Source organism: Cyclopterus lumpus, chromosome 8 (genome assembly GCF_009769545.1).
Source record: "Cyclopterus lumpus isolate fCycLum1 chromosome 8, fCycLum1.pri, whole genome shotgun sequence".
In the NCBI taxonomy this organism is placed as follows: domain Eukaryota; kingdom Metazoa; phylum Chordata; class Actinopteri; order Perciformes; family Cyclopteridae; genus Cyclopterus; species Cyclopterus lumpus.
The window spans coordinates 9,147,067-9,435,424 of NC_046973.1; the positions used below are offsets into that span (position 1 = coordinate 9,147,067).

The 288,358-nt window shown below is 43.8% G+C and overlaps 2 protein-coding genes across 2 annotated transcripts; one reads left to right on the forward strand and one right to left on the reverse strand.

The window, feature by feature from the left end:
- The first annotated feature begins 18,417 nt into the window (after nucleotides 1-18,417).
- jupb (junction plakoglobin b) lies at nucleotides 18,418-60,613 on the forward strand. Its single transcript, XM_034539219.1, has 15 exons — nucleotides 18,418-18,433; nucleotides 19,633-19,854; nucleotides 33,282-33,535; nucleotides 33,618-33,856; nucleotides 37,406-37,607; nucleotides 37,702-37,846; nucleotides 38,593-38,696; nucleotides 40,001-40,120; nucleotides 40,981-41,199; nucleotides 47,450-47,602; nucleotides 48,028-48,147; nucleotides 48,615-48,765; nucleotides 49,420-49,541; nucleotides 56,912-56,954; nucleotides 60,477-60,613. Exons 1-15 carry the CDS (start codon nucleotides 18,418-18,420, stop codon nucleotides 60,611-60,613), a joined length of 2,247 nt encoding a protein of 748 aa, XP_034395110.1.
- A 25,891-nt stretch (nucleotides 60,614-86,504) lies between these two features.
- Nucleotides 86,505-157,996, reverse strand: rbfox1 (RNA binding fox-1 homolog 1). The gene is made up of 11 exons (XM_034539869.1): nucleotides 157,697-157,996; nucleotides 152,741-152,887; nucleotides 152,512-152,565; nucleotides 150,295-150,387; nucleotides 146,455-146,515; nucleotides 141,103-141,156; nucleotides 137,733-137,865; nucleotides 127,836-127,875; nucleotides 114,459-114,523; nucleotides 97,871-97,946; nucleotides 86,505-86,627 (listed from the first exon to the last, which is right to left on the reverse strand). The coding sequence occupies exons 1-11, from the start codon at nucleotides 157,994-157,996 to the stop codon at nucleotides 86,505-86,507; spliced, it is 1,146 nt and encodes a 381-aa protein (XP_034395760.1).
- Between the last annotated feature and the right edge of the window lie 130,362 nt (nucleotides 157,997-288,358).

Below are 288,358 nucleotides of genomic sequence, written 5' to 3' on the forward strand. Positions count from 1 at the left end.
ACCCACTGCAGCACGCTCAGTGGCATATCCCGCTGCTGCTAACCATAATAATTTGATTAGAGTTCCCCTGCAACATCCCTCACTACCTCCAATTAATAGGAATCTGGCAAATGTTGGTCTTTTAAATATCAGATCACTAAATAATAAGTCTTTTTTATGCCACAATTTTATTACTGATAACAAACTGGACTTTTTGTCATCACAGAAACTTGGTTATCTGAGGGAGATTGTAGTTCTCTTATAGAGGCAACCCCCCCTGATTGTACCCACCTTCATCAACCCCGGCTGTCAGGCAGGGGAGGGGGGGTTGCTATTATTCACAGAAAAGGTTTCAAATGCTCTCCCATTTCACATGGTAACATCTTGATGTTATGGTTAACTCTAAAGACCCTGTCATAATTGTTATAATCTACAGACCGCCAAAGTCTAACAGTGTTTTTATCCAAGAGTTTGCCGAACTTTTAGCCTATTTTATGTCACAATATGACAACATTCTTATTTTAGGGGATTTTAACATACATGTCTACTGCCCGTCTCAGACTCTTGTCAAAGATTTTATGGACACTTTGGAATCTTTTAACCTCACTCAGGCAATATAACAGCCGACACATTCAAAGGGTCACATCCTCGACCTCGTCCTGTATAATGGTCTCAGCCCCGAAAACTTTAAAATTAATGATATATGTGTGTCTGATCACAAAGCAATTGTATTCAGTATGGTTTTATTCCAACTTCCCACAAATCACAGTACACCTGCCCGTTGCCGGGTTTTTAATTCCATGTCTGCTAGCAAATTTTCAGAGTGTTTTACTGCTGCTTCTTTAACTGCTTTTTATCCACATTCTGATACTGAGGAGCTGGTCTCTCTTTTTAATCACACCTGTCAGACTGTCCTGGACTCTGTTGCGCCCTACAAGGTCAACAAGTTAAACAGAACACCACAGCTCTGGCTAAATTAATCCACCAAAGAACTTAAGAGAGACTGTAGGAGAAAGGAAAGAAAATGGAAAAAAACTGCCCTCCACATATTTTATAATATTTGGAAAGAGGCAATGAATAACTATCAAAAGGCAGTTAAAGAATCAAAAACCTCTTTCTTCTCCAATTTAATTCTAAACAATCATTCAAACCCCAGAGTCTTATTCAAGGTCATAGACAAGGTCATAAACCCCTCCCCCTGTCATTTTATTGATGCCTCACAAGAGATGTGTGAGAAGTTTTTACATTATTTTAATAATAAGGTAAATGAAATAAGACAACAAATTACCCACCCAACCCAAGTTTTACATACCAGTAGGGACATTCAAAACTATTTTAGTCATTTTCAGCCTGTATCATTGCCCTTTTTATCCCAACTTATATCACACATGAAATCAACCACATGCAGCCTTGATTTTATTCCTACTAAATTTCTCAAAGAGTCAGTCAGGTTTTAGAGCACTTCATAGCACAGAAACTGCCCTCCTCAAGGTAACTAATGACCTCCTTTTAGCAGCAGACAGGGGGGAGAGCGCCGTTTTAATTCTTTTAGACCTTACTGCAGCTTTTGATACTGTAGATCACGCCATTTTAATCGATCGCCTCAAAACCTGGGTTGGCATCAAGGACACTGCACTTGGCTGGTTTTATTCTTACCTTTTAGAAAGATCGTACTCGATCACTATAGGTGATCACTCGTCTTCCACGACTCACATTACCTGTGGTGTACCACAAGGTTAAATTTTAGGTCCACTTTTATTTTCTATCTACATGCTTCCACTCAGCCAACATATCTTTTTATTGCTATGCAGACGACACACAGATATACCTTCCGCTGAGACCTGGTGACCCAGAGAGCCTGGCTGCTGTCTTAGATTGTCTCTCTGACGTTAACTGCTGGATGGCTCAAAATGTTCTTCAGCTCAATAACTCCAAATCAGAAGTCATATTATTCAGTTCCCCAAACATAACTTATTTAAAAAATCATCCATCCATTTTCAATACCGCTTATCCTCATTAGGGTCACGGGGGCGCTGGAGCCTATCCCAGCTGACACAGGGCGAAGGCAGGGGACACCCTGGACAGGCCGCCAGTCCATCGAGGGCACATGTAGGGACATACAACCATTCACTCTCACATTCACACCTATGGGCAATTTAGAGATCAATTAACCTAATGTCTTTGGACTGTGGGAGGAAGCCGGAGAGCCCGGAGAGAACCCACGCTGCCACGGGGAGAACATGCAAACTCCACACAGAAGGACCGCTCCGACCGGGAATTGAACCCGCGGCCCTCTTGCTGTGAGGCGACAGTGCTAGCCACTACACCACCGTGCAGCCCAGAAATTTGGGTGTAATGTTTGACTCTCAATTAATTTTGAATCACAGTTTAAAAAAATTGTCCAGTCCTGCTTCTTTCAATTAAGAATAATGAATAATGATTCAATACCACGTCTCAATGTGACGGAGGACTCCTGTGCTAACTTTAGTCCGTCCCAGATTGATCATATTGTCCATAGTGCTACAGGCTCACTGAGAATGACACTAGACTCGATAGCCCCACTGAAGAAAAAGACAGTGAGGCAAAGGAGGTTTGCTCCCTGGTATAAACCTCAGACCCGCGACCTAAAGCAAACTTCACGAAAGCTCGAAAGTATATGGCGTTCCACCAATCTGGAAGAATCACGCTTAGTTTGGCGAGATAGCCTTAAAACATATAAAAAGGCTCTCCGTAATGCCAGAGCAGCCTATTACTCATCAGTAATAGAGAAAAATAAGAACAACCCCAGGGTTCTCTTTAGCACTGTAGCCAGGCTGACAGAGAGTCACAGCTCTGTGCAGCCGTGTATTCCTATAGACCTCAGTAGTAATGACTTCATGAATTTCTTCAATGAAAAGATTTTAACTATTAGAGGCAAGATTGATGATCTTTTGCCCTCAACTACTGCCGATCTGTCATCAAGAGGAGTGGCCTTGGAAACGGCTGTATGCCCTGGTGTATATTTGGATAGCTTTTCTCCCATTAACCTAGACCAATTGTCTTCAACGGTTTCTACTTCTAAACCGTCTACCTGTCTCTTAGACCCCATCCCAACGAGGCTGCTTAAAGACGTGTTGCCTTTAATTGGCACCTCTCTGCTGGATATTGTTAATGTGTCTTTGCTAAGAGGGCATGTACCACATTCCTTCAAAGTAGCTGTAATTAAACCTGTAATAAAAAAGCGCACTCTTAATCCAGAGGTGTTGGCTAACTACAGAACGATCTCTAACCTTCCCTTCCTCTCTAAGATCCTTGAGAGAGTAGTCACAAATCAGTTGTGCGACTTCCTACAGCAGAATAGTTTATTTGAGGAGTTTCAGTCAGGATTTAGAAAACACCACAGCACAGAGACAGCACTGGTGAAAATTACAAATGACCTCCTAATTGCATCAGATAAAGGACTCATCTCCGTACTGGTATTATTAGACCTTAGTGCTGCGTTCGACACCATTGATCATGACATCCTATTACAGAGACTGGATCAGTCGATTGGCATTTCAGGTACCGCACTAAGTTGGTTTAAATCCTATTTATCAGATCAATCTCAATTTGTATTTGTAAACGATGAAGCCTCAATGACCACCAACGTTAATCACGGAGTTCCACAAGGTTCTGTGTTTGGACCAATTTTATTTACCTTATATATGCTTTCTTTGGGCAATATTATCAGGAAACACTGCATAAACTTTCATTGCTATGCAGACGATACTCAATTATATCTATCGATCAAACCAGAGGAGACCAACCAGCTCGCTAAAATTCAAGAATGTCTTAAAGACATAAAAACATGGATGACCTGCAACTTCCTGATGTTAAACTCAGACAAAACTGAAGTTATTTTACTGGGCCCTGAACACCTCAGAGATCAATTATCTGATGATGTGGTTTCTGTAGATGGCATTTCCCTGGCATCCAACACCACTGTAAAGAATCTCTGCGTTATCTTTGACCGAGACTTGTCCTTTAACTCCCACGTTAAGCAAATCTCAAGGATTGCATTTTTTCATCTACGTAACATTTCAAAAATCAGGCACATCTTGTCTCAAAAAGATGCAGAAAAGCTGGTTCACGCGTTTGTTACTTCCAGACTAGATTACTGCAACTCCTTATTATCAGGCTGCTCTAATAAGTCTCTTAAATCCCTCCAGTTGATCCAGAATGCTGCAGCTCGTGTACTCACAAAAACTAAGAAAAGAGATCACATTACTCCTGTATTAGCTGCTCTGCACTGGCTCCCTGTAAAACCAAGAATCACATTTAAAATTCTTCTCCTGACCTACAAAGCCTTGATTAGTGATGCACCATCATATCTTAAGGAGCTTGTAGTACCATATTGCCCCACTAGAGAGCTGCGCTCACTAAATGCGGCGCTACTTGTGGTTCCTAGAGTCCTAAAAAGTAGGATGGGAGCAAGAGCCTTCAGTTATCAAGCTCCTCTTTTATGGAACCAGCTTCCACTTTCAGTCCGGGAGGCAGACACAGTCACCTCATTCAAGAATAGACTTAAGACTTTCCTGTTTGATAGTGCTTATAGTTAGGGCTGAATCAGGTTTGCCCTGGTCGAGCTCCTAGATATGCTGCTATAGGCTTATAGGCTGCTGGGGGATGTTTTAGGATACACTGAGCACCTATCTCCTCTTCTCTCTCTCCTTATGGATGAATTTACATCTCTCCATTGCACCTTACTAACTCTGCTTCCTCCCCGGAGTCGTTGTGACTTCACGTCTCATAGGGTCCATTGGACCTGGCGGTGTCTGATGCCTGGTGGCCTGCTGATGCGCCCCACCCCCCCTCCTCTCTACCTCCTTCTGTTTCATGGATTGGAGTTCCATTCATACATTGTCATATTCATGTAATGTGTTTATGTAACTTTGTAAATGCTGTTCATTCTGTACACATGACATCTATTGCTTCTGTCCATCCGGGGAGAGGGATCCTCCTCTGTTGCTCTCCTGAAGGTTTCTTCCCTTTTTTTCCTGTCAAAGGTTATTTTTGTGGAGTTTTTTCTGATCCGACGTGAGGTCCTGGGACAGGGATGTCGTATGTGTACAGATTGTAAAGCCCTCTGAGGCAAATTTGTAATTTGTGATATTGGGCTACACAAAATAAACTGAATTGAATTGAATTGAAAATAATCTCAAAAATCAAACCCATATTGTCACGCTCAGATCTGGAAAAAGTCATTCATGCACTCAATTTCTCTAGACTCGGCTACTGCAACTCCCTCATTTCCTACTAGTCCAGAATGCAGCAGCTCGGCTTCTGACTGGTTCTAACAGACGGCATCACATTACTCCAGTCCTGGCCTCTCTCCACTGGCTCCCTGTCAGTTTTAGAATTGATTTTAAGATTTTGCTGATCACTTTTAAAGCGCGCCTGGGTCTGGCCCCAAGCTACATCATTGAAATGTTAGCCCCATATGAGCCAGCTCGCAGCCTTAGATCCTCCAGTGGGGCCCTTCTGGCCGTTCCAAAGTCAAGGCTTAAATCAAAGGGTGACTGCTTTTGCCATCAGAGCCCCTCGACTTTGGAACGACCTACCTGTGGGGATAAGGCAAGCAGAATCAGTAGCTTCTTTTAAATCACTTCTTAAAACCCATTTTTATAGAACTGCTTTCAGGTGATGTCGTCCTTTTATGCAGTTTCCCCTTGTTTCCCCTATTTTAGTTTGCCTGTTCTGCTTTATTTTGTATTTGTAATTTTCTATTCCTCTATTGTGTTTATTGCCTATATGGAATTGTCTCCTTTGCCTCATGTATTTTCTGAAATGTTTACTTGTATTGATGTTATGTTTTTACCTTGCTTCTATGTAGAGTACTTTGTAAACTCTGTTTTTAAAGGTGCTATATAAATAAATGTATTATTATTATGAATATTATTATGTAGTGTTAAAGAGCTTTGAGTGGTCGGAAGACTAGAAAAGCGCTCTACAAGTACAGTCCATTTACCATTTACTTCTAGGATACTCTAATTAGTCGGCTGCCACTATGGTAAAATCTGATCAACAGGAGATATTCAGGCTTCTTGCTTTTTGGGTGAAGAAATTAACTTCCTTTGCAGAAATTATGGGCTGCAGGAGCATTGCAGTAGTGCTTCACTGCATTCAGACCAAGCATACCGGAAAACAACCTTTGTTCCATGGTCGGGTTTTACCCTCAGCAGAATGACGTCCAAACAAATTTGTGTGCATCACTGTGACGACCCTCCCACTCTGCAGCTGGGTCCCCGGCCTAACAGGGCTTCCGGGTGGGAGGAGCTCCGAGAGGTCATAAAAGGTGGCACCAAGGGGCGTCTCTCTCTCTATCTCCATGACGCTCTCACTCAGCAGGGCCTGCTGCGCCAGCCTTGTCCTATGCTGCTTGTAGCTGTTTTGGGTTGTTGTGACAATAAACAGGTTTTGTTTGCTAGATCAATGTGTGGCCTCCCTTTTTGTTACCAGCCGTGAAAACCACCCCATTCCTCCACACCAGACCACAGCATTGTATGGCCCCCAGGCCACATCTGGCCCTTTGGCTACCCCGGACCGACCCGAGTGAGGTCAATGGTACATCAGAAACCAACGGTAAACAAGTGTACATCATTCAATTCAATTCAGTATATTTTGTATAGCCCAATAACACAAATTACAAATTTGCCTCAGAGGGCTTTACAATCTGTACACTTACGACAACCCTGTCCCAGCACCTCACATCGGATCAGGAAAAACTCCCCAAAAATAACCTTTCACAGGAAAAAAAGGGAAGAAACCTTCAGGAGGGCAACAGAGAACGATCCCTCTCCCCGGATGGACATATGCAATAGATGTCATGTGTACAGAATGAACAGCATTACAGAGTTACATAAACACATTACATGAATATGACAATGTATGAATGGACGTCCACAATCCATGAAATAGGAGGAGGTGCGGGGCGCATCAGCAGGGGCCATGGCAGGAGGCTGGCTCACCAGGCAAGAGGCATCAGACCCTACGACATGTGAAGTCACAAAGACTCCGGGGAGGAAGCAGAGTTATTAAGGTGCAATGGAGAGATGTAAATTCATCCATAAGTAAAGAGAGAAGAGGAGAGAGGTGCTCAGTGTATCATAAAACATCCCCCAGCAGCCTATAAGCCTATAGCAGCATATCTAGGGGCTGGACCAGGGCAAACCTGATTCAGCCCTAACTATAAGCACCATTAAAGAGGAAAGTCTTAAGTCTACTCCTAAATGTGGGGACTGGGTCTGCCTCCCGGACTGAAAGTGGAAGCTGGTTCCATAAAAGAGGAGCTTGATAACTAAAGGCTCTGGCTCCCATCCTACTTTTTAGGACTCTAGGAACCACGAGTAGCCCCGCATTTAGTGAGCGCAGCTCTCTAGTGGCGCAATATGGTACTATAAGCTCCTTAAGATATGATGGTGCATCACCAATCAAGGCTTTGTAGGTGAGGAGAAGAATGTTAAATATGATTCTTGATTTTACAGGGAGCAAGTGCAGAGCAGCTGATACAGGAGTAATTTTCTTAGTTTTGGTGAGTACACAAGCTGCAGAATTCTGGATTAACTGGAGGGACCTAAGACACTTATTAGAGCAGCCTGATAATAAGGAATTGCAATAATCTAGTCCGGAAGTAACAAACGCGTGAACCAGCTTTTCTGCATCTTTTTGAGACAAGATGTGCCTGGTTATTGAAATGTTGCGTAGATGAAAAAATGCAGTCCTTGAGATAACGCCGAGATTCTTTACAGTGGTGTTGGATGCCAGGGCAATGCCATCTACAGAAACCACATCACCAGATAATTGATCTCTGAGGTGTTCAGGGCCCAGTAAAATAACTTCAGTTTTGTCTGAGTTTAACATCAGGAAGTTGCAGTTCATCCATTTTTTTATGTCTTTAAGACATTCTTTAATTTTAGCGAGCTGGTTAGTCTCCTCTGGTTTGATCGATAGATATAATTGAGTATCATCTACATAGCAATGAAAGTTTATGGAGTGTTTCCTGATAATGTTGCGCAAAGGAAGCATATATAAGGTAAATAAAATTGGTCGAAGCACAGAACCTTGTGGAACTCCGTGATTAACGTTGGTGTTCATTGAGGCTTCATCATTTACAAATACAAATTGAGATTGATCTAAAATAGGATTCAAACCAACTTAGTGCGGTACCTGAAATGCCAATCGACTGATCCAATCTCTGTAATAGGATGTCATGATCAATGGTGTCGAACACAGCACTAAGGTCTAACAAAACAAGTACAGAGATGAGTCCCTTATCTGATGCAATTAGGAGGTAATTTGCCATTTTCACCAGTGCTGTCTCTGTGCTGTGGTGTTTTCTCAATCCTGACTGAAACTCCTCAAATAAACTATTATGATGTAGAAAGTCACACAACTGATTTGCGACTACTTTCTCAAGGACCTTAGAAAGGAAGGGAACGTTAGGGATTGTCTGTAGTTAGCCAACACCTCTGGATTAAGAGTGGGCTTTTTCAGGAGAGGTTTAATTACAGCTACTTTGAAGGAATGTGGTACATGGCCTGTTAGCAAAGATACATTAACAAATGCATTGTTATTGACACTCTAATGGAGAGTGCTGATATCTTGTGTTTACAAGAGACTTTTTTAGCCAAACAAGACCTGGATAAACTCAATTCTGTCCATATAGACTTTCATGGGGCAGGGGAATCCACAACAGATCTAAGCAAGGGAATAGTGCGTGGCAGAATACCTGGTGGGGTCGCCATTCTGTGGCATAAAAAATATGATCCACTGATCAGTGTGATGTGGTACATGGCCTGTTAGCAAAGACACATTAACAATATCCTTTAGAGAGGTACCAATTGATGGCAACACATCTTTAGCCTCATTGGGATGGGGTCTAAGAGACAGGTAGACGGTTAAGAAGTAGAAACCATTGAAGACAATTGGTCAAGGTTAATGGGAGGAAAGCCATCCAAATACATAGCAGGACATACAGCCGTTTCCAAGTTCACTCCACTTGAGGACAGATCGGCACTAGTTGAGGGCAGGAGATCATCAATCTTGCCTCTAATAGTTAAAATCTTTTCGGTTGTCTGATATTAAATCATTTACTAATACAGCTTTACATGACAGAGATCTAATATTTAGGAGAAATTTAATTTAATACAAATACATTTAATTATCCTGTTTTGTTGCACTGTTGCAATAGTGTTGTTAACCTTTATGAGGTTATTTTGTATGACTCTTCTTGTGGTTACTTTTGATTTAATTAATTTAAGTGGCCGTGGGACAGACACAGTCTCTATAGAGTTAAGGTTAAGGGTGGGTAACTGCTCGAATGGAAGTGGAGAGAATGGTGTAAGACTACAACTCTGCTTCTGCTTCCTGATCTGAACCCTGGGTCATGGATTAAGTCCGTTAATCAACTTGGTCATGTTTTCAGAAATTAGACCCGCTCCATCCAAAGTGGGATGAATGCCGTCTCGCCTCATCAGATAGGTTTCCCCCAGAAAGTCTGCCTCTTAGCTACGTAGCCCACATTGTTTGGTTGGCACCACCTCGACAACCAGCTGTAGAATGACGACATGCGGCTATACATGTCATCATTGATCAGATTGGGGAGAGGGCCAGAGAAAACTACGGTGTCCGACATTGTCTTGGCATAAGTACACACCGATTCCACATTAATTTTAGTGACCTCTGACCGCCGCAGTCAGGAGTCATTACCGCCGGCGTGTATTATAATCTTACTGTAACTACGCTTGTCTGTAGGCAGCAGTTTTAAACAAGATTCAATGTCGCCCGCTCTGGCCCCCGGGATGCATATGACTTTGGTCCCTGGCTTCGCAATCTTCATGTTTCTGACTATGGAGCTGCCTATAACCAGAGTGGGTTTCTCAGCGGGTGTGTCGCTGAGTGGGGAATACCGGTTCGAAACGTGAAGAGGTTGGTGGTGCTCAGTGGACTTCTGTTTAGGCTTAAAACCCCTTCCAACAGATACCCAACCATCCGGCTGCGCGGGGGCTGCTAGGGAGCAGCTAGCGGAAGCTACGCCTAGCTCGTCCGCACCGACTATGAGAGGGGGCGAGCTAACTAAAGTAGCTAATGTCTAAGCTTCGATGGTGCAGAGCCGTGCATTTAACCCGCTTAGAACTGCCTCCAACTTAGCAAATGAACTACACTTGTTGCATGCACCGTTATCATTAAGGGAGGCAGCGGAATAGCTACACATGAGACACTCTGAGCAAGCGGGAGGGGGAGAGGAGGAAGAAATCGCTAGCTGCTAAGCTGGCAATCGAAAGAGATGCAATACGCTTACCGGAAGAGAGAGAGGTGATGCATTCAGGAGTGTTCAGCACAACTGCCTATTGCTTTTATTGTGAAGGCAACTGCTGTTTGTTTGCCCGCGAGTGTTTGTGCCTTCAATGTAATATTTTGACTAAAAGACAACGTGTAGGACAGATGTAAGTTAACCGTTAGCCCTAAAGAAAGGTTGATCCAAAATGTAGAGTTTTTAACAAAACGTGGACTTCCAAGTATTTATCTAACAAAGTCAAGGTACAGCTGTGCTTAGTTTTTAGATTAGAATTTGAATCGCCATTTTGAGACTAAACACGCAGAGAAATACGACTGGTGCAGAGCGGACGCAGACAGCTGAGGCTTTGCTAGCTAAACACTGGATGGATGGATTACAAACTAGCAGCTTTGTAATCCATCCATCCATTTTCAATACCGCTTATCCTCATTAGGGTCACGGGGCGCTGGAGCCTATCCCAGCTGACATAGGGCGAAGGCAGGGGACACCCTGGACAGGCCGCCAGTCCATGTAGGGACATACAACCATTCACTCTCACATTCACACCTATGGGCAATTTAGAGATCAATTAACCTGCAGCATGTCTTTGGACTGTGGGAGGAAGCCGGAGAGCCCGGAGAGAACCCACGCTGCCACGGGGAGAACATGCAAACTCCACACAGAAGGACTGCTCCGACCGGGAATCAAACCCGCGGCCCTGTTGCTGTGAGGCGACAGTGCTAGCCACTACACCACCGTGCAGCCCCAGCTTTGTAATATACGACAAAAATAAATAGTAAGCCATTATCTTAAGCCCTGAGAAAAGAAGAGGACATTGCGTAAAAACTGGTCCTTCAGCCGCAAAACAAAGCGGACAATTTCTCCTGAGGTCTGGACGAGGGCTGTGATGTCACCAACACAGCACAGTTCCTCAACTTTGTACGTAGCGCAGAACTTTGAGATTCCGGAGGAGCTGGCAGTCAATGAAAGTGACGACGACAGGTAAATGCATGCTTTGACAAGCTGGGACTGAAATGGGACAAACTGGCAGGTGTTACTACCGATGGTTGTCCAAATCTGACAGGGAAGAACATGGATTTCTGAAGCGGATGCAAGATAAAGTGAGTGAAATTAACCCAGGAAATAAATTGATATTTTGGCATATATTGTATTATACATCAGGAGGTGTTGTGTAAGTCGGTTCTAAGAGCATTGAATTGTTGCACTTTGAGAGAAGCATGAGACATGAACATGGTGACATCGGCTACCACACAGCTGTCAGGTGGCTCAGCCTGGGCAAAGTGCTGAAAAGAGGGACCTCAGGACATCCCAGAGCTCTCAGATGCAGGTTGAATGGCCAATCTTGTATTTGCTGTTCATGTGACTGCACTTATGAATTAACTAAATACGAAACTGCAAGGCAAAGGCCTCTTTGAACATTTCAAACCAGATGGAGGGCAACATTCTCACTCACATGCCAACTCTTAAGAGAAGCCACCCCATCAGCTGATCACTTCCACAGGTACTCTTCTATGTCAGGGTCACTGCATGGAGGGCACTTTGAAGACTTCCAAACAGTTGAGAATGAAATGCGTTGCACATGATTTATCCTCCCTTCACCGGGATGTTCATTGCCATGCATTATGATACACTACTGACTTCAGTGCACTCGTTCAAGTCCAACACATCACTGAACAACGAGGTAATTAGACAACTAACTAAATAGCAATAGCACTTACTTAATTTTTTTCAAGGAAGGTGGTCTTTGAAATACTGCATCATTTTTGTGAATGTTGATTAAATAGTGATACAATTTTGAAATGTTTACTATGCCTGGTCCACATTTGTATAGCCTAATTCTAACATCTACTCATACCAGTAGCAAATATTCAAAACCATACAGTCTAGTGCTTTTCATAAAGAGATACATTTAATATTGAGGAGATTTGAGTTCAGCCTATGTGTCCGGCTGTCCAAAACAGGCCCAAATTCTGATGTGGCCCCTTGGGGAAATTAATTACTCCACACAGTTCATGTGGAGCTGTCCACGGTCCATATTTGTCAGTGTGACTGAGTTGTAATAATAACACATAGATGCACATACATACACTTTTTTATTCCCATCACTCATCCTCTCTGGCTCTTCCCATTGACTTTTAATCTTCCTCCACTTCATCATCAGCTCATTTCCCTCACTTTTCTTTCTTTTTTCGTCCATCCTTTCACTTTTTTCCTACTATATTCTCCTTTTCTGCAGCTCTCATTTCCTCTCTCCTCCATGTGCTCTGCTTTCAAAGTGTAAACACCAATGGGGGAACGCTCTAACATCCAGCGACAAAACTTTCCATGACATTTTAACTCCACATGTATTCTACAGAGTCTACTCAGTTTTAATTAGGCAGGGACTCCAACAAACATATGGAGGCACAGAGCAATTTACACCACACTGACTGCTCAGGAAACCATGCAATTTGCTGCTATGGAAGGTTGGCTGTTTAAAATGAGCTGAAGAGGAAGTTGCTTGGAAGAAACATGAATAGTTTTGTGAATGCAAGTAGGATAAAAAAGCTTATCGCTGTAAAAGTGGACTTCATGGACATTTTTTCCTGAATCAATTTTTTTTTGTTATGCCTCGGCGCATAAATGATGCCATGGCTGCCGCATCATGTTTCAGGGTTCGTCTGTTCGACGCATTCTCATGAAGGCGGTATTTCTTCAAATCTGGCACAAACATCCCATTAAAATCAAGGATGAATGATTAGATGTTGGAGGTTAAAGGTCAAGGTTGATGTGACTAATTTAATATGTTAATTGTGAAAATTTCCCACGAATGTCTAATAGGATAAAATGAAGATGGAATAACATGTTGGACAGACGTGGATGTGACTTGACACATCATCTGCCCACATACCCACCCTGCTGAACAGACATATTCTATATATTACATTAAAGTTTGACTGCACTGTCAAAACACAGTGCTGTTGGTTTTTGTTGTGCCATGTTAGATAGTTTCTTTACACCATTTCATCCTTGACACCTTCTTTGGTTAAAAAAGCTTTATTGATCTCCAGTGAGGAAACTCATTTGCCACCAAATCAACTCATACATTTAACAGTAGAAAACAGAGTACAGCAAATATCCATCCATCCATCCATTTTCAATACCGCTTATCCTCATTAGGGTCGCGGGGGCACTGGAGCCTATCCCAGCTGACATAGGGCGAAGGCAGGGGACACCCTGGACAGGCCGCCAGTCCATCGAGGGCAGAGTACAGCAAATATATATCAGAAATTTGAGAAATAATTGAAAGCAGAAGGAGGCAATATCTAAAAAAACACATCTAAAATGGCCTTCAAAAAACACAACTGTTTTTTACTGGCCCTCTGCAGTTGTGCGCCAGCGAAACATCAGAAAGCAGAGGGAGATGACCCAACATTTATTTACATTTTGAAGATGTTCATTTCAGTTTAATTTATGTAGCCCGATATCACAAATTACAAATTTGCCTCAGAAGGCTATACAATCTGGTCCCATACGACATTCCTGTCCCAGGACCTTACATCGGATCAGAAAAAACTCCAACATAATAGAAAAAACCCTGGTGAAGAACAACAGAGGGGGATCCCTCTCCCCAGATGGGCATCAGCAGGGCCATCAGCAGGAGGGCGGTCCACCAGGCAGAGCCAGACAGAGCCAGGTCCAATGGATCCTATGAGAGTTAAGTTACAAAGACCCCGGGGAGGAAACAGAGTTAGTAATGTGCAGCCTATAAGCCAATATCAGCATATCTAGGGGCTGGACCAGGGCAAACCTGATTCAGCCCTATAAGCACTATTAAAGAGGAAAGTCTTAAGTCTACTCTTAAATGAGGTGACTGTGTCTGCCTCCCGGACTGAAAATGGAAGCTGGTTCCATAAAAGAGGAGCTTGATAACTGAAGGCTCTGGCGCCCATCCTACTTTTTAAGACTCTAGGAACCACAAGTAGCCCCGCTTTTAGTGAGTGCAACTCTCTAGTGGGGCAATATGGTACTACAAGCTCCTTAAGATATGATGGTGCAGCACCAATCAAGGCTTTGTAGGTGAGGAGAAGAATTTTTAATGTTATTCTTGATTTTACAGGTAGCCAGTGCAGAGCAGCTGATACAGGAGTAATGTGATCTCTTTTTAGTATGTGTGAGTACACAAGCTGCAGCATTCTGGATTAACTGAAGGGACTTAAGAGACTTATTAGAGCAGCCTGTTAATAGGGAGTTGCAGTAATCCAGTCTGGAAGTACCAAATGCGTGAACCAGTTTTTCTGCATCTTTTTGAGACAAGATGTACCTGATTTTTTAAATGTTATGTAGATGAAAAAATGCAGTCCTTGAGATTTGCTTCACGTGGGAGTTAAATACAAGTCCCGATCAAAGATATCGCAGAGATTCTTTGCAAATACAAATTGAGATTGATCTGATAAATAGGATTTAAACCAACTTACCTGAAATTCCAATCGAGTGATGCAGTCTCTGTAACAGGATGTCATTATCAATGATGTCGAACGCAGCACTAAGGTCTAACAAAACAAGTACAGAGATGTCATTTGTAATTTGTGCTGAATCTGTGCTGTGGTGTTTTCTAAATCCTGACTGAAACTCCTCAAATAAACTATTATGATGTAGAAAGTCACACAACTGATTTGGGACTACTTTCTCAAGGATCTTAGAGTGGAAGGGAAGGTTAGCGATCGGTCTGTTGTTAGCCAACACCTCTGGATTAGGAGTAGGCTTCTTCGGGAGAGGTTTAATTACAGCTACTTTGAAGGAATGTGGTACATGGCCAGTTAGCAAAGTCACATTGATATTATCTAATAGAGAAGTGCCAATTAAAGGCAAAACGTCTTTAAGCAGCCTCGTCGGGATGGGGTCCAAGAGACAGGTAGACGGTTTAGAAGTAGAAACCGTTGAAGAGAATTGGTCAAGGTTGATGAAAGAAAAGCCATCCAAATATACACCAGGGTATACAGCCGTTTCCAAGGCCACTCCACTTGAGGACAGATTCGCACTGGTTGAGGGCAAAAGATCATCAATCTTGCCTCTAATAGTTCAAATCTTTTCATTGAAGAAGTTCATGAAGTCATTACTACTGAGGTCTATAGGAATACATAGCTCCACAGAGCTATGCCTCTCTGCCAGCATGGCTATAGTGCTAAAGAGAAACCTGGGGATGTTCTTATTTTTCTCTATTATTAATGAGTAATATGCTGCTCTGGCATTACGGAGAGCCTTTTTTATGTTTTAAGACTATCTCTCCAAACTAAGCGTGATTCTTCCAGATTGGTGGAACGCCATATGCTTTCAACTTTCGTGATGTTTGCTTTAGTTTGCAGGGTCTGAGGGTTATACCAGCAGCAAACCTCCTTTGCCTCAACATCTTCTTTTTCAGAGGGGCTATCGAGTCTAGTGTCATTCTCAGTGAGCCTGTAGCACAATCAACAAGATGATCAATCTGGGACGGACTAAAGTTAGCACAGGAGTCCTCAGTCACATTAAGACATGGTATTGAATCAAATGCAGAAGGAATCGCTTCTTTAAATTTAGCTACAGCACTGTCATTGGTTTGAAATCACCTTTTTCATTGTGAGTTGTCAAGCAATGGCGTTTATCAACAGTATATTGATATATAATATCATTATTATTATTATTATTATTATTATACATGCAATTAAGGATGGGGGTTAATTTAATGTATTTTTTTGTAGAGGAAGGGCTCATGTGTAGCTCTTTGACTTGCAGCTTGATCAAATTAATATACAGATCACATTCTTACGCCTCCATGGTGACAGCCCTTCTGTCCGTCCCATTTTCTTAACCGCAATATCTCAGGATCGCCTTCAAATCAGGCACAAAGTTGAGCTGATTAGGATTTTAGTGGTTAAAAGTCCACGGTCAAATGTCACTGTCACAAACTCGTTTTTGGCTATAACTCAATAATCCATTTGCTAATTATAACAATGTCATGGAAATGTAGGATAAATAAAGGAACTTGAGACATTTTGGACAGAGATGTCTGTAATCTGATACTTGACTGGTTGGCTGAGGCATACAACCGTGAGGCTGTAATTCTTGCTGTCTAAAGGGAATAAGGTGTGGGAGAAAACTGATTCAGAAATCTTCAGGAACCAGCTGGAATGACAATACTCTATGTCCAGGTATTTGGGCTCAACCTTTTTGCCTGGTGTAGGTTGATATTTTCTCAGTAGTCATCAAAACAGCTGCAGTCATCATTGTTGCTGATGAGTAACTTGCTTTCTGTAGCCTACTTCTATTGATTAACCAACACCCTTCAGGCAAAAAAGGTCAGTGTTAATTTAATTAGCTGTATTTATACTGTTGAAGCAGCTGCTGTTGTTGCCCTTAGACAGAACATGTGTTGTAATTGAGTCTATTGATTTCATGTGGACCGATGGTGTTTTTAGATAAGGTACATCCACGAGACACATTAAACCTACCGAGTCAACACCTTTACACTGCCCACTGGTGTAATGCTGAGCCAGGGGGTTCACATATGTTTTGAACATATTGGCTGACTGGATGGGACTGATGTCACAGAGCTTTTTACAACCACAGTGTAGCTAAACTTGCACTTCCTGTACGCACAATGTCAATCATAGCAAACACATAAAATACACAAAACTACATTTTCATTTACTGACATTATTATATTATGGGTTGAAAGTGGATTTGGAGAACATCATTTTAACTAGATCCCTAACATCCATTTGGAGTTGTGTTTGTGTTTGCCTGATGAAAGGAATGCCGAAGGATGCCATGCCATGCCGATGTGTCATTGGACACTTAACTCCCACTTACTCTTGAGGACTGTGCCATCAGTGTATGATAGGCGATTATAGGGGAATGACATGTAGTGTTGAAGCTCTTTCAGTGAACAGACCATACTAGTCCACTTATCAGTTATGAGTGGATGTGCTGTACTTGAGTGTAGCAATATCTTGTGTGCATTCTCATAAACACAAACACTTCATCTTAATCTGAGCGTCAGTGTGAATCCCCACCAGGCAGTGGGTTCTGTGAAGGGCTCTTGGCAGGGAAGATGAGACACTGTGACCTTTCACCAGCCGTGGCCTCTGGGAGCTAGATAAAGGTGCTCTCTGGAGATTTATATGCTTCACAACATTGACATTTGTGTATCTTGCTGCTGCTCCCCAGGCAGTTTTGGGCTTTATGGAAAGAAATGATTTCTTATCACAACAGCAATGAATGCAGAGAGGGTATTCTTTACAACTTACACACTGTAAAAAATGGTTAGTTGAACCGGATGAGTAACCGTCACTGCATGAAATTCAAAAGACAGTGGGGTGAATAATGGAAGGGGGTAGAGAGCAAAACTCCATTTGGGTGAGATGAGTAGACCTGTGCCACCACCCCAACCAATGGGTCTGGGTGTGTGGCTGAAGGAGAAGGCCGAGGAGAGAGCAGCAGGGGTTGATGTGTCAGGCAGAGATGAAGTCCGCCTTGCGGTTAGCTGACTGGCAGTTCCAGAGGACCCCTGTGACGAGGTGCTGGGTCTGTGTGGAGCGGGTGGGATAAATAAGAGAGTAGGGATTTTGATGCATGTGTGACCGAGTCTGCGGTCTATAGTATCTACGAGTAGATGTGCACACAGGTATTGAAAGAAAACACATTATCACAGGGAAATGTTTATACTCACCCGCACTCAGCCACCACCGAAGACTCCCACGAAAGACTCCTAGGTCTTTATCCTCCGAGTCTTCATACAAGGAGTCTTCCCTGACGCTTCAGCTGACGCTACAAGCCCCAACCTGGTTATACACCTGAGTTGGCGGTAATTAGTTACAGCTGTGACGAGCCCACTTATCGATACTGGTATGAGTCGGCACTCATGCAAGTGGGTTACTATTGTGTTTTAGGTTTTAGGATTAAGGACAAAAAGGATCTTCAGTGACGAAAACGTACACTTCGAAAAGAATGAAAATATCACTAACATGAATGTGGACTCATTAGAGACATGGTGGATACGTGACTGAAGGCTCATCTTGTCAGCAATCCTGTTTGCAACCCTAATGTGTCTCTCTGTTGCTCTGCAGGTTAGAGGTCAGTGAGGGCAGTGGTACCAGTGGGTGGAGATGATGTCCATGCAAAGTAAGTGCTCTGTCACCACGGCAGCCAGCTCTTTTCTATCTGCTGTATACATTTCCAGCATATAAACAGAGTCACTAATGTAACATGTTCATTTACTCCAAAACTGCTTACTGTGTTACGTGAAGGTGAGAATGATGGCATCTATTGGCTGACTGAGGGTGTTGATGCCTCGGCACCTACTTGATCCTCACACTACTTTTCAAAGTAGAAATCCTCAGATACCATTCGGTTTCTTTTACACTCATTTGCAGAGGCAGTTGACTGACACTTCGTCATTTGTGTGTAGTTTAAGTAGATATAGCTGTTTACAGACATATCAAGCATTTTACGGCTCTGTCGACCCATAATACTATTACTGAATGACAAACATTAGAAAATACATAAGAAATGTAGAAGACTGCTCAACTTCTTCAAACAGGAGGTGTTCAGCCATGTATTTAAAAGCTGACCAGGTGGCTTCAAGCATAATATTTCTATTATTATTAGTATTATTTCTGGTATTATTAGTGCTACACCTGCTATTACTACACACTATGTATTATTTATGTCATATGGATTGACTGTGTTTTATTTTTATCATGTTGTTTCAATTCAATTCAGTTTATTTTTTACAGCCCAAAATCACAAATTACAAAATTTGGATCAGGAAAAACTCCCAAATAATAGAAAAAAACCTTTCACAGTAAAAAAAAGGGAAGAAACCTTCAGGAGATCAACAGAGAAGGATCCCTCTGTTACATAGAAAATGTGTTGTAATTCATTGGTCGGGCCTCTTTCGCGATGTCTTGTGCCTGGTGGCCCGGCCTCCTGCCATGGCCCTACCGATGCCCCTCCTCTCTATCTCTGTTTACATGATTGTGGTTATCTGGATCGTGGTCCATGCATACTACTAATTAGTCATAATATTCATTGAATGCGTTGTAACTCTTTAAAGCTGTTCATTTGTACACATGACATCTATTGCTTCTGTCCATCCGGGGAGAGGGATCCTCCTCTGTTGCTCTCCTGAAGGTTTCTTCCCTTTTTCCCCTGTGAGTTTTTCCTGATCTGATGTGAGGTCCTGGGACAGGGAAGTCATATGTGTACAGATTGTAAAGCCCTCTGAGGCAAATTTGTAATTTGTGATTTTGGGCTATACAAAATAAACTGAATTCAATTCAATTCAATTAATATGACGTTTATCTGCACTGTGCCTGCAGTGAGTGAGGCGGACAGTGTGGTGAAGGTGGCAGAATGGCAGCAGACCTACTACGCCTCAGACTCTGGAATCCAATCAGGAGCCACCACAGTCCTGGACGATGAGAGCAGCACCGAGTACAGCGGCTGTAAGAAGTACATTGGTAGTACTACCACTGCCCCGGCTACTGCCACCACTGGGGGAGGAGGAGACACAGCAGCTAGTGGACTAGAGAGCCCCACAGGTGAGACTTTATACAGTACTATAACTGGGACAGGTCAAGCATCAGTTGGTTTCAGTAGTTAATGTTTTGGGGTTTATTTGATTTATTTCTGTCATTCCTTCTCTCTTCTCTCCCTTTACCTTTGATTTTTATCATCATATTCTTCCTCTTTGTTCCTCATCACAATGATCTGTATTCTATATGTTGCTCTCTCTTCTGTATTCATGGTTGTGGTTTTTGCTAGAATAAATGAACTGTTGTGACAGCATACGTAGTCAACAATATAAGTGCATTTGCCGGTACATTCATTTTACTTTTATTTATTAATTTCCACAAATCTGTCTGACAGACAAAACAAAATTGATTTTTTAGGAAACTTATATTCATTCTTATTTAAGATGTGTATGAAATATTGATCAATATCTACACTTTTAGCTTTTTGTGAGTAAATGCATTTAAAATGACTTGCTCCTTCAGAAGAAGCAATTCTTCTGACATTCATCCGTTTTCAATATAAAACTGTGAGAGATAATCTATCACAGCAAATGTGTCTAAATGTGCAGTTAACAGCTGGCTGTTTGAAGCTCAGTTTGACACAGTGGTGCTGGCACTTTTAATTCAATTCAGTTTATTTTGTATAGCCCAATATCACAAATTACAAATTTGCCTCAGAGGGCTTTACAATCTGTACACATACGACATCCCTGTCCCAGGACCTCACATCGGATCAGGAAAAACTCCCCAAAAATAACCTTTGACAGGGAAAAAAGGGAAGAAACCTTCAGGAGAGCAACAGAGGAGGATCCCTCTCCCCGGATGGACAGATGCAATATATGTCATGTGTACAGAATGAACAGCATTACAAAGTTACATAAACACATTACATGAATATGACAATCTATGAATGGACCTCCAATCCATGAAACAGAAGGAGGTAGAGAGGAGGGGGGGCGGGGCGCATCAGCAGGGCCAATGCGGGAGGCCGGCTCACCAGGCATCAGACACTGCCAGGTCCAATGGACCCTATGAGACTTGAAGTCACAAAGACAATAAGGTGCAATGGAGGGATGTAAATTCATCCATAAGGAGAGAGAAGAGGAGATAGGTGCTCAGTGTATCCTAAAACATCCCCCAGCAGCCTATAAGCCTATAGCAGCATATCTAGGGGCTCGACCAGGGCAAACCTGATTCAGCCCTAACTATAAGCACTATCAAACAGGAAAGTCTTAAGTTTATTCTTGAATGAGGTGACTGTGTCTGCTCCCCGGACTGAAAGTGGAAGCTGGTTCCATAAAAGAGGAGCTTGATAACTGAAGGCTCTTGCTCCCATCCTACTTTTTAGGACTCTAGGAACTACAAGTAGCCCCGCATTTAGTGAGCGCAGCTCTCTAGTGGGGCAATATGGTACTACAAGCTCCTTAAGATATGATGGTGCATCACCAATCAAGGCTTTGTAGGTAATGAGAATAATTTTAAATGTGATTCTTGATTTTACAGGGAGCCAGTGCAGAGCAGCTAATACAGGAGTAATGTGATCTCTTTTCTTAGTTTTTGTGAGTACACAAGCTGCAGCATTCTGGATTAACTGGAGGGACTTAAGAGAATTATTAGAGCTGCCTGATAATAAGGAGTTGCAGTAATCTAGTCTGGAAGTAACAAACGCGTGAACCAGCTTTTCTGCATCTTTGGGACAAGATGTGCCTGATTTTTGAAATATTACGTAGATGAAAAAATGCTTACTTTGCTTAATGTGAGAGTTAAAGGACAAGTCTCGGTCAAAGATAACGGCGAGATTCTTTACAGTGGTGTTGGATGCCAGGGCAATGCCATCTACAGAAACCATATCACCAGATAATTGATCTCTGAGGTGTTCAGGGCCCAGTAAAATAACTTCAGTTGTGTCTGAGTTTAACATCAGGAAGTTGCAGGTCATCCATGTTTTTATGTCTTTAAGACATTCTTTAATTTTAGCTGGTTGGTCTCCTCTGGTTTGATCGATAGATATAATTGAGTATCATCTGCATAGCAATGAAAGTTTATGGAGTGTTTCCTGATAATGTTGCTCAAAGGAAGCATATATAAGGTAAATACAATTGGTCCAAGCACAGAACCTTGTGGAACTCCATGATTAATGTTGGTGGTCATTGAGTCTTCATCATTTACAAATACAAATTGAGATCGATCTGATAAATAGGATTTAAACCAACTTAGTGCGGTACCTGAAATGCCAATCGACTGATCCAGTCTCTGTAATAGGATGTCATCTTGTAGAAAGTCGCACATCTGATTTGCGACTAAATTCTCAAGGATCTTAGAGAGGAATGGAAGGTTAGAGATTGGTCTGTAGTTAGCCAACACCTCTGGATTAAGAGTGGGCTTTTTCAGCAGAGGTTTAATTACAGCTACTTTGAAGGAATGTGGTACATGGCCTGTTAGCAAAGACAGAATCACAATATCCAGCAGAGAGTTGCCAATTAAAGGCAACACGTCTTTAAGCAGCCTCGTTGGGATGGGGTCTAAGAGACAGGTAGACGGTTTAGAAGTAGAAACCGTTGAGGACAATTGGTCTAGGTTAATGGGAGAAAAGCTATCCAAATATACACCAGGGCATACAGCCGTTTCCAAGGCCAGTCCTCTTGATGACAGATCGGCACTGGTTGAGGGCAAGAGCTCATCAATCTTGCCTCTAATAGTTCAAATCTTTTCATTGAAGAAGTTCATGAAGTCATTACTACTGAGGTCTATAGGAATACACAGCTCCACAGAGCTGTGACTCTATGTCAGCCTGGCTACAGTGCTAAAGAGAACCCCTGGGGTTGTTCTTATTTTTCTCTATTACTCTAGTATTAAATCAAATGCAGAAGGAATCGCTTCTTTAAATTTAGCTACAGCACTAATTTTATGGACTAACGGTGTATACTCCGGGAGCATAAACTCAAAAGTTATGAGGTAATGGTCTGACAGAAGAGGGTTCTGTGGGAAGACCTCCAAATGCTCAATGTCAATGCCATATGCAAGAACAAGGTCGAGGGTGTGCCCAAAGCAGTGAGAATAAATAGAATTGTCTGTATTGTTTTCCTGGTTGGATGTGAAAGACTAAGAACAAGGCTTTCAAATGAGTTGTAGTTTAGTTTAGGTTTAGGATTTATTAATAGGCTTGAGTCAAAGATGGCTGCTACTCCACCTCCTTGGCCGGTGCCTCGAGGAATGTGAGTATTAATATGACTTGGAGGAGTTGATTCATTTAGGCTGACATATTCTTCATGGCCCATTCAGGTTTCAGTAAGACACAATAAATCAATGTGATTGTCTGATATTAAATCATTTACTAATACAGCTTTAGATGACAGAGATCTAATATTTAGGAGTCCACATTTAATTATCCTGTTTTGTTGCACTGTTGCAGTAGTGTTGTTAACCTGTATAAGGTTATTTTGTATGACTCCTCTTCTGGTTACTTTTGATTTAATTAATTTAAGTGGCCGTGGGACAGACGCAGTCTCTATAGAGTTAAGGTTAAGGGTGGGTAACTGCTTGGATGGAAGTGCAGAGAAGGGTGGAAGACTACAACTCTGCTTCCTGATCTGAACTCTGGGTCATGGATTAAATCCGTTAATCAACTTGGCCATGTTTGCAGAAATGAGACATGCTCCATCCCAAGTGGGATGAATGCCGTCTCGACTCAACAGATCAGGCTTTCCCCAGAAAGTCTGCCAGTTATCTATGTAGTCCACATTGTTTGCTGGGCACCACCTGGACAACCAGCGGTTGAATGACGACATGCGGCTATACATGTCATCATTGATCAGATTGGGGAGAGGGCCAGAGAAAACTACGGTGTCCGACATTGTCTTGGCATAAGTACACACCGATTCCACATTAATTTTGGTGACCTCCGACCGCCGCAGTCGGGAGTCATTACTGCCGCTGTGTATTATAATCTTACTGTAACTGCGCTCATCTTCAGCCAGCAGTTTTAAACAAGCTTCAATGTCGCCCGCTCTGGCCCCCGGGATGCATATGACTTTGGTCCGTGCCTTCACTATCTTCACATTTCTGACTATGGAGCTACCTATAACCAGAGTGCCGGCTATGGGAGGGGGCGGGCTAACTAACGTAACTGTCTGAGCTTCGATGGTGCGGAGCCGTGCATCTAACCCACTTAGAACTGCCTCCAACCTAGCAAATGAACTACACTTGTTGCATGTACCGTTATCATTAAGGGAGGCAGAGGAACATGAGACACTCTGAGCAAGAGGGAGCGGGAGGGGGAGAGGAGGAAAACATCACAAGCTGCTAAGCAGGCAACCGGAAGTGATGCAATACGCTTACCGGAAGAGAGAGAGAGCGATGCATTCAGGAACCTTAGGCAAAGCAAATGCATATGCAAAATATAAATATATCATATATGACTAGGGCTGCAACTAACGATTATTTTAATAATCGATTAATCTGTCGATTATTTGTTCGATTAATTGATGAATCAGATTTTTTTTTTAAAAAGCATTAATTTCCAACCCTTTATTCAGAAAATGCACAGGTAACAGTTACCGTAAATACAAGACTATAGAGTGCTCCTATATATAGGCCGCACCTGCACATTTTTAAAAGAAAAAAGAAATTGTACATAAATAAGACACACTTGTCTATAAACCTTAGGAAAGGGGGCGTGACTTGTCTCCGTGGCTTGTCTCGGTAAAAACAGTTATTTCCGCCGTTCACCAAGGAATAAATAACCACTAGTTCTGCTTCATACTTGTTGTGGACATCCCATAAACGTCGGAACATCTAACGCCCTGGTGTTTGGGTTCATAACATCACACGTAGGCTCACACAGCTCGGGGGATTTCACAGACTCTGTTTTGATAACTTCCGTTTCCAGCGCTGCCGGAAAAGCAGCAGCATGCAGGCAGGCAGGAAGGGGAGGAGGGGGCGTGGCTTGTCTCCGTAGAAACAGCCGTCCACCACGGGGGAAATAACCGTTAGTTCTCGCACAACGTTACGGGTCTCTCCGATGGCCTTTGCTCTACCGGCTTTTTTTTGCTTCGCTCCGCACTCAACTCAACTTTTTTAATTTTTTTATACTCAAACATTTCTGCGTCTTATTGGGTGGCGTAATATTCGCGTGACACAACGAATCGATAATGCAATTCGTTGCCAACTATTTTAATAATCGATTTTAATCGATTTTATCGATTCGTTGTTGCAGCCCTATATATGATGTAAATAAAAAAATGTCAACTAAATGTAAACAGTAATATGTGGGCTGTAAAAGCTATGGGCCATTGTCCCATCTTCAAAGTCAAACTCAAAGTCCAAATCAGCTTTATTGTAAATTTTTCGACATGTACCAAACAATCAGAGGAATTGAAAAAACATTTCTCTCTTGTCCAATGGTGATGCGCATAACAGATAATAAAGTGCATACAGATAATAAAGTGCCAATAGATTACAAAAAAAAACATTTCTCATAGACCAAAGTACAGACAACATTTGAAACAAGATTGTGGCAGTGTGGTGTGGTTAGACTCAGCTGTAGTGTTGGTGGAGCGGGGGTGTGGCTCAGGGAACAGTCCCGGAATGATGTCTAATCAGTCTCAGCTGGGGCTGAGGGTTAATCAGCCTCAGCTGGGGTTAGTCTGTCTCTTCCCCATAAAGAGCAGGAGGGACTGAGAGGCGAGAGAGAGGAGCAAGGAGCCGTCACTGAGCCTGTATGGTGATCGTTGCAAATAAACACATTGTGAAACACATCGAGCTGTGTTGCTGCCTCTGTTTAAGTCCGCGACTCACCGGGTAACAGGGAAACCTGATACAGTGGAGCCCAACGTGGGGCCGAGAGCAGCAGCCGGAGGGGCCGAGCCAGCCGATCGTGGCGCTGGGGCAGATGCTGGCGGGGATCGCTGCGATGCAGAGGGACCAGGCGGAGATGAACCGTCAGTTCATGGGGGAGCTCCATGTGAGGCCAGGCTGGGGCCGGAGGACCGTCCCTTTGCTTTTGCGCAGCGGCTCAAGGACGCGGCCACCAGATGGCTACAACCCGGGGGTCCGGGAACGGCGCAGGAGGTGGTGGATAAGCTCGTCCTCGAGCAGTTTGTGTGCGGATTGCCGTCCGGAACCTCGGCGTGGGTCCGCTGCCACCGGCCGTCACTGCTGGTGACCGCCATCCCCTTGGCGGAGGACCACCTGGCGGTTCATTCCCCTGGACAGGGGGACAGCAGTCTCATGCCGGCTTCGTTCCGGCCAACACCTGCCCCACGGAGGAGGCAGGGGTGCGTTCACGGCCGACAGGGACATGCGATATCTGCGCTGTGCTCAGGGGCGAGGCCAGCCGACACTGGGGAATTGGCTCCAGAGTTTCACTCCATGGAAGATTGTCCACTTGAGCAGTCTCGGGACTAAGTGATACGAATTGACGCACACCTGGTGCGTCTTGACGCAGCGCAGTCATATCCACACTTTTCTTTGATTAGGGACATACTGTACAGAGTGAGCCGTGACGCTCAGACAGGACAGGAAAGCACCCAGTTGCTGGTGCCGAAGAGCCGCCGGGAAATGATTTTCCAGGCGGCTCATTATAACACGATGGCTGGTCACATGGGATACGATAAAACACTGGACCGGATAATGACCCGATTTTATTGGCCGGACGGATGTGCGCCGTTGGTGTGCGTCCTGACCGGAGTGTCAATTGGTAAATCCCCCTGCCATTCCGAGGGCGCCTTTGCGTCCTCTGCCATTAATGGAGGTTCCGTTCGAGCGAATCGGCATGGACCTCATCGGGCCATTTCGCCGGAGTGCACACAGATATCGCTTTGTGTTAGTCCTTGTGGACTACGCAAAACGATATCCGGAAGCGGTGCCTTTGCGCAACATTTCTGCAAACCATGTGTGCCCTATAATGCCGATGCTCTGCTTCCCACCGTTGCGTAGTTACGCTTCGTTTATCCTCTTTTGCAATTAATTATTACTATGCAATTAATGAACATTTCCAAATCAGTGCTGCATTATGTTACACTCTGCTTCAAGTCAATTAACTGACACCCACCCTCGGATTGTCCGAGGGTCGGTCGATCACTCCGAGGACCGGTCAGACAATCCGAGGACCGGTCGGACAATCCGAATTAAACATGGTCGGACAATCCGAAGACCGGTCGGACAATCCGAATTAAACATGGTTGGACAATCCGAGGGTCGGCCGGACAATCCGAGGACCGGTTGGACAATCCGAATTAAACATGGTCGGACACTCCGAGGACCGGTCGGACAATCCGAATTAAACATGATCGGACAATCCGAGGACAGGTCGGACAATCCGAATTAAACATGATCGGACAGTCCGAGGACCGGTCTGACAATCCGAATTAAACATGGTCGGACAATCCCAGGGTCGGTCGGACAGTCCGAATTAAACATGGTCGGACAATCCAAATTAAACATGGTCGGACAATCCGAAGACCGGTCGGACAATCCGAATTAAACATGGTTGGACAATCCGAGGGTCGGCCGGACAATCCGAGGACCGGTTGGACAATCCGAATTAAACATGGTCGGACAATCCGAGAGTCGGTCGGACAATCGGAGGACCGGTCGGACAATCCGAATTAAACATGGTCGGACAATCCCAGGGTCGGTCGGACAATCCGAATTAAACATGGTCGGACAATCGGAGGACCGGTCTGACAATCCGAATTAAACATGGTCGGACAATCGGAGGACCGGTCTGACAATCCGAATTAAACATGGTCGGACAATCCCAGGGTCGGTCGGACAGTCCGAATTAAACATGGTCGGACAATCCGAATTAAACATGGTCGGTCAATCCGAAGACCGGTTGGACAATCCGAATTAGACAATCCGAGGGTCGGCCGGACAATCCGAGGACCGATCGGACAGTCCGAGGACCGGTCGGACAATCCGAATTAAACATGGTCGGACAATCCGAGGGTCGGTCGGACAATCCGAGGACCGGTCGGACAATCCGAGGACCGGTCGGACAATCCGAATTAAACATGGTCGGACAATCCGAGGGTCGGTCGGACAATCCGAGGACCGGTCGGACAATCCGAATTAAACATGGTCGGACAATCCCAGGGTCGGTCGGACAATCCGAGGACCGGTCGGACAATCCGAATTAAACATGGTCGGACAATCCCAGGGTCGGTCGGACAATCCGAATTAAACATGGTCGGACAGTCCGAGGCCCTCCTTGTGCTCAGCTCAATCCGTTCATCTGGACTGGGCGGAGGGTGATGGTTTGAGGAGTGGAGGCAGCCAGGACCATGTGTGCCCTATAATGCAGATGATCTGCCTCCCACCGTTGCGTAGTTACGCGTTGTTTATCCTCTTTTGCAATTAATTATTACTATGCAATTAATGAACATTTCCAAGTCAGTGCTGCATTATGTTACACTCTGCTTCAAGTCAATTAACTGACACCCACCCTTGGATTGTCCGAGGGTCGGTCGATCACTCCGAGGACCGGTCAGACAATCCGAGGACCGGTCGGACAATCCGAATTAAACATGGTCGGACAATCCAAAGACCGGTCGGACAATCCGAATTAAACATGGTCGGACACTCCGAGGACCGGTCGGACAATCCGAATTAAACATGATCAGACAATCCGAGAACAGGTCGGACAATCCGAATTAAACATGGTCGGACATTCCGAGGATCGGTCGGACAATCCGAATTAAACATGGTCGGACACTCCGAGGACCGGTCGGACAATCCGAATTAAACATGATCGGACAATCCGAGGACAGGTCGGACAATCCGAATTAAACATGGTCGGACAATCCGAGAGTCGGTCGGACAATCCGAGGACCGATCGGACAATCCGAATTAAACATGGTCGGACAATCCGAGGGTCGGTCGGACAATCCGAGGACCGGTCGGACAATCCGAATTAAACATGGTCGGACAATCCCAGGGTCGGTCGGACAATCCGAATTAAACATGGTCGGACAATCCGAGGATCGCTCGGACAATCCGAATTAAACATGGTCGGACAGTCCGAGGACCGGTCGGACAATCCGAATTAAACATGGTCGGACAATCTGAGGATCGGTCGGACAATCCGAATTAAACATGGTCGGACAGTCCGAATTAAACATGGTCGGACAATCCGAAGACCGGTCAGACAATCCGAATTAAACATGGTCGGACAGTCCGAGGACCAGTCGGACAATCCGAATTAAACATGGTTTAATCCCGACTGAATTTACACTAGAGCTTCTTTGGGCACTAAATCAAGTACAGTAAATGTTACAAAAATGCAATTTCATATTACATGCATGCAAACAGATTGTGATACATAGAGACCAGATGTAAAAAACTATCATGGGAAATGTTGTAAGAATAAAATTAAAGATATTCTAATTTAATTTGTTTAAAAAGAACGACAGCAGTCATGCATATGTCAACCCTTTTATCCCACTACAGTGTGTGAAACTCGTTAACATACTGTCTAACATACATACTTGTTGGTGAGGCAACATACAACATTTCTCCCTCCGCCATGATGGAGAATCTTCCAATCACTTAAATGCACCTCTTATAGAGAGGAGGCGTGTGGAGGAGCTGAGAGCGAGGACACATGAAAGAAGCACAGCTGCTGAAGTCAAATTATTTTATCAATAAGAACATTCTCTTGCATTCGGCACTTTCTGTTTGCTGCTCTTCCTACCTAGTAATTATTGTTTCCCCTGAGGAAAGGCTTATTCCAAGGCATCAATTTCTCTACTGCTGTCTCCATCTGATGCAAGCTTGGCGCCATGCTAGACTTTGTAGTTTGATGACAAACATCTTTTTTGAGTGTGCTGTCAGAAATCTCACAGCTTTTCAAATGTTCTGCTCTGCAAGTTCAGCACCTTCATCGTGTCACTTTATGAGTGACTATTATCTCAATGATCACGCTCCCACATTTTTTGCATTATAGGTTACAAAACCACTGTTCTTGTATAAACACAGCATTATGTTATAGCTTAGCAAAATGCTGTTATGAAAAGACATTTTTACTTTATTATGTACACATTTCTTTATTTGAATTTTGTAAAAAAACAACTGAAATTTTATATAAAATAAATTTACTATCATCTTATTTTACATTATCACATATTGCAGTGGTATTACAAAATGCGGGAGTTGAACTTTTTCCACGAAACTGTACTAATTCATGCATTATGCAAAAACACACCAACATAGATATAAATTGTAATAATTAAATTACATTTATTTTATATAACCCAAAATCACAAATTATCCTCAGAGGGCTTTACAATCTGTACACATACAACCTCACATCGGTTCAGGAAAAACTCCACAAAAAACCCTTTAACAGGGAGAAAAAATGAAGAACCAGAGGAGAGCAACAGAGGAGGGTCCCTCTATCAGGATGGAAAGAAGTACACTAGTCAGAATGAACAACATAACAGAGTTATGACACATTCGACATAAGGAGAGGGAGAAGAAGAGAGAGGAGCTCAGTGTATCCTAAAACGTCCCCCAGCAGCCTATTAGCCTATAGACCCATAGACAGATGGCTTGCTTTATAATAAAGATTATTGAAAATGGATTGAGATGGTAATGGGAGGGGACAACACAGCAGATTATTTGGTACCTGGCAAAACATAAATTGGATAAGCGGTTTTCAAGATATGCGTAAGACACACCCACAGACAGATAGACAGACATTCCTTGCTATAGTGTAGGCAGGTGAAACTTGAACTGAGACACCAGACACAACACTATCTTCAGGGATCTTTATTTCTCGACTACTCTAAGAGTAGTATTAAATTAATTTCGAATGTTCAATTTAGAATAGATTTAACAAAGACGGTCCAGTACATTTACACGGTGCACATAGAATCTCACTTGAAAACCTAACTAACTCAAAGTGCAAATAATCTGTGTATAATTCAAGTGCATACATTCAGTGCATAAATACAGTGCAAAAATAACTGTAGAGGTAGTTCTTCTGTTAACACAGAAATAAAAGACAACAAACAATACAAAACAGTTAACTCTGAACTTAACATGAAACACCCGGTCCACTAACAAAGAGAAACCATGCAGTATACAACAATACACTCACTACGTTTCATCTTGGTGCCAGCTCAAATGCACATGCGGTGGCCACAGACACCCATCCCACACAGCAATACATAACGAAAATAAACATTATTTTCAGTACAATGGACATGCAGTAAATGTGCTCGAACATGGATAATAACAGAATGTATCCCTGTAGGATGGTCTTAAGATGGCACACATTATTATCTTTACATTCTCCTCATGAACGCTCAGCACATGTAAATACAATCTGTAAACATCGGGCCAATTAACTCCCTAACGGTGCATTTAGCGTCACACAATACATTTCCCGACTTCTATACCCTCATATAAATGAACATCTTTCGATTGTTTAGTATAGAAATAATATTTAAAACATATTCACTCACACGGAAAACAACCAACCCGTCACCAGCTCGTCACCCGATACAGCGGAGTCCACTTCCTTCTTCACTCCTTGCTACTGGCTTCATCCAAAGTACAGTGCCCTCTAGTGGCTCCAGTGGTGACAACGTCCCTCCCACTAGGTTACATTAGATTATGTTTAAATCTAGTATGTACTGTAAATTACTAAATGAAAAAAATCAACCAGATTAGCAAATGCTCAATGCTAATCCGTACATGGTTAATAACACTGATTAATATTGCGTATTAAACTTTAATTTTTTGTATTCTGTTATATAACCTATAGGTTAGCATAACATTGTATTCACTACAGCCAAAGGAGGCCTCTATGTAAATGGTGACACATGCAGAAATAGTGGCTGGTAGCTCCCATTAACAACAATACACTCATCAACATCAGAAAAGAAAGTGTGAGGATTGAATTAGTGCAGTGGAATTGCTCACAAAATCTTCAGACAACACAACCAGACCGGCCGAACCATATGCCATTGAAAGTGGTGTGACTGGCCCAGAAAGAGACAGAATAAGAGCTTAACAGCTCGGACCCAAGGTTATCCACGGTTAGGTGCTCCTGGCTAATGTCCAGTCGCTAGAAAATAAAATGGATAAAATAAGACTGCACACTTCATTACTGACTTCATCCTAACTCCCCAAATCAAACTATTGCACTTGATGGGCAGGAGACAGACTGTGTTCTTATCAATGATGTTTGCTGCTCAAATATAGGCAAAGTTGATGGACATCTCCCCTACTTACTCCTAGCTAATTAAATCGGCTAAATCATCAGAAAATAAAGTCAAAGTGTTGTCAAATGAAGCTACAGCTGCTCTATAAGAATGTTTTGATTGAACAGATTGGCACATGTTTCATGGATGTTCAAAGGAGTTAACATCAATCTAAAAGAATATACAGTACATAAACGCATGACACCCATTAATCGGTACCAAACCAGTCAATTTTCACATGTAAGAGCAAGATTACCCACAGACACCATGTCCTTGATTTTCCTCCTTCACAATTACCTCTTAGGCTAAAACTAATATGGTTGAATCCTCAACCTTCACAAACCGTCATCAGCTCTAAGATGAGAAAATCCTTCAACTTCAGGTTCAACAGCAGATGGTTCTATTCTGCTCAATTAATCTTGGCAATTAGCTCACTGCTTAATTTTGTCATTCTTAAATATATGAATGCATATGTATCCCCTTAATTAAATTACATCAAGTTCCGCATTCAAAAGGTTAAAATACTGTTTGGAACCAAAAAGCATTTTGGAGGATCATCAGTTGAGTGATGAGTGGGTTTCCAGAAGAGTGTTCCTCAAATATTTATTTTTAAATGAAACTGAAAAAGTGCTACCTACAATAGCTGCCTGGCAATATCTCTAGGTCCACACAAATTAAATGGATTGCCATTAAATTTCAATGTATCCTAAAAATGTCTACCCTGAGGTTCAAATTTATGGTTCAGAGTAAAATATTGCTCGAACTATTGGATGGATTATCATGAAAATGTATACACATTCATTTTCCCCACAGGTTAACCTTCCACATTTTAATTGTCCAATACTTAGGGTTAGGGTTAATTGTACTTTATGTTTATTGCTAATTAGCAAATGTCACAATGCTAAAACAATGAACTCAGCATATTAGCATATTATGCTGAGTGTATTATGTAGCATGCCGACATTAGCACTTAGCTCAAGTGCAACTTTACTATGCTGCTAACATGGTGCTGCTTAAAGTGACCAATCCTACTGATAAGTCATCTTCTACTAACCCAGGATGGATTGTAACCAGGGTCTCTAACAAGTAGCTACCTGGTTGTAAGGGGCTTGCTAGGGTTTCAAAGAATATGTTATTATAGTATTACATATTTAAGCATTATTCAAGTCATTTACTTTTGCTTTCAGATACACAAGCACACACAAACAAGTAGCCTGACATTCTATTTCTATCTCCCTCTGACAGATTTAGACAATCAGTACTCACTAACCCGGGCTCAGCGTGTCAGAGCCGCCATGTTCCCTGAGACTCTGGTGGAGGGGGAGGAGGCCATGCCCGTCCAATCTGATCCTTCACAGCAGAGCAACGTGCAACGTCTGGCTGAACCCTCCCAGCTGCTGAAGACGGCTATAGTTCACCTGATAAACTACCAGGACGACGCAGAGCTGGCCACCAGGGCGGTACCAGAGCTCACCAAGCTGCTCGCCGACGAAGATCCGGTATGTTGCTGTCAAACTGAATGATTAAGAATTCACTAAATGAGCTTTGAGAGTAATACATTCTATTTTCTCTACTCTCTAGATTGTGGTGAACAAGGCAGCCATGATAGTTAACCAGCTGACCCGCAAGGAGGCCAGTCGACGGGTGCTGGTGCAATCTCCAGCAATGGTGGGAGCCGTAGTGCGCGCCATGACGATGGCAGTCGACATTGAGACAGCCCGTTGTACGGCCAGCGTGCTGCACAGCCTGTCACACCAAAAGGAGGGACTGTTGGCGATATTCAAGTCTGGAGGGATACCAGCACTGGTCCGCATGCTAAGGTAGACATTCTGACCACTTTGCCTCACCAGTAGTGGGTCTGAACCAGGGTAGGAAATTTCCATATTTTTTCGGGGGCAATTTTTGCCCCCACTGGCTGAAATCCAGGGGCATTTATAAAAAAATAGGCGGCACTTTTCGAAACTTGTGTGAAATAACATTTAACCTTTGTTCAAAATAATAAATATACTTATTTAGGCTTACAATATATGAGAAATTGTCATCAAATGACAATAATAAATATGTACATATACATATGAGTGGCTTATTTGTCAAATAGCACCAGTTCATCATCATCATCGTCATCTGTCTCACTGTCAGCCATTGGAGAAGTTGCTGGTCTGACCTGCTGCCTTTTCCCATAGGGTTTTATGTAGGGCCGCCTGGCTTTCTTCTCACAGCAGATTCTACACATGCTGCAGCAGCTGCATCTTCTTCTGGCTCCTCCAGTGAGAACATCATTAGGTTCTCACTGTGTTGAGATTGAACAAACAAAAATAGTATGTTACATGTGATAAGGGACTTAATCTAAACATTTAAACCTTGAAACCCCCAGTCAACTGCAGCTAATTGTTTTTGACCCAAATAGAGGATTGGTTGTGAACCACAAGATGGCAGTAATTTATGAGGATGGGGGGGAAATGATTTACTAGTTGCACTCTGGCTAACGTTAGGTAGCTAGCAAGCAAGCCTGTGTAGCTTACACACTATCAGAGCTAGCTAATGTTAGGATCACCCTGGACAGGTCGCCAGACTATCACAAGGCTAGGTAGAGACTACCAATCGCACTCACATTCACAACTGCGGGCAATTTAGAGACATCAGTTAACCTAAGCAGCATGTCTATGGACTGTGGCCGGAGAACCCACGCTGACACGGGGGAACATACAAACTCCAAGGATGGAACCTTGGCCCCCTCTTGCTGTGAGGCGACAGGGCTAGCCACCACACCACAGTGTGGCCGCTAAATGCAATCCATACAACAGATTAGCTGTTGTATGGATTCATATGAAATCACTCTTGTCTGGTCTCTCCTGTCTTTTTATATCTCATTCAAGGCATGATGCTTATCTGAATACACATATTTGATGTATTGGCTGAGTAGCACATGATGTGATTTACAACGCATGTAATTGGTCAGTGTGTTTCCTGGACCGCTGAACGTGTGCTAGAAAAGCTGCATCAGTTAAAATAGAAGTGTTGCGTCAATATTTAATATTGAATAATTATTAATTATCTATTGGTTATAGGTACTCTTCCTATGAATTGCCACCTTAACGTGGTGGAGGAGTTTGAGTGGCTCAGTGATCCTGGGAGCTATGTTGTCCGGGGCGTCAGCCCCTGGTAGGGTCTCCCAAGGCAAACAGGTCTCGGGGGAGAGCCCAGACTAACAGCGGTTCAACAAACCCTGATGATAAGCAGCCCACGGATTGTAGCCACCTTGCCCGGACAAGGGAAACCGGGGCACCCTCCCGGAGCCAGACCCAGGAGGGGAGCTCGTCGGCGAGCGTCTGGTGGCCGGGCTTTCGCCCATGGGGCCCGGTCGGGCTCAGCCCGAAAGAACAACATGGAGCAGCAGTCACCCTGTGGACCCACCACCCGCAGGGAGAATTATCGGGGTTGGGTGCTATGTAGACCGGGCGGCGGGCCAGGCGGGAGACCTGGGCGGGCCGATCGCCGGCAGCATAGACTAGCTCTAGGGACGTGGAACGTCACCTCACTAGCGGGGAAAGAGCCGGAGCTGGTGCAGGAGGTGGAGCGGTACCAGCTAGATATAGTTGGGCTCACCTCCACGCACAGCATGGGCTCTGGAACCAAGCTCCTGGAGAAGGGTTGGACTTTGTCCTTTTCTGGAGTTGCCCAGGGTGAGAGGCGCCGGGCGGGAGTGGGGATACTCACGAGCCCCCGGCTGAGCGCCGCTGTGTTGGAGTTTTCTCGGTAGTAAGTCAGACACGTTCCCGGTGGGTGTTGGCCTCCGCCAGGGCTGCCCTTTATCACCGGTCCTGTTCGTGACCTTCATGGACAGGATATCTAGGCGCAGCCAGGGGGCGGAGAGGATCCGGTTCGGGAGTCTCGGGATCGCCTCTCTGCTGTTTGCGGATGATGTGGTCCTGTTTGCCTCCTCGGACCGTGACCTCCAGCATTCACTGGGGCGTTTTGCAGCCGAGTGCGAAGCGGCAGGGATGAGAGTTAGCACCTCCAAATCTGAGGCCATGGTGCTCTGCCGGAAACCGGCGGATTGCTCCCTCCAGGTGGGGGCAAACTGCCTACCCCAAGCGAAGGAGTTCAAGTATCTCGGGGTCTTGTTTACGAGTGAGGGTAAGGTGGAGATCGATAGGCGGATCGGTGCGGCTGCAGCAGTAAAACAGGCGCTGTACCGGTCCGTCTTAGTGAAGAGGGAGCTGAGCCGGAAGGCAAAGCTCTCCATTTACTGGTCGGTCTACGTTCCAACCCTCACCTATGGTCACGAACTCTGGGTTGTGACCGAAAGAACGAGATCTCGGATACAAGCGGCCGAAATGAGCTTCCTCCGTAGGGTGGCCGGGCTCAGCCTTAGAGATAGGGTAAGGAGCTCGGACATCAGGGGGGAGCTTGGAGTCGAGTCGCTGCTCCTTCGTGTCGAAAGGAGTCAGCTGAGGTGGTTCGGGCATCTAGTTAGGATGCCTCCTGGACGCCTCCCATTAGAGGTTTTCCGGGCACGTCCAACTGGTAGGAGGCCCCGGGGAAGACCGAGGACACGCTGAAGGGATTATATCTCCCGGCTGGCCTTGGAATGCCTCGGGATCCCCCAGAATGAGCTGGAAAGTGCTGCGGGTGAGAGGGAAGCCTGGGTCGGCCTGCTGAACCTGCTGCCACCGCGACCCGACCCCGGATAAGCGGGTGATAATGGATGGATGGATGGATGGTTATAGGTCCAGGATCCAGATAAAAAAAAAAAACACTATTGTAATCCCTGGAGCCATCCCGCTAGCATGGCAAAAGCATGATTTGTACAATAACCCTATTAATCAAATCACACTTCTTTCTCTCAGTGTCTTTGGATTTGCCTTGCTGTAGTGACAATGCCAAATGCCTGTAAGTAAAGGAAGTGTCAACTAAGCAAAAAGAACCAAGGGTTCAAAGTGTTAAAAGACTGGAATGTCTCTTTTATTTGATAAATTACAGGTATACTCACAAAGCAGACGGTATTGTGTATGCAGTTGGTTGTGAGGTTATAAGTTCTAAAGGTTGCCGATCCATACTAATGTCCAAGTGATAGCTTCATCAGGTGCTGACATTTCCAAGTTCTCAAACAGAGAACTCTCTCTCTCTCTCTCACATATACATTGCCTTCTCAAATGCTCAATTATCGAGCATGGTGCTGTGAGCAAACAATACTATCTACAGAAGCTTGTTCACTTCATATCTTACAAACTTGTGTAGAATGAGATATTGGTGTCTTATGGAGGTCAGTAAAAGGTCAAAGATTACTTGATACACCTTTAAAATGCATGAATCTTATGAAATCACTAAATACTTTTCTCTCGGTCTCCATCCGTTTCCTAATGCAGTTCACCAGTAGAATCAATCTTATTCTATGCCATCACAACCCTCCACAACCTGCTGCTGCACCAAGAGGGAGCCAAGATGGCGGTACGTCTTGCTGATGGCCTGCAGAGGATTGTTCCCCTACTGAAAAAGAGTAACCCCAAATTCCTAGCCATCACCACTGATTGTCTGCAGCTCTTGTCCTACGGCAACCAGGAGAGCAAGGTGAGGAGAGGTCCTTGAAATCGTAAGGGGATCCCTATTGTGTCCACACATGAGTATTACATAATCACACCTCCAACTTCTTTTTTCTTCTCAGCTGATCATCCTAGCCAATGGGGGCCCAGGTGGTCTGGTGTTCATCACAAGGAACTATAACTATGAGAAGTTGCTGTGGACCACCAGTCGTGTTCTCAAAGTGCTGTCTGTCTGTCCCAGCAACAAGCCAGCAATAGTAGAGGCTGGTATGTCTCCATCTCCAACCTGTTGTTACTCCTAACTTGTCAAATGCCGTCACTGGGTCAGTCAGATACCAACGCACCCTTTAGTGTCTGTATGGGACTTACCGGGAATTCAACTTAGTCCAATGTAAACCCGTCCATGTCATTACCAAACAGTCAGCAACTGATGTAGTATACAATGTGAGAAAATCTGGATAGGACGGATTGGTGAGGAGAAAAGAGGGGACTTTCACCCAGTAGCCCCCTTTTTGTGTCTCGTGTGAAAACGTTCACGTTGACTTATTTACTCTAAAGTTTTTTGTAACTTACATACTCAGGTAACGCTACTTTACTTATTTTACCTAACAAAGATAAAATTCCTTTTCTTAAATCTAACCAAGTCCTTTTGTTGCCTATACATAACCAAGTACCTTTGTTTCCCAAACCTAAACAATAACTTTTGCTGAGTAAGTAAGTAGAGAATTAAAGTAAACCTACATTGGAAAAGAGATTGCCTTGCATGTAACAAGCGGAAATTGTACGTTTCCTGTCATCACAGAAGTTTATTTGGAAAAGATACTATGCTTTTAACAAGCAGAAAGAGACTCGCCATCACTGACACATCCATAACTCCCACTAGAGAGGTAGCTAGAGCGTCATAGTTTGAAACATACCAAGCGGACATATTTGTCGGAAGTGAGAATGTGTTGACATCGCTGAACAACATTTAGTGTAGGTGTCTGGATACATCTGTTTATATCTGTGTGCAGGTGGTATGCAGGCTTTGGGCCAACATCTTACAGGTTCCAGTCAGCGTCTTATCCAGAACTGTCTGTGGACGCTCCGCAACCTTTCAGATGCTGCAACCAAACAGGTACGTATTTATTCACCTACATACTACTACAACTACAACTACTACTACTACTACTACTTTAGTAGGGATGGCTGTGGCTCAGAGGTAAAGAGGGGCGCTCTAAACACTCTTGCAAAAATTTTCACATTTACATTAAACAGTGCGATAGGACGGGGGGATGTAAAAAGGTGTTTTTTCCACAGTAGCAAAGCAGTTTGGCTACATGGCAGTCATCATCCACGGAAAAAAAACTTTATCAATGATTGCTCCCCAAGATTGTTCACCTGCTTCTCCCAGTCTTATGATTCATGAAGGAATCTATCAGCTGGCTGGTTTGACAGTATAGAGCAGACAGAGAGCGGAATGGCACCCAACTGTGGTGAGCTGGTCACCTGCTGGCTCACATTTGTTCAACAATGAAGTCACCACCATCATTAAATGAATAGGTGACTTCATTGTTGAACAAATGTGAGCAAATTGATATTGGTCACTTTTATTGCGTCGTTGTATACATACCAAAATGTTCAGCCCTGTGACAAAACATTCTGGTTTCTAAGACACAGTGGGAATAAAGTCAGAACAAATGCCTCATTACTTAAAAGTTCAGGTTATGTGAAGCTGTTTATTTTTTATTTATGACAAGGAAGTTTCTATTTGTGTTGATTTTGATGGCCCCTGTGTACAACAGCGGTGAATACCATGAACACTCCTTTTAGTGCAGCAGTGCCCTTCTCAGACCAGGGCCCTATTTCTCGTACGTGGCTCAAAATTCATTCACTTTACTCTTGCTGGAGAGGGGGCGTGGCTTATCTCCATGGAAACATTGCGTGTGGTGTTCAATGTACGGCTCGAGAAGGTCTGTAATAAATGATTCCTTGTGGGCAGAATTGATAGTGCTCGTATAGGAAGTCATCATCACGTGATGACGGATCTTGGCGATCTCGAAGAACTCTCTCCCTATAAAACTTTAATCTAACTAATATCGCTTCTTCATCAATGAGGAAAGGAGCTGCCACTTTCTTCAGGGGGAGTGGCCAGATTATCCAGCTAGACTGAATGAGCCTGCGCTGGAGCAGGTTCAAATTTTTGGATGTGTTGCTACGGTGATTTTTCCAAACTTGCTTTGAGGAACCGAAACCTTGTGTAATCTCATCTGGAAAATTATCCCGCTAACCACGTTAGCCACGTACGAGAAATAGGGCACTGGTGCTGGTTGTGCCGTGCCTCCCTTCCCCTCCAGCAGTAACACAGCCTGGGCTATCAAGCTGTCACTGCTATGATTTGTTCTCTCTCTGTCTGTCGGCTCCCTTGGTCTCTCTCCGCAGGATGGATTAGACGGTCTGCTGCAGATATTGGTCGCCCAGCTGGGCTCAGACGACGTCAACATGTTAACGTGCGCAACCGGCATCCTGTCTAACCTCACCTGTAACAATTCACGCAACAAGGTAGCCATTGAGCTATGGAACATTGCTGCTATATGTGACAGTTGATCATGTGATTTTCTCAATCGATCTCACAATCTCATGTTCATTTCAAACGTCAGTTCAAATCAGAATTTGTCCCCGACAGTGCAGTCATCAGTATGAGATGCTATATTGCCATTTTTACTTTCTATGACATGATTATGAGATTATATAATGAATCATATGTTCCCTTGACCCAATTGCTGAACAAACATGTCACCACATCTAAAGTCGAAGTCAATTAATAATGTTTTTATAGTGATACTGAAATGCAAAGACATTACACATCAAAGCATCGTGGGTATTACGAGTTTGTGCAATTTCTTTGAACTTTGTGCAATCTGTGAAATACTTCAGCATAACACTGGAGCACTACACTACACAAAACTGTGAAATGCAAATATTATGCCTGAAGGTAAGGTAAGAACATTGTAAGCCGTGGTTGTGAGGAGTAATAAAGCCTCTGTGTTGTGTAAAATGACAAAAGCAACAGCGCCTGATGTGTAAAGGCCTTTTGTCTGAACCAAGACGTTGAGGTGAAAGTAGCCTCAGCCCTGTTTGACTCCTGTGGACCAAATTAATACAAACATTTTTTACATTTGAAACTAATTTATGAATGTATATTTATGCATGTTGCATATAAACACGGCTTGATTGGACATTCACAGAAAGGCCTGAATTAGAGGTTCTGAGAGCCATGCAGAGCATTAAAAGCTGGTCACAATGTGACGTCTTATTCTTATGTGTTCAGTTACACTCTTCATCTCAAATGAAGCCTTTGGGCACACCTGCATTGCAGATGAGCTACTCTAGTCTATTGTCTTCTACCTGATGTCCCTCAGACTCTGGTGACTCAGTATGGCGGGGTGGAGGCACTGATCCACGCCGTGCTCCGTGCCGGAGAAAAGGAGGATGTTGCTGAGCCAGCGGTCTGCGCCCTGCGTCATCTCACCTCTCGCCACCAGGACTCTGAGCTGGCCCAGAATGCTGTGCGTCTGCACTACGGTATCCCAGCTGTCGTCAAGTTGCTGGGGCAGCCGCACTACTGGCCTGTAGTGAAGGTGATTGGAGGCAGTGATTTGTATACTTTTGACATGCAATGGACGCATTATTATGAATCCCACTGTTCTTCTTGACAAATCCCGTTGAGACCAGCCCATTGGTCAGGGCATTGGCCAGTCCTAGTGCTTGAATGCTGCACAGGGCGTTTTTTGCTGAGAGGAGCAGTGGGTTTTATAATAACGCACAAGTGGGCTGGGTAAAAAGCTTTTGATACGTCATTGCAAGGTAAATGCTCAAGTTAGTGTCACAGCCATTCCAGGGAGCCAGCAGCCACACAACCAGGGCTCTGGCCCACCGAAATGGAACAGGGCCATAATTAATCAATAACACCTGTGTTTACCCTGCGGTGACTTGCTGCTGTGAAATGTGCCTTTTGAAACAGCCTCAGTGGGGTATAATGAAAGACAATGACAGGAAAGTGAAGGGGAACAAAGTAAAGGGAGTTAATGGCATTGATGGTGTTCAGCTTGTCTGAAGGGAGGTGACAATATAGACCGTACTTCAGTTATAATAAACAGCCAGAGCAGCACCCACAAATCTCCCATCATGCATCAGTTCCAAACACTTCAGCTATGACAACACCCGCTGGTGTGCAGTGTCCCTTGAGAGACAGAAAGACAGAGAGACAGAGGATGAAGGAGAAAGACACTGAGAGCTCCAGAAACACAGCTGCTTGTTTAGGTTCCCACTGAGAGAGATAGAGAGAGTAAAATACACATCTGAACCCTCTAGAGCAAGCGTGGGCAAACTACGGTCCGTTTTGATCCGGCCCGCCGAGTATTATGAATTATAAATTATAGTAAAGACCGCTGTAACGCTTTGTACCCTCGGGGCTGCGTGTGCGCGCTCCTGCAGCAGAACACGGCAGGTTAAAGAGCGCCGTCACGCTTTCTGCTGCAGGAGAGTGCACACAAACAGCCTGAAAGAGCTGAGCAATAAATGAGCATTAAGAAACATCGATGCTTGTCTGTTGCCGACATTGTGCTTCAGGAAACTCAAGTCGGGAACGGAGAAGCGTCACAGCGGCGTGTCAGGCTGCGAGTCCAGCCTGCTGCTCGCTGCTCACGTCCACCCCTCCCCTCACAGGCAAGCTCACCGTAATGTACCGCATACCGCTGGAAAGCGCCGCTTCTTAGTGTTCACAATCCTTTGGAATTACGTCGTAAAGAGTTAACTTTCGAAGAGTTCCGGTAATTTGAATTTGGCATGCCACTTTCTGTCGCCGGAGACGGGGTTCGTACTACATGAGTTTTAGTTTTAGAGTTGTAAAATTAACAGCTGCATCCAGAGTATTTTTCCTCGGCATAACGAACGCACATCAAACCCACAGGACTGCACCACCTCGGACCAACAACACTGAAACGGTTTCTTTACTTTTTAGTTATTGGCTTTTACTTGTAATTCATATTGGTTCACACAAACACTCTCCATCAGGGGCATCGTTAGGCTTATTTTAGGGGGGCTACAGAATGTGTCTGTTGGTAGTTTTAACGAGTGTTACCTGCTTACATTCGGGTTTACTTTTAAGTCCATGTAGTTACAGAATGTGTCTGTCTGTAGTTGTAAACGAGTGTTACCTGCTTACTTTCAGGTTTACTTGAGGCAAATGAAAGGGAAGTTAGAAACTGTCTCCATCAGCTGAGTGTGAACAAGCGAATTCGAAATACAAGAAATAACTATTGACATCTCTCTATTCTTTGCATTAATATAGATTATTATAATATACTTTTTCCATTGAATGGTATATTTGACACTGAAGTTGTTCATCTTTATCTCAGTGATAGTGCCCAAATGAGCATAACATATCACTATGACCCTGAAATTCTGTCTCTTGTGTTATCATATACTGAATGCAAGCAAAACTAGAGAGCAAAATCACACTCTGATTGAACCAATCTATGAACTGTTCAAAGGTTCATTTATGTACAAAACCAAGTGTTGGAGGAAATGAGTGTGCCAACAGAATCATTATTAATAATAATTATACATAGCCATCAGATATGCTTCATTATTATTCAACACAGGTGTACAACTGCAACCCAAAGTGTCTCTTCAGGCTTTGTTTTCTGCACTAACAACAGGGATTGGTCTGCTAGACGCCGTCTGAGCCCGCAGCAGCACTGGACTGTGTGTTTATACACTATTTAAAAAACATGTAAATTATTATTAATTGCTTTTATTATTATTCCAGTCGTTAGCACAGTGAATAAAGACATTAATGTGCAGAATGGACAAGTTCAAAGGGTAAACTATTGTGTAAAACAACGTAAAGGGCTCCTTTCATCTTTACAAAGACAGCACAGACAAGATACATTCCGTTCGTTCTTACCTTTCACAATAAAAGCCCAATGCCCAAAAGCCCACTTGGAGCAAATACACTCCAATCATTTTGCTAAAGGGAAACTCATTAAAACAGCTTTTAGTAGCAGACTACACAACACTGTGGCCATTACAAATCCCTGAAGGCCACAGCAAAATTCCCCCCGATAGCTGTTCTTGATGGTGCTGATGTGTTTTGGGGGTAACCATAGTGTGCCATTAATTTCGAACTCATGGTCTATGCTGTGGAAAGCCTTTTTCAAATCAATGTGATTGACATAGAGGATTGAACCATTTGTTGTAATGCTCAACGATGATCTTTACAGTGGCAATTTGATCGATGCGTGATCTTCTATGCCTGAAACCTGTTTGGTTTTCCCTCAATTTTCTATCAACCTGCTTCCGCAGACTCTCCAAGAAAATGCGGTGGAACACGTTGCCTGGTGTTGAACGCAAAATGAAAAAATGTCATCGGTAATCCCTGAGGTCTTCTTTCTCGGTTATGATAGCAGTGAGTCGTCTCTCCAGTCTGTTGGTATGTTTCCTTCCACCCACATATGTTGGATCAGCTGTTGGTTGAGGTTTGAACCTCTGCCTGTCGGGTCTCTACAGGGGTCTCATCTGGCCATTAGGTCTCAGCACATTGATTCTTCCCTTCACCACACACAGATCCATGAGTTCAGTGAATGAAGCAAATAAAAGCCCAAACTGCAGTTTTACGGTTTATATGAAAAAGAGAACAAAAAAAGGACTGCCCCTTGGTGACTCTTCTGTACAGTGCGTTACAACAATATGTGAGTTTGTAATTCTGTAATTCTTCTCTGATTCTTCAATCTCAAAGCATAACATAACCAGTCCACTCATCAAAGTCCTGCAGTCACTATTCTTATTCTTATTATTCTTATTAATATTGTCCCAAACAGCTGAAAGTCGTCAGACGTGAAGATAACCATAAAGATGCTATACTTAATTTAGTTTGGTTGTCGTTGGCTTTGTTGTGCAGGTACTACTCTCCTCTTAGGCCCTGGCACTCGGCCGGTGGCATCTTTTCCAGAGTCAGAGTGCAGAGTGAAATTGTTCTTGCAGCTAAATCCAGCCCCAGTCATTTTCTGCTAGATGACTCTCAACACTCTTCCACACAATCTCTGGAAACACACACACACAAACACGCACACACAGATGCGCACACACACACAAACATACACACACACACACACACACACATGCACACACAGATCTGCACGCTCTCTTATTTGCTTACAGCCTGAATTTAATCCAGTTGCATTAGAACGCTTCACTGCGTAAGTGTGTGTGTGTGTGTGCGCGTATTTGTGTGTGTGTGTGTGTGTGTGTGTGTGTGCGCGTGTGTCTCGATTTCAGATCTGCTGATCCAGAAGACACTAAAAGTCTCTTCACTTTAAGTCTAATATGACTCAGAATTTAGCAGTCAGATGTTCAAATTAAACTTAATGTTTTAGTTAAAATTTCAATTTTCACACTTGAGCACTGCTGCCCCCTGCTGGGTCAGTCTCACAGAAAAAGCCACATATTTTACAGGCACTGATGCAGTGTATTTTATTTCAGGATAAGGTTATCATTACATAGATGGCCCGCACAATTAGATGGTGTGGGGAGAGTTGTTAGAGGATCTTAAAAGCATTTTGTCTGAAGATAACTGGCAACAAAGGCCATGACAAGACCAAAGCCAAGAGCCCTTTGACCATATCTGCATACATGCTCTAATGTATGTGCTCGGAACTTGAGGAACTTTGACGGGTACTTGACCACGCTGTTTGTGCTGCATATGTATTCTGGATGTGTGACCATACCATAACAAATCATAACATTCACATCAAAGGGATGAATCTTAAAGACTGTTCATCTAGGGCCCCCATGAGGTTGACATCTTTGGTTTTAAATGTAAAAAACATTTCAAACTATCAGGTGGATTGCTCTGAAATTCAAGATCACCAGAGGATTCTTCATCGTTTCCTCTGGCTATATCATCAGGACCAAATATCAATATGCCTCATGCTTTTAATGAGTATGCTTGCTGATGAACCTGCTAAATTGTACCTGCTAAACACCAGCATGTTAGCCCAGTGCAGTAAAGAATGTCAGCGTTATCTTTGATCAGTACTTGTCCTTTAAATCCCACGTGAAGCAAATCTCAAGGACTGGATTTTTTCATCTACGTAACATTTTCAAAATCAGGCACATCTTGTCTCAAAAAGATGCAGAAAAACTGGTTCACGTGTTTGTTACTTCTAGACTGGATTACTGCAACTCCTTATTATCAGGCTGCTATAATAAGTCACATTTAAAATTCTTCACTGTGCCTCCTACCATTGCCCTGCTGATGCTCCCACCCCCCTCCTCTCTACCTCCTTCTGTTTCATGGAATGTGGAAATCTGGATCGTGGTCCACTACAATCATACATTTTTATCATATCCATTAAATGTGTTTATGTAACTCTGTAACGCTGTTCATTCTGTACACATGACATCTATTGCGTCTGTCCATCCGGGGAGAGGGATCCTCCTCTGTTGCTCTCCTGAAGGTTTCTTCCCTTTTTTCCTGCGTTTCTTGGGAGTTTTTCCTGATCTGATGTGAGGTCCTGGGACAAGGATATCGTATGTGTACAGATTGTAAAGCCCTCTGAGGAGAATTTGTGATTTTGGGCTATACAAAATAAACTCAATTGAATTGAGTACAACCTCACAGAGCTGCAAACTATAATTTGAATATGTGGAATATGACTTTACTGATCTCCCTACAAAGTGTGTGGCTCTCAGACAAAGGCTCCCTGGTTCCTTCTCAAGACAAATATATTGAAAAACCCTTCACAAATATTTAGTTTCATTTAAAAAAAAGCTTTGATTTCTTTTCAAAGTTGTCCACTGGAGTTTATTTTGATCAAATATTACTCAAACATGAGAACATTTCGGGGGACTAATTTCAGCACGGGATTAATCCAAATGTGTTCCTTCATTTCCATGAACACAGTGTGGCTCATTCTTGTGCTTTTAATTGTTTTTGGACATTAATGTGCTGGAGGGCACAGAGGAAGAACATAAATCAGCTTGAATACACAAACAAGACTTGTTAGTAGATACATTTACTGTTGGTGTGGTTCATCATTTAAAACACTGACAAAGCAATTGTACTCGCACTCATACTTTTACATCTGCGCTCCATCTCTCTTTGCCACTCTATTACTCAGTAGAGCTCTTTCTATTTTCTTTTCTCTCAGCTCTGCCAACTCAGGCAGATTATATTAATGAACTGAGGTATTGGAGTTTAATGATGTGGAATGGAGAAATGGACAATGTGACTTCATAAGGAAGCTTTACACAGAGTTGGTGAGAGGCAGAGAGAGAAGGAGGGAGGGAAACAGGAAGTTGTGCTACTTCTAAGTGTTAAAAATGATATGATATCATGACACTGAATAATTGGCTGTCTATGTTTCTTTGATTTAGATATTAGTTTCTGTTTTTGTAATAGACCAATATAATATGGCTCCACCATTACTGCAGGAGCAGAGTACCACTGAACACATCGACAGTGGAAGAGGTGTTGGGTTGATCAGTCGGCAGATGAAGGATCCTTTCTGAATGGGGATGATATTCTGTCTCAAAATAAGATGTTCTGGTTACAGCCTGCCTACAACCTCACGTGTCTTATATACCTGCATTTGACACATTTGGATATGTATGCTACAGCTGGGAGTTGGCCCAGCACTGAGTGAGAGGTCTGTCCATGGAAAGATCTTTTCCTCTCCTCCCTGTGGTTTGCTTTGATGTGATGCACCATGGTGGACATGAGCACATGGCCCCGTCATCTGGAGACATCACATGTGCAGTTGCCTTTCAAGCTGACCCAAATAGATCTTGTTGAGAACGACCCTTGATCTCTGTCTTCTCCTGCAGGCTACAGTTGGTCTGATCCGGAACCTGGCGCTGTGCCCGGCCAATCAGGCGCCACTGAGGGAGGCAGGCGCTATTCCACGATTGGTCAACCTACTGCTGAAGGCACACCAGGACACACAGAGACATGCCTCCTCCGCACAGCAGACATACCAGGTGTGGACGATGCACACACACACACACACACACACACACACACACATATATATATATAGGCCTAGTTTTATTGCAAACTGAACAGCTTGAACTGCAACAGACTGAACTAGAAAAGTCCAGTCTGGTGTGTCTTCAACGACCACTGCTGTACTGTTTGATTGAATGAATACGAACCACAATGTGCGACCCAACAGATGCACTGATTTTAAAAGCGTGCATCTGTCTACACCAGCTTCGTGCAGCGAATCGCTTCATGTTGCCTGCTGTGTTTTTGGTTCTGTTAGCCGTCAGCTCAGTCAGCCAAACACACCAGAGTGCTGAGCCTGTCGTCAGCACTCGCATAGTCAGGCCTACAAGCTCCTTCAAGGGTTCCTTCCTCTGGGTACTTTGACACCTCTCTACTTCTGGCTGTCTCTCTTTCCCAGGATGGCGTTCGTATGGAGGAAATAGTGGAGGGCTGCACGGGAGCACTTCACATTCTGGCCAGAGACCCCATGAACAGAGGAGAGATTGCCAGCATGCAGACCATACCACTGTTTGTACAGGTACACTCTCATCAGGCTGCACAAACTGAACCTGAAGACCCACTTGGTTCAATTGCGTTCCTTCATTTGCATCCTGAACACTTTGCAGTGGATACTGAGAGTTGTTTGAGAGATGGAGGAGAAAGAAACATGGCTCCCGTTGGTGGGAATCAATCTTGGTTGAAAATTTTGCAGATTCAAGACCTGATATTTTTGATGGATTAGAAGACAACTAATAAGCAAAGTTGATAAAGAAGATGATGATTGTTTGTCTAAGCAATGATCACAATTTAGCTAAACACTTTACGCCGTACATTTAAATAAATGCAATGTTTAAAATGTTTAGTAAAAAATATAGTACAAAATATGATAATGCACCACTTTTCTTGATAGAAAAACGAACAAAAAGTAAGCAAATAACCTGCGTTAAAAAGTACACGCCAAGTCTGAGATCACACGTCTGAGTTTGTGTGTGTGTGTGTGACCAGCTGCTGTACTCGTACGTGGAGAACGTGAAGCGAGTGTCAGCGGGCGTTCTGTGTGAGCTGGCTCTGGACAAACAGTCTGCAGAGCTCATCGATGCAGAGGGAGCGTCGGCGCCGCTGATGGAGCTGCTGCACTCCAACAATGAGGGAATAGGTAGGTCTCTCTCTCCTTTCCCCAACAACTATGGCCCAATGGGTGCTGTTCTAAGCAAAGCTGTGTCGGACTATTGGATGTTTATATCGCCGGTATTATAACTGTAACAGATGGAGTTAGTCTTTTTAAAACACTGAGTTCCACTGACCTGTTCAATGGAAACAGAGCAAACCTGCATTGAAGCGTTTGCTCCACTGGAGAGACTAAAAGAAGAGGCCGTGTTAAGAGGCTTTAATGTTGTCTGGGATGTTGTCTTTAACTTTATTACAAACACACTTTCTTGTGGGTGTGAATGTGGTTCTAAAATAAATAAATAATAATAATTAATAAGCTAATTAAGCTGAGACGGGGGACTCCAGCCACTAGCTTTACTTTTCAGAACAGGCACACAAAGATCTGATCTGTGGAGAGTCCATAACCGGATACAGAATAGTAATAATATTAATACGGAATAGTCATATTCTCAATTTGGCTTTTGAATGTGGCTTTGTGTGTGTGTGTGTGTGTGTGTGTGTGTGTAAATCTGAAAAAATAAAGAAATTCTGTTCATTCTCATGATCATACAATTGCAAATTCTTATAATTCATGTGTTGGGTGAAATGAGTGCCTGGCCCTTCTAGTTCATGAATGGCTGTGTTGTTGCCGTCTCTCCAGCCACCTATGCTGCAGCAGTGCTTTTCCGAATTTCGGAGGACAAGAGTTCTGACTACAGGAAGAGAGTGTCAGTGGAGCTCACACACTCGCTCTTCAAACATGACCCTGCTGCCTGGGAAATGGTAAGAAGAGATGCTGGCATGACACCAACCAAAGAAGACACTGCTAAATGATAGATCACAATCAAATGTCCACCCCTTATTTACAAAAATAAAAAAAAGAATGTTTTTTGGTCTTCCCTTTAAATAAATAACTATATTTCCAACCTGCAATCACAGATAATCGGCTCCATGTGCAGCTACTTAAACAAGACTGCACAAAACACACACACACACATGAAATGTTCTCAAGCCAGTTTCATGAGCAACCTAAACCACAGACAGAGAATAGAAGTGAGCCGTTCCTCTCTGACAGCGAGCACTGCTCATCAATCTACTGTATGCCACCTCTACATACTTTATGAAGACTTACATATGCATCCACACTAACCTTACTCTTCCCCTTACAAGACATCTAAAAGATAGCAGTATGGTATTAATTTATAATAAGAGTGTTACTTGATAATAAACATGATTAATAAATAGACAATAGAATGATAATCTCATTGTTTGAAATGCTATTCTTTTTTTTTTTTTTTCATCAGTTTGTTTAATATGTTGACAAATAATGTATTAAGAGACGATGAAATTTGCATTTGTTTTACATTAGTAAACTATTTATTCACAGTTTAGTGTTACACACATCATATTGTATATTAAGTATATGTTAATGAGAACCCAATGAGTTGTAAAACTGTAACAATTTGCCCTCCGAGTAAAACCTCTTTTTCTATTTAAGGGGGTGGGTGGATCTGATAGTGTGTGCTTTCAATCTCTGCCACCTGCTTTATATGTTTGAAAATACAGATTAAATCAGTCATTAACAAACCCACACTTTAAATTGCAAAACACCAAATATTATTATTTAATCAAATTAAATTCAAAAGGATGGCACAAAATATGGAAGCCCATTTCCCTCAATGTGAGAAAAAAAATTAGGATCCTGTAAGTCATAATTATGAGATATTATCTCATAATTCTGACTTACTATCTCATAAGTATGACTTTGCATCTTATTATTATGACTTACTATCTCATAAGTATGACTTAGCATCTCATTATTATGACTTACTATCTCATAATTATGACTTAGCATCTCATAATTATGAGATACTATCTCATAATTTCAACTTACTTTTCTGGTCCATACTTCTATTTAAAATGATTTTGCACCAGTGAATGGGAAACATGTTGGTGTTTATTTTCCTTTTAGTGTTATCAGTGGTCTGTACAGTAACCACAGGTTATGAATAGGGTCTTTTATTATTGTTACTATCATTTTTATTTGTCCTTGTTTGTATGTAGTGGTTATGAAGAACAGCGCCGTCTCTCCATTGAACATTGTTCATCGGCTTTGGGGGATTTATTTATCACCAGACTATTTGGGGTTATTAAGGGACTCCCAAGGCAAACAGGTCTCGGGGGAGAGCCCAGACTAAGAGCGGTTCAATAAACCCTGATGATAAGCAGCCCACGGACTGAAGCTACCTTGCCCGGACAAGGGAAACGGGGGCACCCTCACGGAGCCAGACCCAGGAGGGGAGCTCGTCGGCGAGCGTCTGGTGGCCGGGCTTTTGCAGCAGTCACCCTGTGGACCCACCACCCGCAGGGAGAATTATCGGGGTCGGGTGCTATGTAGACCGGGCGGCGGGCCAGGCGGGAGACCTGGGCGGGCCGATCGCCCGTGGAACGTCACCTCACTAGCGGGGAAATAGCCGGAGCTGGTGCAGGAGGTGGAGCGGTACCAGCTAGATATAGTTGGGCTCACCTCCACGCACAGCATGGGCTCTGGAACCAAGCTCCTGGAGAAGGGTTGGACTTTGTCCTTTTCTGGAGTTGTGCAGGGTGAGAGGCGCCGGGCGGGAGTGGGGATTCCCCGGGGAACGAGAGGGTCGCCTCCCTGCACCTACGGGTTGCGGGGAGTAAGGCTCTGACTGTTGTTTGTGCTTATGCACCGAACAGCATTTCGGAGTATCCGGCCTTCTTGGAGTCGGTGGGAGGGGTCCTGGAAAGGGCGCCGCCTGCCGACTCCATAGTTCTCCTGGGAGGCTTCAACGCTCACGTGGGCAATGACAGAGAAACCTGGCGGGGCGTGATTGGGAGGAACGGCTTGCCCGATTTGAACCCGAATGGTGTTTTGTTGTTGGACTTCTGTGCTAGCCACAGTTTGTCCATAACGAACACCATGTTCGAACATAAGGTGGCTCATAAGTGTACCTGGTACCAGAACACCTTAGGCCGGAGATCAATGATCGACTTTGTAATCGTATCATCTGATCTGCAGCCGTATGTCTCGGGTGAAGAGAGGAGCAGAGCTGTCAACTGATCACCACCTGGTGGTGAGTTGGATCAGATGGCGGGGGAGTCGGCTAGAAAGACCTGGCAAGCCCAAACGTGTAGTGAGGGTGAACTGGGAACGTCTGGCAGAGGATCCTGTCCGGGAGGTCTTCAACTCCCACCTCCGGAAGAACTTCTCACAAATCCCGAGGGAGGCTGGGGACATGGAATCCGAGTGGACCTTGTTCAAAGCCTCTATTGTGGACGCGGCTGCTTGGGGCTGTGGCCGGAAGGTCATCGGTGCCTGTCGTGGCGGCAACCCGAGAACCCGGTGGTGGACACCGGGGGTGAGGGAAGCCGTCAAACTGAAGGAGGCCTTTCGGGCCTGGCTGGCCCAGGGGTCTCCTGAAGCAGCTGACGGGTACCGGCGGGCCAGAAGGGCTGCAGCTGCGATGGTCGCGGAGGCTAAAACTCGGGCATGGGAGGAGTTCGGGGAGGCCATGAAGAAGGACTTTCGGTTGGCCTCAAGGAAGTTCTGGCAAACCATCCGACGGCTCAGGAAGGGAAAGTAGGGTCCACCTCAGGCTGTTCTCAGCAGGGGGGGGGGGGGGGGGAACTGCTGACCCGGACTGGGGACATCGTCGGGCGGTGGAAAGAGCACTTTGAGGAACTCCTAAACCCGGCCAACATGTCCCACGGAGAGGGGGCAGCGCCGGAAGACCCATATCCCTGGCAGAGATCGCTAAGATAGTCAAAAAGCTCCTTGGTGGCAAGGCGCCATGGGTGGATGAGATCCGCCCTGAGATGCTGAAAGCGCTGGACATTGTTGGGCTGTCTTGGTTGACACGCCTTTTCAGTGTCGCATGGGGGTCGGGAAAAGTGCCCATGGACTGGCAGACTGGGTGTGGTGGTTCCCATCTTCAAGAAGGGGGACCGGAGAGTGTGCTCGAACTATCGTGGTATCACACTGCTCAGCCTCCCGGGAAAAGCTTATGCCAGGGTGCTGGAGAGGAGGCTCTGACCACTTGTCAAACCTCGGATTCAAGACGAACAGTGCGGATTCCGTCCCGGTCGTGGAACAGTGGACCAGCTCTTTACCCTTGCAAGATTACTGGAGGGGTCCTGGGAGTTTACCCAACCAGTTTACATGTGCTTTGTAGACCTGGAGAAGGCTTTCGACCGGGTCCCTCTGGGGGTTTTTTGGGGGGTGCTGCGGGAGTATGGGGTGCCGGACCCGTTGGCACGGGCCATCCGGTCTCTGTACGCCTGCAGTAGGAGCTGTGTTCGTTTCCTCGGTAGTAAGTCAGACACGTTCCCGGTGGGTGTTGGCCTCCGCCAGGGCTGCCCTTTATCACCGGTCCTTTTCGTGACCTTTATGGACAGGATATCTAGGCGCAGCCAGGGGCCGGAGAGGATCCGGTTTGGGAGTCTCGGGATCGCCTCTCTGCTGTTCGCGGATGATGTGGTCCTGTCTGCCTCCTCGGACCGTGACCTCCAGCATTCACTGGGGCGTTTTGCAGCCGAGTGCGAAGCGGCAGGGATGAGAGTTAGCACCTCCAAATCTCAGGCCATGGTGCTCTGCCAGAAACCGCTCCCTCCAGGTAGGGACAAACTGCCTACCCCAAGCGAAGGAGTTCAAGTATCTCGGGGTCTTGTTCACGAGTGAGGGTAAGGTGGAGCGGGAGATCGATAGGCGGATCGGTGCGGCTGCAGCAGTAAAACAGGCGCTGTACCGGTCCGTCTTGGTGAAGAGGGAGCTGAGCCGGAAGGCAAAGCTCTCCATTTACTGGTCGGTCTACGTTCCAACCCTCACCTATGGTCACGAACTCTGGGTCGTGACCGAAAGAACGAGATCTCGGATACAAGCGGCCAAAATGAGCTTCCTCTGTAGGGTGGCCGGGCTCAGCCTTAGAGATAGGGTAAGGAGCTCGGACATCAGGGGGGAGCTTGGAGTCGAGTCGCTGCTCCTTCGTGTCGAAAGGAGTCAGCTGAGGTGGTTCGGACATCTAGTCAGGATGCCTCCTGGACGCCTCCCATTAGAGGTTTTCCGGGCACGTCCAACTGGTAGGAGGCCCCGGGGAAGACCGAGGACACACTGGAGGGATTATATCTCCCGGCTGGCCTTAGAACGCCTCGGGATCCCCCAGAATGAGCTGGAAAGTGTTGCGGGTGAGAGGGAAGCCTGGGTCGGCCTGCTGAACCTGCTGCCACCGCGACCCGACCCCAGATAAGCGACTGATAATGGATGGATGGATGGAGGTAAAAGCCAATGAGAGGATGCTAACGGCCGCTCAACTCCATTTAAAATAGCGATATTCTACGCTATTTTCACCGCAGTGTCTCGGTAGTGTAGCGACCCTGTAAAGGGGGATTTGTGTTTGGAGGGGTCGGACAACAACCCCTTCTATCTAGCAATCGCAGGCATGCTGGTCGAGGTGCGTGCCTGTGATTGGTGGAGCAGAGGGGAGGCGGGTTTGACCTGTCCGGGGAACAGGAGTGAGTTAAGTGTGTTAGACGGGTACTGTGTTGTTAAAACTGTCTGTGCTGGTAGCATATGAGTGCCTCGTCAATGGGTTGGTAACTGCTAACAATAAAGTGTTCCTCCAAGGACAACAACCTGTCTCTGTGCCGTGAAGGAAACATATCGAAACGTTACAGTATGTTTTACTCAACCACAATGCGCTGGTTAAGCTAGCGGCACATCGTTGTAAAATAAGCTAAAGCTGTTTGTATGTGACCCACCTGTTGAGCTTAGAGTTTGTAACACAGGCTCTTAAATTCTCTTAAAAATGGCAAACTATGTAAACTCAGCTCCCGGCGGAGATGGCAGTCCCTCCTCTCTACCTGGGGTACCTGCACGCAGATAAACGCGAAACACAACTCTGTATTTTGATGTCAGCGATTTGTTATCGTATTGACATTTTAAATTAGTGTCCGGTAATATATAATTATGAGATTGTAAGTCATAATAATGAGATGCTAAGTCATACTTATAATAATAATAATAATAATAATAATAATAATAATAATGCATTTAATTTATATAGCGCTTTTCATAATACTCAAAGACACTTCACATAATTAAAACATCCTAAAAGCTAAAAATAAATAAATAAGAATAGCTAAAATACAGGTAAAACAAATAAAACAAATAAATAGGGACTTTTGAGTCGCTCGGACCCTGATAAGAAAGAAAACAAAAACAAACAATCACACATTAAAAGCAGTTCTGAACAGGTGGGTTTTGATTTGCGATTTGAATAAGGAAAGATCAGTGCAGTCTCGGATGAGTTTGGGGAGAGAGTTCCAGAGGGAGGGGGCAGATATGGAGAAGGCTCTGTCACCCCACGTCCGGTGCTTGGTCCTATGTGGGATGGAGAGGAGATTGGCATCAGAGGAGCGGAGCTGACGGGATGGAGTGTGGTGGTGGAGCAGGTCGGTGAGGTAGGAGGGGGCCTGATTATGGAGGGCTTTGTGAGTGAGGAGAAGGATTTTGTATTGGATCCGTTGTGGGACGGGGAGCCAGTGAAGGCTCTGGAGAACATGGGTGATGTGATCACGGGAACGGGAGTGGGTGAGCAGGCGAGCAGCAGAGTTCTGGATGTATTGGAGTTTGTTTAGGATTTTGGAAGATGTGCCATAAAGAATACTATTGCAATAGTCAATTCTGGAGGTGATGAAGGCGTGGATTAAAGTTTCAGCAGCAGATGAGGAAAGTGATGGGCGGATACGGGCAATGTTTTTTAGGTGGAAGAAGGAGGTTCTGGTGATTTTTTGATGTGATGTTCAAATGAGAGGTTGCTGTCAAACATGACTCCGAGGTTGCGGATGTGAGGGGAGGGAGACAGAGTGGAGTTGTCAATGGTGAGGCAGAAGTTGTTTTGGTGAGAGATTTGGGATTATGAGATAGTAAATCATAATTATGAAATAATATCTCGGCCGTTAGCCTCCTCTCATTGGCTTTTAACTGCGAAAGTTATATTGCAGTTACAGTGACAAGTGGAGTTGTTAACTCAAACCGTATCATTATTATGAGATAGTAAATCGAAATTATGAGAGTATCTCATAGTTATGAGATAGTAAGTCATAATTATGAGATAATATGACTTACAGGATCTTAATTTTTTTCTCACAGTGGCTGGATTGGGCTTCCATACTCAACCCTCGGGTCCCGTCAGTCCCTTAATAACACCAAATAGTCTGGTGATAAATAAATCCCCCAAAGCTGACGAACAATGTTCAATGGAGAGACGGCACTGTTCCTCAAAACCACTACATACAAACAAGGACAAATAAAAATAATAGTAACAATAATAAAATACCCTATTTATAACAGACCACTGATAACACTAAAAGGAAAATAAACACCAACATGTTTCCCATTCACTGGTGCACAAAGACAGACAAAATCATTTTATATAGATATATGGACCAGAAACCAATGATTAACTATTATCTGTCTAAATAATGTTTATAGATGATTAACAAAGTATTTATTAACCATTTAAAAATGTTTTATAATCATTGTTTGCAACTTGAAAATAACCATGCAAATAATATTTACAATGTTTACAAACCAATTATTAACCAGAAGTGTTTCGTGGTGTCCATAATGCTTAAGATTTCTTTACTTATCATTTGGTGATCATCAAAAAAATATAATATGTATTAAATATAATTGAATTGTTAACAATAAATTAATAAATAACTTAAGTTTAATTTACTATCAATTTAGCATTGGTAATAACAAGTTTTACTTTTTTTCAGCAGATATTTTTTCTTCCTTTTTTTAATGTTTTGGTCTAAATAAAAGTTAAAAACTGTCTCCAAGTTCACTGTTTCATCCACTTGTGTTTTCCTCTGTGAGCAAAAACCGTCGAGTCGACTGTTTGCTAAGAATGTTCTGTTTGGTCAGGAGAGCAGGAATGTGTGTGCGTGTGTGTTTTGTGTGTGTGTTTGTGTGTGTTCTGCGTGTGTGTCTGTGTGTGCGTGTGTTCTGCGTGTGTGTGTCCCCTGTGATGAATACTTTATTGACCTGTCTATCTTCGACACTGTTGCCATAGCATTGTACAAACCATTGATTATTGTGTTCATCTGGTCTCTGTGTTTCTCTACAGGCCCACACAGCAGTTCCTTTGGAGCATACATACCTAGCTGATGGTAAGTACTTTGAGTTACATGGAAATACTCCCAAATACACATATTTACCATGAAGTGTGTTCTTTTGGGGTCATACACACTGAAACGGGACACATGGCTGGTGTGGATCTGTTCTCCCTCCCTCCACATCAAGTAACACAGCTTGGTCCGCACCACTCACATAGCGCACAAGCAATATATCGTACAGTGTAGTCGTACATATGGCCGATAGTCTACAGCCACGGGGTAAGAGGGGTGGACTGTTTGTTTCCCATGCTAAACTTAACGTAAAGAAGACATTGTGTTAGTCCCACGCGTTGTTACTCAGTTAAAGTCAAGCATGCCCTTTTCTTCAACATAACTTCAAATGACGCCTCAGGGTAACAGACAGGGACTACTCAACTCATCATGCTCATCATTTGATTTGCAGCAAATCATCATATACAGTTGTCTTAATAGTGTTTATGTAACTTTGTAAATGCTGTTCATTCTGTACACATGACATCTATTGCATCTGTCCATCCGGGGAGAGGGATCCTCCTCTGTTGCTCTCCTTAAGGTTTCTTCCCCTTTTTCCCTGTGAAAGGTTATTTTTGGGGAGTTGATCCGATGTGAGGTCCTGGGACAGGGATGTCGTATGTGTACAAATTGTAAAGCCCTCTGAGGCAAATTTGTAATTTGTGATATTGGGCTATACAAAATAAACTGAATTGAATTGAATTAATGTCCTAATGAGTTTGCTATTAATATATAAAACTATGCCTATTCTTGACTGATAAGAACTTCTGTCATTAACTGTATTTATTATTTAGGATATACTCCTCACATATGGGTAGTGAGGATTTAAGAATGAACATCCACTTTGTTACACACAAAGCGGGAGAGTCAATGAGAGGAAAACCAAAAATGTAAAGCATGCATAAATTATTATATTCTATTTTAAAAACAGGACTTGGGGCATCTGACATTGGTTTACATAATTTGTCAATGACAAAAAACACGAAAGCGTTCAAGGACATTTCAAAATGTAAAATGACAGTATCAGGCTCAGGCAATGCTTTTCTATAACAGTTACTTTGTTACTGACAACATGTTATGTAGTGTGTTTGGAATGGGTCTGAATATATATTTCATATTTACGACGTACAACTGAAAGTGAGCACAACTAACATCTAGTCTTGGTCTTGTTGTAAAGCTTTACCATGACAGGGAAATCGAGTATTCACTGTGCTCCTCAGTAATGTAGCTAACAACACACTGTAGTTGTGGTGCCATCATGCCACATTCCCCTTGCATGGACTCTTCATTGGTTGTGGATAGCACCTTTTAATCATGTTGGTACCAACTGGTTTGAGGCTGCAGGCGAACTGAGCCGATACTAGAAGGTGGAGGTAAAGCATGCAGACCACTGATTGGTCAGAGAGACTCTTCACGGTGTTCACGACACTGGACGTCCTGCACAAACCTGACATAGATAGCCAAGCTGTTGTCAATAGCAACCGCAACTATTATTTCTTTTGACCAAGTTTTTTTTTTAAATGTCTGCCAGCAAAACAAAAAAAAACTACATCACACTCCGTCATACAGCTGAGGAGCTCAGGACAGTGAGGGCTGCATGCAGTGCATTCAGTGACACTCTTTTACTAAAGAGTGAGTCCAGCAGCAGCAGCAGTGGAGATGAGGCATTTGTGTTCTCCATCAAACACAAGCTTCATCACACCTCTATGCTTCACAACAGGTGGAGAGAGCTTGAAACGGACCATGCAGGCCCATTAGACAGGAGGAGGGGACGCAAGACACCAGAAACCAAACAACATCGTTAAAAGAGATCTGCAATCCCCAACCTGCTCACTTACAGGGAGAATATATTAGTATTCTTGTCATTGGTTGAAAATGAGGGCGACATCTGATTGGCTACATATAGGTCTGTTTTAAAAAAAATGCATTTGCGAATCTAGCCACGGGAGGGGAGTCTCATAAATCCACACACACATGTGAAGCAATCCACAAACAAATGCAGTGCGATTGACAAATAAATAAGCGCAGACACGTCGTTCTGCGTGCATCTAATTTATTTGTAAATCCTTCTGTGTGCATTTGTAAATCAAACATATTTGTAAATTGTTCTGTGCGCATTTGTAAATCTTTGTGTTTGCATTTGTAAGTCTCTCTGTGTGCATTTGCAATTATTGAGACTGATCTGACCCCATATATAATCTTCATATCATCTCAATCATTTAACTTTACAAACCTAATATTTTGAACCAGACCATATGTAAACAATACAGTGTGTCAGATGAGGTAGGCGACAGTTTTTATTTGAATGTGTCGGATACATATTTAATCAGTACTTAGATAAATGCAGGTAATCAATCATACTCAGCTGAATGTTAAAGAAAATTAGAAAATAGATTGTAGTATTTACATGAATTATACACATTCACTCCTGTCTTTGGATGCAAGATCAAGTGTTTACTTTGTGTTCAAGCTTCTAAATATATGTAGAGGAGAGGAGGAGAGGAAGAAGACAATAAAAGCGACTGAAAAAGGACACTAGCATGGAAAAGAAAAACGGGAGGTTAAGGAACAGACACTCCCTCACTAAATAGTTCTTCTCTCATTTCCCTGTGTGTACATACTTTGTGCAAATCCCTCCATCGCCACATCTATAATTAATGCTTCATCCCGTGGGTGTGTGTGTGTGCCAATGTGTGTGTCTGTGTGTGTGCGAGTGATTGAGTTGAATAACCTCATATTGGTCCTATCTAAAGCTGGTATCATTTTTTCCAGATGCTTAAACCACCCCGTAGTGGTAGTTTGGTGTTTGTGCTTATTTTTGTGCTTATTTTATGGTATGGTGTCGTTGTCGGTGCCAAATTAACTGATTTATTAATCATCCTACTGTGTCTGAGTTACACCTGATGAAAACCTTCATTCATAATCCACTCGTTCATCCTCAGGCTTTCTACATGTTGTGTTAAAGTGCCCACCGAATGCTTCACAATGAAGGCATAACCAGGCTTTACCAGTCTGCAACTCCCGGTTCTGAAAGGTGAAGCCAAGGCTGAAGTGCCTTAAACCTGACTCAAATTTCTTAGAAAACTTTAATTATATGGGGAAATACTCAGTGCCTTGGATTTGACATGTAATTAATGCCCAGCTGGTGATGTGGTGCAGGCCCCTCCACACCGATGCAGGGTCCTTTCCAGAGACGCTGCTCTTGGCTCCTCGGATCTCCTTTGTCAGGGTGTTCCTGGCCTGATTGTACAGGGTTCTGGTCCCACTACTGCAGACCTCCTCCTTGGTCTGAGTTAAACGGTTCTTCCTGTGCAGCATGAGGATGATTTAGCAGAGTACACCTATAGTGTCACAAATGCAGCATAAAAAATTAACAATATATGTTTTTTAGGGAGTGACAGATTTAGTTGCGGCAACTATCACATCTTACCTACTGCACAAAACATGTCAGCAGTATGTTCTGGGAATTGCATCTGTCAAATGTATATGGCCGATCAGTCTTTGCTCCCCTGGTCTGTGTTGCAGAGCTAGATGGCTCTTATGCCCCTTATGGCTACACTGATCTGCCTCTGGACCGCCTGCCGCTAGATCCTGACCTCCACGAGCCCTACATCCCTGACATGACCTACGACCCAAGACAGGCCTACCCTGAACCACTCTAACAGGTAAACACACGCACACACAGCGCTGTGTTGGAATTTTTACTTTTACAAGTTTTCATTTATTTTTGAAGACTTTATGACAAATGTTGCACTTTTGACAAGTTTCCTGTCAAACCAATTTTCTTCATAAAAATTCCACTTGATCCCTCTGAAAAAAATACATCTAATAATACAATAACACAAGAAATACTACTACTACTAAAATAATATGAATAATACCGGTGATAATAATTAGAACAATTATAATAATAATAAAGATGACAACAATATTAACAGCAATAATAAGGTTTATTTATATTGTACTTATCAAATATGATAATATAATAAATACAATTTTTAGAATTGAACACATTATACGTTTTTGTCTCCACATATATGGAAGATAAAGTACAGGCTCATATAATGGGTTCATGCCAATAAGAAGCCTGATTTGGAAGAACCCCGCGTTAACCCTGTCATTTAGATCTTTCCTGTTGTGGTTTCTCAGGAAGGTACGGCCACAAGAAGTTGTGTGGTGATTGTGTGGCATGTCTCTGGATCTATAATGTTCTTTCATGTGTGCATTATATGAACATACACAATCAGCAGACATCAAAGAATGATCCACTGACCTGACAGTTGCCCTCAACACCCCATTTCCATTTTCTGTCGAGGTGCTGCAGGTCCTTTTTTTCATTCAGACATGAAGGCTCTGTGAACCGCTCCTGATCTGGCCTGGGACCACATTGGCTTGGGAGAACCTACCAGGAGCTATTTCCTCCTCCATCACAGCTCCCAGGGTCACAGAGAGACACAAACCCCTCCACCGCGATATGGTGCTGAGACTTAGAGGGGTTAGTGTTCATTTGAAGAAAGAAAGTTCAAACGTACATAACAGCAACATGCTTATGTAATAACTAGACACAGTGATTAATATACCTTCACAGATCCAGTGAAACCCCAGCCAGCTGATGCAATATGAAGTGAACAGAAGGGCTATTGTAGCAACACTAGTGGTGGTAGCCACCTTTTGGGGTATTATATAATATCCTTATGTTTTCTTTCCTAACCTCTAGCTGAGTAAGGTCAGAGTAATAATCCTGTTTAAAACGGTGTTGGTCAAAACAATGCGGTAATTGTATGCTGCTGTGAGAAATACCTACCCTGCAGAGGTTAAAGGGCTGTGACTCCCCAGTCTGTCAGAACTGAAGATGCATGAAATATGGTGATCATGAAAGGTGAATTGTCCTCAAGAAATCTATAGCAAAACTAGTTTCCTTTCACCCCGCACTTTCAAAATGTCATCACATGTTCTTCTATTCACTTTGAATCCAGTTGACGTTTGAGATCATGCTTAAGCGTATTTGCCTTTTTTGTTGCAGGATAATAAGACAGAAATGCTTAAAGAAAAGCCTGGGAGAATGAGCAAATCACAGGGAAAGAAGGAGATTTAATCACAAAGGAAACCAGCCCTTTCCAAACGGGTGGGAAGAAATTCCACTTGGCAATCAAGAACTATCAAAAGAGGTTGCTTCTTAAAAAGAGGTTTATTGTTACTGTAAATGAAATATGTAACTTTGTTATAATGTTTTTCTGTGGGGGTGCAGTGTCTGAAGTTTTGAGGCATTGTTACACAGGTAACTTTTTGAAGCAATGAAAATATAACTTACGTATGGCAAGCAGGAGGGGCTTAACCAAACTCAGCTGGTAATCCTTATCAAATGTTTGATCATGCTATCTGTAAAGGATTTATTAGTTAGAAAGCATTTGAATTCACAAAAATGTCACAGCATTAATGTTAAAGTATGATGTCAATAATGCAATGGCTATTGTAATTTTAGTTTTGATATCGAGAGATGTTTTTCCCCACATGTGGATACCTCCTTGGAAGCATCAATATTAGAGTGTAGGAAGTTCCTTGACATTAACTTCACTTTAACGCTCAGTTTAACCAAAGGTTTTACTGACATCACAAAAACATTCACTACAAAATGATCAACCACTATAAGAGCTTTGCTTCCATGCAGCATTGAACAGGAATAGATGTTGCATTGGCATTACTGAGCACCATTGCTACCAAATGCTACCCGTGTAACCCGGCCTTTAGCTGCTGTCTGTTAGATGTCTCCTCTGTGAATAGTACACATGTCCAAGGGTATCCATGTGTGGTTTTTGCATGGTAGTATTGTGTACTCATTGGAATATTCTTCACCTTTACATACTGAGAAAAAAAAGACATCCATAAAAGTAAATTTGGATTGCACCGGCCATCTGGAGGCGAGGAACTGAACTACAAATCCCACCATGTCCCGGCCTCACTTTCACCAAGTGGAAGCTCTGTTCAAATGTCCACAGGAAATGGTCTACAACTCCCTTTGGGATCGGAGTACAAATCCCGGGATTTTCCAGCCATACCCGGTCGGACTCACACATCTCCAGTGGAAATGGGCCATAGCTCTCTAATCAGCTTGTGCACAGCGTTGTGGACGCCATGGAGTGCACTGCAGAGTCCATTTACAACAGTACTTACACATATAGTAATGGCAAATTACATTTGTATCAGGATGGGTGGAACATAGAAATGTGTTGATGAATGTCAGTAGAGGGGGGAGGGGGGCTAGCTCTAATAGAAGATAAAAAATACTTGCTGCTGCTGTCAGAATGAATTGAAGATGCAGTTTTTTCTACCTATCCATCTCGTAATATTACAGTCTGTGGTCAGCATTTCAGTTGCTGCGGTTGGAATGTGGACATCATGGACAGTTGGGGCAAGAAAGCACCTCTGTGTCTGTACAGTACACAACTGCTGCTGCTGGTTGGAATACCCTTGTTAGGAAAGCACAACTACAATGACTTATCAATTGCTGTGAGGCAATCTATCACATATATACCGTTCCTGAATCTGATCATTAAATTTTGTTATTTTTAACAGTTTTGGTATACAATTATTCTGCTTGAAGGGAGGACTATCCAAATCTGTGGAAGATTTAAAATGCCTAAATCAAAACAAAAACAGAAACAAATAAGTGTTATGTATGCGTAAACTTTGTCATCATCAAGTGAAAGATCAATTGTCATTTAAATATGACATGGAAACTCATGAATTCATTTTCACAATGAAAATCAAATCATTTAGATATTAAAGACAAAAAGCTTGTAAATATGATAAATTCTTTGTTGGATATGTTTTCATTTAGGCTTCCACAGTGAATGGACAATGGCCTTTTTGGTTGGCAACATCACTAACCATACTGGTTATATTGGTTCAATGGGGTCACCAATCCTGTCTAGACGACTCACACAAACACTCCTCTTCTTCTCCGCTGCCACCTCAAAGCACAGTTTCCCCCAACGCTCAGTACATTGAGTGTTGGGCTTCCTACAGTTTCCAAAGGCCCAAAAGGATATTGATTGGTGCAGGACACAGAAATGCAGGTAGGAAGATGAATATGTACATCAATATTTCCAATTAAATGACAAGTAATTGGAGAGAACTGGCACCTGAGAAGCAAGCATCCTCAATAGTTACTGAAGAAGTATCGATACTGTGTATAATTCCTCTGCACCACTGTAAGGAACCATACCCTTGATTTGGATTAACAATTTTACATTTGTAAGATTCATAAATATGTGCATGCATGTTTTTCTTTCTTTCTGGGTTCAAACTGTCGCCATACCTTAAGGTCATTATGCTGTGATCTCTAGAGGAGGGCGAAGATATCGATACTGTGGACGCCTACGTCTCTTTTTGAAGATCGATACCAGCGTCAGTTGGCTCTTTGGTAACATGTTAAAATAACTGCACGCAATTAAGCATTAATCATCATTTATTATATGCAATTCTTAAACACAGTTTAAAAGGTTTTATTCTTGATTAATAAGTGGGTCTATTATGTGCTTCAATTTTAATTATAAAGTGTTACATATTAAAATGTAAATTGTTCATGCATTTATACATATGATTTATATATGGACTAATGGTTAGGGACTATGTTAATATGTGCTTTATAAACGTGTATTAATACTGCAGTAAATGATGAATTCAGGTAGTTTGGTACACAACATGTGTGTTTGCGTTGTACTTGAACAACCCAACAGGGTGTTATGACGTAACTTCTTGGAGGAGCAGGTGAAGCTAATTAGAGAGCGTTCTACTGGTTCTGTTCATTCCGAAGCACCTCACTCAGCATCTGCTGGAAAAACAAGATGAGAATCTATTAGCATGAACTGAACCAGAAAATAATATTTAAAAATCTGATAGTGACTTCTGAGGACCACCTACTCAAATAGATGCATGAAAAACATGATAAAAAGGAGCACAAATAAACTCGGTTGTAAATGTGAGTTATGCCACTTTGAGGATGACCAAAATACTAAATGACAGCATCACTGCCTGTCATTGTGAATGCCTATTTGATGTATTCAGGGTCATATTTCCCCACCAAATGCTTTGGAGATTTTTTACTGACGCCGCTTGTCACATGCATCACTGTTCCGTTTAAAAAAGGATCCATTTTGTGTCACTGCATCTGAGTGAACGTTAGCTGGCTAATCGTGGAAACACCTTTGTCTCTACTGATGATGCGTCATGAGTGGCGTGGTTATATTCCACACTGGTCATGAAAGGCATTTTAATTTGACATGTTTAATTTACATGTCAAATTCTTGCACATTTATATGTACCTATAATTAGCTTTGTATGTCACCCACACATGATTATTTATGGCTATATTATGGCTGACTACATGGCACTGTGAGGTCATGGCCCAGTGGTTGAGAATAGTTGTGCTATTGTTTAACCCCACCGGTGTTCAGGTAGAAACGTGACCTTTTAGAAACGTGTATCTCCTTCCAACCTCTCTGGGTCACTGGTATCACTACTAGACAACGTTTAAACACGGCTAGCTCCAAAACCAGCATGAACATTAATTGCGTGAGCCAGATAATTGCCAGACCCTGGTCAGAACTGTACTCTTCCTTGACATGGTCTTTCCCATTGTACCACCCTAGGATCACGATCCCAACTCTACAAACAAGTTATGATATCAAACTTTAATCTTATATTAGGAATAACAGATGTCTGAACTTTCGGTGTGTGGTTTCACAGGGATCCTTGAAAGGTTCCACAATTGATTGTTTCACATCCAGATCCATAAAAAGAGAATGTCAACCTTCATCTGCAGAGGAAAAATGTAAACTATTTCCGGTCTGCAGTCCTGGCCGTCTGTCTGTATTCAAAGTGAGTCCACTGATACATTTAATTTCAAATGCAGTGGGACACGAGGCATAAATCTAATCTGTGGTCAGATGGCAGGTTCATGTGATGTCCACCAGATGTTGCACAAGAACCAACTGAAGACAAACCTCTGCAAAGACACACTGAATGCATGTATTGCTTTGAAAATCAGTCCGGCCAAGAATGATGTCAGAAATGTTTAGGATTGATCTAGATCAGGGGTGGCCACATTGTTTTGATTGCTGCCTCATACAACAAAATAATGCCAAACAATTGTAAATGTGTAGTTGTCAACCCGGCACACTGCAAGGCAATCAGAAAACCCCACGTGCTATAAACAATGTATTTATTTTTCTAAAATAGCTACACCACACTACTGAACGTGAGCCCCATCTTACATTGAGCTCTAAACAAAGCAGACCAGAGTCGACTGAAAGCAGAATAATTGTAGATTGTTATGAGACTTAACCTGACTGAAAAGTGGTCGTTGAAAGGTGATGTTTTTCATGAGCCTGTTTGACCACTCGATGGAGCTCCAACACAGATGGGGACCACTAGGAGGATTTATCTGAGCACTGACTGATTAATGAGCAGCTTCTACAGCGTGAAAACATGAAAATATGATATCACAACATAATGGCATGAAGATGGACAAAATCATGACACATCCTGATCACAAGTGTATATAATGCATTAACAACTTCCTTCAAAGTTTCCTGGAATGAAATGTGTATTTATTATTACAACGAGTCAATAGCTCCAATCTCAGTGTTCAAGGCTAAGCCGATGGTCCAAGGGCATAGGTTTGGTCTCAGCATTGGTAGGACCACTGCCAGCCTCCCCTGCCAGATAAAAAAAATGTAGTTGATATTATGTTGAACAGGCAAACTTTATTAAAATATATTAACACTTATGTAACTTGGAACTGAATTAAACATAATTACAGTAATAAAACCTTAGTTTAAATACAAAACAGTATTCTGCACCAAATAAATAATAATAATAATAAATGAATAAATGAGAAAGGTTCAGCTAAAATGCCAATATACAGTAACAGTATATTCTATATCCAAAATATATCCAAAAACAACTTTTACCAGTTGTGTAGTGAAAAAAGACAAAAGAAGTTAGAACATTTTAAATAAATCTATCGTAATTTTAATTAGACAGTGCCTTGCCTCCTGCTGTGTTTTATCCATTGCACTTAGTAGTTGGGTGTGAACTGGCGTTTTCTCCAATGCATTTGTTGTGCATGATGGCGAAGAAAGCTTTCAATTAAATTTTTCCAATTACTAAAACCATTTAAGCAAAAGTCTGGGTCATCTTTTTTTTCCAGAGTGGTCTTTTTGATGGTGAATGCTTTGACACACTCAAAACAAAGTACCTTTTTCAATAAGGGCTACAATGCAGCCACAGATACTGACTATACCACTTTGCCTGAAACTGTAACTTCTTGTGCTGAAGTTGCTGGACTCTGATGAATTTAAGGTCAGGATGGTATGGTTCACTCCTCATGTCCAGGACACTGTTACACTCACTTCATGACAGTCACTGTCACTCAAACTGACTGTTCCCTAAAGAGCAAAGAAAACTTAGCCTAGTCTGCACATGCATGTTTTAACATAATAATAATTCACATAAAACAGGTAGACAATGTCAGCCATGATAATACACCTCAACACAGAATCAATTTAAGACCTCACCTGAAGCCCTGATGGTCCAGCTGCTGCTTTCTCAACCTGATTTCTGATTCCTGATTTCTGAGTTTCCTGAATTCCTTTCAAAACAATGCCTTAATGAATAAATGTAGACCTTATGTGTAGTATATGTATTTATTGTGAAAGCAATTTAGTGTTTAGAATATTTAGGTAATAGGTTCAGGTTTTATGGAACAGCCTTGTTTCTTTTATTCAACATCACATAATTCATAATCCAAAAGTTCAAAGATAAGGTCAGATTCCCCAAACGTCCTTCAGTGTCATTGCTAATGCATAATAAAATGGTAATTCTTAACAAAATGCCATGAGTAAGACCTCACCATTAAATGACAGCATCTTGTCTCGCAGGCGCATTGGAACGCGTGGAAATGTATTGTTCACTCTTCTGGGCGACGAACATAGATAATAATACAAATGAGTTTGCAAATATATTGCGCAAAATTAATTTTTCTAAAAGGCAATTCAAATTAACAAAATATTGGTGGGGACCAATGGTGTCTTTCCCAAAACTTTGGTTGTGACTAGTATGGACCATATGCAAACCTACGATGTTCCTCATCTGCCTACAAATGTTACTCAAGTCATCCTCGCCAACCATGAGTTCCTTGAGATTGCTGGCTCATACAGTTTTACATTTAAAAAAAAAAAAAATACATATCCTTTATAGATCCCTGTGGGTAAATGTTTCTCTGCATTTGACCCATCCTTAGTTATTAAGGAAGCGCCCGGGGAGCAACTGGGGGTTCAGTGTCTTGCTCAAGGACACTTCGACATGCATGGGGAGAGCGGGGAACAAACCGGGTACCTTGGGGTTACGGGATGACCACTCTCCCCCATGAGCTACAGCCGATACCAACCAAAGTTTAAACACAAACACACATGTACATAGACGTTGTATGTATACGTTATACATTTTTCATCAGAAGTTTTTCACAGAATACTTGCTTATAGTATACATAATATGCTTAGCAATAGGACAAAGTACCATTTCCACCACCTCACCATTTCAGTACTTTTAAATGTGGGCATTTGAAGCAAAACTTGGTTAATAGGCACTGATATCCTTTCCACTTCTACACAGAATCCAATGCTGTAATGATAATAATAACAGTAATAATAATGCAAATGGTAATGGTGATCATCAATAATAATACAATAATAACAATACGTAATACTAGTCGGGGGATCTATTTCAAAACTATATCCAATGATCAAATTTACTTTTAAGTATTAATTTACGGTGCCAAACTGACAAAAACAATATACAAGGTTTATTGGGAAATTAGGATGGATTTTAAGACATAGAAAATAAAAGTACTTAATTATTAAACATTCCCAGGTGAATAATAAATTTAAAAAGTATATTTAATCTTAGCATACTTGAGTATACTTGAAGCCCTTCTAATCATCAGTATACTTAAAGAGTGCTATTTTGGAACAACTTATTTTGTACTTAATGAACTTAATGAATTTGTACTTAATGAAATTAGTTGTGATTAAATAGTAGTTAAGCACAATTTGAAGTATATTTAGTATATTTTCATGTGCTAAATTGGAACAACTTAAGGTATACTTAGTACAATTTAAGTATATGACTGTGTATGTGCTAATATACATGCTGATAGCTCACTTAAATTATACTTTTTTTGTGATTTAATATATATATTATATGTATTTGAAATATATATATAAGTTATACTTTTGGCTTATTCCAATAAGAAAACACACTTTCTTATTACTATGCTATATTACTTTGTACACTACATATGTCCATTAAAATATTATAAACAGAAATTCATTAATAACAGCATCTTGTTAGAAGAAGAGACGAGAGATGATGGTTTTGACTACACAGGAAATCCTGTTGAACCAATATTATTTTTTAAACAGTAAATCAGTATTAACATATCAATATGACATGCCAATATTCCTACCAGTGCAGGTCAAACATATTTCATCACTGGTCAGTCACAGTTATTAATAACCGCTACCGTCCTGTCTGCCATTAAAAAAATGCTTTGATGAAAATCAAAAGTAAAAAGTGAAACGTGACGTTATATGTTAAGTGCACTGTACGTTACTTTTAAATAGGTAAACGGATAAACTCGTTTAGAATTTGATGATGGTACCATCCCCGACTCCCATTTTATTACACCGTTAACGGTTGAGAAGCCATGTACACAAAAATACAAAATATACAAAAGTATACAAAAAAGACATGCTTACCGAATTCAAGAGTGGCCCTGAAGACTTACATAATTATCATTGCACCCGCTTTTTACACTGAAGCTCTTCTAGTTTCAAATGGTGTACTTGACGGTATACGAACGTGAGCTTTCGAAATCGAAGACGTAAAGTAATGGGTCAGTGGTTAGAAGGTCAGTCTTTCATTCAGAGGATCGGCAGTTCAATCCCCGCTCACGGCCCGCTCACATCGTTGATGTGTCCTTGAGTAAGCCGCATAACTGCGAATTGCTCCCTGTAGCTGTGTGTGTGATTGTAACACCTGGACCTGGGACAAACCTGGGCCTAGGATATACCTGGGACACGCCTGAGATAAGGGACACACTTGGTTCTGTGTCCTCTTAAGATACGACCGTTTCGTAAGACACCTCTCCGGCTCCGTGGTTGTCTGACTCGGTGCTAAGTAATAGCTTCTAGAATCATTTTTATTCTTTTTTAAATGCTTTATACCCTAAACTGACCATGCATGAGCAACATGGTCAGTTACCAGAGTTATCGACGTCTCCCACGGACTTCAACTTGGACTTAGAGTCGACCTTGGTAGCTCCCACGAGTGTCCCTTAGTCCTATTTAAACTCTTTATTTGTTTACCTAAATCCCTATCAATGGATTTTACCTAAATCCCTTGCAGTGGACACTTATTCTCTTTCCCTCTTAAAGACCCAGTGTAAATATGTGCTTTTACTTTACGTGTGATCAGGTACAATTTCCGTAAAACTATTTCTAAACTACGGGCAGAGGCTTATTCTGCTGTTGACAACTCAATGTAGTTTATCCAATCACAGACAGTCTAACAGAAGGTTGTGTGCCCACCTGTTCTTTACGAGGCACCTCTCGTCAACCGCCAAACAGCCGCCGACCCTCAGCTGGGGTCCGGGAAACGGACGTCACCGCTCTTTGTCTTTACCCAGGTCAACCATCCGACGTCACCAATTGAAAGCGTGTGTCAAAATTGAATGCCTGGTAGAGCCTTCGGAAGAATTCAGCCAACAACTTCTCTCGTTCTGGTAGGTTTATTCTCTGATCATAGGCAAAGTGCAAGCGCTGCGATTGCAATCACAGGGAGTCCCTTTGACAACACACAGGTTGAGAGGAAAATAACTCTTCCTCAAAAACCGGAAGTCCGGCCCTTACATACTGTTAAGTTCTACTGAAATCCTTTCTCTGTCAAAGAAGTGGTCCCAAATCCAGAGATATATAATAAAAAGTATTTAATAATAAGAGATCAAGGATCATAAGCATATATGTTCTCGGCCGAGGGCGTCCTTGGTTCCAATAGCCACAGACTCCCAACTCTCAGCTAACAGATAGCAGGTTCTGTCTCATCGAAAGCCATGGGAAAGAACGATTCGCCCTGTACAAATGTCCCGCGCTTGCTTAAGTAGTCCCATTCACTGGGCTTAAGGCCACCACCTATTGGTTAGTCCAGGCAACATGCCCTGCCTTCTCAACGACACAGCATGCTATTTGCTAAATGCTACAAGGAGGCAGGCTTCTCTAAACAGTATACAAAGATGCTATCTCTTCCCTTTTTGTCCTAAACAGTAAAATAAAATGGCTATCTTCGGTTCTCTTAGGGAGACCACTACTTTGACTACGATCAATACATTAATACCCGAGTCATATTATAGTTACGATAACCATAAAACATGTTACAATCAGCATACAGTTACAATAATACGTATACAGTAACATACTTATACAGTGACAGAGACTTTTCTCCTATGTTTTCATAATACATTCTTCAGAATATCCCATATCTTTCTTGTGTATTAATTTAAAACATGGACTTTCCTATTTACATGTGCAAGTATATATAAAAAAAGGAACCAGAAACCTCACAACAGTCAACTCTCCCTCACTGCGTTCTTGTAGTTACATGCTGCACAACATCAGGAGAATACGGCCTCTTCTTACTCAGAAGGCGGTACAGGTTCTGGTCCAGGCTCTGGTTATTTTAAGCCTAGACTACGGTCACACCTGGCAGGTCTACCTGCTAGTGTCATCCAACCCCTGCAGCTCATCCAGAATGCAACAGCTTGACTCGTCTTCAACCTCCCTAAATTCACCCACACTACTCCACTCCTCCACTCCCTTCACTGGTTACCAGTGGCTGCCCACATTCGCTTCAAAACATTGGTGCTTTCTTACCGTGCTGTGAACGGATCGGGTCCCGTCTACATCCAGGACATGGTCAAACCTTACACCACAGCACGTTCACTCCGCTCGGCATCTACCAATCAACTTGTGACTCCATAACTTCGAGCTAATCACTCAACAAAATCCTGTCCTGGCTCCTCAGTGGTGGAACAAGCTCCCCACTGACATCAGGACAGCAGAAAGTCCCTACATCTTCCGCCAGAAACTAAAAACACATCTTTTGCGACTATACCTTGAATAAAAACAGATTAGCACTACAGTGGCACTTGAATCGCACATACTTATGTCATTTTTGTAGTTTGGCTTTCTTGAAGAAACGGTACATTCTTGATTCTTGTTGTTCTGAGTTTGTACTCATGGTTGAATGCACTTACTGTAAGTCGCTTTGGATAAAAGCGTCAACTTAATGGTTTGTAATGTAATGTGCTGCCTTCACGGACGCTCCTGAACGCATCATCTCTCTCTCTTCCGGTAAGCGTATTGCATCACTTCCGGTTGCCAGCTTAGCAGCTGGACGATGTCTTCCTCCTGTCCCCCTCCCGCTCTCTCTTGCTCAGAGTGTCACATGTATAATAATAATTATACATTTATTTATATAGCACCTTTAAAACCAGAGTTTACAAAGTGCTATACATATAAGCAAGGTAAAAACATAACATCAATACAAGTAAACATTTCAGAAAATACATGAGGCAATGAACACAATAGAGGAATAGAAAATTACAAATACAAAATAAAGCAGAACAGACAAACTAAAATAGGGGAAACAATGGGAAACTGCCTAAAAGAACGACATCACTTAAAAGCATCCATCCATCCATTATCACCCGCTTATCCGGGGTCGGGTCGCGGTGGCAGCAGGTTCAGCAGGCCGACCCAGGCTTCCCTCTCAGCCGCAGCACTATCCAGCTCATTCTGGGGGATCCCGAGGCGTTCCAAGGCCAGCCGGGAGATATAATCCCTCCAGCGTGTCATTGGTCTTCCCCGGGGCCTCCTACCAGTTGGACGTGCCCGGAAAACCTCTAATGGGAGGCGTCCAGGAGGCATCCTGACTAGATGCCCGAACCACCTCAGCTGACTCCTTTCGACACGAAGGAGCAGCGACTCGACTCCAAGCTCCCCCCTGATGTCCGAGCTCCTTACCCTATCTCTAAGGCTGAGCCCGGCCACCCTACGGAGGAAGCTCATTTCGGCCTCTTGTATCCGAGATCTCGTTCTTTCGGTCACGACCCAGAGTTCGTGACCATAGGTGAGGGTTGGAACGTAGACCGACCAGTAAATGGAGAGCTTTGCCTTCCGGCTCAGCTCCCTCTTCACTAAGACGGACCGGTACAGCGCCTGTTTTACTGCTGCAGCCGCACCGATCCGCCTATCGATCTCCCGCTCCACCTTACCCTCACTCGTGAACAAGACCCCGAGATACTTGAACTCCTTCGCTTGGGGTAGGCAGTTTGCCCCCACCTGGAGGGAGCAATCCGCCGGTTTCCGGCAGAGCACCATGGCCTCAGATTTGGAGGTGCTAACTCTCATCTCTGCCGCTACGCACTCGGCTGCAAAACGCCCCAGTGAATGCTGGAGGTCACGGTCCGAGGAGGCAAACAGGACCACATCATCCGCAAACAGCAGAGAGGCGATCCCGAGACTCCCGAACCGGATCCTCTCCGCCCCCTGGCTGCGCCTAGATATCCTGTCCATGAAGGTCACGAACAGGACCGGTGATAAAGGGCAGCCCTGGCGGAGGCCAACACCCACCGGGAACGTGTCTGACTTACTACCGAGGAGACGAACACAGCTCCTACTGCAGGCGTACAGAGACCGGATGGCCCGTGCCAACGGGTCCGGCACCCCAAACTCCCGCAGCACCCCCAACAAAAAACCCCAAGGGACCCGGTCGAAAGCCTTCTCCAGGTCTACAAAGCACATGTAAACTGGTTGGGCAAACTCCCAGGACCCCTCCAGTAATCTTGCGAGTGTAAAGAGCTGGTCCACTGTTCCACGACCGGGACGGAATCCGCACTGTTCGTCCTGAATCTGAGGTTCGACAAGCGGTCGGAGCCTCCTCTCCAGCACCCTGGCATAAGCTTTTCCCGGGAGGCTGAGCAGTGTGATACCACGATAGTTCGAGCACACTCTCCGGTCCCCCTTCTTGAAGATGGGAACCACCACCCCGGTCTGCCAGTCCATGGGCACTGTTCCCGACCCCCATGCGACACTGAAAAGGCGTGTCAACCAAGACAGCCCAACAATGTCCAGCGCTTTCAGCATCTCAGGGCGGATCTCATCCACCCCTGGCGCCTTGCCACCAAGGAGCTTTTTGACTACCTTAGCGACCTCTGCCAGGGATATGGGTGAATCCACCCCAAAGTCTTCCGGCGCTGCCCCCTCTCCGGGGGACATGTTGGCCGGGTTTAGGAGTTCCTCAAAGTGCTCTTTCCACCGCCCGACGATGTCCCCAGTCCGGGTCAGCAGTTTCCCCCCCCTGCTGAGAACAGCCTGGGGTAGACCCTGCTTTCCCTTCCTGAGCCGTCGGATGGTTTGCCAGAACTTCCTTGAGGCCAACCGAAAGTCCTTCTCCATGGCCTCCCCGAACTCCTCCCATGCCCGAGTTTTAGCCTCCGCGACCATCGTCGCTGCAGCCCTTTTGGCCCGCCGGTACCCGTCAGCTGCTTCAGGAGACCCCTGGGCCAGCCAGGCCCGAAAGGCCTCCTTCTTCAGTTTGACGGCCACCCTCACCCCCGGTGTCCACCACCGGGTTCTAGGGTTGCCGCCACGACAGGCACCGATGACCTTCCGGCCACAGCCCCGAGCAGCCGCGTCCACAGTAGAGGCTTTGAACAAGGTCCACTCGGATTCCATGTCCCCAGCCTCCCTCGGGATTTGTGAGAAGTTCTTCCGGAGGTGGGAGTTGAAGACCTCCCGGACAGGATCCTCTGCCAGACGTTCCCAGTTCACCCTCACTACACGTTTGGGCTTGCCAGGTCTCTCTAGCCGAGTCCCCCGCCATCTGATCCAACTCACCACCAGGTGGTGATCAGTTGACAGCTCTGCTCCTCTCTTCACCCGAGTGTCCAAGACATACGGCCGCAGATCAGATGATACGATTACAAAGTCGATCATTGATCTCCGTCCTAAGGTGTTCTGGTACCAGGTACACTTATGAGCCACCTTATGTTCGAACATGGTGTTCGTTATGGACAAACTGTGCCTAGCACAGAAGTCCAACAACAAAACACCATTCGGGTTCAGATCGGGCAAGCCGTTCCTCCCAATCACGCCCCGCCAGGTTTCTCTGTCATTGCCCACGTGAGCGTTGAAGTCTCCCAGGAGAACTATGGAGTCGGCAGGCGGCGACCTTTCCAGGACCCCTCCCACCGACTCCAAGAAGGCCGGATACTCCGAAATGCTGTTCGGTGCATAAGCACAAACAACAGTCAGAGCCTTACTCCCCGCAACCCGTAGGTGCAGGGAGGCGACCCTCTCGTTCCCCGGGGAAAACTCCAACACAGCGGCGCTCAGCCGGGGGCTCGTGAGTATCCCCACTCCCGCCGAGCGCCTCTCACCCTGGGCAACTCCAGAAAAGGACAAAGTCCAACCCTTCTCCAGGAGCTTGGTTCCAGAGCCCATGCTGTGCGTGGAGGTGAGCCCAACTATATCTAGCTGGTACCGCTCCACCTCCTGCACCAGCTCCGGCTCTTTCCCCGCTAGTGAGGTGACGTTCCACGTCCCTAGAGCTAGTCTATGCTGCCGGCGATCGGCCCGCCCAGGTCTCCCGCCTGGCCCGCCGCCCGGTCTACATAGCACACTTAAAAGCAGTTCCATAAAAATGGGTTTTAAGAAGTGATTTAAAAGAAGCTACTGATTCTGCTAGTCTTATCCCCTCAGGTAGGTCGTTCCAAAGTCGAGGGGCTCTGATGGCAAAAGCACGGTCACCCTTTGATTTAAGCCTTGACTTTGGAACGGCCAGAAGGACCCCACCGGAGGATCTAAGGCTGCGAGCTGGCTCATATGGGGCTAACGTTTCAATGATGTAGCTTGGGGCCAGACCCAGGCATGCTTTAAAAGTGAGCAGCAAAATCTTAAAATCAATTCTAAAACTAACAGGGAGCCAGTGGAGAGAGGCCAGGACTGGAGTAATGTGATGCCGTCTGTTAGAACCAGTCAGAAGCCGAGCTGCTGCATTCTGGACTAGTTGGAGGCGGGAAATGGATTTTTGATTTATGCCGGAAAGGAGGGAGTTGCAGTAGTCGAGTCGAGAGAAAATGAGTGCATGAATGACTTTTTCCAGATCTGAGCGTGACAATATGGGTTTGATTTTTGAGATTATTCTTAATTGAAAGAAGCAGGACTGGACAATTTTTTTGATCTGTGATTCAAAATTTAATTGAGAGTCAAACATTACACCCACATTTCTGGCAACAGGTTTTAAATAAGCAGCCAGGGGACCAAGTTGACTCTTGATGAGACTGGTGTTATTGTTTGGGGAACTGAATAATATGACTTCTGATTTGGAGTTATTGAGCTGAAGAAAATGTTGAGCCATCCAGCAGTTAACATCAGAGAGACAGCAGCCAGGCTCTCTGGGTCACCAGGTCTCAGCGGAAGATATATCTGTGTGTCGTCTGCATAGCAATGAAAAGATATGTTGTGTCGTTGGAGGATTTGGCCGAGTGGAAGCATGTAGATAGAAAATAAAAGTGGACCTAAAATTGAACCTTGTGGTACACCACAGGTAATGTGAGTCGTGGAAGACGAGTGATTACCTATGGTGACCGAGTACGATCTTTTTAAAAGGTAAGAATAAAACCAGCCAAGTGCAGTGTCCTTGATGCCAACCCAGGTTTTGAGGCGATCGATTAAAATGGCGTGATCTACAGTATCAAAAGCTGCACTAAGGTCTAAAAGAATTAAAACGGCGCTCGCCCCCCTGTCTGCTGCTAAAAGGAGGTCATTAGTTACCTTGAGGAGGGCAGTTTCTGTGCTATGAAGTGCTCTAAAACCTGACTGACTCTTTGAGAAATTTAGTAGGAATAAAATCAAGGCTGCATGTGGCTGATTTCATGTGTGATATAAGTTGGGATAAAAAGGGCAATGATACAGGCTGAAAATGACTAAAATAGTTTTGAATGTCTCTACTGGTATGTAAAACTTGGGTTGGGGGGGTAATTTGTTGTCTTATTTCATTTACCTTAATATTAAAATAATGTAAAAACTTCTCACACATCTCTTCTGAGGCATCAATAAAATGACACGGGGAGGGGTTTATGACCTTGTCTATAACCTTGAATAAGACTCTGGGGTTTGAATGATTGTTTAGAATTAAATTGGAGAAGAAAGAGGTTTTTGATTCTTTAACTGCCTTTTGATAGTTATTCATTGCCTCTTTCCAAATATTATAAAATATGTGGAGGGTAGTTCTTTTCCATTTTCTTTCCTTTCTCCTACAGTCTCTCTTAAGTTCTTTGTTGGATTCATTTAGCCAGGGCTGTGGTGTTAAACTTGTTGACCTTGTAGGGCGCAACAGAGTCCAGAACAGTCTGACAGGTATGATTAAAAAGAGAGACCAGCTCCTCAGTATCAGAATGTGGATTAAAAGCAATTAAAGAAGCAGCAGTAAAACACTCTGAAAATTTGCTAGCAGACATGGAATTAAAAACCCGGCAACGGGCAGGTGTACTGTGAGTTGTGGGAAGTTGGGATAAAACCACACTGAATAAAATTGCTTTGTGATCAGACACACAGATATCCTTAATTTTAAAGTTTTCAGGGCTGAGACCATTATACAGGACGAGGTCGAGGATGTGACCCTTTGATTGTGTCGGCTGTTGTATTGAACTGAGTGAGGTTAAAAGATTCCAAAGTGTCCATAAAATCTTTGACAAGAGTCTGAGACGGGCAGCAGACATGTATGTTAAAATCCCCTAAAATAAGAATTTTGTCATATTGTGACATAAAATAGGCTAAAAGTTCGGCAAACTCCATCCATCCATTATCACCCGCTTATCCGGGGTCGGGTAGCGGTGGCAGCAGGTTCAGCAGGCCGACCCAGGCTTCCCTCTCATCCGCAAAACTTTCCAGCTCATTCTGGGGGATCCCGAGGCGTTCCAAGGCCAGCCGGGAGATATACAGGACTGTCTCAGAAAATTAGAATATTGTGATAAAGTTCTTTATTTTCTGTAATGCAATTAAAAAAACAAAAATGTCATGCATTCTGGATTCATTACAAATCAACTGAAATATTGCAAGCCTTTTATTCTTTTAATATTGCTGATTATGGCTTACAGCTTAAGAAAACTCAAATATCCTATCTCAAAATATTAGAATATCATGAAAAAGTATACTAGTAGGGTATTCAACTAATCACTTGAATCGTCTAATTTACTCGAAACACCTGCAAGGGTTTCCTGAGCCTTGAAAAACACTCAGCTTGGTTCAGTAAACAAAATCACAAGTATGCGGATGACTGCTGATCTGACTGCTGTCCAGAGGACCATCATTGACACTCTCCATCAGGAGGGTAAGACACAAAAAGAAATTTCTCAAAGAGCAAGCTGTTCACAGAGTGCAGTGTCAAAGCACATCCACAAAAAGTCTGTTGGAAGGGGGAAATGTGGCAGGAAATGCTGCACAACCAAGAGAGATGACCGCAGCCTTAACAGCATTGTGAAGAAGAGTCGCTTCCAGAATTTGGGGGAGCTTCAAAGACAGTGGACTGAAGCTGGAGTCCAGGTATCAAAAGCCACTGTTCACAGACGTGTCCGGGAAATGGGCTACAATAGCCGTATTCCCATGGTCAAGCCACTTCTGAACTCAAGACAACGGAAGAAGCGTCTGACTTGGGCTATGGAAAAGAAGCACCGGACAGTTGCAGAGTGGTCCAAAGTCCTCTTTTCAGACGAAAGCAAGTGTTGTATTTCATTTGGAAGTCAAGGCGCCAGAGTCTGGAGAAAGGCTGGAGAGGAGCAAAATCCAAGTTGCTTGAAATCCAGTGTGAAGTTCCCACAGTCAGTGATGGTTTGGGGAGCCATGTCAGCTGCTGGTGTTGGTCCACTGTGTTTCATCAAGTCCAGAGTAAATGCAGCTGTGTACCAAGAGATTTTAGAGCACTACATGCTTCCGTCTGCTGAAAAGCTCTATGGAGATGAGGATTTCATTTTCCAGCATGATCTGGCACCTGCCCACAGTGCCAGAACCACCAGTAACTGGTGTACTGACCATGGCATTACTGTCCTCGATTGGCCTGCCAATTCCCCTGACCTGATCCCCATAGAGAATTTGTGGGGTATTGTGAAGAGGAAGCTGAAAGACACCAGACCCAACAATGCAAATGAGCTAAAGGCCGCTATTGAAGCATCCTGGGCATCCATAACACCTCAGCAATGCCACAGGCTGATTGCCTCCATGCCACGCCGCATTGATGCAGTAATCCGTGCAAAAGGATTCCCAACCAAGTACTGAGTGCATTAATGGACATTTTCAAATGTTTGATGTTGTTTTGCTGTTATAAATCTTTTTTTTTTTACTTGGTCTGAGGAAATATTCTAATATTTAGAGATAGGATATTTGAGTTTTCTTAAGCTGTAAGCCATAATCAGCAATATTAAAAGAATAAAAGGCTTGCAATATTTCAGTTGATTTGTAATGAATCCAGAATGCATGACATTTTTGTTTTTTTAATTGCATTTGCAAGAAAATAAAGAACTTTATCACAATATTCTAATTTTCTGAGACAGTCCTGTAATCCCTCCAGCGGGTCCTCGGTCTTCCCTGGGGCCTCCTACCAGTTGGACGTGCCCGGAAAACCTCTAATGGGAGGCTTCCAGGAGGCATCCTGACTAGATGCCCGAACCACCTCAGCTGACTACTTTCGACACGAAGGAGCAGCGACTCGACTCCAAGCTCCCCCCTGATGTCCGAACTCCTTACCCTATCTCTAAGGCTGAGCCCGGCCACCCTACGGAGGAAGCTCATTTCGGCCGCTTGTATCCGAGCGGCAAACTCTTGGATAAAAACACTGTTAGACTTTGGCGGTCTGTAGATTATAACAATTATGACAGGGTCTTTAGAGTTAACCATAACACCAAGATGTTCAAAAGATGTATAGTTACCATGTGAAATGGGAGAGCATTTGAAACCTTTTCTGTGAATAATAGCAACCCCCCCTCCCCTGCCTGACAGTCGAGGTTGATGAAGGTGGGTACAATCAGGGAGGGTTCCCTCTATAAGAGGACTACAATCTCCCTCAGATAACCAAGTTTCTGTGATGACAAAAAAGTCCAGTGTGTTATCAGTAATACAATTGTGGCATAAAAAAGACTTATTATTTAGTGATCTGATATTTAAAAGACCAACATTTGCCAGATTCATATTAAATGGAGGTAGTGAGGGGTGTTGCAGGGGAACTCTAATCAAATTATTATGGTTAGCAGCAGTGGGATATGCCACTGAGCGTGCTGCAGTGGGTATGCGGTAGGGACTAATGGAGGTAATAAAAGGTGTACCAGTCCGGTTTTGGGGAGTGGAGTCAGCAGGAAGAGTAGAGGGTGGTGGGGGAGCTGTAACAGTTCCTACTTTCGTGCCACCATCTCGCTCTTGCGGACTGTTGTTGTGATGACGAGCTGCAGCGATGCGCTCGGCCGACCAGAGGGAGGGGATGGAAAGCGTGGAGCGATCAGGCCAGGAGTAAACAAACTTTCTGCGGGAGGCTCTGTGGATGTAACGGGGCCGACGAAGGAGTCCGACTGCCTTGATGGCTGAGATGAACGGAGTTGCAGAGAAGTTGTTGAGCCCGAGGTGCTGCGAGGTGGAATACTGCAGAACCATGACAGCCGGGGAGGATGCAATCAATGGTGAAGCCACAGAGCCAGCGCAGCTGGGGCAGAGGAGCGGAGCGCGCCGGCTGTAGCTTCGCTGGAGATGGGGAAACCAGCCGGATGCCGTCGGATATCAGCAGCAGGCCAGCCAGTCGGCAGCCGGACATCGGTGGGCATGGGCATAGCAGAGAGGCGGCGTTCTCCGCGCCGACAGCAGTCCGCGGGCACAGGTGAGCGTCCAGGAGCGCTGGCAGGGCGACAGCGGACCGGTCCGAACGGGTGTGCCTTGCGGGGCACACCAGAGCAAGCTGTCCAGCTACAGAGTGCGGAGATGAGCCACAGGAGCCCCACACGGGTGAGCCTTGCACCGGCGAAGAGAGACTGTCCAACTGCTGCTTCGATGCCAGTCGAGCAAGCCAAATCCAGCAGACGGATCCAAAGTCCAACATTCACACAAGACAATCCTAATTAAAGTTGTCCAGGATTGTCCAGATCGCAGTGATGGAGAGCAGGAGCCAATGGCAATCACAAAACAAAAAACAATCCAAGATTTGCAGAATAATTAACTCAGAAGAATGGCTACACTGTTAAATAAAATTAAAAATAATTCAAATGAATGTTAAATTGTAAAAAAAAGTAGGAAAAAAACAAATAAAAACAGTCCTAGACCGAGCGGCGTTAAATTTCGCTTTCATAGCTATTCCTCTGCCTCCCTTAATGATAATGGTACATGCAACAAGTGTAGTTCATTTGCTAGCTTGGAGGCAGTTCTAAGTGGGTTAGTGTGGCAGTGGGGTGTGGTTAGACTCAGCTGTAGAGTGGGTGGAGCGGGGGTGTGGTTCAGGGAACAGTGCCGGAATGATGTCTAATCAGTCTCAGCTGGGGCTGAGGGTTAATCAGGTAACAGGGAAACCTGTTACAGTTAGATACACGGCTCCGCACCATCGAAGCTCAGACGTGTCAGGACGCTGAGGCCAGTCGGTCTCCCTCCTCAGCCCGGTCCTCCTCAGCCCGGTCACACAGTGACTCAGCCACTCATCTCATCCCACAGCTGCAGCTCGTCAGCTTGTTGTCTACGGGGGTTTAAGTGTCATGATGTCCGTGGACTTTCCTCCTCGTGTCTTTGCTGACTATTTGTGTTTGAGTATCTCCTTGGATTTTTGTGTGGATTATTTTCTGTTTGACCTTCAAGTGGATTACCTGGTGAGAGTTTTTGTTTTTTTTGGGTTTGATGTTCGATCACCCGTGGACTAAGGGGACACTTTGAGTTTCTTTTTCCAAGTGACTTGTTGTGCTCAAATAAACTACGCCGTGTGTTCGGCTAAAACTAAACTTTCCTGTTGTCGTGCGCTTGGGGTCAGAGACAAACCATAACAGTACGAACTCGCCATGACGACCCCAGCCGATAATAATTCTCGTCCTGCCCTCATCACAAACGAAGACACCTTAGCCCAGCCGAATGGGAGGCCCAATTCAGGGCAGGCCTGTGTCCCTACTGTGGCCAGAAGGGACATTGCATGAGCGGCTGCCCAACCCGGCCAAAAGATTAGGCTCACCAGGACCTCAGGAGATCCTAGTGAGCCACCTTTCCTGTTCCCGTCGTCCTGCACCACCGAGCCGGCGGGTTAGCGTCACCCTGGCCTGGGCGGATCAGCGGATTACGGTGGGGGCCCTCCTCGATTCTAGGTCGCATGAGTGTTTTCCTGCCCAGGCTAACATTCCGCTAGAAGCACTGGAGGAGCCCATAGAGGCCTTTGTACTGGACAACCGCCATCTGGCCCGCACCCATCCCATCTCCCTCACCGTAGCGGGAAACCATGTGGAGACCCGCCAGTTCTACCTGATCCAGTCCCCGTTGGCTCCTGTGATCCTGAGGCACCCCTGGTTCGTACAGCATGAGCCACACGTTGCCTGGTCCACTGGGACAATCCTGGAGTTCCTCCTGCCACGCCCAGTGTCTACAGGCAGCCCCCAGCCCGTCACTCTGACCGACCCCAGTGCCCCTCCCCCGGACTTTTCCTGTATCCCATTAGAGTACCATGATCTGGGAGAGGTTTTCAGCAAGACCTGGGCTCAGTCTCTCCCTCCACATAGACCATTCGACTGTGCAATTGACCTCAAATTCTTTTGAAAAAGGAGACAGACGAGAACTTCTTGAGAAAACCAAACTTTATTGATGGTTACTGATTAGCGGGAGAACCATAGTACATGCACATACAATGACTGGGTAGGAAGCCTTGATTTGAACCACAACACCTACTGGAAGCAGAGCTTGTATAAAGTAGTTGCGGAGTCAGACATTCAGCATAGTGAGGACTACGAGTTGTCCAGTTTCTGGTCGACAGACGGAGGTTTGGACCAGCAGCCCCGATGCTCTAACTGCAGCCTCTTTAATAATTTGATGCATCTGAGTTTTTTCCTATCTAATTTGTTATAAATACAAAAAATTAGATATGTAACAACAACACTAATTGGGAATAGTTGTAAACAGAATGTGGCACAGAAGGCCAGTAGGCTGGCTTGCAATACAGCTGTAGCAGAGCTCCTGTTGCCCATGCAGTGCTTTTCAAATTCCATTAACTTCTATTTACATCATTCTGTAGATTAGCCTGTTTATTTCTCATATTCTTCTAGTATTATAATATTCAAACAGTTAATTTTCAAAGAGTAAAGGTTGTGTTCTAGGAAATAACCGAAATGATATCACGAGTCCAGAGAGTCCAAATCAGAAATTACAGAACTGACAAAAAAAGGTTTGGAAAGTTACATCTACAGCACTGATATGTCTCAGGTTCATCTGAAAAAAACATGTTACATGTGCAAAATGGCCCAGCTGATCAAAAGAAATAATACAAATCAATGAATGAGCGTATGTACATTGTGATTACAGTTACATTATTTATAAAGAGTTAATAAAAAATGAATCAGAACAATGGATAGAAAATGAGAAAATAACTCGCCCTAACAACTGATCTAATCATCTAAATCTAAAACATTATACCATTGTGTATTTCATATAAGAGATCTTCACTGCACAGTTCAATTATAATACATTGTTGGATTATTATACCGTACTTGACCTGCCTTCAATTTTAATAATGAAAGAAAAACAAAACAAGGTCAAACAAAATTAACAAAGAGATCAAATAGATGCAATGGCTTTGACCACTGCTATATATATTTTAAATATCTCCTGTATATAAAAATCATCAATTATACCAATGAATATATTGGAAGTTGATATAAAAACATCTATGTCTGATGGCCAACACTACTCAGTACAGAAGAGGATTAGTGCCACAAAACAATTAATCTTCAGATTCTACGTCAGAATTCTGAATTCTAAATTTAGACTTTTCTCATAAGGACCCTGACTTTTCCTTCTACAATTCATCAAATCATCTAATTTGTCTCAACAAATCTTTTTTTTGTATTCACTTGGCCCTAACTCTTTTAAATATCACAGCATATGGACGAAGCAATTAAATGGTTGAACAGTGTGGTCGCCATGGTAATTCTTTTTTCCTCATCTCATTTATATCTATGTAGAATCCTCACTATACACATAAACAGCCCAGATACATTGATCAGAACCTTTGGCTTGACGTGATGCAAGATATTCTCTCCCTAAAGAGTAGGCTGAACTACACCTGGACACATGTGGAAGCTGAGAGCAGCTGTCACTGCTAATACTTGTTGGCGTCTTGTATTTCCCTATTCCTCACATGACAAAGAAGAAATGCCCTTATTAGAGAAACGTTCAAATTGTTGCATTTTCAACATGAAAGTGAGAATGTTGTTGTGAAACACCCACTGCATTCACCAGAGGAGAGAAAAAGGAGTGGAGAGCTCCTCTTGTAGTTATGAATTAGTATCTCATGATGGTGAGATGTTTTCCTTGTCATTATGAGTAATTATTGTCAGCATGTCGGTCAATGGAGCCATAGGAACTGATGATGTAGGTTATAGGGTAACTTTGCTACTATTCAACCTGGTCCATGTTTCTGTGTCTAAGGAAGTAATGAGAACATCACTTCATGGAGCAGGTCCAGTGTTGAGGGAGAACGCTGCAGACGACAGACACCAAACAGGTTGTGATGTCATCTCTCAGGGAAATGCCTCACCGTCAATGTGCGTCCAGTAGAAGAGGCCGTTGTGGCCCGACAGCTCACATTGTTTATGGAAATACAATGTTTTGCTTTACTTAACTACTTTTCATTCCATCTAAACAAGGCTCATTCTTAATTCAGCTAAATATTCTGCCATGACAGGAACATCTTTCATATAACCATAAGCTACACTTTCTGTACTCCAACACAACCTACTGTGACAACACTGACACTCCTCTCTCCAGCTCTCACTCACGTTCTCCTTTTGTCTCCTGGCAACGTCACATGACACAATACCAAACAGGAAGTGTTGAATTATGTCCACAATGTTGTCAGACACGTCACATGAAGTGATGTCCTCATTAGTCACTTAGACACAGAAACATGAGGAAACAGGGACCAGGTTGAACTTACCTTTCATGAAGGGGGCACATTGAGTATAAATATAATGTTAACGGCTATGTTTTGGTGTTGAATATAATAATTGTGCAGTGAGCTGTACCTGTGATGCTACATCATTCCAAAGACGACTTGGGGCTGGCGGTGTCATTGGTTTGCACTGCAAGTTTACTGCCGTCAGCTGCTGATCTTAAATTCACACCAAATCGGATGGACTGGTCATGTCTGTGGCCGTATGTTTGGTGGATGACAATTATATTTGACACACATGTTAGAGATGGGCTTTTGTAATTATAAGATACAAATTTAAACTTACACTTCTTTTTCAATGTAATGCAATGTTGTAAGTTATAGAACAAGAACACTACATGTTGCACTCAATGATAAAGGGCTACAATACATGCAGTTTTCTAGACAATAGAGACACTACATTGGATTTGGCCTCTGGAAAGAATGATTATTTTGATTTGGCAAAATAACTACGAACAAATGGCAGAAGGGTTGCAGCCACAAGTAAACGGCGTGTTACCAAGGTAACAAGACATGTTTTGTTTTTGAGATCTCAAGAGGATGGACTTCATAATAACAATAATGGCTGTTCTCAGCTTCTTTTGCTTACCCACCCTGCTCGCAAGGAGAAAGGAAAGTAGAACTTTTGGTCTATGTCCATGTTTTCAAAGACTCCTTGACTTCCTCAAAAGATTGCATTGCTAAACTGACAGAGGAGGCGCCAAAGGAAGCTGACACAAGTAAAACAACACTTGACTAGCATACTCACTCTAACACTCTTACAAAACATAACAACCCAAAGTGTGACGAAGACCTATGTTACATGGTTGGAGTTTTATACAAGCCCTAATGACTTGAATCTGATAAATGTGTCATTTGTGTCCTAATCAGCAGCTCTAATAGTACCATGGACAAAACCTCTACAGCTGATTATCTAGGTTTAAATCTTTAGAAATTAAAAAACCACAATATCAAAATACACAGCACAAAATATCTGAGGTATAAGAGGAAAAATATCAGCTATCTTTTTATTCTTTTTTTGTACTCCTCTCTTAGGAGAAGCGGAAATGATGCACAAACTGCATGTATTGCATTACCCAGGCCTCTGTAACGTCTCTCATCTCATAACTCGTTCTCCCGGTTGTTTTCATTCACTCACACATTCGCACTCACACACACACTTTCTCTTTGTCCTGTTGGAAGGTTGAGCATAGGTTGGAGGTGTCGCTAATAGGGTGCGAAGCGGCTGTAGCCTCCCCGGTATATACTAGCCTGGAGAGAGGACAGCACTAGCCCCACGTCGTCCGCATGGCTCCGAGTTTTCGCATCTGCCAGCGGGGTGAACGCGTTCTGAAACACACACACAAACGCACGGACAAACACAATGGTTCACCCGCACACACACACACACACACACACACACACACACACACACACACACACACACACACACACACACACACACACACACACACACACACACACACACACACACACACACACACACACACACACACACACACACACACACACACACACACACACACACACACACACACGCACCCAGGAGAGAATGCACAAACGCACACACAGATTCATAAAAACACACGCACACAAACCCTCATTAGCCCCTTTAAATCCTGCACACGCTACAACTAGAGTTTCAACATTACGTTACCGTTGTTCCAGTGCAAACCCATGGGGGATGAAAAGACCAATGACCGGAGCAACCGTCATGCAGCAAGCACAGCGAGACGCTTCATGCCAGGAGTGCATGCCAACTGCTATGTGAAAGAAATCTAGTCAATACAACTGAACAAGGGGAGTAAAAGATGAATCAAATAAATCAAGTGGAAAGGTGATTTTTAGCAGAATGGGAACCAGGATGGGCTTAATCTTGGTGATGGATCATGCTGGTTTTCACTGGGTGGTGGTGATTTTTAGATGTATGATATGTGCTTTGTTTCTGTAAAATTCACTGTTGAAAGAGAATGTTGATCCTGTTTCCGCTGTGTGTGTCCAGATGAAATTGCATTTATTAATCTTTATACAAAGCTGTTCATCAAGCCTTTCAGAGGAGTGACGTTCGAACTGACCAAACATTCTCTGTGATAAATGCTCATACTATAACACTTAATCCTGTGCAAATCTACTGGGCTCTAATTTGTCAGGTAAACAAATTCCATCTCAAATGACCTCCCATATTTCCCCAAACACAGAAGTTATGTGCGAAAGTAGATTTAAGTTCTTGCCTGTACTTCTGCCTCAACCTTCATCACTTGATATTGTTCTCCTTCATTCATCCCTTGAACACACACATTTTTATCACCATATGGTGTAGAAAGACATTAGAAACACTTGACATTATGCACATCATTTTTCAAAAGGTTTAGTCGAAAGAGCTTAAGTTGTAATGTGGAAACAACATGGGTACTACACAGAAGAAATGTTGTACTTTATTGCTCAACACAACACCACATGAATGGAAGTTCCCAAGGCTTATCTTGCTACACAGCATGGAGATACATTTGCATGCGCACCACAGCAAGAGGTTTTTGTGATTATTATATAAAGATACGCTGATAAAATATATTTCTAATGAAATCGCCACCTTAACGTGGTGGAGGAGTTTGAGTGGCTCAGTGATCCTGGGAGCTATGTTGTTCTGGGCATCAACACCTGGTAGGATCAAGGCCAACGGACTTTAGCCACCTCGTCCGAACCTGGGAAACCAGGGAACTTCTCCGGAGCCAGACACAGGAGGGGAGCTCACCTCCACACACAGCACTGACTCTGGAACCAAGGTCCTGGAGAAAGGTTGGACTTTTTCTGGAGTTGCCCAGGGTGAGAGGCGGTGGGCAACCGCCGTGTAGGAGTTTTCCCTGGAGAACGAGAAGATCGCCTTTCTTCTCCTGTGGGTTGCGGGGAGTAAGGCTCTGACTGTTGTTTGTGCTTATGCGCCGAACAGCAGTTCAGAGTATCCTCTATTGTGGACGCGGCCGCTAGGAGTTGTGGTTAGAAGGTCATCGGTGCCTGTCGTGGTGGACACCGGCGGTGAGGGAAGCCGGCAAACTGAAAGAGGCCTTTCGGGCCTGGTTGGCTCACGGGTCTCCTGAAGCAACTGATAGGTACCGGCAGCCCAGAAGGGCAAAAACCCGGCCATGGGAGGAGTGCGCGAGGGCATAGAAAAATACTTTCGACTAACGGTCGTGGACCGTTTTTCCAAGGCGCTCCACTTCATTCCCCTCCCGAAGTTGCCATCAGCCACCGAAACTGCTAACCTCCTGGTCCTCCATGTCTTCCGACTCCACGGCATCCCCCAGGATATTGTGTCGGATTGAGGACCTCAGTTTTCTTCTCAGGTCTGGAAAGCCTTCTGTCAAGCCCTAGGTACCACCGCCAGTCTCTCTTCGGGATATCATCCCCAGACTAACGGCCAGAATGGGCGAACCAGGATTTGGAGACGGTATTGTGTTGTGTCACGGCTCGCCACCCGTCCTTCTGGTCCACACACTTGCCGTGGGTTGAGTATGCCCATAACTCCCTGATCAGCGCCGCCATAGGCATGTCCCCCTTCATGTCCTCCTTGGGATACCAACCGCCCCTGTTTCCAGACCAGGAAGAGGAAATAGCGGTGCCCTCTGTTCAAGCAGGTCTTCGTAGGTGGCGGCGGTTTGGAAGGAGGTTGGGTCTGCGCTCCTCCGTTCAGTCGCTCGCACCAGGCGCTTGGCCGATCGGAGCCGAATCCCTGTACCCGCCTATCGCCCTGGTCAGAAAGTGTGGCTCTCTTCACGGGACTTTCCCCTTCAAATCAGGTCCCGCAAAATGGGACCCCGCTTCATTGGACCCTATGAGGTGGATAAGATCATCAATCCCTATGCGGCCCGTCTCAAATTCCCGTCCGCATTAAAGGTGCACCCAACCTTCCATGTCTCGGGAGCATCCAGACAAGCCTGGGCGCCCGTTGAGGCGGGGGGGTACTGTCAGTGGCTGTCACAACTCGGCCGTGACTCGTGTCCTTTTCTGTCTTTTCCTTGTTTGTCCCCTGTTACGTTGTGTGTGTGTGTCTCGTGGGCGTGGCTTCCGGCAACTGGCAATCATCTCCACACCTGCACCTCATCTCCGGCACCTGTCTCCAATCACATCATCAAGTCCTCCCTGTTAAAACACCCTGGCTTCCCTCTCTCCAGTTGCCAGATTATTGCACCATTTCCAGTGGTACTTCGACTCTCGGCCTTACTAAATGTACTTTGCATTTTGTTTGTGAGTTCCCTGATCCCTATGCCTAGGAATCCCGTACCTGCACTTCCGCTCAGCCGCCGCCGCCGCCGCTCACGCCACCTCACCACTCTCTTCCCTACCATCTCATCAGTTCTGTCAAATAAACTGTTTACCTCCACCCAACCTTGCCTCCCAGTGTCTGCGCTTGGGTCCGACAAAACCGAACCCTCACAAGAAGTTCAGTCAGGAAGACTTTTTGCAGTCCTTTTCATTCATATTCTCTTTCTCTCTTTTTTCCTGTGATTACTCTGTCAGCTGATTGTGGGCGTGCACTTTAAATTAAGAAACAAATTCTGCAGTTACCTGAAGCCAATCACATCGTTGCTGTCAAACTTTTTAAATGTTCTCCTCTCTGTTGGTCTGTTGGTTATCATTTCAGCTCAAAACAGTTGCGACCCTCCTCCACCCCAGGCACCTCCAGTCAGAACTCCTCGTTCAACATTCGATTGCAGAAACTCCCTTCTTCACCAGCACCACCAGTGTCGGGACTCCGGGGGGATTCGGCCTTATCTGACCTAAGCACGACTCCGCAATTATCCTAATTCAGAATGGAGTACAATAGCACTATACAAAAATAATGCGTAATACATTATTGTTAAATTCTAATGCAGTCTCTCCTGATGTAAATATGTTAAGGCAAACCACAAACGGCTGCATATAACACAATCACTACCCTCTAATCTTTCCTACACTTTTGTTTTGTGACCATCCCTGATTTCCAAGGAGTTCTGCAATCACCTGCCACAATCTTTAAATTCCTCATCTATGTATTCTTTGAATTTGTTAAATGCTTTGTGCTGGGAGCGGAAAATAAAGTGAATCAGTTTCAGATGTCAGTTTACGTGGCTCCAAGTGGTCAAACAAGTCGGACAAATAAAAAACCACCCTAACAATTGTTTTCTGAATTCAGGGAGAGCTGAAAAGTGCATTAGTTAAAAAAATGGTCTTGGAATGTTTGTCATACCAGAAGGGTCGGCTAATTAGTGGCTATTTGCAAGACTACTGGAAATATAAAATCTCAAATTCAGTGACTTCCATGTTTGTCTCCCTCTTTTCTCTGCTTTGTATTCTCTATTTTGCAATTTGCAATTGCAATAATTGATATTTTTGTAAATAAAATAATTAGAAAACAATGTTTTAGCTAGAATATCTCATAGTGTGTTTAAATTGTTAATAGTTAGGGCTGAATCAGGTTTGACCTGATTCAGCCCTAACATTACTAACTCTACTTCCTCCCCGGAGTCTTTGTGACTTCACGTCTCATAGGGTCCATTAAACTTGGCTGTGTCTGAAGCTGGTCCTGGGTCCTTGCCCCTGCTTCCTGGATCCGGCCTCTGGCCTAGACCTGGCCTCCTTCCCAATGACCCTGCCTCCTTCTCTGTGCCTCCTGCCTCAAAGGCCGACCTCATTGGTCTGGCCTCTTTCGCGATGCTTCATGCCTGGTGAGCCGGCTTCCTCCTCTGCCTCCTGCCATGGCCCTTAACTGAAATTAATTGAATTAAAGGGGAATCTTAGAAAAGGTTTCCCATCAAACTACATTTCTATGACGACATATAGCTAAAATTTGTTTTTTTGTAAACAGGCTCTTCTTTTCTCCCTGATAAAATGAAGAATAGCAGGAGAAAATATATCTGAAGAAAATTGTGTATGATTCTTTTAGTAAAAATGTATGATTCTTTTAGTAAATATCAGAACATAAATAGAAACTAAAACTTTGTGTATTTTGTTCTCTATCAGATCACGTTGGTAGAAATCTGCAGTGTTGTTATGCAGCATCTCGATCAGCTGCAGTATAGTGACACAGATTTCTAATAAAGGGGTATGTTGGTCTCATGTATCCTTGTTAAGGTCTCCTCAGAGATCCGTCCTCGCTTCTCAATCCTCGACTCAATGTGACAAGGTTTGATGAAGATCCTTCATTTAGGCCAACTGGAACTGTTTTCAGGACAAACAAGGAGCGGGAAGCAATTAAATAAGGAAATTTGGAAAACTTAATATGTCAGGACCTAATGACAGCTCAAACATCATTTAACATTAGTAATGGGCTTAAAAAAAACCTAATTTGCGTCATGTTTAGTATTGATTGGATAGCGACATAGCCATACACAACATTATTTGTATATCTTTATTTGTCAAACAACTTGCTTACTTCAGTAACAGCACTTTTAACCCATACCACAATCTTTTCCTAGTTTTTTTTCCTGTGACGACAGAAGCTTCTTCTAAATAATCTGTCTCCGTGTAACAAGAGGAAATCAGAGCTGACTTTTGTAGGAAAACATTCACAAGATATCATACAAACCGCTGTATGATATTCTATACACTGTATACTACTATACTAGGTGTAGTATCTTTGAGAGTCATTGGCACATTGTATTGAAACTTTAAATCTTATTTAAAGCCAAAACCAGCTGAACTGTTTAGTTTTGGGGGGTTGTGTTTGCCAGTAACTTTTGACAACCTTTCCGCTCTGCTTTCTTGCTCACTTCTTCCCTACTTTACCTCCTCCTGGCAGCTGGGGATATAATTATCAAAATGACTAATTATTTCATTACCAGGGAGTGCAGGGTGAGGTGGTATCCACCAAATTAGAAATATAATAACTAACATGGACTGGGCTGCCAAAGCATGAAGACATTCATCACCTTTTACAGGCGGGATTAATGTGTCATTTGGACTGCCGTTAGCAGCACAGACAAATTCAATTAAGTTTAAGTGAGGAGATGTCAGCACTGCAGAAAAGCTTATGCACAGCAACTGAAGAAGAGAATGGGGTGGGGGAAGAGGTGGGGTGGCAGTATGAAGGCAATGAAGCGTATGTGGAGATTGTGGAGTGCAGTTAGTGGAATTAAATATATTGCTACCAATGCAATTGTTTCTATCGTATATGAACCAATAGACTACTTCAGAGAAGGCCTATTGATTGGACACACAGATACACAGGCAGCTCTTGTCTGCTCTGCCTTTTATTCAAGACATCCAAATGGCAGACAAAGCTTAATTGCTTCTAATTAGTTTTATCTATAATGCTGACTTAATGGTATGTTTAGTGAGCTATTGGAAGGTGCTTTAGATCCTAAAACCCTGCACATGATGAAAGTAAACTGTGGGCTTGATTGGCACAGTTGTTGAAGGATAGGTTTAGATTAATTCAAGTGCATCTCAATACAAGGGCATCCTTTGGATTGTCCCACCTCGCTGAATATTTCCTCTTACTGTCTAGCTGCCAGAAGAAGGTTCTGAGTTGCTAAAAGTTTTGATTCACTCACCTGAGTCAACTTTAGTTAATGCACACTCATAACAGTAGCAAGTGGTACGGTGAGGCCTTAGCAGATGTTGTGGCAAGGCTTTAGTGTTTCAGGCTAAATAAAAGCAAATTGGGAAAGGTTGTCAGGGCTGAAAAGCACAAAAGGAGTATCTGCAGACACTATTTATAGACAAAAATGACTAATTTGTCTCTCCTACAGCCAATTTTCTCCAAAAAAGAGGCTGAAATATATCAACAGTCAGAGATCAAAGAATGGATCTACACATGGGCATACCAGTCATAGCGCAAGGAGCCAACAGGTCATTCATTTTCAGAGTGGCAATGGGTTCTCACTCCCAACTCATTAAATACCACTGCTTGCTCCTTGGCCTTACAATTTAAGAAACCCTGTGGTGTCCATTTTGGATTTGTGCAGGGACAGCGTGCTGTATCTGTTAGTTATCTATAACTTGCAAATCTTAAAAGGGACTAGAAGATTTAATCAAATTTTACTGAATGGCTTAAGCTAACAAGCCTTTGCAAGGCTTTACAAGGGTTGTACAAATTGTGGTTGAGATTGGATCTCTGCTTTTTCAGATAATGTAATTCTGATGGCTTCCTCAGTCCAAACTCTCTGGTGCAGACCCAATAAAGGAGTCTTGGGTCTCATATGGAACACAATTAATGCAGACTGTACAACACTGCTGTTGTGAGGAGGAAGCTCAACTTGAAGGCAAAGCTTTCAATATACCACCCAATGTAAGGGGCTTTGAGTAGTGACCAACATTACGAGATCCCAGATACAAGGAAACATATTTTGCCATGAGGAGGTCAAACCCCAACACTTGAAGTATATAGAATAACTGCCAATAACCTTGACTCTGCTTGTACAAAACTAATTCCTGTCAACTAGGAGGTTGATTGACCCATTTGAAGGTCCTTTGTTAGTTCCACCTTAATGACACTTTGTTGCAGGGCCAATGTTTAGTATTCTGGAGTTCTATTAGCAGAAAAGGAATATAGTACTCATAACTTTTCATTCGTGTATAATTACCTGAAACAAAGTATTGTTGTGTTTTCTTTATCTTCGAATGAGTCCTTCATATCTACTTAGGGAGCAGGTCTTCTTCACAGAGTCCGCCATGTTGCCGTCATGTTTCTATAGTAGCCCAGAACGGACAAACCAAACAGTCTTTAGACAGAGACTTTCATGTTAGGTTACCTGAAGACCATTGTGATTCTCCAACATACTTGGTAATGGAGGAATGAGGGAAAGGGTTTTCAGTTGGTTGCAATCTGCAGCCCCACAACTGGATGCCACCAAATCCTACATACTGGTCCTTTAAAGTCTACAATATCCTACAACATCAGGGTCAAGCATCCGGCAGCACTGAATTAAGGTTAACTTAATTCTAAAAAGTGTTGTTTACCTTGGCATATGCAATGGTTTGTATATCCTAATTGTTTTGTTTTGTTTACTACAAAAGCCAGCATCACATATCAATTTCCACTCATTACATGCAAATGGTCCTTTCAAAATAAACACAGGAAACTACTTTAGTTAGGTTTAGGCAACAAAACTATATAACTACCGAAGTGCTGAAAATACATTACATTAGTGACATAGAAATCAACGTTGACTTTTCATTTCACATGTAGCAACTCCCACCTCCAGAAGAACTTCTCACAAATCCCGAGGGAGGCTGGGGACATGGAATCCGAGTGGACCTTGTTCAAAGACTCTATTGTGGATGCGGCTGCTCGGGGCTGTGGCCGGAAGGTCATCGGTGCCTGTCGTGGCGGCAACCCGAGAACCCGGTGGTGGACACCGGGGGTGAGGGAAGCCGTCAAACTGAAGAAGGAGGCCTTTCGGGCCTGGCTGGCCCAGGGGTCTCCTGAAGCAGCTGACGGGTACCGGCGGGCCAGAAGGGCTGCAGCGGCGATGGTCGCGGAGGCAACTCGGGCATGGGAGGAGTTCGGGGAGGCCATGGAGAAGGACTTTCGGTTGGCCTCAAGGAAGTTCTGGCAAACCATCCGACGGCTCAGGAAGGGAAAGCAGGGTCTACCCCAGGCTGTTCTCAGCAGGGGGGGGAACTGCTGACCCGGACTGGGGACATCGTCGGGCGGTGGAAAGAGCACTTTGAGGAACTCCTAAACCCGGCCAACATGTCCCCCGGAGAGGGGGCAGCGCCGGAAGACTTTGGGGTGGATTCACCCATATCCCTGCCAGAGGTCGCTAAGGTAGTCAAAAAGCTCCTTGGTGGCAAGGCGCCAGGGGTGGATGAGATCCGCCCTGAGATGCTGAAAGCGCTGGACATTGTTGGGCTGTCTTGGTTGACACGCCTTTTCAGTGTTGCATGGGTGTCGGGAACAGTGCCCATGGACTGGCAGACCGGGGTGGTGGTTCCCGTCTTCAAGAAGGGGGACCGGAGAGTGTGTTCGAACTATTGTGGTATCACACTGCTCAGCCTCCTGGGAAAAGCTTATGCCAGGGTGCTGGAGAGGAGGCTCCGACCGCTTGTCGAACCTCAGATTCAAGACGAACAGTGCGGATTCCGTTCCGGTCGTGGAACAGTGGACCAGCTCTTTACCCTTGCAAGATTACTGGAGGGGTCCTGGGAGTTTACCCAACCAGTTTACATGTGCTTTGTAGACCTGGAGAAGGCTTTCGACCGGGTCCCTCGGGGGTTTTTGTGGGGGGTGCTGCGGGAGTATGGGGTGCCGGACCCGTTGGCACGGGCCATCCGGTCTCTGTACGCCTGCAGTAGGAGCTGTGTTCGTCTCCTCGGTAGTAAGTCAGACACGTTCCCGGTGGGTGTTGGCCTCTGCCAGGGCTGCCCTTTATCACCGGTCCTGTTCGTGACCTTCATGGACAGGATATCTAGGCGCAGCCAGGGGGCGGAGAGGATCCGGTTCGGGAGTCTCGGGATCGCCTCTCTGCTGTTTGCGGATGATGTGGTCCTGTTTGCCTCCTCGGACCGTGACCTCCAGCATTCACTGGGGCGTTTTGCAGCCGAGTACGAAGCGGCAGGGATGAGAGTTAGCACCTCCAAATCTGAGGCCATGGTGCTCTGCCGGAAACCGGCGGATTGCTCTCTCCAGGTGGGGGCAAACTGGCTACCCCAAGCGAAGGAGTTTAAGTATCTCGGGGTCTTGTTCACGAGTGAGGGTAAGGTGGAGCGGGAGATCGACAGGCGGATCGGTGCGGCTGCAGCAGTAAAACAGGCGCTGTACCGGTCCGTCTTGGTGAAGAGGGAGCTGAGCCGGAAGGCAAAGCTCTCCATTTACTGGTCGGTCTACGTTCCAACCCTCACCTATGGTCACGAACTCTGGGTCGTGACCGAAAGAACGAGATCTCGGATACAAGCGGCCGAAATGAGCTTCCTCCGTAGGGTGGCCGGGCTCAGCCTTAGAGATAGGGTAAGGAGCTCGGACATCAGGGGGGAGCTTGGAGTCGAGTCGCTGCTCCTTCGTGTCGAAAAGGAGTCAGCTGAGGTGGTTCGGGCATCTAGTCAGGATGCCTCCTGGACGCCTCCCATTAGAGGTTTTCCGGGCACGTCCAACTGGTAGGAGGCCCCGGGGAAGACCGAGGACACGCTGGAGGGATTATATCTCCCGGCTGGCCTTGGAACGCCTCGGGATCCCCCAGAATGAGCTGGAAAGTGTTGCAGGTGAGAGGGAAGCCTGGGTCGGCCTGCTGAACCTGCTGCCACCGCGACCCGACCCCGGATAAGCGGGTGATAATGGATGGATGGATGGATGGATGTAGAACGAACTGCAGTCTCCTGGCTGAAAGTTTGCTGTTAGTTGGACCCAATCGCCTTCCCTCCTTCCCTGTGTGGTCTTTTGCCCTTTGTGGGCACACAGATCATGGTCCCATTTCTGCTGCTACGCTGACGACACCCAGCTCTATATCTCCACCAAATCCATCACTCACACCAAACACTCCACCATCACCAACTGCCTCACAGATGCAAGGGCCTGAATGCAAGCCAACTTCAAACTCAACAGAGACAAATCATTCAAGAAATCCACAACCACTTTTCCTCCTGCATCACTTCTGTTCCTGCTTCCACACTCATCCGTAACCTTAGTATACTTTTTGATCAAACCCTATCCTTTGAATGCCACGTCAATCACATCACAAAAAACTTATGCACAACACAGCCTGAACTCAGCTGCCCGTTTGTGCTCCCACTGCCGCACTACACATGACCCCAATCCTTCAAAACCTGCACTGTCTCTCCAAACAGCAAATAATACAGTTCAAGATTCTCCACATCACATACAAAGCCCTTCACAACCTCGCCCCTTCATTTCTTTATTTCTTTAGGGTTTCTGCCGACCCCCTACTCTGTCCAAGCATCGGACCTGGGGGGACAGGGCCTTCTCCATTGTTTCCCCCTCCGTCTTGAACTCTCTCCCCTAGCACCTCAGACATTCTCCGTCCATCCACTTTCAAAACAGCACTCGAAACGCACCTATTTAAATTTGCTTTTAACCTGTGATACTAGTTATATAATGTGTTTTTATTTTGTTTCTTATTGTTGAAGTGGAATCTCTCTGCCTCGTTTTTATAGTGTTTTTACCATGTAAAGTTCCTTTTGAGTACCCTTTAAAGCTTTATAAAAATAACATTTATTATTATTATTATTATCTTTCACAATTAAATAGATACAATTTTATTTTATTGTATAATATCTACCCATATGTTTCGTAGTTATAGCTACAAATGCTGGATTAGTTCAACCTGGCATATGATAGGGCTACCTTTGCTGTGATCATATATATGCTTTTTAATGTTTTAATAATATGGCCACAAAAAACGTAGTTGCATTGCAAATTATGAGGCTTATGTTGACAATAGCCTAATCAACCACACCAAATAAAATGATCGGTCCGTTAGTCTCACGCCACTCAAGCTTTTGCACCAGGTGCAGCTGTAAATTATGTAAATATAAGGAGGTGTCATGCAAGGCATGTAAGCTTAATCTTTCAGTGTATTTTGAGATGATGTGAAGACGAGAGATGGAACAAATATGTGTGGCAGGCACGATAGTCTTACCATGGCACCAACGCTGTATGTGGCTGCTGGAGTGAGTGTGTGGTTGTAGGGGTCGGCAGCATATACTCGTCCGTAACTGTAGAAATACATGAGATAGCAAACAATGGTTAGATCAAATTACATCTTTGCAGTTTAGCAGAGACATGAAATAAGTTCACATTAGTTATTTATTGTTTATGTTCTAATTATCTGGGATATACAGTGTGATTAAATATATATATATATATGAGAGGTTACACATTATTTGCACAGATACATGTAATTATTGAACTATCACACCAACAAAAAGTCACTAGGAATTATGATTATTAAAATCCTAATGACAGGTTCGAAGTCACTGACAATTATAGCATACGTCGTTTGCAGCTCAATGCTTTGTAAATGTATATTTTACCTCATTGTTCTGCACATTGACGCTAATTGAGGCACATGGAGCTATAGCGCAAGTTCAGACAGGAAGACCATAGCCCTCAGCCCGCATTTATTCCTCATATGTCTGCCAATCATCCCTCATGCATGCTCACTCATTGTTTACTTGCCGTCATTGTTCAGCGCCGTCAATCATGACACCAGCTGCGGAGATCAGCTGATACACTTTATCCAATAAGCACAGTGTAACGATGACATGGTTAGCCAATCATCTTGCTGCTGTCTCATTTAAATATGAGATGTCTCTCTACCTTCAGTTCATTCATGCTGCAGTTACGCACGATTCACGCCGCTGCTATCTGTGTTCTCCATCAGCCAGCGTCTGCGTGCTCATAACGAACCGGCAAACGTCCATTTTACCTTTTTCCAGCCTCGTTCCGGAGCCAGCGACGTCCAGTCACCAGCAGAGGAGAAAGCACCTCCTCCCAATCTTTCCCCGCGGGGACCATCCATGCACGCACTAGGGCGGATATCCTCAAACTTCTGCCGCAACAGCATTCCCTGCGGCCGGCTTTCGTGCCAGCGGCCCCACGCTCTCCGCATTCATTTCAATTCAAGTGTTCATCATTCAAGGTAAATACATCAATCAGCAAGTCGCACCCGGATCTTCTCCTAGATCATATAAATTTGGTCAGGATGCGGTCAGTTGTTCTAGGCGCCGCCCAGACCGTAACATTGCACAATCTCTTGGCATTTCCCTGTTCAATGGGTAAACATTACCGTAAATCCTGTAACAGCGGCGAGCCCCATCTCTCTACTATAAAGGCATCTACAAGGCTGGTCCCGGATCAGGGTCACTAGAGTCACACAGCTGGAACACCCCTAATCCCTCCGGTCCCAGGTTAAAAAAAAAAAAGTGGCACTTACCTACCGCGGTTCAGCTTTCTTAAGGAACTTACTTCTCGCTGCTTGCCGTTCAGAGTTCGTACTCGGAGTCGGATGCACCTACTGTAAGTCGCTTTGGATAAAAGCATCAGCCAAATGATATGTAATGTATCCATATCCAACGTTTGCAGTGTTTAGCCTCAACTGGGCAAAACCTTACCATCGCGGTAAAATTAATAAATTAAATTAAAATAAATAAACAAATCGAACCAGCAAGGAACCTCTTATGTTGCATCCTCATCCTATCCCGTTCTATTAGTAAATGCCAATGTCTGAGACCGGAGCACACCGGGACAATAAAGGTACAGTCATTCATGAAATGCTCAATAGTTATCCATATCCGTGCAGCCCACGAAGCCATCAAGCAGGATCACGCGGCCTCATCAAAGCGAAGTGCTGGTCATTGCTGACCCCATCTCCAAGCACAATAAGCATGCTCAGCTGGCATAAAGGCAAACCCCCTCCCATTGTGCGCTGGCGTATTCCCACAAGTCGTGTCCATCAGGGGGGATCCTTAAGGATATCACTGCCAGTGGTTCTCAGACTCCGTCCTCGCTCGACTCGGGATTCAACATAATCTGCATCGCGTGAGATGCTTCACCAGAAGCCTCATGCCCCGGGTGAGCAACAGGAACACAATGTCATATCACGTGTCACGTATCAGTTCTCAAGATTTCTCAAGGGTCGATGACGAAGAAGAAGAAAGCGGAGTGAAGAAGAATGCGGAATGAAAAAGAAGAAAGCGGAGTGAACAAGAGGAAGTGCATTCTGTCTGGTGTTGTACCCCAGAGAGTGCATGTGTGGGGGTGAGTGAGTGAGTGCGTGAGTGGGTCTCTGGTTCCTTCAGAGCCAGGGCATGAGTGGGTCCCCCACCCAGAGGTCAGGCCGTGTTCCCTGGGTAAATGTGTGAACACGCGGGTTCCCCCTCCCACCCAGAGGTCAGGCTGTGCTCCCTGGGTAAAGACGGCATGTGGGAAGAAGAAGAAGGAAGCGGAGTGAAGGGAAAGAAGACAAGAGGAAAGATAGAAAGCAGTAAAGAAGAAAGAAAAAAGAAACTTAAACTAATAGAAAGGGTGCCTCCTACCCACGCCTCGGCCATCATCGGTGCTTAAAGATGCCTTAAAACCCTAACTGCCGCTTAGCTATGGCATATAACTGGTGGTCGAGGGCCTACACTTTTCCCTCAGCCGCACTTAATGCACATTATGTCCAGGCCTAGCGAGTCCATAGGATCATTACAGCCTCGATTTTCAAATGCATGGACGGCAAGTGAGCAGGTTGTTTCACATATGGTTTAAATGAAAAGTTCACGGCATTTACGGTATACACCGGCATCCAAGTTAACCCAGAAGCAATTCAGGGGACACCGTCGGCTAAAGTGGTCATCGCAAGCAGGAGCAGCCTATTACCCACGGCCAGCTATACCACGCATCCAAGCAGGGCAAGCAGCCCATTAGCCATTGCTGGCTACATCACGCATACATTAGCCATCGCTGGCTACATCACGCATCCATTAGCCATTGCTGGCTACATCACACATAGGGCAGGCAGCCCTTTAGCCATTGTTGGCTACATCATGCATACATTAGCTATTGCTGGCTACATCACGCATCCAAACAGGGCTTGCAGCCCATTAGCCATTGCTGGCTACATCACGCATCCAACCAGGGCACACAGCCCATTAGCCATTGTTTGCTACATCACGCATACATTAGCCATTGCTGGCTACATCACGCCTACATTAGCCATTGCTGGCTACATCACTCATCCAAGCAGGGTATGCAGTCCATTAGCCATTGCTGGCTACATCACGCATCCAAGCAGGGCATGCAGCCCATTAGCCATTGCTGGCTACATCACGCATCCACGCAGGGCACACAGCCACTAGCTACTGCTGGCTACATCATTCGGCACCAGCAGGACACGTATTCCAGCCATGACCAGCCAGTGATCACAGCAGGGCACCCAGCCCCCCAGCCACTACAAATCGCCATTCAAAGCGGTTGTGATTTGCGGCACCATAGCAATCAGATCGGGTAAGCGGCGTTACTTAGTCATATCTGGTAAGTAGCACTATATTCATTTTATCACTTACTTCCGCTCAGACGCTCACTGTCGTATCCTATCCACTACATGCACATCGTTCCGGGAATTGCCACTGCATCATATTCTAACAAGTGCAGAGTATATCGAAATGGCATCAGATTGCTAATGTCCGGTCACTGCGACCACTAGCCGCGGACGGTGACACCATCCGTCACAAGCAGGGCTCTGCTGGCATCCACTGCTTTTCATTACAGTATAACGCCTATTTTATGCCTCATCCCAGCAGGTCTGCAACAACTGGCGAGAGAAGAAGAAGCAAAACAATTGCATACATCACAGGAGCATTGGGCATTCTCCTACGGAATTGCATACATCGCAGCAGCACCGGGCATTCTTTAGCCGAACCGCATACGATGCAGCAGCATTGGGCATCGTCTAGCAGAACTGCAATAAGTTGCGGCAGCAGCATCGCAAGAGACCTTTAAAACAAATTCATCTAAATCTGCTTAACCCATGATACTATCCAAGCATGTTTGCGTTTCCCCGCCATTGCATCTCTCTCGGGCACATTGATACTGCTTCTAATGGTCTACAATGCCGGAAGGGAAGGAGATATAGCAATCACATATGTTGCAGCATTGGGCATTCGTTACAGCACCACCGAGTGTTTTGTTAAAGGGAATCGTAGTTAATGCAGCAGCAGCATCGTGGGGGATATCCCGTCAGTTCCCTACGGAATTCCCTCCTAACCTTACCATGCATAGATAAACTGATTCTTCAGGCTCGACCCATTCCTTCTAGCGTGCCTTAAATCTCTCGTCAGTCATGCTCCAACTAGAGTTTTGCAACTACTACTGCATGCTCCCATATCTGCTATTATCGCATCTAAAGTCTCAAATATCATGTTTGCCCTCATCTCGATGCATGTACTGGTGGTGGTGCGCTGGCGCTCTCCGGCTCCTGTTATCCGTCATTTCCAGTGAGATGACTCACAGATTCAATCAATTTAATCCAACTATTCATGTTTTCAGCTAATCATTCATATCCAGGTATTCTACTACCATATGGGAATCTCTAAAATGTTTTGCCGTCATTCCAGTACACTAGCACAACTTGTTGCTATTCAGGTCACTGCTGACCATTTGCCAATGCTGGCCAAGCCACACATTGCAAGCAGGACATTGTCTTCAAGCCATTGCTGGCTAAGAAACAAATAAATAAAATCATGCTCGGGCCAGTGTGGCCAGTCATCGTAGTGCTTTGTTCATGTTTAACTCATTCATGGTATCGCAGATTGTAATTACCTAATCTCAAAGTTCCGTCATGCTCATTGTTATGCCTCATCTCTTAGCAGCTCATGCCATCATCGATCATTCGCCACCAGCTCATTCCCGATTGGTAAGTAAACATTCTTTTGGGGGAGATTTTAAGCTGTTGTCTACTTCCTTTTGGGAATCTATCTCGTTGCTGATCGGGGCAGTCGGCCCTCAATTACAAATCTCCCTGATTGAAATGGAGCTATAGCGTAATTTCAGACAGGAAGACCATACCCCTCAGCCCGCATTTATTCCTCATATGTCTGCCAATCATCCCTCACGCATGCTCACTCATTGTTTACTTGCCGTCATTGTTCTGCGCCGTCAATCATGACACCAGCTGCGCAGATCAGCTGATACCCTCTATCCAATAAGCACACGGTAACGATGACATGGTTAGCCAATCATCTTGCTGCTGTCTCATTTAAATATGAGATGTCTCTCTACCTTCAGTTCATTCATGCTGCAGTTACGCACGATTCACGCCGCTGCTATCTGTGTTCTCCATCAGCCAGCGTCTGCGTGCTCATAACGAACCGGCAAACGTCCATTTTACCTTTTTCCAGCCTCGTTCCGGAGCCAGCGACGTCCAGTCACCAGCAGAGGAGAAAGCCAATCATCTTGCTGCTGTCTCATTTAAATATGACTGTCTCTCTACCTTCAGTTCATTCATGTTGCTGTTACACACCCCTCCACCTCCCCATCTCCGCCCAGTCTTCACGGATCCATCAGCTCATCACCACCAGGTCTGGACTCCACGGGGGGGATCTATCTCGTTGCTGATCGGGGCAGTCGGCCCTCAATTACAAATCTCCAGCAGAGTCCAAGCGCCAAAGACTCTGAGACTTCATCATTTCATATCATCTGTTAACAATAAACATGCATCCTTTCTTTATCTAACTGGTCTCTCCCTGATTGAAATGGTAATGGCTCACAATTCGTGTGAGCCTGAAATGTTAATTATACCTCCAAATGCAAAGGGGATGTACTAAATAAATAACTAGTACTAGCACAGGTTACTGTATGAAGGATGATGTTAAATCAATGACTAGTACTAGGGCAGGTTACTGTATGAAGGATGATGTTTGTAATGAATAACTAGTACTAGTACAGGTTAATGTATGATGTTAAATGAATGACTAGTATTAGTACAGGTTACTGAATAAAGGATGATGTTAAGAATTACTAGTATAGGTTAATGTATGAAGGACGAAAACAAAGACCATTTTAAAGAAGTACAATAGGAAATTCATTCTATCGTCAAATGTAAATGGTTCACCATCTGGGGAACATGAAGATATTTAGTAATTGTTATGGCAATATGCAAGTTAAGTTGTGTTATTTACTTTGTGTACATATATTCTCTTTGGCCTGATAGCGGAAGACAGCCGTGGAATTAATTAAAAATAATCCTTTCAGAACAGTTTCCAAAGCAACTCCATGGCAGTCTGAGCATTGGTTGTGGACATTATGTGGATTTGTGTCATTTTCTGTTGACCTCATTTGTACAGACCCATTCAATTTAATAATTCCATAGGTTGTGATTAAGTCTGGGGAACAGTCAGAGGAAGTCCACCAAGAAAGAGCAGAGCTCACATAATACACAATAATGAAAAAACACAGAGAAAGAAGACTAAATATATAAAACAATCAAAGAATAAATAATCAATGTTTTTTTTTCTATTTTTAGAACGATAGACAGAAGCAGTGTTTATCCCAAGTGAGCAGGCATGCTTTAGCCAACACGTCCACCCCATTCTCCCTTCCTCCCCTCTGTGTCCTAGCCCAGTCATGATAAGGGCCAATCAGGGGCCAGCGTCTGTGCCTATAATTGAGCTGATTTGCATAGCAGCCCAGTGGTTGAAGCGATTAGAAGTTAATCCCGATTAGTTTTGGACATTGCTATTCACCATGCAGCCCCCCTCCCCCCAACACTTACACTCAGCAAGGCACTGCATTTGACCCATCTTATCTCACAGTACAGAGCCCTAACCCATCATCAGTGTGTGCGTGCGTGTAAATGTGAGAGAGTGTGTGGTAAGCTGCAACACAAATTAAAATGCAATTTCAGTCAAATGCATTTTTTAAATGACCCTGAGGTGAGAAGATAAACCTGGACAACATTTTTTCAACAGCGCTACCAAATGATTGGGAGCCTTGTCAAATGCACAAGGTATTCGAATAGAGCGAAGAAAGAAATCTTTTTTTTTAAATCATTTTAACGGCTGATGACCTAGAACTATTTTGTTTCTCAATTTTGCTGAATAACAACCTAGTTAATTGTATTATAAAGACATTCCCCTTCTAGTTAAGCAGAAACACTATTTTTCAAAGATGAGACAATCTTCCATATTTTAGCAGCTCTGAGAGACTGAGAGCACAATGATGTGTTGAGCTAAATGCAAACTTCAGCATGCCAACATGCTCCTGATGACAATTTTAACATTCTGATGTTATACAGGGATAATGTTTACCATGTGCATCATCTACCATGCTAACATTTGGTAATTGGCACAAATGTACAGCTGAGACTAATGTGTCATTTAATCCAGTTCTCATTCCCAGGGCATCAAATAGCAGATATTTGTCATGCCCCTCGGCCTCTGATACCAACACTCAAATCATCCTTTAGTGCAGTGGTTCTCAAACTGTGGGGCGCGGGGGGCAGTGCGGAAAACTTCACATATTACAAAAGTATGTGTAAATGTTTACGTTACCGTTACAGCGTTCATAGGTTAAAGCGTTCATAGGTTATGCTTGCGCATGCGAGATTGCGACTTCCAAGTTCCTTTGCGACTCACGTGTAGCTTGGTAGTGTGCTAAATGAAGAGCTAGGCTTCTGAGCAGTTACCTGACAGAACACGGGCTGAAATGGGAGAGTTATGTGGGTTTCGGCACAGATGGTGCGCAGACCACGGCAGGGAAAAGGAAGGGCTTGCAGGCGCTGTTAAAGAGGGTCTCTCCAAATGTGCAATGGACACACTGTCATTCACAGAGCGGCGCTAGCAGAAAGACAGATGTTTTGACCGATGCTATCAGCGTGGTCATGTTCATAAAAACAAGACCCCTGAAAGCACGACTGTTTTCTGCACTCTGTGAGGAGACGGGAGTGGAGCCTTCAGCTGTTTCACAGCGAAGCTCGGTGGCTCTCACGAGGAAGTGTTGTCGCGAGTCTGAGCTCAGAGACATTAAACATCCGTCATATGCATGACATATATATGTCATACAGGACAGTACAATATAATTGAAGTTGTACACATATTATCCATACACATATTATCCTGCAAAGAGGAGGTGGACTCAGTTTATCATTTATTGTATCTTTGTAACGTTACACATGCATATACTTTTTGGAGTCAAGTTTATTAATTCAATTATAATTATTAATTTGAAGGCAAGTTTTCTGATGAAGAATTTCTGAAGAAATCTCAGTGACATATTTGGAAAGCTTAATGAATTAAATCTTCATCTTAAAAGGCAGAGAGCAGCCCTTTCCTCAGCTGACAAGATCAGCGGTTTCACTCGGAAGCTGGAAATGTGGGACAGGCGACTCAAGATCAAGGGAATATTGATTCCTTTGAGAATTTGAGGAATTTGAACTAATACTGATACAACTTCATGGCTCACACATATCTGCATTAAGTTTGTTTTGTACCGGTTGCACGTTATTGTTTTGAAAAGATATTTAGTGTAAAACTCTTTATTGCCAAATATTTGAACTTGTTTTATTTAGTTTTTCACAGGTTGCACTTTATTGTTATTATTTTGTAAAGATATTCAGTGTAAAACATGAACTTCTTCAATGAAAAGATTTTAACTATTAGAGGCAAGATTGATGATCTCTTGCCCTCAACTACTTACGATCTGTCATCAAGAGGAGTGGCCTTGGAAACGGCTGTATGCCCTGGTGTATATTTGGATAGTTTTTCTCCCATTAACCTAGACCAATTGTCCTCAACGGTTTCTACTTCTAAACCGTCTACCTGTCTCTTAGACCCCATCCCAACGAGGCTGCTTAAAGACGTGTTGCCTTTAATTGGCACCTCTCTGCTGGATATTGTTAATGTGTCTTTGCTAACAGGGCATGTACCACATTCCTTCAAAGTAGCTGTAATTAAACCTCTCCTGAAAAAGCCCACTCTTAATCCAGAGGTGTTGGCTAACTACAGACCGATCTCTAACCTTCCCTTCCTCTCTAAGATCCTTGAGAAAGTAGTCGCAAATCAGTTGTGCGACTTCCTACATCAGAATAGTTTATTTGAGGAGTTTCAGTCAGGATTTAGAAAACACCACAGCACAGAGACAGCACTGGTGAAAATTACAAATGACCTCCTAATTGCATCAGATAAAGGACTCATCTCCGTACTGGTATTATTAGACCTTAGTGCTGCGTTCGACACCATTGATCATGACGTCCTATTACAGAGACTGGATCAGTCGATTGGCATTTCAGGTACCGCACTAAGTTTAAATCCTATTCATCAGATCAATCTCAATTTGTATTTGTAAATGATGAAGCCTCAATGACCACCAACTTTAATCACGGAGTTCCACAAGGTTCTGTGCTTGGACCAATTTTATTTACCTTATATATGCTTCCTTTGGGCAATATTATCAGGAAACACTGCATACACTTTCATTGCTATGCAGACGATACTCAAACCAGAGGAGACCAACCAGCTAAAATTAAAGAATGTCTTAAAGACATAAAAACATGGATGACCTGCAACTTCCTGATGTTAAACTCAGACAAAACTGAAGTTATTTTACTGGGCCCTGAACACCTCAGAGATCAATTATCTGGTGATGTGGTTTCTGTAGATGGCATTGCCCTGGCATCCAACACCACTGTAAAGAATCTCGGTGTTATCTTTGACCGAGACTTGTCCTCCCACATTAAGCAAATCTCAAGGACTGCATTTTTTCATCTACGTAACATTTCAAAAATCAGGCACATCTTGTCTCAAAAAGATGCAGAAAAGCTGGTTCACACATTTGTTACTTCCAGACTAGATTACTGTAACTCCTTATTATCAGGCTGCTCTAACAAGTATCTTAAATCCCTCCAGTTGATCCAGAATGCTGCAGCTCGTGTACTCACAAAAACTAAGAAAAGAGATCACATTACTCCTGTATTAGCTGCTCTGCACTGACTCCCTGTAAAATCAAGAATCACATTTAAAATTCTTCTCCTCACCTACAAAGCCTTGATTGGTGATGCACCATCATATCTTAAGGAGCTTGTAGTACCATATTGCCCCACTAGAGAGCTGCGCTCACTAAATGCGGGGCTACTTGTGGTTCCTAGAGTCTTAAAAAAATAGAATGGGAGCAAGAGCCTTCAGATATCAAGCTCCTCTTTTATGGAACCAGCTTCTACTTTCAGTCCGGGTGGCAGACACAGTCACCTCATTTAAGAACAGACTTAAGAATTTCCTCTTTAATAGTGCTTATAGTTAGGGCTGAATCAGGTTTGCCCTGGTCGAGCCCCTTGATATGCTGCTATAGGCTTATAGGCTGCTGGGGGATGTTTTAGGATACAATGAGCACCTATCTCCTCTTCTCTCTCTCCTTATGGATGAATTTACATCTCTCCATTGCACCGTATTAACTCTGCTTCCTCCCCGGAGTCGTTGTGACTTCACGTCTCATAGGGTCCATTGGACCTGGAGGTGTCTGATGCCTGGTGAGCCAGCCTCTCGCATTGGCCCTGCTGATGCGCCCCGCCCCCCCCCCCCCCCCTCCTCTCTACCTCCTTCTGTTTCATGGATTGGAGTTCCATTCATACATTGTCATATTCATGTAATGTGTTTATGTAACTTTGTAAATGCTGTTCATTCTGTACACATGACATCTATTGCATCTGTCCATCCGGGGAGAGGGATCCTCCTCTGTTGCTCTCCTGAAGGTTTCTTCCCTTTTTTTCCCTGTGAAAGGTTATTTTTGGGGAGTTTTTCCTGATCCGATGTGAGGTCCTGGGACAGGGATGTCGTATGTGTACAGATTGTAAAGCCCTCTGAGGCAAATTTGTAATTTGTGATATTGGGCTATACAAAATAAACTGAATTGAATTGAATTGAATTGAAAATTAAATTATTTATTTTTTGCACAACTTTATTTGCATTGTTCTAACAAAGTGATTGCACTTTTTATTTGTATTTGTCTGATGGAGCAATCTGGTTTAATTAAAAGATTGATTGCAATTTTCTTCATTCTATGAAAAAGCACAGATTGAGGACTCACAAAAAACATTTTGTTAAAATTTTGTTTAGGGCGGTGGGGCACGAACATTTTTCTTCCTCCGAAGTGGGGCGCGACAGAAAAGGTTTGAGAACCACTGCTTTAGTGTCTGTACAGACGCACCACGCTTTTAATCTTCCAATGTAAATAAACCCTTCTGCCTCATTATTGATTTAATTCACAACTTCAACCACATCTTTACTGTGACGTAGTGGAGAGTCATAGACTTCAGTCTCTAAACCATAGGTGTCAAAATCAAGGTCCGTGGGCCTTAATGGCCTGCCACGTCATTTTATGTGTCCTGCGACTGCTTGAAAGGCATATGATTGTCTTAAAATTAAAGTATATGCTACAGTGTACAGTGGCCATGGACTACATCTTCCACAATGCATATCGATTTTGTGACCCGCGAATGAACGGCATCCTACCGCGAGAAAGCAGTGTTTCCATATCTGCGTTTAACTAAAGAGGACTAATCCCAAACTGTCTAAGAAGAGAGAGATTGATCCAGAGGGAAGGCAAATTAAATAATATGGGAAAGTGAATAAATGTTTGTGCTTCAAGGAGGAACAATTTATAAATCTTCTTTGTTATAAGATGATGAGGGACTAAAATTCACGTTGGCATTTTGACACCACACACTGAGCCAAGTATGGAAAATTTAGCAATCCAAGAAAAACATGAAATTGTCCAAGAATTAAAAGGCATACTGCTATCGCAGCAGAATATATTCACACAAGTTACAGCCAAAAATGCTGCTACTGTGAAAGCTAGCTTCATTGTGGCTGAAGAAATCGCACAAGCTTCCACGCAGTGCACACTAAAGGTATGTGAGCAGGTGTGCCCCAGACCACATCTGTTAGCAGCACACCAGAATGATGTCCTTCTCAACTGTGACCAAAAAGCTTTGAACAAAGTTAATGTAATAACCTGCGTTAGGTCTTTGTTGTTTTGTTGTTTTAAAGTTTGATCTTTGATAGAGTAATGTGGATTTCTTAACCGTAAATTGTGTGGAGGTCGGGGGCAGTGCCCGTAGAGTGGTACACCGGGGTGGTGGTTCTCAATTTTTTTAAAGTGGGACCGAAGAGTTTGCCCTAATTCTCGGGGTATCACACTGCTCAGCCTCCCCAGGAAATTGTATTCCAGGGTTCACCTCTGGAAGAGCAATGCAGATTGCTTCCTGGCCATGGAATAATAAACCAGCTTGTTGGAGTTTGGGTCTGTTGGAGGGGTCATGGGAGTTTGCCCATCCAGACTACATGTTTGTAGACTTGGGGAAAGCCTATTACTGTGTCCCTCAAGGAGTCCTGTGGGGGGTACTGTAGGAATATGGGGTACCTTGGTCGTTGCTACGAGCCTTCCGGTCCTTGAATGAGCTTTGTCCTGATACTGAACACAAAGTCAAGCATGTTTCCACCGCGTGTTGGCCTCCACCAGGGTTGTCCCTTGTCACCAATCCTGTATGAGATTTTCACGGACAGGATTTCAAGGGGCATCTGGGGGAAGAGAGTGTCCGGAAAACGGTGGATTGCACCATCTGGGTATGGAGTGAGTCACTGCCCCAAGCTAGGGAGTTCCAGTATGAGGTCAGCTGAGGTGGTTTGGGCATCTGATCAGGATGCCTCCTGTCTGGTTCTGTTTTCAAGCACGTCCAACTGGTAAGACACTCCAGGAGGAGACCCAGAACCTGCTGGAAAGATTACATATCTTGTCTGACCTGGGAACACCTCAGGGTTTCCCAGGAGGAAGGCTGGAGCACCTTCCTAAGCCTGCTGCCCCTGCGACCCTGGTTAAGCGGAAGCTAATAGATGGATGGAGGCTAACATGCTAACACACACAGATGGTTCCTTCAAGGTTGCTACCATTTAAAGCTCTCATCCTGCCAGTGAACAACTCCAGAATGTGAGTCTCCAGCTCTCTCTAGTAGATGTTGACCAATAACAGCAACAACTTGTTTGTTGCTTCTAACGTAAATTGTGTCCTTGCTGTTTAAGAACTATGAATTTAAGAAGAACACAACACTACTTGCATAAATCATCGTAATAGAAAAACAAACTTTAAATGTAGTACTTAAAGTTACTATAAGGAACATCATTTTTTGCTGATTTTAGCAATCCCTGTGGATGAAAGTTATAGTTGCTCAGAGCACCAGAATCCCTAAATAATCTGACAATTTGCTCCACTCTGTTCTGGTTCTTCCATGCTTCACTTCCCTCCAGCGGGCGCAATAAAACGGCCTGGGTCTCCAGCAGCGTGGTGTCGGCTCCTATAGGTGGCCGGAGGAGACGCTAATGCCGGGCCCAGCACTGTCGTCCTCTCCCTGGAGCTTTTGACCGCAGGTCAAAGTTAGCAATGTAGTCGTATCTGATTCTGTCCACTATGGACTGGTTTCTGCTGAACCTGCATAATTTCTTCTGATTTCATACAGAATCCGATCCACATAGGATATGCTAGGCTAGAAGTATAGCTATTGTGTTTAGCTATACTTCTCTAAAGCCAGCGTTGTTTTAAAGGGCCTCTTTTAAGGTTAGTCACTGTGAGCAACTTTATACATTTTACTGATGGTCAGAGGTGAGCTCTGCTGCAGCTGTGCCTCTATAGTTATTGCTTATTACTTGGTATTCTTCACTTGTATATCTCTTTTCTATACCTCCGACCTATCAAAGCGCTTTAACACTACATGTCATCATTCACCCATTCACACCCATTTAGATTATTATTATTATTATTATTACTTTTCATTTAGCTGACGCTTTTATCCAAAGCGACTTACAATCATGTTACATTGATACACTGTAGACCCAGCTACAGGGAACAATTCAGGGTTAAGTGTCTTGCTCAAGGACACATGGGCTAGAGCGGGGATTGAACCAGACAGACCTCCTAACCACTGACCCACAGTCGCCCACAATCAGCCCATACACTGATGACAGGGGCTATCATGCAATGTGCCACCTGCCCATCAGGACCAACATCCATACAACATGCATACACAGTGGGCACAGATACAGGAGCAATTTGGGGTTAAATGTCTTGCCCAAGGACACGTCGACATGGGCTAGCACAGCCGGGGATCTAACTGCAGATCCTCTGATTGAAGCACGACCCTACTCTACCACCCTAATGACAAGCTTTAAGAATAGCTATATATAAATAACCAATTTTCACACTGATGGTCTTGTTTACTGATATAAGTCATAGAGAGGCATCACAATTAATTTGAGGCTGTTTCATAACCTCACAGTAACTGTAATTCCTGGATACTATAAAATTGCTGCTCTACTTAAGTGCCAATAAGTCAGTGCTCACCCATGTGCATGTGTCTTGTAATTTGTGAATGCTCGTAATGCGCTTGAATGAGCATATCTGCATGCATATGAGTGACTGCATTGTATTTGCATTGGTTTGTACACCATATGAGCCAGACTCGGTCTAGTCAGGCCAGAAAGCAGATGTTGATGCTTCCCATCTGTAAGCCTTGTGACATGAACATGACCAACATGGTGCCAGTGTGGCCCCACACAGATGTGTACATCATAGCCACACAAGTACACAAATAAGCCCTCATTGACACGCTAGATCTGGGTAGAACATCAACAGTGTTTAGGGCCTCTTTAAAGCTCCATTAATTGATTGTTTTGCTACTTGGAGGCAGCAGCATCTGATATATTAACAACTTATAAAATAATCTGTGAATGTGTCAGCAAACAGTCCTCTGTTCACACAACCAGTAGAGAACGCAACACTGTCATTTATGTTAGCTCTGTTTTGTTCTCCAACTTCTCTTTAGCTAAAAAAATATTCTCCATTTTTTTCTCTTGCTCGTCTCCAACTGTATCTGTCTGTTGCTTGTTGCTGGGCAGGAAGAATACACTGTGTTTAGCTATACTTCTCTAAAGCCAGCGTTGTTTTAAAGGGCCTCTTTTAAGGTTAGTCACTGTGAGCAACTTTATACATTTTACTGATGGTCAGAGGTGAGCTCTGCTGCAGCTGTGCCTCTATAGTTATTGCTTATTACTTGGTATTCTTCTTGTCATCTAGATTTATGACCTACATCGTGTGACGTAAAAGCTTTTAAGAAGAGAATATCAGTGATATAACCTCCTTTTCGTATGCCCATGCATCATGTTTCCATGTCTCTTCTCCACTTTAAATCCTCTTTAAGGCCTCCTTGGCTAATAAAGCCTGTGTCATAATTTAAAAGCATGATACCTTATTTTCAAGTGAAACTACCATGTACCTCCTTCATCTGCTAAAATATTAGCTGCTCTATTTTCTAGAGCCCCATCCCTCTCTATAATTATTTTACATCACGCCTCCTGAATTAGATGGATGGTATTTCTGCCATCCCAGATTATTTATTCCAACCAAGCCCGGGAAAAAAAGTGAGGCAGAAGATGAATAATGAATGTTCTATGCAATTATAAACTCAAATTTCACAGCAGTGCTTACTAATTTAACACAAATTATTCATTGTGTTATGAATATATCTATTAGTAAATTGAGGCGGGACATATGGGAGAATCCTGGGAAATCCTGCAGTTCCATCCAAACAAATGTGAAGATTCTAATACATTTTCAGAGGTTCCCAGGGATTGATTCTACTCAATGGTGTCCATGAGGTTTGAGCCTGCACATTGCGGTGCTGTTGCAGTTAATACTACTATTCTATGAGGTGGAGCCTCATTTTGTACATGACCATAACAAAAATATAACCTTAATATTGTTTAAATACAACATCTGTCACAGTATATACTTCTATGATGCAGACATTTGTTTAACTGTAAGAAAGAAAGAAATGTATCCTTTATTGATCCCCGTGGGTAAATTCTTCTCTGCATCTTCATCACATTTCAAAACCTGCTTGATATGGTTTATTGTTTTGTGTTATTGTCAGTATATTTTATTTCACAGTCGCACATTACCTCCCACTCACGCAGAGGCGAATGATCATCGACTGGACCAATTCCCAATTATGTTCACTAAAGTTGAATTATTGCTACAAAATATATATAATATATCCACCACCAAAGGTCCTGGACAACTATGGAAACAGCACCTCTCCTCTCTGTGTCGTGTTTACAGCCTGCAGTTTAGTCCAAATTTCTCTGAGATTTTGTCATGTGACTCAGCTGATTTCCTGCCAATCATGGCTTCAGTTGCACTGAGGAGCTCAGGATTTCATGTTTTTCAAGAGATCCGTTTCATGCAAACGATTTATTTTTGGATGAATTTGAAATGACTAAGTAGAATAAAGACATTATGATACAAAAAAAGCGTTCATCACACATGTGTTCATGGACAATTGGAGAGAATCTGACAATAAAGTTTCCCAGCTTGTTGCTATGATATCTCTTTGCGAAAGAAAATATGCTTTTTTAAACCCAACGGAGGGTTTTGAGGTTCAAAGCTTCATGTGTAACCTTTTTTGTAAATAATAAATACACTAGTTGTTAATTAAAGTTTAGTTAATTATTTGTGAAGCGTTTCTAGAACTGTCATTCATTTAACTTTGAATTCAACTAATAGTTGCATTCTAAAAGTCCCTGCTGTGTAACTACCCAGTGTAGACTTGTTGAGTCATGAGTGAGAATACCCTACCTTGAACTTAATAATATGTATATTATTATTATATATATATGTATATATATTAGAGTATTCTTATCTCTTACCTGTCACTGTATGCAGCAGCTGTGGCAGCAGTAGGCTGGGCATATCTGTAGGCAGCGTAACCACCCTGGAAACACACACACACAAACAGAATACAAAAAATTCAGTTTTGACAGTTTTCTTTTGTACTTGCACACTTGAGACTGACACAATGAGACAGACATATCAATGTTACAAAAACCTTTCAGCTATAGTTGGAAACTTTTAATGGCACCTGACAGTAGTCCATGAGGCAGCTAACTTGTGAAACAATCAGGTTCCTCTGCCTCCTCCCAGTGCAACTAATATCACTGCAAGATTCCACTAGAATAGAAACGACCAATCAGAGCTGAGGAGTCTCTAACACAGCTGCCAACTACTGCTGGTGAAGCTGTGAATTCTGCTCAAATATGAAGCTATATGTTTCTGTATCACTTATTTCTGTCCTCACATGTTTTGGATACTGTTCATCGGTAAAATGAGTGTTTTATGTTGAAAGCAGTCAAGCAAAACCAAGCTCCTCCCACCGGACTGACACATTAAGGTTAAACAGCTTAAACGATGTAGTATGTATGTGGGGAGCTAGCTGTTGTAGTGTTTGTCCCACTGCAGTGCTTACAGAGTGCTGCATACTATGTGACAGTATTGTTTAGCGTCACCGTGTTATCTAATATACATCTCCAGACCTGCTGGATCAGTTCCCTCCTCTACAATCACCAGTACAAAGGAACACACACTAACCCGTGTAAAACCATGCACACACACATGCCAGTGACAGTGATCACACAGAAGTTCCAGGTTCAATCAAATTACAGCAAAAAATTATATTTGTATTCATCAAATTGACAATGGATCAAATTGTTATCTGAGATGTGGAAGGTGTAGCTCATTGTGACTGACTGAGAATTTTAGCCTCTTGTTGCTGTTTTCGTTGTATAGCCCGCAAACAGGCAGCTGATCTCAGTGTGACGCCCCTACCTGCCTACGACAGACAGAGACCAGCTGGTGAGCAACGCTACGCAACTTAAAATACATAAAAGTTGACTTTTGGTTTCACATGGGACATGAGCGTGCGTAACCTGACTTCCTCCTTTACTCCCGCCACAGCTAGATGGCCATGTAGCATCATGGTTTAACGGAGGCCCACTGACCAAGCCGGGAGTAAGAATGTGCTGCTCCTATCTGTGGAGACTTCCTTTGTGTCTTCATGATGTCAAGGTAAGACTTCCAGAACAGTTACATACTTTATTTTTCGAGTTTTGTTTTGTTTGTTTTGTTGACACCCTGGCAGTTTGGTAGTCCTTCTGTTTACACTGAAAGCCAGCAGACATGTTCTCTAAAACATGCCTGAGAACTTGTGCCTTAATTTAGCATTAACAAATGCAATTTGTTCTGTGACAACTCCAGTACTGCTCACACCATTTATCCTTCCACCATTCTGCACCTTACATCTAACAGCCTTACTCCTCATCTCTTCCGGTAGGAGTATTGCCTCAATTCCGGTTGCCAGCATGTCTGCTTTCTGATAGCGTATTTTCTCAGCTCCAGCTAAACCAAGGTAATTGTGTGATATTCTTTAGTACAAGTGGCTGAGTACCTGCTGTACATCTTACACATTTAAACACTCGGATCTCTCCTTCTTATTTTCACATTGTTTAGTTCTGCTAACGTTAGCTACCACACTTCAGCTTAGCAGCTAACGATGGCTTCCTTCTTTCCCTCTCTCTCTCTTGCTCAGTGTATCAGTATAGCTATCCTCTGCCTCCCTTAATAGATAGATAGGTATATACTTTATTCATCCCCACGGAGAAATTTCTTCAAATGACAACGGTACATGCAACAAGTGTAGTTAATTTGTTAGGTTGGAGGCAGTTCTCAGTGGGTTAGATGCACAACGCCGCACCATCGAATCTCAGATGTTAGCTACATTAGTAAGCCCATGCCCACCCATAGTCAGTGCGAACCAACCAGACGTAGCTTCTGCTAGCTGTTCCCTAGCAGGCCCCGAGCAGCCAGAAGGCTGGGTAACTGTTCGAGGGAATAATACGTCTAAACAGAAACCCACGGTGCACCACTAACCTCTTCCCGTTTCTAACCGGTTCTTCCCACGCAGCGATACACCCGCTAAGAAACCAACTCTGGTTATCGGCAGCTCCATAGTCAGAAACATGAAGATAGTGAAGCCAGGGACCACAGTCATATGCAATTTTAATATTCAGTTGGATGTCGATAATGATTGCCTTAGTGCTGCATTTATCTCATTGTTGGACTTGATTGATTTCTGTCAGAGGACAGAAACCAACTCACAACTTTGGCCACACCCTTAACCTTGTTCTTGCGTTGGCATTGACATTGAACATTTGGAGGTTTTCCGACAGAACCCTCTTCTGTCAGACCATTACCTCATAACTGTTGAGTTCATACTACTGGAGTGTACACAGTTAGTCAAAAGTTTCTACACCAGATGTCTAATTTACAGTGCTGTAGCTAAATTTAAAGAAGCGATTCCTTCTGCATTTGGTTCAATACCATGTCTCAATATAACAGGACTGTTGTGCTAACTTTAGTCCATCCCAGATTGATCATCTTGTCGATAGTGCTACAGGCTCACTGAGAATGTCACTAGACTCGATAGCCCCTCTGAAGAAGAAGAGGGCGAGGCAAAGGAGGTTTGCTGCCTGGTATAACCCTCAGACCCGGAAACTAAAGGAAACATCATGAAAGCTCGAAAGCATATGGCATTCCACCAATTTGTATTGAATCACCCTTAGTTTGGCGAGATAGTCTTAAAACATATAAGGCCCTCCGTAATGCCAGAGCAGCCTATTACTCATCAGTAATAGAGACAAATAAGAACAACCACAGGTTTCTCTTTAGCACTGTAGTCATAGCTCTGTGGGGCTGAGTATTCCTATATACCTCAATAGTAATGACTTCATGAACTTCTTTAATGAAAATATTCTAACTATTAGAGGCAAGATTGATGATCGCTTGTCCTCAAGTGGAGTGGCCTTGGAAACGGCTGTATACCCTGGTGTATATTTGGATGGCTTTTCTCCCATCAACCTTAACCAATTGTCTTCAATGGTTTCTACTTCTAAACCGTCTACCTGTCTCTTGGACCCCATCTCGACGAGGCTGCTTAAAGACGTTTTGCTTTAAATTGGCACCTCTATTAGATATTGTCAATGTCTTTGCTAACAGGCCATGTACCACATTCCTTCAAAGTTGCTGTAATTAAACCTCTCCTGGAGAAGCCCACTCTTAATCCAGAGGTGTTGGCTAACTACAGACCGATCTCTAATCTTCCCTTCCTCTCTAAGATCTTTGAGAAAGTAGTCGCAAATCAGTTGTGTGACATTCTACATAATAGCTTATTTGAGGAGTTTCAGTCAGGATTTAGAAAATACCACAGCACAGAGACAGCACTGGTGAAAATTACAAATGACTATATTTGTAATTTACCATTTACCTTATATATGCTTCCGTTGGGCAACATTATCAGGAAACACTCCATACACTTTAATTGCTATGCAGATGATATGTCACGCCGGAGCACTAATGAAAGAACCCAAATGCACGACCCGAGGCAGAGAGTAAAGTTCACAAGGATTCCTTTATTGATAAAGGTAATATTGCAACAGGATAGAGTCTCTGGAGAAGGACCGCCGAAGGTTCTCCCGATGTAACTGGGGAGGGACTGAGGCCGGTCGGCAAGGCTCTGACCCGCTGTGGCGAGAGCAGCTGTCTCACTCAGGGGAGAGTAGAATCGTCAACGTAAACAGTCCAGGGTCATTCACAGGAAGGCAGTCAAACTCGGCAGAGGTACAGGCAGGGATCGGGCTTACTCGGAAACGAAGGGACGTCGGAATCAGAACAGGATATCAGGCAGGAAAAACGCTGGTAAGTTGACTCACAGGTGAAGAAAAACGAACTGGCAACGAGACAAGTGAAGCACAGAGTATATATACACACTGGGAGGGGAGTTAACGAGACACAGGTGAAACACATCAGGGCAGGGAGAGGTAATCACATATGAGGAAGTAAAGACAGCAGACATGACACAGGAGGATGATTTCAAAGTAAAACAGGAAGTGACAAGACAACAAAAATAAAAGCACTACCGTCTAGTGACGGTTGTGACAGTACCCCTCCCCTTACGGCCGGCACCTGACGGCCCAGGGCCATCAGGATGGGACTGGTTGAATTCGTGGATGAGGGAAGGGTCAAGGATGTGCGAGGCGGGCACCCAGGAACATTCCTCAGGTCCATAACCTTCCCAGTCCACCAGGTATTGAAACCCGCGGCCACGTCGGCGAGAGGACAGGAGCTTGCGGACGGTATAAACAGGACCCCCATCCACAAGTCGGGAGGGAGGCGGGGGCTGGGCGGTGGGCACCAACGAGCTCTCCTTAGCGGGTTTGATCTGGCTGACGTGGAAAGCTGGGTGCACTCTCATGATCCTGGGGAGTTTCAGACGCACAGTGACAGGATTAATGATTTTAGTGATGGGAAAAGGACCAACGAACCTGGGTGCCAGTTTTCTGCTCTCCATATGTAGGGAAAGGTTGCGGGTGGACAGCCAGACACGTTGGCCGTTCTGGTACTCTGGAGCAGGAGTGCGGCGGCTATCAGCGGCCTTCTTGTAACGCTCCGAACTGATGAGAAGGGAGCGCCTGGCCCGGCTCCAGGTGCGTTTGCACCGCTGAATAAGGGCTAGAGCAGAGGGGACAGCAACCTCCTTTTCCAAGGACGGGAAGGCGGGGGGCTGGTACCCGAACACCACATGAAACGGGGATAAACCAGAAGATGAGCAGGGTAAAGAATTGTGTGCATACTCCACCCACACTAGCTGCTGACTCCAGGCGGCGGGGTTCTGGGTGACCAGACAGCGTAGTGTGGTCTCCATCTCCTGGTTGAGGCGTTCAGTCTGTCCATTGGACTGCGGATGGAAGCCGGAGGACAGGGAGACGGAGGCACCGATGAGGGAGCAGAAGGCCTTCCAGAATAGAGCAGTGAACTGGGGACCTCGATCAGAAACCACATCAACAGGGAAACCATGAATGCGGAAAACATTAGACAGGAGTGCCTCAGCAGTCTCCTTAGCAGACGGAAGCTTAGGCAAAGCAATGAAGTGAACCATTTTGGAGAACCTGTCTACCACCGTTAAGACGGTGGTGTTACCTGCAGAGGGAGGCAGTCCAGTGACGAAGTCCAGGGAGATGTGTGACCAGGGTCTCAGGGGGACAGGCAGAGGGTGAAGCTGACCCACAGGAGGCTTGTGGGACACTTTGCAGGAGGCACAAACTGGACAGGCCGCAATGAACTCGGAGATGTCCTTCTCCATGGCGGGCCACCAGAAACGCTGTCGGGACATAAATAAGGTCCGTCGGACCCCGGGGTGACATGCCAATCGTGAAGCGTGGGCCCACTGGATGACTTGGGAGCGGAGGTGAGGTGGAACAAACAACCGATTGGGAGGGACGCCGTCCGGCGGTTGACAGGTCTGAAGAGCCTGGATGACCTGTTCCTCCACCCTCCACTTGAAAGCCCCAACCACACAGGCTGCAGGCAGGATAGGTTCAGGCACGGCAACAGGACCCTCTGAGGACGGAACTCGGGACAGAGCATCAGGCTTGCCATTCTTCGACCCTGGTCTATAGGAGAGAGCAAAGTCAAAACGGGTAAAGAACAGGGCCCACCTTGCCTGCCGGGAATTCAGTCTCTTTGCGGTCCGAAGATACTCCAGATTCTTGTGGTCGGTCCAGACTAGAAAAGGTAGCTCCGCCCCCTCCAGCCAGTGACGCCATTCCTCCAGAGCCACCTTGATGGCCAACAACTCCCGGTTCCCGATGTCGTAATTTTGTTCCGCCGCAGAAAGTTCTCGATAGGAAAGCGCAGGGATGCAGCTTATCGTCGGTAGAGGACCGTTGGGACAGAACGGCCCCAACACCGACATCCGAGGCGTCCACCTCAACTATGAACTGGAGCGTAGGATCAGGAACAGAGAGAATGGGAGCGGTGGTGAAGGACACTTTAAGGCGTTGGAAGGCCCCTTCAGCCTTATCACACCACCTGAAGGGGAACTTAGGAGAGGTGAGGTTATGCAGGGGTGAAGCGACAGCACTGAAGTTACGGATGAACTTGCGGTAGAAATTGGCGAACCCTAAAAACCGCTGCACCTCCTTGCGGGAGTTAGGGGTAGGCCAACTTCTGACGGCATTGACCTTGTCGGGGTCCATCTGAATGTTGTCCTCCGAAATGATGAAGCCCAGGAAGGAAACCGAAGGCTGGTGAAACTCACATTTCTCTGCTTTGACAAACAGCTGATTCTCCAGGAGGCGCTGAAGTACCTGACGGACATGCTGAATGTGGGAGGACTCATCAGGAGAAAAGATGAGGATATCGTCCAGATACACAAAAACAAAACTGTTCAGCATGTCACGTAACACATCGTTGACGAGAGCCTGAAACACAGCAGGGGCATTGGTTAATCCAAACGGCATTACTAAGTACTCGTAATGTCCACTGGGGGTGTTGAAGGCAGTCTTCCACTCATCTCCCTCCCTGATCCTCACGAGATGATATGCGTTGCGGAGATCCAGCTTGGAGAAAACCTTGGCACCATGAATCAGCTCGAAGGCAGAGGACATGAGAGGAAGAGGGTACCTATTGCGGACCGTGATGTCGTTGAGACCCCTGTAGTCGATGCAAGGGCGGAGGGATTTATCTTTCTTTTCTACAAAGAAAAATCCAGCGCCAGCAGGAGAGGAGGACGGGCGGATGAGACCGGCCGCCAGGGATTCCTCCACATAGCTCCTCATGGCAGCAGTTTCTGGAACAGACAGTGAAAATAGTCTCCCCCGGGGAGGATGGGTGCCGGGACGGAGCTCAATCGCACAGTCATATTGTCTATGAGGAGGAAGTGCAGAGGCACGGGCTTTGTTAAAAACTTGCTTTAGGTCGTGATAACAAAGAGGTACCTTGTCCAGTGCGGGGAAGGTGTCCAGAGAGCCGGGTAGCTGGGAGGTGCAGACCGGAGCTAGGCAGAGATCAGGAGGTCCTGGAGCCGAAATGGGTGCCACCCTGGCCCCACAGGAACGTGCACACCGGGGGCCCCAGGCGAGGATTCTCCCAGTACTCCAGTCCACATGCGGGTTGTGCAGCTTCAGCCATGGGAGGCCTAGGAGCAGGGGATGCGAGGGTGAGTAAAACAGGTGAAAGGATAGTGTTTCAGTGTGCTTGTCCGGGAACAGGAGGGTGACCGGTTGGGACCGGTGAGTGACCCTGCAAATGAGGCGGCCATCCAAGGCACGAGCCTCCAGGGGACGTTGAAGACGGAAGGCCGAGTCTCTTGGCGAGAGCATAGTCCATGAGATCCGCATCGGAACCGGAGTCCACCAGAACCGGTTGCTGGAGCGAGGCAGAGGAAGAGCGAAGAAGAACCAGGGGTTGTAGGCGAGCGGGATTGGACAGAGTCAGGGTGCGGCTCACCAGTGCCCTCTCCTTCACTGGTGAGCCCTGGCTTTTACTGGGCAGGAGGAGATGATATGTCCCTGCTGACCACAGTAGAGGCAGAGACCCTCCGTCATGCGCCGCCGGCGTTCTTCCGGGGTGAGTTTGGTGCGACCAATCTGCATGGGTTCCTCTCCCTCCGCGGCTCGGGCATCGACATGGTGAGTAACAGCTCTGGGGAACTCTACAGGTGGTGCAGAAAAGCGAACAGCTGAGTCTTCAGGATTCCACTGCGCCATCTGGTCGGAGATCCTGATGGCAGAGGCAATGGCTCCATCCAGCGACTGCTGCTCCTCCCGTAGGGCGATCTCCCTGCCGATGGACCGATTGAGTCCGCTCTGGAAGGCGGTAAGTAGAGCCAGGTCATTCCAGCCGGAGTCCACAGCTAGGGAGCGGAACTCGCTGGCAAATTCCCTTACTGACTTCTTCCCCTGCCGGAGCTTAAGCTATCGTTGATCCGCCTGTTGTCCCCGGACGGGATGGTCATAAATCCTCCTTAATTCTGTGGCAAACAGTTCAAAAGAGAGGACCGGCGGAGCTTGCTGCTCATATAGGGCATTGAAGTAACTTAAAGGAGGACCATCCAACAGGTTAGCTATGTAAGCTATCTTGGCTGACTCATCACGGAACCGGGAAGGCTGGGCCAGAAACACCAGACGTACCTGGGTAATGAAATTTCGGCAAGTGTCTGGGTTACCGCTGTACTTGGTGGGTGAGGGGATGTGAGGCTTGGAGGTGGATCCACCCGGCAGCGCCGGGGAAGCAGCAACAGGCGGGGGAGCTGGCGGAGAAGCGCCGCGGAGAAGCGCCGCGACTTAGCTCAGCGAGCTGTGTCGAAATCTGGGCCACGCTGTCGATGAGAGATTTCAACATGTGTTCGTGGCTGCCCAAACGCTGAGCCTGGCCGGAGATCTCCTCCTTCATGCGGTCGAGGTCGGCTGGGTTCATGACGAGGCCAGTTTGTCCTGTCACGCCGGAGCACTAATGAAAGAACCCAAATGCACGACCCGAGGCAGAGAGTAAAGTTCACAAGGATTCCTTTATTGATAAAGGTAATATTGCAACAGGATAGAGTCTCTGGAGAAGGACCGCCGAAGGTTCTCCCGATGTAACTGGGGAGGGACTGAGGCCGGTCGGCAAGGCTCTGACCCGCTGTGGCGAGAGCAGCTGTCTCACTCAGGGGAGAGTAGAATCGTCAACGTAAACAGTCCAGGGTCATTCACAGGAAGGCAGTCAAACTCGGCAGAGGTACAGGCAGGGAACGGGCTTACTCGGAAACGAAGGGACGTTGGAATCAGAACAGGATATCAGGCAGGAAAAACGCTGGTAAGTTGACTCACAGGTGAAGAAAAACAAACTGGCAACGAGACAAGTGAAGCACAGAGTATATATATACACTGGGAGGGGAGTTAACGAGACACAGGTGAAACACATCAGGGCAGGGAGAGGTAATCACATATGAGGAAGTAAAGACAGCAGACATGACACAGGAGGATGATTTCAAAGTAAAACAGGAAGTGACAAGACAACAAAAATAAAAGCACTACCGTCTAGTGACGGTTGTGACATGATACTCAATTATATCTATTGATCAAACCAGAGGAGACCAACCAGCTCGCTAAAATTCAAGAATGTCTTAAAGACATAAAAACATGGATGACCTGCAACTTCCTGATGTTATTTTACTCAGCCCTGAACACCTCAGAGATCAATTATCTGGTGATGTGTTTTCTGTAGATGGCATTGCCCTGGCATCCAACATCACTGTAAAGAATCTCAGCGTTATCTTTGATCAGGACTTGTCCTTTAACTCCCATGTGAAGCAAATCTCAAGGACTGCATTTTTTCATCTACGTAACATTTAAAAAATCAGGTACATCTTGTCACAAAAAGATGCAGAAAAGCTGGTTCACGCATTTGTTACTTCCAGACTAGATTACTCCTTATTATCAGGCTGCTCTAATATGTCTCTTACGTCCCTCCAGTTGATCCAGAATGCTGCAGCTCGTCTACTCACAAAAAGTAAGAAAAGAGATCACATTACTCCTGTATTAGCTGCTCTTCACTGGCTCCCTGTAAAATCAAGAATCACATTTAACATTACTCTCCTCACCTACAAAGCCTTCATTGGTGATGCACCATCATACCTTAAGGAGCTTGTAGTACCATATTGCCCCACTAGAGAGCTGCGCTCACTAAATGCAGGGCTACTTGTGGTTCCTCGAGTCTTAAAAAGTAGGATGGGAACCAGAGCCTTCAGTTATCAATCTCCTCCTTTATGGAACCAGCTTCCACAGTCTGCTTATAAGTCTACTCTATTAAGTGTAGACTTAAGACGTTCCTCTTTAATAGTGCTTATAGTTAGGGCTGAATCAGGTTTGCCCGGTCCAGCCCCTAGATATGCTGCTATAGGCTTATAGGCTGCTGGGGGACGTTCTAGGATACACTGAGCACCTATCTCTGGCTGTGTCTGATGCCTCCTGCTTGGTGGGCCAGCCTCCTGCTATGGCCCTGCTGCCCTGCTGATGCGTCCCCCCTCCTCTCTACCTCCTTCTGTTTCATGGATTGTGGAGGTCTGGATCTTGCTTCATGCCTACTACGATTTATTCATACATTCTGTCATATTCATTGAATGTGTTTATGTAACTTTGTAATGCTGTTCATTCTGTACACATGACATCTATTGCTTCTGTCCATCCGGAGAGAGGGATCCTCCTTTGTTGCTCTCCTGAAGGTTTCTTCCCTTTTTTCCCCGGTAAAAGGTTATTTTTGGGGGAGTTTTTCCTGATTCGATGTGAGGTCCTGGGACAGGGATGTCGTATGTGTACAGATTGTAAAGCCCTCTGAGGCAAATTTGTAATTTGTGATATTGGGCTATACAAAATAAACTGAATTGAATTGCTCAAGGCTGTCAAAAACATCCAACAAAAAACAACATAATTGATTGACAAACAGTTTTCAAAGCCAAAACACAAATGGGGGTTGCTCTCCTGAAGGTTTCTTCCCTTTTTTCTATTTCTTGGGAGTTTTTCCTGATCCGATGTGAGTTCCTGGCACAGGGATGTCATATGTGTACAGATTGTAAAGCCCTGAGGCAAATTTGTTATTTGTGACTTTGGGCTGTAAGAATTATCTGTCCTAATATGAACAATGAATTATTACCACTACCCACTGAGGAGGCGAGCAAGTGATACTTAGTGTGTGTTGATGGGTCGTGGCAGGAAGATGAACTTCCTCCTTTTATCACGTCGTAGTTACTACCATCTAGTAGGTGTAGTAGGCCCCTACTAACACATATCTGTGAGGCTTATAACATTTGAAGCAGGTGCATTACCTGTCCTTTAATAACTAATAAAGGAAATCAATTGTACCGTGGGGCCCAAAATTGAATTCAGTTTATTTTGTGTAGCCCAAAATCACAAATTACAAATTTGCCTCAGAGGGCTTTACAATCTGTACACATACGACATCCCTGACCCTTGACCTCACATCGGATCAAGAAAAACTCCCAAAAAAAACAGAAAAAACCCTTTAAGGGGAAAAAAAGGTGAAGAAAACTTCAGGAGAGCAGGATCCCTCTCCCCGGATGGACAGAAGCAATAGATGTCATGTGTACAGATGAACAGCTTTACAGAGTTACAACACATTCAATGAATATGACAGAAATGTATGAATAATTAGTAGTAGGTATGGACCACAATCCAGACTTTTATTGTGAAGCATGTTGGCTTTGCATCAATAAATGAACGACGCCCTGATATGATAGTGAGACTGAAGAGAGAGAGACAGAGAGAGAGAGAGAGAGGGGGCTCATATTTGAAGCTGCGAACACGGATGCAGGAGTGAACCTGAACTGCAAACAAAGTACTGAGAGATGAAGTTTGAGGGAGGACTCGTCTCAGGTTGGCCATGTTCGCCCTGCTATCAAGCATGGCTCAATCACAGTTATCCACTGCCCCAGGACGTCATGGAAACGCAAATATGCATGGTTTTTATTTTTATTTTTTTTCAGATGTTTTTCCTTATGCATGATACATGTTTGAGCATTCTCCAGGGAGCAGGAATTATAAATAAAAGCCTATTTCAGATAATGGCCTGGGCCACTATTAGAGATATTACGGTGTTTCTCTTTTCTAGCCATATTTTCCATATTGAACCTTTTAGGAATGACTGAGCTCTTCTATCTTATTTATCTTATCTTCTACAACATTTTCAGCAAATCGAAGCACAGGGTCAGGGCTCTGAACCCCTTTGCTAATGAATATTACATGTTCTGATTGCAGCGTGGCAGTCAGTCCTTGTGGTGGGGGCTAATGGGTAGGCAGGGAGCTATCTAAGGACCTCTTCTTCACACACACACACACACACACACACATTATGTCTGCACTTGTGCTTCTTTTGTTAAAGATGCTCACAGCGTTGGGGCTGCAGAATCAGTCTAAAATATATGAAAGAATATATCCAAACAATATATTACGTAAAGGAATACACACATGTAATTATAATCAGATCTATGGTGCTCTAGAGCAAGTCTTTTATAAATCTGTTAATTTAAACATTCAGTCAGTTTCTGTTCAGCTGTCCTTCCTGTAAACTTTTACTTTCAGCCTGATTAATGTAAGTGACTTCTTCATACTTATCTGATATAATAGTTATAGTAATCTTTGTTTGTAAAATATGCCGCTCAGCTGACAGCAGACTGGTCCTGCCTGGAGACAGGAGCAGATCTTTTTTTCTTTTTTTTCCCGGGCCACTGTTAAGAGATATTACGGTGTTTCTCTTTTCTAGCCATATTTTCCCTATTGAACCTCTCTGGAATGACTGAGCTCTTCTATCTTATTTATCTTATCTTCTACAACATTTTCATAATCTTTGTTTGTAAAATATATCTGACAGCAGACTGGTCCTGCCTGGAGACAGGAGCAGATCTTTTTTTCTTTTTTTTTCTTTGTCTGTATCGACTAGAACACCTTGAAAGGACCAGCTTTAGACCCAATCTTTGTGTTATAATACAACTTGTCAATTATATGTTGGTCTAAAATACCAAACCATATGCATAGAGTGACACAAATGTGGTTCTGAAATTATTCACAAGTAGTCAAATAATGGGAAAATAAATACTGGTGGGATAGTCAAGCTAAACCATTTACCATATACCAAACCTCCGTTTAGTATGTTAATAACACACAGATTAATAAACCACTTCACAGGTTATGACAGCATATACACTGTACAGGCTAACACAGTCCAGGTTCCAGACTATGCCTCTGGCATTCACAATAAAATAAAAAAACAAGCGAAGACAATTTTAGCTGAAAAGCAATTAATTAATTAGTTTAATCAATTTCTGTTAAATTATCCTAAAACGAATACTATCCATTTCATCAAAGCAGCAATAATACATTATTATATTTAATAAAGGTACTACTAGTTTTCTACTGGTAATTCAGTGCACTAACAACATGGGTGAATGGTTTGACACAGTCTGAAAATGTTGCCTCGTTCTATTAATGTAATTAAGAAATCATTCTGAATGAAATCACCAAGAATCAATATCAAATCAAATTGTGAGATTCCTACCGAAGTCATTTCTTTCACTTTTAAAGTCTCATAATGTTATCCCTACGATGGAAGCTGCACCCTTAAAAAGCTCTTGATTTGCCTGCTGGTTAGAGTGCAGTTTTGCCTTGCTCACAGGGCCTGGAGCTGGTTGCCGTCTCTTTCCTGGGGCCATGATCGGAGGTGCAGACTAATATTTGTTCCCCTGGCTGAAGGTGAAGCCGTGTATGAGTATGGAGGGTTAGAGGCTTGCATGTGTGCAGCATCAGGGCAGAAACCAGGGTGGCGGTGTAGCATGCAATGTCATACTAGTAAATAATACTTACATAAATATCTGCACCATAAAATCCATCCTGGTAAACAACACTGCAGAGGATGCAAACACAAACAAACAGACAAACAAACACACAATAAAACAAAAACATCCAATATTAGTGCATGTTGACATGCAGGCACTGGACTGTGTACCAACCAACCCCCATCTCCACAATCAATCCAAAATAAAGACTTAAGGGGCAGAGGAGGAAAACAGCAGGCAGCCCTCTCTGCTCTCTAATGGCTGGGTAAGGAGGCTGGGAAGGTCCAAAAACACTCTCTCACTAATGGTTTACAAATAGTATACAATAGGAGTTCAATCAGCAGCATCACATTTCTCCTGAGGTGTGTATCTAAACAACTATATCATAATTTGTCTAGCACGATCACAACTGTATGCAAGCCACTGGAGAGAAATAGCAAAACAAATATGTCCACATATTTTTTATTCCACATCTCAATTCATATTTCAACTTAATAACTTATCTACAAAACATATGGCTTTCATGTATTTGTTAACACTGTATTTAGTTAAGTTAGTTTAACTGTTAGTTTAACTGTTAGTTTAATTTCCATAATACATTTTGCCTATCATATGTATGTTTTTGGGGGATTATAGATAAATATTAAAGTACATCAAGAGTAAAGGCCTTTTTTTAATGCAGAACATGCAACGCTTGAACTTGTGTTATAGAGTCTGTTGATGACTTTGACAAGTATAATTATGGGAAGATTCATCATGCTTATTTTGCAATTGGGACAACAGTGTTTTTGCTGACATCAGCAGCTGATCTGGGACCTGTACAGGCTGTTCTCATACACTGTTCGTAGCTGTGCCGACTAAAAGTAACGCATTATAATTCATATGTAACCCACATAATTTGTTTGCAATCCACGTAGTTGTGAGCCAGCACAGGCGGCAGCGTTTGCATAGTGTGGTGAACGGGAAGGTCTAAAAACACAGGACTTTCATTCAGGAGACCGCTGAACAATATTAACATTGACTTGTTTGTGACAGTAATTCTGTACCTAATAACACTACTTCAGAATTGTTATAACCCAATTGTTGACTTATTTATTATCAGGGTTATGAGGGTTACTTAAAAAACGTATTTGGATATAAATTATAGTTAATAGTTAACTGCAAAAAAAAATCCATCAGTCATCAAAAAAGTTATGTAGTCGGATTACTTTTTGTTACTTTTGGATGAGCAGAGTGCTGCATGTATGACATATTTTGTAATCATTTGTTTACATTGGATTGTGGATTATTTCATGACATAATCTCTGTGGCAAACACACATTTATGATACTTACACATTTTGTTCTGTAAGATAATCTTCACAAATAAATAACAGCAAATTATTTTGTATTCTAGACAGTTGATAGCAAAGCGCCTTTTTAAGACAATTCAATATGTTTACTGACATTTCATATCTTAGAACAAAACGTTGAAATCTCTTCAGCTGTGTTAAACAAAGACCTTATTTCAGACATCTAGGCAAAAACACGTCAGAAACAATTGCAAATATAGTCAGCAAATATAGTCATTTTGATATTATTTTTTTTATATAAAGCAATCAACAGCACAGTGCAACTTGGAGCAGCAGCAGTACCAATCTAAACTAAATGATATCTGTTATTATATTATTTTCATCACCAACATGATTTTGGGTTAGTGTGGTCATATACATATAATATATGGCGCTAATCAATGTAAATAAAGGTGCATGCCTACCCCAAAGTAATTTTTGACCGCAGTGTAAATTGTGTTTTTGAAAGGCTCAACGCTAAAAAATATGGATTGAGGCAGAATATTTTGGTAGATAAAGACCATTTTGGAAATGATTAGCCGCGTTGCTGACTATGAGAAAGAGACAGGGACAAGATGAAAGTGAGACTTTGCATGCAATGTTTCTGTAAGTTATTAATAATAATAATTTGACTGTCAACATTACAAATGTAGTTTGAAGTATTTGGTACAGTTGTACAAATTCCCCAGTTTGTCTTTGATCTTTTGTCATTTCTTACAAACTGTTTCTTACAACCCTTCTTCTCACCTAGCCTTTCAAACACCCTTTTGTGTCAGGATCTGTAGTGGATCTGTAGTGTTGTGTCGTGTTTCCTGTTTTATTTTGAAGTCCTTGTCTCTCGTGTCCTCTGTTTCTCTGCACTTCCTGTCCCTGTGATTGTCTGCCCTGTCCCTGATTGTTTCCTACTGTGTCCAATCACCTGCACCAGCCCTCTGTATTTAAGTCCTGTTCATGTCATTCCCCTTTGTCGGTTCGTCTTGTCTAGATCATTGAAGATCATGTGTGTGAGCCTGTTTTGTTTGTGTTGAATCCTGTGGAGCAATAAAGTTGCCTTTTCCAGTGTTGACGGCGTTTGGGTCCAGTTACCTGCAGCTACGCACATAACAGAACGAACCGACCAAGGATGGACCCAGCCTACAACCCCTTCGAAGGGACCCGCTTGGCCTATGGGGGCCCTCGTAGCCTCCAGAAGGGGAACTACAACCCCCATAGGGTCTCGGCACCAAACCCCTTCGAAGGGACCCGCTTGTCCTATGGGGGCCCTCGTAGCCTCCAGAAGGGGAACTACAACCCCCAAAGGGTCTCGGCACCAGACCCCTTCAACGGGACCCGTTGGGCTTATGGGGGGCCTCGTAGGCCCAGGGGCAGAGGTCACGCAGGCCCAGCCCCGGAGTGGGGGGGGCGCAAACCTCCGGACCGCGTCGGTGGAGGGTTCCGGCTGCCGCCTCTGTGCCGCAGACCACTCCGGTTCCCGCAGTGGCCTCCGTGCTGCAGCCCTCGCCTGTTCCTGTTGCCGCCTCGGTGTTCCGGCCAACCCCAACTTCCTGTGACCTGTCGGACTTCCGGCCGGCCCTTGCTTCCCTTGCCTTGTCCCAGGACGCTCTCCGGGACATGATGGAGTCCCTCCGAGCGTTAAACATGGTCCTGCTTCGGCCGCAGTCTACGCCGGTTCCTGCCGACGCTGCGGCACAGTCCACGCCGGTTCCTGCCGACGCTGCGCCGCAGTCCACGCCGGTTCCTGCCGACGCTGCGCCGCAGTCCACGCCGGTTCCTGCCGACGCTGCGCCGCAGTCCATGCCGGTTCCTGCCGATCCTGCCGATGCTGCACGTCGCAGTTTCGTGTCCTGTTGGCGCCCCGGCCGACCCCAGCTCCTCGTGTCCCGTCGGCGCCCCGGCCGACCCCAACTTCCCGTGTCCCGTCGGCGCCCGGGCCGACCCCGGCTCCCCGTGTCCCGTCGGCGCCCGGGCTGACCCCGGGTCCCGTCGGCACCCCGGCAGACTCCGGTTCCCCGGGTCACGTCGCCGACCCGGCAGACTCCGGTTCCCCGGCGCACGTCGCCGCCCCGGCAGACCCCGGTTCCCCGGGTCACGTCGCCGCCCCGGCAGACCCCGGTTCCCCGGGTCACGTCGCCGCCCTGGCAGACTCCGTTTCCTCCTGTCCCGTTGCCGCCCCGATCGACTCAGGCTCCCTGTGTTCGGTCGCCACCCTGGCCGCTTCCGGCTTCTGTTCCCGGGGTTCCTTTGACACAGCCTACGGCTCCAGAGTCGGTTTTCCGGACTCCGTCTGTCCGTCTGGTGGCCGTCCTTCAGCCCGTCCCCCGGAGTCCGTCTGTCCGCCTGGTGGCCGTCCTTCAGCCCGTCCCCCGGAGCCCGTCTGTCCGCCTGGTGGTCGCCCTTCTGCCCGTTCACCGGAGCAGGTCTATCTGCCTGGTGGCCGTCCTCCTGCCCGTCCTCCGGAGCAGGTCAGTCCTCCTGGTGGTCGTACTCCGGCCCGTCCCCCGGACTTCTTCTGCCATGCTTTTGGTCCCGCCTCCGGCTCCCCTCCACCCACCCTGGGGGACTGTGTTGGGACGTCTGGAATCCGCCCCTTGAGGGGGGGATTATGTCAGGATCTGTAGTGGATCTGTAGTGTCGTGTTTCCTGTTTTATTTTGAAGTCCTTGTCTCTTGTGTCCTCTGTTTCTCTGCACTTCCTGTCCCTTTGATTGTCTGCCCTGTCCCTGATTGTTTCCTCCTGTGTCCACCTGCACCAGCCCTCTGTATTTAAGTCCTGTTCATGTCATTCCCCTTTGTCGGTTCGTCTTGTCTAGATCATTGAAGATCATGTGTGTGAGCCTGTTTTGTTTGTGTTGAATCCTGTGGAGCAATAAATTTGCCTTTTCCAGTGTTGACGGCGTTTGGGTCCAGTTACCTGCAGCTGCGCACATAACATTTTGTAACTTATTCATATACTAGCTGCCATACAAGACGCATCACAATCTAAGCTAATCATTCACACACGCTCACACCAGAGACATTTGGAATTCACTATCTCGCCCAAGGACACTTCACACTTTGACATTGAACCACTGATCTTCCGATTAGTGGATGACCCACTCTACCTCCTGAGCCGATGAAATCCCTATGACATCATCAGTGTTATTCTCTCAGACTTGCTACACTCCGCCAGAGCCACAGAGGACTGCACTGTTACTTTGTTCAACAGATTGCTTGATTACGTTTCATGAAAGTTATGAACATGCCCACGGCTTCAAATATTGGTCTTGAGAAGCTGCAGCATTTATTCATGGTCCAAACTGAAACCTACACTGGACATTTACTACCACTGAGCAAGTGTACTGCAGATGTCCTCTCTGCACCCAATGTCTGTCTGTTGTTGAGCATTTCCACCTCTCTATGCCACTGGCTCTACTTGGTGCCCCTTGGCAACATCATACGTCACCACAGTCTCCATGTCCACTGCTACGCTGACGAAACACAGCTCTACATCTCCACCAAAGCCATCACACCCACTACCTACTCCACCAACTGCCTCACAGATATAAAGACCTGGATGCAAGCCAACTTCCTCAAAATCAACAGCGACAAATCTGAAATCATCATCAGCCCCAAATCGCTCAACAAATCCCACCACAACTTCTCCCTCTGCATCGATGGCACCTCTATTCCTGCTTCCACACACATCTGTAACCTTGGTGTCATCTTTCAAAAGCTCCACTGGCTCTCCATACAGAAAATAAAGCAATTCAAAATGTTCCTCATCACACACAAAACCCTTCATTCCTTTCTGACCTCCTGCACCGACACGCTCCCACCTTAAGCATCGGGCCTGGGGGGACGGGGTCTTCTCCATTGCTGCCTCTGGAACTCTCCCCCCCAGCACCTCAGACATTCTCTATCACTCGCCACTTTCAAAACAGCATTTAAAATATGTTTATTAATATGCAAATTCAGTCAAATTCCGTGAATGCGCAACACACTTGGCAAATGAAAGATTCTCATTCATTCTCAACTCATTTATTTAAAACTGCTTTTAATCTGATGCTAGTTCAGTATGGTTTTATTTTGTTTCTCACTATTATGTCATCTCTCTTGTTTATATTGGTTGCTTCTATTGTGTGTTTTTACTATGTAAAGTGCCTTGAGCACCCTTTAAAATATGTGGTCAGATCAATCTCAATAATTGCAAATGCACACAGAGAGACTCACAAATGCAAACACAAAGATTCACAAATGTGCACAGAACAATTCACAAATATATTTGATTACAAATGCACGTCGATTTAAGTTAATGTAAGTCATTGAAACTTCGATTTAATCTTGTAAATCTTGGCGCGAATACAGCAAATCAAAAAATGTGGCCGACGCTGAGTTGCGAAAGCTAATCAGCGTTGAGACGCTTGGCCCGTCATCACTGACGTCGTGCCGTTGGTGAACCTAACTGGCTGCTGCTACTCTAGCAGTGCTGGAAGCGGCAGTTATCCAGAGCACACGGGTGATGTTATGAACCCAAACATAAGGGCGTTTGATGTTCTGACGTTTGTGATGTCCATAACAAGTATAAAGCAGAAATAGTGGTTATTTCTTCCATGGTGGATGGAGTAAATTATAACTGTTTCCACGGAGTAAAGCCACGCCCCCTCTAAGGCGCAAATGAATGAGCCTCGTGGGGAGGTGAGAGGGGAGATGCGCTCATGTGATTGGTTGAAAATGACGGCGACAGCTGATTGGCTACAGATAGGTCTATGTTGAAAAAAACGCATTTGCGAATCCAGCCACGGCAGGGCAGTCTCAAAAATCCCACACACAAATGTGGAGCGATCCACAAACAAATGCAGTGCTATCGACAAAGAAATACATAGAAATCCACAAACAAATAGAAAAATCCACATAGAAAGGCAGAAATATATTTGGGATTTTTCTTTTACATTTATATAAATCAGAATTTATTTATGTGTGCATTGGAATGTATTTGTGAATCTAATTTATTTGTAAACCCTTCTGTGTCCATTTGTAAGTCAACTATATTTATGAATTGTTCTGTGCGGATTTGTGAATCTTTGATTGCATTCGCCTCGATGGACTGGCGGCCTGTCCAGGGTGTCCCCTGCCTTCGCCCTATGTCAGCTGGGATAGGCTCCAGCGCCCCCGCGACCCTAATGAGGATAAGCGGTATTGAAAATGGATGGATGGATGGAGACTAATCTGACCCCATATTAAAACGCTGTACAAATAAAATGTATGATTATTATTATTATTATTAACGTCAAATCCTGGGATGTATCCTTAGATATAATACTTTACATGAACAAAGCATGACTAATGTCGTCTTTCCACCGCGTGGTACGGCTCTGCTCGACTAAACTCTGCTCACTGCAGATAGTAGACTCAGTTAAGCCGGGGTTCTCGACTGATTTCCATAGCAACGCCATGTTAAACTGATAAGACATTGTTCGGGTGGAACCCATGACTTAGGTGGTACCAAGAAGTACCAGATGTTATATTCACAATGTTTGCTAATGGAAAAAGAAAATAACCGGTCTAATGTGTAATGAACTGAAATGAACTGAACCGGTCGGCTGAAGTCATTACTGTGTGTGTTTCTCCATTATTGTATCCTGATCTTCAGAATCCCTTGTCTAATAATATTAAATAACTTGATGACCATTAGTGCTGATATTAATGTGCAGTGTATGCAGGTTTGTGTGTGTATATGAGAGAGAAAGCATTCCACTTCTGGCCTCCAATAAAAAGAGCAGGACGCTGCTCTCAGCCCTGCAGTATAAAAGAGTTCCATTTAACACAAAGACCAAGCTTCCGAATTCACCAGCCAATAGCCTGCTTTCGCTCAGTTGTGCTATCTCTGATAATCAATAACTTCTTAAATGTCAAGGAGGCCCAGAGAGCAGGTTCACTAATTAAAACCTATTCTGTGGGACTGCAGCACAGCTGCATGACTATATTGACTCATAGTTACTCTAGACTGTCATGTCAGGCCGCCTTAACACACACACACAGCAAACATCGCTTCCTAGCTGTCACAGCTCTTCCCCACTCGAGACAGTTTTAATAAAAATACATCACGGTCCAGATTAATAATTCATCATTTGCTGGGGCAATTAAGCGGTGCTGCAGCGTTAATGAAAGTACAATCTGTAGCACATATCTCTTTATCAAGACCCTGCTCGATTATTCACCCAAACACCTATCGTGCTCATCCTATGTGACGCTTCCTCACAGTGACAGCATTGTTGTGGGGGACGGTATTATTTATCCCTCCAGCCTTTTGCAGAAGCACATGCACATCTGCTTTAATCTACCTGTGTTCGAAGGAGGGTGTTTTGTATTGGCTTATTTCCACTTCATAAACCAATAAATAATGAACCATATATTCTCAGAAAGCAGCCTTCATTTGAAGTATTCTCATATTGGAGACAGGCCTTTATTTCCAAGTCACCCCTTTTTATGAGCAACGTTCATATTTTACTAAGAAGCTGTTCTAAGAATTGAATATAATAATTTGAATTTGTTGTTGATGCTGTACGATATTAATACAAAACTTGCCTTTCATTCAGTATAATCAGGCAACAAGTGAAGCTTCTTAAAACCTTTTAAGCCCCATGGCGCCCACTTGGGCGCCGATTTACACATTATAGTTAGACTATGTAAAACCTTACAATAAACATGAGCAAATATATTGATGTTATAACTTGGGCTACAAGAATCAGTAAGCCATTTCCACACAACTCAAACACCAACTGAAAGAATTATGAAAATATCATAGCTCGGTGCTATCAGAAAAAGCCAGATAGCAAAAAGCAACTCCACACAGATTCTAAATATCTTTTCAGAATCCTTCTGCACCAAAGCATCACCGAGATATGAGCCAAAGAACACAGCAACATGAATCGATTTAGCGCTTACAGTCACAAATGTTGATTATCTTTGGCTATCATTTTTCTTCTTCTAATCAACAAAGACTGCTATATTTGGATGTATTGAACACCATAAGTAATATACAAGTGAAATATATGGTTTGGTACATGAGAAAATTCAAATTGTCCAAATGCCCATTTTGCCTAATTTATCTGTACTAAAACTTCTCTAACTTTGTTCTGCTTTACTTTTTCAAAGTCAAACTTTGCAGAGAGACTGGTCACATATTGTGCTATGATCTTTGCTGTGCTGTTTCTGTGCATCTTTCCAAGAGATAATCATCCTGAAAGTGCTTTTCTTTCTAGGCAAACCTGGAAATTCAACTTTTGCATCTTTATTTACTCTTAACCAGTAACAAATATAATAATATGTACACATCTGAACTAAAGCACACATGGTTTTCCTTTATTATCACACCAACATTATTTAAATAGCCTTTGTGGTTGCAGAGATACACCCTTTTTAGTTTGGGTATGTTATTTCGAGCAGAAACCTAGAAAATGGCTCGGGGCTTAAAAGTAAAGCCAATATGCCATAAACTAAATAACAGGCACACTTTAACTTAACAAGGTTCATAGGGCCATCTTAATATATAAACATATATATGAGTATATGAAAAAAGTGTGAAATGTGAAAATAGAGTCGACAAGCCAGAATTGTAAAAGACAAAAAAACTAAACTAAATACTGCAAAAAAATGTTTTATTTACGCTTGGCTGAGGTGCAAACAAATGGGGTATTGATAAAACAAAATGTGACAAAGTGCAATGGATGCAGACTTTGTGAATTAATAATGCACGTGACTTAAATGTCACTCAAGATGAAAACAAGAGCTGAGAACATGAGTTGTGCTTGGAGTGATTATGATACCTCATCCTTCCTCACATTATTACATAAAACTAACATAAATGTCATATTTGCATCATGTTCCATAAATGAAGGTTTGACTGGAGCTCTTTTAAGTAAATATTCCTGTTGTGCCCTCTCTTTCTAAAATATCTCTAATAATCACAATAGTAAATCACATTTATTTGAGCAATATTCTGAAAATCAACACCCCATTTGACTTCTGACTTGTGTGATCAGAAAACAACATGTTTCCCCATTCTTAAATAGAGTCCCATCCAGCCTCCTTAGTGTCCATTTGCTTGTCATCAAGAGCACAATAAATTAAAAAGAAGCAACAGAATAATGACAAAGATCTGAGTGCCCACAATATACAGCTATACTTGGCTGGTCTCCAGAGCATTCAGCCACGGAGGATCAGCCAGAGCTGCTGCTGGGTCTGGAAGATGCTTAGTGTACTTTGCTTTTTTTATTTATTTTGTTAGGCAACTGGGTAAACCCCAAGAGTGGTCACAAAGTGGAACATCTCCCACCATGAACACAGCCTCTCTCAATGACACCACAGTACAAGGCCAAATTGACTATAATGTCCCATGAGTGCGTGCAGAGGCACATGTCTTGGAGCATGCCAGTTGGCTGAATTATCATGCTGTGGAAGTGGGGGAGTGTGTTATCGCTGTGAGGCGATGCTGATATGCACTGCTCCGCTGACTGAGCTCAGAGATTCAGGACTTGCCATTGGATTAAGGGGCAAGAGAAGGAGAGGCCAAAGAGGAAGAAATGACAACAGGACCAGAGCAATAATGAATGCTCACCCTCCATAAGCTGGAATGTGCTGAGGCGGGGCCGCCGCCCTGAAAGTGTTGTACACGGCCCGTCCTCGACCTCTTAGGTGGGCTCCTCTATATGCTGCTGCTGCACTGGCTGTTGGGTAGGGAAAACCTGGTACTGGAGACATAGAACAGAAAACAAATGATGCCCACTCCTCGTAAGGCAGGTTGTTTTAATCACCGCATTGTAGAGCACAAAGAGCTGTACGCCTGCAGTGGTGACTTTTAATCTGAATTATGTAGAACAAGTGGAAAGTGTTCTCCTATTTCCAGTTGTGTAAAAAAGAATAGGAAGACATGGTTTAAAGAGAGTGGCAGTGGAGTGGAGCTATTGCAGTGGTATTGTTATTAACTTATCATTAATCTTAATTGAGGCCAACTGACTCAAAGCTTAATTTCAGAGCGGGGGTGAGTGAAGGTTGAGAAGGAGATCTAGGTGCCATATTCAACCCTAATTATACATCTCTTCAAAAAAGAGATCTAATAAAAATGCTAATAGAAACAGTGAATCATTCATTACCTGAAGAAAAATGGGAGGTTTGAGCCAAAGGACAAGAGTTTGTCAAAGAGAGACAAGGAGAGGAGTGAGGCTGGTAATTGTTCCTATTCATCTTCTGTCACCTTGATTCTAGGAGCGAGTGGCCTGGCTACCCTGAAAGTCACACTGATGACTGTTCCACCGCTGCACCACTCTGCTCTTCACATGGCCTCCATGAAAAGGAGTGGTTGGAATATGCAAATAGAGGACTCTTACGAATTTAAGAATACTGAGCAATACTGCTGAACTCATTGACCATGTTTACGAATTACTAATCTGTCTGCTACTTCAGCACCAGGATTCATTCTGATATTACAGAGCCATGGTCTGGGTCATAGATTCTAACTGTCAGATAAGGGATCAATGAGTCAGGCAGACTAGACTAACATATTCAGACCCGGCACTTCTTCTAAATGCCTACTGACTACAGCATTTTATCAAGTTGTAAAAAAGAATGAATATTTGAGTTGATGCCAGAGCTCGGGGACAACTCCAAGTCATGTCTTCAGTTTGATTGTACAAGTTTCTTCCTGGCGCTTTACAGCAGCCCACTGCTCCTAATGCTTGGTATGGGTTAAAAGCTGAGCTACAATTTCATATTTGTGCCTGAATGTATGTTACCAAATTTCGAGTCAAAGTAAACTGGGTTTGTAGTTCTTCCTTTAGCCATCTCCTATCATTCCTCACACAACTACTTTTGTCTCTTTTCACAAACAAGTTACATAAACCGTTTTCTTTTTAAACTAAATGTAGGGTGTTGAAACTATATGATATGATGATTTTCTCCAACATGGTCCACTATGTATGCCTTTGAGAGACTGTGCACCATCATCAGCATATGGTTCCATCCTGCCTCCTCTGTGCTGCCTTCAGATGTGTCTTTTCAAAACTTCATGCTTGGACTTCACTCCACATCTGCACACTAAAATCACCTGTTCATGTTTTCTGACCAAAAAGAGTTAATGATTATCTAACTTTGTACGAGACTACTACTGTTCACATCCCTTCTCAGCCCAAGTTAGTTTCCCAACTCTAACTAGAACATAATTTGACTACTAGTATTGGTTTGTACCATGTCTGTGTGCGAAATTCCACACTAACAGGCTATCTAGTACACTAAAACAGAACGTGAGAGGTTTGTGTGTGTCTGCAACCTTCGTATGAAACCAATAGTACGTGAATTGCATAATATAGGGGGGGATAAAGATCAGGACTGTCTGTGCTGACGTTGCGAGTTCGTGCCATGATGTCCGTGGACTTTCCGCCCTGTGTCTTCACTGAACTTTCCCTCGTGTCTTTGCTGACTTTTTGTGTGGAGTATTTTCTTGGATTTTTTTGTGTAGATTATTTTCTGTTCGACCTTCCAGTGGATTACCTTTTCTCCCTTCCCCTGGAGAAGAAGAGTTTTTGGTTTTGTTGGGTTTGATGTTCGATCACCCGTGGACTAAGGGGACACTTTGAGTTTTTTGTGTTTCTTTTCCCAGCGACTTGTTGTGCTCAATAAACTACGCCGTGTGTTCGGCTAGAACTAAACCTTCCTGTTGTCGTGCGCTTGGGGTCAGAGACAAACCATAACAGACAACATTCAAAACAGGATTAGTTCAGACTTTATGTTCTCACAAATGAGCGTTTGGTCACATGAGATTAGCACTTTTCAACTAGCAAGTAGGCACTCAGGAAGTGAAATGGTAATTACAGTTTACATAATTCCACTTCATAAACCAATAAAATAAAAAATAAAATAAAATTCTGTTTAGTCACACAAAAGAATGTTGAACAAACGTAGACGTTGAGTATGTAATACATTGTAAGCAGCCAATAGCAGCCAATAGCAGCCAATAGCAGCGGTTAGCCACGGTATGAACTCCTATTCCTCTTGATTCGACTCTTTTTCAGGAGAAGGGTTTATAAAAGTTAGCAAACAAAATCTTTTAGTTTAGTTTTCATCCTGAGACGTTTGACAAAGTGCTTCGCTATTATAATTTGGTGAGTCCTCAACACTGCCTCTGCTCTGCTATCAACACATCACAATGAATTAACCAACAGGTCCTGGCCTCCATTCTGAATGGCTGCAATCATAACCTATTAATAGCACAAGAAGCAGAAGAAGCCTGAAAAGCTTGTAGACTCATCAAACGTGCACATCCATGCAAAACACTCACACACACACACACACACACGCACGCACACAAACATACACACAGACACACACACACAGGCACACACAGACACATGCCCCAATGGCATTTTGGGAACTGGAAAGGTGAAACAAAGGTAAATCAATAGAAAGCCATTTTGTAATTAAAAAAATGTGAGGGTGAATTAGGCAAACGACTGTCTGGAGAAATTGAAAATATTGATTTTAATTTACAAAATATATTTCACACCTTTTAATGTCCTTGCAGAAATGGACAATTCAATTTCCTTCTCTCTTGTCCTTTGCCTTCCTTCACTCCTCCTCTCCTCTGCCACATTCTTTTATCTGTCTCTCTTCCCCTTAACACAAAACCCAGGTATTGTTCACCTTAATGGCCATGGTTAATGACAGGGTGGGGGTGGGCCGTCTGTAAGGGCTGGGGGAGGTGAACGCAGGGATGGCCCAAGATTGAAGATGACATCTGGGTGGCAGTGGGGGTTGCAGAATGTGCATTTGTTTTGCAGCTGCGATGTCAGTCTGTATTTGCGTCTGTGCATGTCAGCATAGTTCTCAAAATATAAACACTAATTTACTGGCTGTATGTTGCATGGAAGGAAAACAGAGGAGGGAGATAACGACAAAAGAGATGGTGACAGTTTGAGAAGGGCATGTCCTCCTACCTGCATAGAATTCTGGGCTGTAGACAGCACTGACCACTGGATTTAACTTCCAGCCTGAAACAAAGACAGACAGCAAGACAAAGAAACAGACAGAGAGGAATAGACAGAGCACGGAGCAGTGGTTTAGTCTGCGTAGTTTACATGAACCTGTAGGTTCTGACTGAACTTAAATCAACCTGGGAATGTATTAACATCTTTAGAACACAGTTAGTCACATGAATATTGAGTCAAATGACTAAGCTGTTTTACTTTGGATTTCATATCGTCTTGACATGTCAGTTGCCAAAACGTCTTATATTGTCTGATTACATTGATTTACTGTACAGCTCATTTTCAATTGCTGATGTTTGCCTGAATTACATTTTCTTTGAGACTGAACAAACATGTATATGGAACATATCTGGATCATTTCGAATTCATCATAACATATATATCTCAAAACACTTGGTTAAAGGGGTACTGTGACTCAGGCTACAATCCCACAAGGTTATGTGGGACTGGAGATCCAGGCGGAATAACTTTAAAGGAGCAGTGTGTAGGATTAACGGGGATTAATTGGCAGAAATTAAATATAATTCATAACTATGTTTTCAACAGTGTAGAATCACCTAAATACTAAGAATCGTTGGGTTTTCGTTACCTAGAATGAGCCGCATAGATCTACATATTGAGCGGGTCAAGGAGTCTGCCATGTTGCACTACCGTGTTTCTACAACAGCCGAAAAAGGAATAACCTCAAACGGAGAGAGAGACGTTCACATTTTTACTTTACCTGAAAGCCATAGTTGTTTTCCGAAAAGCTTGCAAAGTGAGGAGTAAGCGTTGGGGTATTCAGTTGGATGAAATAAAATGTGCAACACCATTAGATTAGATCACTAAATCTTAAACACTGCTCCTTTAAAATTGCATTCTCTCAACTGACCACCAGGGGGCGATTACTCTGGTTGTATAGAAGTCTCTGAGTAAATGACTACTTCTCTCTTGATTCATTCCCTCAGTAAACATTGTAAACAAGAGTTTATGGACTCAATCTCAAGTTTCAAGTCTTCTTCAATACAGCATGATGTTCATTTAGTAAATTATGGTAATTTAGAGTCAAACAGACCATAAAGCAGATGGGGCTACAAAGGGATTGACAGGTCTCTCCCACAGCGTTTTCCTTGTTTTCATCTTACAACTTTAATCCTTTCACATTGTGTTTTCACTTCATGAAAAAGTATTGTAACATTTAGGTTGCCTAACCCTGACATGCAGCGTTCAGTCATACTTAGCTCCAACCCCTCGTGCAATGTTAAAAGGTAAAGGGACTTGCATTTTTACAGCCCCTTTCTAGTCTTACGACCACTCAAAGTGCTGTACACCAAATGCCATTTACCAAGAAACACACACTGGTAAACTGATGGCAGTGTAACACCTCGTCAAGTTCCATGAGTTGTGTTTTCACATGTCATGTCATTTTTGGGTTTCCTGTTTTATATTGTATTTCACCTTGTTTGCCGAAACGGACTGCTTGCCTGTGTACCGAACCTCTGCTAGTAAAGAATGTTTTTTTGGAGCTGTCTTGAGTCTTGTTTTTAAGTCCTTGCCTCAGTGGTGAGTTTGGCCTTAACAGGAAGAGCACTAATGGCACAACAATCAGAAGCAGTATGCGGTTCAGTGTCTTGCCCAAGGACACTTCGGCATGGACTGCAGGAGCCCTGGTTTGTCACTTCTAGTTCCAAATAAACTAAGATGCCAAACTCAAGGCCTCACAACCATGGTCCACAAACCAATGGGTTGTGTGGCAGTGACTCGTCCACTTCTGATATACCATCTATGGATTGTACTTACAAAGAGCCGTGCTTTGAGCTAAATGTTAATGGATGATCCGATAGCTGTTGAGACACTCAAAACCATAAATGTGAACCTCATTGTGGCGCTAGTATCACCAAAGTTATTAGGATACATCGATTAGAGACCATGGATGCCTGTGTATAATTTCATAGCAATATGTCCAGTAGAAGATGAGACTTTTTCATTCAGACTAAAGTAGTTGACTGACATTGTCACAGCCTTATCATGCCTAAAACCCCTTCACTTCCCACAATACAACACAATGACATCTTTTGTTAGATCTTCCTTGCCTGGTAAATGAGCAGCTGTTTCCTCTGCTCCCCTCCTCATCTTCTTATCATGTGCTGCATGAACATTGTTGTGTGTCATTCAGCCTGGACTACCTGACTGAATTCTGTCTCCACTTCATAATCCAGTCAGACATAGTTATTCACTTTACCAATGCGTGTTGCCTTGTGGCCATTTCTCTGTCATTATGTATCTGATTCTGGCACAGAAAGATGATGTTGCTGTCAATTAGCACAACACTAGAACTATTTGAATTACAGAAGAAATCTGGGTAATCACAGATGTATTTTGAATGTCAGAGATACAGGTTTCCAAAAACTGGATGAAGTATTTGATGTTATTCCTCCTGGTTTCTCAAACATATTAGCATTTTATTATTACAATCTGTATGTTCTGTATGTATTGTGTGCATAGTAAAATTGTCTTATTGTGGTTTTATTAGGGTCCGAGCGACTGACAAAGTCAGTCCGAGAGGACCCTATTGAGTTTCTTAGGGTTCTTATTATTATTCCGCTTTTTATTTTAGAACATTGGGCGCAATTTGGGAGTATTTGCGAGCGACGAAAACCGCTCAAATTTGGCAAGCTTGTCAGGCTTGGTGAAAATAGACGTATGATCAGGGAGTCAAATTTTTGCAATTCATAGTTGCTCTCTAGCGCCCCCTCAAATTTTGACCGGCGACGCACCTCACCCAGAATGTCCGATTGACTTGGTCTGCCTACTTAGATTTTCCGCCATTTTGAATTTTGTGAAAAACACATAATTGACTTTCTTAACTACATGCTTGGTCAAAATCAACCAAACCTGATATCAATCAAATTATTGAAGCCAGATGACGTAGAATATGTGAACCGTTTTTTTATATCTCATTGTGGTAAGGATCTATGGATCAATGAACATCTCAGGGGCGTGTCTTGTTTTTCAATGCTCATAGCGTCAACACTATTGGGACTAATCACTTTGAAACATTTTTCCTAAGTGTGCATGTTATGCCTTAACTTGCAAAAAAAAATCTTGTGCGATTTGAACACTAATAATAATTCGCTGAAGTTGCCCGTTTTTCGCGTTTTTTCTCTCGTTTTTGCCACTTTTTGCCAGTATACATTTAACGTTATCTCCCACAAAAAAAATCCGATCAACTTCAATCTTCTTTCCAGGATGATCAGAAGACCTTGAGCATGATTATTCTGCAAACAAACGTCGCTTTCACCCACTCTCACCTGTCGTTAAAATAATTCCAATAAAATCCCACTTTCTGTTTTTTGTTATGCTATAGACTGTTGCTTTAACTAAACCAATCTTTCCAAAAATAATCATGCATGATGCCAGTCAAGCCCTGAACACATTAAGAAATTGTGAAGAAACTTTCGAAATTGTCATTGGAACACCTACTAAAAAAATAAAATGACAAGTTTTAGACACTAATATTTTCTAGCTATACGAGTTCCGATCAAATCTTTGCAGCAAACTAGTGGCGCAATGTGATAAACACCTCTCTTGAGTTTGGGAGTTGTTTGTTCAAATCCAGGCCAGGGCAAAATTTTTTCGTCACTTTTTTTTTTACCTTTAATTTACATGACATGGTCTAGACTTCACGTAGAGACACGTGATGCATGTATATGTTCACATTCTCAAAGCGCCCCCTACTGGCCAAAACAAATGAGCCTAAAATGCATCAGATTCACATGTAATTTACACAACGTGGTCTAACACTTCACGTAGAGACACATGGTGCATGTATTTGTTCACATTCTCAAAGTGCCACCTAATGGCTCAACTGGACTAATCAGCCCCAAACTTGTTGTGCTTAATACAAGTCAGGGCCTGAGGATATCGACAAGCCTAATTTCAGTCATAGTCAAAGCAGCACCCGCTGGCTCAACTGGACTTGCTCGAATCTGCCCCAAACTTGTCGTGCTTGTTACATGTCTCGGCCTGAGGATATCGACAAGCATAATTTCAGTCATAGTCAAAGCAGCACCCGCTGGCTCAACTGGACTTGCTCTAATCTGCCCCAAACTTGTCATGCTTGTTACATGTCACGGCATGAGGATATCGACAAGTCTAATTTCACTCGCAGTCGACCCACCTACTGGCTCAACTAGACTTGCTCGAATCTGCACCAAACTCGTCGTGCTTGTTATAAGTTGCGGTCTGAGGATATCGACAAGCTTATTTTCACTCGCAGTTAACGCGCCACCTACTGGCGAAAGAATATCGGGGTTACGCGACAAACGGTAAAACGTACGACCGGCGGCCCCGCCAGCGCCCCCGACCGGCACCCCCGACCGGCACCCCCGACCGGCACCCCCGACCGGCGCGGGTGAGCGAGTACCCGTTCATTGCTGCTCGCAGCTTTAACTCTGTTTATGTTCCGTGTTTTTATGTTTGGATGCTACTTTGCTGCTAAGATAATTTCCTGTTTTAGTTCAATAAAGATATGATCCAAAATAAACTGTAATAAAGAGGGCTGAAACCAGGCTATGGTAAATTAAAATACAGGCTTTAAAATGTTCAGCAAACTTTGTGTGATGCCACAGATGTAAAATCCATCTTTTAGGTCAGGTTGAATGGGGATTATGAGATAAACATACTGGAAAGATCTGTGAGCTGTAGCTCATTAATATTGTTATTACCATTATTATTGCCATATTCATATAGCTTTAGTTTTTTCCTAGCGCTTATTGTCTGGTGTAAAACAAGCTTCGTCCATATTCGTAGGTGTCTTGCCAATTGCATCAGAACTTTTCTTTATTTAGATATTATGCTTTATGGTGGGCTGGCTGTGTTTATGATGATGTGCAATGTTTGGCCTACACCAAAATTTGCTTTCAATGTTCTTACAGCTGACAAGAGTTTGTCATGTGTCCTCTCAAAACTGTAGCTGACATGTCATGTTAATTTCTTTTTTTCTTTATTAAGAGCTGCTATATATTTGCCACTCTCCCATACAGCTGTGACTGGTGAAGCAGGTCTAGGTGTGTGTATACCACAATCAACTGAAACCCCTTGACTACACATGGATGATCTCCACTTAACTGATTTGTGGGTGCATCCTATTGAAGAGGGTAGCATATATTTTGTAATTAACACAGTTTTTTTTCTGATGATCAGTGTCAAGAATGCCCCGTTAAATCACCTTGATTTAATGTTTGCATAACAATAAAACATGAAAATGTACAACTTGGGGAAGAGATTTCATCGTCATTCTACACATTGATGTGTCCTTACCATTTGCATATGGGTTGACAGTCTTCTTGTTTGTCATTACTCGGGCTGTTGCATTGTTGACCTGCAGTAAATGAAGAGAGCTCCATGAGTTGTGAAACTTTTACATTAGTAGTAACTTGTTAGAGTGAATCTGCATGCATAGTTCCCGAATGTTGTAAAAAAAGAAAGCAGAACACTGTCTCACGGCAAACACCCATGTCATTTGTGTGTTTTCAGAAAAGCATTCAGAAACATTTAAAAACACAACCAAGACAAATACGTTTTCTTTCTCATTTGCATATTTTCTATCCTCTGACTTTTCCCTGCATGCTCTCCCCAATTATAGTGACATTTCAATAACATACAGAAAACAGAAGAGAAACAACAGATGCACATGGCAAAATGATGTTTTGTAAATGTATAGATGCATGCGGTGGTGGTTGGGAGGCGGGAGGAGGAGAAAAAACAGTCAAAAGAAATGTCATTGGGGAAGGGGAGAAGATAATATGTTGCAACATTCAGTCAACCTTATAATGTGACAAAAGCAACACAAAGCATTCACACTCAGACAACAGTCTCACTAATTCATTGCAATAATCATTATTAATATAAAAACAGAAGATTGATGTACTAAAATAAACCAACCAAGTCAATCAATCAACCAATCAAATCATTCCAAATTCAAACAACAGCTGACAGGGTAAATCAAAATTAGGGTGCATTGTCTTCCAAAGTAAAATAAAATAAATTAATAAATGGTTTTCCAACAATCTCAGATAGATGTGCAAACGAATTCAAATCTCAGTCAGTATCGTTCGCACACGCAGCTAGAGGAGAACACTTAGTGAATGGACACGCACGCTGACACGCAAGAAAAATATGTATGTCAATATACAGCATCAACTCAACCACAATTCAAAAATAAATGTCACGTGAGTTTTAGCGTTGCAAACGTTCCAAAGAGAGAGGAATAGAGAGAGAGGAAATGCTGGCAGAATGGCTTGTTCGCCCACACTTACCATTCCCAAACCTCTTGGCCCCGCAAACTTGTTTGTGTACTGTTACCGTTGTAACTGTGTTGGATGGGGCCCTAAACAAGCTACCATTGGAAGGATGGTGGGGGAGGAGGGGATGAGAAAGGAATAAGCAGCATCTTACTCAGCTGGCCAAGAACACTTTGCAATCATTCCACTGCACAAATGCTCCGTCAGCTATCTCTTTACAAGCAATGAGCTGGTTTCTTAAAGCATAACTCCGAACAGTTTGTCTGGACAAGCTGACTTCATCCATCATACAGATTTATTTGGTGACATAAATCAGTGTAACATCCAGTTAATGGTATCAATTGAGTGTGAGTTTTAATTAAGACAGACCATAAAAAGCTCTCTCATTGCAGACAGTTGAGCTGGTGGATGGCGGCTGAGGGCAGTTCATTTTGATGAGATTACATAAAATGACCACACTTCCTTGATCCAGAAGAATTATTTTGTTATTGCAAATTAAAGGGCACAAGGCAGAGTAAGGCTTTGTGGTTTTGTATCTAAGATTCTTAGTGTGGCTGCTGGAGCAATAACAATCATGAAAGAAAGTTGGAAGACTTCTCCTCGCTCACTTCAAAACATGGGGTCCTGCAATGGGGCTTTGACGGAATATCTACCCCTAGTATGAGCATGTGGGCTGTATCTTTCTCATCTCGGGTAAACAGTTTAACTTGGATATCATTTTGCAGTACTTCAATGTGAAAGATGAAATAATTGTCGCCGTGGTAAGTTTCCACATGGTTCCTGTATAGGCCCACATGGCTATTTGTTGCCTTAAAACGGCTGATGACAAAGCAGTTTAAATAAATTGGATTACCTGTGTCTGGGGATAACCTTGTCATTGCATGTAGTATAGAGGGCTCCCGGCTCAAATTATAGACGTGGTGTCGACCTATGAAGTGTAGGGTGTAGGGTATACGTATCTAGCAGGGACTGCTGGTTGTATGATTGATTCTGCTTGAGATTACTGCTTCCCAATGATCCCCTATATGTGCCAAACAGTGTTGGAAAGTGTGGTGGAATCTGCAATTTGTTAGGTTAATAAATATGGCTGGAGCCAAAAATATCACATGTTCTTGATAACAAGGGAATGTAAAATGAAAAGTGAAAAATGGAACTAATGGATTGCTGCTGCATCTGTAAATCCAGACACTGTACCATACTATCATGGTGAAAAGGAAGCTTAGCCTGAAGGCCAAGTTCACTCAATCTACATCCCAAGACTCACCAATGGTCATTCATTTTAGGTAATGACCAAAAGTTTCCCTTGCAGGGTGGCCGGGCTCACCCTTAGACATAAAGTGGGAATGTCAGCAGGGATTTGGAACAGGAACAGCTTCTCTGTCGCATCAGGAACTAGTTGAGGTGGTTTGGGGTTTTGATTAGGATTTCTCCTGGCCTTCCTTCTTTCATGTGTAGGTGATCTGGGGAGGTCCACTGGAAGGAGACCCTGGTAAAGACCTAGAACACGCTGGAGGGATTACATATCCCATCTGGACCCTCCAGGAAGAGCTGGAAGAAGGGGCATCTGGACCACCAGATAAGCGATTGAAAGAGGCTGGATGGATGGATGGAGGAGACTTGCTGTGGTTTTAGGGTATTCTAACCATTGTCAGGCACACCCATAGAGATACATGATATTATATCTGTAGATACAACAGATGTAGACATTGCCTGGTTTTAAGTATTGGCAATGGAAGATTGCAACTGCAATAACTCTGCTTCCTCCCCGGAGTCTTTGTGACTTCACGTCTCATAGGGTACATGGGACCTGGAGGTGTCTGATGCCTGGTGAGCCAGCCTCCTGCTTTGGCCCTGCTGATCGCCCCGCTCCCCTTTCTCTCTACCTCCCTTATGTTTCATGGATTGTGGAGGTCCATTCATACATTGGGATATTCATTGAATGTGTTTATGTAACTCTGTAATGCTGTTCATGCTGTACGCATGACATATATTGTTTCTGTCCATCTGGGGAGAGGGATCCTCCTCTGTTGCTCTCCTGAAGGTTTCTTCCCTTTTTTCCCTGTGAAACGTTATTTTTGGGGAGTTTTTCCTGATCCGATGTGAAGTCCTGGGACAGGGATGTCGTATGTGTACAGATTGTAAAGCCCTCTGAGGCAAATTTGTAATTTGTGATATTGGGCTATACAAAATAAACTGAATTGAATTGAAAATGATAAATGGTAAGAGTGATGCTTCAAGGCTGTTGGTGTCTAGCTGTTGTTCCACAACACAATGCAATAATGCTATTGTCAGGCTACTGGATCAGGTTAGTTTTGAGCTTTGAATTGTACTTTTCAAGTGTCTCAAAATTCCTAAATACCTTTTCTGGCCATGGAACGATTTGAGTTATTTTTCCGGGGGAAAACTCTTTCCTTTCCTTGTTGTTATACAATTTTTATTTTTAACGTTTATGGCCAAACTCCAAAGCAATTTTTGCACCTCCCAAATATGTATATCTGTAATGCTGGGTAGTATGGATTTTCACTTTTAAACCTTGGAAAGGCCAAATGCTTTGACAGTACAACATAAAATAAAAACAGGAAAAAGCTGCAACAAAGTAAACAAACAAAACAATCGAAGTCTTTCACAACAATTAGTACTACTATTATGGGGACATTGATTGGTGTTTAGATTAATGACACTGCACAAGGAAAGGGAAATGATGAGGCTTTGATGTCTTTACAGTTTAATGTCATGAGAAAGATGGAAAAATGGGATGTGGCGAAGGACAGTCAAACGCTCACGCACAACCACAAATACACAACCACGGACACAAAGAGGAAAGGAGGGCAGGAAGAATGTATTTTAGAACATGCACCTCTATTTTACGGCCTTCTACCACGGTGCCGTGTAATTTCTCTCTGGCCCTGTCGGCGTCCACGCTATGCTCGAACGTTACGAACCCAAAACCCTGCATGCAGGACGGAAAGAGGCAAGAACAACATGCACATTATTTTTTACACATCATACTCAACATTACAGTGAACAATGGCTTGCATCAGTACCAGCAAAGTAGATGACACAATATTCTGCTTCTACGTCAGTATCCTATGTTAATAAATATCCAATAATATGACATATTAGTTTGGAAAAGAGAGGGAAGTAACCCTTCACAAAGCCCTGTCCCCTTGGTTACTGTTACTGTGCCTGTCAAGCTTCCCTTTCTCGGATGGCACATGTTCAGTTGCACTGCAGGACTGCATTTACTCAAATGGACTACATGGTTTCACAGACAATTCTGTTCATACCGCACCAGGTGCTTTCTTAGCCAGATTTCAGACAGATGTAGACACAATCGGGCTTCTCAGTCTTGGTCAGTGAACAATGATTTTGCTCTTTTTGAAATTGGAACCTGTTGTTCTGCAATGTGCACTACAGGGCTAAGTTCATGATAGCATGCTAAAAGACTTTGACCAAAGCTGTATGTTCCAGGCAAAACATCAAGTGTTCCTCGGGTTTTGGGGATTACATAATCGGCAGCTCGACAGAGCTCCTAAAATTACTCTGTACTCTCATAAGGCAGAATCCAGAACCAGCTCCCATGCAGTGGATGTTCTAGTCCTGAACCGGGGTTTTGCTCAAATGACCTGTAACCTTACAACATAATTTAACTATGTAATTATGTCTGGGCAATTATTACTAACGTTGGTAGTAAGCTAGTTTGCCAGACATGCTAATGTTAGTGGCTAATGTTAGACCAGACAAACATTTTTTCTATTCCTTGTATTTTTACTCTTTAGTTTTTTAGTTTTAAAAGGTGGATAAAAGAAACCACCCTATAAGTATTGCTCTGCGAGAGCCCCATGACCACAGCTGATTCAGAAAGGCAAAGCTGGACAGGCCTGTCTCCCCTTGTTGTGGTTGCTAAGCAATGATAGGACCATTGCTGTTTGGGGGAAGGGTTTTTACTGGATGCCCATTTTAATTCATATAGAACATCAGTTAACTAAAGTGAATTAAAGTGTTTCATGTGAACAATGAAAATAATTACAATAATGCTTGTAAGATATTTTATTCACAACTGTTATTTATTGAAATGAAAGCCTCACACTATTTTCTCGCATTCATTACAGACACTGTCCCAGTAAAGTCAGGTCTTGAAGGTTAATAGCATGTCTTAATAATAAATGCCTGCTTTTATAGCAGGGGTTTATGACAGTTGCCTACAATGTAGTTAGACGTAAATCATCTACTGCAAAATTCCCATAGTGCAAGGTAGTAACACAAATCCATTCCTCTGATTAAATCATAAAAGATAAGATTACATTTTTATATACATATTAAAAGGACATAACTTCTTGGCAATAACAGAACAAAGAATACTGTCTAATCCAAAAGAAAAGCACATCAGCCAAAACTACTGTAAGAACACAAAAACGGCAAATAATCACATTTTTTTAAATCTCAAAGGAATTTCAGGAATTCAAAGGGAACTTTGTCTTTGATAGACAATAGTCTAGCTCAGCATAAAAATATGATGTTGTTTTAAGAAGCCTATTTTAATATACAAGTACTCATCAGCCAAAGTTTGCTGGCTTGTACAGAGTTCAGATTCTGCCCTTCAGCCCTGTGCAGTCCAGATGTCCAAAAGTGTGTTTGCTTTGCCCAGTACATCTTTAAGACATGATTTGTTGCTATGACGTTGCTATCCTGGTTACCATAAATGATCGAGAATATTCTATATGTTAGAAATGTTATTGTGTTCCCAAAATAAATTTAGTTTTTTGAACCATTTAAAATTCAGTCTATTCATCAAAAGTATATTTTCAGAGAAGGGAAAGTCTGCAGCAGGACAAGGCCGGTTGGTTATCACTGATGCTGGTGTATGATATAACTTATAATAATAATATAAATATAAATTACAGTGATGTCTGTACAGCTTTTTTGAAATGTAATCCCCTGAGCCTAGCTGAGCTGGTTATGTCATTCCTTTAATTTAAACTTGTGAGTTGATTCATTCTTTTCAACCAGAAACAGTTACTACAAATGTAAAATATATATTAATAACATTTAGAAACACTGAAGCACCATGTACCTTAGAACCGCGCTCGTTGAAGATGATTTCCACATCTAAGATTTTGCCAAATTGCTGTAAAGACAAATAAAAGAATAAACACTCAGTGATTGTTTTTTCTCTTTATCAATCAACTGAAAATTAAAACCCAGACATTTTTACTTTTTGTTGATCCAAATGTCGTGTCAAAAAAACTCCTGGGGCGTTTCAAATTTCAGAAAGGTCATATACTGTGGGATATTGTACTTACACCAAACATTTGCCTGAGGTCTGGGTCTCTAAACCTGAAGGGGATGTTGGAGACATGAAGTCTCTTGGGTTGGGTCTTGCTGTCTGTGCTTTCAGATACCGTCTGTGTTGCTGGCTGACTGTCCGTCTGGGCAGCATCATCTGTCTGCTGGAAAACAGAATAAAGTACACTGAAACAAAGCAATTTTCCAAAACCTGCAATTGAACTTCAATCATGTAAAGATGGTGGTTGACCTCCAATGCCATTCATTTGTCTTTTAACTTCCTGTCATTGGGAATGTGACCCATTTTGTAGATGGACATCTACTGCCTGTGATCACCTTTACCTACATTTGATATCTGAATATCTAAATCAGTTTGATTACCTAAAGTGCAGCTTGCAGGACAGAGCTTAAAGTATGAAGTATAACATACCATCTCATCCAGAATTCATAGAACCATACTCCTATTCTAGTCGAAGATTATTCAATGCATTCTATGAATATGTGTGAAGAAAACATATTTTTAAAAAGGTCTGTTTAGTTTCTCTTTCACAACAGATTAGTTCTCACAATAATTACTCATGTTATTGGGAGAACGCAGTATCAGACCTCATGTCAGTTATAAATGGTGCATTAGACAAAAAATAAATTTGAACTGGAAAGAGTTAAATATGCAAACACAGGCATAATAGATGCTCATGCCACTTATAAAGAGTACCAGCAGCAGGCCGTATTTGTCCTTTACCTCTCAGTGTGAGTGAGATCAATGGCTGTTAAACACAGGGGAGGACTTCACAGCTTCCTTTTACATGACAAGAGTGTTTGTTACAACAGCTGTTGGTGTGTACCTTAGCTGGCTTGGAACCTCTATTTATGAACAAGTCTTGTTCAAAAATTAATAAACCCCACATATGACTATCAAGGGGATACTACACCAAATTGTCACCCTGAGGCCGGACTCCTCACGAAGCAGCAGAGCATTGATCACACACACACACACACACACACACAGCGAGCAGGCTCAGGTGAATGAGAGGAAACGTGTGTGTGTGTGTGTGTGTATATGTGTGTGTGTGTGTGTGTCTTCCTCCCACTCTCATGAGAAAGTGAGTGGAAGAAAGTAGAATAAAATGCAAATTTGAAGGAAGATAACTTCTCTCGCTGGCAGTGTACTTCACATGAAATGAAATCTGGCATGTTCACAGAGTGACGGGTGCAAGACACACAGAATAAAAATTACAGAGACAGATAGGGATAATATATTGGATAAAATGCAATTTAATACAAAATATCCCAAACTGGCCTCATGAATACCATTTGTATGGAAGCGACACCTGTCTGTTTCTAGTGGTTGTGTTTTCATGGATCTTAGTAATAATGTGTAACATACTAAAATCATAGTCCTACCTGAAAAACAATGGCTTCCATTTCTCCTTTCTCTTTATTCTGCTCACCAACAGATCCAGGCTTCAAGCCAGCTAAAAATACAGCCTCTGTCTATGTGTGTGTAATTGTGTGGGTGTGTGAGCTTGAAAAGAAGCAGCATAAGGCCAGCAGACTGTATGTCTTCCATGAAACGCCTAGGTATGTACCGGCACATATGGAAAGGAGAGTACACACACACACAGCAGCAATTGCCATCTGTGTAGAGCTCCTTATCGGTGGCGGCATCCACCTACACTCACAGTGAGGAAGTACAACAAACAAACAAAAAAACAGACAGTGATACAAAGCATCTCATCTCATCCCTTCTGGCATCATAAACTGATATGTGAGGCCAGGCCAGGCTGAAGAGACTGTGGCTTCAGACATATGGGATATATAAAACAGAGATGATTTCTTACATTGGGTTTTAGAGAAATTAATACCTGCACCAAACATGGCAAATTATTCATTATTTCAGTCTGGACCAAAGTCCCATCCCTCAGCCTATGCACTAGTGGGGCTAAAGTAGTAGTAGCAGCTCTGTGGAGCCATGTATTCCTATATACCACAGTAGCAGTTGTGGTGGTAGTAGTAGTAGTAGTAATACCAGCTCTGTGGAGCCGTGTCTTCCTATAGACCTCAGTACTAGTAGTAGTAGTAGCAGCTATGTGGAGCTGTGTATTCCTAAAGACCTCAGTACTACTAGTAGTAGTACTAGTAGTAGTAGCAATGTGGGGCCATGTATTCCTATAGACCACAGTAGTAGTAGTAGTATACAAATTTAAATGTTGATTAAATGACTCCGAAAATGTAATTATAAAAGTCTTAACTGAGCCAACACAGAGTGATACAAGGTATTTTTCCCGTTTCTGGAAACATTGGAACAAGTGTTTGTATATTTTTTAAAACCACAAGTGACTTTTTAACTGGAGTAATTGTACCTATGTCCCTGTATTGTATTGTATTTTATATATTGTTGTTGTATTTGTGTGGTGGAGCAGTGAGTCTGGAATAAAAGAAGAAAAAAAAATATATATATATATATATATATATATATATATATATATATATATATATAGTAGTCACAGCTCTGTGGAGCCGTGTATTCCCGTAGACCTCAGTAGTAATGACTTAATGAACTTCTTCAATGATAAGATTCTAACTATTAGAGAGAAGATTAATAATCTCTTGCCCTCAATCAGTACTGATATATCCTTGAATAGAGAGCCTTGGAAACAGCTGTAAACCCTGATATATATTTAGATGGCTTTTCTCCCATCAACCAGTTGGCAACACAGCATGCCTTAAGTACATCAAAACCTGGATGACCTGCAACTTCCTGAAGTAAACGCAGACAAAACTGAAGTTATTGTACTAAGTCTTCAGACTTCTGTTGATCCAGACCACTGCAACACGTGTACTGACAAAAAACAAGAAAGCTTCTTTGCACTGGCTCCACGTAACATCTAGAATATCGTTAGAAATCCTTCTCAATACCAACATTATCATATCTTAAAGAGCTCACAGTACCATATTACCACACTAAAACACAACACTCCCAGAATGCCATATCAGTCAGGTGGGCAGACACCCTCAACACATTTAAGAGTAGACTTAAGACTTATCTTTTTGATAACTCTTATAGTTAGGGCAGGTTCAGGTTTATAGTTAGAACTAGCTCTGGCTTGCCTTGGACCCTAAATATAGACTGCTTGGAGACTTCCAAAGATACAATGAGTTCCTCTCTCCTCCGCTTCCATTTTATCTATCTGCATTCATGGCCTTTACTAACATTGCTTGTTCCAAAGAGTCTTTTTTGTTGTGCAGGATCCTGCTTGATGTCGTGGGCCTGCCTGTGACACACACTGCTATTTTTATTATCATTATTAGGTACATTTCTATTAATGCTACTATTACTGCCGTTATTATCATTAACATTGTTTTATATCCACTGCTGCTGTTATTTATATTATATGTTGTTTATATCATTGTTTCCACTGTTATTTGTGCAACTATTGCTATACCTACTGTCATATGTACCATTGTTTATGGATCGACTATGTTGTAATACTGTTATGTTCTTATGTACACATGCCATCCATTGCTCTTCTGTCCATCCTGGTAGAAGGATCCCTCCTCAGTTCCTCTTACTTGTTTCTTTTTTTTCTTTTAGGGAGGGCTTTTCTCAATTAGAGGGTCCAAGGACAAAGGATGTTGTGTGTTGACCAGATTGTAATGCCCTTTGAGACAAATATGTAATACATGATATTGGGCTGTACAAATACAATTGAAGTGAATTGAATGCAACATTATGTATACACCTTCAGTCAAGTCTTACACCCCTAAACCACAGGTTGTGGTCCAAGCTTACATTCCTAAACCCCCTTTCAGCCAATGAAAATGTATAACTGACAGACAACGAGATTCTGGAACTTCTGGTGGTAAGGGCCGATGCTGAAATTGTAAGACAAATTCACAAGACTCATTGTTCATGACCAAGTTACAAACTGGCAACATGACCACACTGCAATCCGTGTCATGCTCTGCCTCTAGCACAGTCTTACCAGGTGCAACCCTTCAACTAAATCAAACCAAAGTATTTCCAGTAGGTGAGAATGAGTCTGACGAGGGGACACTCTCCTGTCCTGTGCAACATGTGTGCATGGGAAAAAGTTCATATGAGAACAGTCTTTTACCATTGTAACCCACCGCAATTAATATCTTAAAAGTGTGCTGGCCATTTGTAGGAACCAGATTTCTCCTAGCTTTCCAGAGCCTGACGTTTGGGAAATTGTACTTACAAAACCCACAGATAGAAGAGGAGATGGATATGTGTTTCCAGCACAGTGACATGTTTAAGTGTTGCATGAAGACTGGAAGAAGGGCGAAACGCTTACAAAAAGCTGTACTTGTAGTTATAGTCGTAGTTTTATGTTGAATGTTGGAACTCATGAAGGAAATATGTTATACTCAGACATTGTAGAAAAAAAGAAACTCTAGTTAAGTATAGTATAATAGTATACTGTTTAGTGGATTTATTTAAACTGGTAACCTTACCACGAGGACCGGACTTACTGAGCTACTAGGTGAAGTTACTGCATCCATGACTACCACTACTACCAGCCCAACCCTTCCTTTTTTTGCCCGCCTTGTAAGATGTCTTCTATAGGGTGACCTGTGATGGGGTCCAGACAGGATGGGAGGGAAGGGCTGATAGAGAGCACAGGTTACTTTAAGTATGGTAATGGTTTTGTTAACCTCCGCTTTAATGGGGACTGCTTTTGCTTTCTATTTTATTTGAAAAATAGTGTACACATATCATATTGCTCCAAACTGCTCCAAAACCACACTGTTTCTTGTATGTTTTATATTTCTCTGTCGTATGTTACAATATATGTATATATATATATATATATATATATATATATATATATATAGCTCAGGTTGTTTGAAATTAATATTAATTAAAAGCATGGTATAGTACAGAAACAATAAACTATGTAACCCAGCGTTTGCCAACTTAAACACCAGCTTCTCCCATGATGCCTTACTGTGGCTGTGCCGGTGACCGTCTGACTGCCGCACTCTGACCCAATCTGCTCACTGTGGCTCTGTGAGGACTGGTACATGTTGAGTGGATGCTCACTGACGGAGGCCTGGACACCGGTGTAGTCCTGTGGTGCTGCTGGGTGCTGGTGTGGATGTGGGTGGGGGTGTGGATGTTGATGAGGGTGTGAAGCTGTGAACTCAGCTGGAATGCTGTTCTGGGGTGGGGGGGCAAACTGGGCTGATGGGTAAGCCTGGGCCATGGATGGGTCTGGGGGTGCCGGTGTGTCCTGGTTACCCTGCATGGACAAAGAGATTCATTTTTTTAATTGGAGGACCATTTCAGCATTCCATCATTCTAGATTGTGTTCACTTCCTGCACTCTGGAATGTTTTGAACAAATTCTATTCTATTGTTTTTTGCCATGCAAGGCTGGTTAGGGCACTTGGAACGTTTGGACAGATCACCATATTTCCAGACATTTGTGATAAAGGATGAATCCCAGTGATCTTGGTGATCCACTGACTACTGGATGGATTGCCATGAGATTATGTATCCTAATTACTTTGGTGATCTTCTAGCGCAGTGGTTCTCAAATGGGGGTGTGTGTGTACACCTGGGGGTACATGAAGGCACTCCATTAAAAAATCCTTTAAAAATAGTAAATATTCAATGACATATGAGTGTACGTTCATAAACTGAAACACATGACAGCGATGTGTATTACATCTTTTTTTCAACCAAAAAAAAGCTTTCTGCTTTCTGCTGGCAAATATATTTTTACTTGGCTGAAAAAAATATTTCTCAGGGGTACATCTCTGAAAAAAGTTTGAGAACCACTGCTGTAGTGCAATCATCAGGTCAAGATTACTTACAAGATTCTACTTACAAGATTCACTACTTTGAATTATGACTAAAGACATGCACAAATAACTGTTTAGTGATAGCATGGTGACATGCTAAACTAAGATGAACTTCAGAAGGTGAATCCGTTTGTTTTCTGAATCCTAAATGTTTTCAAACTTCTGAGCAGATTCTCCCCTCCAGGAGCCTGGTGGGTGAGGGAGGTTATCAGCGAGATTCCGCCCACCTGGACTGGCTGAAGGCTCTAAACTGGTGACCAAGTCATTCTCTCCATCTGGCTGCCACCCTGTCTGCTTTTGTAATATTTAGATAATTTGACTAATTTCCCTTAGTTTTCAAAACAAATATTTCCCCTCCTTTGCCCAGCCTTGAGCCAGGTTCTGATGTATTGCGTTTAGTTAGTGTTGCTACTTCCTGTGACAAAGGGGCGTTGTTACCTTGCTTGTAGGCATTTAGGGCTTTGATCAAAATTGCAGACTCTACCTACTTTGTCTTTTTGTGGTATTAGTCAATTGTGCATTTCTTATTTAAGGTTACTAGAGTTTGCTCTCATTAAGTTTTGTGACAGTGAAAGCAGGGAGAGCTATATCTTTGACATACACACATATATAAAAAATGCAATGCAACCCGATGTTGTAAGCACATTCCACTATAGATGGATATAGCTACAATACCATATATTTACAAAAACAAATAATCTACGATATAGAATATTAGTTAAATGTAACTCAAAACAGTATTGTTGTATTCAGTGCCATCTATCCAATGAATCACTGTCTGCACACACACAGGTCTACTCCATGTAGAGGAAACACATGAGAGCTGCACTGTCTGATAGGAGCCAGTTCATCCATCATTGAGTGAGCGGGGTTATCCACATGTGTTCTCTGTATGTACTTGGCATACAGAGGCAAACACTCAACTTGTCCCAGATCATTAACATGACGACATGCGAGTGTACAATACATTGTCACAGTTCAGCTTCCATTCTCTCCTGCCATTCTATCTCTCACTCACCTAATCAGCCATGTAGTGCACCGGTTAGTCACAGCCACTTCATCAGCTCATTCACTCTCACTTACCCACTCTGCTGCACCCACTCCCTTTAATAATAATAATAATAATAATAATAATACATTCTATTTATATAGTGCTTTTCAAAATTCTCAGACACTTTACTAACATTAAACACATCATAAAAAGAGCTATACACTAAAAACTTAGAACACACATCGGTCACATATTAAAAGCAGTTCTGAAAATGTGGGTTTTTAATTTGAGATTTATGAAAAGTTCAGTGCAGTCTCGGATGTGTTGGTGAGTGTTCCAGAGGGAGGGGGCAGCTATGGAGAAGGCTCTGTCACCACATGTCCGGTGCTTGTTCCTGGGTGGAATGTAGCCGACGGGATGGAGTGTGATGGTGGAGCAGGTCTGTGAGGTAGGAGGGGGCCCGATGGAGTGTGGTGGTGGAGCAGGTCTGTGAGGTAGGAGAGGGCCCGATGGAGTGTGGTTGTGGAGCAGGTTGGTGAGGTAGGAGGCGGCCCGATGGAGTGTGGTGGTGGAGCAGGTCTGTGAGGTAGGAGGGGGCCCGATGGAGAGTGGTGGTTGAGCAGGTCGGTGAGGTAGGAGGTGGCCCGATGGAGTGTGGTGGTGGAGCAGGTCGGTGAGGTAGGAGGAGGCCTGATTATGGAGGGCTTTGTAAGTGAGGAGAAGGACTTTGTATAGGATCCGTTGTGGGAGGGGGAGCAAGTGGAGGTTCTGGAGAACAGGGGTCATGTTTATTTAGGATGTTGGATGATGTGCCATAAAGAATGCTGTTGCAGTTGTGGATGTGTGGGGAGGGAGACAGAGTTCTCGTTGGTGATGCAGAAGTTGTTACTGGTTTTAGTGAGGGATTAGTAAGGGACCGATGATGATCATGTTAGATTTATCACAGTTGAATTTGAAGAAGTTGGTTTAAATCCCTCCTCCTATGAATCGCCACCTTAACGTGGTGGAGGAGTTTGAGTGGCTCAGTGATCCTGGGAGCTATGTTGTCCGGGGCATCAGCCCCTGGTAGGGTCTCCCAAGGCAAACAGGTCTCGGGGGAGAGCCCAGACTAAGAGCGGTTCAATAAACCCTGATGATAAGCAGCCCACGGACTGAAGTTACCTTGCCGGACAAGGGAAACCGGGGCACCCTCCCGGAGCCAGACCCAGGAGGGGAGCTCGTCGGCAAGCGTCTGGTGGCCGGGCTTTCGCCCATGGGGCCCGGTCGGGCTCAGCCCGAAAAAACATCATGGAGCAGCAGTCACCCTGTGGACCCACCACCCGCAGGGAGAATTATCGGGGTCGGGTGCTATGTAGACCGGGCGGCGGGCCAGGCGGGAGACCTGGGCGGGCCGATCGCCGGCGGCATAGACTAGCTCTAGGGACGTGGAACGTCACCTCACTAGCGGGGAAAGAGCCGGAGCTGGTGCAGGAGGCGGAGCGGTACCAGCTAGATATAGTTGGGCTCACCTCCACGCACAGCATGGGCTCTGGAACCAAGCTCCTGGAGAAGGGTTGGACTTTGTCCTTTTCTGGAGTTGCCCAGGGTGAGAGGCGCCGGGCGGGAGTGGGGATACTCACGAGCCCCCGGCTGAGCGCCGCTGTGTTGGAGTTTTCCCCGGGGAACGAGAGGGTCGCCTCCCTGCGCCTATGGGTTGCGAGGAGTAAGGCTCTGACTGTTGTTTGTGCTTATGCACCGAACAGCATTTCGGAGTATCCGGCCTTCTTGGAGTCGGTGGGAGGGGTCCTGGAAAGGGCGCCGCCTGCCGACTCCATAGTTCTCCTGGGAGACTTCAACGCTCACGTGGGCAATGACAGAGAAACCTGGCGGGGCGTGATTGGGAGGAACGGCTTGCCCGATCTGAACCCGAATGGTGTTTTGTTGTTGGACTTCTGTGCTAGCCACAGTTTGTCCATAACAAACACCATGTTCGAACATAAGGTGGCTCATAAGTGTACCTGGTACCAGAACACCTTAGGCCGGAGATCAATGATCGACTTTGTAATCGTATCATCTGATCTGCGGCCGTATGTCTTGGACACTCGGGTGAAGAGGGGAGAAGAGCTGTCAACTAATCACCACCTGGTGGTGAGTTGGATCAGATGGCGGGGGACTCGGCTAGAGAGACTTGGCAAGCCCAAACGTGTAGTGAGGGTGAACTGGGAACGTCTGGCAGAGGATCCTGTCCGGGAGGTCTTCAACTCCCACCTCCGGAAGAACTTCTCACAAATCCCGAGGGAGGCTGGGGATATGGAATCCGAGTGGACCTTGTTCAAAGCCTCTATTGTGGACGCGGCTGCTCGGGGCTGTGGCCGGAAGGTCATCGGTGCCTGTCGTGGCGGCAACCCGAGAACCCGGTGGTGGACACCGGGGGTGAGGGAAGCCGTCAAACTGAAGAAGGAGGCCTTTCGGGCCTGGCTGGCCCAGGGGTCTCCTGAAGCAGCTGACGGGTACCGGCGGGCCAGAAGGGCTGCAGCGGCGATGGTCGCGGAGGCTAAAACTCGGGCATGGGAGGAGTTCGGGGAGGCCATGGAGAAGGACTTTCGGTTGGCCTCAAGGAAGTTCTGGCAAACCATCCGACGGCTCAGGAAGGGAAAGCAGGGTCTACCCCAGGCTGATCTCAGCAGGGGGGGTGGGGGAACTGCTGACCCGGACTGGGAACATCGTCGGGCGGTGGAAAGAGCACTTTGAGGAACTCCTAAACCCGGCCAACATGTCCCCTGGAGAGGGGGCAGCGCCGGAAGACTTGGATTCACCCATATCCCTGCCAGAGGTCGCTAAGGTAGTCAAAAAGCTCCCTGGTGGCAAGGCGCCAGGGGTGGATGAGATCCGCCCTGAGATGCTGAAAGCGCTGGACATTGTTGGGCTGTCTTGGTTAACACGCCTTTTCAGTGTCGCATGGGGGTCGGGAACAGTGCCCATGGACTGGCAGACCGGGGTGGTGGTTCCCATCTTCAAGAAGGGGGACCGGAGAGTGTGCTCGAATTATCGTGGTATCACACTGCTCAGCCTCCCGGGCAAACTGCCTACCCCAAGCGAAGGAGTTGAAGTATCTCGGGGTCTTGTTCACGAGTGAGGGTAAGGTGGAGCGGGAGATCGATAGGCGGATCGGTGCGGCTGCAGCAGTAAAACAGGCGCCGTACCGGTCCGTCTTGGTGAAGAGGGAGCTGAGCCGGAAGGCAAAGCTCTCCATTTACTGGTCGGTCTACGTTCCAACCCTCACCTATGGTCACGAACTCTGGGTCGTGACCGAAAGAACGAGATCTCGGATACAAGCGGCCGAAATGGGCTTCCTCCGTAGGGTGGCCGGGCTCAGCCTTAGAGATAGGGTAAGGAGCTCGGACATCAGGGGGGAGCTTGGAGTCGAGTCGCTGCTCCTTCGTGTCGAAAGGACTAGTCAGGATGCCTCCTGGACGCCTCCCATTAGAGGTTTTCCGGGCACGTCCAACTGGTAGGAGGCCCCAGGGAAGACCGAGGACACGCTGGAGGGATTATATCTCCCGGCTGGCCTTGGAACGCCTCGGGATCCCCCAGAATGAGCTGGAAAGTGCTGTGGGTGAGAGGGAAGCCTGGGTCGGCCTGCTGAACCTGCTGCCACCGCGACCCGACCCCGGATAAGCGGGTGATAATGGATGGATGGTTTAAATCCATGATTTAATGTCAGTGAGGCAGTTGGTCAGAGTGGAGTGAGAAGCAGTGGTAATGGTCTTTGTGGAGATGTAGCGCTGGACATCATCGGTGTAGCAGTGGAAGAGGAGACCATGTTGATGTATAATGTTACCAAGAGGATGAACAGAAGAGGACCAAGCACCGAACCTTTGGGGACGCCTTGAGACAGAGGAGCTTTGGAGGAGGTGAAGTTGTTGATACTGATGAACTGTGTGTTTGTTAGATATGAGTTAAGCTAGGAGAGAGCAGTTCCAGTGATATTGAGGCACCATTTGAGGCGGAAGAGGATGTAATGGTTGATGGTGTTGAAAGCTTTAGTGAGATCGAGGAGAATGAGAATGTTGAGGTGACTGGAGTCTGAGGAGAGGAGGAGGTCATTGGTGACTTTGAGAAGGGCTGTTTCAGTGCTTTGCTGTGAGTGGAAACTGGATTAAAATGGCTCGAACAGAGCGTTGGTTATGAGGTGGTTTGATTTGTGCAGCGACGACGCGTTCCAGTATTTTTGTCAGGTAGGGAATATTGGAAATGGGCTGGAAATTATTCATTGTGTCATGGTCAAGTTCAGGGTTTTTGAGGATGAGGGTGACAGCAGCCAGTTTAACTGTAATGGGGAGTTAATTATTACTGTAATGAGTGGTGCGATAGCTGGGAGACGGCTGGGAGTCCTCTCCAAGAGTAGATGGGATCCAGAATACAGGTCGGAGGGATTATCAGACAGCGGGGCAGGGGAGGCAGACATGGTACTGGAAAGAGAGACTGAAAGAGATGTGGTGGAGAAAGATTTGGCTTTTGGGATGGGAATAGGGATGTTAATGTCTATGGTGGTCGGAGATATTGAGGTTGAGGCTGGAGAGTTGAGGTATTGTGAGACCAGTGTAGCAGACCAAATCCAGGATGTGACCTTGGCAAATTGTGGCAGATTTACAGACAGTGTTATCAATGTGGATGTTTAAAATCACCTAGGAGGAGAACGGAAGGTGAGATTTCACAGAGCTGGGTCAGGAAATCAGAGAAGTCGGAGAGAAAGGAGGGTTTTAGCTTGGCGGGGCTGTAGATAACAGCAGTTACCAGAAGAGTGGGACCAGAGAGTTTGAAGGCAAGATGTGTTCAAAAGAATGATTGGTAGGAATGGCAATAGTGGTTGTTTAAATGTCCTCCCTGTAGACAGCAGAAACACCACCAGGAATTCATTCAGAATGAGGCTTTTATTGTTGAGTGGGAGAGTTTTGAGCAAAGACAGGTGTCTTTGTGATAGGCTGTAAAGACTAAGGAACTTTATAGGCCAAGTTTTAGCGTTAAAAATAATAATAATAATAAAAACTAGAACGGGCACTCGGTAGAGCGCATACCTTCGCCGCAGCCACTTTTTGGTACTTGGCATGAGAGTGTGGGGAACAGTAAATTGATGTAACTTGATACCAGATATTGTGGTAAACATCACAAAAGAATTATGTATGTATTTTGGAAGGTCGTGAGTCCCTGACCTTTGACCCCCATTTCGCTAACAAGGGTAATGACGGCATTGTGTCGTGGTGGATATCACACGATTGGGCATTAAGTTCTGAACATTTTGGCATTAGTATCATGCAAATTAGACACAAATTAAAAACACTATGGTAAAAAGATGATTTTGACATTTTTATGATTTTGACCTTTGTATGTTGCATGAGAGGGTGGGGAACAGAACAGTGAACATTTTGGTGCTGTTTTCATGCAAATCGGATAAGAATTGACTGTGTTATGACAAACCCCGCACATTTTGCAAGGTCGTGACCCCCCCTGACCTTCGACCCTCAACCGCTAAGAAGGGTTATGACGTCATTGTATCATGTCGTATATCACAAGATCGGGCATTGAATTCTGAACATTTGGGCATTAGTATCATGCAAATTAGACACAAATTAAAAACACTATGGTAAAAAGATGATTTTGACATTTTTATGATTTTGACCTTTGTATGTTGCATGAGAGGGTGGGGAACAGAACAGTGAACATTTTGGTGCTGTTTTCATGCAAATCGGATAAGAATTGACTGTGTTATGACAAACCCCGCACATTTTGCAAGGTCGTGACCCCCCCTGACCTTCGACCCTCAACCGCTAAGAAGGGTTATGACGTCATTGTATCATGTCGTATATCACAAGATCGGGCATTGAATTCTGAACATTTTGGCATTAGTTGCATGCCAATTGGATAAAAATGTACCGCGTTATGATAAAAATACGATTTTGACCTTTTCATGACCTTGACCTTGACCTTTGACCCGATCACTCCCAAAATCTAATCAAATGGTCCCCGGATAACAGCCAATCATCCCACCAAATTTCATGCGATTCGGTTTAATACTTTTTGAGTTATGCGAATAACAAACAGACATATTTACAAATAAATACACAGCGATCAAAACATAACCTCCGCAAAAGTATTTTGCGAAGGTAATAATAATAATAATGCATTTTATTTGTAAAGCACTTTTCATTCAAAAATAATCTGGGGATAACCTATCTGGATATGGAAGATGAACCACAGATAGAATTAGAACCTGCAAGATCATCATCAAAGCACCATTCATCTAAAAGCTACAGACAAGCTCTTCCTCTGTACAGGAAAAAGGAACAGCCCCATCAAGAGACTCACGAGAGACCTAAGACAATGCTATCCAAGTAAGGATGGATTCATCTGTCTTCGTGAGTCATGTGACCTATGTCTTTTATGTCTTATTTGTTGAATGCCGAAGCCTGATTTCATTATCCAGATACAAATCCAAAAATTATAACTACGGGGAAATGGTGTCAGTGGTATGGGTTGCATTGTGGTCTGATCTCCAACAGGTGTAAATTACTCTGTATAGTTTGGCCTCAAAAGTTATAGCAAAGTTGAAAGGCCATCTTACTCTGCATGCCTTTCTCGCTGCATATCCAAAAGCTAGAGATGGGCCCTTCCTCAAAAAAATTAGGAACCCATACTTCCCATCACTTACCTTCACGTGTATTTGCACAGAACTGTTATTAGATGTCACTGTAGAGATGTAACAAGTTTCATTTTCGTGAATGGTGTGTCGGGTATTCAGGGGAAATCAGCACCAATGATTTTCCTCTCCACAAGATAGTAGTGTGGAGTTGCTCTTTTTACAAAATCCCTTAGCTAAAGGAACAACCCGTTCTCACTCCTAACGTGTCAGTGACCCTCTGCGTCTGGTACAACACATTGAGGCTATAGGATCTGAATAAGATGCACCAGGTTTCTACTGACTCTAATTAACTCATCCACATCATTATCAGGGTTGGATGATGTTAAAAAGTTAAAAACACGGGACTAACTCAGGAGACCACTGTTTGTGTCCCATATAAAGTCACTTGACTTATTTCATCTTAGGTTTGTTACATAACTTTTTTAACCCAAACCACTATATTTTCCTAAACGTAACCAAATGTGACATTTGTTAGGTAAGGCACACCTAAAAACTAGAGACTCAATGCATGTAAACAGCAGAAAATCTAGTTGCGCTCGAGAGGGACCAAGAACGTCTTGGTTTGTTGTGGAAGGTTATTTGACGAGAGAGAAAGAGAAAGAGAGAGAGAGGTGCAGCATTATGTCGGAAAAAGAAAGGGGGAGTGAGTGAGAGAGAGAGAGAGAGAGAGTGAGAAAAAGGGATGCAGTGAGTCTTGGCTAAATGCTCTGCTGTGTAATAAGAACCACATTTAGAGGGCTGAAATATGCTTTACGTGGCAGAGCACTACACAGACCCACACACACACTTTTAATGCTTTGAATTATGTCTTTTTTCACAAGTACCTTCTGTTAGAATGCAAATATTACGCGGTGAAAAAGCAATGTAATTTATATTGTGTACAAGATTAATTTTTAGCTTTCAAATTGCTTACAAAAGGCGTCAGCCAGTCATATTTAAAACTGTACTGCCTTTTAGCTAAACAACGGCAGCAGATCCCCTACTTAATGTCTTACCTTTCACAATAAAAGCCCCAGACATATATTCTCTGCATCACTGTTTACTAGAGGGAACTCAAATTCACTCAGAGTATTTTGTTAAAAGGAGACTCAATAAAACAGTTTACTCAGACTGAAGAACAATTTAGCTCAGACAGACGCTGCTCTGGGTCAATAGGATCCAGGAGTAGTTGGTCTTCTAACTGTAAATTATGTTGCAAATTTGCATTGTATTTCACGTGTCTGTTTGTTTTCAACCAGTGTGATCACCTGGTCTCTCCCTCTGTCTGACCTATTTTAAGTGATGTTGCTGTGCTCCCAGATCTCAACAATAACGTTGTTGCATAGAGCGTACAATGTGGAACCTGAGATGATATGAACAGTAGTTTTCCTGTCGGGCAAAGATTGAAAAACCTGACACCTTTTAGATTTTGTTCATGCTCTTCTTGTTGATTTAGAGAGCTGCAGAGATGACGTATGTTTGTATCCAATAGGAAGTTAGCATCACACTGGTTTCCTCATTAAAAAAAGCCAATAGGATTCTTCCATTGGATAGTAAAAAATATTTTCTGTGGCAAATAAACTCTTATGATACATTTTGTTCAGCAAGATAACCTTCACTAATGAACATCTTTTGTGTGAATGCAATCTTCAGATGTAAAAAGCTAATGTTATAAGGCTAAAAACGAACTACACCATGGTCGGTCACGAGCGTCACGTTTGTTGTCTCATTGAGCCACTCGTTAGCAACCACTACTTTTGAGACACATAAAAGCTTCTAAAGTCACCATGGGGGTGTTTACTGACCTCTTTTATATCAGACAACTAAACGTTCAGATCTCTGCAGCTTGTGTTAAACACATACCTTACTTCAGGCAGCTAACCAAAAACTAATTCAACAAACCAAGACGAGGGAACAGGAAGTGCAAAAAATGCTGACTCAATTCAGGGTTCTAGGACTTATTCCTGCAGAACTGTCCAGTATGCATCGGACCAGTCTACCTGGCCTAATGTATCCCATAATGCAAAGTGCTGCAACAGCCCCTTTAACGGGCTTTTAAGTGGCCAAAGCAATATTCTTTCTATGGTATTTTAACTTTTAATTCAATTCTGATAATTGTTGTGGCTCATATAGCGGCTACAGAGTAGCAGGCAGTGGTGAGGAAAGACAACATGACCCTTTTTAACATTGGTTTAAAACTAGAACTAATAAACACTAATATCTAAAGGGATGTTATTCAACTGTTGTGTAACTGATTCCCATATAACCTGTGGTTAAGGTTAGAGGTTATTAGAAGTCACAGAAATGAATGGTTGGTATAAGGGCTCATTGGGTTCAGGTCAAGGTAAGGGGAAGAACAAATCAATGAAGAAACACTTCATCATAACACCGGTAACCAACTGTACTGCTGTTTAGCAAGGGCACCATCTAAGGGATATAAACAGAGAGAATGTATCACTAAGAGTGTAACATTAGAAGATACGCACTTGATTTGTCAAACTTCTAAAGCCTTATCTAGAGCAGGCTGGTTTCATCCTTGTGGATATCCTACACATTTATTGTGTATGTTATCCACTTAATCATGAACAAGGAAGTATAAAGAATGACAACACACACACACACACACAGGGCAGAGGTTGATGGGTTCAACAACCAGCGATCTTTCAGCCCAACTTCTGTAGTTATTTGAGCCAGAACGACAATCTTTTTCTAAACTTAACAAGTTAAAGAGGTATTTCATGATGTACTCCTAAACGTTATTGGTTTAGTTGCCTAAACCTAAATTAGTTTCCTGTGAAGATTATTTTGAAAAGGCCATAGTCATGTAACGAGAATAAATTTGCACGTGTTGCTAGCTTTAGTATGAAACCAGTCTATCGCAGGGCTAGGTAGAGACTACCAATCACACTCCTATTCACACCGACTGGCAATTTAGAGTCACCAGGTAACCTAAGCGAGAGAGAACCCACGCTGACACGGGGGAACATGCAAACGCCACACAGAATGGCCTTCCAGCCCGGGATCGAACACAGGGCCTGTTGTCATGAGGCGACAGAGCTGAAAACATAGTTATGAATATCCTATTCATTATTTCATGATATATCCCCTTAGATGGTACACAGTAAAACATATTAAAACAATTAAAACATAACATTCCTTATCTAAATATATGAAGTAAGTCACACCACATAGTGTTGAGTAAGGCTCGGTTCAGTATCTTTTGTTATTTTAGTGCATGTCAATGGATAATAAATGACTTTTTCCTACTGCTGGAACCAAACCTGGATGTTCTGGTTTTACTCCCACTGAAGTGATTACAGTAATATACTGTATCTCTCTCAACACACATATAACATTTGAGTCTGGTAATACAACAGTGAATTAAGTAATGACATGTGTCTAATTTAGTACATGTTCCATAACAAATGTAATTTAATAAACAGTTATATTTATATTCCTTCCTTCATGGTGACTTACTCTCTTATCCACTAACTGCTCAACAAACAGCCTTTTTGAGATCGTAGATCTCAGACATACACCAACACACCACACAAATGAGCAGAGAATGCAGCACCACATGCACCACATACTGTATATATATATATATATATATATATATATATATATATATATATATATATATATAGATATACACACACACACACACACACACACACACACACACAGACACAGACACACTCATAAGCACATAGACAACACAGCTAAGGAACATGCAGCATGCTGCCTTCTGTCACAGCACAAACAGTGTGTAGTGAGCTAGCGGGTGTGGAGATTGACAATGAGCGGAAAGGAGAGAGAGAGAGAGAGTAAGAGAGGGAGTGATGGAGTAAAAACAGTGTATTCTCAGTAGTACCTGCTCTACCATCTTGCCTTTGCCTTCCTCCGTGCACATCCAGCTGCGCTGTAAAGTCCAGCCTGCTAGTGACTGCCTACAGCTAGCATCAATTATGGATGGCTTTGTGTGAGCGTGTGTGTGTGTGTGTGTGTGTGTGTGTGGGGGAATGAGCAGAAGGAGGAGGAGGATGTGCCACCGTAAATGAAAGTAGCATTCCCCAAAACTGTTTTCACCACGCTCTCGTTGTTCCTCTCTCACAATCTGTCCCTTCTCCTTCATTTCTTCTATTTGCTGAGTTTTGTTCTTTGCACGATGAAACCCTATGATCCAAAGTAGACGTTCTGTCGGCTTTTTATCTCCACAGAAAATACATCTTAATGCTGCACATATGATATTCTAGACCACAGCATGCTTCCATCTTTGAGGCAATAGTTCCACTTTCGTGTCTGCATCCAATACCTTTGACACAAACTGTCTGTGAGCCCAGCCGTCCCCACAAATACGTTTTAAGGGGAAATAATTTAAGTTTTTTAGTTTATTTTTGACGTCTGACAAACACTCTACATTTGAACAAACACAAGATGTTCAGCCAGTAGACCACTTTGAGAGTTTGTATGCTGCTCGAAACTGCCAGTCTGTAGAGTTATTGTCACATTACATAACGTAACAAACACATTTTAGCCAACCCATAACCAAGTATTTTTGTTGTCTAAACATAGCCAAGTGATTTAGTTGTTTCAACAAAACAACACCATCTTAGTAACATGACCGTCATCTGGGAGAAAATACGTTTCCCTCAAAAACATCAATGAAAATGCACTTGATAGTCCAGTCAGTCTAATTAAAAAAAGGCCCATGTGAAAGTAATGTTTTATAGTTTTTATTGGTACCCTCCAGCCATATTGTCTTTAAGAGGAGCAGGCTCAGTCTTAAAGTTAGAGTATATTGCACAAGTTTCATCTTTAGATCAGTAGATGGCGGCACGGTGCTCACGGACAAATAGTATTGTTTTGTTTATTTTTGTTTATTTATGTATGTTTAGTTTACTGGTTCAAGCACTTGGTACACATCTAAACTATGGGCGGACAGAGCTGCTCAAAATTAGAAACCAGTCGAAGGATCACACGTCCGAAAGCCTGGACCACATCCCTACGGAGATCCTGCGTCCTGAGGAGCCCAGCGGAAGGAAAGGGAGCGAGAGAGCTGGCCTACGAGAGAGCTGGCCTAGGAACTAGGCTACAAGCTAACTCCCACAAACCATCAATACCGAGTCTCTTCCTCACAAACTCCCGGTCACTCGCCAGCTAAATGGACGAAATAAGACTGAGGATAACTTTGCACGGCATGGACAGCTGTGTGATGATTATCACGGAGACCTGGTTAAACTGCACCATCCCCGACGAAGCCATCGTGCTAGCAGGCCGCTGTGTTTACCGAGCAGACAGGACTGCGGACTCTGGGAAGAGAAAAGGTGGAGGAGTGTGTATCTATATAAACAATGACTGGTGCACATCTACAGATATTTTAAGAACACACTGCTCCCCAGACAAAGAATATCTGGCTCTAAAATGCCATCCTTTACACATGCCAAGAGAGTTTACTGCTATCTTAATCACAGCTGTTTACATCACCACATGCTAACGCTAAGTTAGCCCTGGAGGAGCTGCATGACGCCAGCTGAATGCACACCCAGAGGGAGTTGGGATAATAGCAACTTTAATCACACGGATTTAAAGACTATAATGCCTGTACAAAAAAGTAAAACTTCCAACCAGAGGCAAAAACATTCTAGATCAGGTATACACAAACATCCCAGGTGCATATAAAACTGCACCATCCCCCCACCTTGGCCTTTCAGACCACATCTCACTGAAACTGACCCCATCCTATAAACCCCTAATCTGCAGACCAAATGTTAAAACCGTCCAAGTCTGGAGAGTCCATTTCTCTGCTGCAGGATTGTTTTGAAAACACAGACTGGGAGATGTTCGCACAGACCTGGAGAAATACAGCTCATCTGTCTTGGCTCACATAGCCTTCTGCACTGAGACCGTGCTAACCACCAAAACCATCAAGGTGTTCCCAAACAAGAAACCATGGCTGCACAGGAATGTTCGGTCTCAGCTCAGAGCACGAGATGCTGCCTACAGGTCAGGAGACACCTCACAGACCAGTCACGATGCAACGCTTCCTGATGTCCAGTTCTTTGCTCGCTTTGACAACTACACCAGCAAAGTGAGAAACACAACAACACCACCATCGAAGGACACTGCACTCGTCCTACAGCGCTACCAGGTGAGGTCCACTCTGATGAAGATTGACATTACCAAAGCAGCAGGACCAGACAGAATACTGAAGTTGTGTGCCGACCAACTAGCATGTGTGTTTACCAACATCTCTAACCTCTCACTGCAACAGTCTGTTGTCCCCACACGCCTCAAGTCCACTACCACTAACCCCGTGCCCAAAAAACAAACAGTCAAAGTTCACAAGAACTACCGCCCAATAGCCCTGACACCAATTGTGATGAAGTACTTTGAGAGACTTGTACTATCTCACATCAAAGCCAGCATCCTCAATGATCTGGACAGCCACCAGTTTTCCTACCGGGGGAAACAGAAGAAGCTCCACACATCCCTATCCCATCTGGATCATCCAACACCTACGCCAGGATTCTATTTGTTGATTTCAGCTCTGCTTTCAACACAATAGTGTTTGCTCATTAATTGTTGGGTTGTACTCCACAACAATAGTCCTCCTAAACTGGTAAACAAACTTAATAAACTTGGATTATCCACTACACTCTGCTCATGGATTACAGACTTCCTTACAAACAGACCTCAAACCGTCAGAATGGGAAACCGCACATCCTCCACCCTCACCCTGATTCCGACCCTGTTCACACTCTACACCCACGACTGCACACCCATGCACTCCTCAATTGTGAAGTTCGCTGACGACACCACAATAGTTGGTCTGATATCAAACAACGAGGACTGGAACACATAACATTGTTGCTACAGAGAGTCGAGTGGTGTACTGACAATAACCTGGTCCTTAACACTACAAAAACCAAAGAGATCATCGTGGATTTCAGGAGAAACAGGAAGACCACATCTCCCCCTCTCCACATAAACGTTGAGGAGGTAGAGAGTGTAAGTGAAATCAAATTCCTGGGAATCCACATCACAAAGGATCTCAAATGGGCCATTAACACCTCCCACCTGGTGAAGAAACCACAACAGAGGCTCTTCTTCTTGAGGAAACTAAAGAAAGCCAAACTCACCTCTCTGCTCCTTGGTCAACTTCTACAGGAGCACCATAGAGACAATTCTCTGCCACTGCGCCACCGTGTGTTACACCAGCTGCACGGCAGAAAACCAGAGAGACCTGGCCCGGGTAGTCAAGACAGCACAGAGGATCATAGGGACCAAGCTCCCAACTCTGGACACGGTCTACACAAGAAGGCTAGCAACATCAGCAAGGACCCGACCCACCCAGATCACAGTCTGTTTGTCCCCTGCCAGCGGGGGAAAAGGTATAGAACTTTAAAAGCACACATAAACAGACTGAGGAACAGATCCTGCTCTCCTGAAGGTTTCTTCACCTTTTTTCTCTTTGAAAAGTTTTTTTCAGTTTTTTTGGGAGTTTTTCCTGATCCGATGTGAGGTCAAAGGTCAGGGATGTCGTATGTGTACAGATTGTAAAGCTCTCTGAGGAAAACTTGTAATTTGTGATTCTGGGCTATACAAAATAAACTGAATTGAATTGAATTGAAAGGTGAAAGAAAATGGGTGCTCTGGATACCCACAAAACTCCACTTTATGATAATCACATGATAATCACAAAATATAAACAGTTTTATGCTTGTAGTATAACTCTATTATTTCAGCCCATTACAAACAGGTGAATCATATTATGCCTGTATACTGGGGTCCTTATAGAGTAATGAATTGCATACAGTGTGTAAGACTGGAGGCCTGAGACTCCAAAGAGCTTAATTGGGTTCATGTGTGGTGATGTCAGTCTCCATAGTCACATTTCATTTCAGTGAGAGCATTTGTAAAATGTCACTCTATAAAATGACCTGCAATGACCTCTCGGATAATCACATCCTCATGAAACTACAAACTACACAGAGGACATTCGGAGGATGTATGACTAACCTATTGATGTGGACAATAAAGGAGTTTCCGAGCAGTTTACACAGCAGAAGCACTTACCACCCAAAAGCAAGAAATTAATTGAAACAAAACATTTTCAGATTTATGACTAGAACAGATGATATAAATGCCACTTATATGTGGTGTCTACTGTTGACCTGCTATCTCCTCCTAAAGATCACTATGTGGGACATTAATGCTAAAATGTTCTACTCAAAGTCTGAGTGATAACAGCAGTGATGAAGTCTCTGCAGATCATCCTATTTGTTGAAACTAGAAGTGTGTTCCCTCGTTCAAGCTATGATGCAAGCTAACAGATCAAGAGCTCTACTCCCACCACTTCAGGTTGGGGTTGGTGTACAACTGCATCGCCAGTGCATGAAGTCTTTGTGACTTCATGTCCCATAGGGTCCATTGGACCTGGCTGTGTCTGAAACTGGTCCTGACTCCTTGCCCCTGTTTCCTGCATCCAGCCTCTTCCCTAGACCTGGCCTCCTTCCCAATGGTCCTTCTCTGTGCCTCCTGCCTCAAAGACAGTCTGGCCTCTGCGGCCCTGCTTCCTGTCTCTGTGGACTTGCCCCCTGCCATGACCCTGTTGATTTTTGGGGGAGTTTTTCCTGATCCGATGTGAGGTCAAAGGTCAGGGATTGTAAAGCTCTCTGAGGCAAATTTGTAATTTGTGATTTTGGGCTGAATTGAATTCAATTGAATAAACAGTTCTATATGACAGTCTGAATCACCGTAGGTTTGGCTGGATTATTCAGAGCTACAGATGTGTCAGCTTTATAGGAGTTATTGCCTGCATCAACCATAAAATCGAACAAGCTTTAGTCGTTCCACGTATCAATGTGACAGCAATGCATTAACATTGTTCCATATACAAAAGTCTGAGGGCCTTAAGGTTTCAGTGTATGTGCTGATATGCATTCTGGTTTTCATGGAAAACATGTTACTAAGAAAAACCTTTAGGTGCAGAAAGCTCAATGAAAATAAATGGTTTTGATGGACGTTGTTTGGATAAAAAAAAAGTCATTTTGGGTAAAGGTCCTTCCAAAGTGCACATATCCAATACATTGTATATGATCTGAAACTAGCATGTTCAGAAGCAAAGATATGCTCTTTGTTGTGTGACGCAGATGAAGGCCCCACATTTCACCCCCCTCCCAAGAACATCCTCAAGTGTTAGTATGTTTTAAAAAAGAGGTTATGGTATCAGCAAAAAGCATCTGATGTACAACATAATGTGAGGAATTCATAAAATGATGCCCTCCTCTTATGTAATGTCCCTCTCTTTGTGAAATAATACACCTGTCTCAGCCTCGCTATGGCTCATCAGTCAACCATGAATCACAGAGCAGAGAAAGAAATTACACGCACACACACACACACACGGTATTCCAACTGATCGCTCAGGCATACAGAGAGACAGGAAGTGTGCGACTAAGGAAAGGCTAGCGGCATGTTGCCAGGTTTTGGCCAGGTGTGTGGGTGTATGTCTGCATGTGTTTGTGTGCATGTGTGTGTGTGTGTGTGTGTGTGTGTGTGTGTGTGTGTGTGTGTGTGTGTGTGTGTGTGTGTGCGTGTGTCTGTCTGTCCTGGTCATGTAGTTGACATATGGTTTGCAATGTGAGGCAGGGTGTGACCATAGCAACACCAGCCAGGTTGAGCACACACACACGTACGCACACACACACACACACACACACACACCACTGGGCCGGCTGGTCTCGTCCTCACTCAAGACTCGAGGCAAGACATTCATTCGCGTGTTCCTTCATTCACTCATTGAGACATAATTCTGTCTCAGTCATGACTCAGCAGGCTCCCACGAGCAGCCATAACTTCGTCTTATTTGTGAGTGTTGTGCACCGATACCCTCAATGAAAACTTTTCTCAAGTTCCCAACAAATATTTGCATTTCAAGTACCAAGATATATTCTGAGTTATCGTGTTTAGTGAGGGCAGGCATCGACAGACGGGGAACAACTACCAGAATACATTTTTAAGTAACCGTCTCAACCCTGGTCTTGGGAGAGGAATCTGAGATGAATTCAGATTTCTAGCTGCTAGCTGAAGGTTGTTCTGATCTGATGCTGAGCTCCATGCTCCAGAATAGGATTGTTTCTGTTAGGTTTGTAAATTCTTGAGCAGCCATACACTGATGAAGGGGTTTTCAGTCAGAGCTCAGACACTGACATGGTTTACCAGCTCGCTCAGGTCCAAAGGTAGTTGCTTATTTGGGAGCGCAGAAGAAAGAAAGCCTCAGTAGAAATTGATAGAGAAAGATTTGCATTCATTGTTGTGAGGACAACTGTATTTTCATTTTAAATTTGATTTGACCAAATGTATTAGTGTGTAATCAGTAAAGTGTCTAAAAGCTCTGACTTCGCAGAGAAAGTTCTCAGTAACGTTCTATGTTTAATTTACCAGATCTGGAACGAATACTTTCAAAATGTTATATTTAGGGATATTCCCAATTAATAATGTAGGTACAGTTGATCTGATCAATCAAGTGTTATCTATTGATAGTTGCATCATTTTTATTTTCTGTTTGCTCACTGATCCATATATTCATTTGTGATACATGTTTTCATACTAGACAAAAGAGCTGCAAATTAAACAGTGTGTCTTGTGGACTCCGCGAGGCCAGAGGCTGTTTGTTGTGTGTAGTTGTGGCACTGTCCACAGTGCTGAAACAGAGCGTTGGGTCCATAGAAAGGAATTTAAAAAAATTGGCTGAAGTGGAAAAGTTGATGTATTGATCAAAACAAAATGCAACAAATTGCAAAAGAAATGAATAAATCATGACATGCATGCAACCTAAACATCCACAGTAGCTTCTGCTCCACTGGATATCTGGAAAATAGTTACAGATAATCACATCAGACCTGTGTGGAGGGATGAGACTGTAACCTTCCTCAAATTATTTCATGAATTGTCCTATTTCCATCATGTTTTCCACATTGTTTTCCATCGTTTGAGCTCAGACTAGAGCTCTTTTAGTTCCGGAATCTCTTTTAGCCCTCTCCTTCTGCAAAGCTTAAATAGCACTGGACTGGACAATGCCACCAGCCGAGTATCCAATGCCCCTGATACCCAGCAGTAGATGGAAACATTTAGGTATATTCTAAAGAGACACCAACACATTTATATCCCATTATATTATCTTCAATTCTCATACTTAAGGAGCATTAAATAAATAGGAGTTCAGTCCTGGTGACCCAGTCCTGGTGTCCCATTGTTACTGGTGGTAATGGCAGGTGTGTTTAAATTTGTCCTATTCCAGGTTTTAAATGAAATGACATTTATAATTATGTTCTACACAGTGTCACTCTTTATTAATCCAGTCACGTTTTCTACAAGAACTCCAGTCTATAATAAAGACTGGAGTGTGTTTGGGTGAGATGTGTCAGAAGAAGAATTCTTCACTTGTACATATATTGCTGTGTATGTTTGTGTGTGTCACTGTTACAGACACTTCTGTTTTCTTGTGTGTAACACTTGTTCATTTGCCTAACATGCACAGATGTTGCTCTGTTGTTAGGATCAATGTTTGCACTTTGTAGTAACAGAAAGCCATTACACTGTAACATACAGTGAGCTAGTGCTTGTGAAAACACAGATGATGGCTCTGTGACATAGCCCCATCTATTGGCTGTTGTCCTTGGGAGAGGGAACAGTCCTGATAAATCATATCATGTATGAAAAGAGTTACAAACATATTAAGGCTTCTGACAATGTTAATCATAGTATTCTTTTGTCAAAGTTACCGAACTACGATTGATCTTCAGGTACACTTAAATGAATTGAATCATCTTTCCTAAATAGATCCAAGTATGCCCAAGTACATAACTATCAATCAACTGCCCTCCATTTGTCCAAAGGTGTCCCACAAGGATCTAACCTTGGCCCACTAATATTTTCTTTATATATTAATGATCTTCAATCAGCATAATGTATCCAAATGACAAGGTAATTTACTATCAAAATGAGTTGCAAATGGACTAACTAAGTTTCATGGTTCATGCCACAGCAACTAAATGTGTCCAAAACATTATGTATGTGTTTTTTTACTAAAGGAAACACTGATAGTTTAGAGCTGGATGTTTTTGTATCCGGGGAGATGCTACAGGTTTTTCCTGAATACAAGTATCTCTGAGTACTTTTTGACTCCAAATGATCCTTTAAGTCTCAGGTGAAAAAAATCTGCGTCAAAGTTAGTCTTTGAAATTTCAGGTTCACACAAGATTACATGTCAACACAGGCAGCTAAGATATACATGCTTTCCGTGGTTGTTTCCTATAACACTTACTGTTTAACAACCTGATCACAGGCTAGCGCCACTACTCTAGTCAACTAACTAGTCAAACAGTCATTGTGTAAAAGATCGCTCAAAATACTTAACAAAAGTATGTTCTTTCTCAGTGTTACCTAATATATATAACTTGTTCAGTTGGGAAAACATGATTATATATGTGAATGTCTGTCTTATGGAGAATATTACATATGGCTTGACCTCTTCTCCGCTAAAACATTTTGTTACCACACAAACAATTGCATATCAGCTCACAAGAGGTGCAGCAAGAGGGGACTACATTATCCCACTCAGGAATAGTGCTTTCTGTCAGTCTGCATTTTCTGTAAAAGCTGCACTGGGACCATTGGAGAAGTAGACACTTAAAGCTCATATAAAGAAAAGGTTAATTAATACGCAGCTCTGTCAGCAGTAGATTGTTGCTGTAACCTTACTGTGCTCAATCTGTCAATGCTGAACTGTCTTGAAATTGCCAGTCGACCCTCATCTACCTGCATGCATGTCTTTTATTGCCGTTTAGCTGAATCAGTCTGACTTATATATTTTACATACCCTGCATACTTTTATGTTTTGTGCTTCTGTTAAATGTATGTTTTTAGAGTTTACCAATGCAACATAATGTTGTCTATAGTCCATGTTTCTATAGAACATAAGTATCCCTCATTTATTTGCTTCGCATGTGTTTTTTATGAGCCTCTGTGTTATGTCTTGATAGTACTTGACGATGTAGTATGAGGGTGTCCTGAATGTTTCTACCAACAATAATATTCTCTCCTCTTTTATTGGGGGTAAATAATGCATAACTTTGTCATTTTATTATATTATATTCTTAGGGCAGTGGTTCTCAAACTGTGGGGCGCCGAGGTATTACAGGTGGGGCGCGGGGGGAAATGCGGAGAACTTCACATATTACAAAAGTAAATGTTTACGTTACGGTTACGGTGTTCACAGGTTACGCTTGCGCATGCGTTATCGCGACTTCCAAGATCCTTTGCGACTCACATGTAGCTTAGTGTGCTAAATGAAGAGCTCGTTAGGCTTCTGAGCAGTAACCTGACAGAACAGGCTGAAATGGGAGAGTTGCGGGTTTCTGCACAAATGGTGCACAGACCATGGCAGGGAAAAGGAAGGGCTTTCAGGCGCTGATAAAGAGTCTCTCCAAATGTGCAATGGACACACTGTGTCATTCACAGAGAGGCGCTAGCAGCCAGATTACACAAGGTTTTGACCGATGCTATCAGCGTGGTCATTTTCATAAAAACAAGACCCCTGAAAGCACAACTGTTTTCCGCACTCTGTGGAGAGACGGGAGCAGAGCCTTCATCTGTTTCACAGCTTTATTGCCAAATATTTGAACTTGTTTCATTTAGTTTTTTATTGTTATTATCTTCTAAAGATATTCAGTGTAAAACATGTTAATTGCTGCCACAATAAGCTATTTGCCAAATGTTTTTTTGCACAACTTTATTTGCATTGTTCTAACAAAGTGATTGCACTTTTTATTTGTTTTTGTCTAATGGAGCAATCTGGTTCAATTAAAAGTGATTGCAATTTTATTCATTCTAGTATTTGATAAAGCACAGCTGGAGGAGTCACAAAAAACATTTTGTTACAATTTTGTTGGGGCGGTGGGGCACGAACATTTTTCTTCCTCCGATGTGGGTCCCGACAGAAAAGGTTTGAGAACCACTGTCTTAGGGTGACTTTGGAACATCCTTCCAGGGACTAGAGATGGAAAATAGTCTAAATGTTTTATCACTGTGCACCATCCCCACCAAATAAACCAATAAAAAAACATACCTATACATATATGTATTTGCTAAACCGACATTTTGTCTTATATGATTAAATCCGAAACACGGGTAGCAGCACGAATCTCTGCCTGTCTGACCGACATCTCTCAGTGGATGTCCGCTCACCACCTGAAAATTAACCCGGACAAGACTGAACTTCTCCTCCTTCCAGGAAAATGCTCTCCCACCCACGACCTAACTATTAACTTCAACAACTCAGTGCTGGTTCCGACTCCGACTGCCAGGAACCTCGGAGTGACGCTCGACAGTCAACTCTCCCTGACTGCCAACATTACCGCAATAACACGCTCCTGTAGGTACATGCTGTACAACATCAGAAGAATACGACCCCTTTTCACTCAGAAGGCGGCACAGGTTCTGGTCCAGGCTCTGGTCATCTCACGGCTGGACTATTGCAACTCCCTCTTGGCAGGTCTACCTGCTAATGCCATTCGACCTCTACAGCTCATCCAGAATGCAGCTGCTCGACTGGTCTTCAACCTACTAAAATTTACCCACACTACTCCGCTCCTCCGCGACCTTCACTGGTTACCGGTGGCCGCCCGCATCTGCTTCAAAACATTGGTACTTGCGTACCGTGCTGCGAACAGATCGGGTCCGGTCTACATCCAGGACATGGTCAAACCGTACACCCCAGCTCGTTCACTTTGCTCGGCTTCTGCCAATCGGCTTGTAGCTCCGTCACTATGAACACTCAACAAAATCACGACTGTTTGCTGTGCTGGCTCCTCATTGGTGGAACGAGCTCCCCATTGACATCAGGACAGCAGAAAGTCTCTACATCTTCCGTCGCAAACTAAAAACACATCTTTTTCGACTATATCTTGAATAGGTAGCACTTAAATGCCGTAGTAGCACTTAAATGTCCCTTACCAATAGCACTTTGTTGTTTAGCACTTTAGTAGCACTTAATTGGCACTTACGGATAGTACTTTGTAGTTTAACTTTATTGAAGAAATTGTACTTGCTTGATTCTTGTTGTTCTGAGTTTGGACTCATGGTTTAATGCACTTATTGTAAGTCGCTTTGGATAAAAGCAATAGCTAAATGATATGTAATGTAATGTAATGTAAATTGTATTAACATCAATTACCATCCCTTTAAAAACACTACATAATTCAGAGATATCTAGACTCTAAGTTAACATTTTTGATTAGCCCAAAATCACAAATCGCAAATTTACCTCAAAGGGTTTTCCAATCTATACACATATTACATCCTCTGTCTTCAACAGGGAGAGAAAAGACGAAACCTCTATCAGGATGGACAGAAGTGCAATAGATGTCATGTGTACACTTGCCTTTGCCTTCCATTGCCTTCCATATGAGTACTTAAAGGGAAAAAGAATCAATCGATATATATATATATATACTATATATATATATATATATATACTGTATATATATTGTGGCATCACAAGGGGACAGGTAGTGGAGGGGCGCTACAAAATGGCCACCAGTGCAAGAACTGCATCTCCCAGCCTGCCTCACCGCTCACCCAGCTGCAGCTGCTTAAGGCACCTGATTGAGGCAGGGCTGGGAGACTTAAGAGAGAGCACCTGGGAAGGAGAAAACACACAAGCGGAAGGTGAACCCACAAGCACCTGGAAGAGGACGACAAGGAAGAGGACCTCGTAGCTGGAGGCACCAGCGTGGAGTTTTGTTTGGTTAATTAACCACTTTCTCCTCCGGGATGTTTTGTGTTGTCTAACTGGACCCTTTTTTGATACTTTGTTGTTTTTGGACGTTACCTTGCTGATGGGATGGGAAATAAACCTTACTTTTTGTTAAATACCCTCGGACGTGCCTGTGTCCAGCTCTCTTTTTGCACTGCCCCAGGCTAGCCTGTCCTAGCGACAGCCCGTGACACTACAGGTGGTGGAGAATGCGGGCACTGGGGCCAAAGTGCGGATGATTGAGAGAGAGATATTGACGACTTGTCACAACTTTTTTCAGAACTTCAAACCCCAGGCCACCAATCCAAAATGGAGCCATTGATGCAGATGCTGTTGGAGAGCCAGAGGTCGCAGCAGGAAATCAGCGGTGCCCTGTTGGCACAGCAAATCAGGGCTAATGAACTGAAGGAGCAGGAGCTCCGGCAGAGGCCAGAGTCGAAGCCCAGGGCAGCTGATTTCATCCCTAAACTTGGCGTGACCGACGATGTGGAAGCTTACCTTCATGCCTTTGAAGCTACGGCGACTCGAGAAGGGTGGCCAAAGAGACAGTGGGTTGGACTTCTGGCGCCTTTCCTATCCGGTGAGGCCCTTAAAGCGTTTCGAGATGTAGAGGCTGATATTGCCCACGACTACGACCAGTTAAATGGGGAGATTTTGAGTCGCCAGGGGCTCACTAAATTTAGCATGGCCCAACATTTTCATAACTGGACTTTCCTAAGCGGAGAGACGCCCCGGTCCCAAATGAACGAGTTGATAAGAGTGGCGAAAAGGTGGCTAGAACCAGACAAACTCAGCCCGGCAGACATGATAGAAACCCTGGTTATGGACAAGTATCTACGGGGTCTACCGTACGAGGCAAAAAAGGTAATTGGCCACCAAAAGTTAACAACGGCCACAGGGTTGATAGAAGCCGTAGACCAGTTCCAGGCGGCCTCAGACATGCTCCGATCACCCGGTAAAGCGCCGGTGGCTTCTGTCCCGGCCCGGCCAAGTGTGCGTCGCCCTGGCCAACCCTCACTCTGACCCACCCAGCAGAGGCGGTAGTCAACCTGGACAGCCACGAGCGTTCCTGAACCCAGAGCCCCGCCAGTGCTATCGCTGTGGCAAATTCGGCCACATCTCCTGGCAGTGTGAAAGGCTAGACGGGCCCATGCCCACAGCGGAATCCGCCAGCGGTCCCGATGTCCACTTTGCTGCCCTCCTAGGCGAAAGTAGGGACCGGCGACCAACGTGCCCCGTAACGGTGAATCGACGGGACCTAGAAGCCTTGCTCGATTCAGGAAGTGCTCGGACCCTAGTCCAGGAGGCAGTTTTGGAGGCAACGTCCCCGGCTCAAGGTGATCCCATCCCGGTGGTTTGTGTCCACGGAGATACCCGAGAGTATCCAACCACCGTAGTGAAACTGACCACAACTAAGGGCACGTTTAATGTCGAGGTGGGAGTAATCCGGGACCTCCCGGTCCTAGTCCTGATCGGGCGTGACTTCCCAGCTTTCCGGATGCTGTGGAGGGAAGCCCTAAAGAAGCTTAGTCGTGAGCCCCGCAAACGTAAGTCGAACCATCCACCATTGAGTAAAACCTGGGTTAACGTTGCCAAACCATGCTTGTCCCCTCTAGTGTCAGTCCAAGCATTAGCAGAAGCTTCTAGTGGAGCTGAGTCTGATGACTCTGAGCCCCAACCTGGGCCAAGTGAGGAGGACACTGATGGCCCTCGAGAAACACTGCCCCTTAAAGGTCAGTATGGAACAGCACAGTTGCAGGACCTGACTCTGGGTAATGCCTTAAGAAACGTCCAGGTCCTAGAGGGAATGTTGGTGGGAACCCGGTTGACCCCTTCCTACCCTCATTTTTCAGTGAAAAATGGCCTCTTGTATCAGGTAACAAGAAGTAAGGACCAAATCATTGAGCAACTACTTGTGCCCCGGCCTCACCGCTCCACAGTTCTGCAGTTGGCCCACACTCACTTGTTGGGAGCGCACTTGGGCGTAGAGAAGACTAAAGAGAGGGTGTTACAGAGGTTTTTTTGGCCCGGAGGCCACAAGGAGATAGAGAACTACTGCCGCAGCTGCCCAGATTGTCAGGTCACCGCTCCAAAACCGACTTACCGGAACCCCCTTATCCCTTTGCCTATTATAGAAACCCCCTTTGAACGAGTAGGCATGGATATTGTGGGTCCCCTGCCCAAAAGTGCCCAGGGCCACCAGTACATCTTGGTCATAGTGGACTACGCCACCCGTTATCTGGAAGCCGTCCCTTTAAGAAAGGCCAATGCTAAACAAATAGCAAAAGAACTTCCTCTTCAGCAGCCGCGTGGGGATTCCAAAGGAGATTCTTACCGAGCAGGGGACCCCCTTTATGTCGAGGGTCACCAAGGAGTTGTGTGCGCTGTTACACGTGAAACAGGTGAGAACCTCGGTCTACCACCCCCAGACAGATGGGCTAGTGGAGAGGTTCAACAAGACCCTGAAAGCCATGCTGAGAAAGGCCATCGACAAAGACGGAAGAAACTGGGACCAGCTGTTACCCTACCTTCTGTTTGCGGTAAGAGAGGTGCCTCAGGCTTCCACTGGCTTCTCACCCTTTGACCTGTTGTATTCTCACAAACCCAGGGGCCTTCTGGACATCGCCAAGGAGACGTGGGAGGAGCAACCCTGTCCCTATCGTACCATGATTGAACACGTGGGCGCGATGCGGGACCGGATGGCAGCTGTGTTCCCCATCGTGAAGGAACACATGGAGAAGGCTCAGAGGGATCAAAGGGCAGCCTATAACCGAGCAGCACAACCCAGGGAATTCAACCCAGGAGACAGAGTCCTAGTTCTTGTCCCCACTGTGGAATGTAAGTTATTGGCTACTTGGCAGGGGCCCTTTGAAGTAATTGAAAAGGTTGGGGAAGTCAATTACAAAGTACGACAACCAGGGAAGAGGAAAGGTGAGCAAATCTACCATATTAACCTCCTAAAGAAATGGCATGATCGAGAGGTGTTGCTCAATTGCCTTCCCCCCAGAGAGTCGAGAGAACCCGCCCGGGACGAGGTGCAGTTGGGCCCGGACCTCTCTCCTCACCAGCGGCAGCAGGCAAAGGAGCTTGTAGAAGGAAATCAGGAGGTATTTTCATCCCTCCCAGGCTGCACCCACCTGGTGGAACATGAAGTACGCACCCAGCCGGGAAAAACGGTGAACCAAAAGCCATATCGGGTGCCGGAGGCCCGCAAGAAGCTGATTAACGAGGAGGTAAGGAAGATGCTGGCGTTGAACGTGATTGAGGAATCCAAGAGTGCCTGGTCAAGCCCCATCGTCCTGGCTGACAAACCTGATGGAACAGCCCGGTTCTGTAATGATTTCAGAAAAGTAAATTACATTTCTGAATTTGATGCATATCCCATGCCTCGTGTCGATGAGCTAATTGAAAGCCTGGGCCAGGCACGTTTCCTAACCACCCTGGATCTCACCAAGGGTTATTGGCAGGTTCCATTGTCTCCAGGGTCGAAAGAGAAGACAGCCTTTGCCACCCCGGGAGGCCTCTGGCAGTACCGGATGATGCCTTTTGGCCTGTTTGGAGCCCCCGCCACCTTCCAGCGCCTGATGGACCAAGTACTGAAACCCCATCGAGAATATGCAGCGGCCTATCTGGATGATGTGGTAATTCAGAGCCCAGACTGGGAGAGCCACCTACCACGGGTTCAGAAGGTCCTCGACTTCCTCCGACAGGCAGGCTTGACCGCAAACCCCAAAAAGTGTAGGCTGGCGTTTGGGGAGACCAACTACTTGGGGTACACCATCGGGCGGGGCCTTGTGAAACCCCAGGAGGCGAAACTCGCTGCCATCCAAGACTGGCCAAAACCGTTGACCAAAAAACAGGTGAGATCCTTCTTGGGCCTGGCCAATTATTACAGACGTTTTATCCCGGATTTCTCTGTGATAGCGGCCCCTCTCACCGAACTGACGACCAAGAAACATTCCCGTATGGTGACATGGTGCCCGGCGGCAGAAGAGGCCTTTACCGACCTGAAGAGGGCCTTGTGTTCGAAACCAGTCCTGATGGCCCCCGACTTCAGCAAGGAGTTTGTGGTCCAGGCAGATGCTTCTGAGGTGGGCCTGGGTGCTGTCTTAGCCCAGATAAAGGAAGGTGAGGAACACCCCGTTCTGTATTTGAGCCGGAAGTTGCTGCCAAGGGAGAAGAACTATGCCACAGTGGAGAAAGAGTGCTTAGCGTTGAAATGGGCCCTGGAAACCCTCAAATATTACCTGCTTGGAAGGAGGTTCACTCTGGTGACAGATCATTCACCTTTGCAATGGATGGCAAAAAATAAGGAAACAAACAGCAGGGTAACTAGGTGGTTTTTAAGCCTCCAGCCGTTTAACTTCTCTGTCGTTCACAGGCCAGGGCGACGCCATGGCAACGCAGATGCCCTGTCCCGCCGTGATGCCTTCTGGTGCTCATTCACCCTGCCGAGGACGTCAGGCCCGGGGAGAGGGATATGTGGCATCACAAGGGGACAGGTAGTGGAGGGGCGCTACAAAATGGCCACCAGTGCAAGAACTGCATCTCCCAGCCTGCCTCACCGCTCACCCAGCTGCAGCTGCTTAAGGCACCTGATTGAGGCAGGGCTGGGAGACTTAAGAGAGAGCACCTGGGAAGGAGAAAACACACAAGCACCTGGAAGAGGACGACAAGGAAGAGGACCTCGTAGCTGGAGGCACCAGCGTGGAGTTTTGTTTGGTTAATTAACCACTTTCTCCTCCGGGATGTTTTGTGTTATCTAACTGGACCCTTTTTTGATACTTTGTTGTTTTTGGACGTTACCTTGCTGATGGGATGGGAAATAAACCTTACTTTTTGTTAAATACCCTCGGACGTGCCTGTGTCCAGCTCTCTTTTTGCACTGCCCCAGGCTAGCCTGTCCTAGCGACAGCCCGTGACACTACAATATATATTGATCAACAGATAGATATATGGATTTGCTAATTAGGGTCCGAGCGATTGCTTTGTCTATTATTATTATTCCGCTTTCTATTTTAGAACATTGGCCGCATTTTGGGGGTATTTGCGAGCGACGAAAACCGCTCAAATTTGGCAAGCTTGTCAGGCTTGGTGAAAATAGACGTATGATCAGGTAGTCAAATTTTTGCAATTTTTAGTTGCTCTATAGCGCCCCCTCAAATTTTGACCGGCGACGCCCCTCACCCAGAATGTCCGATTGACTTTAAATTTTTCACACATGACCATATCCACCTGCTCTACAAAAAAGCCTCCCAGATTCCTGAGGTCCGCCTACTTAGATTTTCCGCCATTTTGAATTTTGTGAAAAACACATAATTGACTTTCTTAACCTCATGCTTGGTTCAAATCAACAAAACCTGATATAATTCAAATCATTGAAGCCAGATGACGTAGAATATGTCAAGCTTTTTTTATATCTCATTGTGGTAAGGATCTATGGCCCAATGAACATCTTAGGGGCGTGTCTTGTTTTTCAATGCTCATGGCGTCAACACTATTGGGACTAATCACTTTGAAACATTTTTCCTAAGTGCACATGGCATGCCTTAACTTGCAAAAAAAATCTTGTGCGATTTGAACACTAGGGGGTGCTACAATAATTTGTTTTTCGTGTTTTTAGCTCGTTTTTGGCACTTTTTGCTGTTATATATTTAACATTATCTCCCACAAAAAAAATCAGATTGACTTCAATCTTCTTTCCAGGATGATCAGAAGGCCTTGAGCATGATTATTCTGCAAAAAGACGTCGCTTTCACCCACTCTCACTTGTCGTTAAAATAATTCCAATAAAATCCCACTTTCTGTGCTTTGTTATGCTAGAGACTGTTGCTTTAACTAAACCAATCTTTCCAAAAATAATCATGCATGATGCCAGTCAAGCCCTGAACACATTTCCAAGAAGAAACATTCAAAATTGTCATTGGAACACCAACTAAAAAAATAAAATGACAAGTTTTAGACCAGAATATATGTAAATTATATATATGAAATATATATACATATATATATATATATGTATATATATTTTAAATACATATTTGTTTTAAATATAAACTATATATTTATAGACACAATATATAAATAATTATATCTGTATCTATATATTTATATATGTAACAGATGTGTATTGGGCAGGGAAGAAGTTTACTTGGATGATTTCTTTTCCAGCATTTATTTGCTCCTGCAAAAGATAATAAAACACACATATTGTCTTACAAAAGGTAAGAAAAAAATTAAATGACAAGTTTTAGACACTAATATTTTCTCGCTATATGAATTCCGATCAAATTTTTTCAGCGAGTTGGTGGTGCAGTGAGATAAAACACATGCCTTGAATACTGGAATTGTCTGTTCAAATCCAGGCCAGGGCAAACTTCTTCATCACTTTTTTTTTTACCTTTAATTTACATTACGTGGTCTAGACTTCACGTAGAGACACATGATGCATGTATCTGTTCACATTCTCAAAGCGCCCCTACTGGCCAAAACAAATAAGCCTAAAAATGCATCAGATTCATATGAAAATTACACAACATGGTCTACAATTCACATAGATACACATGATGCATGTATTTGTTCACATTCTCAAAGCGGCCCCTACTGGCCAAAACAAATGAGCCTAAAATGTTTCAGATTCACATGTAATTTACACAACGTGGTCTACACTTCACGTAGAGACACATGGTGCATGTATATGTTCACATTCTCATCGCGCCACTTACTGGCTCAACTAGACTTGCTCGAATCTGCCCCAAACTCGTCATGCTTCTTACAAGTCGCGGCCTGAGGATATCGACAAGCTTATTTTCACTCGCGGTCGACGCGCCGCCTACTGGTGAAAGAATATCGGGGTTACACGACAAACGGTAAAACGTCCCGCAGGCGCCCCCGACCGGCGCGGGTGAGCGAGGACCCGTTCATTGCTGCTTGCAGCTTTAATTTGTAGTGCAGTTCATTTTGGAAAGATAAGCCACTTTAAGCCAAGAAAGTGAAAGTCCGTTGCCGTGCAGAACCTCCAGGCCCAGGTCCAGCTGTTCCACGCTTCGGTGGAGATCCTGACTCGTCAGCAAGCGATGTCGGCAGACCAACAAGCAGGGATCCTGCTACAGCTGCGGGCGTTGACGGTGGCCCTCACCACCCAGTCGCTGAACCAGCCTGCTCCTGTGGGGGCAGTGAGCCTGCCGCCTGTGGACCCCTTCCCGGCTAACCCTGCAGTTTCCAATCCAGTACCCCAGTGCCTTTACAATCCTCAACCTTTCGAGGGCGATTTCGAGACTTGTGCCACCTTCGTCATGCAGTGTGAGTTGGTTTTCGCTCACCAGCCTAGCAGGTTCACCTCTGACGAGTCGCGTATATGATTAACCTGCTCACCAGCCGGGCAGCCCAGTGGGCCACCGCTTCCTGGTCCATGGTTGCCAGCTTCTGTCTCTCCTATAGGGAGTTTGTGGCAGAGCTACGTAAGGTGTTCCATCATCCAGCCAGTGGTCAGGACCCCGGTGCCCGGTTGAGCAGTATCCAACAGGGTGGTGGCAGAGTGGAGGACTACTCGGTGGAGTTCAGGTTGGCCGCTGCGGAGAGCGGGTGGAACAATCCTGCGCTTCGGGTCACCTTCCGGAGGGGGCTCAGCGAGGCGGTGAGGGACCAGCTAGGCACACGGGAGGAGCCCCGCTCCCTCGAAGACCTCATCAACCTCGCCATCCACATCGATGGACGCATCTGTGAGAGGAGGCGGGAGCAAGTCCTCTGGGAGTCCCGTCCCACTCCCCACGTACTCAGCACACAGGAGAGGACCCTCGCCTTAGCTCACCCCACACCACAGACGGTGACCGGGAACTGGGACGCATGCGCCTTAGCCCAGCCGAACGAGACGCCCGATTCAGGGCAGGCCTGTGTCTCTACTGTGGCCAGAAGGGACATCGCATCAGCGGCTGCCCCACCCGGCCAAAATATTAGGCTCACCTGGACCCCGGGAGATCCTAGTGAGCCACCTTTCCTGTTCCCGTAGTCCTGCACCACCAAGCCGGCAGATTAGCGTCACCCTGGTCTGGGCGGATAAGCGAATTACGGTGGAGGCCCTCCTTCGATTCTGGGGCAGATGAGTGTTTCCTGGACTCGGAGTTCAATGCCCAGGCTGACATTCCGCTTGAGGCACTGGAGGAGCCCGTGGAGGCCTTTGTACTGGACAACTGCCATCTGGCCCGCATCACTCAGTGCACCCGTCCCATCTCCCTCACCGTAGCGGGGAACCATGTGGAGGCCCACCAGTTCTACCTGATCCAGTCCCCGTTGGCCCCTGTGATCCTAGGGCAGCCCTGGTTTGTACAGCATGAGCCACACGTTGCCTGGTCCTCTGGAACGATCCTGAAATGGAGTTCCTCCTGTCAAGCCCAGTGTCTACAGGCAGCCCCCAGCCCGTCACCCAGACCGACCCCCAGTGCCCCTCCCCCGGACTTTTCCTCTATCCCTCCGGAGTACCATGATCTGGGAGAGGTTTTCAGCAAAACCCGGGCTCAGTCTCTCCCTCCACATAGGGCGAACGACTGTGCAATTGATCTCCGCCCTGGGGCCTCCCTTCCCAGCAGTCGGCTGCTCCCCTCAAGTGAACAACATAACAGTCAAGAACAAGTACCCCCTCCCGCTCATGAGTTCCACCCTTGAGCCCCTCACCTAGGCTACCATCTTCACAAAGTTGGATCTCCGGAGTGCCTACCACCTGGTTCGAATCAGGAAGGGGGACAAGTGGAAGACCGCCTTCAAGACACCCCGAGCTCACTACGAGTACCGGGTAATGCCGTTCAGCCTTACCAACACCCCGGCGGTATTCCAGACGCTCATGAACGATGTTAACTAGCTCTTCGTCAAAGCTGAGAAGTGCCGATTCCACTCCACCTCTGTCAACTACCTGGGCTTCATTGTGGAGAAGGGTCAGAGTCGGGCCGATCCCCGCAAGATCCAGGCTGTGGTGGACTGGCCAAACCCCACATCGCGAAAGGATTTGCAGATCTTCCTCGGATTTGCAAACTTCTACAGGAGTTTCATCCGGAACTACACCGTCATGGCGGAACCTCTCACCAGGCTGACCTCTCCCTCCCAGCCGTTTATCTGGTCCCCAGCTACCGATGCCGCGTTTCTGTCTCTCAAGAGGTTTTTTTCCCAATGGGCGGTGGCGGATCAGAAGGTTCATCCCTGTGCGTTCTTCTACGATATCAGGAACCGGGAGTTGCTTGCAGTGGTAGCTGCTCTGGAAGAGCGGCGCCATTGGCTGGAGGGGGCTGAGCAGCCGTTCACCATCTGGACGGATCATAAGAACTTGACATTCGTCCGGGCAACATTCGTCCGGGCAACATTCGTCCACTGCTCTTTCCTGCTCAGCAGTCAGAAGGGGCAGTTCCCTCCGTGCAAACCCATCTGAACAGGTGTTGTCGCATCTGGGAGGTCACCAGAACCGCGTTACTCCGAGCGGCTGAACGTGACAGCCAGGGAGCCAACCGTCGCCGGAATCCAGCTCCTGCATACCAACTCCTGCATACCAACTAGGGCAGAAGGTTCGGCTGTCCTCCAAGGATCTTCCCCTGCAGTCGACCGCCAAAAAGCTGGAGCCCCGGTTCATTGGATCCAGATCATGAGGGTGCTCAGTCCTGCGGCAGTGAGGCTGAGACTTCCGACCTCCATGATGATCCATCCGGTGTTCCATGTGTCACGAATTAAGCCTGTCTCCCACAGTCCCCTGTTGCCTCCTGCCCCAGTTCCACCTCCCCCTAAGATCGTGGATTGGCACCCTTAGTGGAAGGTTCGCCAACTGATGGACGTTCGGCGACGAGGGCGGGGGTACCAGTTTCTGGTGGACTGGGTGGGCTATGGTCCGGAGGAACGAAGCTGGGTGTCCTGCCAGCTCATTATGGACCCGGGACTTCTTACTGACTTTTATCAGGTCCATCCCGATAAGCCTGGCAAGTCGCCAGGTGGCTCCCGTAGAGGGAGGGGGATAGTCAGGACTCAGCCAGCCAGGCTCCCTCCTCAGCCCGGTCGTACAGTGACACCGGGTACCTCAGCTACGCGCTTGGAGGCTCACACCTGAAGCCACTGAGCTCATCCCACAGCTCAGCTTGTCAGCTTGTTGACTACGGGGGTAAGGATCAGGACTGTCAGTAGCTCGTTGCGAGTTCGTACCATGATGTCCGTGGAGGTAATCACTCTTCCCTTCGCGTCTTTTTGCTGTACTCTTCCGTGTGGATTATTCCGGTGGACTTTTCGTGTGGATTATCTCCGTGGACTTTTCGTGTGGATTATACCTGTGGACTCTTCACGTGGATTATCTCAGTGGTCTTTTTGTGTGGATTATCTCTGTTAACATTTAAGTGGATTTACCAAATGACTTGTTTTGCTCCGAATTAAACTACGCCGTTTGTTCGGCTAAACCGAGTTTTGCCTGTTGTCGTAGGTTTGGGGTCAGACACAAACCGTAACATTATGTGTATTGACATACTAAGCCAGTGAAAAACTACAGTACTCAAACATAACATTTTATATATGTCCGCAACTGTAAACCAAAATCCCTAGAATGTCAATCACATAAACAAGAGCTTTGATTTTTTTTTAAACATAGTCCTAGACCCAGTTAGAGTTCCCCTCGTCTGCTAAGCACCAAGCAAGATGGATCATCTAGTTTCATCACCGACTTCAGGAAAGGCAATGCTGTCACAGTACCTGATTCCTTCCCATTACCGTGAATTACGTGCTCCTTTTTTTTTAGCAAACTAGATCTGCTTTCAGGTTAATTACAGGTCCCTCTATCAGAGACTCTGCCTTCGTGACTCCCGATCATTTACTCCACTATACACGGTTATGGTGTTTGTAGGCTAGTCTCACTCTGCTGGGTAGAATACATACAACTCTGGTTGAATACATACAACTCTGAACGGAGGTGCCGTATCACTGAAGCCTCTCTCCCTCTCAACATAGTGAATTTGTGAAGGGCGACACATTGGATAGGGTCAGGTGATGACTTTTAAACCCGTTCCATTATGCACCCACATAAAGTCAAGCACTATAATGGGGCCCCATCATAACACCAACAAATATGGAATATACATTTCTCCTTTTGGGACATCTAACTTAAAGAGTGGATCTGTATACTGTAGCAGAAAAAAAATATGGACTTCAAGGTTGGACTGTTCATAGATTGAGGACATCACTGGGGTTAGTCTGTAATTTGAGATATATCATAGACGATTATAGTGGGGTATTAAGGATGAGTATTAATATGTAACAAAGTAAATCTACTGTACACCTACAAATATACCTCACCCCTCCAGGTACATCTGACACACACAAAGGCACACACACACTCAGACACAAATACAAGGCACACACACACAGACACACGCACACATGCAGACACACATACAAGGCACACGCACACACACAAACAGGCATGCATTACATGTCCTCCAAGGACATTTTTTTACGTTTCCAAGGCAACATAGAGATAAGTTTTCACCCGCCTTGCTCAAAAGCATAATGGCCAATACTTTAAACTGATCCAAAACCCAATTATTGTGTGTGTGTGAGAGAGAAAGAGAGAGAGAGAGAGAGAGAGAGAGAGAGAGAGGGAGGATGGGGAAGGGGTGGGGGGCTGAGAGGCAGCAAGAGAATAAAAATAGACAAATCAAACAACTAGGAGAGAATGAGTTGAGCAGAAATATTTGCTGCAAATACTCAAACAGGACTTCCTGGACCAGCAAACAAACCAATGTTGGAAAATCAGGAAATTTGGGGGAAGTTAACAAATGGGCCTTCAGGAACGGAATGGAATGGATTAACCATCCGGTGTTCCATGTGTTTTTAGACATGTGCGGTACTTGTTCATTACCCTAGTTTTCTTTCAGAGGCTACACTACAGAACATGTCCTGTATCCATCCTACATAACTCACAGCACAAAGAAACACTGACAAAATAAGCCATTGCTATTTCACAGTGCAGCACATGCTGACACATCTGATAATCTTTTGTTTATACATGCTAATATGCTTAAAGTATCTAGTTTGGATTCTATGAAAAAGCAACCTTTTATGGAGGTCTTAAAGTCCTCAGCATTAGCATTTTCATGTTCACGTAGATAGCAGACCGACTGCCATAATGATTCCTCTTTCACCAAAATATATACAACAGAATTATTATAATGACCCAAACCTTTGAAAACAATTGATGGAAAGTGTTTTTAGTTTATGACAATCTGTTAGTGCATAATCTAAGAGAAAGAAGCTGTAGCATTGTGGCCCTAAACGATTCAACTGCCCAAAACAAAACAACACAGATGGAACAGAAACTTTTTGTGTGTTTTCCGATAAATGTCCAGCAAAACATGTTAAATGTATGAAAGGATCCCAAGAATAAATCCAAATTATTATGATGACCCTTATTTGTTCTCAAGCACCAGAGAGGTTTCCCAAAGGATAGACCTGTTTCATTGTAATGCCTCCTTTTGCTTTTTTCTTTACTGCCCCCTTCAGGTTCAACTCCACACTGTTCTCTCTACTGTATGTGGTTTAGTAAATCGTGTAACCTTTTGGGGGCTGCTGGCATGGGTCCATACAAAAAAAACAGAGCGTTTAAATAACACTTGATAATACACATGCACACACACACACATACACACACACACACACAGTTGAAAAACAAAGACCTATAATCTGTGAATAAATCACTTTAGAATGTGATGAAGGTGATAAGGGGGGACAATACACACTCTTGTGTGTGTAGGTGTCTGTGTGTCTGTGTGTGTGTTGGGGGTTGTCCTACAGTACAATATGCTAATTATACATCAGAAATTGACTTAATTTCCAACACATCTGCTGCAGGTATTAATTTTAATACTTGGCTTTGGGGCTTGTAATTGCATGATTTGCATTCTCCTTTATACATAATCCATGCTATATACACACACACACACACACACACACACACACACACACACACACAAACATACAGAGATAACTGTATTGCTTCATTTTGTCATTCTACATTGCCTTGATCTGCTGTTTTTATTATCTTAACACTAAACTCACACAATGTACACACTCATACAAACGGAGATACATATGCAAGCAACCAGGAACATATCCATTTGTTCACGTGCACAGACACACACTGTTTCTGTAATAAACACACGCGCACAAAGAAAGCTGACATTCTGGCACACAGTTAGCTAGCCACTGTGTAACCAGGGACTTGGTTTATTGGGAACTGCTTTGTCAACACACCACAGCTTGTCTGCAGCAGCAACACCCTCCCCCCCCTCCCTTACCCACCACCCCCCACACACACACCTACACACACAAACACAGAGACTTCATCTCCATGCAGTCATTTCCATAATCTACAAAAACAAGCTTTTCTGTCCACAGCAGCAGCTCTCCCATATTAACGAGGGATATTCCCTCAGTGGAACACAATGTGTATGTAACCAGGAGTCTCTGTGAGGGGGGGGGGGGGGGGGGGGGGGGGGGGGGGGGGGGGGGGGGGGGGGGGGGGGGGGGGGCTTGTGTACCCTTTGTGACTTGTGGTGACTGTCTATGATGACATACAAATTGTAAATGGCCTTTACTTGTATGGATCTTTTCTAGTCTTCCGACCACTCAAAGCATTTTAACACTACATGACATCAATCACCCATTCACACCCATTCATACACTGATGGGTGGAGCTATGGTTCCACCTGCCCATCAGGACTAACTCACATTCATACACATTCACACACCGTAGGCACAGCTACAATTTTGGAGTTAAGTGTCTTGCCCAAGGACACATCAACATGGGCTAGCGGAGCCGGGTATCAAACCACCGATCCTCTGATTGAAGGATGACCCTGCTAAACACTGAGCCACAGTTGCCCCGGAGTAATATTCAATTCAATTAAGTTTATTTTGTTCAGCCCAAAATCACAAATTATAAATTTGCCTCAGGGCTTTACAATCTGTACACATATGACATCCCTGACCAAGGACCGCACATCGGATCAGGAAAAACTCCCCCCCAAAGAAGGAAGATGTCATGTGTACAGATGAACAGCGTTACAGCGTTACAACACATTCAATGAATATGACAGAAAGTATTCATAATTAGTAGGCATGGACCACGATCCAGATTTCCACAATCCATGAAACAGCTTTTCAGTGGTCGGAAGACTGGAAATGGTCTATACATAAGTACAGTCCATTTACCATTTACTTGTCGACAACATGCATGTGTGTGTACATTCAACACGTATTCTCTCAGTCTGTAGACACACTCACCGCGTTCATCTGACAGGCAAGTGTGTCCCATGCTAACACACAGTACACCTCAAATCACCTGCTTCACACCAGTCCAGAGATAATCCAGCTATAGCAAGGCCCCAGCGACCCTAATGAGGATAAGCTGGATGGATGATGCATGGATGGACTCAAGAACAGTTGCCATGAACACAATGTAGGTGATGGGCTTGAATATCATATGACAAATGCATCAGACTAGCAATGACATTTGCACTGAGCTATAAATGCGGCACTTTGCCCCAAGTGTTAGGAAGGGTCTGAAGAAGATTAAGTTCTCAGTGTTGGCTTCAGCTAAAAATGCTTGTCCAAACAATACAATGTTAATGGAAGTCACTGTTCTGTGTGCTGGAACTGATTCAATTGATAGTCAAGTTCTATTTCAAATAATAAATAATTTAAATCAAATTGTAATATGATTTGCCAATGATGGTAGATGCTGTTTCCATAGCAAGCTACCTGGCTGAAGACAAAGAGTGACAGGGAATTTGTCAGGGCTCCAACCTTTTGGAACAGCTTACCTGAGGAACGAAGACTAGAACATGCTTTGCCCTCTTTTAAATCCTCTCTTAAGACTCACCTTTACTGTTTGACATTGTCTTAATTATTTATAGTGGTAACTCTCCTGTGACAGTGACATGTTGAAAATATCAGTTAGCTGATTGGCACATGTTCTTAGTACATGACCAGGGATGTTATCAGGCCCAGCAGCTTTACTCATATTCACTCTTATCAGGGTTTTCCTCACATCCTCTGTGGACTGTGACAGTGGCCGGTCCTCTGGAGGCCGGGCAGGCTTCACAGCTGACTCTTTGTTGAGGAGATCAAAATAAGCATGAAATGTGTTCAGCTCATCTGGCACACATGATAGAGATGCTCATGCTTTTGTAGCCCAGTATTGCTCCTGGTCCAACTGTACATGCATAATAATAGGGTCATAGATTTTTGACGTGATTCCAAATCTTGTGTCAGTCAGCATCAATGGTTATAGCAATATGGAGCACCCTAACACATACGTGAGGATGCTCTTCATTGACTTCAGCTCGGCCTTCAATACCATCATCCCCCATAAACTGGTGCATAAACTCAAAAACCTTGGACTTTCTACATCACTCTGTTCATGGATTCTGGACTTTCTATCAAACAGACCACAGAATGTGAGGATAGGGAAACTGACATTGACAACCACCATCTCCTGAACACTGGTGCACCTCAGGGCTGTGTGCTCAGCCCAGCCCTCTTCACTCTCTTCACCCAGGACTGCTCGCCCATCTATTCCTCCAAGAAAATAGTGAAGTTTGCCGACGACACCACTGTGGTGGGACTCATCTCAAACAACGATGAGACGCACTACAGACAGGAGGTCCAACATCTGGCTGAGTGGTGCTCGGACAACAACCTGGTCCTGAACACCACCAAGACCAAGGAAGTCATAGTGGACTTCGGGAGATCCAGGAAGACCACACCCTCTCCACTCTACATAAGTGGTGAGGAGGTGGAGAGGGTGGACAGCATCAAATTCCTGGGACTACACATTACCAAAGACCTCACTTGGGCCCTCAACACATCACACCTGGTGAAGAAAGCCCAGCAGAGGCTCTTCTTCCTGAGGAAGCTGAAACAAGCTGGCCTGCCCCCTACACTTCTGGTTCACTTTTACAGAAGTGTAATAGAAAGCATCATCTGCCAGTGCTTTACTGTGTGGTACTTCAGCTGCACAGCAGAGAACAGGAGGGACCTGGCCCAGCTGGTTAGAACCGCACAGAGGATTGTGGGAGTTACCCTCCCTGACCTGGACACCGTGTATGCGGGCCGCCTCCAGAAGAAAGCCAGAAACATCTACAGAGACATTACACACCCGGGGCACTCTCTGTTTGATCCACTGCCATCAGGAAGAAGATTCAGGACTATTAAAACCCGGACTAACAGGCTGAGGAACAGCTTTTTCCCCCATCACCCCCACCACACCCACCACCCCACCCAGCTCACAGTGCTGCGGGGGGCCACAAATACACAATAACACAACACTTTTTCACTTTTAAGGCATTGCTGCCTGTGTTTTATGTTTTATTTATTTGTATGTTTTATTTATTTTTAAATGTCTTGTTTTTAAATCAGAATGTCCTGTCTTAAATGTTTTTATACATGTTTTTACCTGTTACTGCTGTGCTGAGTTGCCAACTTAATTTCGTTAACATCCTTATCCTCCCAAAACTAAGTTTACAGCTAAACACTTAGAAATCAGCTCACACAACTAAAATGGCAAGTAAAGAATTTTATGTCTAAGAACATCTTTGTTTAATATTCTATGGTTTGGTAAACCTGGCAAAGTAGGTAATACTTGGGTTCAGTTCTGTACATGGATGCTCCATTGATTGAGAGCCCCCATGTAGAAGTAGTTTGGGGTGAATAGTGGCCTTTGGCAGAGGGAGGTGGGCATTAGCTAGGCTGTTCCCTGCTCTTTGCCAGCCGCCTGGCCTGGATGCGACAATCCAATCTGGTGATTACCCCGATAAGCCCGTCCAGGGATGTGGGTAACTAGAACCAAACCAGTTAGTCTTTGATGTAATCTGCTAGGCCGAGCAAATATGTGTCACATTGGGCGGCCATGTTCAACAAACTAAATTGTATCTTGATCCAGGAATCAATGGCATAGTCTGTGACCGGTTGATGGCCCTGCTGAAGCCCTAGTAGCCCGCTGGCGGCATCCACCCCTTGACCTTGCGCAGCTCATCGGAGAAGGATCGTAGAGAAGCACAGGCAGGAGTACAGCGATGCCATTCCGCCGTTCTTTAAAGGTGAGCTCTCCCCGTACACGAGCTGCAGCATTCTGAATTAACTGGAGGGATTTAAGAGACTTATTAGAGCAGCCTCATAATAAGGAATTGCAGTAATCTAGTCTAGAAGTAACAAACGCGTGAACCAGTTTTTCTGCATCTTTTTGAGACTAGATGTGCCTGATTTGTGATGTTACGTAGATGAAAAAATGCTGTCCTTGACATTTGCTTCACGTTGGAGTTAAAGGAGAAGTCCCGATCAAAGATAACCCCGAGATTCTTTACAGTGGTGTTGGATGCCAGGGCAATGCCATCTACAGAAACCACATCACCAGATAATTGATCTCTGAGGTGTTCAGGGCCGAGTAAAATAACTTCAGTTTTGTCTGAGTTTAACATCAGGAAGTTGCAGGTCATCCATGTGTTTATGTCTTTAAGACATGCTTGAAGTTTAGCGAGCTGGTTGGTCTCCTCTGGTTTGATTGATAGATAAAATTGAGTATCATCTGCATTACAATGAAAGTTTATGGAGTGCTTCCTGATAATATTGCCTAAAGCAAGCATATATAAAAGGTAAATAAAATTAACCCTAACCCTCCAACCTTGTGGATTTTCGTGATTAACGTTGGTTGTCATCAAGGCTTCATCATTTACAAATACAAATTGAGATCGATCTGATAAATAGGATTCAAACCAACTTAGTGGGGTACCTGAAATGCCAATCGACTCATAGAAATTCTGAATATGGACCTGGTGGACGGTACAGTATAACACATAGAATTGGCTGTAATGTTTTTCAGGGTGGATGTGAAAGACTAAGAACAAGGCTTTCAAATGAGTTGTAGTTTAATTTAGGTTTAGGATTTATTAATAGGCTTGAGTCAAAGATGACTGCTACTCCACCTCCTCGGCCGGTGCCTCGAGGAATGTGAGTATTAATATGACTTGGAGGAGTTGATTCATTTAGGCTGACATATTCTTCATGAATAAGCCAAGTTTCAGCAAGACAGACTAAATCAACGTGATTATCTGATATTGAATCATTTACTACTACAGCTTTAGATGACAGAGATCTAATATTGAATTATCCTGTTTTGTTGCACTGCTGAAATAGTTGTTGTTAACCTTTATGAGGTTATTTTGTTTGACTCCTATTCTGGTTACTTTTTTGATTTAATTAATTTAAGTGGCCGTGGGACAGACACAGTCTCTATAGAGTTAAGGTTAAGGGTGGGTAACTGCTCGAATGGAAGTGCAGAGAAGGGTGTAAGACTACAACTCTGCTTCTGCTTCCTGATCTGAACTCTGGGCCATGGATTAAGTCCGTTAATCAACTTTGTCATGTTTTCAGAAATTAGACGCGCTCCATCCAAAGTGGGATGAATGCCGTCTCGCCTCATCAGATCAGGTTTCCCCCAGAATGTATTCCAGTTATCTACGTAGCCCACATTGTTTGCTGGGCACCACCTCGACAACCAGCTGGGCACCACCTCGACAACCAGCGGTTGAATGATGACATACATGTCATCATTGATCAAATTGGGGAGAGGGCCAGAGAAAACTATGGAGTCCGACATTGTCTTGGCATAAGTACACAAATTCCACATTCATTTTAGTGACCTCCGACTGCCGCAGTCATATTATAATCTTACTGTAACTACGCTCATCTTTAGCCAGCAGTTTTAAACAGGATTCAATGTTGCCCGCTCTGGCCCCCGGAATGCATATGACTGTGGTCCGTGGCTTCGCTATCTTCATGAATTGCATTATAAATTCAACCAATATGTGTTGTGCACTCTAATTACCCCAGTGGGATAAATCACACTATCATATTAGTAAAACTATACCAATTATCCACATGATCTGTGCTGTTGTTCTTTGCTGAAGAGGCACATTTACAATGCAAATGTCATTATCATCATTAGAGCCAGTCATCAATGGAAGCAAGCGGCCAGAAACAAAAACAACAACAACTCTCAGGCTGCTCCAATTAGCAGTCATCCCCATTCAATCACCCACACAAACACGTATCTACACACACTAACACGCACACACACATGTACGCACACATTCACACACACTAACAAATATATATTTACACAAATATATGCACTAACACCCACACACTAACAAACACTAGCACACACATACACACACCACACACACACAAATATGTGGGGAGAAGCAGCAATTGGTCACGTTTTCAGAGCAGGAGGAGCTAAACCTGTTCACACACCAAAACATTGACTTAGTTGTCGTAAATGTGTGCGTTACAGAGATGTGAGAAAGATGACAGCGCGGAGCAGGAGGCGACTGACCAGCTACTTTCTGGCTACAGACTGTGTCCAGCCAAACAACAACACACACCTTGGCCGTGCACAGCTGGGAGTAAGCTTCCTCTGCCATGGACATTGTTTATATGCTGTACGGGTACTGGATTATCAGCGGGCCCCTACACTTACTCCATTCAAGCCAAGATTCAAACTCCGGGCAGGACAGGCCCACTTCTATCCCTATCCCTGGGACAGGAAGTGCCGTTAACAAGAAGATAATTGAAGAGAAAGGTGGCTGCCATTTATTTTATTCGGAAGATTCTGTCTTGTTTTCTTTTCCTTCAAAGGGAGGATTCAACCTCACTGTGCTGGGACTAATTGGGTTTATCAGGTGGCTTCATTACCTGATTTTGGAGGCCTTTCTTGAAGAGGGTCATTCCTAAATGAATAAGTGTTCAATCAATATACCTCACGATAAAGCTGTGATCAGGTATTGTTCTGTATTGCACAGAGACTGGGGAGGAACACGAGGGATTAACATCATTCATCATGCATCTTTCATGGTTATTAATTTATTATCAAAATGTGAAAAATGATTTACTGATCAAATCCCCCCTTTCTAAGTGTGTTAGAACTATGGTGGCCTTCAGGTAGTATCTTAAAGACTTTATTGCTACTAACGGCTACTCTGATTCATACTTATCACTTGTTCATGACTAAATAACTGTTTCTAAAAATAGAATAAGAAACTAATATATTGAGAACCGGATTAGAATTTATTTACCTATTAAATATAACTAAACATTGTTTCTAGAGCAGCAACATTAAAGTTTACAACAAAAAAAATATTTATATCTTACTGGACATAAATCTAACTTATCAATCAAATAAACAACATTTCTTATAAAGAATAAAGAACACACACACATTAGATTGTATCCTCCTGTCCTCTCTCCTCCCTCTGTCCTCTGTCCTCCTGTCTTCCCACCCTCTGTCCTCCTCCACTCCTGTCCTCTGTCCTTCCGTCCTCTCTCCACTCCTGTCCTCTGTCCTTCTGTCCTCTCTCCCCCTCTGTCCTCTTGTCTTCTGTCTTCTGTAAATTAGATTGCATTGGAAAACTCCAGAGCGTGTTAATGTGAAAAAGTCAGAATTATGTGGAAAAAAATGTATGTTATCATTTCAAAAATGTTTGTATTTGTCAAAATATTCTGCTTCAATCCACATTTGTTAGTGCTTATCCTTTGGTAAGTGTCGACGCTGGTTAACTGCTACCGTGCTGTGGTTTGTAACAGCTGCTAATGGAGCTTCAAATCCAATGCAGTCCGTTTGTGTGAATAAAACATGATCATGAAGTCAGCATATTTCAGTTCTGCTTGGTGCTTCATGCTCTGATGTGCACCTGTTATTCCAGAGATGTAACAATCCAAACCTGTACTACATAACACCCGTCAGTCTTTTATATTCAAATGTATACGTGCATGCCTGTAACCTGTCCCCCCCCCCCCCCCCCCCCCCCAACTGAAAAGAAACAAACAGCAGCTAGAAGTCCTTTCTGATCGAATGAAGGCTCAACACACTCAATATAAAGACCTGCTTTGTTGGACATGGATCCCCTGTGCTGTAACACATGCTGTGTGTGTGTGTGTGTGTGTGGTAACATCAGCCTCTACTAGCCACATTATCCTTCAGGGAATCTGTCACTTCCCATTATGATTACCGCGATGCTGAGGATGGTTCATACACACACAGACACCTAACACACACACACACACGCACACACACACACACACACACACACACACACACACACACACACACACACACACTGATACATTAGAGGTTTGGTCAATGTTCTATACTAGTTTACCAGCCCTCCAGGACGCTGCATGCTATCACAATCTAATCCTTCTGGCTCCAGAAGCGGTCCCTATCGGTCTCAGTCCCATCAGGCTCTATCACTTGATGAAACAGGAGAAAAGATCATTTGTTCTGACAGAGGTACCACTGTAGACATTGAAGCCAGCGCCTAGTAATGACTAGTGATAGGCCAATTAATCTGTCGTCCTACTCATGCCATTTTAAGATAACTGTCATCTTCCGTCGCCTGGCCCAGGAGAAAGATTTCGGGAACATGACTTTTCACTTAGTTAGCCAACACCGGGAAGCACCTGTTAGGTTTTCGTTCAGCTAAGGAGATGCTAAGGAGCTTTTTGATGCAAGTTGACTTGAAAATAGGCGGCAACAAATTCAAGTTCATTACAAGAAATAATTGCAGATTTTTCCACCTCACCTCTGCCTATCTGAGTCTGGCACATAGTGTGACATATCAGTGTGTTACTGATGTCCTCTGTGTCATACCTGGGTTGAGGAAGAACTACAGAGTGCTACTGTCTCAAAAAGGTCCTTGTTCATGTCGCTTGGTGTTGCGTTTTCAAACAGTAAAAATGGCATCCCAAAGTGCTGAGGATTTTATGTGGAAATGCATTGAGTATCAATCATTTTGAATTTTTCAGACTTTTCCTCATTATGTTGATAGGAAGTGTATTCCACATACTTTACATTTTCCCCATGAAATCTAATAAATGTCACCCATATCACATCTGGAGGCTGCCCAGTATAACCAGAGTCTGGTCTGTGGGCCACAGGAGGGTTCAAGGTTCTTGCTCACGGGTCCACTTCAGCAGTGGCAATTGATACTGATGGTTCTTGAACCTGCAACCTTTCTGTTATATAAACCCCTGTGCCTTGCCACCACTTTACTATATTTAAATCAAACACACACACAGAATTATAAACAGAAAGAGATCTCCAGAGTGGATGGTTTACATTTTAAAGGGGGTTATTTTCTAACTTCAATCCTGGCTCTGGAACCAATCAATCAGTCTGATAGTGTATAAGTAACCAGTCACACAATCAATACGTCTGATAGTGTATCAGTAACCAGTCACACAATCAATATTTCTGATAGTGTATCAGTAACCAGTCACACAATCAATACGTCAGATGAAATGAAAGCCATGGTGGCGTGATGGGAGACAGACAGAAGGAAAAGGGTAGTATAAATAGTTTTGGTCTTACCTATATGAAGCACAATGTGTCCAGCAGGGAGGAAACAAATACACTCAGCATTAACCTTTGACAGTCGTCCTCCTTTTCACGGCAACAACAACGTGCTCTTGAATGACACATTCACTTCAACTGTTGTGATTCAGGAGCCTTTGTAGCACGTGGATGATGTGAAGGTTTTAGACACCAGGAGAGAGCTCCACAGAGTGGATGATGTCTGCTCCACGGGAACGAAACCTTCTCAAAGATGTCAGAGACTCGGGCTTTCAGTCAGACATTCTTTTATTCTATTTTTTTATTTATTAAAAACTCACTAAATCCCTGAACCAACAATGTGCCTTCTGTCTGGCAATACTGTCTGACTTCCTGCCTCTATGGTTCTCAGCTTCCTGCTGAAGATGGAAATCTTAAATTAAAAGAGTCCGAATGCAGCTGGTCACTGTCGTTGTTATCAAACCTTACCGCCACGATGGGACGATTTTCAGCGGCAGATTAATCCACGTTTGGTGCGAGTGAATATTCCTGGCAGCAGGATGGCGTCTGTGGGATTGAGTCAAAATGAACTACAGTCTGTGTGTTTAATATATTGAACAAGGGGCTTTTTTGAGGGCTTTTTAACCTGCCGGAAAACCTGGTTGTGGAATCCAAGTTATTTCTTATTTTTTTATTCTCCTTTGTTAATGACTTCAGAACAAAAAAGATTTTTTTCTCGAATAATCTTCTCAATTTTCTTTATTTTGTATTCTTTAAAACAGGTGGGGAGAACTTGTATTCATTTTCTAAGTTACCATTTGTCAATGCTGCTGATATTTTTTGTTGTATAAATGGGACTAAAATCATCCATGTTGAGTTGTAAGGTCTCCATGCACTCTAAACACCAGGTACATAAACTGTGTGCTACCAAGTCATGAAATAAAAACATGAAACGCTTCAGTCCTATTTGAAATACGGCCTCTTGTGGTTGAAATGAGGAACTTCATATTTTTCTCCCATTCCTTCCCAACGATGGGGAAAACATCCTGAATGAGTTTGTGGATCTTCAGCTCCTACCACACTGTTAAATGTTCCATTACAAGGGAAAGCCTCACAATCACAACTTTAGTGCAAGTACTGGCAGCAAAAGTATTATATAAAGTATTGAGTATGTGAGTAAATGAAATGACCTACTGTTCCCCTCCACTTCATTGCCTGCCTCCATTTGAAAGGAAGTACATAAGATAAGATGAATGAGGACACCGACACACTGCATGTTTAACAATATAGAGCTCATGGCTTAATGTGTTACCCCCCCCCCCCCCCCCCCCCCCCACACACACACACACACAGACACACACACACACACACATACACATACACACACACACACACACACACACATGTACTTGCAGTATATTGTGGTGCAAGCAGTGAGCAAAGTAGTCACATCTGAAACAGTCTAATTAACCCAGAGGAGCTTAACCCACTTATCACAGTGAGCAGAGAGCGAGAGACACAGACATAGACACAGACAGAGAGAGGGGGGGGGGGGGGAGGGGGGGAGAGAGAAAGAGAGAGAGGGTGAGAGAGGGAGGGAGAGACTTCAACAGGAGAAGCTGTGACAAAGATGAGCTCCTGAACAATCTTAAAACTTTGGACCTAAAAAATGAAAAATTGCCTTCACAAATCTTGAGAGAGGCTTCCTAAAGGTGAGGTGACCCCACTGATAGAGCGGGCTTGAAAAGGAAGGCACATTTCCTGATAGATATTCTGATTTTAACGCAGTTAGCTGATAACTGATAACTACCACTGCTAACTGCCGCTGTCAACTGCCATTCCAAAAGGATAAACTGCTGAAGAAAGAAGCTAACAGAAGAGGGACAGTAACTAACATGTTGTGAAGACACTATAGAAGATCATTTCTGATAAAATCCCTGGAAAACCCAAGGTATTTAAAAAAAAATTTTTTTTAATTTTATTGGCGGGCTAGAAAAGCTAAAACAGCTAACATAGTAGCATAGCTCTTCTTGAAGTAAAAGAGTGGTTACCCATGAAACCGAGCTACAATCAACTGAGCCCAACACAGAGAGCAGAGAGTTTGAATACCCTGCTAAATGTAAAACTGTCATAGCTAAACAGAAACACAAAGACACTCTGTGGGAAAACCCGGCTCAGGGGGCAAAGGTCTGTAAAGATGAGCACCTTGACAAGGTCGACCCTCTGCTCACCATCACCTACTAGCGTATGATTGGCTATGATTGGCCAGATTTGGCCTAAACCGACGTGACGCATTTCCGGTCTTTTTCCCGGCATTTTTCTTCGGCGATCGCGATTAAAGTGTAAGTGGAATTATTTTATACATATCAAAGAATCTACTTGTCAAATTTCATTAACATATATGGACGTTTACATGTCTAAATAATACAGGAAAGTTACGTTAATAAGAGAAAGCAGTAAGAACACTCTGGCGACGCTCGGGCGACGATCTTTACTCTTAAAAAGTATTTCTGTATTTTCATCGTACTGCTAATATGAGCTATGAATCCATTTTGTCGCTAGCTTTACACTAGCCAATGAAAATATGCCATCATGTGTGACGTAGACTGTTGTCGAGGGGAGGGAGGGGGCTGGCAGAAATGTTTGGTGGAGGAAAAAAAAAAAAAAAAGTTGCGTCAGCGGGAAAAACTAACACATAATCGCAGCACTATAAAGGAGGCAGCTGTTTGTTTAAAGCTCTGAAAACAAGGCAGACATAATAACATGTTTTTCCTTGTTTTTCTTAAGCCAGGCTACATCAAGTATATTCATGCACAATGATCTTACTATTAAATTATGCAAATAATGTTGGTGTGTGTGTGTTTGAGAGTGAGAGAGACTGTCTGTACATTTGTTGAAAGTCAGCAGTGGCTCTTATGATTAGAAATGTAGATAAACCTTCAATATAATACAGTGCTAGGTTATATATAAAGTTCATAAAATGTAATATTGTTGAGTAAATTTCTCTCTTGTGTGGTTCATGTTCCTGCCTGAAAAGACAGAGCGAAGGAAGAGAAAAGAGGAAGGAGAAAAGAGTAGAAAGAAGCAGAAGAGAAAGATAGGAAGAAGGAGAAAAGCAACAAGGAGAAAAGAATAGAAAGAAACAGAAGAGAAAGATAGGAATAAGGAGAAAAGCAACAAGAAGAAGAGAACGCAACAAGGAAAAAAGAGTAGATCGAAGCAGAAAAGAAAGATAGGAAGAAGCAGAAAAGCAACAAGAAGAAGAGAACGCAACAAGGAGAAAAGAAGCCGAAAAGAAAGATAGGAAGAAGGAGAAAACAAAGGTAGGCAACGTGTGACTGTGTGAGAGTGTTTTCCTTTAGCAGGAGGACCAAGAAAAGAAAAGATGGATATAGAAAAATCTATTAAATCTGCAATAGTTTAAGGTAAATATATATACATATGTATATGCATGTGGTAAATATGCATGTGTCTATACATGGTGAACTGACAATTTATAGAATTTGAAAGCAGGCAGGCTCACTCTACGGCAGGCAGCCCAGCTGTTTGGGGTCCCGAAGTCCAGCCTGAGTGACCGAGTCAGTGGAAGGGTGTCCTCTGACTGTGTCCTGGGTCAGAGGACACTCCTCACCCCTGCAGATGAGGATTCCCTGGCGGAGTACTGCTTGTACTCTGCCAGTTATGGGTTTCCACTGACGAAGCCTCAGGTCCTGGCCCACGCTCTGGCCATTTACAATGAGCGCCATCAGGCAGCACCCAGGACCGTACTTGGCCAGACGTGGTGGATTAACTTCCGGGAGTGGCACCACCATCGCCTTACCGCTCGGACCCCAGACATCATTGACCGTGGGAGGGCATCCTGTGCCAAGAGGGGGCCAATAGAGGAGTATTTTAGGCTCCTCACCACCACCCTGGAGGAGCACGGGTTGAGGGAGAAACCCCGTCAAATATACAATTGCGACGAGACAGGGTTTCAGCTAGACTCCTCCAGAAGGAAGGTCATCGTGCCCCGGGGGACTAAACATGCTTACAGGCAGGCCCAGGGAACCAGGGACCACATCACCATCCTGGCCTGCCTCAACGCGGGTGGGGAGGATGTCCCCCCTTTCATCATTTACAAGGGGGGATATCCAGGGGGCCCCTATAATAAGAAAGGGGTTCCCGATGCCCTCTACGGGAAGTCGCCAGCAGGGTATATTGACAGTGAGCTGTTTAGGAAGTGGTTTGTCGGGCACTTCTTGAAGTTTGCAATGAAGGAGCGCCCGCTGCTGCTCTTAATGGATGGACATCAGTCCCACCTGGATCCAGAGCTGGTCCGGGCGGCACAGAGGGAGGGGGTCATTCTTTTGTGCCTGCCACCACATACGTCTCACATCCTTCAGCCTTTGGATGTGAGTTTCTTTGGACCCTTGAAGGCAGATTTCTCTGGTGTTTCAGGAGATCTGTCGGCAATGAGCCACTCCTTCTTAGTTTCTAAGAAGGAGTTTTCAAGGGTCCTAAGAGACTCCTACCAGAGGGTGAAGGATCGGAGACTGGTGGTGGCTGGGTTCAGGAGGTGTGCCCTCCTCACCTCCTCCGCCAACCCCATCAGCATCTTCCTGGGCTGGGCCTGATGTCGCCCTTCCCTCCCAACATCCCCTTTCCCCAGACCCTTTCCCCCATCTTTTGAACCCACCCCCTATACCCCACCCCCAGAACCAACCTCCACCTACCTCTCCTCATCCTCCTCCCCCCTCCCCCTCCCAATCCCAATCCTTACATCACCCATCCCCTGGTGACATCAGGCCGGATTTCACTTGACCTGGCCCACCTCGTGGCCGAAATCAATTATAACCGCCACACTGGTAAGGTCAGGAGGAACGTCACCAAGGCCAGGTTACTGACAGCCCAGGAGATGTCTGATGTGATTGAGGAAGCGGAGGACCGAGCCGCGAGGAGGGAGGCTCAAGCTCTGGCCAGAAAGGCCAGAGAGCAGCAGCGGGCCGAAAACACCGGCCCGGCAGCCACTTCCTCTACCCTGCCGCAGAAGACCAGTGTCCCTCGGGGCTACCTCAGCCACCATCTCCGGACTTTCCATCGCCGGTCCCTCATCCCGCTCTGTCCCCTCTTGTGCCTCCCACGGTCCCCGGCTGCCTGCCAGCTCCCGAGCCTGCCTGCTGAGGGACACCGCCACCATTCCCCATCTCCTGGTCAGCGCACACTTATATTGCATTTGGATTCACACATAAATTTGAATGCAGTATGTATTTTAGTATTGTTATAATAAAATATGATTATTATTTTAGAGCCTTCAACATCGGCATTGGGACGTGGCCTGGAAAGACCTTCCTCTCCCTCTCACTGTAAATGCTTTATGTACACTGAAAAAAACAATATTATAACACGGTGGTGACATTAGTCATGATGAAGACTAAACAAAACATGGTTATGCTGTTATTCATACAGCGCCCCAACCTGCAGAGACCTCATCATCCAGCTCCTCGTCTGCTGGACCCACGACATCCACCGGTAGTGTACTTAATGTTAACTTTCTTTGTATGCCAAAATCTGATCATTTTCTTTAATTAAAAGGTTGTTTTTTTTATTCTGTGAATAGGTCACACTCCTGAAAACATGGAGACAGTTTGGGAGTGTGGCCGGTGCAGGGAAGCCGACCCTCCCGAGAGCTCCGAGGGACTGGTGTCGTGGGTCCAGACGCTGCCACACGTGGTATCACACCACGTGTGTGGGCTGGGACGAGGAGCTGGATGAGGAGGATTATTTTTAATGTTATTTGTGTCCTGATTAATTTAGTTGTTGTCTCTTTTGTATTTTGTTTTTGTCTCTTTTGTATTTTGTTTTTGTCTCTTTTATTTAAATAAATATTTATCATCTTTTCAAAGATTTGCACAAGTTATTTGTCTTTTGCTTTAACAATGTAGCTTTTCAATCATGAATACTTGTGATTTTAGTTGTAATATAACTCTTACTCTGCACTGTGTTGACAGTAATTGTTATATACAAGATGTGTGTGTGTGTGCATACTTGTTAAATTTCATGCATGAGCTGGTGTTTTTCAACTGACTGACATGAGAAGAGTTTAACAAAACATCCAGCAGATGTTGGTATAGACTCAAATGGAAACTACGGAGCTGTTATTGCATAGTTTGGAGTTGTTGAAGCGTGATATCTTATTGTGAAGGACAGAACAACGATCCCGGATATGTTGAAAGCATTTTGGTGACCCTGTAACAAGTTAATATCCCCGAAAAACCAGAAGCGCCTTGTGTTTACTACGACGATAGAAGTTAGGCCGAATCAGGCCAAGCCCAGCGCACAGCTAATTTACCGGCATTAGCGTCCTTTTACTGGCTCTAGTAAAGGCAAAGCTAACTCAAAAAATTAAAACGATATTTAGCTCAAAAGGTAAGAAGTTAAAGCTTAGTTTAACACCATTAAATCAGATGAAAACCTGATACGATCATTTTTATCAATATTTTAAGTGACATTTCATTCGAATGTTAGCTAAAATCTGGCTGAGACAGGACACGATTCCATTACACCAAAGGAAAGGTCGTGGTCCAAGGAAGTGTATCCGACCTGGAGTCCTTTGAAGAGACATTTCCCCTGCCGAGAGCTGAGGTAGACACCAAGAAGATCAGCACCCCCTCTGACAGTGAGGATGATGAGAGACCAGCAGAGACACGCAACACCTTGACCGTCTCTGCCCCTCCCACACCTACCAACTACTCCAATAGGCTGAAGGAGAATCTGGCCCTGCTGGAGCTGGAATTTACTGAATTCAAAGAGCTCACCCAGGCCAGACTGAGTGACTCCCCAGAGAACACTCTGCAGCTGCTTAATGAGGAGCTCCAGCAACTTAAAATGGACAACCAAGCCATGGCATCAGACCTAAGAGGGAGTCTAAAGGAGCTGAAACAGGAGAACAGTGCTCTACGTGCCCAGTTGGCCAAGGTAAAGGAGGATGCTGAAAAGAGAGGAAAGAGTTTCACCTGGAAACTCCAACAGGTGAAAGATCAACTCTCAGCAGCCCCCAGAGTGACAAGTACAGAGACACATACTATGCCGGCCTGTTGCCCCGAGCCCCTGCTTTGTCCCTGCCCCATCCTCTTTGCCCTGTACCCAGCCAACCAACACCCAGACTCAGCAACACTCTGGCACCTCCTGATTCATCCACAGAGTCATCAGCCAGCAGCCAACTCTGTCCAGCTCAGCTTCCCTCCACCCAGCCTGAGGAGCAAGCCCCAGAGGTAGTCCTGCTGACTGACTCAAATGGAAAATACCTTGACACAAAGCGGCTTTTTTCCTGGTCAGAGTGGTGCTCTTTAAACGTTGCAGCACCACAAGACAGGCCATGAAGCTGCTGAAAAGGGAGACCCTTAACAACCCTCAATGCCTGGTGATCCACACAGGCACAGATGACACTGCACACCCTCCATAAAGACACTGCTGAGGCAGTAAGGAAGATGGCGGAACAGGCCATGTGAGGAGTTCCCCAACACTCACATCGTCATCTCCACCCTGCTGCCCAATATGGAGATCAGAAGAGGATGTGCTGCCCAATGTGCACCTTGCCCACACCCGACCATCGGCACCTGGGACCTCTATGATGGACTCCATTTACACAGAGAAGCCGTGGGAATCTTTGCAAAGACCCTGAAAGACACAGCTCTGGGACGCAGTCCTTCTATCCCCTCCGCTACTAGAAACTTTAGAGACTGGCCCAGACCTCCTATCCACCACCAACCCAGGTTCAGCCCTCAACCTGAAAGAAGACACAGCCGCTCAGTCAGGACCTTCACTGCTCAGCGCCCCTCTGTGCACTCCCACCCTCCACACAACCATCACTCCACCACTGTGAAGGACAGGCAGGAGAGGACCCCCACCACAGCCCCTGGGCCCAGAGCCCCTCCACAGCATCAGCAGGGCAGCTACGGAGCAGCCCCTGGCCCCAGACCCCCTCCACAGCATCAACAGGGCAGCTACGGAGCAGCCCCTGGCCCCAGACCCCCTCCACAGCATCAGCAGGGCAGCTACGGAGCAAGCCCCTGGGCCACAGACCCCCTCCACAGCATCAGCAACAGAGCTATGCAGCAGCCCTTGGCCCCAGACCCCCTCCACAGCATCAACAGAGTTATGCTGCAGCTGATCCCAGGCCTGTTGCAACAGCCCCTCACTCTGCTCCTACAGAGCTGGGAGACATCAGAGAGATGCTGCACATCCTGTCTGATCGCCTCCTATTGAAATGATAAGTACATACAATATATAGATAGAAAAATTAGATGATAATTTTTTATGTCATTTTATTATTATTACTATTCACTGTAGCTACACCCGCTTGATTTGATTAGACTTTATAGAAATGAAATGTAATACTCTTTAATTATGGAAGGATAATCTTGACAATTGTCTCACCAAATAGGTTCATGTTTTTTTGTTTTGTTTTGTTTTATCTTCTTTTGATCAATTTAAATGCGTTATTTCCAAATAAGCTGCTGGAACATTCAGGGCCTCTACTCCTCAACCTTTGGGGCTGAAGAGTACGAACCCTGAATTCCTCAAATCTATTGAACATGTTGATGTTCTTGTGTTAACAGAAACATGGTGTCAGAATGATGCGCTCACATCACTGTCCTTCAGTATATCACAAAGTCATGCGTGCCCTCTATAAAGGCCAAAACAATACGTAAGGGCAGAACTTCTGGGGGGATCTTGGTCTGGTATAGAGGAGAGCTGGCCAATCACATTTCAACAGTAAAACAAGGGAAGTCACACGTTTGGCTAAAGCTTAATAAAAGTATTGGATTAGCTGAGAGAGACATTCACCTATGTGCTACATACATTCCTCCAGCAGAGTCTCCTTATTATGAGGAGGACATATTTGATACTCTCCACACAGAGATCAGCTATTTCCAGGCCCAAGGAATTGGGCTGTTGTGTGGAGACCTGAATGCAAGGACTGGATGTGAGCCTGACTTCCTGGATCCACAGGGCAACAGCCATGTGTTTGGTCAAGCCCCTCTTTACATCACAACCAACCATCATCAACCGGAACAACCTTGATTGTCAATAAATCAGAATGGCAGGGAGGTAGTGCACCTCTGTCGGGCCTTAGGCCTGTACATATTAATGGCAGGATCAGAGGGGACTCTATAGGGAGGTTTCACATACTCCTCAGCTCTGTAGTGTAGTTGACTATGCTCTCACTGACATGGACCCCTCCACTATCAATGCGTTCACTGTCAGGCCAGCAATCCCCACTTTCAGACCACAACCAAATTAAATGTCTATTTAAAACATCGAATCAACTCAACCCCCCCCAAAAAGGAGTCCAGTAAGCTGTACCAACTTAACCCAACATACAGATGGCTCAGAACAGTGGGGACAATTCTTCATGGCGTTAAATTCCCCTGATCTTATCAGTAAAATGTTGGAATTCAGGGAAATCGGTACGACACGACCAAGGGTGGTGTTAACATGGCCACTGCTGACGTCAACACACTATTTCACGAGGCAGCTATTAAAGCCAACCTTGTCAAAATTAAGAGACAGTACAAGAAAAAATTAAATAATGAAAAATGGTTTGACAATGAATGTAAAAGTATCAGAAAAGATCTGCCGAAAAATATCAAAGTTAAAACATCCGCCAACCAAAGCAATCAAGACTTACGAATTAGCTTTAGTGGAAACTCTCAAAAGATATAAATACACAATTAGGAACAAAAAACAAAATTATAAAAATGAAAGATTGGAGGAAATTGAAAGCTCCATACATCAAAACCAATTCTGGATATGTTAAATATATTGAAGCACAACAAAGCCACAGCCATTACCCATTCAAGATGACATGTGACATGTGGAAATCACAATTTGAAATCTCTATAAAGACATTCCACCAAATGAACTAAATTCAAACCACAAAAGTATTAGAGAAAAACTGTAAACATGTTAAATTAAAAACCAATCAGAACCCTCTTGACTTCCAAATCACTTTGGATGAATTGATGGGAAAAAATAAAATGTATTAAAACTAAAAAAGCTTGTAGTCCAGACAACATCAAAAATCAAATGCTTAAAAACATCACTCCTGCAATGCAAGGTGTCGTGCTCAAGTTGTTTAACATCATCCTGGGTTCAGACTGCTTTCCTGACATCTGGTGTCAGGGGCTTATTTCTCCAATTTAAGAATGTGGAGATAAATTAGACCCCAATAACTACTGTGGCATCTGCGTTAGCAGTTGCCTGGGGAAGTTATTTTGCAGCATTATAAATAACAGAATCTTAGATTATCTGGACCAGCACAACATCCTTAGTAAAACTCAAATTGGCTTTGTTCCAAAACACCGCACCGCCGATCATGTTTATACCCTTCACACTCTCATTCAGAAACATGTGCACCAAACAAATGGAAAGATATTTGCTTGTTTTATTGATTTTAAGAAGCATTTGATTCAATTTGGCATAAAGGACTATGTTACAGACTTCTGCAATCTGGCATTGGAGGAAAAGTCTATGACATTATAAAGTGTGCTGTAAAAATAGGAGAAAGACGCACTGACTTCTTCGCCCAGAGAAGAGGCGTCCGTCAAGGCTGCAATCTGAGTCTGACACTTTTCAACATCTACAGTATATAAATGAACTAGAAGTGCAGTTGGGACCAGAGTGCAGCCCCAGGCCTCTGTCTCCTAGACAGAGAGGTGAAGTCTCTGTTCTATGCAGATGACCTGGTTCTGTTGTCTCCCACAGAGCAGGGACTCCAACAACAGCTAGACCTCCTGGAGGACTACTGTCAGAACAGGGCCCTAGCAGTAAATCTAAAGAAGACAAACATCATGATCTTCCAAAAAAGGCCCAGATGTCAGGAAAACAAACACCATTTTACTATAGGAAGTACCACCATAGAAACAAACCATGAGTTACATCTATCTGGGTCTGACTATTACAGCCTCAGGGAGTTTCAGCCTGGCAGGTGAATGCACTAAAAGAAAAGGCCAGAAGAGCCCCTCTATGCAATTAAAAGAACATTTTATAATATCTAAATTCCAATCAAAATCTGGTGTAAGATTTTTGATAATGTGATCAAGGCCCATTGCGCTGTATGGTAGTGAAGTTTGGGGTCCACTCAGTCACCATAGCTACACTAGATGGGACAAACACCCCACAGAAGCCCTACATGCAGAATTCTGCAGAACGATCCTAAACGTTCAAAGAAAAACACCAACAAATGCATGTAGGGCAGAATTAGGCAGATATCCCCTTATAATAAACATTAACAAACGAGCACTCAATTTTTGGAATCACCTTCAAACAAGTTCACAAGACACCCTCCATTTTAAAGCCCTCCAGAGCCAAGAGCTGAACCAGAAAAAGAGTCTCCTGACTCAGTTGTTGCTGAGACTAACACAGCAGAACCCGGACCAAGTCCTCACACCAACACTGCTTTACAAATACCAGTAAACGCAATTATAAAGAAAAGCAAAGAAACATATTTGGAACATGAAAAAAAGAAACTGAAAGTCAAAGTAGATTAGAATGTTATCTGGCTCTAAAAAGAGATTATGAATTGGCAGAATATCTCTTTTCTGTCAGAGGTATGAAGCAGAGACAGATCCTGACCAGGTACAGGCTCAGTGACCACCAATTGGCAATCGAAAAAGGCCGACAGAAGACATCATGGCAACCAAAAGCAAACAGAATATGTGGTCACTGTTCGACAGGTGAGGTTGAGACAGAGATGCACTTCCTCCTCAAGCGTGATAAATATACAGAATACAGACAGACTTTATTGGACCGGCTCAACTCTCCAGATCAAAGGTTTCACAGAACTGGGAGAATGACAGTGAGTGAGCAACACACACACACACACCTTTTATTGTGTCCCAAGAAACACAACTACTTTCTTTCAATGTAATTATTTCTGTCATTAGGGCCGAGAGGACCTATGGTTATTCAAATTTTTCTTATTATTCTTATTCTTATGCTGGCACTTTGCAAGGGGAAAAGAGGGTCATGGCCTTTTTATAATATTTGAACATTAGGGGGCGCTGCAGTCAATCGCTCAATATCGCCATTTTTAGCCTTTTTTCACTTTTTTTGACGTCTCAAAACTGCGAACTCCTCCTAGAGCTTAAACCCGATTCATTCCAAAATCGGGCAATGTGATCTAGAGTCCTCAGCAATGAAAAGATATCAAAGGTTTTTAAAAATTCAAAACTATGTGCGTAGGGGCCTTTTTCAAAGAAACGCCATTTGCCATGAAAATTTAAGTTGATTTAACTCGGCCATACATGATCTAATCTGCTCATGTATCTGCTAAAAATGGCACATTTTTAGCCTTTTCTTCACGTTTTGGGGAGTTGTAAAACAGCGAACTCCTCCTAGAGATTAAACCCGATTCATTCCAAAATCTGGCTGTGAGTTCTAGAGATCTTAGCAATAAAAAGTTATCAAAGGATTTAAAAAATAGAAAACTATGTGAGTAGGGCACGCCATTCGCCATGAACATGGAAGTTGTTTTAAATTCTGCCATACATTATCTAATCTGCCTCCATATTTCTCAAATGTCATGACATACTTACCCTGAAGACATCCATATGTTAATTCGAATTCTAGTCATAGCGCACCCTACAAATATTAATTTAAGCAGCCCCAGTGCTACATTTGGCCTACATGTCTAAAACTTGGTAGGCATATGTAACGCATGAAAACGAAAAAGAAAGTCTCTTGGGACCATGCTCCAAACTGTACCGGAAGTCGGCCATTTTGATTTCTGTGTGATTCTTTTCATACTTTAGCCCAAGGCAAATCATCGGATAGGCTTCAAATGTGGTCAGTGGTCTAAAATCCTTGGTGATTAACATTTATGAATTGAAGATGCTTTTCCAGCATCACTCTATGCAGGAAAAAAACTCTAACTCGTGGACGCTTGGTCCGACAGTCACAGACACTCGGCCGTGCGAACCGGCGTCCAGCAAGTACCCTCGAATTGTCGAGGGCCCGATCAATGCTGCTCGCAGCTTTAATATTATTATTATTATCCATATGAATTTTTTTTGTGTGTGTTGCTATGGCTCATGCTTTGGCAATATTGTTGTTGCTCCATATGTCCTGTCATGCCACAGCCTGAGGGACAGTGAGTGACCAACACACACACACACGTTTTATTGTGTCCCAAGAAACACAACTGTACTTTCTTTAAATGTAATTATTTCTGTCATATTATTATTATCCATATGAATTGTATATTTTTTGTGTTGCGATGTCTCGTGCTTTGGCAATATTGTTGTTGCAACATTCATGCCAATAAAGCCTATTGAATTGAATTGAATTGAAAGGGAGAGGGGAAGAGAGACGGAGAGAGGGGGAGAGAGGGGGAGCGAGAGAATGAGAGAGATTGGGGGGAGGGAGAGAAAGACAGAAGGAGAGAGAGAAAGAGAGAGGGGGAGAGAGAGTGTGGGGGAGGGAGATAATGAGAGGGGCAGAGAGAGGGAGAGAGAGAGAAAGAGAGGGGGAGAGGGAGAAGAGAGAGAGGGAGAGAGAGAGAGAGGGTGAAAGGGGGAGGGAGAGAAAGAGAGAGGGGGAGAGAGAGAGGAAGGGGGGAGAAAGAAAGAGAGAGACTATCTCCTTCACTGATTGATTTCTGTCATCAAGTGTGCATGTGTGTGTATTTACTTTATTCAGTCTTATTGATTGGCTTGTTCCCTTCCTTGTCCATTCATTATTAAAACACACACACACTTAAACACAAGCACACACACAAACACACACAAGGAAATAACAGTTTCTTGACCCATGCTTTGGTTTCCTCTGGTAATATTTTCTTTTTTCCCATCTCCACCCATGTAAATTACACTATAATAATTGATATCCACAGTCAGAACTCATTATCTAACCTGCCGGGCATAATGTTCCCCACTGCACGTGATCCATCTCCTATTTGGACCACTGCGTCGTCCCCTCCCATCTATTCAGATCAATGTTCCACATAGATCACTCAGTGGTCAGATAGACTTACGTCTGTTCAGCGTCTTGACGTAATAAGCGCTCTGAAGCAGATTTTAATCAAATTTAGAAAATTGTTGGATGCATTTACTCTTTCATGAGAACCCATGAAATGTTACTGTTTTGTATGCATCATCTGATACATTGAATCTCCACTTTTCACTGCAGCAAAAACTCAAACAATGAACTGACAGTCTGCTGCTCTGTCTACCAGACATGTGCATATTTGTTCCGGTATCCTCTGAGGTCCAGTATAGACGTGTTCAGAATTAGCTGCAGACCCGGGTCCTGTGTGGACAGGTATTGCCAATGACAGCAGTCTGCTATGAATATGATATATGCCAGTCACATGGCAGTCTGGCCTCCAATATGCAGGACAGATAGGCGGAGCAATATTTAATGAAATGCTCTATTGACCGTGGGATCATTTGTTGTCATTGGCATCCTTCAGAGAGAAGGGGCACTGTAAACTAACGTATAACAACGTTTCATCAAGCATGGTCCAGATCATCCGGAGGCAGAATCCACTTTGGGGTCCCTAATAATATATAAATCATAACCTTATTAACATGTAAACCAACATCCAAATGAGTGTGTAGGTGGATAGGTGTGTGTGTCTTTGTGTGTAATAATTATGACCATAGTCATTGTTTTTACTCTACTAATAATTACAGAAATGGACAGAGGAACTTTGTTACCGGTCCTGTTCGTGACTTTCATGGACAAGATAACTAGGTGCAACCGGAGGGTGGAGAACGTCAGGTTCGGGGGTCTCGGGATCGCCTCCTCGGACCGTGACTTCCAGCATTCACTGGGGAGTTTTACAGCGTGTGAAGCGGCGGGATGAGAGTCAGCACCTCCAGATCTGAGGCCATGGTGCTCTGCCAGAAAACGGTGGCTTGCTCCATCCAGGTGGGGAAGGAGTTCCATATCACAAGCAAAGGAGTTTAAGTATCTCGGGGTCTTGTTCACGAGTGAGGGTAAGATGGAGCAGGAGATCGACAGGCGAATTGGTACGGCACCGGACCGTCTTGGTGAAGAGGGAGCTGAGCCGGAAGGCGAAGCTCTCAATCTACTGGTCGGTCTACGTTCCAACACTCACCTATGTTCACGAACTCTGGATTGTGACCGAAAGAACGAGGTTGTCGCTACAAGCAGCCAAAACAAGTGGCCGGGCTCAGCCTTAGAGATAGGGTAAGGAGAGGAGTTTCCTCAGTAGGTGGGCCGGGATCAGCCTTAGAGATAGGGTAAGGAGATGAGTTTCCGCTGTAGGGGGGCCGAGCTCAGTCTTAGAGATAGGGTAAGGAGATAAGTTTCCTCCGTAGGGGGACCGGGATCAGCCTTAGAGATAAGGTAAGGAGATGAGTTTCCTCCGTAGGGTGGCCGGAGTCAGCCTTAGAGATAGGGTAAGGAGATGAGTTTCCAATTGTAGGGTGGCCGGGCTAGCCTGAGAAATATCTTCTCTTCATCCACAGACTCAGTGTCATTCAACAGAGAAGTAAGAAAGCAGGAAGCACCAAAGTGTCCTTTAGCCTTCTTCGTCCACTGACATGCATGCAAACAAACACACATGCACACACACGTTACTCTGCTGACTGACCCTTGACCTCCTAGGAAAATTGTCTCTCAAACAACCCTAACTGCCTGAGTATTTTATTTGTTCTTATAAAATGTTCCTGTGTCCATCAACTAAAATCTCCACACTAAAGCAGGATATTGCTTGGACAAAAGTGATCTAACTGCACAATGTTGCCCTGAGGCAACAAACAAAAAACATAATTTTAGTACATAAATAGACAATCAAGCATTCTTCTTTACATACTAATGTGCATGCATACATTATACATTATATAAATATATTTCAATTAAAAACATGTTAAGAAGCCAGAGTGAATTCATCAATCTGTGGCACTGTGTCCTGTTCAGCTTTGCTTCACTCCCAAACAAAAGGCCACTCCTACTTCAACCCCTCATTTCATTGGACACAGACATGTCTGGTGATACTATATACTGTTTTCAAGTTAAAACCAATTAAAAGGGAGGTGTGAGGTCCAAAAAGATATAGCCTCAGGGCAACAATATGCCACAGAGGGATATTGATGCAGATTTGTATAAAGTCTGAATTCATGTTTTGTCACAACTGTCAGCAGGATGATTTGTAACTGAACGGAGTTTGTATCAATCAGTGCCTGGCTACGCCCACATTGCTGCGCCCATCGGCCTGAACACAGCAGCTCTGTTACCGTTACTGTGGTTCCATCTGGTCTCTGTACAGACGGGAGGGTTCTGTCATGGAGCTTCAGGGCGACCACAGACGGATGCAACTATTTTTTACTCCATTTCTGATTGAATAACATCAGAACATCAGCGACGACGGGAGGACACAGCGTTGAGGCACAAATGTCCAAATGTTGCAAGTTCTGCATCTATTGAATTTGCACATTGACTTTGCATTCAATTGCACCGCAGAAAAGTTTGCTTCTTATTTTTGTGGGAACATGAAACCTGATGTTTCTGTGGACTGAACAGACTCTGATCTGCTTTCACTACACCTGCTTCATTCTCTCGTCTTCCCCATATGTGTCACATAACCTTCTAATGATTCTTCCTCCACACATTATCTTCCTGCATCCAAACACAGTCTATATCTTTTGCTTCAGTCTGGTACGGCAAAGCGATAACATCAGCTCCTCTGCTCGCTTGCTCTCTCTCTTTCTCTCTTTCTCTACTCACTGTAATAATCAATCATCAGTAACCCCCCCCCCCTCTCCCTCCCCCCACACACACACACACACACACACACTTTGAGCTGACAGGTCCTATTTGTTATACTGCTGCTTCTACAAAGCTGGACTGCGGTATTCACTGGCACAGGAGAGCACACACACACCCCCACACACCCACACCCACCCACCACCACACACACACGCACACACACACACCCCACACACGCACACACACGCACACACACCCACCCATCCACACACACACACACACACACCCATCACCCAGACACACATACACACACCGCACACATACACATATACACACACACACACACACACACACAACCCCTTGAGGAGTAGGCACATATAGTGTGGCGCAATACAAATGTTGTGTGAGAAGTTTACTATTAGTCATAAGAGTTTATGGAAGTAAAATGTTGCACATTTGGACACACAAGACATTTCTAGGCATGCATGTATTCCATCACGTGTATAAATACAGAAAGACATCAGTGTAACATCAGTAAATGAGGCGCAGCACAAACATTCACGTAACGCTTTAAACTTGCATGAAACATCCAATGACGGCTGAAGTTACAGGTGTTCACACCACGGAGTGACCTGGTGGGTGGGGCGCTGTCTCACGCGACATGCTTTTTCATTTAACTTGCAAGACTTTCAAATATGAATGTCGTATTTGCATTACTGCTATGATGTTTCTCTCATACATTACTGATACATCCGCGTTGTGTCAACGCTATTGAGATGGAAATACAGAAATGGAAGCACAGCCGAGTCGCTGCATTCTGCTGGCGAGGTGTGTGTCTGATCCAATGCAGCCTAAAGCCGTACAAGCCTCACTCATTGTAAGCATGACGTAACTTCACAGGTCAGATCCCATCAGCACAAACAAAAGGGAGCAAACATTACTTTAAGAAAGGCCCTGAATGCAGAACTAGATTTAAACAAGTTTCTCACCAAAAACTACATTTTGCAAGATTACGCATCATGATTACACTCAAATGGACCTTTGCCCAGTTCTCATTGTGACTGAATATAGCTCTCTATTAGCTCTCCACCTGTCAATTCAAACTGATTTGTTGGTCACAATGTAACATTATCAGAAATCAGCGACAAGAACGCATTAATGCTGATCTCCTGGTCACATGTTTTTACTGAATATCTGCAAGAAAAGTTAATTTCACACAATGGTCTCATTTATGTAAGTTGCAGTAGGTAAATGTGGAGGGTGAAACACCAACAACAACTTTTTTATATGAAATTGTGTTTCCAAATCTACATTTTTACACAGGAGCACTAAATGAATGAGTCCACGAGTAGATCCTACAGAGAGAGATGGGATTATATACTGCAGACACTGCAGGGACTGGGAGTAATGCTGCAAAGAAAGAGGGAGGGTGGATGTGAACGGGAAGAAGACAAGAAATAATGATAAAAGAGGAGGCAGAAGAGAGGGAAGATGAGAAAATGACTGAAATACATTAATATGGAAATACAAACAAGCCGAGCTGTGCAGCTGCATGACTGTGTGTGTGTGTGTGTGTGTGTGTTTGTGTGTGTGTGTGTTGTGTTTGTGTGTGTCTGTGTGTGTGTGTGTGTCGTCTTGCCGACCTCAGCATTTTTCACCATTATTCATTGGTCATTAGATTTGAGAGGCTCCTTAGGATGAACCTGCTGATGCAAGCACTTTTGCAACAGCACCATACACACACACACACACACACACACACACACACAGATCCTTATGAGACAGTCAATATTGCAGAAAAATTATCACGGTGTGTGCACAGCCCCACAATGTGACGGAACACACCTTAGTTGTGTTCTACTGTACACTTAGTACATAATACTACACTCTGCATTGGGTTTGTTGACCTTTTGACTTTATGTTACATCAGCAGGTAAATGGTGACAAATAGCTTTTGTCTCATGTCTTTGCTGTCAGGCGGAAACCTTCTCGGTAAACCAATCAATCCTATTGGTTACTTATTAAAGTGAATAAAGATCTCGTAACCTTTTCAAGCAGTCAGCAAACCCTCCTCTCCTTCTTGAATGAAGTGTCGCTCACAGCAGAGCTGAAGGTAAATAGTAAAACAAATGTGACTGACTTGTTCTGAGACAGCGTTCCCTTACTCTATATTAGTTTCATAAAGAACCGATAATATAGTCACATCCAGCTCTCCGGGTCTGGGACAGCCCTCGGTGGCGGAAGACCCTCTCGTGAGACCCAGCCCTCACATGAACCTCGCCACTCAGTTAAAACTCACATTTAGCTTTAATGTTAACATTGTGATTAGACTGAGGAGACGAAGTGAAGCTAGCTAGCGGTGTGACCTCATCAATGACGGACCAAACACATATCTGGATTTCAAAGAGTTCAAAATCCTCGGAACTACATTTTTAAAAATCCTTATAATATAAGAAACACATGTAAGTATCTGAAAATATATGTAGACACATTACCAACTTTGCACCATGTAATGATAAATTATTTTAAAAAACTTTTTGTTTTTTAATCTTAAAAAGCAGCAGTTTTGGACATACGAGTTTCCCATCTGACAGCAACAATATCAGTTATTAAATACTGTTGGCAATACATCCGTTTTCTATTTGTGGTGCACGCATTTAGGTAACTTAGTCATACTTCAGTTAGTCTTTGCCTTGTTCTCATTTCTATTTCTTTCAGATACAAGTGCTGCTGCTAGAGGGTACATCTTGTGCACCTCCTAAATCAGAGAGCTCGTAAACACAGGAAGTGGCCAATCTGAACGTACCTGCAACATCCCATTGAGGGTTTCTAGTTTCGAGCGCATATTAGTTTGTTGGTGCTTTTGTTTTGATTAATTACTGACTGTAGTTCAGTTAGTTTGTCTGCATGTTTCCCTATAACAATGGTCTGATCAGCATTCCCCTTTGTGTTCAGTTTAGACTGTTTGGTTCTATTTACGCCATAATGTTAGCCCAGTCTGAGTTAACTTGTATTTAGCTTATCTTTTATGGGCCCAAAACTGTATTGCATATTTTGAAAAGTGTCTCTTTCTGAAAATCCACCTGTGCCATCAACTCTGTGTCTTCCCACCCATTTAATAGAGCTGGCTTCTTATCACATAACTAAAGTTGTACTCTTGAGTCATGTGATGATGAAACCTGAGCCAGCTCCATTTGCTGAATAAAGGCAACGAGATGTGGTTGTCACACATATTGATCCAAAATCAACTTTCATGCTCAAAAGAAAAAGATGAATATTAAATAAACTAATGTCAAATGTATAATATAAACAAAGTCCATTTAAATTATCCCATTGTTTTATCTCATACTTCTCCAATGACATAATATTACTCTCGAGGGATTTTCCTAATTAGAAAAAATCTATGGTTTTGGTTGTCTTTTCCAGTTTATGTTTGGGAATGATTGATTTTTCTTCCCAATGAGGAGGACAACGTTCATGCATTGTAACGCACATCCAGTTGACTCTATGGGTTGCTGTCAGCGACAGCATCCAACAAGAACTGTCCACAAGGACATCTATTACAGCAGAATAATTCTGGTTCTGTTGGCAATGGAGGATAATTCCAGCAAAGTCTCCAAGGATCCCCGTCAGCCATATCTTCTCTGCTGCAGCAGCAGCCTCAAGCGACCTTTCTCCGGCTGAATATCTGAGTCAGCAAAGAACATTGACATCTACACTGTAAAATGTACAATGTAAAACAAAAAGGCAAAATATGTTTGAAGTCATTACTGGTTACAGTGTAAAATAGGAAAAGATCATAGCTTGGACTTAGAGGTGATCAGACTTGGAGCTGGCCTTTTTTCAGGTCTGTGCATGATAACAAAATAATGCTTCACCATGTTTTGTTCTAACTCTTGGAATAAAACATAGGCTAGTCCCAGGTCTCCTGAGGGTTCTAGAAGATTTATTAACCATACAAGTGATGTATTTGTGCCCAGAGCCACTGCGTGATTTGTAGACAAGCAGCCAGACTGAGTGACTGGAAATCAGTGTAGTGATTTGAGAACTGGTGTTAAGAGGCTGAGTTTCCTAGTTTTCGTCAGGACCCTGACCACATAGCTCGGAATCGGTTGGAGTTGCCAAAGAGATTTTTTCGATTACTCCTCTGATCCTTACAATATTTTTAGATTCATTGTCCATCTGATATCTTGTCCTTAAAATAGAATGCAAAACAATGCTGCAGTTTCTGGTTAGAAATAGTTTCAGAGATATTGGAACTGGAGGGTTGGTTAACCTGACAACTTTAGCACATGAGATGCACAAGATGTCACTGTTCTTATTGATGATCTCTGACAACAACGATTGCCTAGCACATTTAAGGTTCAGGCTGTTATTTTTAATTTATTTAAGATTTCAATGTGACATGCAGGTTTGCAATGCAGGAACATTGCAATTTTTTTATTGAACATATTCAGAGGATCATCAGCATGATTTGAATTTGGGAAAGTATCAGTATTGATATTAGTACCTTTTTTCAACAGTTTTCAGATCTTATTTAGATTTTAGAAAACACACAAATTATCTGAACAACACACAGAGTGACATTTTAGATGTAAATACCCTTTGCAATAACTAGATCTAGAGTATGTCCTGAGAGTTCAATGGTCACCCACAATGACTAAACAGTCAAATTCAGTGCAGGTACTGGAAAGCATCTGATGGAAACCTCTCTCTCTCTCTCTCTCTCTCTCTCTCTCTCTCTCTCTCTCTCTTTATATATATATATATATATATATATATATATATATATATATATATATATATATATATATATCTATATATATACACAATATTTGGAGAGAATTACATTTCCACGTTAAGCTAATGCATTTTGTAAGGGAGAAAAAGGTGGCACTTGTGTAGACCAGGATTGGACAAGACCTCAGGGTGAGGGAGTGTTCAAGATTGAAAAATAAATTGTCGTGAGAGTGTGTGAGCCCAGGCATTGGGGCGAATGCCATGATGGAAGAAGGCTGGACGTTTCCAGAACAAAGTGGAGGTCAACTGCAGTCAGCTGTGGAATCTGAGAGTGACTGAAGTGACCCACGGCATAGTTGAGTGGAGTGGGGGGGGGCACCTGTTTACTGTGGACCGTGAGGGAGCTTAAGGGCTAAAGTCATAGGTCTGACTTGGAATGTGATCACAAACCAATATGAAGGACGACATCCCATGAAACATTTTTACAGACAGGACATCAAGCAACAAGCAGCAAAACATAACACCGGAATAAAAATCACAATATATGACGTACAAAGTCTGATTTTGGACTTTGTCCGGATTATAAAATTAAATTAACCCAATTTGTTTAGCTTTTTTAACTACCTCTTTACACACTAGAGCCAAAAATGTTGAATGATGTCATTATGTAGAGTACATTGGAGCCATAAACTGTTGCTCGTGTCAGAAGGTACAGCCAAATCCGGCCCGCCACGTAATTTTAAAAAGGCATATGATCACGGGGGCGACTATGGTCAGTGGTTAGCATGCCCATCTTTCAATCAGGGGGTTGGCAGTTCAATCCCCACCCTAGTCGATGTGTCCTTGAGGCAAGACACTTAACCCTGCATTGCTCCTCGTAGTTGTGTCTACGGTGTAACATGTAAAGTGTCTTTGAGTATCTTGAAAAGCGCTATATAAATTAAATGGATTATTATTATTATTATTATCACCAGATTATTTACACTCTTGCACCACTTCATTCGCGCTAGGACCGCCAGAGAGGAAGCATGGCTTATCACCATGAAAACAGTTTCATTACCGCCGTCCATTATGGAAGAAATAACCACTATTTCTGCTTTGTACATGTTGTACAAGTCCCACAAAAGTCAGAACATCAAAATCCCTCATCTCTGGGTTTATAATATTTATATTATATATTATAATATTCTCTGTAGCCGCACACAGCTTCTCCAGGAAATGCGTCTGGATGACGGACGCTTCCAGACGGTCAACTTATCCTCCATAGATTCTGATTCAACAATGGCATGACGTCAGTGAATGTCAGCGGAGCATCTCAACGCTGATTGGCTGTAACGACACTGCGACACACACTTTTTTCGACCGAGTTAGAATGTTCTGTTCCGTGAATGCCCCACATTTTTTGCGTCATTCACGCCGCGTTAATCGCATCCATATGCGTCTGTGCATAGACTCAGGTCTATGAAGTTTGAAGTGAGTCGCTTAATTTTTTTTCTGTATTTACCTACTAATAAAGTAATTCAGAAGAAAAGTTAATGTTGTATACTTGAATCTTTTAATTTATTTTTAAAAGCTGCTCCTCAAGACACTGACTTGTTTCCGTAGTCATAGATTCAGTACGTATTCTCAGGTAAAGTTACATCTCTTGAGGGCTTTTGAAACTATTTCTTAGTTACTTCATGTTATACTTCATGTTTGTGCATGAAAGCACTGTTGAGTCTTTAAAAAAGTCTGTAGTACTGATTGTTATGGTATGTTGTATTACATTGTGTCCTTAAGATGCACTTTTTGGTTTATAATTAACTGTAAAAGGGAATATTCTAACTCAGTTTTTGTTGTGCATACTGTGGTATTCTTTACCATCTCAGGTTCAAACTGCACCATCTTTTCTATAATAAATTTGAAGTTGAAAAATGTTCCTCGCGTTGAGTCTAGGCTTGTCATTCAAGGGTGATGGTAGGTCCCACTGCCAGACCAGTGAGAACCACTGCCCCAGACCAGTTGAGAACCACTGCCCCAGACCACATCTGTCACACATGTTCTTAGCAGCTTCACAGTTATTTTGTTGGACCAAAGTTATGTCCTCAACTGTGAACAAAGTTAATGTAATAACTTGTGTTTGATCTTTGATAGAGTAATGTTGGGTTTTCTCAACCCTAAATTAAATGGAGTTATGTTATAAGTGTTATATATAACAGAGAAATGTGCTTACATATATTTTTACATTTATATAAATGCATGTACAATATTTTTAGTATAACAATAAATCAAATGCAAAGACAGTAATTTTAACAAAAATGTTTGGGAGTAGTTTACAATTATAGTGTTACAGTTACAATCGGTGATGTGGCCCACGGTGAAAATGAGTTTGACAGCCCTGGTCAACAGAGAATCCTCCACAGCTCCATCACAACTTGCTGTTCCAAAGTAATGGTGCATTAAGGTGTTTTTTGTCAGAAATGCAGTCATAGCGGTGCTCTGTATTGTTCTTGTTATGCTCCTCTCTCTCTCCCCCCTCACATACAGAATAACCCTCTGCACAGAAGATGCAGTGATCACTGACTTTCACTTTGTGGGTACAGTTATACAACTGGAGCGTTCAGAGACCGAAGCAGAGAGCAGAGGGCCTGGAGGAAAAACAAGAGCATCAACGTGCACACTGAGCACATATCACACTGAAGTCCACTGAAGTTAATCTTACTCATTTCAAATGTTATCAGCTAATTGAATGGACGTTATATCACCACCATTCATTTGAAATGACCAGGGACCAGACTATTTACAGATATTTGAGTAGAGATCTTAAAATTGAAGGACAAAAAACTTACAAAGGGATGTGAGATCTTGGAATCTATTATAGTTCCATACAATATATGTATACATATTGAATTTAATCAAATTGGAACAGGAGATATGGGGGAATGTAAATGTATTTTAGTCAACTACAGCAGTCCATTCCGACTCCCGACCCGTTTGATACAGCAGGTCAGTGGCCCTACATCTAGAAACTCACACAACGTACTGTCAGTGTGCACGTGCTACTGTCAGCGTGCACGTGCAGGGCTGCCTCGAGTGGCTGCACACAATGCTTTAAAAGGTGACACCTGGGTACCTGAGTGAGAATGTGTGTGGTACATTCTGTGTGTCACAACTTCCAGTCAGTAATGCAGCAGCACAGTGTGTACAGCAAGTGGTGGACTGTTTGCAGTATAGTAGAATTTCCAGCATCGCTCCATGCAGGGAAAAAAGGCCAACTCACAGATGCTTACTCCGACGGTCGCAGACATTCCCGTGTCGCTTGAGCCGGCGTCCGGCCAGTACCCCCGATGTGGAGGAGGAACAAGGACCTGCACATCGCTGCTTGCAGCTTTAATTTTAAAATCCTTTTATAACTTTTCACTACAAAGGTGTCAAGATCACACTGACCGACTTTGGAATGAATCGGGTTTAATCTCTAGCAGGAGTTCGCTGTTTTACAACTCCCCAAAACGTGAAGAAAAGGTTAAAAATGTGCCACTAGGTGGCGCTATGACTACAATTCAAAATTATCATATGGATGTCTTCAGGGTCAGTATGTCATGACATATGAGAAATATGGAGTAGATTAGATAATGTATGGCCGAGTTAAAACAACTTAAGTTTTCATGGCGAATGGCGTTTCTTTGAAGTTACTCACATGGTTTTATATTTTTAAAATCCTTTTACAACTAAGGTCTCTAGAACACACAGCCCGATTTTGGAATGAATCGGATTTAAGCTCTAGGAGGAGTTTCGCTGTTTTACAACGCCCAAAAACATGAAAAAACGCAGAAAAAAACGCCAAAAAAAGGCTAAAAATTGCGATATTGAGCGATTTACTGCAGCGCCCCCTAATCTTTCAATATTATGAAAAAAATAGGGAACGTTAAGGGACTAAATGTGGACATATGCTAGCAATTTGATATGGATAGGCCAAGCCCTTAAAAGTTAATTGGCCCATATCTTCTGAACGCAATGAGATATCAACAAGTTTTTGAAACTATTTGATGACATTGAACCAATAATGAACCACAGGAATTTTCGTATCAATCAGACCCAGCGTTTAGGAGAAAATGGAAAAAACGTGTTTTTTACAAAATTCAAAAATCTAAGTAGGCGCATTTTATGGCCACCATTGACTTTTTTGTAGAGCAGGTCCAAGTGGACATGTGTATCAAATTTCAAGTCAATCGGTCATTGTGAGCAAAAACGGCAGGCCTTAAGGGTTGCAAAATTCCGGGAATATTCAAAGTTGGAAACTTTCCATGGGAATAAACTAGAATATACGGGAATTAACGGGAATAAACTGGAAATGTTGGGGTAATTTAACTGTATTTAGCTTGTCATAAGCAGACATGCATGCAAACATTTTATAATACAACTTTTTTGACATTTTGTGAGTAGAACTTTATTCTTTCATAGAACAACAAAAACATGAACATTGAATAAAAAAAGGTGTATTCCCTATGATCACCACCCCCCCAACCCACATTTTTTTTTGTGTGTTTTTCCCTGAATCCTTTCAGGTCTAAATGCTTTCTTCCTGGACCTCATCAACGTCCTCCTCACTGCTGTAAAAAGTTAGTCTACTGTATACAAATAAACTTGGTATTAAAATGAACATGGCTTCAGTTTACCAAGTAATCAATATGCTATATGACAAACAGTGTTGGGAAAGTTCACTTTCTACATGAACTAGTTCAGTTCTTAGTTCATAATTCAAAATGTTGAACTAAGTTCACAGCTCCAAAAAATGAACTAGTTCAGTTATTTTTTTCAATATGTTACTATAATTGAAATCTCTATCTGTCTGCAATACCGCTCTTGGCCTCTACGCAACTCGGCGCTCTCACACTTGCCAGGCATAGGGCTGAAACGTTCAACACTGATGACAAAGACGTTCAAAAACAACAGAACGTTTTATGTTTACGTTTATGTTTCTGGTAGACAATGTTCCCAACCAGCTGCATTCAGGGTCCAGCTGAGCTAGGCGTGCATAGTCTTGTTCTCAACTACATTGAAGTCCCCTGTTATATGCTTTTGCAAAAAAACTTTTTTTTTTCAGAATTCCCGAGACAAACTTCCTGTGGAAACTTTTCGGAAATTTACCGGAAACTTTCCGCCCCTTTGCAACCCTAGGCGCTATAGAGAAAATTATTTGTACGCAAATGCGAGACCCCCAAATTATCACATTTTTCGCAAGTTCTGATATGCATGTCACATTTAAGAACGTTTGGGATATGATAAAGGCCACAAAAACACTTTCATTGCTAGAGAATAATAATAATTCCTCGAAAAACAATAGATTCCTCTACGACAAAGTCGTCACGAGGACCCTAAATATAAAACTTTGTGCTTTTAAGACCTTGATAATGCTTCACTGTGAAGATTGTATGGACTCGTTGAAGGTCGGCGAGTTGGAGCATCGGCGAAATTTGATCTGCGAAGTCTGATCCTTAATCAGGATTAATCCAATGTAACATGCTCAAAACATAACTAAACTTAGCACACACATTTAAAGTCAAAGATGTAGTTACTTGATACGATTTTAATGCTTCAGAATGGCAATATGGTTTGATAGCGCCCACTACAAACATTAATTTAAGCAGCCCCAGCGCTACGTTTCACCTACATTTATGAAACTTGGTAGGCATATGTAAAACATGTAAATTGAAAAGAAAGTCTCTTGGAACCATTCTTTAAACGGTACCGGAAGTCAGTTTGTGTGATTTTTCCAGTAATTCTTGTGTATTTCAAACCAACTATATGTTACTGAACTCCTGATGAAGGGAATTGATCAGATCCCCTTCAAATGTATTATGTTGATGCATGTTGTCTCAGGCCATACAGTGGATACAGAAAGTGTTGGACTGTTTGCAGTATAGTATATTTTCCAGCATCGCTCTATGCAGGAAAAAATGGCTAACTCACAGACGCTTACTCACAGACGCTTACTCACAGACGCTTACTCACAGATGCTTACTCTGACACTCGCAGCCATTCCTAGGCCGCTTGAGCCGGCGTCCGGAACAGTACCCCAGACGTGGAGGAGGAACGAGGATTCGCACATCGCTGCTTGCAGCTTTAATTATTTATTGTTATTTAATTTGCTGTTGTCCAGGCTCGGAAAGGTAGAGATAGAGATAGAGACAGAGATATATATATATACAAAGCAGATGCAGATAGAGTTAGAGATGCCGATGCAGATAGAGGTAGAGATAGAGATAGAGATAGAGTTGGAGATAGAGATGGAGATAGAGGTAGAGATAGAAGTAGAGCTCTTACAGAAAGCAACCAGCGCCTTGCTGTGAGGCCAGACTGCAGGAGGACCAGTGTGGCTCGTGGTAAGTGCTGATGTTCATGACAGAGTATCTGCTCAATGTGATGGATTCTCTGACATTTCATAACAGAGGCAGAGAGACAGTTTACCATAATGGGAGTGTAATGACAATTAAACTATGACATTTCTGTGTAATCTCTGTAATTCACTGCATTTGTAAAGGCACTACTCATCATTATCATTATTGCTATTATTATCATGAAATCCAATCATGTTCATGATGAATTAGAGATGAGTTTCTTTATATTTGAACCATATATTTGCATTGTGTGTATTGTGGGATGTTGTATGTATAAATTACTGCTTTGGTTAATGGAGTCTGGAGAACAATGGTAAACAAGGTTAAGCTCTGACCGGGTGCCCAGAGGACACAGAGCTGGGGCAATCAAACTGCCGATCTTCTATTGGTCCTTGGCATATTACACAGGGAAGAGTTTACATTCAGGCTGCAACATTATGAACTACAGGACAGGTTCAGGAGGTTTGCATACTGAAGACTTTTCATATCACGTCTAGAGCAGACATCCCAGGTGTGTATGGCATAACACACACGCACACACACGAACACACACACATACAGACACACACACAGACACACAGTAAATGCAGTCTTACTTTCATCTTTTAACCACCAATGGAGGAATTACTATCATCACTGTAGCAGAATGCCTACTTTGTGGAATGCGCACGCACACACACATATACAAATACATAGACACACAATATTTTCTAACAAGTGTGCACAATAGCTGTTAAAAGTGATGTAGTGATGATAGTTCAATAACAGTTGGTTAAATATATATTAGATAATGATGTAGATTAAGACACTGCTGTTGACTGGATACTACACTAACTCCCTCTTCCTCTCATTTCCCCTGTGTGTGTTTGTGTGTGTGTGTGTGTGTGTGTGTGTGTGTGTGGCAGGTTGATCAGCACATAAAAGGAAGGGCCAGAACCATATGTTAATTATGGCTTTAATCAGGCTCAGCCTTGTAGCAAGTTAGCGGGTAAAGAGAATGTGCAGATCCAGCACAATCCCAATTAGTATTCATCTGGAACTCTCTCTCTCTCTCTCCCTCTGTGTGCGTGTGTGTGTGTGTGTGTGTGTGTGTGTGTGTGCGTGGGGGCATGTGTGTGCGTGTGCGTGCGTGTGTGTGCATCTGTGTGTGTGCGTAGCTGTGAACTGAGTGAGGATGAATTAATAGTTTGATGAGGGATGAAAGAGCTGGAGTGGCTTGGTTCTGCTCCCCATCTGTCTTTACCTCAATGCCTTTGAACACACACACACACACACACACCTACACACACATAGCCATAGAGAGTTTGTCCATGTCCAGTGAGAGGTGATATTACATATTTCAGCCAGACAAATTGGGTAAGTTGAATTTCAGCACATCTGAAGCCATGTGGGAGTCACATGGAGGTTGTTGAAAACACTGGTTTCTGTCCAGTTGCTCAATACACACAGAGAGACATACAGACAAAACATACACACAGACTGAGAATGAGGGAAACATGTTACAATCTAAAGATGTTTTTTTTCTGTAACTTTCATGCCAATAAAGCCATGAATTGGCAAAGCGAGAGAAACCTGTAATGGATTTCAATTAAACGTGAAAGCGAGGAAAAGAATGGAAAGGAAACAAAACAACGAGAAACAAAAGCAAAAGAAAACGTATAGTGTGCAAAGAAAAAGATAGAAGATGAAAAGAAAGGAAATCAAACTGAAAATAACAAAAGATGGAATGCAAAGATGAAATTAAGCCAAGCAAAGAACCAAAAGTGACAGGGGAATAGTCAAATCAAAGAAAGCTATAGGAAAGCAGCAGAGGGTTTATGGCAGCCTCAGAACCATTATTGATAGACCAGAACAACACTATTAGCATTTTGTCATGTCAGCAGTTTTGGGAGATATTGGTAATTGCCTTCTGTGTGTTTGTGCGTGAGAGAGAAAGATAGGGAAAAGACAAAAGCACATAATATCTATTTGGTGACCTTGGAGACGTCAGCCTCCACCTTCCTTGAGCTGTACACCTGAACAACAGTGTGGAAACTAGCCTGCTCACGGCTGAGTATATATATTGAGATTTGAATGACAATTCTGAGTGTCGAATCCTGTTCTTGCTTCCAGGTCGAACACAAACATTGGCCTCGAGCTTCATGGTCGTTAGCTCGCCTGAGCTAAATGCTAACGTCAGCATGCTAACATTTACCGCGTTCAGCATCTTAAAGCTATGGTCTTTAAAGAGGCCTGGATCCATACGGAGCTGGTGCTCGGCACTCAAACACAATCAAAGTTGAATGATGAACTTTGAATGTGAAGATGTCGGCCATATTGTCTGTCCAGAAAATAGTTTTTGTTGCTTCTGTTTACAAAAATGCACTTCAGGAAAGTTTTTCTGTTGTTGTTTGTTGAGTCAATAACGGGCTCCAACTGAATTTCCCTGTGCATTCCTGTGTTACTTAATGACAATAAATGATCCCTGAATCACAACAAGAGTACGGTACATTTTGAAATGATCCATTACTGAATCCATCCGTATGAACGTAAACAACAAACATGGCTGCTGTTAGTGCTCACAGCTGTTTAGATAAATGGACCGAGTGCATGCAGGTAGAGACACAGGTAGACAGACAGGTGTGTGTGTTCATGATAATGAAGAACCCAATGTGTGCCTCACTTATGTGCTTTCAATGGCACAGAAGAAGAAGTGATATGAAGCTTGGACGCACACACAATCTCTGACAGCCACAATCTCTACTTCCCATCTCTGTAAGAGGATCAGTGTAATGCTGTCCCTGTCCTACAGAACTTCAGACACACCTAGAGAGAGATCAGGATTATCATTATCATCTGAACATTAACATCCCCTGCTACACAGTCTTATCGCTGACGCTGTCATCAACTCAACAAAAAGATTGTCAACAACAACATCATCAGTAGTTGCAGCTGTAGAGTTTTATTTAACTGCTAAAATGAAAGAAAAAAAAAGAAAACACAGTGTGTGTGTGTAGGTAGGTGTGTGTGTGGGTGTGTGTGTGAGAGAGAGATCATTTCCCTGTGCTCTATGTCTGACCCAGGTGAGGCCACCAATGGAATGTTAAACAGTTTTCAGATCGAAGTCAGTGAACGCAACTCAACTGTGCCATTTGTTCAGCCGTGAGAGATGTCAATACACCCATGAGGGTCATCCGTCTCTCTGACTTCCCCCAGCGTGTGTGTGTGTGTGTGTGTGTGAATTATCACTCTATAGATATCACTCTGCCTCTCTCTCTTTCTCTCCTGTGAGGAGATTGCACACACACCAACACACACCACACACTCAGATCACATTAAAATACTCTGCTCTGTCTCGGAAAACATTTCCAATTATTGCTTTAAGTGCTCTTCCATCACTAAATGTCGAGTATCGAGTGTCACCCGCGCACGCGTGTGTGCGTGTGTGTGTGGTGTGTAGATGAGTGAAACTATGTGCGCTGATCGATCTCGGGAACACAGGAATTCAAGTGAAACCATGCTTCAGAGCTCTGAAGGAATGATGTGATGCTGCATTGATTGATTTTCTTTCTTTCAGAAGGAGGTCAAAGGTCCAGACTGAGCTACAAATAGCACTCTGAGTCAATTTACACTAAATATGCATTTCAATACAATATGCTGATGCTGCATTTTGATACTAATTTGCTGCATTCAGGCGCAGATTGTTGTCCCGAGCAAATCATTACTAGTCAAATCATCAGTAGTAAAGTGTCAAAGACGGACATTCCTCCTGCTGGGACTGAGGTATCAGTGTGCCCACTGGTAACTTTGGTTAACTAATTTAAACTAAATTATTTAAGTGTATATTGAAATGTACCTCTAAATGTTTGTGGGAGTTTCATAAGAATATTTAGTAACCACTGTACCACTGCACTACTGTACCACTATACCACTGTACCAGAAGACCACTATATCATTGTATCACTGTACCCACTGTACTAGTTTACCACTATACCACTGTACCACTGTACTAGTTTACCACAATATCACTGTATTGAAAATACCAAAAAAGGGGCCCACTGTACTAGTTTACCACTATACCACTGTACCAGTTTACCACTATATAACTGTATCACTGTACCATGGTACAATTGTACTAGTTTACCACTATACCACTGTAACAGTTTACCACTATATCACTGTGTCACTGTACCAATGTATCACTGTAATAGTTTACCATTATACCACTGTACCAGTTTACTACTATATCACTGTACCAATGTACCACTGTACCACTGTACTAGTTTACCACTATACCACTGTAACAGTTTACCACTATATCACTGTGTCACTGTACCAATGTATCACTGTAATAGTTTACCATTATACCACTGTACCAGTTTACTACTATATCACTGTACCGCTGTACCTGTTTACTACTATATAACTGTCACTGTACCACTGTATATCTGTACCACTGTACTAGTTTACCACAATACCACTGTACCAGTTTACTACTATATCACCGTACCACTGTACCACTATACCAGTCTACCACTATATAACTGTGTCACTGTACCACTGTACCACTGTATCTCTGTACTAGTTTACCACTATACCACTGTACCAGTGTACTACTATACCACTGCATTACTGTACCACTGTACCAGTTTACCACTATATCACTGTACCAATGTACCAGTTTGCCACTATATTACTGTACCAATGTACCAGTGTACTAGTTTACCACTATACCACTATATCACTGTACCACTATACAACTGTACCACTGTACTAGTTTACCAACCGTACCACTGTACCAGTTTACCACTATATCACTGTTTCACTGTATCACTGTACCAATGTACCACTGTACTACTGTATCACTATACACTGTACCAGTGTACCACAAACCATTGTACAACTGTACCACTCTACAAGTGTACCACTATACCATTGTACTACCGTACAACTATATCACTGTACCAGTGTACCATTATACCACTATACTACTGTACCACTATACCAATATAGCACTATATCACTATACCACTGTGCCAGTGTACCACTATACCACTATTCCACTGTACCACTATTCCATTCAATTCAGTTTATTTTGTATAGCCCAAAATCACAAATTCCAAACTCCCCATAGAAGGCTTTACAATCTGTACAACATCCCTGTCCCAGGACCTTTCAACGGATCAGGAAAAACTCCCAAAAAACAGAAATATACCTTTCACAGGGAAAAAAGGGAAGAAACCATCAGTAGAGCAACAGAGGTGGATCCCTCTCCTCGGATAGACAGAAGCAATAGATGTCATGTGTACATATAAACAGCGGTACAGAGTTACAACACATTCAATGAATATGACAGTAATTATGAACTAGAAAATTGGTTAGATGGTGTGGCTACTACAGAAAGGTTTATATATATATATATTACATTACCGGGAGTGAGATGTGTTAATGAGGTCAGTTTGCTCCTGCCAAGGGGGGTGGGAGGGTGAGGGGTTGGAGACACACAGAGAGAGCACAGGGTGGGGGGATTGGAGACACACAGGGAGAGCACAGGGTGGGGGGTTGGAGATACACAGAGAGCGCACAGGGTGGGGTGGGGGGAGACATAAGGAGAGAGAGCGGGGGGATACACACAGAGAGAGCGCAGGGGGGTCCATCCTTCCTTGCCTCCTTGCCTCCTTGCCTGGCTTCCTTCCTTTCCTTCCTTCCTTCCTTCCTTCCTTCCTTCATTGCCTCCTTTCCTGGCTTTTTCCGAAGCAGCACAGGCATGGTTGCTTCACCGAACTACAAAAGGCATTTCCTTCAAAAAATACGTTGGAATGCTAAAATCTGAAGTTTGAAGCCGAAATATATAAAACAGCTGAAAATGGCTGGAAACAGCTGAAAATACCAAAAAGGGAAACTTCCTGCTGAAAAGCGTCAAAGCACAAAAACATTGACCTGAATTGCTGACAATCCTTGTAGTGGAAATGTATAACAGCAAATAATGGAAGCAAAACTCTATTATCTAAATAATCAAAGATATGAATCACAATCCAAGAAATGAGAGAGAGGGAGTGTGTGTGTGTGTGTGTGTGTGTGTGTGTATGTGTGTCAAACTGCACTAATTAGAACACCTGTGTGCTTCCAACATCAAAGGTTGCCATAGTGATAACTTCAAAGGGACGACAGTTGCCAGGCTTAATATGGAGTTAAAGCTAGGGAACACCTAACAAACTCTCTCAAAAAGTCAGTTAACCGTAGCTCTATTTCTTTTGCTAATACTTTTTTGAGAGGAAAGATGACTTGATGAACAGATACTGTGAATGGTGGGACTGTAGTGTAAAACATGTGTCTCTAGCGGTGATTTAGAAATCAGGTACGACTGACTGTCTATGAGAAGACTTTTTGGAGGGAAAGATATAATGGAGCTCTATGGGGCAGAGAGGTGGACTTGCTCCCTTGTTAAGGCTTCTCTTGACAAATGTGAGAAACATTGTGGATTCCATCGACACGTGAGGACGAGCACAAGATTCCCTACGTTTTGATCCATAAATGGTGTAAAAAGAGTGACAAATGTGGGACTTGTGGCAAAATACGTTTTATCTTTTTAGGACTTTTGGTTGCTCTCCCTCACTCTAGCAGTCACTCTAGATCTGAACATTCCGTGTCATCCACACCCATTATAAACTCTGAAACAGCCCGGAAATCTTCTGAAACCCAAACAAAGATTCCATCTAAACTGTGCTAGCTATGAAAAAATGTTTAATTGATCAAATAAGCGCCATCCTTTTGTTAAAGTTTTAAACTTTAAATAATTTCTCTACCGTAACGCATGGCGAGACACTGTGGGCACAATGGGACAATTTCTCGCCGTTTTTTGGCGCTTTGGGGGCTAAGCGCCGGTCTGATCTCTTAGAAAATTAATCCCACACAATTCCCAATCAGGCCGCACGTTTTTATATATTTTGACGCATTTGCGAGCTACGCTTTGGGATCCTTAGTGGTCAAAAATATTTTTCTCATAGGCTTTGCGATTTTTTCGCATTTTTCAGAGAAACAGCCAGGCAAATTATTTTGACACTTAAAGGCACACAATTCACGATCAGGCCGCACGTTTTGATGTATTTTTTATGCATATGCGAACAACACTGCGAGCTGTATGCTTGACCAAAGTTCTGGCGGAAGAGGGAGAAACGGAAGAAGAAGAATACAACAGAATAAGCCCGCAGGAGAACATTCAGTGTGGTTCTATGAGCCTGGCTGCTTCGCATAGCCACACCGAATAATGAGTAGTAGGCATGGACCATGATCCAGACCTCCACAATCCATGAAACAGAAGGAGGTAGAGGGCAGAGGGGGGGCATTAGCAGGGCCGTGGCACGAGGCAGGGCCATTGGTAAGGAGGCCAGGTCCAGGCCAGGGGCTGGATGCAGGAAGCAGGGGCAAGGAGGCAGGACCCAGGAGCCAGGACCGGCTTCACTATACCACTATACCACTGTGCCAGTGTTCCACTATACCACTGTACCACTGCACCACTATACCACTGTACCACTATACCAGTGTTCCAATATACCACTGCACCACTATACCATTGTACCACCGTACGCTTCCACATCTCACCTTTGCATCGTGCACACTGCGTTGAGTGTGGAAAAACACAAGGAGTCCCTCTCCAGAAATCATCAGACACTACTCAACATTTCACTAGACCAGAGCTGGTCTGCCCAATATGAAGCCAGCCTTTTGGAGCTTTTACAGTTCAAACACTTCAGTGGTTGTTTGAATCACAGTGATGTAAACCAGTGGTCCCCAACCATTTTTGAGCCACGGACCGGTTTTGTGTCAGACAATATTGTCACGGACTGGCCAGTGTGGGCGATAAATATGACGTAATAAATATGACGTAATAAATATGACGTAATAAATATGACGTAATAAATATGACGTAATAAATATGACGTAATAAAATGATACGACCGACATAAAGTCACCATGACGCCGAATTAGTGGGAGCCCTGAGCTTGTTTATCTGCAATGAGCCGGTGCCATCTCGGGGTGATGGGAGACAACGACACCCGAAGTGTGTTTGTTACGTCCAGTCTGCTCCGTAACTTAGTTTTCGTCGCTGTCATTGCAGAAAACCCGCTTCACAAAGAAGCTCTCCAGAGACGTTTGTTTTTTTTTTACTAATTTTCTCTCGCTTCTGGGTTTGCTATAGCTCGCTAGCTTTTCTCAAGAGGTTACTTATACATAACGTTAATACGTGACCTCTTGAGATGTGTGACGCATTTTGTGACCTTGTGAGAGGCTCAGATGGATGTATCCGGTCCTTTTTAAAAAAACATTTTTTTTACGACTTTCATAAAAAAAAAAAATGTTTTCATTTACTTGTTCTGTGCGACCCGGTACCAACCAGTACAAGTGGCAACTTTTTTTCTGGATGTATTACGTCCACGCTACTGTGTCCTAACTGGCTGTGAGCGACGCAGCATTGCGCAGTGTGCCAATTTGAGCTGAACTTACTGTTTCTATTTGTCTGTTACTTTGACAGCCAAGAGTCATCAACACAATAACTCTTGATTGTCCAGTAGAGTTCACAGCTAATGGTTATAGTCTGTTGTCATGACGTAACGTGAGGCTTGCTGTCGAGACAAGACGTCTCACTCTCTGTTCTCTGTCATCATTACGGTTGTTGTTGGAATATTCCTTGTTCAGATTGACCTCTCCCCACTGAAAGCCTTCAAAGAAGTATTGTGGTCGTCTTAAGAAGCAGGCATGATTCCATTATGTCAAATCTTTTTTATTCACACTGACTCTGAGACGCGCATCAGGTGTGTTGTGATGCTTTTGGTGAAGTATAGACAGACGTTTAAATCACAGAAATATCCCGCTGTATCTGTTTTCAGCTCATTAACCGTATCTTCACTGATCGATCAAGGCTCCCAGTCCCTAATGTTGGTTGACATAAATTGTCACCCAACATTAGCATTAGCGGTGTCCAGATTTTTCTTCATTGGAGTTTACCTGAGGATGGGGGCTACGCTTCCACGACAACGCAGTGGGTCTGGACCAGTGGGGCACACCCACATGCACTAACATGCACGGAAAGGCATTGTAGACCGAGCACAGATTAAACCAACACACACAGGGAGAGACTGCTCAGGTAGACACTCCTCCTCTTGATCTTTACAACATGATAGTTGATAGATGAGATATTTATGCTCTGAGTTTCGTATATTGCTCGTTTAATCTCATTACATATTTACTAGTTGTGTGTATGCATAACCATAGTTATATGTATATATTGTTTTTCTTTATTTTCACTTGAAACTATATCACAGAAGGAGATGTCGGCCATACTGCACAGCTACAAGTGCTCCAACAGCTCAAGCAAAATGGATGCTTGTATATTCCAAATTGGTCCACATCTCATTAAGTGGATGTACACAACATTTGCTTTTTCAGAGGTTTTCTGGACGTATAGACAAATGCAACAAGCTAGCTACAAACCAAGACGGCCATCTTGGTTTGTAGAGTACATGTGTGGAACGTATCTTCTACATAGAAGAACGCATGTGTCCGTACTGAATTATCATCTCAGCCGAATGGACCACAGTCATTTGATAGTATAACTGATATCTCCGTATTAACTGATGGAAAAAGGAGTCATGTGCAGCAATACAGAGAATCCAGGATGCTAATTATTGAAATGCAAAATGTATCATGTATTTGAATGATTGACAGGTGAGGCCAGTGAATATTCACAGTTATATTCCTAATGCTAAGGAAAACATTTAAATAAAACATTATGTACAATAGTGTGTTTCATACTTGGTGTTTGTCCCGTTGGTCAAAGACGCACAATTAGAAACTGACCTCTTTATTAATCATAACAGCAATCTTCCCCTAGCCACAAGCATAGCATACTGGCCACGTACAGATTTTATAGGATGGGAGCCAGAGCCTTCAGTCATCAAGCTCCTCTTTTATGGAACCAGCTTCCACTTTCAATCCGGGAGGCAGACACAGTCACCTCATTGAAGAGTAGACTTAAGACTTTCCTCTTTAATAGTGCTTATAGTTATGGCTGACTCAGGTTTGCCCTGGTCCAGCCCCTAGATATGCTGCTATAGGCTTATAGGCTGCTGGGGGATGTTTTAGGATACACTGAGCACCTATCTCCTCTTCTCTCTCTATTTATGGATAAATTTACATCACTCCATTGCACCTTATTAACTCTGCTTCCTCCCCAGAGTCTTTGTGACTTCACATCGCATAGGGTCCATTGGACCTGGCGGTGTCTGATGCCTGATGCTGATCGCCCCTCCCCCCCCTCCTCTCTGCCTCCTTCTGTTTCATGGATTGGAGTTCCTTTCATACATTGTCATATTCATGTAATGTGTTTATGTAACTTTGTAATGCTGTTCATTCTGTACACATGACATCTATTGCATCTGTCCATCTGGGGAGAGGGATCCTCCTCTGTTGCTCTCCTGAGCAGTTTTTCCTGATCCGATGTGAGTTCCTGGGACAAGGATGTCGTATGTGTACAGATTGCAAAGCCCTCTGAGGCAAATTTGTAATTTGTGATATTGGGCTATACAAAATAAACTGAATTGAATTGAATATTGTAGAGAGTTTTAAAATTGTTAGTGGGGGATGTAAATTAACAAGGTAGAACACCGCCTCAGCTTTATTGAAGGAGGAATCTCAGTGTATCTGAGTAGGTGAGATGCTTTTTTTTGTCTCCCTACAGTTACTTAAAGGGAGTGTTAAACTGAGAGTTGTTTCCCCACTCTTAGCTGTAATGCTGACTACAGAATATATACAACAGAGAGAGATGCTCACAAAAGGAATGAACGAGGAAGCAGGCTGGCTGGCTGTGTGTGTGTGTGTGTGTGTGTGTGTGTGTGTGTGTGTGTGTGTGTGTGTGCGGGTGTGCGTGTGTGTGTGTGTGCGCGCGTGTGTGTGTGTGCGTGTGTGTGCGTGTGTGTGTTTGTGTATTTCTTCAGCCTGTAAGGCACACTGTGACCCAGATTGCGTAAAGGATTTAACGCATTCGGGATCCCTCTAAATTAAAGACACTCACTTCTCTTTCTTCTCCCTCTCCTCCATCGTGGGGAGGGCAGGGAGGGATGTGCTAGCGGAGGATTGAAATGGTGTCATGGACAGAGGAGAGAACACATCTCCTCCTCCCCTCCTCCTCCATCTCCTCTTCTTACTAAATCATCAAAAGGAGTTAAAATGCCAACAGACATAATGAGGTTGTGGAGTCTAGCACTCACCCCCCTCTCCCTTTATTCATGTCTTCCTCAATCCTCTTCCTCCTCTCTTCCACTCTCTCTTTCCGACTCTCTTCTTCATGCATTTCCTCTTTCAATGGCAGGTAGTATTGAAGGTTTAAGTATACCTTTGGTGATAGTGTGAATATATACAGATGTTTCATTTTTTTATTACTTGAAATAAACTCTAAGTGCAGACCCATGCAAATATTGTGTGTGTATCCAGAAGCCTCATGTATTGTATTCCTCTGTGCTACAGAGCTCCATTGTTGACTACTCAAACTATTAAAAGGAGTGCTCCAGGGATTTAGTATGGACTTCATAAAGTTAGAGGATTCACAAGAGACAGATAAACAAAGACCGGTCAAAGCAGCACGCCAAGGTATCCTGACTTTTAGGAAGTGGAGTTTGGAGGGAGTTCTGATAGGGGACCAGGATGGGCGTGACTGCTATAGGGCTCTGTTGCGTTTCATCAAGGAAACGGGACTAGAGCGTAGAATGTAGTTGGGTAGGGTAGTTAGAACAGTATTACGTGTATCTGCACACTAAGGTACAGTAGGTGCACCTCGGAATGTTGGTTGCGATCCGCCATTTAAACCCAAAGTTTTAGTTTTATGCCATGCACACACTTACACTGAGGTTGCAAAGCAGGAAGGTTTGGGGTACCCTGTACATTCACAAAGGTACTTTGTGTCTAGAAACATTTGGTTATTGGTCGGTGCTCCCTCTGTATTGGTTTTGGTAGAACATTGTTTAGAGAAGCATGTGAAGCCATTTTGTTTTTTTTCTTTCCTAGAGGAAGTTAGCCAGGCCTAGTTTTGTTATTTTGATTTCTATTTGTTTGGCACGACCACAACTGTCCCAACCTCTCCCACTTCGTGGAGAACCTTTTGTTTTTTTGTTAGCCACAACCAACCGCATGTGAATAAATCGTTACTCCTACTTTTGACTTTCTTTCACAGATTCTTTGGCTGTCATGTGTTTGTCTCCCCACTTATCCCCACAACTGAAAAGGGGACGAAATAGTGAGTAAACCCACATTAATTTGAAAAAGGTCCCCCTTTAAAAACACAGCGGCACTGACATGTTTCTTCAATACCATGAACACCATATTTACCATATTTTGTCCTGCTGCCGGTACCTGCCGCAACTGGCGTATCACTGTAGACGGGAACCTCTTGGAATAAGTGTACAACTCTTATTGAATAAGGAACGGTACTATGGATAAGAGAGCTTTATTAAACATGTATTATATTGAGCTCAGTAATAGTTGAAATAGTTCAAAACACTCAACAGTAATGAACACTGCAGCATATGAGATCAGTTCACAGGACCTGTTGTCTTAGTCTCCTGGACAAGGACTGGCTCAGTGTGATATGACTGACGCACAATCAAATACCTTTACGGTGGAACATTCCGATTGGGCAATTATTCTTAATATGCATCTTCAGGAATGTAAACAGCAGCGAGAAAACAATTCCCTGTGCAGATAAAATGGCTGACATCTTAACGAAACCTTCAACATCAAGGAGACGTTCTGCAACCCTCAGCCATGGTAGTGGAGTGGCCTTAGGTCCTAGCTGAGTTAGCTTATAGTTCCCATCTCGGCTCTCCTCCCCCATCTGCTGGGACGACGACTCCGCATTTGGTCTGGCAAGTCTGGCATATTTGTGTGAAGATGCGGTGGGCGGTGATCGTCTCAAGACTCCCAATATAACTGTTTTTTTTTTAGGATCTACGTGTTCAGGAAGAACCAATCGGCCTTGAGCTGAGAGCCTCACACAAGACCACGTAGGGAGTAGGGGAGAGGAAAACATATATTGCCTTTCTCCTGCATTTTAGTTTTTTCTAACAATCTTGACATTTATTTTCTTATTCCCTTTGTAAAATATAAAGAAAATGTCAATAAATTGTGCAGGAAATGTGTTCATTCTTTGATTTGTGTTCCTGGCAATAGCAGATACGTGAGTTGGGGACATGTCTGACTACGTATGGACTTTGACTACTTATCCATAAGTCCTATACATGTTCCTTGAAATAGCAACATGTCTCAGTGCTTGAGGTGCTATTATTTCTAACAATGACTGATATTGTTGACTTCAGGACATTTCTGACTTTGCAGTGCAGCTTTATTCTGGATATCACAAATAAAATCCTTTCAGTCCTTATCTAATGTATTGTGAGTGGTAAGAAGAGCACAGACCAATCAGGGACCAGTGAGGAGCTAGGGGCATGGCCTAGCTGTGTGTGAGACAACACAGAGGAGACTGCTTGTTCTTCACAACAATGGTGCCTCCTGAAGAGGTTAGCGTGGATGCTGGAATAGCATCTTTTTTTTCTTTTTCAAAAAAAGGAGACAAAATTATTGAATCGCAATATCTCTCGTGTGTGTGTGTGCATGTGTGTGTGTGTGTGTGTGATGACACACCTACAAACCAGATGTACAGATTGGGGCTGCACAAAAGTGGCCTTTCCAGTTTTCTCTGATATGTATTGTGACATGAAATAATAATAATAATGACGGAATATTCACCATACATTTTGTAGACTGCCTTTTTTATATATACACAGCGTCAGTGAGTGTGCGGACAGCAGCATCCAACAGGAAGTGTGTCCCCTGTGTGTTCCTCTCCAGAGCTGCCTACCTGCCTCTTTAAACCATATGTGGAAAAGACTTTTTGAACAGAGAAGACTAAAGTTGGTTGCCTTTGGCCTACTTCTCATGTGCTCTCCCTTTTATAATCCCCTTTCTTCATCCTTTCCTTTCAACGCGCTCGCTCTCTCTCTCTCTTTCTCCATCTCCCACTCCATTAATTCGTGCAGCACTGGCATGTTGTTACATGAACACAGCCTTGGACTGAGAGCGAGCGAGAGAGAGAAAGGCAATTCTCAGTAAATTATACACATAAATAAAGGCGGTAATTGACACACAATTTCATTTGGAGGAATGAACCGCTAATTAAATATCGTAAGACGGCCACGTGCCATTTCAAATTTCTTTGTACAAAAACAACTCGTATTCTGAAAAGGAACTGGCAATCTTAACCTAATATTCATTATTTGTTTTCCTCACAAGACTTTAAGATTGTTCATGACATGTGAATGTGAATGTTAATGGCGGTAGAATTGACAGAATTATTGTAAAGGTTAGAAAATAGTGAGTTCCAGAAAGTCCTACGTATAAACCGATTTGAATCGAGAGGACCACTGGTGGATACATATTTCTCCACAACCTCGAATTCCTGATATGAAAATGTAATATGTACTTGATCTGATGAGATCCAGCTGCAGCCAGCTGTTAAACAATAATTCCTCACTAACATCTGAACGGGACGGATCAAAGTTTAAGGACACTGAAATATGTTGACACTCTAAATCCTATTCAAATCATAATATAAAATAAGACACAAGCGCAGAATGTAATTCATTGACGAAAATCATGTACTTAAGGGTGAACTTAATGTTGTCTAATATTAATGTAATATTTAGTGAGCATACAGAAACAGATATTGTCAGGAGATGATGACTCGTCATTTCAACACAAATCCACATCAAATGAGGGACAGTTCAATAATTGATTTTAATATTCCTTTAGTTACTGACTACTTATATGTTGTATGTACTCTCATTTAAATACGTATTTTGATGACTACTTTTACTTCTGCTTGAGTATGTTTTTTTACAAAGTAAAGTCTTTTACTGGAGTATAGTTGTTGGCCACAGTTTGAAACCCAAAGAATCACAAAATGTCCATTCTTTTTGCAAACAAGCGGACATCTGCCCTGTTTGAGTCTGTTCAACTGTGCATGAACAGACATATGTTAGCATATTGTCACTTGCTTTCTGTTTTCTTTGATACACTACAACAATTTGGTTGAGCATGAAGAAAATAAGAGGAAAAAGAGACAAATGTGGTGTAAAATTCACAAGAGGTGATGCCTAATTGAATATCATCATGTTATTGTGGACATGTGAGGACCATTGTCCTGGCCAACCAGTATTCCGTTGAACGCTAATCTCATCATATCTCTCATGCCTATGTGACGCTGAACTCCTGTGACACATTCGACTTCACACTAAGAAGTGACTGGCTGTTTATTTGAAGGGACGGATATCTACAGATCTGACAATAGTCCTTTGGATATGCTCCTCGAACAACAGCTGGCTCACTTTCCCCAACAACAACATGCAGCTCTGTGTTATTAATGTAATTGTATCTCTACTATGAGATGATGTACTAGCTGTGAGTGTGCGCGTCGCTGTGTCCGTCTCTCTAATCATGCATACTACTTGACTACTGTGATGCTCAAGGAGCTCTTGTGGTGATTGACACTTTATAAAAACATATTGTATTGACTGATCACTAGTCTAAACAACTGCTTCAGTTTTGACTGTTGTTTCTGCTATGGATTATGAATTGTTCCTCTCTTGAGGTGTGTGAAAGACGAACACATGTGCATATAATGTTCCCTTTGATTGATGGTTTGATCAATGGTCAAATGTGCAAGCCATTTCATTTCAATAATTTTTGCTTGATGGATGTATACACAGATTAATGCATTTGGCCCAGAAGGGAGAGAACAGACTTGTAAAGAGAAAGAGCTTTATTGGCCAAATATATGTGCAAATATAACAGGTTTTTTTGCATCTCCCTTGATGTATTTACAGAAAAATAGAAATTAACATCTTGGGATAAGGACAACAAAGCTGGACAGATCAAGATAAAGAGTAAGCAAGACTATTATGTACACAGGTCGAGAAAAAACTAAGTATTTATGTAAATCGTATAAGATATAGAAAGTGGAATGAATGAAAAACTGAATGGATGATATGTACAAGAACATTTGTGGAATAAATATTTGAATTATAAAACAGCAGGAAGAACAGTTTTGTGTTTTATATTTGTATTTCCGTTCCAGTCTTAGGTTGAGAAAGGGTCAACGGATCAATAGAATGTGTTGGATAAGCAAACAGGCCAACTCAGCAATAAGCGCACCAGTCATAAGATATAGAATATTAGATTTAAAAAATTTAAATAAAAAGATGAGAATATTAATAATAAGTGTTACAATAAGCATAGTACATTTGGAATAAATATGCATTTACGTCAATGACACTGTAACGTGTAAAAAATAAGAAAAAAGGTTCTGTCAGAGGCTCCATCAGGTTAGATTAGATATTCTGCAGATTCTAAAGATACAAATAATAGCTCCATAGTAAAGAACGATGTGGCTCTGGGTGTATCGTCATTTATGCCTCACTGTTTGTAATCAGATAAGCACAGACTTGTTGTCACTGCACATGTACATTTTGTCTAGAGAGATTGTCTTAACATTACTATTAACAAGTCAATTTCAAATGAAATGTTATGTTTGCCGTAGTCATACAATGAAGTACGCGCCAGAGTTCCTCAAACGCACACACCCTAGCCTCGGTCTGGCTTTCAGCCCTGGATAGTCTAGGTTTAGCCCCAATAGTTTAGATTTAGCCCCAGATAGTTTAGGTTCAGCCTCAATAGTCTAGCCTTCATCCCCCATGTGTTTTCATGGCAGGGTGACTCACAATGTAGATCAGAAAATAATGAATGTGCGGCGCTGTGAAAATATATCTGCACACACAGAATCCCCAAAGGCCTTCAGATGTATTCAAAATGTCTTACATGGCTCGACTATATATAGCTTCAAAGACCCAGATTCCCTGTGTAGGCAAGGCTCACACACACACACACACACACACACACATACACACACACACACACACACACACAATGCTCTGGCATAACATGCCAACACATTAGCACAATCTGGAATGCTCGAACATTGCAATCTGAAAAACAAAGGCTTACTCTCTCACACACGCACACACACACACTCACAGCGTGTAGTGAGGGATGAAAGAGCTGGATAAAGGAATGAGACTAATGGAGGAAAGTTGCTTAATGACAAATTGTCAGAATGCAGAAGCCATTTTCTTTTCTCGTCATTTAGCTCTTTCATCCCGGAGTGCCGTTAAAATATTCCTCTGCTTCAGGCTTTTGCTCCGTCACACTTTAATTTTCTTCTTACTTGCTCTCTTTGCATTTTTCTTTCCCTCTCTCTCTACTTCCAGACGTGGCGGCAGAAGGCCCACAATGCCGATGTGCTCCAAAACTGGGTCATAAAAACACACGGCGCGCCCCCACCACCCAACTCCTTACAGTCTGACTGCAAACACTGTCCGATAGAAATAGAACGGTGTGATGTTAACAGCAGCTTATAAAATAAATTTCACTTCATGAGTAGCACTCGTGTTATTGTACTACCCGTTATCATTATTTATTCATGAGATAAGGTTTTTAAATTTTTTTGACAGTGCACGTCTAACAGAAAGAGTGTGATGACGGTCATGTGGCTGGATGTTGGGACAGGATGACGGGTACAACCTCCGAGCGTACAACTCAATCAACCAGGAGTCAGAGGCCGTTCACACGCACATCAGCGCGGTCCAATCACCAGGGGACAGCTCGGACACTGTTGGCTGGTGCTAGAGCGCGTCTCCAGTGACCACTTGTGATCTATAATGCTCTGCTGTTGACAATGTGGGGGTAGTAAGGTGTGTGCAGTTATTTTATCACCTTCATAACGTGTAGGCGCAGCATAATCCTCGAGGACACAAGCTGCTGTGGATCCCGTCTCTCAATGAGATGACAAATACAATATTTATAGCAATCACAATTTGGTCCACCCACGAGTAATGACCATGGTGATATTGACATCTAAAACGCACACTCTGCTTGTATAAATGCTACTTCATATAGAATCTAGCGCTTCATGAATGAACAGCTAGCCATCATCAAGATTCAGATGTTTGGGCCATGCCGCTGCCCATGCGGTCTGAAGCTTCAGATGATCCGATGTGAGGTCCTGGGACAGGGATGTCGTATGTGTACAGATTGTAAAGCCCTCTGAGGCAAATTTGTAATTTGTGATTTTGGGCTACATAAAATAAACTGAATTGAATTGAAAGCTGCAGCCCGGGAGAAACTTCCCTGAATATTATGACCTAATAAAGGATTATCTTATCTTATCTTATGACGGCAGTCAGAGTAGGAGACGCAGAGAACAGAGAGCCGACTGGCAAAAAGAGCTTTCTGGTGCACTTTGTGCAACAGAAAGACTCATTTACAAGTCGATTGTATCTGCATATTAGAAATCAAGGGGAAAGCACCAATAAATAGATAATGAAAAAGAAAGGAGTAATAAGAACGACACAACATTTAAAATCATGGCTTCAGAACAAGCTTTTGTTAATTTTTATTTGTACTGCTAAATATATGTTTTACAATTGTGTTATTTGTGTTGATTGTGTTAACAATCAGTTGTGTCTATATTTGTGACTAAATTACATATTATTATTATAATTATTATTATAGTATAAAACAGTGCAAGTCATTATGGTGTGATTCCATCCGTCCCAAACTGTCCCTTCCTGCTGCAGGCACTCTCATTCATGCTTTTATCAAATCCAGGCTCAACAACAAATTCCATCTTGACTAGAAAATCCTCCTCAGCACCTACTGGGCCCTGAAAGGCTTAGCTTCTCTCTACACTACCCGTCTGATCTCATCCACTTGTCCCACACTGAGGTGGGCCTTTCCACTGCTCCCACCATCCCACATTCAATGCCCCATTCCTCCCAGTACACTAACACTTTCTGTATCTCTTCTCTCCTCCTTCTCTGCCTCTATCTCTGCAGCCAAAAAGTCTGTTCTACCAATCCAGAATCGAATCCTCTTTGTCTAACCCCAAAAAGCTCTTCTCTATTTTTTCCATACCACCTTGAACCCCCTGGTCCCCCCCCTCCCTCCACCCTTCTACCAAGGCACTTTGTTGACTACTTTACAAAAAAGATAGACGACATACGCTCCTCATTTACTAATCCATCTCTATAACTACAACCTCCAGTAACTTCATCTTCTTCCCCCTCGTTTTCCTCTTTTATTCCCCCTGTTTCCCCATCAAGCTCTTACCTTGGTAACCTCTGCCCGCCCAACCACCTGCCCCCCTTGACCCCATCCCGTCTCACATTCTCCAGTCTATTTTCTCCCGACGTTCTTCCCTTTCTCACCAATCTTATTAACACCTCCCTCTCAACCGGCTGTTTCCCTAACTCTCTGAAGGAGGCAAGAGTCAACCCTCTCCTGAAGAAACCCACTCTCTCGACCCGTCTGAAGTCAATAACTACAGACCTGTCTCTCTCCTCCACTTCCTTTCCAAAACTCTAGAGCGAGCTATCTTTAACCAAGTCTCCTCCTATCTCCACAGCAACAACCTTCTAGTCCCCCTACCAGTCTGGATTCAAGGCAGGGCCACTCAACAGAGACTGCCCTCCTTGCTGTCTCTGAGCAGCTTCACACTACTAGAGCAGCCTCTCTCTCCTCTGTCCTTATCCTTCTAGACCTTTCCGCTGCCTTTGACACAGTGAACCACCAGATCCTTATTTCCTCCCTCCAGGACCTGGGTATTTCAGGCACCGCGCCCTCACTCTTCTCATCCTACCTCACCGACCGCTCTTACCTGGTAACCTGGAGAGGATCTGTGTCTGAGCCTTGTCCTCTGACTACTGGAGTCCCTCAGGGCTCAGTCCCTTGTCCTCTTCTCTTCTCTCTGTACACCAACTCTCTCTGTCATTCGCTCGCATGGCTTCACCTACCACAGCTATGCTGACAACACCCAACTGATCCTCTCGTTTCCCCCAATCCGAAACACAGGTAGCAGCACGAATCTCTGCCTGTCTGACCGACATCTCTCAGTGGATGTCCGCACACCACCTGAAAATTAACCCGGACAAGACTGAACTTCTCCTCCTTCCAGGAAAGGCTCTCCCACCCACGACCTGACTATTAACTTCAACAACCTCAGTGCTGGCTCCGACTCTGACTGCCAAGAAACCTCGGTTGTGACACTCGACAGTCAACTCTCCCTGACTGCCGACATTACCCGCAATAACACGCTCCTGTAGGTACAATGCTGTACAACATCAGGAGAATACGACCTCTTCTCACTCAGAAGGCGGCACAGGTTCTAGTCCAGGCTCTGGTCATCTCACGGCTAGACTATTGCAACTCCCTCCTGGCAGGTCTACCTGCTAATGCCATTCGACCTCTACAGCTCATCCAGAATGCAGCTGCTTGACTGGTTTTCAACCTCCCGAAATTTACCCACACTACACCGCTCCTCCGCGACCTTCACTGGTTACCGGTGGCCGCCCGCATCTGCTTCAAAACATTGGTAATTTCGTACCGTGCTGCGAACAGATCGGGTCCAGTCTACATCCAGGACATGGTCAAACCGTACACCCCAGCTCGTTCACTTCGATCGGCTTCTGCCAATCGGCTTGTAGCTCCTTCACTTCGAGCTAAACACTCAACAAAATCACGACTGTTTGCTGTGCTGGCTCCTCATTGGTGGAACGAGCTTCCTATTGACATCAGGACAGCAGAGAGTCTCTACATCTTCCGTCGCAAACTAAAAACACATATTTTTCGACTATACCTTGAATAGGGAAGGTAGAGCCGTAGTAGCACTCTAGTAGCACTTAAATGTCCCTTACCGATAGCACTTTGTTGTTTAGCACTTTAGTAGCACTTAAATGGCACTCATGGATAGTACTCTGTAGTTTAACGTTATTGAAGAAATTGTACTTGCTTGATTCTTGTTGTTCTGAGTTTGGACTCATGGTTTAATGCACTTATTGTAAGTCGCTTTGGATAAAAGCGTCAGCTAAATGACATGTAACTCCTCCAAGTCATATTAATACTCACATTCCTCGAGGCACCGGCCGAGGAGGTGGAGTAGCAGCCATCTTTGACTCAAGCCTAATAATTAATCCAGTAACCTAAACTAAACTACAACTCATTTGAAAGCCTTGTTCTTAGTCTTTCACATCCAACCTGGAAAACATTACAGCCAATCCTATTTGTTATACTATATATTCAGAATTTATATCTGAATTTTCAGAGTGTTTATAAAGTTTAGTCCTTAAAACTGATAAGGTTATTATTGTAGGAGATTTTAATATTCATGTGGATATTGATAATGATTGCCTTAGTACTGCATTTATCTCATTGTTGGACTCGATTGGCTTCTGTCAGAGAGTACAGAAACCCATTCACTGCTTTGGCCACACCCTCGAGGACTCCTGTGCTAACTTTAGTCCGTCCCAGATTGATCATATTGTCGATAGTGCTACAGGCTCACTGAGAATGACACTAGACTCGATAGCCCCACTGAAGAAAAAGACAGTGAGGCAAAGGAGTTTGCTCCCCGGTATAACCCTCAGACCCGCGACCTAAAGCAAACTTCACGAAAGCTCGAAAGCATATGGCGTTCCACCAAATCACGCTTAGTTTGGCGAGACAGCCTTAAACATATAAAAAGGCTCTCCGTAATGCCAGAGCAGCCTATTACTCATCAGTAATAGAGAAAAATAAGAACAACCCCAGGGTTCTCTTTAGCACTGTAGCCAGGCTGACAGAGAGTCACAGCTCTGTGGAGCCATGTATTCCTATAGACCTCAGTAGTAATGACTTCATGAACTTCTTCAATGAAAAGATTTTAACTATTAGAGGCAAGATTGATGATCTCTTGCCCCAAACACTGTCCGATCTGTCATCAATAGGAGTGGCCTTGGAAACGGCTGTATGCCCGGGTGTATATTTGGATAGCTTTTTCTCCATTAACCTAACCCAAACCTCAACGGTTTCTACTTCTAAACCGTCCTACCTGTCTCTTAGACCCCACCCAAACGAGGCTGCTTAAAGACGTGTTGCCTTTAATTGGCACCTCTCTGTTGGATATTGTTAATGTGTCTTTGCTAACAGGGCATGTACCACATTCCTTCAAAGTAGCTGTAATTAAACCTCTCCTGAAAAAGCCCACTCTTAATCCAGAGGTGTTGGCTAACTACAGACCGATCTCTAACCTTCCCTTCCTCTCTAAGATCCTGAGAAAAGTAGTCGCAAATCAGTTGTGCGACTTCCTATATCAGAATAGTTTATTTGAGGAGTTTCAGTCAGGATTTAGAAAAACACCACAGCACAGAGACAGCACTGGTGAAAATTACAAATTACCTCCTAATTGCATCAGATAAAGGACTCATCTCCGTACTGGTATTATTAGACCTTAGTGCTGCGTTCGACACCATTGATCATGACATCCTATTACAGAGACTGGATCAGTCGATTGGCATTTCTGGTACCGCACTAAGTTGGTTTAAATCCTATTTATCAGATCGATCTCAATTTGTATTTGTAAACGATGAAGCCTCAATGACCACCAACGTTAATCACGGAGTTCCACAAGGTTCTGTGCTTGGACCAATTTTATTTACCTTATATATGCTTCCTTTGGGCAATATTATCATGAAACGATGCAGACGATACTCAATTATATCTATCGATCAAACCAGAGGAGACCACCAGCTCGCTAAAATTCAAGAATGCCTTAAAGACATAAAAACATGGATGACCTGCAACTTCCTGATGTTAAACTCAGACAAAACTGAAGTTATTTTACTGGGCCCTGAACACCTCAGAGATCAATTATCTGGTGATCTGGTTTCTGTAGATGGCATTACCCTGGCATCCAACACCACTGTAAAGAATCTAGGCAATATCTTTGACCGAGACTTGTCCTTTAACTCCCACGTTAAGCAAATCTCAAGGATTGCATTTTTTCATCTACGTAACATTTCAAAAATCAGGCACATCTTGTCTCAAAAAGATGCAGAAAAGCTGGTTCACGCGTTTGTTACTTCCAGACTAGATTACTGCAACTCCTTATTATCAGGCTGCTCTAGTAAGTCTCTTAAATCCCTCCAGTTGATCCAGAATGCTGCAGCTCGTGTACTCACAAAAACTAAGAAAAGAGATCACATGACTCCTGTATTAGCTGCTCTGCACTGGCTCCCTGTAAAATCAAGAATCACATTTAAAATTCTTATCCTCGCCTACAAAGCCTTGATTGGTTGATGCACCATCATATCTTAAGGAGCTTGTAGTACCATATTGCCCCACTAGAGAGCTGCGCTCACTAAATGCGGGGCTACTTGTGGTTCCTAGAGTCCTAAAAAGTAGGATGGGAGCATGAGCCTTCAGTCATCAAGCTCTTTTTTTATTGAACCAGCTTCCACTTTCAGTCTGGGAGGCAGACACAGTCACCTCATTCAAGAATAGACTTAAGACTTTCCTGTTTGATAGTGCTTATAGTTAGGGCTGAATCAGGTTTGCCCTGGTCGAGCCCTTGATATGCTGCTATAGGCTTATAGGCTGCTGGGGGATGTTTTAGGATACAATGAGCACCTATCTCCTCTTCTCTCTCTCCTTATGGATCAATTTACATCTCTCCATTGCACCTTATTAACTCTGCTTCCTCCCCGGAGTCGTTGTGACTTCACGTCTCATAGGGTCCATTGGACCTGGAGGTGTTTGATGCCTGGTGAGCCGGCCTCCCGCGTTGGCCCTGCTGATGCCCCGCCCCCCCCCCCCCCCCCCCCCTCCTCTCTACCTCCTTCTGTTTCATGGATTGGAGTTCCATTCATACATTGTCATATTCATGTAATGTGTTTATGTAACTTTATAAATGCTGTTCATTCTGTACACATGACATCTATTGCATCTGTCCATCCGGGGAGAAGGTTTCTTCCCTTTTTTCCCTGTCAAAGGTTATTTTTGGGGAGTTTTTCCTGATCCGATGTGAGGTCCTGGGACAGGGATGTCGTATGTGTGCATATTGTAAAGCCCTCTGAGGCAAATTTGTAATATGTGATATTGGGCTATACAAAATAAACTGAATTGAATTGAATTGAACACACGTGATGGATGTGTAACAGTGTAGCGCCATCTACTGGGACTCATTCCCGCTGATGATTGATCTGTGGGTTGTGTAATGATGGAGAAACATGAGGACAGAGAACAGCAACAGTGTAAACACTGCTCCCACTGTCATTATCACACACACACACATACACACACACACACACACACACAGTATATACTTGAGGAGACAAGAAATTATAAATATATATTAATGTGTGGACCTCATTCATCATCCTCTTCTTTGATGGAGCAAACAGCAACATTCTACTGTGGTTTGTTACGGTTGGAGCCTTCATCACTCATCACATAAGAACCTCAGTAGGCCAGCCCTTTGTGTAACAGCAGAGTGAATTATATCCTTAAGTATGGAACTAGTTTGCAAAATGTAAGAAAGAAACTCCATGCTAGTCTGTGTGCAACAGCAGTGAACTGCTGATTGCTGATTGTCTCCTGGTGTGAGTGAACGCTGGCGCATCTAGCTGCCGCTGCTCTCCGGTTGTTTTATTGTTTTTTTCGACGATTTTTCGACGATTTTCTGCACAGTTTGCAGCAGACCATCTACTTACTGTCATTCTGTTTAGTTTAATAGGAACTGTGCTTAAAGCGAGTTTGTTGTCCTGCCTACCCGAACGCTGACAGCTACGCTGCTCGGCGAACATCTGCCCGTGGCCGTGGATCATATGGAGCTACAAGCTTGCTGTGAGCGTTGTGCTCCTGTGGACTGTCCTGTCCCTCCTAATACTCCCAGTATCACCCCTGATCCACTACCTGAGCGCGGAGCTCCTCCAATTTAGATTCCTCCGTTCTGCTCCTCTGCCTGTATTATACAACTTCCCGGACATCGCTCGCCACCGCCGGAGGTACATTCACCGCGGATCGGGGCGATACCACCGCATCGATGACTCCACTGCCATCAACTCCATCTGGTCCTCCACCCGCCGTCAGAAAAAAAACAACCCACAGGAAGGTGGACCACACCAAGTTAGCCAGCCTAGCCAGGTCGGCTAACGTTAGCTTCACCAACCAACACTCCGACGTCAAGTTTGGATTATTTAACATCCGTTCCCTCTCAGGCAAGGGACAGCTACTACAAGACCTCCTCCTCGACCACAAGTTGGACTTTCTCTGCCTGACTGAGACGTGGCAAACCCCTGACGACTTCTCTCATCTGAACGAGTCTGTTCCACCTGGGTTTGTTTACACCGCACACCCCCATCTCACCGGAAGAGGAGGAGTTCTCGCGATACTTCACCGTGAGACTTGGAAGGTCTCGTCATTATCTTTGCCAGTATCCCAGACATTCGAATCTGTGGCTCTACAGCTGAATGGTCCTACTCCAACCGTTTACTCAACATCTACCGCCCACCCAAACCAAACAAGGACTTCATCAATGAATTCACCACACTTCTCACACACATCTGCTCACTGTCTCCCAACATCATTCTGTTGGGCGATCTGAATATTCACATGGACAACACTAATCATACCCTCACTAAGGACTTCACTTTTTGCTTGGACAGTTTTGGTCTCCTTCAACATATTCACTTCCCCACCCACTCTAAAGGTCAACATTTTGGACTTGGTCATTTGCTCTGGTGTCACTCCCCTCAACTGCTCTGCTGTCGATCTCCCTATCTCAGACCACATGCTCATTTTATTTAATTTAAGTTTAACATTATCCAAATACAAACAGTTACGTGTCATATCCTTCCGCAACATCACAAACATTAATCTGGCTGACCTCACAACAGGCATTGACAGTTTCCCCATCATCACCCCCCCACACACCCTGGATCATCTGGTTAATCTTTACAATGATAGTCTCCGTACTCTGCTGAACTCACTTGCTCCCCTCAAAACCCGGACTGTCTCATTCCCCCACTCTGCCCCCTGGTTCTCCCCTCAGCTCCGCCAGTTGAAAGCCAAGGGTCGTCAGTTGGAGAGGCTTTTCACCAAAACCGGACTCACGATCCATAAACAGATGCACCATGCCCACATCCTCCTCTACAAAGATGCCCTCTCCTCAGCCAAATCACAATTCTTTACTGACAAAATCACTGCTGGTGCTGGGAACACCAGGACCCTTTTCTCTGTGGTCAACAATTCATTCCGCCCCCCAGATTCCCTTCCCCCTCACTTCTACTCCACGGAAAACTGTAACTCCCTAATGTCATTTTTTAACACTAAAATAACTACCATCCATCAGCAACTGACCCCTCATACGTCCAGCTGTCCTTCTACTTTTGTTTCCCCCCCCCCGTCTCTGTACCTCTCTCCTGCTTCCAACTCCCCTCTGCCATCGTTTTATCAAAACTCATCCAAACTTCCAAGCCATCCACCTGCCAACTCGACCCCCTCCCATCCTCCCTGGTTATAGCCTCCCTCCCCTCTCTGCTACCCCTGATAACGGCCATCATCCATTCCTCCCTCACCTCTGGTTCTGTCCCATCACCTCTCAAATCCGCTGCTGTTACTCCAATTCTCAAGAAACCTGGTTTAGACCCCAACATTTTCAATAACCTCCGTCCCATTTCCAACCTACCATTTCTCTCTAAAATCTTAGAAAAAACAGTGGCATCTCAGATTCAGGCTCACCTCTCAAACAACAATCTCTATGAACAGTTTCAGTCCGGTTTTCGCCCCCGTCACAGCACAGAAACCGCCCTCATCAAGATCTCAAATGACCTCCTCATGGCAGCTGACTCTGGACTACTATCAATCCTCATCCTCCTCGATCTGAGCGCCGCCTTCGACACCATCTCCCACACCATCCTCCTCGACCGTCTAGCCTCCATTGGAATTTCAGATACACCCCTTTCATGGTTTCACTCATATCTCTCTGGCCGTACTCAGTTCATTCAGTTAAAATCATTCACATCACATCCCTCCCTCCTCTCCTCCGGTGTTCCCCAGGGATCTGTCCTTGGTCCTATCCTGTTTATTATCTACCTCCTCCCACTTGGACTCATTTTCCGCAAACATAATATTTAATTCCACTGTTACGCGGACGACACCCAGCTCTATGTTTCCTCCAAACCCTCTTCCACTTCCCCGCCCCCCTCCCTCTGTGCCTGTTTACAGGAAATAAAAAACTGGTTCACCTCAAACTTCCTCAAATTGAACAGCAATAAAACCGAGGTTGTCCTCATCGGCTCCAAGTCCACTCTCACCAAGCATCCCAGTTTCGCCCTCACAATAGACAACTCCTCGGTCTCCCCCTCCCCTCAGGCTAAGAGTCTGGGTGTCGTCCTCGACAGCACACTGTCATTCCACACTCACATCAACACCACCATCCGGTCTGCCTACTTCCACCTCCGAAATATCAACCGCCTCCGCCCTTCACTCACACCCAACAGCGCCGCAATCCTGGTCCACTCTCTTGTCACCTCCCGGTTGGATTATTGTAATTCCCTCCTCTTTGGTCTCCCCCACAAACTCCTCCATAAACTCCAACTGGTCCAGAACGCTGCTGCCCGCATCATCACCAAGACCCCTTCCATCTCTCACATCACCCCTGTTCTACGACAACTCCACTGGCTCCCCATCAAACACCGCATTGACTTTAAGATCCTCCTCCATGCATTCAAGGCCATCCACAACCTCGCCCCTCCATATCTGTCTCACCTCCAAATCAACATCCCCACCCGGTCTCTCAGGTCTGCCTCCTCCATCAACCTGACTGTCCCCCCAGCTCGTCTGTCCACCATGGGGTCAAGAGCCTTCAGCCGCTCTGCCCCTCGCCTCTGGAACTCCCTCCCCCCTGACATCAGAAACATTGACTCTATCATTTTATTCAAAACCCACCTCAAAACCCACCTTTTCAGGCAGGCCTATGCCTGACGTGTTCCCCTCTGGGTTGCTCTGCTGCAAACTGTTCTGCTTTTAACTGTGCTGCTTTTTAAATTGTGTCAGATTTTTAAATATGTTGTACGGCGACCTTGGGTGCCTTGAAAGGCGCCTTATAAAACAAATGTATTATTATTATTATTATTAACTATGCATCCATACGTGTGGCTGCTGGAACAAGCCTGATCTGACAGGAAATGCATGCTAACATTAAAACAAGTACGATATTGAGCTAACTAGAACGGAACAGCATGAACTGTGTGGAAGTTTGGAGTTGCCAATATTAAAATCAAACCATTCAACGTTATAATTTCATTTGTATCATTTGAAACATGAGTTGCTGAGGCCTCTACATCTTCAACAAGATCAATAATTACCTCACAGGTCTGTGTTAATGGCCTTCAAGAAGCCGCTCATGCCACATTCCCCTTGCATGGACTCTTCATTGGTTGTGGATAGCACCTTTTAATTATGTTGGTACCAACTGGTTTGAGGCTGAAGGCGAACTGAGCCGATACTAGAAGGTGAAGGTAAAGCATGCAGACCACTGATTGGTCAGAGACTCTTCACAAACCTGCCATGTGTAGATAGCCAAGCTGCTGTCAATAGCAACCGCAACTATTATTTCAAAAAACCGCAGCCAGCAAAACTCTGCTGTACTAGTACTAGTAGACCAAAAACATCCATAAATCTATATACATAATACCATAACTATAGAAGAGTAAAGAAACTAGACAGAATATTGACATATTCATTACAGTGTATATTCATTTTAAAAAAGTAAGTAAACGTGTTTATGTGCATTACTGTACAATTCTTACAGTTATATTATAAATAAAAGATTTCAACCTATTGTGCAGATTTGTAATACTATATATTATTATAGTATATGAAACATAAATTATATTATAGTAATATACAGTGGTTAAGTAAAATACAATGAAAAAGCAATAAATAAAGAGAGTTTTAAATATATAAATAAATGTGAATAGTGTGTATTTTTCTTTCTTTTTTTGTTTTATGTTGACACACAAATTTTTTATTTTGTTTCAAATTGGCAGTCAGTGTGCATCCTGCATCTAACGTTTAATCTAAGTAATTTATTTATTTTTATGTGATTAGTCCTTTAAAATATCTTACAAAATAAAACACGATGGCGGAGCACCAGGAGCTGGTCCCAAAATAAATGTGGGTGTTGACGTCAAATTCATCCCAACAAATAATTATATAATTGTCACAAAAACTATGAATATACACATTATTGCAGTCATAACTGACAACACAATAAATGAGGGGTTCTGAAACCGGCAGCAGTCTGATTAATATAATAAATTAAAGTGGTTCACGTGGTACTAAACGTTCTGCGTTTTACAGGACATCAACAAACTAGAATAGAGAGCAGACAGGTCCTGACCCGCTGTCTCTCCTACTAACAGATGTCAACATCACTGAAGCTTTCCTGGATGTGGACTTCCCCCCGCCTGCTTCATTTCCAAAGAAGTGGAGGAGAGCCCGCTATCAGTTGCACACAGCTCAGCATGACGGCAGGACGAGGAGAACCGATGCCTCTCAAACTGGCACTAACTGCCACGACACATTAACAGCTGCTGGATGTTTAAACACTCTTTGTGTGTGTCTCGTTGTTGCCCGGCAAGTCATAGCCGCAGTCATTCTGTTCCACTCCACTTCCCATGTCCAGCAGCAGCAGACAAAGGCATGTGCGCAAGATGAAGACCCATGTACACAAGCACACACTCACCTGCTGTAAATACATGAAGGTGAGGGCGGCGCAGGACAGCTGAGGACAGGCGTCCACATTGGGTAATGCCACGCATGTTCCTCCAGGATGCTGCATGTTCCCTCCGCTAGCTGACAACACAATACACAACCTTGTTCTGAGCGGAGAGGGAGCAGCAAGATGAGCAGAGAGAGAGAGAGAGAGAGAGAGAGAGAGAGGGATGAGGGGGGAGAGAGAGAGAGAGAGAAAAGAAAGAAAGACTGATTGGTAGAGAGTGAGCAGAGATGGAGCTTCAAAGGAAGCAGCAGTACGGTCCCGTACGATGGAGACCCGAGTATTTTCTGCTCGCAAGAAGGCGGGTAGAGCGCGGGCTAAGAGAGAGGGGGGGAGGGGGGGATGCTGCAGTGTGTGTGACTCAGAGTGTGTGTGAGAGCGAATAAGTGTGAGTCTGACTAAGTATGTGTGTGTGCGTGTGTGTGTGTGTGTGTGTGGAGGCAAGCCAGCAGTCAGTGTGACTGCGATCACTGGAGCGTGAGGGAGGCAGAAAATTGTCTGTGTGTGTGTTTCTAATGTGGCGTGTGTGTGTGTGTGTGTGCGCGCGCGAGAGCAAGCGAGAGAGAGACAGAGAGAGAGATGTGTGTGTCTAGTGCATGCTGTGTTACTGGAGGCGATCGAGGATGCTGACAATTGTGCCACAATAGGAGCCTCTCTCTATCTCAAGTGCAGTCATTTGCTGGCAAAACTTTTTGAGTCATGCAAAACACCAAACTGTACAAAAATAAATAAAGGTGTCTATATGATGAAGGCATATTATGGGTGAATCTCCCGGGAGTCTTTGTGACTTCACGTCTCATAGGGTCCATTGGACCTAGCTGTGTCTGAAGCTGGTCCTGGGTCCTGGGTCCTGAAACCTTGCCCCTGCTTCCTGCATCCAGCCTTTGGCCTGGGCCTGGCCTCCTTCCCATTGGCCCTGCCTCATTCTCTGTGCCTCCTGCCTCAAAGGCCTGGTCTCATTGGTCCGGCCTCTTTCGCGATCCCTCCTTCCATGGTCTTGCTGATGTGCCCCCCCCCCCTCTCCTCTCTTCCTCTTTCTGTTTCACTGATTGTGGAAATCTGGATTGTGGTCCATTACTTTAACTAAATACAAAATCAAATAAGATGACATTAAATGAATAGACGGTTTTGAGGTTGATTTAGCCGACATTTAGTATGAATGCTTTGAGTGCTTTTGTGTTTAAGTGCTCCACATGTGAGTGTTTGTCTGTGTCTACTAATCGTACTTGCAGAGAAAGCTTCTGTTACACATCGACAGATCACCGACCCCAGCCACACAAGTGAAGCTATAGCGGAAGTTCAGTTGGAAGACCATACCCTTGCAAGCCACCATTTATTCCTCATAGGGCTGCCAATAATTTCTCAAACATGCTCACTCATTGTTTACTTGCTGTCATTGTTTGGGGATGTCAATCATGACACCAGCTGTTTGGATCAGCTGGTCTCCTCTATCCAATAAGAACAACAACATGGTTAGCCTATCATCTTCCTGCTGTCTCATTTAAATGTGACTGTCTCTCTACCTTCAGTTTATTCATGTTACTGATACACACTCCTCCACATCCCCATCTACACCCAGTCTTCATCAGGTCTATCAGCTTCATCAACTCATCATTCTATCAGCGTCATCAGCACCACCAGGTCTGGACTCCACGGGGGAATTTATCTTTTCGGGGCAGTCGGCCATCAATTACAAATCTCCCTGTAGAGTCCAAGCGCCAAAGACTCAGAGACTTTATCATTACATATCATCTGTTAACAATAAACATTATCCTTTCTTCATCTGACAGGTCTCTCCTGATTGAAGTGTCCTAGAGTTAGAGCTGCAGTCACTCGGGCTGTTGCAGCATCCTCACCTACCTTGTGATTGTCTACCCTGTCCCTAATTGAATCCTCCTGTGTCAAATCACTTGCACCTTCCCAGTGTATTTAAACCCTGTTTGTCTTCTGCCCCGTGGTCTGTTTGTCTGTTTCCATTCCTGTTTCATTATCCAAATGTTTGTCGGCATTTGGTTCCACTCTTTGTTTCCTCTTTTGGTCGCGACCATTCACCCTTGACAACTTCATCCTGGCGCCTGGCCAGAGTAAAAAAGGATTTCGTAAGGTGACGCAATACATCAGTAATGCAGGAATACAGCGCTTTTCTGAACCTACGACCACTCAAAGCACTTTACCACTACTTTTTTACCATCATTCACCCATTCACTATGCAATAGTATTCTTTATGGCACATCTTCCAAAATCCTAAATAAACTCCAATACATCCAGAACTCTGCTGCTCGCCTGCTCACCCACTCCCGTTCCCGTGATCACATCACCCCTGTTCTCCAGAGCCTTCACTGGCTCCCCGTACCACAACGGATCCAATACAAAATCCTTCTTCTCACTCAAAGCCCTCCATAATCAGGCCCCATCCTACCTCACCGACCTGCTCCACCACCACACTCCATCCCGTCAGCTCCGCTCCTCTGATGCCAATCTCCTGTCCATCCCACATAGGACCAAGCACCGGACGTGGGGTGACAGAGCCTTCTCCATATCTGCCCCCTCCCTCTGGAACTCTCTCCCCAAACTCATCCGAGACTGCACTGATCTTTCCTCATTCAAATCGCAAATCAAAACCCACCTGTTCAGAACTGCTTTTAATGTGTGATTGTTTGTTTTTTTGTTTTTGTTTTCTTATCGGGGTCCGAGCGACTCAAAGTCCCTATTTATTTGTTTTATTTGTTTTACCTATATTTTAGCTATTCTTATTTATTTATTTTTAGCTTTTAGGATGTTTTAATTGTGTGAAGTGTCTTTGAGTATTATGAGAAGCGCTATATAAATTAAATGCATTATTATTATTCACACACTGATGACAGAGGCTACTATGCAAGGTGCCACCTGCTCATCAAGACTATTCACATTCACACACCTCACGCACAGCTTGCAGGAGCAAATTGGGGTTAAGTGTCTTGTCAAAGGACACATCGACATGGCCTAGCAGAGCTGGGGATCGAACTGCCGATCCTCTGATTAAAAGGACAACCTTGCTCTACGCCCCTATATGTCCCCTTACCCTCGCATCCCTTGAATTAAGGCTCACACTTGAGTACACCCACCTGGTAACCACCATCGTCTTCCAAACACCTCCTCCAGAGCCCTGTTTCAGAAAGATGGATTAGTATAAACTCTGAGTTAGTTAAGATTGAGATAAATGAAAATCATTTCAGTTCCAGAAAGTGAGGTAACTTAAATTCTGGCTCAGTTGCTGTGGTAACAGACTCTTTGAACATAATCTGCTTGCTGGCAGGTTTTCTTTCTAAACCTAGAGCTTCTCTCTGTCTCCTTACAGAGCGAGACACATCGGTGTTTCCTCATTGACTCAGTCCGCAGCAAAGCGGTTTAACATTACTGTATGTCAAAATCAGAATCCTAGGTTCATGTTAGTTTGTTGCCAAGGACTATCTCAGTTTACAGCTTTTATGCACTGTCAGTCATTTATTTGAACAATGTTTTTTGCCCTTCACTTTGGAATATTGCACAGCATAAAGTCACGCTCAGCTCAGAATGAGACCCCTGCATGTCCTTCTGCGAGTGGAAGTTCTTTCTATATAAATATATAACGATCTGACAGCTCTCAGTCGATGTCAGCTGTCACTGATGCAACATAATTCCTATAATATTGGAGATTATAAATTAAAACAACTTTCATCATTGTGGATCGTGGTGCAGCTGTAGAATGTAGTTTGAAAGGGAAACGTTTTTTAAATACGCTGTGCATAGTCTGAACATGTCTTAACAGCCTTTCAGTGTGTTTGCATTAACTGCATTTGTTGAAGTAGCTGAAACTAAACCACTGAATGCTGTTGACTCAAGATCCTGATAAATGTTGTTGGGACTTCACCATGTAGTTGTAACAAAGACGTGGGGCCGACCTAAACTTGTTTAGACTTTGTGAAAATCTCCCATACTAGTTCAAATCCAAACTCTGGCATCTCATTGGCCGAGGGACACATGAACCCCGGGAGTCCCTGTGATACAGCAATTGACGTCACGGAGACTATGAACATCGCCGCATACCTTCAGCCTGTGCCATCCGATTCAATTCAGAATCTCAAATTACAAATTTGCCTCAAAAATAACCTTTCACAGGGAAAAAAAGGAAAGAAACCTTCAGGAGAGCAACAGAGGAGGATCCCTCTCCCCGGATGGACAGAAGAAATAGATGTTATGTGTACAGATGAACAGCGTTACAACACATTCAATGAATATGACAGCAATTATGAATAATGAGTAGTAGGCATGGACCATGATCCAGATAATCACAATCCATGTAAACCAGTGGTCACCAACCTTTTTAAACCCAAGATCCCTAATCCTTATAGTTAGGGCTGAATCAGGTTTGCCCTGGTCAAGGCCCTAGATATGCTGCTATAGGCTGATAGGCTGCTGGGGGACATTTTAGGATACACTGAGCACCTATCTTCTCTTCTTTCTCTACTTATGGATGAATTTACATTTCCATGGCACATTACTAACTCTTCTTCCTCCCCGAAGTCTTTATGACTTCATGTCTCATAGGGTCCATTGGATCTGGCTGTGTCTGATGCCTCCTGCCTTAGCCCTGCTGATCGCACCGCCCCCCCCCCCCCCCCCCCTTCTCTCTACCTCCTTCTGTTTTATGGATTGTGGAGGTCCATTCATACATTGTCATATTCATTGAATGTGTTTATGTAACTCTGTCATGCTGTTCATTCTGTACACATAACATATATTGCTTCTGTCCATCCGGGGAGAGGGATCCTCTGTTGCTCTCCTGAAGGTTTCTTCCCTTTTTTCCATGTGAAAGTTTTTTTTCTGTTTCTTGGGAGTTTTTCCTGATCCGATGTGAGGTCCTGGGTCAGGGATGTCATATGTGTACAAATTGTAAAGCCCTCTGAGGCAAATTCATAATTTGTGATATAGGGCTATATAAAATAAACTGAATTGAATTGACCTCTGCCTTGGTGACAGGCAAGATCTCCCTATTGAGAGAAACAGACTGTCCAGTCTGGACTTAAAACTTGAGGCTTTTTATTTGGCCTAATTTTAATTGTGTGAAATCAAACACTTTGGTCCAGCTTTTTAATTACAAATTTGCCTCAGAGGGCTTTACAATCTGTACACATACGACATCCCTGTCCCAGGACCTCACATTGGATCAGGAAAAACTCCCCAAAAATAATCTTTCACAGGGAAAAAAGGGAAGAAACCTTCAGGAGAGCAACAGAGGAGGATCCCTCTCCCCGGATGGACAGAAGCAATAGATGTTATGTGTACAGAATGAACAGCATTATAGAGTTACATAAACACATTCAATGAATATGACAATGTATGAATGGACCTCCACAATCCATGAAACAGAAGGAGGTAGAGAGAAGGGGGGGGGGGCGGTGCTATCAGCAGGGCTAAGGCAGGAGGCCGGCTCACCAGGCAGGAGGTATAATGTATTTAACAAAGTAGTGAATGTGTCATTCTCGCCTAAAATATACCAAGAATTAATATAAAAAAGTATCATCCATCCATCCATCCCATCCATTTTCAATACCGCTTATCCTCATTAGGGTCGCGGGGGCACTGGAGCCTATCCCAGCTGACATAGGGCGAAGGCAGGGGACACCCTGGACAGGCCGCCAGTCCATCGAGGGCACATGTAGGGACATACAACCATTCACTCTCACATTAACACCTATGGGCAATTTAGAGATCAATTAACCTGCAGCATGTCTTTGGACTGTGGGAGGAAGCCGGAGAGCCCCCACGCTGCCACGGGGAGAACACACTCCACACAGAAGGACCGCTCCGACCGGGAATCGAACCCGCAGCCCTCTTGCTGTGAGGCGAAAAAGTATCATACTATCCAAAATATTATCTCAGTCAGTGTGGGGACTTGGCTTGGGAACTAGAGAGTTGCCAGTTCAAGTCCCTGCACTGACAAAATACAGAGTGTGGACTGTTTGCTGGAAAAGTGCCAGTTTGCCTCCTGGGCATTATTGAGATGCCCGTGAGCAAGATTCTGAATCCACAAACGGCTTCCCTGCTTTTGTATCGTAGCTGCCCCCTTCTCCGAATCCTAGGAGGGGTTAAACCCAGAGGCAAGATTTCACTGTGTGCTCTCCTTCTTTGCAATGGGCCTCATGCAAGTATGTTTTTTGTCTCTCAACTTTCTCTTTCTTTTTTTTTAAAAATCTGTAAAGGAAAAACTAACAGCATGATGACGGAACTGCTAAAAGCAAAAGAGAACAATAACAAGCGCGGGTAATGCCGTGTCACCTGAGTCACCTGTCACCGAAATAAAGACGAAGGGCTAAAGTGTGAAAAACGTCTCGCCACAGCAAAGTGATCAATGATTACAGCGGGAGGGGGTCATTGGGAAGTCTCCATCCTGGAGCAGGACGAAAGAATACATGCAGTTATTGGCGATGTTGCACTTTCAGCCATTGCAAGATGTACCAGAAGAACCATCCGTCTGCCTGCCAATATCAGGACGTTGTCTCGAGACACACTCTCTTCTGATATGTTCACAATCAAAGCCTTTCGAGTAGTGATCTGCTGGTCAGGGTTCTTTTAGTACCCGCAGCCACACGACCAGGGGTGCTGGCACGCAGTACCAGGAAGAGGGAACAACAGCTGCCTGCCAAAACCTCCACAGAAGAACCGTGATAATCACATTTTCAACAAGAAAACACATCTGCTAGGTCTACATACAGTTAGTTACTTCCAATAAGGAGGTGATGTTGTCAGCTCGGTTTATTTGTTTAGCACTGTGAGATGAAGCATTTGTGCAGCTTTCAAATTGTTATATTTTATCATACTAGCCCTACATTCACAAATTATTCTGTGGCTCTTCCACCCTTCAAAAAAATATTTGCGAAGTCTTTCTACACCATACAGGCATTTAAACATTGAATGTGTGTGTTCATGGATGCAAGAAGGATATGAAGCGATGAACGTTGGGGGAGGAGTACCAGCGAGAACTGCAATCTACTTTCACCCTGTACCTGACCTGGGGCCGGCAGGTTATGTTGTCTTCCAATCAAAAGACCGGCGGTTTGATCCCCGGCTCCTACAGTCCTTTGTCGATGTGCCCATGGGCAAGAAACTTTACCCCAAATTGCTCCCGAAACCTGTGCCATGAGTGCATGTGTGGGTTGGTTAAGTCGTCGAAAGACTAGAAAGCCACTATACAAGTATCATAAGCATCAGTCACCTACCAGAACTGAACCCAACCCACAAAACACCAACTTTATGCACTACTATAGCACAATTGTTAGGACTGGGTACTAAATCTACTGCTGTGCGATTACACACCCTGACTGTGTGTGTGTGTGTGTGTGTGATCAAAAATCCATATTCTCAAAAAATCCATATAATCCAAGTAACACCAGCAATTGTCCGACCAGAGCATATCAACCAACCAATTGACCAACTAACCAGAAGGTGTCGACCCGATAGAATATTTTACTCAAGTAAAAATACTTAACCTTTTAAAAACCTTGCCCCCACAAAGTTATTTATAAAATAATGTGCTCAAGTAAAAGTAACGTTGTACTGTAAATGTTACTGCATGCTGGTACTATCTTAATTCAAAAAGGTGTGAACTGCATTAACATGACACTTTATAACCAAAAGAGGAACAATCTTACACTCTTAGATCAAGCCCTGAAAACCGGACAAAACTCTTTAAATACATTTACTAAAATGAGGTGCAACATGCATTATTAGTCTATGTAAATGAAATGACCTGCCAGTTTAACATCAGAATAAAGCCAACACAGAGAAGAATAAACATTATCAGTTATAGCCCACGAACTGTACAGTTTTAGCACACTGCTTAACACACACACACACACACACACACTCAACATGCACTGTTGTTAGATAACAGAGATTGTTTCGATTTGTTTAGATTTGTCCTCAATTGTCTGAGAAACATTCTCTGAGCTTAGTGCACAAACAAATCCCACACTAAGATCAACTTTGCTCATTCATTCTCATTGCAAAAACTGAACAGTCCATCCACCCATTTTAACTAGACCTAGCATGCACCTGTCATCATGGGTCAACATCATGGGTTGATTTGGGTTACCTAGCGTTTATTCATTTAATGATTAATTAAGGTAGATTCTTTGTTGCATTGTGAATGTATTTATAGTGTTCACAAACGGCCTGGCAACCCAGGTGCACCTGCACCCCTCAAATCCCCAAACACTCAGCGTGTGAATGTATACTTTTAGAACATAAAGTCTTTCCAGAGGGTCACCTCTCTGGACATAGACCTCTCTGGAGCTCTCCCCTCCGTTTCTTTCCTGCTTGAAAATCCGTCTAAGTCGTCAAGTCATCCACAGTGAGTCATGTCAGAGTCTAAGCTTTTACATTTGGTAATTTTTGCAAGCTCAAATTTGATTATCAAGGTGTTTTGTTTCAAAGCCTGTTGGACCAATCTGCGCATTTGATATACAACATTTTGGCCTGATTTTGGCTCTACAGAGGGATCTACAACGGATCAATACTAAAAATACTGCCTTCCCTTGTAACCCAATAAACTAACACCAAGCAGTTTCTGATCATCTGCACTTCAAGTGTAATCACGCCATCCGTTCTGAAGCACCATGTTTCTGACAGCTCATTTCCCTGTTGGAGCTGACAGTGATGGATGGAAATTCCATTCTCTGTGTAACTAGCATGTGATTACAAATGAGGGTTTAAGTGGATACACACACCCTGCTATGTGTGTGAGCGTGTTTTGAGCCTGCAGCCTGGTAAGGGTTATCACTGTTGGATGTCTTAGGGGCAAACAGTCAGCTAAGAAGTAGGTGAAGGGAACGCAAGGGAGACGGAGAGAGCTACATACAGTTTGTACTAGAGTTCTAATAAGCCACTCTGTTACATCATATACAAAGAAAACACACTATCATTACAGAAAACAACTTGACATACCGCTAAACATACATTCCAGGCTGTGTCCCTCAAGGACAGGCTGTGTCCCTAATTCTGTACAAAAATGTGCACTCCATGCCAATAGTTTTTTGATCTTTTGATGTATTGCAAATTTGTTTGAGAATTTGCAAAACTATGGCTGAGTTCTGCATTATTTCCTCATTATGTGGCCCTGTCTTGTACGGGGGGAAATGCTACTGGGATGGTGCTATCAGTTCAGAAAATAACTTCCCTATTTTCCAATTATGTCTTGTCAAATACATTAGTCTCAAGGAGCTTTAGAATCTGTACAGTATATTCTCCCCAAAACCCTACTTTAGGAAACCTCAGGAACTACAATGGGTGATATATGTACACAAAAGATGGCATTTAGTCAAATTACAGTTTGGTCAAGGAGGGTGACAACATTGAACCACATGAGCCCTCCCCCACCGTGACCTGGAAATAAGACGGACTACTCAGACTCTAGAGTCAGAGCTCAAGCCCACCTTCACATAGATAGAAGAAGGGAAACAAACCCACAGAGTGTGAGACAGACAGGACATAATGCACACAGGGCAGAGAAAGAGACAAGAGGAGGCGTTGAATTTCCTGAAGGACGAAAATCCAGATCCAGACATCTTGAGTGAGACAGTGACAGTCCGGAGAGAGAGAGAGATCCCAGGGAGATGCATTAAAACTGAGAATGATCTGCCGGATGGATAATGGTAACCAGCACACACCTATGAACAAATGAACAAATGACTGAAAGTTAAGGTGTAAAGTTGAGTTTTATGTTTGTGTTTAAAGGCAGACTGTGACATCAGGGCGAAGGTTACTCCAGAGGAAGGGGACACGAGAAGACCCTGCCGTATGCCGACTTGTTTTTAACTCTGTGGAGAGGCCTTGTTTGAAAAATACGGTTTAAGAGATCAAAAAGGTAGAAGTAGCTTATCAACGCACCTTAAAGTCTGATCTGACGGAGATAGGGAGCCAGTCAAGGGAAGTTAAAACTTGTGTAATATGGTCAAATACTTTTGTTAAGATTCCAGCTGCCATGTTCTGAACCCCTTCAAGAACTTCCATGATGCAGGCCACAACAAAGACATTACAATAATTATGAGAAATTACACAGCTAGTTACTGTAACTTGATCAAACTGGTGTCCAAGTCATGCAGGGACGACTATCATAAGTTAGTAGAAAGATAGTAGCAAGATTATTAGGAAATTGTTTGACGTCTAGTTTTTCACAGCAAACGAGCATGTAATAATGTGTGGCACATACAGCGGAATCATCAGCGTTGCAGTAGAAATTAATTCCAGGACTGAGGAGAAATTGTCCAAGAGGTGAAATATAAAGAGAGAAAAGCAGAAGGCCAAGAAGAGATTTTACATCAACACATGTTTGTAATAATACATGAAACATGCTGTGCTCAGATAAGTCAACCTTCTACCACACGAGGGACACCAAATAGATTTCCACTATGCAGTGATCTGTGGTGTCAAAAGCTGCACTGAGATCCAGCAATTGAAGCAAAAATACACCCGTACTAAGCAGAAGAGTATTCATCTTTTCAGGGACGTGCAAGCCCTGAAAGCAGACGGAAACGTTTAAAAAATATTATTGTTAAATATGTGGGCTGACAGTTGCTGAAACACAACTCTCTCTGCTACTTTTAAAATGAATAGGTGAGAGACTGGTCGAGGATTACACATACCCTGGATCATGGTGTGCTTTCTTAAGTAGAGGTTTAACCACAGCAGTCTTAAAGCTAGTGGGGAGAACACTGAATTCAGGAGACTAGAATGAGTGGTGTTCAAGTCACTGGCACACTTTTCACAAGGGTGGTCAATTTGCTCTTGTGTATCGTCCACTAAAAATCCAAAAATACTTTTCTCTCAATTCATGGACTTCCTCTTAAATACTATACACAACTTGAAGTGAGTTCTGATTCTTGCGGAGTTTAATGTCCATGTGTAGTGTACTCTTCATGGACTTAAAGGATGTGATGTGAGTGTTTTGGATGCTATGTTCTTGGGAGCGTGGTTTTTGTTGCCAAAAAAGAGATGCTTGCTGACTGCGTTAATCCCGGCGCTCCTACATTGGTGACGCTGACTACTCGTTTCAAGAGGAGAACTTAACTACGCACAGTTTAGCTCAAGCTTTAGCTGTTTTAGGAGACGCAAGTATTGGTCTGGTTTGTTCAAACTTGCCTACAGTTCGTTCTCAGAGACATTACCGCGGACACTTCAAAATACTATTATGTTGTAGCGGCCCTCGGCAGTTCGACAGCAGAGAGAGTTCTGAGCATTCTTGAAAATCCTCCAGAGAGGGACAAGTATGGTGCCTTAAAAGATAACCTGTTAAATACTTTCGGACTCTGAGTGGGTTTCTCTCTCTGAATGGCCTCGCTGAAAACAAGCGGTCTAAAGCTGGCCCAAACCACTGCACGGCTACCGGGGCACACAACGATCGTCATCGCAGCAGCGGCAGCAGCTAGTAAAACAAATTAAAGTTATTTCACCGCTGATGTAGTGTTCATCCTCGTTCGGACAAGAAAGTATCTTCTATCATCTATCATCAGCTATCATAGCAATCCATCCAACATGTACAAACATTTCATGCTAAGCTTCATGGTGGCCAAGAGTGATTGAAGTCTGTTGTCATGCTGTTAGCATGGCTAAACACTTCAGCCGTGAATGGAGTAAGTCAAAATACCTCCCAGATCACATTGTCATTTTTAAATAATGTTGGAGTCTTCTCTTAGGCCTTCCCATGTGTTTAGTGAAATACTGGATGTAAGGCTTTGGTCACTCATATACTCACATAAATCTAATTACTTGCACTGAGCAGAGCTGCATGTGTTTAGCTGACTCATGCGTTTAGTGTCAACCAGATGAATAATACTCTGCATGAATTGGCCAGTTTTCAGCTTGCTTTTGACTACAGCACTCTGACTGTAATGAATTAATCTATCAGCCCACACAGACCAGCTCCTTGAAAAATAGGCCTCCATAGTGTTTTGGTCCAAATAATCATCCATACTTTTTATTCATCATGAATAATGTAGTAAGTGTTTATATAAGGACTGACCTGTAGTTAATACAATGTTGCCTCATGTAAGAACCACTTACAGATTTGTTCTTAAAGCTAGAGTGGGAAATGTACTTTAGAAACCTTTTGTCATATGTGTTGACATTCTCTTCACTTTCTGACAGCATGGAATTAATCAGATTCTTTGTATAAATGTATTTATTTTTAAATACGATATCTGTGGCCGGGGCAGGGGTGCCTTGCTATTGTTCTCATGGTCTATTATTCTAAAACCCCACTTGTCCAACAGCTTGTTATCCCTTAAGGCCCATTGTGCCAAAAATACACAATCTTCCTGAAACAAACAGAAGTGTAACGGTTCTGTGCCAGAGCAGTTACTCAAAAGCGGAGATAGACACTGGAGACGAGGTGAGGTAGACGGCAAGGTCTTTTGCTAGGCACAAAGGTGTCACATTACCCCTGTATTAGCTGCTCTGCACTAGCTCCCTGTAAAATCAAGAATCACATTTAAAATTCTTCTCCTCACCTAGAATGCATTGATTGGTGATTCAATTCAATTCAGTTTATTTTATATAGCCCAATATCACAAATTACGAATTCGCCACAGAGGGCTTTACAATCTGTACACATACGTCATCCCTGTCCCAGGACCTCACATCGGATCAGGAAAAACTTCCAAGAAATAGAAAAAAACCATTCACTCGGAAAAAAAGGGAAGAAACCTTCAGGAGAGCAACAGAGGAGGATCCCTCTCCCCGGATGGACAGACACAATGGACACAATGATTGACATTTTCTAATGTAACACACTATTTATTTCACTTTTATACAACTTATGGTGTTCAATACATCCAGATACAGCAGTAACATACACTAAATAAACTGATTTCAATCCAAGCCCCCCCCCCCCCCCCCCTTTTAATCGTGCAAGCCTATGGGAGCTGTCCAAATGAGATTGACAGAACTTTTAGCCACCCAAAAATGATCAAGTACCACATTTTGTGAGGCGTAGGGTTAGATCTGCCGAGACTCAAACGACCTAACTTGCCTAACTCGAAATGCCTACAGGAGAGTTCACATGGCTTCACCGGAAGCTGAGACATCAAAATGGCGCGTGTGGAATAATCTTTTCATAAAAAGGCATTATATTTGTGTTCATTCGCTGGTAAATGTTTTTGCCTTTTTGGATGCAGTGTAGTTGATATTTTACTGATACTTTGCCTGTGAATAGATTGGAAGATAGCGTCTCAATCCGTAGGTTGTAAGCTGTACGGAGATGTTTGGCTTTCACATGTAGCATGAAGCTAGCAGGACCATAGTTCATATTTCCATACTTTTGGAGTCGTGTGACCTATGGGATAATAAAGGGAACGATATTTTATCAATTGTGAATTTTGGAAAATATATTCAATTCAGTTTATTTTGTATAACAAGGAAAAAAGGGAAGAAACCTTCAGGAGAGCAACAGAGGAGGATCCCTCTCCCCGGATGGACAGAAGCAATAGATGTCATGTGTACAGAATGAACAGCATTACAGAGTTACATAAACGCATTCAATGAATAATACAGAATGTATGAATGGACCTCCACAATCCATGAAACAGAAGGAGGAGGGGGGGCTAAGCGCATCAGCAGGGGCCATGGCCATGGGGCATCAGCAGGGCAGGCAGGAGGCCGGCTCACCAGACAGGAGGCATCAGACGCAGAGTTAATAAGGTGCAATGGAGAGATGTAAATTCCTCCATAAGTAGAGAGAGAAGAGGAGATAGGTGCTCAGTGTATCCTAAAACATCCGCCAGCAGCCTATAAGCCTATAGCAGCATATCTAGGGGCCAGGGCAAACCTGATTCGATTCAAATGAGGGTTGCCCAAAATAAAAAAAATTTGAGGCAGGAAAACATGGCTGCTGCATACACTTTAACACTGGTAGAGACCACCCTCTATCCACTAAACACTGCAAACAGGAGAGAATAAACCAAACTCCACAGGGGATCTAGCCTCCTTTACTCACAGCATTGTTGGAACCCCTGACCACTCTGCATTGTAACAGCCAATGATGGAACCCCTCTAAGTCGAATAAGAACGGACTGTTCTTCCAGTTGAGCCAATTTGGTTGGGTGCAAGGGTGGAACAGGGCCATGTCGATGAGATCGTCCAGATAAAAGTATAACCTCATGCCACAGTGGCACGTAGTGGCTGCAGTGCTAAGTCCACATATCTGTTGAAGGTGCTGGGCCACGGACCCAATCTCCCGGACACTCCCTCCCATATACATTGCATAGTCATTTCTGTGCTGACGCTCTGTTCCAAGCAGGAGCTTGACGCAGATCCGTCACAGAACTCAGTTGAACCAGATCACCCTGGCCATGAGGAAGGTGACTGTCATCCTCTGCAGAGGCCCGAAAAGAGGAGGCAACCTCAGGCATGAGTGCTCTATCCCACCAACACTCCCTAAATCTGTCCGTGTGGGTACGGTTCCTCTCAGCATTACTTTGAGGGTGAGTAAGTGGCAGATGGTGGACGAGCTGTGATTCCTCTTTATCCAGGCGATTAAAGTGCAGAGTGACAGATGAAATTGATCCAAAGAGCCCTTCCCGGGCAATGGGCACTCATCACTGTCCTTCCTCGGAAGTGGAGTTGGCAAGAATCTTCAATAGCTAGAGCCATTACACCACCAACGGCCGTTGCAACTCTAAATCAGATTATTCATTTGGCTGATGCTAGGGTCCTAAATGGCAGTCTGACACGGTGGGGCAGCCGCGTTATAGTTTAACTGGGAGTGCCAGCTGCTGTTGGGCCGTTGGCCCTTGTTGAAAAATCCACAATACTAATAGGCCTAAAGGAGTGGACGTTTGTTTTCGGGATTGGAGCCTATCGGACAAATGGACTTTCGGTGCAATGAGAAATTTTTCACATTGGGTTTTTTGGAATAATAGGCCATCGGAACAGCAGGCAGTACCTGCTAAATCAGTTAAACTTATTTAAAAAGATAATTGAAGGTGTACTCTAGTATCTTATGTGTGTGTATCTCGCCACACGCCCACTGACCACTACCCATGAATATACTGTGTCTAGTGCTCTGATTGTATACACATTGAAAAGCAAAACATACATGAACTTGAAAATATCTATTGTGGGTACGGCTAGATTTAACTTGTGTCAGACTTTGATTTTAGTTCCGCAAAACAATTGAACTCGTCACGTAACACTGAATACGGATAGAATTGCTGGGACATAGGGATATTCTAAATACATGAATAACATTAAAATAATATTTAAATATTTAGTGCCTAGAATACCTTCCAGGGGATGCCCCCTGGAAGGTATTCTAGGCATCCAAATTAGATGCCCGAACCACCTCAGATGACTCTTCGACACAAAGGAGTAGCGACTCAACTTCAAGTTCCCTCGTGATGTCCGAGCTCCTTACCCTATCTCTCAGTCTGAGCCCGGCCCCTCTATCATCTCCTTACCCTATCTCTAACACTGAGCCCGGCCACCCTACAGAGGAAACTCATCTCCTTACCCTATCTCTCAGTATGAGCCCGGCCCCCCTATCATCTCCTTACCCTATCTCTAACGCTGAGCCCGGCCACCCTACCGAGGAAATTCGTCTCCTTACCCTATCTCTAAGGCTGAGCACGGCCCCCCTAACGAGGAAACTCATTCCGGTCGCTTGTCTCCGCAACCTTGTTCTTTCAGTCACGACCCAGAGTTCATGACCATAGGTGAGTGTCGGAACATAGACAGTCCGGTAAATTGAGAGCTTTGCCAAAACAGTCCAATGCATTGCCTGTTTTACTGCTGCCACCACACCGATCCGCCTGTCGATCTCCCGCTCCATCTTACCCTCACTCGTGAACAAGACCCCGAGATACTTGAACTCCTTTGCTTGGGTAGGCACTCCGTACTACGGTCCGAGGAGGCCAACCAACAGGACCACATCATCTGCAAACAGCAGAGAGGCGATCCCGAGTCCCCCATTTTATGTTCCCAGTCTTTATTTATTCAGTCCAACTATTTACATTTCTCCTTTTATTGTGGGATTCACAGTATTTGGTGTATACTTGAGGTCCATATTAATTTGCTGAAATGCTGACATACTATTTTAATGTGTGGTTCCACATTGACTTTCCTCTGCATTGCAGTTTCAGAATGACTGTTTGTAGCGTATTGAAAGTGTGAGTGTACAGCCATTTGATGCTGTGTGGTCTTTTATCTGTCACGCATGGCAGAGCAAGGCAATTGAACACTGGAGGCAATGGTCATTCAGTCTGCTTATGGAACTAAAATGTCAGCAGCAAAGGCTGACATATACAGCTATGAAATAATGTTAAAGCAGTGCGTTTGTTTGGCTAGGGAAATGTCCCCAACCGAATCATTGCTGTGGAAGCTTTTGGTCAGCTGTGAAAACATGTGAAAAGCCTGTTTCACAACGTTTATCATGACGATGTGGAATGTCCTTAAAAGTGCTGTGCTATTTCTATGTTTTCCTATGAGATGTTTTCCTATGAGATCACAATGTTTGTTATTGGACAGCTTTTCTTGTATTAATAAAGTTGTCTATATATGTTTAATTTCCCATTTCTATACAAGAGGCAAAACTGATATTGTTGAATAAAATGTTTTGTTAAAGCAGTTAATACCGCATTTCAACAACAATATTGTTTGCGACTACAGCTTCAGTTAAAGAAACTCAACAGTTCCTGCATTGTTCAAATGAAAACATAACTGGAAAGGGTAGTACTATGCCTGTAGAAGTGGCGGAGGGCTTTTAATATGAAACATTTGCAGGTGTATGTTTCATTCAGAGTAACCAAACAGCAGTCAAAAAAACCTCTCTTCCGCTTCATTATCAGAGTGGCAGAGCAACCGACATAGAGAGAAAGTCCACTTATGGTGGGAGGGAGCAGTGGTTAGATGGGTCACACATACATGATTTTCATCCAGGAGACCACTGTTCGTGTCTGTTAGGATCCCTGTCTGATGTTAGTGTTGGATCCCCTCTTTGTTCCCCTCCTGTCTGGTTTGTTGTTATGTGCTTAATGTTTTGCTTTTGTCAGTCTACAGTCTCCACCTCCGGTTTCCGCCCACTACCACGCCCCTCTCCTTTGGCTCAGCTGGGGGTCGTTGCCCTAAGTGCTGCCAGCTGTTTTAAGGACCATGGCATTCCCTGGCGGGTTGTCAGATCATTCCGGTCACCAGTCCGGTTCCTTACTGTATGTTGGGAAAACCAGGTCCAAGGACTAGAGTTCGGTTGAGTTGCCCTCCCGGCTCCAGCGAGGGAAGACTTCTGATCAGCTGGACTATTCAATTCAATTCAATTCAGTTTATTTTGTATAGCCCAATATCACAAATTACAAATTTGCCTCAGAGGGCTTTACAATCTGTACACATACGACATCCCTGTCCCAGGACCTCACATCGAATCAGGAAAAACTCCCCAAAAATAACCTTTCACAGGGAAAAAAGGGAAGAAACCTTCAGGAGAGCAACAGAGGAGGATCCCTCTCCCCGGATGGACAGAAGCAATAGATGTCATGTGTACAGAATGAACAGCATTTACAAAGTTACATAAACACATTACATGAATATGACAATGTATGAATGGAACTCCAATCCATGAAACAGAAGGAGGTAGAGAGGAGGGGGCGGGGCATCAGCAGGGCCAAGGTGGGAGGCCGGCTCACCAGGCATCAGACACCTCCAGGTCCAATGGACCCTATGAGACGTGAAGTCACAACGACTCCGGGAGGAAGCAGAGTTAATAAGGTGCAATGGAGAGATGTAAATGTATCCATAAGGAGAGAGAGAAGAGGAGAGAGGTGCTCAGTGTATCCTAAAACATCCCCCAGCAGCCTATAAGCCTATAGCAGCATATCAAGGGGCTCGACCAGGGCAAACCTGATTCAGCCCTAACTATAAGCACTATCAAACAGGAAAGTCTTAAGTCTATTCTTGAATGAGTTGACTGTGTCTGCCTCCCGGACTGAAAGTGGAAGCTGGTTCCATAAAAGAGGAGCTTGATAACTGAAGGCTCTTGCTCCCATCCTACTTTTTAGGACTCTAGGAACCACAAGTAGCCCCGCATTTAGTGAACGCAGCTCTCTAGTGGGGCAATATGGTACTACAAGCTCCTTAAGATATGATGGTGCATCACCAATCAAGGCTTTGTAGGTGAGGAGAAGAATTTTAAATGTGATTCTTGATTTTACAGGGAGCCAGTGCAGCGCAGCTAATACAGGAGTAATGTGATCTCTTTTCTTAGTTTTTGTAAGTACACGAGCTGCAGCATTCTGGATCAACTGGAGGGATTTAAGAGACTTATTAGGGCAGCCTGATAATAAGGAGTTGCAGTAATCTAGTCTGGAAGTAACAAACGCGTGAACCAGCTTTTCTGCATCTTTTTGAGACAAGATGTGCCTGATTTTTGAAATGTTACGTAGATGAAAAAATTCTGATCATTGTTTTGTTTGTTTTATTCTTTGCTGTTTTTTCCTCCCCGATCCGTTAGGAAAATAAAGATCCTCACTTTTAATCTTAAAAGCTGCTGCGTGAGTGTGCGTTTTGGTCCTCCACACCACACAACCATAACAGTGTCCTGTGTGAAACCAAGTCAATGTTGACTTATTTTACGTAACATCCTTAGCAATCTTTTCCTAACCAGAACCAAATGTTTTTGATGCCTAAATCAAACCAGATTGAAAGTTTATTTTCAAAGTTCTACTATGTGCCTGTAACAAGCAGAAACTATACGTTTCATGTTTATAGGGAAGTTTATTTTGTCCAAAACCGACGCTCTCCTCTGCAACCCCTCTCCTCTCTTTCTCCTTCTGTTTACATGGATTGTGGTTATCTGGATCGTGGTCCATGTGTAACGGAGTTAGAAATACACTCTTATTTCTTATTTTCAATGTAGTATATCTTATTTTTGTTTATTATTCAACGATCCTGTTGAAGTGTGTGTTTGTGTGAATTTTATTTTGAAGAGTTAAATCTGTTTCCTGTGGAAATTGCGTTTCACCTCTTCTTTGTCTCCTAGGCTTCCGTAGTCCCGTCTTTCCTTCACAAAAGTTTTAATACTATTCGTGGTAAGTTGTGGGGGAAATGATGTCGCACTATTTTGTTAAATGTAACCGTTTGCTACACGCGGTAATGGTCGTTAGTACGATCACGGTGTTCAGCTGTTGTGTCATTATTTTAGACGGTAGAAGTTTATGTTTCGTGGCTGTTTCATTTGGCGCCGTTTGTATGAGCTACATCCGGTCGCTCTGATGTATACTTTACCTTTTATAAATCCTGTTTTACGTGTCTAGGAAGCTGATGTGCAGCAAGACAGACCAGAAGGCAATGTGTGTGTTTTTATTGTCTTCTGCAGGTATGTGTTTTCTTTTGGTTAATGTAGTCCTGCTTTTTCCTTCACAAAAGTTTTAATACTATTCGTGGAAGCTGATGTGCAGCAAGACAGACCAGGAGGCAATGTGTGTGTTTTTATTGTCTTCTGCAGAAATAAATACTGGAAAGATCAACTTCTGAGTCCACTTCTTCTATGCCCTGTTCACGTCCGTTACACTGGTGCCGTGACCTTCCGATCTTCAGACCAGCTTGATGCTCGTCGCTGTGGATGCTGTGCTGACTCAGTCCTGATCCTGAAGACTATTGTGGTCATATCAGGTGTTTAAAAGATTGTGGATTAGGGCATAGTGATTTAAATTGTTTATCCTCAGTATGTCGATGACTTTTGATTATTAATGCATATATATATTATTATTACTATCTTTTGTTTTTGTTGGGTTTTGGTTCTGGATACACAACGCAAGTACATTTATTGGTTATAAACGGCCTCTAGAGTAACTATGGATGAGTTTGCTAGCCCTAGTCTGCCAAAGGGGAGGGGTGTTTGGCTCAGTCATATTGCTGGCAGTAGGGATGTGGGATACTCTAAACTAACACTGGATAACCGTGATACAGGGCTAGGTCAGAGCCCAGATTGTACTCCTGTTGGTGGGTTAATAAGGGGTCCTCTTACGTCTACTCCTGACAGTGATGTTGATGTCATGCACCATCTCACTGACATGGTAGGGCAGTTAGGTGCTCAAATTGGTGAGTCCATTGTCGAGAAGTTAATGTCAGCTGGTGTTGTAAACATGACCAGTGACCACCAGACGACTACCACCCAGACCACACACGCCAATGTTGACCGACATGACCGTCCTCCACAGGTGACAGTCCATGTGAACTCTGATGAAGGACTTCAGACATTCAGAGGTGACAGTACCGACAAATACCCAGTCCAGGACTGGATTGACATGACGAAAACACATCTCAGGAAAAGACAGATTCCTGTTTGTGACCAAGCGGAGGAGGTTATGAGCCATTTAATGGGCAAGGCCAAAGATGTGGTGAAGATTGCCTTGCGTAGTGATCCTGGGTTTGATGCCAAACAGGAACCTGAACGGATATACAATGTTGTCCAACACTACTTCAGTGTCGCTCCCTCATGTCTTCCTCTTCTATGCTACTTTGCCCAAGCATAGAGAAAACCCAGTTGACTACTGGATAAGACTGAACAAAGCTGCTGACCTAGCTCTTGAGGGCTTGCACAGACAAGGGAAGCGGACGGAGAACATGAATGATGAAGTGGCTCTTATGTTTGTCAAACATTGCCCTGACCCAGAACTGTCCTGCACTCTGAAGTTTAGACCACTTCACGAATGGACCTCACATGATGTTCAGCTGAGGATTGATGATTATCAGCGTGAGTTGAGAGCCAGTGGCGGTGCCGCTGGTACTCTACAACTGAAAAACTACATCACCGCAGTCGCCTCTGAGCAGCCCAGTCAGCCATCGACTGGCGAGGCGGTGCCTGTGCAGTGCCTTACTCAGAGTCCCTCACCTTCCTCTCTCCAAGCCCAGCATCATGTGTGTCATCCTTTTTGCCCTTCTCCAACATCTGTCCCAGTTCAAGGCGAACCCTGTCATGCTCCGAGTCATCCCTCTGTACCAGTCGTGGCACAAAATCTCCAACAGTCAGAGGAGAGACTTCTCACCCGTATGGTCGACATGTTTCAGGAGATGATGGAGAAAATGCAGTCGCGCGACACTTTGCATCCAACGCTAGGTGGGCGGTTCCAGCGTGCCGCTCGTGAAAAGCGTTCCAGAGAGGCAGTTTGTAAGGTCTGTAACGACTCAAGCCACACCACCATTTCACACTGTATGTCCGAAAGACTTTGTTTTGCCTGCCACGCCCCTGGCCACACCAAACTGAACTGCCCTGCCAAAAACTCAACCCGATACCAGACGGAGGGAAACTAGCCGACTTGTATTCAGAGGGAGACAGTACAGGTCGCACAACAAACTCCCAAACGGACGACATGTCTGATGCTGAGACTGTGTACACATCTGTGAGAGACTCGTGTGATGAATCTGAGGTTGTTGTTTTTCAGAATATTCACAGGGTTGGCAGTAGTGACAGTCTTTTCTACACACCTGCGGTAGTGGGTGGGACAGTTACAATAGGTGGCATGTTGGACAGTGGCTCCATGGCGTGTAGCATTAGCGAAACAGCTGAGATGAAACTGAGAGATGCTGGAGTGATAACAGACCAAAAACAAATTGATGTCAATGTAGTCCTTGTTGGATGTGGTGGACTTCGTGTGAGGCCCAAGTGTGCTTTCGGGATGGAGATGGAAGTGTATGGCTGTAAGATGTTTGTTCCAACACTTGTTGTCCCGGGACAGCATGATGAGTTGATTATAGGGACGAATGTTATAAAATACATCCTGCATCAGTCTAAACTCTGCGAGTCCTATTGGAAGACAGTGTCTGGCCCTTGCCCAGACAGAGACCCAGACACTGAACGTTTCCTGTCTATGCTCTCAGGTCTGAATCCATGGAGAGGTAGTGATGTTCCTGACAAAGTTGGTACAGTCGGATGTAACTCAGCCACCTGTCTCGAGCCTGGCCGTGAATACCTCATCTGGGGAAAACTACCCAAGAACACTGCTATTTCTCCAGGTAGCACCGTCATGACAGAGCCCACTTCATCCCGCTCGGCTCCCAGAGGTGTTCTGGTCGCAAAGATTGTAACTACACTTTGGGGAGACCGGCAGGTTCCGCTGAAGCTCATCAATACATCTGACAGACCTGTGCTCTTGAGGAGAAATGCAAAGTTGGCTGATGTTTATACGTGTGCAGCGCTTGAAGACATGGATGTTGCTGAACAGACAGAGGTTCTCCTGGCTGGCTGCACCCAATCAGCCGTGCCTCCTACTGCTGACGCAGACTCTTCCAAGGAAATGCTTGGCTCAATTGGGCTTAGTACTGTTGACGTTGAGTCGTGTGAAGTGTCTGTGAACTGTAAGAAGAGGATGGCTGACCTTGTGATGCAGTACATCTTTTCGCGCCACCATCTTGATTGTGGAGAGGCAAAGGACTTTGTACATCGCATACACCTGTCAGATAAAAGACCATTCAGACTCCCATACAGGAGAGTGCCCCCTGGCCAGTACCAAAAGCTGCGCCAGGTACTGAGCGAGATGGAGGAAAAGGAGATCATCAGAAAATCAACCAGTGAATATGCTTCGCCATTGGTGCTTGTGTGGAAGAAAAACGGAGATCTCCGCATCTGTACGGATTTTCGCTGGTTGAATAAAAGGACACTGAAGGATGCTCATCCTCTTCCCCACCAGGCAGATTGTTTGGCAGCGCTGGGGGGGAACTGCCTTTTCAGCACAATGGATCTGACCTCTGGGTTTTACAATATGCCACTCCACGAGGATGACAGGAAGTACTCTGCCTTCACCACTCCCATGGGCCTGTATGAGTACAACCGTTTGCCGCAGGGCCTCTGCAACAGTCCCGGGAGCTTTATGCGCATGATGACAAGCATTTTCGGTGACCAAAACTATTTGAGTCTCTTATGCTACTTGGATGACTTGCTGGTGTTTGCACCTGATGAGGAGACTGCCTTACTGCGCTTGGAGACTGTGTTTAAGAGGCTGCGTAGACACAACTTGAAGTTAGCCCCCAAAAAGTGTTTCTTCCTCAGGAGGTCTGTAAAGTTTCTTGGCCACATTGTTGATGAGAATGGTGTTTCAACAGACCCCAGCAAGGTTGAGAGCATCACCAACATGGCGAGCACTGATCTCATGGAGCCTGATGGCGTGACTCCGTCCCCGAAGCGCATACGGTCCTTCTTAGGGATGGTAAATTACTATCAACACTTCATGCCCGGTTACTCTGCAATGGCCAAGCCGCTGTTTGACCTGTTGAAAGGTGCGAAGAGAAGAGGTAAACAACACAAAAACAAACTGTCGAGCAGGAAACTGTATGCGGCTGATTGGACACCGGAGCAGGGACAGGCTTTTGAAAGTCTGAAAGCTTCACTGGTCCATAGTGTTGTCTTGGCTCACCCCGATTTCAACCGTCCCTTCATGCTGTCAACTGATGCGTCCTTGGATGGCATAGGTGCGGTTCTGTCCCAAATTCAGGAGGGTGAAGCACGAGCCAGGCCCATTGCTTTTGCCGGCAAGTCGTTATCTCGGTCCCAAAAGAACTACCCAGCTCATCGGTTGGAGTTTCTAGCCTTGAAATGGTCAGTCTGAAAGGCCACAAATTCACTGTCTGGACAGATAACAACCCGTTGACTCACATCCTGACAAAGCCAAAGCTAGATTGTTGTGAGCAACGCTGGGTTGCCAAGTTGGCGAGTTACGACTTTGATATCAAGTATGTTCCGGGCCCACAGAACATTGTGGCTGATGCCCTGAGCCGTGTGCCGTTTGTCAAGGCAAGTGTTGGTCACAGGCTGCTCGCTGAACCCTATGCGGGTCTCCTCACAGAAGTCAAAGACATGTCGAGGTTCTCTGTCCAAAATGCCTTTCGGTCATCCAGTCATGACAGAGAGCCCTCCCCTTTGAGTAACAATGTCCAGTCTGCATGCAGTCCACTGCGCATGCAAACTCAGTCTGTTGCAAAGGAGGACATGTCCGCTGTACTACAGTCACACATTGAGTGGGATGCTGGTCCGAGGGCCCGTGCTGTTGAGATGTTGCAGCACTTACCTCAGTTGGTTCCGCCTGGACAAGACGCCTTACCTGCTTACACTGTGAAGGACCTCTGTGATAAACAGTTGGAAGATAGAACCCTCTCTCGTGTTCTGTTCTATGTTGAGAGACATCGGAGGCCTTCTAGAAGGGAACGATTCAATGAGTCTGTCCTGGTCACAAGGTACCTGAAGCACTGGGATAGGCTGACTGTGAAGGAGGGTGTACTGTACAGGATTTCAAGAGACCAGAAGACCAAAGCAAAGCGTTTTCAATACGTTGTCCCTGACTCCCTGAAGACTGAGGTTCTGCAGGGGATTCACGATAGGGCCGGGCATCAAGCTCAGTCCAGGAGCCTCAGTTTGGCAAGACAAAGGTTTTTCTGGCCAAACCTCGACAGGGATGTAAGAGACTATGTTCGTCATTGTCAGCGATGCATCGTTAGCAAGACAGTCGAGCCTGAAGGACGGGCCCCCCTGGAGAGCATAACGACAACCCGGCCACTGGAGTTGGTCTGCATTGACTTTTGGTCGGCTGAGAACTCCAAAAACAGATCTGTCGATGTTTTGGTGATAACTGACCATTTCACGAGGATGGCTCAAGCGTTTTCATGTAAAGACCAGACAGCTAAGCAGGTGGCTAGGGTTCTATGGGACCGGTACTTCTGTGTCTTCGGATTCCCGGAAAGGATCCATAGTGATCAAGGTGCTAACTTTGAGAGTATGCTGATTAGTGAGCTTCTCAGGGTCTCAGGTGTCAAGAAATCGCACACAACCCCTTACCACCCAATGGGGAATGGGAGTGTGGAACGTTTTAACCTTGGGTGGCATGATTCGAGTACTGCCCCCTGAAGAGAAGGCTGACTGGCCGCGACGCTTACAGACTCTGACGTTCATGTACAATTGCACGGAACATGAGACGACAGGTTATTCCCCCTTCTACCTCATGTTTGGCCGGATCCCCCGCCTACCCGTTGATGTCCTCTTTCGTGCTGTTCTTCATGACTCTGCTGTAATGAACTATGAGAAGTACGTGGCGAGTCTCGCCAATGATCTGAAAGAAGCAATGGTTATTGCTCAGGTCCATGCTACAAAAGAGCAGAATCGACATACCCAGCTGTACAACAGGAGAGTAAAGGGATCCAATATCAAGATCGGTGACAGGGTGCTCTTGGCCAACAGAAAGGAAAGGGGTAAAAGAAAGCTTGCTGACAGGTGGGACTCGACCGTCTACACCGTGGTGGACGTGAATACAGAGACGCACACGTACAGAAGGTGATCCACAGAAACTTGCTGTTGCTGGTTAATTTTCTCCCTGTGGGGGACACAGGTGAAATGTCTGACCTGGCCTCATCCTTGCTAGTTACAGGATCCTCAGCTTCAGGAGATGATGGTGGTGAGGCCGAAGAGACCTCGTCTGGGAGAGGGGATGAGCCTCATAATGTGGCCAGTGAAAGCCTTGACACTGAAAGTGGCGGAGAACCTCCTGTGACTGTGAGAGATGGACCCTTGACTGATGCGGTACCTGTGGATTCGGAGAGGAGAACCATTGAATGGATTACTCAGTTGTCTGTGCCAAGTCTGGCCGAGGCGGGCACTGCTGACATGACAAGTGTTACTTCTGACCTCCAGAACACCGCTGTCTCACTTGAGGACCACACAAACGATCAGTCTGTGACTTGTGATTCTTGCCCTTTGACTGCTGCGGATGTCTCAACAGATGTGGGACAGTCAGATTTTGCGCTTGACACCATGACACAGACAGATAACACATCTGACACGTTGTATACTGTGGTTCAGGTTTCACCCACACACTGTGGTCGTTTTAATGCACAGGCCAGGTCAAGGTTTGGTCGCTTAATCAAGCCTGTGAACAGGCTCATACAGACCATGTCCAGGCAGGATGTTGTCCAGGAGTAGCTCAATGTTGAGGCTGTTTGCAACTCCATGTTCCAGATTTGTACTTTTTAAAACCATAAGTCGGTAGCTTATGTCTTTACGAGTCTGGAAAGTGTTGTATTAGTATGATGTCCCACTGTTCTGTTTTTCTTGTGTCATCAGCCTGTGCTGCACTGCACTTTGTGTTTGGGTCTTGTGGGGTGTACAAGGCACCCTGTTGCCAGTTGTTGGGTTGAGAGGCTAGCGCTGCTCTCGTACCACTTCATCCTTATGGGATACATTTTATGTTGGTTTTCTTGAAGTTGGCCCTTTGTAAGTTGTCAAATTGTAATGTTTTCTTTGGCGTGCACTTTTTGGTTAGTGCTCATGTTTGATAAAATTCAGTGGGGGTGAATGTAACGGAGTTAGAAATACA

Coding starts and splice junctions, on each gene's coding strand:
- jupb (XM_034539219.1), top strand. Junction 33,857..37,405: donor GCACTGGTCCGCATGCTAAG/GTAGACATTCTG, acceptor TTCCTAATGCAG/TTCACCAGTAGAATCAATCT. Junction 48,148..48,614: donor CCATACCACTGTTTGTACAG/GTACACTCTCAT, acceptor GTGTGTGACCAG/CTGCTGTACTCGTACGTGGA.
- rbfox1 (XM_034539869.1), bottom strand. CDS start 157,996: ATGCAGGGTAACCAGGACACACCGGCACCCCCAGACCCATCCATGGCC. Junction 152,888..157,696: donor CGGTCACCGGCACAGCCACA/GTAAGGCATCAT, acceptor TCTGTTTTCCAG/CAGACAGATGATGCTGCCCA. Junction 152,566..152,740: donor ACCTCAGGCAAATGTTTGGT/GTAAGTACAATA, acceptor TTGTCTTTACAG/CAATTTGGCAAAATCTTAGA.